The sequence below is a fragment of the Manduca sexta genome, chromosome 9 (assembly GCF_014839805.1).
Source record: "Manduca sexta isolate Smith_Timp_Sample1 chromosome 9, JHU_Msex_v1.0, whole genome shotgun sequence".
Taxonomy (NCBI): Eukaryota; Metazoa; Arthropoda; class Insecta; order Lepidoptera; family Sphingidae; genus Manduca; species Manduca sexta.
In genome coordinates, this window is record NC_051123.1 from 6,256,161 (window position 1) to 6,501,066 (window position 244,906).

At 34.6% G+C, this 244,906-nt stretch overlaps 12 protein-coding genes across 17 annotated transcripts; 6 read left to right on the plus strand and 6 right to left on the minus strand.

The window, feature by feature from the left end:
• Positions 1-1,150: 1,150 nt before the first annotated feature.
• On the minus strand, positions 1,151-17,772 carry LOC115441333 (RRP12-like protein). The gene is made up of 21 exons (XM_030166083.2): positions 17,535-17,772; positions 16,056-16,308; positions 15,838-15,964; positions 15,202-15,501; positions 14,663-14,746; positions 14,320-14,472; positions 13,586-13,821; positions 13,172-13,286; positions 12,597-12,761; positions 11,668-12,106; positions 10,099-10,310; positions 9,579-9,855; positions 8,550-8,745; positions 7,403-7,575; positions 6,980-7,191; positions 5,998-6,254; positions 5,150-5,373; positions 4,606-4,782; positions 4,129-4,291; positions 2,300-2,440; positions 1,151-1,848 (listed from the first exon to the last, which is right to left on the minus strand). The coding sequence occupies exons 1-21, from the start codon at positions 17,668-17,670 to the stop codon at positions 1,764-1,766; spliced, it is 4,125 nt and encodes a 1,374-aa protein (XP_030021943.1). The 5' UTR covers positions 17,671-17,772; the 3' UTR covers positions 1,151-1,763.
• A 458-nt stretch (positions 17,773-18,230) lies between these two features.
• Positions 18,231-31,503, plus strand: LOC115441348 (merlin). Its single transcript, XM_030166110.2, has 12 exons — positions 18,231-18,317; positions 20,515-20,644; positions 20,914-21,119; positions 21,468-21,592; positions 21,926-22,028; positions 22,180-22,386; positions 22,730-22,834; positions 23,436-23,567; positions 24,189-24,335; positions 24,572-24,760; positions 24,995-25,218; positions 25,446-31,503. Exons 1-12 carry the CDS (start codon positions 18,231-18,233, stop codon positions 25,696-25,698), a joined length of 1,908 nt encoding a protein of 635 aa, XP_030021970.1. The 3' UTR covers positions 25,699-31,503.
• A 3,424-nt stretch (positions 31,504-34,927) lies between these two features.
• LOC115441361 (neurogenic locus notch homolog protein 1) lies at positions 34,928-43,868 on the plus strand. Its single transcript, XM_030166125.2, has 11 exons — positions 34,928-35,019; positions 36,372-36,435; positions 39,197-39,409; positions 40,019-40,110; positions 40,562-40,643; positions 40,922-41,013; positions 41,239-41,403; positions 41,793-42,015; positions 42,323-42,456; positions 42,835-42,982; positions 43,321-43,868. The coding sequence occupies exons 2-11, from the start codon at positions 36,372-36,374 to the stop codon at positions 43,500-43,502; spliced, it is 1,395 nt and encodes a 464-aa protein (XP_030021985.1). The 5' UTR covers positions 34,928-35,019; the 3' UTR covers positions 43,503-43,868.
• A 1,728-nt stretch (positions 43,869-45,596) lies between these two features.
• Positions 45,597-48,013, plus strand: LOC115441374 (exocyst complex component 8). The gene has a single exon (XM_030166147.2). The coding sequence runs from the start codon at positions 45,709-45,711 to the stop codon at positions 47,758-47,760; it is 2,052 nt and encodes a 683-aa protein (XP_030022007.1). The 5' UTR covers positions 45,597-45,708; the 3' UTR covers positions 47,761-48,013.
• Positions 48,007-56,036, minus strand: LOC115441375 (vacuolar protein sorting-associated protein 33A). Its single transcript, XM_030166148.2, has 11 exons — positions 55,804-56,036; positions 55,286-55,485; positions 54,946-55,125; positions 54,706-54,826; positions 54,347-54,500; positions 53,778-53,941; positions 53,159-53,329; positions 52,641-52,766; positions 50,402-50,587; positions 50,044-50,164; positions 48,007-48,515 (listed from the first exon to the last, which is right to left on the minus strand). Exons 1-11 carry the CDS (start codon positions 55,918-55,920, stop codon positions 48,229-48,231), a joined length of 1,827 nt encoding a protein of 608 aa, XP_030022008.1. The 5' UTR covers positions 55,921-56,036; the 3' UTR covers positions 48,007-48,228.
• A 1,082-nt stretch (positions 56,037-57,118) lies between these two features.
• LOC115441376 (small G protein signaling modulator 2) lies at positions 57,119-112,814 on the plus strand. 3 transcript variants are annotated; one of them, XM_030166149.2, is made up of 23 exons: positions 57,119-57,727; positions 68,340-68,455; positions 68,678-68,830; positions 81,039-81,202; positions 88,548-88,767; positions 89,063-89,180; positions 89,535-89,641; positions 90,186-90,310; positions 93,044-93,160; positions 94,437-94,573; positions 95,092-95,189; positions 96,073-96,211; positions 96,634-96,815; positions 97,726-97,870; positions 98,613-98,772; positions 99,644-99,839; positions 99,991-100,477; positions 100,868-101,025; positions 101,756-101,880; positions 102,409-102,588; positions 102,856-102,982; positions 105,176-105,326; positions 105,780-112,814. In XM_030166149.2, the coding sequence occupies exons 1-23, from the start codon at positions 57,709-57,711 to the stop codon at positions 105,866-105,868; spliced, it is 3,513 nt and encodes a 1,170-aa protein (XP_030022009.1). In that variant the 5' UTR covers positions 57,119-57,708; the 3' UTR covers positions 105,869-112,814. The 3 variants fall into 3 exon arrangements, with proteins under 3 accessions (XP_030022009.1, XP_037292562.1, XP_037292563.1); XM_037436665.1 differs by having other exon boundaries at positions 93,104-93,160; XM_037436666.1 differs by lacking the exon at positions 93,044-93,160 and having other exon boundaries at positions 57,120-57,727.
• A 4,638-nt stretch (positions 112,815-117,452) lies between these two features.
• Positions 117,453-127,373, minus strand: LOC115441347 (peptidoglycan-recognition protein LB). Of its 2 annotated transcripts, XM_030166109.2 has the most exons (5): positions 127,212-127,373; positions 125,084-125,185; positions 121,980-122,214; positions 120,555-120,673; positions 117,453-120,249 (listed from the first exon to the last, which is right to left on the minus strand). In XM_030166109.2, exons 2-5 carry the CDS (start codon positions 125,151-125,153, stop codon positions 119,978-119,980), a joined length of 696 nt encoding a protein of 231 aa, XP_030021969.1. In that variant the 5' UTR covers positions 125,154-125,185; positions 127,212-127,373; the 3' UTR covers positions 117,453-119,977. The 2 variants fall into 2 exon arrangements, with proteins under 2 accessions (XP_030021969.1, XP_037292723.1); XM_037436826.1 differs by lacking the exon at positions 127,212-127,373 and having other exon boundaries at positions 125,084-125,278.
• Positions 127,374-136,837: 9,464 nt separating this feature from the next.
• Positions 136,838-155,127, minus strand: LOC115441359 (peptidoglycan recognition protein 3). The gene is made up of 8 exons (XM_030166123.2): positions 154,974-155,127; positions 152,892-152,977; positions 152,368-152,575; positions 151,328-151,446; positions 150,845-151,021; positions 143,945-144,152; positions 140,253-140,371; positions 136,838-137,069 (listed from the first exon to the last, which is right to left on the minus strand). Exons 2-8 carry the CDS (start codon positions 152,971-152,973, stop codon positions 136,846-136,848), a joined length of 1,137 nt encoding a protein of 378 aa, XP_030021983.2. The 5' UTR covers positions 152,974-152,977; positions 154,974-155,127; the 3' UTR covers positions 136,838-136,845.
• Positions 155,128-168,244: 13,117 nt separating this feature from the next.
• Positions 168,245-185,153, plus strand: LOC115441322 (glutamic acid-rich protein). 2 transcript variants are annotated; one of them, XM_030166067.2, is made up of 12 exons: positions 168,245-168,349; positions 171,257-171,446; positions 175,560-176,440; positions 176,738-176,900; positions 179,089-179,299; positions 180,138-180,405; positions 180,674-180,783; positions 181,935-182,247; positions 183,066-183,176; positions 183,337-183,488; positions 183,664-183,874; positions 184,096-185,153. In XM_030166067.2, the coding sequence occupies exons 2-12, from the start codon at positions 171,263-171,265 to the stop codon at positions 184,291-184,293; spliced, it is 2,802 nt and encodes a 933-aa protein (XP_030021927.1). In that variant the 5' UTR covers positions 168,245-168,349; positions 171,257-171,262; the 3' UTR covers positions 184,294-185,153. The 2 variants fall into 2 exon arrangements, with proteins under 2 accessions (XP_030021927.1, XP_030021928.1); XM_030166068.2 differs by having other exon boundaries at positions 168,258-168,388.
• Positions 185,154-186,261: 1,108 nt separating this feature from the next.
• LOC115441340 (condensin complex subunit 3) lies at positions 186,262-202,223 on the plus strand. The gene is made up of 28 exons (XM_030166097.2): positions 186,262-186,720; positions 186,978-187,148; positions 187,685-187,810; positions 188,215-188,363; positions 188,940-189,099; positions 189,677-189,858; positions 190,077-190,271; positions 190,598-190,758; positions 191,358-191,545; positions 191,802-191,900; positions 192,029-192,100; positions 192,525-192,653; positions 193,089-193,202; positions 194,359-194,545; positions 195,055-195,137; positions 195,640-195,757; positions 196,059-196,144; positions 196,529-196,648; positions 196,989-197,156; positions 197,677-197,773; positions 197,865-197,930; positions 198,223-198,330; positions 198,890-199,027; positions 199,368-199,547; positions 199,953-200,132; positions 200,598-200,734; positions 201,076-201,173; positions 202,125-202,223. The coding sequence occupies exons 1-28, from the start codon at positions 186,559-186,561 to the stop codon at positions 202,177-202,179; spliced, it is 3,729 nt and encodes a 1,242-aa protein (XP_030021957.1). The 5' UTR covers positions 186,262-186,558; the 3' UTR covers positions 202,180-202,223.
• On the minus strand, positions 202,186-221,905 carry LOC115441341 (glucose dehydrogenase [FAD, quinone]). Of its 2 annotated transcripts, none has more exons than XM_030166098.2 (14): positions 221,802-221,905; positions 217,259-217,304; positions 212,073-212,312; positions 208,158-208,329; positions 206,716-206,915; positions 206,336-206,460; positions 205,697-205,877; positions 205,076-205,336; positions 204,647-204,798; positions 204,370-204,535; positions 203,694-203,904; positions 203,067-203,111; positions 202,654-202,807; positions 202,186-202,443 (listed from the first exon to the last, which is right to left on the minus strand). In XM_030166098.2, exons 2-14 carry the CDS (start codon positions 217,274-217,276, stop codon positions 202,236-202,238), a joined length of 2,133 nt encoding a protein of 710 aa, XP_030021958.1. In that variant the 5' UTR covers positions 217,277-217,304; positions 221,802-221,905; the 3' UTR covers positions 202,186-202,235. The 2 variants fall into 2 exon arrangements, with proteins under 2 accessions (XP_030021958.1, XP_037292743.1); XM_037436846.1 differs by lacking the exon at positions 221,802-221,905 and adding an exon at positions 221,197-221,340.
• Positions 221,906-234,384: 12,479 nt separating this feature from the next.
• On the minus strand, positions 234,385-241,421 carry LOC115441357 (pupal cuticle protein). The gene is made up of 4 exons (XM_030166121.1): positions 241,282-241,421; positions 235,366-235,609; positions 234,935-235,167; positions 234,385-234,729 (listed from the first exon to the last, which is right to left on the minus strand). The coding sequence occupies exons 1-4, from the start codon at positions 241,291-241,293 to the stop codon at positions 234,565-234,567; spliced, it is 654 nt and encodes a 217-aa protein (XP_030021981.1). The 5' UTR covers positions 241,294-241,421; the 3' UTR covers positions 234,385-234,564.
• Positions 241,422-244,906: the final 3,485 nt, after the last annotated feature.

Consider the following 244,906-nt stretch of genomic DNA (forward strand, 5'->3'; position numbering starts at 1 on the left):
AGCTCCCGCTAAGCCTAATCCTCTACAGATAAAAGCGTGAGATTAATATCGAAAGGCAACACACACACACTCACTTTTATCCTCAAATGAGCTGAGGTGGTAGTGCACCTACTTTTCGCCATACGTATCGCGTCCCATGATAGGAAGCGAGTCTATCGCCACAAATGCCAGACACCGGGCTTGTATTGAGCAGAAAACCCAATATCACTTAACCCGACCCGGGGATCGAACCCGACACCTTAATACGACAGTCTAGTCGTGCCGCAATACAACTACGCCACCAAGGCAACTAAGTATGTATGTCTGGAATTTGTTCTCAGATTAAAAAAGTCATAGCACTTGTTGCTTAGCCCTTGGGGTAGAAGCAAGTACTTGTACTTATAATGAGTTAATTTTTTTAATGATCGAACGGTTATTTATTGTTTGAACATTTATATAGCTTATTGACCATCAGATAGGTACAAACCCCCCGTAATGTTCATCTTGAGATATAACTAAACCGACATAGTTCCGTTTTCACATGTTCCTAAAGGCACGCGAAACACGTATTCCACATTGGTTTGGATAGGAAGGTGTTTCCTCTTTATGTATATTACTACGTGTTGTTCGTGGTTTCGCCGGCATGATAATCTTGCTAAAAAGGTAAAAGTAGTTTATGTGTCTATACGTGTTGCAAACTTCATATAAATCCATTCAGTATTTTCTGTGTTTATAAACCAGTGTTACAGATTACTTCTTATACATCTATCTAAACTACCTCTTTATTTAGCGGTAGGCCCGCATACGACGCAGTTTCTCATGAGATGATATGTTCGGTGAAATTGCGAGATGTGTCTCTACCGAACCCTTTGAGGTAGAGCCGAGAGCTTCTGTTTTAGGTATGTGGTTTTTTATTTATTTATAGGTGCAAATGTAACTCACGTGTCAAGTAATTGTGTGAGATAATTTAGGTAAGTCACCTACTAATGCAATATAAAATAATTTCTAAATCGGACAATACCCATAAATATTTTTGAATCAAATTCACTTATTACAATTATCCTATGCAATTATCGAATTTAATAACAACACCTAGATTCTGCGACTGAAGTAATATGAGAATAAACGATGGTAAACAATGAAGGAATTATAAATAAAACAATCTATATAAATATAATTTATTTATTTCATTTCAAGAAGACAAGGCTATACATAATACCTCTATTATGTACTAAGTATAATATCTGCACAATACAACAGTTAAATTTTTTGACTTGTTTTGGATGTTATATCTTAAGGCCGAAAGTAACCGAAACGTTCAACTATACAGTTCTTAAATATAATATCTATTCGAATTTTCAACGTCGCTTGGCTTGATGTTATCAGTACAGTCCAAAAATAATGTTGACAAAGAAAAGAGGTGTATTTTAACTATGGCCAACATTATGTCAGCCTGTCTCATTGGATATACAATGGCGAAAAAAGCTACTGTGGCGGGATTGTCACCATGTGTAATTGCTGTGGCTACATAATCGGTAAATTTTCAATCAACAGATAGAACTTGTTCAAATATAATACAACACAAACAAATTAAGATTCGCAGTTTTTTGTATAATTATGGTTTTATATGTTTTACATTTGATTGTGTTAGGTTATAACTTATTTGTTTGATAACAACTGACAATTGAAAATCGCCCCTAAGCTAAATAGCTTCTTTATCACAATATAATGGATATAGATTTATTATTCAGACGTAACAAACATTTTTAGTTTTATGTTTATGTCTATTTCCGCATTCCTTTCAGTTTACCGCCTTTAGTCTTCGATTTCACAACACCCTTGAACTGTTTCGATGTGACTGCTTTTTTCCTGTAAACAATTGTATTGCGGTTAAAAATAGTTGCGCCACGAATCAATTGTGAGGTCGGGTGTGATCATCTAACATGTGTATTTATATCCACCTTAATTACAAAAGTAGCAAAAAGAACAATATTCATTTTGACCTAATTTTTTGCCTCTAGAAATCTCATTCCGATGGCGCCTTGGTATACTATAATATCTGAAAATGTAATAACTACCTAATACCATTGTTTTTTGTGTTTGGTAGTTACTAGTGCTCAGATAACAAGACGCTAAAAAGTGATAATAGCTGTTTTTGCAGATACGATAGTTGACTTATAAGCCATCAATTTATGCACGACACAATTATATAACTTTTTCACTGTCTAGGTTTTTCGTGATAGAGGTATTACCTCAAGAGTCGGTCTATTCCTGGTATAGACAAAACTGGTTATTGCCTGGCTGTTCATTATAAACTCACCTCTTATTAAGGTTTTTCCTGGACAGCGGTAGGTAAGCATAAGGGTCGTGTTTGCCCTTCTTCTTCATGTCTCCTTTCGCCTTCTTAGCCTTGTATTCTCCGCCCATAGATGACGCCACTGATGCCGCTGAACCCAATGGTCTAAAATAATTTATTACATAAGTATTAATGACATTGATCAATTAGAACTTGCGCAGAACTATACTTATGTTTAGTTATGTTGGACATGATATTTCTTGGCCATGATCTTTAATCAGTGACACAAGAATGTATGACAGAAATTTATTAAAAATGATTACTTAATGCCATAAAGATGTTTAATATTCTGGTATGATTATGAAACCTGATGGCAGATCCGACATCAGTCACTTGAGGCTGATTGTGCATACTCAAATGTTAACCTGTAATTAGCTATTACACTAATTATTATTTCTAGGTTTATTACTGTTTATAACTTTTTGTGGACTTTTTCTATAATACAGATTTACGATTAAATAGTAGTCTTTATAAATATTATCTATAACAAAATGTCATTTTTGCGACAATTGCTCAAACATCAAACCTAAGAGAAGTAGACATCACAAAGTTTTTTATAAACTTATATGTACACAAAGTAATTTAGTAACTTCAGAGCAACCATATTTGTGTAGAAATAAAAAAAATTAGAACACTACCATCCTCAAGAATCATTTCGATAAACCATAGTTAAAGGTAAAAGATTTTATTTTTTATGTAAACGAACATTTGTATTTTGGCAGGGGATTTCCCCACGCATGCATGCATGACATCCGTCTCTGGAATTTTAAACTTACAAATATAGAATGTTATTTAAAAAGTGATAAACTAAATAAAATATTGTCAAAAATAATCTGAATTTAAAAAGGATTTTATTTAAATAAATATGATGAAGTAATTTGTAAAATTAGAGATGTTTATAAATTATAATGGTGTCATAAAGTTTTCTGTTTCGTAAACTTCCGGAGACGAAGAATATTTTTACTGTTTTTACCCTTATTTTTTCTTTGTGTTTGTATTTTTTGCATAATGCATTCTGTGTTTGCTTGTAATTGGTTGTGCAACTTATTCTAAACACTGTAAGCGAACCTAAATAAATAAATAAACCACAAGTTTCGACATAAGAACGCTTCAAAACAAGATACAATAAGTAGGGACTAGTATCGTACTTCCTTTGCCTTGTGTTGGTAGATCAGTTAAAATATAATATAAGACTACGCTAAATCACCGTCAAATAATCGCTAAATCATCAATCTTCCACAGACAATAGAAACGCTTCAACAATATATGTAATGATTAGATTAACTGTTTTATTTGGCTTGTCTTGGAAGGACCACTACCATGTCGCGATATAATATAAAACAATATTGCATGCAGCTCTGCCCGCGCGAAAGTTTTTCTGGAATAAATAATTGCCCATAACACTCAGGAGTAACGTAGCTTCCTTTTAGTGAAAATAATTCGAAATCGATTTATTAGTTCTTGAGATTAGCGAGTTCAAGCAAACAAACTCTTCAACTTCATATAATACTAGCTTTTGCTCGTGGCTTCGCCCGCGTGAAGGAGTTTGTCGCGATAATTCTTGTTTCCGACTTACTTGATATGTATCGTTATATTATGACTAAATTACACAGAATCATTATAAATTGTAGCCTATGTGTTATTCTGATGTATAACCAATATTACTGTCAAGTTTCATTCAAATCCGTTCAGTAGTTTTTTCGTGAAAGAGGAACAAACATACATCCATCCTCACAAACCTTCGCATTTATAATATTAGTAGGATAGATATGAGACTAGCTTTTAATCCTGACCTGTGTATGCCCTTCCCGCCGGCCTTGTACTTGGAGCCGACGGTGACGGTGGAGGCGCGGCTGCGGCCCGACTTGCCGCTCTTGATGCTGAGTATGTCGTCGTACCGCCGCTTGGCGCCCGGCTTCAGCAGCTTGGACGGCTTACTGTCTTCCGCTTCATCATCTGTTGACAGATTCTCATGTATATTTATGTTATATTAGTTCGTAATTTTGAGACTATAGGGAACTATCTAAAATATAGATTTTTGAGAAATCTACCTTACGTCATCAAACAATGTTATAAAATACACTCAGCACCAAATGAATGTACACATTGACACAAACTTTTTATATTAATTAGTTTGTAATACATACATTTGGCCTTCATACCCACATTTATATTAATTTAAAGCTGACTGTAAATTCCTAATTAATATATTTTTTTAAATATGACGGTGAGAAAGTAACGGTTTGATATCACTCATGATTAAGACGTACCAGTATCATCAGTATCTGTATCAATGTCGCCGCTCGGCCTCGGCTCCTGTTCATCATCATCATCATCAAAGTCTTCGTCAGTGATGATGAGTCTTCCGTCGGGTGCTGTTTTGAATCCACCGTCCTTCTTCTTGGCTTTAACCTCTGTTGTCTTCTGTTTCTGTCTGGGGTCCGTTGCTGTTGGGATAAAATATTCTTATTAGTAATTATGAACTCTCAATTAATATTTTTGTATTATGCATTATATTTTCGACTTTTGGGTAAAATAACAGTAAAATTATAAAAGGAATGCTAACATTTATATGGTAGTGAATTTATTTATTGCATGTCTTTACAACTAGGCAAACATATGCAGAATATATTATGAGACATCCTGTTGGCTCAATAAGTACCAATGACACAAATATAGGTTTTCTTATTGCTTTGATTGTCTTCGTATGTGAAATCTAAATAACGAAAATATATATCTATTTAACATGTGCAGGTTTAAGGTCTTTGGAATAGTTCACTTATTATTGTAGATGACTGTACAAAAAACAATCACCAGTAATTTTCCTTGCAGCCGATACATCAGCCAAGTCGACAATGTTATCCGGATCATCCTGAATCCAGGCTTGTGTGCGCGCCTTCTTCGCCTTGGGTTTAGACCTGGGTTCCTCCTCATCCATGAACTCCATCTCAGAGTCAGAGTCAGCCAGAATCTCTTCTAAGGTCTTGGAAGTACCTCTGATCGGCATGTCAAGCTCTGATTCGTTTTCGGGTTGGTCTCTGTAAAAATATTTTTTTACATAAAACTCACTAGAGATTACTGAATTTTAAGTTTCGGGTAGGTCTCTGCGAAGAAGTACTTTGTACATTCGCTTTTTTCGATCTCAAATATTGACCAATCAGAACAAAGTATTTTTGAAATTTTCAGTAATGACTTATTTGATCGGTTCAATCTCGGAATCGGATCGAAGATTGAGTTTCAGATCCTTAAATCAAAATATATGAGACTTTAACCTGATGGCACCAGGGACATATTTTATTAGTAGTATAGGCAGTATATTTATAAACACGGTGCACAGTACAGATTTCAGTATAATAAATGAGGGTGTAACGCTTTTTGTGCTCATTAAAAAAAAACACCTTCCTAAATAGGCGCTATTTTTCTCTTAATGTCTTAAGGCCACAACTACTACACGAAGAGAATTTGTCAGAGCGGCAATATTATATTTTCAGTATGAAATATACTTACACACAGCATATTTATATTTAACTACAAAATGAACAAAATCCAAGTCGAAACTCCATTTCGTCCCTATTCCACATTAGGCATAGTGCGATCATTTGTGACTAAAATAATAAATATTTCAATCTTCTAGATGAATTTTATACAAACTACTAACTTACCTTTGGTTCTCTTTCATTCTCTTTTTCCTATTATCAATCTTCCTCAAATTCCTGAGCCTCCGTAACATAACTTCATCAGATCCAGGTATGAGTTTCTCTATCGTGTCAGCACCATATTTCCTTAACATTCGCGTGAGGAAATACCCTATTTCAAGTCGAGAATGTCTCTTACAGTCTTCTGACATGGAAGATAGAGTCTTGAATATGAGTGGGAGACTTCCTGCTAGTACTTCTGTCGGTATTACCTTTGTATACACCTGTGGGACAAATCAAAATATACATACATAGTTACATATTGACGGTCCCCAAGAACAAAATTTCATTGAGAAAATGCTTGTTATCAAAAATGTATTTAATTTCTATTTTGAGGTCAGTAATTGATATTTATATTATTACTGAACTTAAACCTTCATACTGCAACTAGAGCATTTTGCAGATGAGATTTTCTTCTTGGAGACAGTCGATATAATCCACGCGCGAGCTCCAAGGAATCTTAAGAAATGTTGAAGTAGCGTATCAATGCAGTGATTATTAATATTACGCTATCGATGTAGGGTAGAGATAGGGCACCGAAAGCGCGAAATATATCGATCATATCGATAAAGTAATATCGACAAAATCACTGCATAACTCATTACGTCAACTTTACATAACATTCCTCTGAGCTCGTGAGTAGACTGTACATACATGCACATAAACCCGAAGTTAAACGGCCTGGCGTCGAGAGTTGATTATCCGTCGCCGATCTACACAATCATGCCGGCCTGTTCGATATTGGATATAAATAGATTGATCCCGGAAAGATACACTTGTTGTGTATGCTAATCATACGCTGTAAATCCAACGGCTTCTTAATTATGTTCATTGTCTGTTATCAATAATTATTTCAGAATAAAATTAAGATATTTCTTTGTATTACATTTTTCCTTCCATAAAATTTAAGTATAAATTGTCAGTGAAAAATACACCAACAAAATGCTACCTTAAGAACGCTCATCGCTGCCGCGACAATCTCCCGGTTGTTGGTTAGCATTTGTTGCGCGACCTTCTCCAGCAGTCCCTGAACTGTCTCCAGCCCCATGTCTTCTGAGAAGTTGTACAGCGCGGAAGCTACTGCGCGAAGCGTCGCGCTCACTATTCGAGGCAAATCCGCTGACAAACCTGACAGTATCATGTCTAGGTAGGCTTGCATACCTGTGGTAATATCGATATCGATATTTTGAGACAGCACAAATATAAACAACGAAAATCAATTTATACCCTTTACGGTTAAAAGAGGATCGTTGGTCGGTTTTGATACTTCCTATTATTTTAGTATCGCAAAGAATTGCCAAGAAAGAGCAAAGTGTTTTGCTTAAATAATATTTATGAAAATGACCAGTGTTGCCATTGACAATGCAACTACCTCCGTCCTGGTTTTTGAGCACGTTCCCGACACTCGCGATGAGAGTGAACGCGCACTGGCGACACTTGGAGTTGATGTCGCGAGTGCATATCACGGACTCGGCCACCGCGCTCTTCAGCAGCTTGCTTTGTGCTGTTAGCTGAGGCGATTCGTTTATAAGGTGCTCTATGCATCTGTGGACGAAACATTAATATTGTACCTTATCTAATTTAGATATATTGAGGTTGTTAAATACCACGGTAAAATAGTTTGATTATAGTATATTATTATCATTATTTATAGTATATTTTATCACAAAAAATGCGCAGTGGTATTTTAATTCCTAAAAAAACAACTATCCTCAACTGGTTGCCGCTGAGCTGTTGCAAGTGGCCCACCTGACTAGAAATCTAACTAATATAAAAAAAAAAGATTTTCCAAGATCGCATGAGCTGTATGCCAAACTTATAAAAGTAAAATAATTCAGTTCATTGAGAATACTCTTAATTACAATTAATAAAATATATTTTTTTGTTTCAATGAATTATGTTGGACCATATCATATCTACCTTAGACGTGTTTGTGAGCCTACATAACATAAAAAGTAGAGTAGGCCTACTATAGAGCATTCGTGTTGACTAATTTGCAAGCAAAAGTAATGCAGAATAAACGCTCAAACTCAAACTCAATACTAAATCTCCTAGGACAGAGTCAAGACCAATCCCAACACGGTCTTGGTGGGAAAACATCTGGTAAATCTTACATTTGTCATTTTACACCATGGTTACCTAATCTAGATAATTTATTAAACACAATAAAACTCGACAGCGACGACAGCCTAGTTGGGTGTGGAACGGACTGCCGAGACGAATGTCCGCAGGTTCAAATACCAAGGGCACACACCGCTGACTTTTCTAAAAAATCATGTGTGTATTCTTTGTGAATTTATCGTTCGCTTTAACGGTGAAGGAAAACATCGTGAGGAAACCTGCTCATCTGAGAAGTTCTCTATAGGAATTTCGAAGGTGTGTGAAGTCTACCAATCCGCACTAGGCCAGCGTGGTGGACTAAGGCCTAATCCCTCTCAGTAGTAGAGGAGGCCTGTGCTCAGCAGTGGGCAAGTATATAATACAGGGCTGATATTATTTTTTATTATAATAAAACTCACCTCAACCTCGCAGCCTTACTGCTATCAGCGACTTTATTGAGTGAGGTCATGAGTAGCTTCTTTATCTTCTTATAGTTCGCCTTTAAGAACTGCTTGCAGTTGTCGTTTGTGCTCTTAAATATCTCCTCTAGTATCCTGTATGCTTTTTTGTGTTCCATCTCTATCAGGCGAGCCTTGTCCTTATATCTTAGTTCCGCTGGAAGTTAATATTAATTAATGATGGACGTAAGTTAGTTGTACAATAAAGTTCTTTTATAAATATAAGGCAGATGGTTAAATACGTCACTTAATATTAACTAATGGCGTTTGACAATAAACCTTTAAAACTCTGGTGGAATTATTTATACGGGTATCACTAACGGCCTAAAAGTACATAACATCACGCATTTTATCCCCGAAGGGGTATGCAGAGGCGCAACTAGGGCACCCACTTTTCGCCAAGTATGTTCCGTCCCATGATGTGATAGGGGGCGAGCCTAACGCCATATCGGGCACAAATTCCAGACTCCGGGCTGATACTGAGCAGAAAAACCCAAATATCACTTTGCCCGACCCGGGATTCGAACCCAGGACCTCAGAGTAAACGTATGGGAATTTAAAAAAGTCTTTGGGTTTTCTGAAATTGAGTTTATCAAATAAATGCTACAATAAATTTTCATTTCACATTTTTTTTTGAGACAGGGCGGGATAGTTTTATCGACTCATCATCATCATCTCAGCCACAGGAAGTCCACTGCAGAACATAGGCCTCCCCCAAGGATCTCCACGTCGACCTGTTGGAAGCGGCCTGCATCCAGCGATTGATGATTTATCGACTGGTAAGAGATAATCATCCTTCGCCAATCGATGCTATATCTGATCGATCGAATCGATACTGGGCGTCACTCCACGTATTAGTATGTCCAGTTGAGTGATTTTGCTGTACCTCTATCTATCTATCTCTATCAGGATTCATATATTCAGCCAAAAGTTTTGATATGTATGAATTTATCGTGGTGTCTGCTAGCAATAAATCTTCTCTAGTCTCACCTGGTTTGCTCTCACCACCCTCTTCCATAGCTTCCGCTTTTTCTTTCTTAGCTCGCTTGAACTTCTTAGGGTCTTCTAGAACAGTCTCGCACAGCGGGTACACCCAGCTCTCGAATAATTTCTCAATTTGTTCGCTACTCTGGTACAACACTAGTAATCGAATGATGTCCAATATCGATTCCCTTTGGAAATGCTTGTCTTTCGACGCGTCTAATTGTTGCAGTGCGTTGTTGAATAGCTCTTCTCTTAATGTTTGATCGCTTATTGTTAAGTACACCTGTATCAGATAGTTATTTATTGCATTACACTTTTGCATAAAAATTGATACTTATGATTCGATAGTATTGATATATTTATAATTTATTTTCGAAAATTTCCTCGTAAATATCTGATAACATTATTGCAAATTTTCAGACAAAAATTTTAATAAGAATATTTACTACCCACCATTGTGGGGATCGTTTCGTCATATCAAAAATATATATATATATCATACTAAGCTAAAAATGAACAATCCTACCTGAATAGTCTCCAAAGCTGCCAGTCGCTGTCCCTCCGCGCTGCTGCCCTTCGCAGGAGACATGTAAATATTCAACAAGATTGGCAGGTAATTCTTGGCAAATTTACCCAACTCTGTCGAAGCCTCATCATCATTTTGGGAACATGTAATCAATTTTCTAAGAGCTTGCATCACTGACAGGCGGAATTCTGGATTGTCCTTTAGTACGTTACCTATAAGATAGTTAAGACATAAATTAATAGTACCGCCATAGTGGCCCACCAAAGTGTGTCCTATTCTGGCATCAGCCTGTGTATATCCAGTTCCTAAAAGCCGGCATAATTGAGTCCACTGTAGAGGGCTTACAATCAGGTGCAGTCGGTTCACAATGCCGTGAAACTTTAAAAAAATTACACTTGCCCCTGATCAGGTTAAGATTCCTGAGGTTATTTCGGGGAGTATGAATTTGACAAAACTAAGTTTATGGTATACCTAGATGAAATGTGGTGCATCTAAAAATTATTTTGGTAAATAATCATATTTGAGATAATGTTTATAAGTGGGCTATATTTTTCACTTATTTACTTTCATTTCGAAAGTAGTTTCGCAGGTGGGGTTGTAATACTTATTACTAATGAAACAAGGTACTTTAAGTCAAGTTCAAGGTCAACAAAGACAACTCATAGAACAACGAAATACAAGCTAAAATAACACATTTGTTGATAAACATTTTTAGTCATCGGTTCATATCGAGGTCACGGTGACGGGCGATACTATCAAAACAATTTCTTTAACCGTACTTATATGTTTTGATTTTATTATTTACAGATAATGGATATATTTATATAGCTTTTGCACGCGGCTCCGCTTGTGGGAATGTCATTCTGGGATAAAAGTCCCGCTTTATATTTTCTCGGGATAAACATTAGCCTATAGTCAACAAGAGTCATTTTATTAATGAAGAAAAGTTTATAATTGTTTTTTTTTTCAAAATCGTTTCAGAAGTTCCTGAGATAAGCGCGTTCAAACAAACGAACAAACTCTTCAGCTTTATATATTAGTATACATTTATTAACAATCTGACATTGTAATACGTCATAGTATATTATACAAGATTCTATTGCGACCACCACACATACTGTATATATCTTTTTCGTGGGGTATATACTATATGTATGTAGACAACCACAAAAATAGAAACAATTCAAGACTTCATAATAAGTTAGCTTCTACATAAGTTCAAAGGAGATCTTCCTTTTTTTAACTAAAAATAAAATAAGCCCTATGAAGTTTATTTTAATAATGAAAAATGGTGGAACGGTACACAAAAGTTGATAGGCGATTTGTTTTTTTTTTTCAAATACTTTTGTAGCTGACTGTACACTCGTAGTTTAAGGAACGACTGAGCACTTGTGTGACGCTCACCGTCAGGCGTAGACTTGTATATAGACGTAGCCCAGGGGAAGGCGGAGCTACTTTGTACAGCTCCAAGTTCCGTGGTCCCAAGCCGAGGTCAGAGGAAACAATTTTTGTAAATACATTTTTTTTAAATTACTACCAACCTGAATGCATTTGTATAAAAAAACTTACCCAAAACTCTAGCGACGAACTTAAAACTCTCTTTAATATCCTTAGGGTTGTTACAAAAACTTGGCAACAGCGCCCAGAATTGGTTACAAAGCAGCTCGTAAGTATGCGATCCTGGTACATCCTGCGCTTGAGTTAATTCCCGAGCTTTCTTCCTGCAAAACGTGGCCATCTCCAGAATCTCAGTGGCGAAGAATTTAAGGTTGGAATTCGTTATCTTCTCTTTCAAGACCGGCAGAAGCCAACTACGGTCCAAATTAATCGTCTCTGGTCCTTCTCGTAATGGTATTGTTTTGAGTACAAACTCTGGCCCTAGAGATTTTACAGCGCAACCAGTGGCATATTCCACTTCTTTATGGTTGTGGAAGTTGTGGCTCTCCCGACGGTCGTTTAGTTTCCTTAGTAGTGGCGTTAGAGCGTACGCTATTCTTTCGTTGGCGATCTGTTGGAAAAAAATCACATTTTGTTTGAAATATGAATGTATTGGTATTTTATGGTGGATGATTAAATTGACGTTTACTATATTTGCAATATATTACTGCCACTCTGAAGTTATCTACAAATGGCAACGAAGTTATTGTGTTCAGAGACTAAAAGGCGACAATATCCGTAGAGGGCAGCTTAGTGGGCGATATCAATAAATGATCCAAATCTTAATCTTCGATCCTATCCAGAGAATAAACCTATCAAAATAAGTCATGGCATTGTAGATAATGTAACTACTAGACATAATAAAACTTAACATCTCATGTCTCAGGATGGCGAGCGCAGTGGAATACTAAACAATACTTTGTAATTCAAGGTGTTGGATGGTGAGTGATGATTGGAGAAAACGATGGATATAGTTTAATTATAAAGTGCCATCTATAGATGTCAAATGTTGACACCTATAAATGACATATGGCAAAAATACGCACCAAAATATGACTTACCTCAAAACAAACCGCGATGGTCATGATGACGTGCCGTATGGCCTGATTGAAAGGATTGTCGAGGCCGGTGCCAATGGTCTTGAACAAGCTATCAATGTGCGACTTATGCTTCAAGAATATTTCCTCGCTCTCCGCAGCCGGTTTCACGCAATCAATAAGAACAGCCTGTGTGGATAAAAAAATGTAAAATTTTAAAAATTTATTGGTTTTGGTAAAATTTTGTTTATATTTAAAGAGTTATTCGTCAGCTATGTATATAATGATTTGTTTTTTAATAAAACTAGACCTTTATTTAAGAGGGGTGCACGTGCACCCCCCTGCCCAGAAATAAATCACAAAAAATATGTCACTGAATAAATCTGCAAGAACGACAACTATCGACCACTGAGGATTTTTTATGATAAAGACTTTTCAAAAACCCGTCGCAATTTACACATCTGCATCTACGCACTATACTACATTTTTTTTTTTCAAGTTTAAATTGTGCATCTGCACCTCCGTAAAACTAATCTTGACGGCGCCCACAAAATAATACAAAATGATATTTAATAATTTCAATGAATTCACATTCTTACCTTTAAAGCATTGGTGGAGGCGGAGTTAATGTCAGCAACATCAGATAACCACAGCTCTGTGACGCAAATGGTGACAAACGGTGGCAGATTCGGGATGCAGAGATTCAAATCTAGCCTATAAAACATTAGAATATAGCGTAATTTATAAAATTTCATTGTATTTAATACAATTTTATTAATAAATTGTGAATCCGATTAATATTATAAATGGGAAACTATGTGAAGGTTTAAGTTTGTTAGAAATAAACGCAGATACCGCTGAACGGATTTGGATAAAGTTTGGTAACTAGATAGATTATGTCCTGCGTTAATATCATATAGACTAGTTTTTATTCTAGAAAATTGCGGAGTCGCGAGCAACATCCGTTTAGTTTTATTTTTATAATAATAATAACAAAGAATTGGTCTACTTACCCAGCAAGACAGCAATAAGCCTGTTGCAGGACAGCGGCCCAGGCGAGCACTTGCCCGGCATCATTTGACGGCGGGCGAGCGGCGAGCAGCGCGCGGGTCAGTTGTACGGCCAGTGCGCTTGGCAAGTTACTGCCCCCGCTCGGCGCGGACAATAGCGCGTGCAGTGTGTGCAGGCAACATGTCTTTATGTAGACATTGTTGTGCGTCATCAGGGACAGGATAGCTTCACATGTCGTCTGGGAGTAACAATAATGAAATATTTATACGTACATTTATTAACCAAATTCGAAGTATGTGTAATATATTTATACATCGTATAAAATATATAGTTTATAAAACAAAGTCTCCTTTTCTATCTGTTTGTATGTTATCGTCAAAATTTACTGAACGGATTTTTATGACCTTTGGTATAGAAATAGTTTAAGACTATGAGAAAGTTAACGGCCACTATCCCAGGAAAATATATAGCGGAAATTTTATCGCCGAAAACTCCTTCACGCAGGCGAAGCCGCGAGCATAAGCTAGATGTTTATAAGGGTTATATCTAAGCAGTCTTGTTCGAGTATCTATAGCTCTCGTTAAAGATTTTTTGTAGGCTAATTCGTCTATGAATAGTAAAGAAATTAATAGTGAAACAGAATCGATGTACAATTTAATTACTTTTTTCAATAAAAAAATAATTTCTCCCTATTACATTATATTGCCTAAAATATAATAGCCTACCTTGACCTTACCTTAATATATTCTTTACTGAACACAGGCAGCACATCTCTGAGCATGGTGAGTGTGTGCAGCACGGTGCGGTGGCCAGACAGTAACGCCTCCGCTTTGATCTGAGACAAGCAGTACTCCGCCACGCGATTCGCAGCCGGATGCAGTTTGGGCACCTGAAATATTTTTAACTTATTGAAACCTAAAAGATGGACTAGAGCTATAAGATTTAATCTGATTAAAAATTAGTTCTAAGTTTTTTTTTAAACTGAATAACTTAAAATAGATAATATTTTGTTTCTAATGAAAATGTATTTTCTAGTTCATAAATGCAAATTTTAATAGTAATTAAATAAAAATACCAACCTTAGTCTTTTGTTCGTCCAATGGTATCATAAAGCAGCTGCCCCTAAGAATTGAGGTGACGGCATGCTGGGCAGCTTTCCTTACCTGATATCAGTTATAGAATGAAAATGCATTCCTAAAGGTTTTAAACCACATTTCTATAGTAAATGATGTATCTGAGATTGCAGAAATTTTTCTAAATGAAATAAGATTTAACAAATTTCATAATACTGCCATGCTAAGCTCAAAAGCAGTATCTCAAAAAAAAAACAAAATATTGATTTTATGTCATCAGATAGCCTAGAAAAATACCCATCCCATGAACTCACCTAAATAATGTATCTTGTTTAGAACTTGTTTAAAAAAAACCTTAAAAGAGTTTCTTTATCTCAGTTTTACTTACAAAATTATAAAACTATACAAAACTTTGATTATCTCAAAATAAGGTTTCCCTGACATACTGCTTCTGTACTTAGCATGGCAGAATAGACAGTAAATTATTTTGTTTTTTGTACTGAATTTGATACTTCCTCATCAATTAGCCAATCAAAAGAATATACCTTAGGTTTTGAGTGCAAAGTAAATGCCAGCAAAAATTCAAACACACGCATTGTAGACGAATCACCCCAAAGTGCGTATTCCTGAGCCCTCAGTAATACTGACAAACAGCCAATCACACTGCGCAGTAACGCGCCATTTTCCGACTGCGCATTCTTCTCCAGTATATCAGTGAATATAGTTGCCGCGTCGGAGAACTGTTTTCTCAGTACCCCTTGAGGTACTGACTTTACACCCATTGACAGTAAAGTCAGTGTAGCTACTAAACTCTCCTCGATTTCTGATGCTTTGAGAGTTTCCATCTGAAAATTGAGATAAATTTATAATTGTTGAAGCATGTACATTTCTCTTTGTAAGCTCCTTACATTTAGTAATTGACTGGCAGACCACAGTAAGAATTTCAAAACCAAAGCTTTTGTTACATATATCAAACAAGTATTGTAAATAAAAAATTCTAAAAAAATTGATGTATATTCTACCATATCTCTATTTGATATAATAATCAATGGCTAAAAATAGTTTCTGTTAACTGTGCACTGTAGGTCCATGCGTAGCAGTGTGATTAGTTGCATATAGAGAAAATAGAGCTTATAGTTTTTAATTGAGTTAATATAGTGTTTATGTTTCAATAATCTTACCAGTGCTGCAAAATATTCAGTGCTGGTTTGTTTTCCACCCTGTTCTTTAATCACCTCTGTGACAGCAGCTAATACTGCCAACATTTCCTTATGTAGTGCATTGTTTGAGTCAAATCTATTTAGCAATCTAAAAAATAATTAAAAATCTTTATGTGAATCTTATCCATAAGTGTATTTTAATAAAAGATATTAATTGTTTTTTTTTTAACTATACATACTTGCTAAAGCTAACATTGGAGCACTGACTCCAGTCTGATGCAAATGTCTGAAATGTTTTGTATGTTCCAGATCTCATAGTTCCAGAGTATTCAGATTCTGAGCCATCTTCCCCGGACTTCATAGACATATTCTCCAACTCTTTAGCTATAATCAATTCATTTTCCTTCTCTGATTGAGGTTTGCCTGTGCTGTGTCCGTATGTCATCATGGCGTCATGTTTGAGGACAGCTTGTTGTGTTAACCCTGTACTACCTGCAGACATAAAACAATTGTATAAACCTGGCTTGGCAAAATTATAATACCGTACCTATTATCATGTATAGAGGGAATGAGGAATTGATATTAACTTAAGATTTTCTATGGGTATTAAGTGACCCATTAGTCATTCCCAGATTATACCAACTTGAAGAGGGGTTTGTGGGTATTTCTCAAAAGCAATTGATGCTTGAAAGGCAATCATTTCTAAGCTACAACATAATTGCATTTGTCAAAACTTTATTGTGTTGTTTGTTCTAGGTTTTTATCTATTGGACAATATTATATAGTTAGACTTAATTTTGATAGTGTGAACAGTAGAATTTTATGAATTTTCTTAATTAAATCAAAGTTTTAAATCGCTTTATTTAAAAGTTTCAAGCATCAAAATGTAGGTAATAAAGTAGTTTTTAAGAAATGTTATTTCAATTTCTTCTGTCTCATCTATTTTTTTTGTTTGTCTTCATACATTCATTCCATATATTCTTTAATAGAGCAAATGAATTGAGACTAACAAAAATAAATGAGAGATAACAAAGAAAAATTCATGACAATATTTTGTGAAAGTTATTTCCTGACATACATTTAATTTGAGAAATACTTTACTGTTAAGATAAATCAAGAAAACTACATGCATATTTAGGCACACATAAACATCAAAGGTTATTTATTATAAGGTTATTTACGTTATAAGTATTTTTTCCACAATGTCTATGTACAAAGGTATGTAAGGTTGTACATAAATTTATTTTAAATAAATATTTATTCTGATGTGGGTAGACTATTGCCATAGCTCTAACTGCCTACTTGTCTAGCGTATCATACCTGAGTTAAAATAATGTACTAGTAGTTTAGATCATAATTATTTACTTCACTTATAAATATTATATATGTAATAGAAATGTGGGACTCTAAGTCGTATATGAAGAGTGGTTGTTAGATTGTCAAATGCAATGGTAAGGCGACTTCTACTGAAAAAAGATACATTAGTTGCAATGTTCATGATCGGCGTTTTTTATTCAATTGTTCATAAATACAAATTGGATCTTATTTTTTCTTAAAATAAGTCATAATTGTTTTTATTGTCTAGGTTATGGCCGTGTTATGATTTGTTTTCATTGAGTTTTAGTGAGTCCTAAATGTATTATATAAACAAGTATACTCTGAATTAAAACTTTACCTAGTTATATACGAATTATTAGTCCAATATAAATCAAACATACCCAAATTCTCTTGAAAAAACCGGGATTTTGCCATTTGTCGGTACTTTTGAGTTTTCGGATTGGAATTCGATGACTGTCCTTTCTGCCATCTTTTCCCCTTCGTCGTTCCCTTTATTTTAGATCGGAATTTTCCCATTTCTTTTATATCATAGCCTGAATTCCAACAAAAATACACACACGTGGTGATGTTTTGATGTAAATGAAGTCAGCTACATTTAGTTGTCAACTATGACAAGTTGACAATTCCACCAACCTAAAGTAGTACAATGTCAAAAATTTCATAATTACTCTGGTAACATTAGTAAAAATTGGAATTCATTCACTCCTTTTTATCATAGACAAATAGTGTTTGACAGTAAATTGACGGTATCAAATTGCGTTTCGTTTTACGCATTCTTTTCCTTGATTATAATTTGTATTTATTGATACGCATTATTAAGCGTAAAGAAACGTAGTATTTCCAATAAATTTTTCTTCATTCACCTTTATATCGCTTGTTTCATTGACGTTTTTCTTGTTTGTAAATAATAACCGCTGGAAATAGTACGCAATGTGAAATTACACGCATTCCTCTATCGAGTGCCCATTACGTAAACACAAGACGTTGCTGTGTTATTAATTAAATAGCATTGGATAAATCATAACCTATCGTTTTGTGTTAATGCGATCCTTGTAATCGAGCTATGAAATAGAATAATGCCACCTTTCAGAAGGAAAAAGGCTGCCAAATCCTTCCCGGTTAAAGTGTGCACATTAGATGCGGAGTTGGAGTTCAACCTTGAGGTAAAAAATCGTATTTTTTCGAGTATATAAGTACATATTGTTTTGTTTACGGTGCGCGGTATTCGATGTAACAACGGGCCCATTGTGAGTCATGAACCCTGTGGAACAACTTAACGCTCCTAATTTGATGTTCATAATGTAATAGTACTCATTTAGCGAGTGTATTATTTATATGGACCGTGAATCAAGTAAACATAGAGGCAAATCTGTCATGTTTTATTAGAGTACTTGTTTGTTTTAGCGTAAAACATTGTGTTGTATATACATTAGCTATATTTCTAATTATATTGTGAACTTGAAATTCTAATCGAAAATATAATTAATTAATTAATAAATAATACAATGAATAAGGATACAATGCATATTTTCTTTTCATTAATTTTAGCACTCATAATATAAGTAGGTAGAACACTGCAGTAATGTCCACAAAATATGTATGTATGCCAATGATGTGTAATTGAATTACAATTCATTTAAAATTTGCATAGATTGCATTCTGCATGTTATTAGTTCATTTATTTTGTTTTTTTTTTTTTATTAAATGTATATAGTTTAATTTATATTATAGTATTATAGATATATGATATTGATCACAGGAACATGCAGATCATTTTGACAGGTCCCCTTGGAAATCTTTAGGAGAGGCTTATGCTCAGCAGTGGACCTCATTCAACTGATATTGATAATGATTATGGAACTACATGATTTATTATTTAAGCTCAGCTATTAGAAGTAAGTTACATAAGATAAAGATGAATCATAACAACAATTCTAATGCCAAGTTAAGATAGGCAAGTTCTTACAGCTATATATTGTGAAAAAACTTCCCACTGTATTCACACTAATGGTAATATTTCAATAATTCTATATGCAAACTTGCCATATTTGGTAGCATGTCTGTATATAAAGCATCAGCATAAAAATGCATATTTCCCAAAGTTGTCATTAATATAATTGTTAGGAAAACAAACCTGACATTAAAATTATATATACTTGTTAATAAATATAATTTATATAAACTAATATAAAACAAGTACCAACCCCATGATAACACAGGCAGTCATCCAGAAACAATATTGTGACTCGATATGATAAGTATGCAAATATATCCAATTATAAGTTTGTTGATATCAGTGTCCGTTTGTGGCTCTATCTCAGTGCTGCAACTGCAATTGGTATCTATTTGTATTTACAATGTATGAATGTAACCATGTATTTTGATTGTTATACATTTTGTATAAATCATGTTGCACAATAAAATTTCTTACTATAGGTGCTGCGTCTTTTTCATAATGTTATTATAGTATGTAATATTGATTACTTTAACTAATAAGTAGCTATATACATAGATCTCATTCTAATATTATACTAGGTGAGGCCACATAGTTGCGCTGCCAACTGTAACAAAATTTGGAAACTGTGTTTATAATGTCTAGTTGTCAAATGAAGAGTGTGATCGCCCTAGGATCTTTTAACCTTAGTGATCAAATGACAGTTGCTTGTTTCCATACTTGCACTCTAGAGCACACATTCTCTACCTGTATCATATGGGCTTGAAAGAAGACTTGATTATCGTGGTTTGTGGCAGAACATAAATTCATTGATCTTCAAAGAGTTGTAAAGCATAATTAAATTTTTTAGTTTTAATTATGTTAATAAGAAGTAATGATAATTAACTGAATGATTTTATATTATTAGGATTAGCATTTAGCTGAAGTGCTGTTAGTAAAAGTTTGTTTAGTTTTAATGAAATTCAGCAGGGCTCTGTATAACTTCTCTAGAGCTATAAAAAGTAACACAACTCTAAGTAAATTTTTTATAGCAGAAAAGGAAAATCATTTTTTATGAATGCAGCTTAAACTACATCAAAAGTCGTTTCCCAGTTTAAAATTAGAATACTTATTACCATGGACACTTTGCCAGAGTAAAAAACAGCTTATGTTTATCTTTTACCTTCTGATTTTCTAGATATCAAATTTAATATCTACTATTTCTGCATTTACTTCTGACAAACATTCAAACTGAAATGTACATAACACTCATTCAGAGTATAGTAGAAGGATTTAATTAATTTGTACACTCAAAAGTTTATCAGACATACCAAACATTTTTAAGTTGAATTAACACATGACGTGAAATTAGTATATACATGAATATTTTAAGTAAATTGGTATTAAATTATACATATTGTCCACAGTGGCGAGCTACTGGCCGCGACCTATTCGACCTTGTATGCAGAACTATTGGTTTGCGGGAAACATGGTTCTTTGGTTTGCAATTCGAAGACACAAAACATTTTATAAGTTGGCTGAAGTTGGATAAGAGAGGTCATTAAATGTATTGTAATGTATTTATAATTCATTTTCATACTTTTTAAGAATCAACATGCTCTCAAATTTGAATCCCTGTGTGTATATTTAATATAGCTGGTGATCAACTATTATGTCTCTACTAAATTAAATCAATTTTAAATATCCAAATTTGTACAAATATATTTTTTCTTACTACTAACCCGAAATACTGTTAAAACAAAAGCAACATACCACCATAATTATTCAATAACGTTAAACTTAATGTTATTCAATGTAAATTTCAGTACAAGACCAATGTGTATCTCAAATGCCCGGTACACCCTTCATGTTGCTATGCAAGCTGTATCCAGAGGATGTGGCAGAGGAGCTGATCCAGGAGGTGACGCAGCACCTGCTGTTTCTGCAAGTGAAGCAGGCAATCCTCAGCATGGACATCTACTGCCCACCTGAAGCATCAGTGCTCTTAGCAAGTTATGCGGTGCAGGCTAAGGTAGCTATATATTAATTACTATTTATTATGTACTTCAAGCTATTAGTAAAAAAAATCATAATCGCTTTTGTAGTTCCTAAGATTAGCGCATTCGAACAAACTCTTTAGCTTTATGTATGAGTATACATTAGTTTACGTGCTTCCACCATATATCTCTAACTTGGCTGACATGTAAAATCCATCCCTCTGCAGCCCATAATAATAATTACGACGGCGGGATATTGTCGTTTTTGTATTATGTTTAAATCGCCCTCCTGTAAACTTATGTTTTTGCACTTGTTGTATGCGTAGGACTCGCCGATGATATTGAATTTTGTCTACAAGTTAAATTTTTTAACACGCCTACAGTACGGCGACTACGACGAGAGCGCGTACAAGCCGGGAATGCTGGCCAGCGAGGACCTGCTCCCGCAACGTGTCATCGATCAGTACCAGATGACGCCTGAGATGTGGGAGGACCGCATTAAGATTTGGTATGGTATACCTACAATATAAGTTCATATGGGTTGTTTGTTAGGTTATATCGGATCGAACATAATAAAAAAAAAAACAATGTATATAACGAGCGTGATGTGTAATTTCAGCAGCGTTTTCCAATTACAAGTTCTAGGGTTGTGGTGGTTTATAGTCAGTGAGGATTAGCTTTTTCTGTTGAATTGTGTAAAAAGTGTTTTGTTATCTTATATCTGTATATGAGATTAGCATGTCTAAACAAACGAAACAACTTTTCAGCTTTATGTAATAGTATAGATTACAATATTCCTTAAGTTAAAATGGAGTACAATGGATTTTATTATGTTTTACAGGTACGCCGACCACAAAGGCATGTCACGGGACGAAGCCGAGATGGAATACCTGAAGATCGCACAGGATTTGGACATGTACGGAGTCAACTACTTTGCCATTAAAGTATGAAGCAAAAGTGAATTTATTTACCAACTCATATTGCCAAGTTACCCTCATCGGTAGCTGGAAGCGTTTTATTATAGCGCCATCTAGCGGAGCATTTTTAAACTACTTATACCGACATGTTAATTATTTTTTATATATTTTTTTCTAGAACAAAAAAGATACCGAATTATACCTCGGAGTGACGGCTCTCGGATTAAATATATACGAGAAAGACAACAAACTGACGCCGAAGACGACGTTTCCGTGGTCAGAGATCAAGCACATATCGTTCGACGACAAGAAGTTCGTGATCAAGTTTGTGGACAAGTCCGTTAATAACTTCATATTCTTCTCGCCTAAGGGTATGAACAAATTGGTAAGCGAATTCAGTTGAAACAAAGTGCATGGTTGTTAAATGTGCACTATAAACATAGTGACATCACGCTATTTCTATTTTATTGTATTTAGATAAGGATAGGAGATGTTTAATCTATGATTTACTTAATAAGTGTTTTGTCATTGGTTCACAATTGGTTATAATCTTAAATTATTATTATTATTTAAATCGTAACTTTGCCAAACCATTTTGGTAATAAAAAAAATTATATCCATATTATTGTTGGTCACAAACTAATAGACTGCCGAGTCTTTTTTTAGTTTGGTTGGTATATAATCTCAAGCTCATTTAATATATCTTTCTTTCGCGGTGTAATTTTCAGATACTCGACCTGTGTATAGGAAACCATGATTTATACATGAGGAGACGGAAACCAGACACAATGGAAGTGCAGCAAATGAAGGCACAAGCCAAAGAAGAGAAACAGGTTAGAAACCACTTTCCTAGGGTTTTGAATTAGAATTTTAAACAATTTAACAGTTTTGCTGTTGCTCTTCACATAGTTAACTAGAATGACGGGTTGGAAAATTATTGGGATTTTCAAATATCTCGTTTACCATACGAACAATAAAATCAAACAAACACATCACGCATTTATCCTCGAAGAGGTATGCAGTGGCGCCACCAGGGCACCAATTTTTCGCCAAGTGTGTTTCGTAATCCTTCCATCCATAATGTTATGGAAGGCGAGCCTATCGCGATATTGCGCACACAGTGGTAATTAATAAACCGTTTGATACTATAATTTTAAACAGTAGAAATATCATACACTACCTTGAATTACAAAGTATTGTTTGGTATTCCACTGCGCTCGTCATCCTGACATCTTTAAGATGTTAAGTCTTATTATGTCCCGTAGTTACACTGGCTACAATGTCCTTCAAACCGGAACACAACAGTAACTACTCATTGGTGTTTGGCGGCAGAAATAGACATTACAGTGGTGCCTACCCAGGCGGACTCTCACAAATGAGAGACCTACCACCAGTATATATAGCATAAATAAATACCTGACAATCTGCCCCCAGCGTCGTCAGATCGAGCGCAACAAGTTGTCCCGCGAGAAGCAGCTGCGCGAGGCGGCCGAGCGCGAGCGCGCCGCCATGGAGCAGCGCCTGCTGCAGTACCAGGAGGAGATCCGCCTCGCCAACGACGCGCTCGTGAGCACTTACACTACCGCTCGTCACCACGTCGCGCGTACCCACTGACACACAATTCATCACTACTACAGTCCCTCACTACCCCATTTCATCACTACCAAAATTCATCACTACCACAATTCATCACTACCACAATTCCTCACTACCCCATTTCATCACTACCAAAATTCATCACTACCACAATTTATCACTACCACAATTCCTCACTACCCCATTTCATCGCTACCAAAATTCATCACTACCACAATTTATCACTACCACAATTCCTCACTACCCCATTTCATCACTACTATTCATCACTACCACAATTTATCACTACCACAATTCCTCACTACCCCATTTCATCGCTACCAAAATTCATCACTACCACAATTCATCACTACCACAATTCCTCACTACCCCATTTCATCGCTACCAAAATTCATCACTACCACAATTTATCACTACCACAATTCCTCACTACCCCATTTCATCACTACTATTCATCACTACCACAATTCATTAGAAGTTTCTGCGTTTGCTTCTAAAAAATATCCGAACTTTTACACAAACATTTGCATGATATTTTTTAGATACAATGTATAAAACCGTGCTTATAAATTTTTCTTTGTCCGTTTGCAGCGTCGTTCAGAAGAGACGGCGGAACTCCTCGCGGAGAAAGGTCGTGTGGCGGAGGAGGAGGCTTCCCTACTCGCACAGAAGGCGGCTGATGCGGAGAGAGAGAACGCACGGCTGAGGCTATCCGCTATCAAGACTGAGGAGGAGAAGGTATGTTTGTTTATAGATTGTTCCAATTATTTCGTTCTGACATTGTTCCATCAAGCTATATATAAAACTGTGTGTAGCGCTTGTATATCAAAGCCCGCATATATGTTTGTGCAAGGCAATACACATTATTTTCATTGAAAAGAATTCGAATTTTGTAGTCGTTTTCCAAATCTCAACCATGCACTTCTATTATTCCTATACGGCAAAGAAAATCTACACAATTTTCATTTTTCCAGGTGCACTTAGAGCGTAAGACTCGTGAAGCCGAGTACCTCACGGCGCGGTTGGTGGAGGAATCCGAGAAGCGAGCAGCCGAGGCAGAGCGGCTGAAGGCGGAGCTCGTCGCCGCCAAGGTCGCAGAGAAACAGGCCAAGGAGAAACTACTCAACTTCCTCAGCAGGACATCAACTGGGTCACTGCCTCCTGTGAGTATCACAAATAGATGTGTTTCTATGTAGCATTTTTATTGGTAATAAAAAAGGTAGTACATAAAATATACAGTTATCGAGGTACGACTCGATAGTCGTATGTATCGATAGTATTGGGACACTTGAAATCGAATTGCTTTCAAATAATTAATTTTATAAACGTGTTATATTATGTAGTTTGAATCAACAAGGCAGTCAAGAAACTATAATATAATAATGATTCTTGTCTAGTCGTCGGCGGTGTCGTCGAGTCCGTTCCCGTCGACGTGCTCGCTGCCGGCGGAGCTGGGCGTGGAGGGCGCGGAAGGCGAGCTGCGCCACGACCTGCGCCACGAGCTGCGACACGAACCGCTCAACGGCACCGCGCCCGAGCCCGAGCTCAACTCCTACCAGCTCGTGCCCGACGATTCCGACCCGCACATACACAGGCTCTCTCTGGAGATCGAGAAGGAGAGGTCAGTTGGAACTCTTAAACTAACCTTTTTGTTTTGTATTTAGCAGATAATTTAACAGGGTTCGGACAATTGAAAAAAGATATATCAGTTACAAAAACAATTAGTAAATATATTATTAGGTAATTTTTGTATGTCCGAATCTTGGTTACATCATCATGAGTCATTCAACAACAAAAAGTTGAAAGGTTTAATCTCAGGCCCCAGTGGTATAATATTTCTTTGTTTAGGGTGGAGTACCTGGCCAAGTCGAAGCACCTGCAGCAACAGCTGGACGAGTTGAGGTGCGAGTTCACGTCGCTGCGCGTGGACGCGGGCGCGGGCGCGGGCGCGGCGGCCGGCGTGGGCAGCGGCGCCACGCTGCAGCGCCTCGAGCGCCTGCACCGCGCGCAGCACTCCGCCGGCGACAACAAGTACTCCACGCTGCGGAGACTCAAGCAGGGCTCTACGCACACTCGCGTCGCCTTCTACGAGGAACTCTGACCGCACACACACATGCGCTGTTGCCTTGTGCAGATCAGCTGAATGGTCGATATCGATAACTCACACAAAAATGTGCGCTCGCTACTGCGTCGTGCCGATATCGATACTTATGCGCATGCGCTGCTATCACGTGTCAATCAACGAGTCGGATCTGTTTAATGAACTAATCCGATAAGTGTCGTCTCTTGTCGATCTAAATATAGCCATGACAATGTAAGGACACTACAGCTATCCCCATCACCAGTTATCATGTCGTTAATAGCGATGTATGGAAAAATTATTCAGAACAAATTACCTAGTTTATGACAAGTAATATGTTCTTGAATTTGACAAAGTTACAGATAAATATCAAAATAAAAACTTGTCTGGCCTTACAAGGTCGATTACTTCGCGGCTCTTTAATTTTCAATAGAGAAGACAACTTATGAAAATATTTTGTTTGCAATAAATTATATCAATTTTTTGTATTTTTAAAAAGGCATGCTATATCTTTGGGTTAGCTCATTAAAAACAACCGCACTGAGGCCTCGGTAAGTTTTGAATTCTATCTAAAACATTTTAGGTTTTTTAATCACACCATTGTGTTCTTTTTGAAAATTTTAAAAACACGTACTAGGATGTAAGTGAAAATTTGTTCAAGCGATCTGAGGGACAAACACAGAATGCGCACATGTTACTGAAATTTCTATATCTGAGATGTTCTGCCGAATAATTTAAAACAATCGTGATCAGTACTTTTTAAAGATACTGCGGAACGTAAAGTAGGTAAATACTGACATTATTTTCACCGTTTAATAATCGATCTCTTCTTTTTTACCTTGGTATGGCCAACTGTTTAAACTAGAACAGACTAATACAAGTAATGGCGACAATCGAGATTCGTTCTTTGTCTCAACTGATTTTGAAAACTAACTCATTGAAACGATATTATGATGGATTCTCACCTTATATCATGTATGGTGATTGCCAGCCTGTCGCTCGGTATATTATATATGTTTTGACTCTAAGACTTTTCACATCTTTCCACACAACTGTTAAGATCTACACTATCTAAGTTATACCTACCTGATTTATAAATGACTGCAATTTTCCAAATTGTGTGAAAACAAAAGATAAAACAGAATTTTAGACTATACAAAGTTAAAGGCTGTTGGAATTGTAAGGCCTCCACCAAAGTCAACACGCGGTGGCTAGTGCAAGTGCAGGCGCCGTGGAAGGTGCGTCTATATCATTGATTCTCAAAGTAGTCCAGGTGGACACTCAGGAGTCCACGGGAGACTTGAAGGGTGTCTACGTTCGTGTGGCCGAAAAATGGGGGTACACAAGTTGTAACTAGTTGTAATTTACCTGGTTTGATATTAAAGTACTAAAATGTTAGTTCGATTTCATCTATCAATGTAGGCTGATAATATTGATACGGGTCGTAAGAGCCACGGTGACCCCAACATAATCCTCCGCGATGGCTGGGCGGTAGCAGTAATGCATTTTCTCTGCGAAACTTAAAAGAAGGTCCACCGGAGCCAGAAAAATTTTGAAAGGGGTTTATGAGTAAAAAATGTTTGGGAATCTTTGGTCTATATGGTCATAGTGAGACGTATGCTGTAGCGACTAGGCGACCATTGGTCGCGTTCGCTAATTGGGCCTGTAAGAGTGACTGCATCATCGTTTAAAAATGATGCACGCATCTCTCTTCTTGCCGACGCGCTAAGCCGAACCTCAAAGTTGTCGTTCTGAGCATTAGAGCTCTCGCTTTTCCATGACAGCCAAATTCTGAAATCACAATCGTATGAACCGAAATGTTGGTTTCATAAGTTTCAGATGTCTCGCCTGTGGGTGCCGCCGCACTAGCAGTTTGATGGCAGTCTTATTATTCAACTTCTTTTCCTATTCATGAGATGTTTTTAAAATGTTCCTAGTGTAAAGCATCGTGCCTTATATTAATTAGTTATCCAAAATATAAGTTAAACGATCCATAGAAAATCAGGTCAATTTGTAATATCGAAAACATAAAGTATTCGTTACTAAAAATTATTAAATATATCACATTAATCATAATTTTATTAACTACACATTTATTTATGCAAATTGCGTAGATTTACGCCCGTATTCATAAACGTTATTTATCTAATGACAGAGCATTGCTGTGATAACAAATCTCAGTGTTGACGGCATATCAGCCTTCGCAATGCGTAGACATAGGGCCGTTGTGATTGGCTAATATTGAGATACAACTTTAATCTAGTTAGCTGTCAGATAAACAAAGCTGAACTATAATGATTTCTTATGTTTACGCGAATGTTAGACATTGAAATAAAACTAAAAACTGAACTAACAGCAAGCTGTCAGATAAACAAAGCTGAACTAACAGCAAGCATTCAGATAAACAAAGCTGAACTAACAGCAAGCTGTCAGATAGACAAAGCTGAACAAACAGCAAGCTGTCAGATAGACAAAGCTGAACAAATAGCAAGCTGTCAGATAGACAAAGCTGAGAAACAGATTTGTTATCATGTTATCTTAGATAAATAACGTTTATAAATACGGGCGTTATATTTTATAATAATATTTATGTGGATATGAAAACATAACACGAAAACTTAAAAAGATATATTGGTTATTTTATATTTTATACAGAAGTCTGTAATGAAGAGGTCTTTAAAGTTATGTCTAGGTAAACATAACTTTAAAATGTCTTAACTATGAGAATATGTGGGTCAAATGCTTTCAAGATTTTATTTTTGTAATCGTTACAACGAAGGTCGTTTTCAATAAAGTATCTCAATTTTATTCATCGATCCGATAAACAAATTAATATAAGTCAATTGTAAGCATGTCAAAAAATACTTTATTCTGATTGGTCAATTCTCGCAATGGATCGAAAATGATTGGGATGGATGATTAAAAGCGGCGGTAGCCAACATTATTGTTGATCTCTTGAAACATTGGATCATAATATAATTTAAGTGTGAAATTCCGTCTGTGTTCTTTTGTCTTGACAAATACATCTAAAATTAAACGTCAACTAATTAGGTAGACTAATTTTAAACTTGATTGGCGCTGGAGTGAAGAGAGACACCGAGTAAAGAGGGACATCCTTTTTTGAGGGCTTAGGCATAAAGTTGTTATCCAAAATGAAAATTATATTTTTATAATTTACTTTTTTATAAATCTTATTGAATTATTTTTAAGTAAATAATTAAATTGGTTCCGATGGATGCTTTTATAACAGCAGCATTAGCTAATTTAATAGTAGAACCAGAAAAGTCTGCACAAATCGATGGCTCCTAAGTAAAGTATCGTATCTGGAAAAATTGCGAGATTCACATTTTAGCGTTTCGTTACCTAGGTACTGTTTACTACCAAACCTAATTAAATCAAAAGTTAATAAACGAAAAAACACTTCATTAACAATCATTTACTAACTTTTTTTAATGTGTTTCGGCAGTAAATTTTATCTACATAACGAAACGTTAAAAAAGTAAATATCGCTATTTTTGCAGCTACGTCAGTTTACTTAGGAGCCATCGAAATATAAAGAACTACGTTATTTGTGCTTTTTGCCATTGTCGACATAATTGAAACCATTTGCATTGTGACAAATATAGCGTGCCATTATCTTGTGAAAAAATATAAAACGACGCTATTACCAATTTTAAGGTTATATATTACACAGACGTTAGATTTGTGAACATATCATGGGACGGGCTCTCAATACGTAATTGCGTGTCTATTAAGCGATTTTTTGTGTTCAAACTGAAGGTGATTTATTTTCTTACGTTGTTCCCTTAGGCTACTTTAATATTATCAACAGTACATGTCCCTCGACTAAGAAGCACTTATGTAACATAATGTTATATATTTAAGTATTTTTTGTAGGTAGTATCTTCTAATTACCTACACAGGCGTCTGTAAACCCACTCAGATCGCATATTTAATCACCATTGATGATATTAATTACCACTGATATTCTTATGCGAATATACTAAAAAAATCAAGTAAATATATTCCACTTGTACCCTACAATAAGGGTTCGATACGAACCGAGCTAGTCGAGGTCCCGAAGAGCTATAATTCAAAACCTTAGCAAATCGATTCTTTCATATATTCTAGCTCAATGCTACATATAAAACACTATTGCGTTAAACAATACAAGATCTGCGTAGGTGAATTTTTCTATTTGTACGCATAGTTAACTATTTTTTTCTTGTTGTTTTTTGTATGGACTGAGGTACTGACACCACACATATAGGCCACTTTTACATTAGCGCAACCGGAGCGTGTTTCAAGTTATATTCGACACGAATGTACGAACGATTAAGATTTATGTGGCGGCTGCAGAGTTCATTTTGGTTCCTATATTTTAATATTTTGTTTATAGTGTCGAGCGCATATTGCATATAATGTATATGTTTTTGTAAGAAAATTAGCAAAATGTTGTATATTATAATGAAATTCGATTAAAATTTGCTGTTAATGAATAGTTTATACAGAACATTATTATGGAAAAGCGGCGTTTAGAAGAACAATAAATACGATTGTATACGTCAACATCGTAACTTGAGCATAATTTGTTAAATTCGGTGTCGTTGGTATGTACCTCGATGTTCCAGTAACTACCCGACCATTCTGTAACGTACCTTTATTTTATTAGTTTTACGCATATTTATGTCAGCTTTTAGATAGTCTTAATTAATATTCTCCGATTATGCGAATTGGATCGTATTTTACCCCCATGAGTCCAGATTCTGCATTAATAGAGAAAGAAGTCGCAAAATATTTTTATTACAATTATGGAGTAATAATACAGACATGGATTTTAAACTGGTATTTTTATATAAATAATTCCGATCCGTTTTAATCCGACATGAGCCATATCTCCCGTGACACTAGTCTAAATCCGTGTCTGACTTTTTCAGCTTTAAGACTTGTGCACTATTAGAATCTTGGCTAAGGTAAAATAATGGTGCTTAGTGTTATATGTACGGCTATAGCCAAATAATTCTGATATAGCAATAAAGTTGAATATCACATAATATCGTGAAGTGTACAATGTCTTTAAAACGTAGGTAAAAAAAGGTAAATAGTTGATGCTATAAGCAGGGAAAGTGTTATTATTTGGAATAATGTAAAAATGTTGTAGTTCCAAAAATATTAAAACTCTTTTAACATACTTTTTATATAGTTGTATGTAGTTATCGGTTTTATTATAACTTGCTTAATAGGGGTCAAGACCCCCACAATTCTCAAAAACACATTAGTACGTTTTTATTGCCAATATTTTGAAATTGGTAGTAATATTTTGCTTGCTTTTAGCATTCAACCTTAGATATAGTGGACAATAATTATTCACTGGTTAACAATCATATTTTTCTCTAAAATTTTATAATTAGGTGCACCAGCCGTAAAAACTAATTCTAAGTAAATGCTACATTTTTCAAGTAGCTGTTTTTGCAGACGTACCCTCGCTGACCACAAAAATTAAGTCAACTAAGTATGTATCTAAAATCTAGATTATGTAGGTACTCATCGAGTCGTAACTTAACAAAAGTTAATGCAATGTTTCAAGTTTTAAAACGTTCAAACATAGTAGTTGTTATTGAATAAATGTTGCTACTTTCGAATGCAGCGTATTCGAAATTTGAATAAATACAAAAGAGGAAATATTTTGTTGACCAGTGAAAATAAGTACAGAGCGTGACGCTCAACACTATGTGATAAGTACGAACACGTGTACCGTATGTATGTGCCTTGTAACTTTTATATAAGACGATATATTTTGTAAATATATTCAATATTTATATGAAATTTGTTTTTTTAAGTAATCCTGTCATTGATCTTTTTTAAAGCGAAAAACGGCAAACGTCTCTTGGCATATGAAGGCGCTGTGTGCTTTAGTTACCATTCATACCGAAACGGCAAAGTCACACCACTACACCTGATAGTAAGTGGAGTGGGGTCCAACAGAATGTCGACTGACGAGGGATATCTCCTCGGCAGTCGACACAACTATACCGGCCTGTTGGAACCGGATATACGCGGGCTGATCCCGAAACGCGACACACTTACGGGGGCGACAATGGCGGATAAACTAACTTTACTTTTAATTTTTTTTTATTAACTGTATAGTTCTCGTAAGGATTATGATATCGAAAAAAATACACGTCGAATTCAAAACCTCCTTTTTTGAGCTCGGTTAAAATTGTGTCGACATTTAGCATTTACCCGTCTTAGTTAATGGATTCAAAATTCAAACAAAAAATATATGTTGCTGTCACAATTTTTGGTTATAATTACTAGTATAACTCTGTGACTCTTCTTTTTTATTCGCACAAATAAAAATGTAGTGCTCATATTATGGACAAATAAAATGACACCTGCTTCTGTCTAAATTCAAATCAAGGACTCGACTTGCGTTTTAAAAACAAAAGCATAAGCAATAAAGTCCAAAATCGTGCATATTAATGTATTCAAAGCCTAAAGCTGTTCAAGATGATCCTGTACACCTTAGCGACAGCAGATAGGTCATTAGTATGGTAATATTTAAGTAGGAGGCATCCAAAACAGCCTGATAGATGGCTCTTTTACATGGAAATTTGGAACAATTTATAATTTTGATTATTATAATTTATGATTGCCAGGCAAACGAATCGTCTGTTATTAATAGTCTTATAAGTTATGGGGTTCACTTATATGGTGCTTTGTTTGTTAAAGTACCTATGCAAATTATATTATTATATACCTACTAGTTAACCCGACAGACGTTGTCCCGTTTTAACTATGCAAATTTGCGGCGCGCTTTCTGTCAATCGCTGACAGTTATTTCAAACAATTGACAGTTATAAAAAAAAATATTTTCGTTGAGTTTTCTTAAATTTTCTTTTTTTCCGTGTAATTTTTTGAGTTTTTTCTTTTATAAGAACTTCCTCCTGACAATAACAAACACAACCCAAAAAAAAAAAAAATGAAATCGGTCCAGCCGTTCACGCGTGATGGCGCCACCAAGGGAAATAGGGATTCATTTTTATATATATAGATTTAGTACCTGCTGTGGCTCGTAGTTGGCTTATCTATTGAGTTCATTTCGTCCTATATTTGTTGCTTATTTGTAGCTGTGTAAAATAAAATAAAATCTCAGATAATGGTAGAGCCTTGCTGTGGTCAGATTTTTATGTAGAAAAATCCACCCAATTCGGAGCAGAGGCACAAGGCTTTCCTGTTAAAAAAAACACCATTGAAAAGATTTCCTTTTTTTGTTCCAGAAATCTAATATATTACTTTAGGTCACGGCATACGCACACAGTCAATTCATGAGATCAATGGAGATATTACTCCAAAGTGCGAAGTGATCACTGTCAACATCAAATAGCTGACTTCACCGAACAAGTTCGATTTTCAAAACACCATAAAGTCTGACCAGTAAAGCACCATAAACAATATCTTACGTAATCATATGTGGGTCGAATGAATCACTCTTAAAAAAATACATTAATTCTTCAGAGTTCAGTACATGCCCATAACCACATGTAAAATTTGGTATTTAAAACATATATATTTTCCAATGATGTTCAGGATGTAGGAATAATTAAGAGGCTGTTGTCGGGAGCCATTTTTGGTGCGTTTTATTGTCGTAGATTGTGTTACATTTACACGATTGTAAATCAGACCTTCGTTTCTTAGCTCTTTTATTGGCCCATTATATCGTTTTCATAAATGGTTGGGTAGTAAGATGTAGTGATGTCTTTTTGTTATTAGTTTTCCTTTTGTTAAGTCTATATTCGTCCGTTCATGACGGAATGTCCTACTTGAAGATTTTTACAGATCGCTGTCCGGTTATGTCCTTGTCTATTCATGCAGTATGAAGCTCAAAACTGATGAGAAAATTTATGGATGTTTATCTATAATGTAAAGTGTGTACCAAAAAGTCACCTGCTGCTAAATAATTGCAACTGCCTATCAACATAATGCCAGTAGAGTCGTGGGTGAGTTGCGGAAGGAATGGCGATTTAATGTACTTCCGGCATTTTCACCGACACTTTATGATGGTTTTGTGTGACCCGTGTGGTACCGAGAAGTAAGATGTACTGCCTTGATAGAGCTGATTCATTCGTGCTGTAGACAAAGTGTCTAGGACGTGATTCTATCTTATTATCTAGGTGGCTTCTTAAAATCTCCCTTCTATAAGGATAACGCGTAACATACAAAAAATAACAGGGCTTTTCCTAGTGGTTAGCGTCATCTCTGCACCTTGTCCATAAATAGTCACAACACTCAGAATTTAAAATATAAATCAAGTACTTCTTAGTACCAAACATGACGTAGATGTATGTACAGTCTCATTTTGTAAATACACTGCCTTCATTGTCCTTCAACCTTTGGGCACTGGCTCTAAGCGGCTGAAGTAAATAGTATTTTTTTTTATTTCCCTCTCACCGTGCTGTTTCCTATAACGTCCAAGTACTTCTATTAGAAATATATATTTACATACATACATACATAACAGAAATATATATTTATAATATATTATTCCCACCCCATGAATCCATATATTTTATTATTGAAATATTGTAGTCTAATATGCAATATATTATTTATAGTAGAGGACGTACGTACCTACATAGGATTTCAGTTGCGTATATTATAAGTTGTTAACTGAATGACCCTGAGTGCGATAACCTTTTCGGAAATGGGTACTGCACATGCGTTTTTCTAAATACATTTTTCAAGAACTGCTTTCTCCTTGGTGTTGGAGTCAAGCAAAGGCGTCAAGCCCAATATTGCTGTGAAATAAGAAACATGATCGAAGCACGTAGATACATAAAATCTATACATACTATTTACTCTACTTTACTATTTACTCCTTGCATTCAGTTTGTTATCTTATCTTTAAATCAGAATCATATTTGTCTAGTTTATATTGTTACAGAATACAAATTTACTTAACTATTTCGCATGTTATTGCAATATGCATATCTTAATTTAAACTATGACTAATATTATCAAATCTCGGGCACACACAAATGAATTATGATGTCATTATTCTGTTATCATGTACCTTAACTTCGAATTCCTAATAAGGCGTGAAAGCAAATGTACAAAACTATCTCATGATCCGATGAAGGATAAACTTCCATGAATTAATATGATCAATATTGACGAATATGGGGATAAATATCTTATTTGTATTAATTAAAAGACGACAATGCGAACATAAAAGTCTTGCGATTTTATAGGCTCGAAGCGTAGGCGCCTTAAGAGGTATAAGGACGCAGCCTGGAGCCCGGTGAGTTGTTTCCTCATCGCGACACAGACAGCCGAACAAACGTAAGTGTTGTGCTGTGGAATTTATTTAAAAAATATATTTAAAATTTCGTGTTTGTGTCTTTTGAAGGGAGGTTTATTTGCATTGTGCGGTAACAAATATTTATTTATTTATGATAGTATAACTTAAATTTAATAGAAAACTCTATTACTAACATTATTACTACACTTTATACTATTTTAACGCTATTTTATTCATTTAACTTAAAAAAAGGTGTGGTCAATTTTTATATACACTCATGCATCAGCAAATGTCGAATAATTCAATTGGATTAATAAAAATCTTAATTTTATAATAAGATTGTACAATGAATTAATTATGTAGTACCGCTTATACAAATGTCTCTCCATTGATTCATCGTGGTCGCTACTTAAGTTTACTCAAGGTTCCTATTGTCCACTTAATCTATGACGACTTTACGTGTGTTGCGACTTGCTTTGTATTTATTTTTATTCTTCTTTGCGTAGATTAAATCAAAGGAAAATCCTATATAGAGTCACTATAAAAATGATACATCTTTTTTATGTCATTTATTTTGGAACAAATTATTTTTTCGTATGAGTTAAAATTTTAAAACTATTGATTATAAAGTTAGGAACATAGTAGATTCAAATCTCTAGTGTCATTAAATCCGTTCTTGTAAGTTGTAATGTATTTACCTAACGCTATCATTGCCCTCATAGCCCTCTTCGCATATTTCATTTTAAAGCAGAATTCAAGTCACATAAAATGTCGCAAAAATACGTTGACTTCCTTTACCTAGAAAAAATCGTTCTAGCTCGAAATTGTTACGAATTTGGATTTCCCGGCGTTCTAGATATTCAATACAGGAAAACTCATACGAAATACTTTTTGGTAGAGTTTTACAGAATTTAATTATTCAAAAGGCCATTCATAGAATGTTAGCTTTCTGCACAATACAATAATTATTATTATGTTGTTACTAGACAAAAAAATGATTAAATGTGATTAATTTTAATTTATAACGCTCATTTGATGTTTGTATGCCCTATTTACCTGAGGATAAAGATACAATATGATCTTGCACTCTACAAGTGCAACATATCTACTTATTATTGAAATCTTGACCTAATTAAATTGCATTTATGTAGTTTTGGATCAATAACTGAATATAGATAGGGTCGAGGTTTTCAATCAACTGTAAAGGAAATATGATAGATATGTATACTTAAGTTAATATACTTATTCTATTCGAGTATGTATTCATTCCGAACCAAACTATTCTGCATGTTGTGACTTTACAATACAGTTGTACAAACCGCTCTATTGTTGTATTTTTACAATGTGAATTTACCTATATGTGGTTTGTTATTTAGAACTCATGTGTTTATAGATGGCCGAAAAGCTATTGCTTTTGGCGCCGGTGGTGCTCCTGGCGCTGCTAGTAGGCGTTGATGGTATGTATTCTTCAATCATTTACTTGCGTACTACTCACAACAAAATTTTAATTATTTAGAAACGTAAATTTTTACTTTATATCTACATTACCAATTGGTACTATCTTTTGCTCGCCATATCAGATTTGTTAACCCGTTTCTTGCACTAAAAGTAGCCTATAACCGTATGGAATGGTGCAGTAAAATAATATTATTTCAGAGATTGTCTACTACTTCAGTTACAAACACCTATTTAAAATTTTAGAATAAGCAGATGCTGCTAATTTATTGTTTTGAATTGTTTGTTTCCTATTTATACAATCTACATTATAATAATGTCTAGTCTCGGTACTCTAGACGCTGTATAGGTAAACATTACGCCATGAATACAGTCGCTAGAAGTATATTCTCTCGTAATCCGGGTCGGCGGATAATACAAACTGTTAACCTTTCGGTGTCATCACTGAGCCTCGTGGATTTTTGAAGTATAAAGTGGATAACACGATTTGTGAATTGCTTTAATGATATTTTTTTTACTTTTCGTATACTTACTTTTTGTATTTGTATAATCACTAATTAGATGTAATTTTTTTCATATTATCATTAGGGATGCCTAATGATAATATGAAAAAAATGTCTAAGGGGAGCTCCTAAGAAAATTTGTCTCGAAATTTAGGGGATACAAATAGTAGCATTTTTACATAAACTTACTTATAAGTAGGTACAGATATTAGTGTTTGTAAAGGTATATCTACTTATCTATATTTTACTTTATTTTGATAATATTTGGGGCGTTTACGGCTAATATTACAAATAAGCTTAGATATATTTTAAGTAACTGTGTGCCGATTACTACTTACCACATACATAAAGAAATGATTCGAATACATTATTAAACTTAAATTAATTATGTTAAACAATTATAAACAGTTAAAGGGTTTTAACAGTGATAGCTCAGTATATAAAGATTATTATTTTGCGCTTACTAATACTAAATAAATCAAAGTGATTATTGTTGTTAAATCCCTTAAATAAACGTAGAAGACTTGGTAATTAGCCATTAGGTCGATAAAAATTAAGGCTGACAGGAGCGTAGAGTAAGCGACTGTTCCAACCTGCACCAGCACCCCCGCGGATGAAAAGTTTAATATTGCTAAGGAGATTTAGACAATCTAATTTATTCTGTGCAACGTTCATAAATGTGGTGGACTAAGGTCTAATCCCTCTCAGTAGTAGAGACGGCTTGTGCCCAGCAGTGGGACAGTATATAATACACGATTGATATTATTATAATGTTCATAAAGAAATTTTATTTTTATTTATTTATTTACCACACACAACTATTTTACAGGTAATACTCAATAAATAAACGTCAGGGAATTATTTAAAGTGATGAACGTCACCTATGTTATTAGAGACGGCCTGGCGCCCTTTTATGGCCAACGTAGTGTAGGTGGGAAGGATCAAATACTACATCAGCCGCACTATAAGTGTAGGAAGGACTGTTGCAGCTGTTTATTTTTTTAGTAGAGTACCTGATTTACGTTTAAACGTTGCCCTAAATTTTTATATCTAACGTTAATATCTTAATCTATTTCTGCTTTAGTGTAAGTAGTGAGCTACAGAAACCAAAGTTGTCTTGACACCCCGCGACGAGTGATCAGTCGGGTATGACTTCTTAAGGATCTTCTTCTATTTATAATAGGAATAAATTAGAATATCTATGATGGTAAATGAACAAATTCAGCAGAATGACTCCAAAAGTAATCTATTTCTGAACTTTACCAAATAAATTAAGGAATTTATCACTTTCCATTATTATCTAAACGATTCATTTCTAAGTATACGAATATTATGGACCACAGATAAATGACTAGTTTCCAATGCCGCCATCATTAATATATACATATTTTTTATCAAACTTTTTACTTTTTATTTTTCTTAGCATCCCGGAGGCCGTATATGGATGCAGTGCAAATTAATTGACCACGCGGAATCATCCCACGTTAACGTTATGAATTTATAATTTTTGGATTTAATTAATACAACAAAACTAAGTTCTGTCCATTTGTTAACGACTGACTCTAAGGTCCTAGGTGGGCGCTGTCTTGTTTATGTTCTCAGTTGTCAAGGTCTAGGTTATAGTTTTTTGTATCGACGTTTTTGTTTGAAGATCATCATTATGTATTTAGATTATGTTGATTTCGACATGGCGTGGGTGTGTGAAGAGCTTTTGAGATTATTCAATTCAATATTAGAAGTATATACAACAGCGCAGTAAAGCAATCAATTTAATATCACCAGGTCGATTTCAGTAGGCAGCTTAAGTATTTATTTAAGCATGCTACATTCAAGCAATAATTGTTTTTAAATACAATTCCAGCATATTATTATTATTTTTTTCTCTTTATTAATTTAGGGACATTTACGCGTAGCGTATGTCAGTCCCATCGTATCCTAATACATAGTACAAACAAATAAGTTTAAAGTTCAGACATGGCTTCAAACAGAATTCGAGCTTGAATGCCGTTTGGCTGACATAATATTTCATGATAGATACCTACATTAGTTTTGCTACAATTTAAAAAGGTTGCTACATTATGTCTCATAGACTCAGTTCGAACACATTCCATTAGTAAATGGTGTAGATCTTCTATGACTCCATATTATTATTTAGGGCCAGAAAATAAATTATGAATACTTTTCATAGTTCGTACTTTAGTGTCATTCTGAACTTACTAAAGATGCGTGTAGTAATTTTATTTATATTTTTTTTATACAGCCCAACGATACTCTAATTATTACGCCCGAAACTACCTTGGTCGCGATCTGTACGAGCATGGTCGCTCGATATCCGATAACTTGGTAACCTGTGGCCCCCACACTTGCGGAGTCGGTGCTCATTGCATCCATGGTAGCGTTCGCCCTGTCTGCGCCTGTCTGCCGAGCTACTCCGGAGATCCTTTGTCCCAGTGCATCAAGATTGAATGCGTCGGTAAGTATTGGAATTAGAGAACTACCTGATGATAGATTGAATAATGAAAATTATGTAAATTTTCTATGCTCTCCTTATTAATGATTTTATAAATATTATCTTTTTTAGATACATAGAAGTTTTTTCTATTCAATGTTCACAGAATATTTATTATGTTTTTTGAAGAAATCAGTTTAGTTTAAGTGTTCTTGAACTATAAAGTCCATAAGAACGGTACGTATTGATTTAAAAATGTAGAGTTGCGAGTTTTCGCACAGCTGTTTACCGATAAATATTTATACTGCATTGCAGATTACTTTTCTTTGACTGACTGTACCTACATAATTTATTTTCCCTTTGTTTAGCGAAAACCTATCATTAAATTTGAGCTTCAGCTTGACTCCAGAGCCATCTAATTTTATCGATTTTTTATGTTTACCAGTAAATATTACTTATATTGAAATTGAAATACGTCTATTGCAACAATGTTAATAAACTGTGATATATTTATACTTCATCATCATCAGCCGCAGTATTTCCACTGTTGAACAAGGGCCTCCCTCAAAGATTTCCAGATCGCCCTATTGGAAGCGCCTTTATTTATACTTACGTATGTTGTAATTGTTATAGACAACAGCGAGTGCCGCAGCCACCAGACCTGCGTGAACCAGCACTGCGTCAACCCTTGTGAAGGCACCTGTGGTGTCAACGCTAATTGCGACGTTAGTTTTACGTTGATTTTTTCAAATCAGATCACCGTATTCTACTCTACATAGAGTTCTTTGTTTATCACTCTATTGTGTTATTACAAAGAAATTGTTAGTAACGCTGCTGTTAATTTAGTTGGAGCGGACAACGGTGTATTATCACATGTTATTTTCGTTTCTTTTGTATTGATTTTGCGCACTTTACTTCTTGATAATGTGAGAACAACACATAAGTAGATTAAATTCAACGTTAAAGTTATTGTGGTAATCTACGTGTTACACACAAAGAATGGATTTTAAATATTTTAGTGGGCATAATATTGTAGTACATAATGTTATAAGTAAATGATTTATCCGGCTCGAAGGACCACACACATTGAGTGTTACATACTTATTTTACTATGTATTCGGGTTGTTTACTAGTGGTCTAGTCTACTAGTAGTAACATGACATTTTTCTCTTGCAGGTCCGCAACCACGTTCCTGTGTGCACCTGCCCCGCGGGCTACACCGGCAACCCATTCTCCTCTTGCAGAATTGCTGACCCAGGTAACGCATACTCTACTATATCCTGGGCCAGCATGGTGTTATGTCTGTACTTAGTATAGTGTAACCCAAAATATAAGATCTACCAATTATAAGTATACGTTAGGTCTTGCGACAGTTCCCATAGCTATTTTGTTCCAAAATTCTTTTACTTGCGTATAGACTGTAATTGCAGTCAGAGTACACTTTATCAAGCATGTTGTTAGTAACTGGGGTAAATTTTTACGATCAAAATAATAGAATTTGATTTTACGATAGTGTTATATTGTTTTTGTTTTCAGAGGAAGCTTGCCACCCATCCCCTTGTGGACCCAACACTAAATGCCACGTTGCAAACAACCAGGCCATCTGCACTTGTCTACCTGGATACAGGGTATGTTTGGATTTTGTTTTATTTATTAGCGATTGATATTAAATAATTATATCGGTGTAGTATTACGAAAGTATTTGATGATGGGGTAAGATGATAATTGACGTACTTAAACTCTTCATTTTCAACTTTTAATCATTCTTCAAACTACATTTAACATTGAATTTAATGATTTAACCAAATGACTCTACCAGATTATAGTATCTTAGAATAATATTACATCCACAGGGCAGTCCTCTAACGGGATGCCGTCACGAGTGCGAGTCGGACGGCGAGTGCGGCGCCCAGCAGTCGTGCCGCGACTTCAAGTGCATCAGCCCGTGCGGCGACTGCGGCGTCAATGCTGACTGCGAGACTGTTGCCGCCCACCGCGCTATCTGCAAGTGCCCAAGGGTGAGTGTAGGCTGCAGTCATCTAGAACCTGAATCCTGTCTCACCCAACCAAGGTTTTCTATGCAAATAATGAAAAATAAATAGGTATACGTAATTGAACATTCTAGAATTACAACTCATTGTAGTTTCATAAAGTTACTAGATGTTGCTCGCAGCTTTGTCAGAAAGATACCTTTCCGGGAATATCTTACTTTTTGGGTTTAAAATTAGTCTATATAAATCTAGGACGTTGTCCATCTGTGTTGCAAATTTTATGTAAGTCCTTGCAACGGTTTATGCGTTATTTCGATATATCTAAGCATCTTTACAAACACCCATATTTGTAATATTCGTTATTTTTTAAAGAAACATTAAAGACGGATAAGTCATTCAAATGCATTTCCCAACAGGGCTACCACGGCGATCCTTACAAAATCTGCAGCGCCGAGTGCGAGTCGGACAGCGAGTGTCCGAGCTACAAGCCCGCGTGTGTGTACAACGCGTGCGTGGATCCGTGCGTCGGCGCGTGCGGTGTCAATGCCGAGTGCCACCTCCGCGGCCTGACCCCAGTCTGCTCCTGCCCCAGGAACATGACCGGTGATCCCTTCTCCTTCTGCAGGCCTTTTGAAGCCCGTGAGTTACCTATATAATAACTGGATTAAAAACATTGGTTGACCATAGAGAATCTGGAATTACTGCGTTAAAAGCTACATCACTTTCAAATTCTAGTCGTACAACGCGATTAGAAAATACTTTCACAGATATATCATATGCTACCCAGTATAATCCATTATTAAGTAGACCGAAGATGTAGGTACTAAGAATATTTTAAAATAATGTCTCAGAAAAAAAAACACTTTTTGCTGCTCTTCTGTTTTTCGGCTTTGGCTCTCAGCTTACAATAAAGTCGAGTTTACACAGCACTATATTTTGTTTCAAGGTGACCTGTGCGAACCTAACCCTTGCGGCGCGAACGCCAAGTGCACGCCCGGACACGACCGCACCGGCGCCGAGCGCCCCGTCTGCACCTGCCCAACTGGATACATCGGCAACGCGCTCGTCTCTTGTGAACGCGTGAGTACTAAAAACTGTACTCAAATTAGTGTATGGTTGTTGGCGATTAAATTAGGAAATTGAAGGTAAATTTATCGAATAAGGAGGTATCTAAACATTTTTTTTTCTATGTAAGTACTTTATGTGATTTTCCGTATACAAATTGGATTTTATTATTTTATTTGTAGATATTTTTTTCTTTTAAAAAATATTTATAAATAATTTACCTTTTCCAACCACAGGTGAGTAGGACTTGGTGCACCAGATTTCAATACTTGGTCGCTTAAATTTTTCCATTTGTTGTCCTGAGACATTAAAGATTGTCACTGACTGCAATGTCCCTCCAAGTGGAACCACTCACCAACAGTTAGCAATTGGTTCCAATATTATTTGTTTCAGGGTGAATGTGAGTTGGACTCCCAGTGCCCCGACCATCTTGCGTGTGTCGGCTACCGGTGCGTCGACCCGTGCCTCGGCAACACTCAGTGCGGCTCCGGCGCCGTGTGTATGGCCAGGCGGCACTTAGCTGTCTGCACTTGCCCTTCAGGTTTATTCATATTTATCTTTTCTATATGTAATATGTATTCATAGTATGCTAATCTGTTCAATGATCGTAAAAACAGTCGGATTCTCGTCAGGTTATTAAATACTAACTTATTAATTTTAGTACCTACTACTGGCTAGCACTAATGATAGTAAAATAAAAAACGTACTTCCAGTACAAGTTCGTGACACCTATGTGTAAGCGTAAAATGTTATTGCTATGTATATATGAATAAGCTAGTCAACGATTGGGACGTGTAGTCTTCTTTCTTCATGTTAATGTTTATGAACGGAGATTTTAAGGAAATAAAGAATTTTTCGTAATAAAATGTTATTTTCTAGGACGCAATGGCGACGCGCTGGTTAACTGCTACGAATCTCAATCGGTAGTCGCCTCAGCACGTTACTACAGATTCAAGAGAAACGGCAACTTCACCGAGCCTGAACCAGAGGTCGTTGTACCCGCTGAGCAACCGTCCACTGTCCTTCCTCCGGCAAAAGCAGCCGCAGACAAAAAGGAATAAATCGATACTAAACGATTAACGATTCTTGATTGTTGATTATCGATTACTGAAAACTTCAGTGTTATTTTTTATTTTATGACTAGATCTATCACTTATATATAAAATAATAGATATCCCTTTATTTTAAAATATGTGGATACTATTCAAATTTGTTTTCTGCTGGTTAGATATAAGAGTTAAAAATTATTAACCACAGAAGACGCTTATGTGTTCTCTCTATTTTATGAGCGCTTAGAGAAAGAGATGAAGCAAAATATGTTATAGTCATAGTCATTAAAAAGAAAATATACACAAAAAATACGGATTGATTACTTTGATATACTTTCGATTAATGTTGATACGAATTAATAAAATATTTTGAATTGATTTTATGCTGTTTTATTTTACTTCACTAAAATTTCATTCTGTCGTCTAAAATTATTTAATATTCGATAATCGAATATCGACCACCAGTTGTGAATAAATAAATGTTTGTACATACCTAGGGGATATGGGATCACATTATACATGGGCCAATAGAAACAAGTTCAATACTTACCTAAATATATGACAAACGGTTATTGATAGTGGAAGAGTTATAAGAGAATACATTCTGAGTATTTACGTCTTACATTTTTATGAGGGTTTATTGTTTTTTTTTTTTACGCAAAGTATATCTTACGAATATTATAAATGCAAAAGATTTTGAAAAGGTTTGCATGTAAGAAGTAAACGCAGAAACAGCTAAACGGATTTGGATGAATAATAATGAGGATAGCCTAAACGAGGCGGTTGAAACGCGTGTTATTTGCACCCAAACTGTACCTCATACTGAAACAAGTTATCTAAAACTTATTTTAGATATCAGGAAATAGTTATAAAACTAGAAAATCTGTATAATTGAAACTAATCAGGATGAAAATTTCATTAAAATGCCATTCCTTCTTAGGTAACATATTTATTCACTATGTAATAAAACTCATCAATCAATACTTACGACCTGAAGAAGATTATTTTTCAGCTAGCCCTACATACCGTTTAGGTTGACCCTAACATTGTTTGAATTGCTTATACCAAAGTTATTTGCACTGAATAATCCAAATGAGCGCTGTCATTTAATTGTAAGATAATATTTTATCTTTAGTTTGAGGCCATTACTGGTTAGGTTCGATGTATTATTGACATTACATATATTGAAGTCACACTAGAGGTTTTCCAAAAACGTTCTAATTGACCCCAGTCTCCTGTACATGTTATTATTATTGAACAAATGAATTCCCCGAGTTACAATCAATCGCGTTTATTTAGGTTTAGTCGTATATGAAAGTACTTCCGAATAAAATGTACATCTACTTGATATTATCAGTTTAGGTATGAAAAGAATATTAAATACTGAAACACCTACCATCATTAAAATTACAGTTACGTATAACAACTTGGAAGTATACAATCATGACATAGCTACTGTCTTGTAGCCCCATGTGGAATTATTGTATTATATTGTTTTCGATTTTCTTTACATAGACCCTTAAAGGCTTTTAACGCGACTTTTTTGTGCTTTCGATAATCGTATGGGCATCGAAGCTCTCCTCATCTAAATGGTTCTATAAATTATAGATAGTAAGATATAACTATACTGTAAACTAAGAAAGTATATTTCATTAAAACAAGCAGGAAAATCGATAGAGATAAATCGACTGGCCTTTATCTGTCTTAAATCTAGCTATTATAAAATAGGTCGTTTGGATGCTTTTTTGCGCTGGTCCGTCTTGATTCATGTTTAATGTTCATTTTTATAGATTGTTCAAGTTTATAGTCGAAGTTTAAGAAAAACTAGGTTTTCAATTGGCATAGAACGAGCTTCGTGAAAAAATGCCTACATAAGAAAATATTATACAATACCTACCTATAGTATAGTTGTTTATGAATTTATTTGCATTGCTTCGGCATATGTCAAAATTTATGATAATAAACATTTAAGTCTGGAATAAGTTGATACGATATATTTAATGTTTGTATAAAAACATGAATTAGAAAAAAAATGAAACATCTTATACAAAGAATAAAACGAATTAACTTTAACGTCTACATGAGGCACGTCATAGGAAAAACTAAACGCAATTTTGACATTTTAATTTGATAGAATATGTCCTGTCGTTCGATTTATCGAATGATGAGTGAGCCCAATAATATTACGGGTTAAAATTTATATTTTTTATGTGTAACGATGTCGGAGGTTAATATGGAGAAGTTCGCCGTGCCAGATTTTGTTCCCGAGCGTTACGTAAAGGAGCTCGCCAAGTCCTGCGTCGGAGGGGAGGAGCTCCAACAGCAGAAGGAGAAGATCCAAAGTCTGGCTGACGAGACCGCAAGTGCCCTCAAAAAAAATGTTTACGAGAACTACATGCAGTTCATCGAGACGGCGACGGAGATATCCCACCTAGAAGCCGAAATGTACAAGCTGTCTCATTTACTCAGCGAGCAGCGCTCCGTACTCACTACCTTGTCCCACGCGTCAATTCTAGGTAACGAAAATGCTTTATCTCGCGAATCGCTCGAAAACCACGACATGGAAGCGGAGAGAGTCGAGGAACAACGAAAAAACAAACTCAACATAATCATGGAAAAAGTTGACTCCTGTATAAATTTGTTAGACGTCCCAGATAGAAATCTACTTCACGAAGGAGACTTATTAGAAATAGATGCGGAAGAGAACACTGCCTTGCAGAGGATGCATGTTTATTTATTTAATGACAGTGTCATGTTAACCTCATGGATATCGAACCGACGAGGTCCAATGAGATATAAGTTTCAGGCCAGTTATCCAATAAGTACTCTTGCTGTTGTTAATGTGAGAGATTTGGGCACTGTAAAGCAGGCCTTCAAAGTTTTAGCATTCCCTGATACCAGAGTGTTCCAATGTAACAGCTTTGCTATAAAAAAAGACTGGCTTGATAAGTTTGAAGTAGCAAAAAAAATGTATATTGAGAAGGAAAATTCGAAACAGAAAAAAAAGGAAAGTCAAGAGAAGCCTAAGCCTGAAATGTTAGAATCGCCTAGTTTATCTGTTGAAGAGATGCCTTCCCCACAAGTCCCTCCACTGCCGGAGTGGTTGGCTGATGTCACTGAAGAGCTGGATGTACTCATTGTTGAGAGACATTTTCAGAAAACATATGAACTCATGGTGACTGCACAGAAAACATTTAATACGGACGAATATAAAACACACCCACAGAAACCAGATATTTTAAAGAAAATTGAACAAAAACAGAAAGTGTTGATGGAAATATTGTTAAAGGAATTAGATGTAACACATAATTGGAGTCCTAGAGGTGGGTTGCAGTCAACTCGACAACCCATCCTTATACTTAATAAGTTCAACATGACGAGTCAAGCATGTGAACTGTTCTTAGCTATATGTAGTCATACTGTTAAAGTACATGTAAAAGGGGTCCAATTAGAGGGCTCCATCAATACTTACGTTAAGCAAGTGGGAGAAGTGTTCTTTTGTTCACTGAGTGATGCCTTAACAGAGTTCATTGCACTGTTTCCTAAGAATAAAATAAGCGCTTTTGTAGTTTGGGCTAGCATGCAACTTAGAATGTTAATGAGTCAAATTATTAAACAAGTGTTCACACCACAATGTGCATTAGACTCTGTGTTAGACTGTGTACAAAGTTTAAGAGATCAGTGCACACTGTTCTGTGAATTTGGATTAGATTTGAGATTTCAATTAAATAGCTGTTTGAGAACACCAATAATAAAAGCGTTAAGAGAGTATAAAGAAAAAATTGTTGATTCAATGAAAACTAAAGTGTCAGAAGATAAATGGACTCCTGTGAATATGCATACTAAAGCTGGAGTGAATAAATTTTTAACACAAATGGAATCCTTGGGCCTTATATTAGCTAAGTACATAATAAATGAAACATGGGTGGACTTGTCCAGTAGTACAATATGGTTTGCACAGTCGGTGATAACCATACAAAAAGTAGGTCTCGACCTTGTCACTAAAGACATGATGGACGTATTGGATGAGTGCATTCATGCTATATTTAACTCACGTCTGATGCTCTCTTTGGGTAATGACTCCAGTTATGCTCAGAAAAATTTTAAATTTATTTTAGATACAGTGATGCCTCTGATGCTCAGATGTTACAAGGAAAGCGTTGGTTATGATAACGAAAAACTGGTGGCTCTGGCCAAGAAGTTTGGCGTTAGTGTTGCACCACCAAAGAAGTCCAACATCACAAAGTATACAAGTAACGAATACTTATGAGAATAGTCATTACATTACAGGCAGTGTTACTGCATGAAATTATTTTTATTATGCTGAAGCTTTAAACTTGTATTATATAGGTAGTAAGCATGCAGGATTTTTGTAAGTTTATTTAAAAAACTGATCAAATTGGAGTTTATATTATATGCAAGTTATGAATATGAAATTTTAATAAACCAAATTTATGGTTCACGGTTTAATTTCATTCAGTATCTTGGAAGATGTGGACACAGAATAAAAAATATATTTGAAATAAAATTATCTTTTATTAAAATACTAGATTATCACATCTAAATAAATTTTACTTGAACAGTATAGATCATTTATACAAGAACAACTATTTTTGGGTTACATTTTTGATTCTATATATAAATTTTTAAAGCATTGATATTTGTATGTACCAAGCCTTACAAATAGCACACACTAATGTGCAAGATTATTCATAAATGAATTCCAAATTTTACATGCCTATTGTTCCGGCTCCATTAATGATTCAATGAACGTAGTACCATTGATCATTTTTGTGGTTAATATAACAAATTCTACATTAGAGTCCTCCTGTTGGCTGATGGTCCTCAGTGCAGAGATTTCTTGGTAAGTACACCCCCCTATAAAGAACACTAGGATTACGCGCGGGTTCTCTATCGAGGAGGAATTTTCGCTGGACGCTGAATTACGACGATTCATGCGAGCTTGGGATGTTTGCAGCTCATCGATTGTGGGGCCTGGTAGAAGGCCGAGCATGTCTTGAATACCTAGAATAAAATTATCTTTTGAATCTTTAGCTCAGTATTTTTTTTAATTGTAATACCTAATAATTTAATAATTACTTGTAATAATTTTTGATTCACGCTTGATTTGTTTCATTATAATTAAGCCTTTGTAACAGTTTAATAGTCAACATTCATGTATTTCGTATAGTACCTTGCGATTGCATTTTGCGGTTCTAAGCAGAGTACTGTATAGTGCCCTAAGCCTATCGACGCTTTTGTAATATTTCGTTGTAAATATATTATTTTCAATGTTAGTGGATGACGTAATATAATTAGGCAGACTTATCGCCCGGGTGGTGTATTGTTGTTCTTAATAGAGAAGTATTTTTAATGGTCATTGTTTCACCATCATATGTAATTTCCATCAGCGGCAACGACATAGAATCATCTTTCGACCCATATAAAGAAAACCTGTAGATCGGCAAATCCGTAACTCAAAATAGAATATTGAAAATCGGAAAAATGCCTTTAAAAATTAGTTCAAAACGTATTCTATAGTACTAATTAATATGTGTCAGGAAAGGACTCAAAAACTAACTAAAAACCGTAAAAATACGTCTGTATATTTAAATACAGGTGCAGAACCTTGCACATCAAGCACATTTTAAATGTTATTTGGGGCGTTAAGTGTGCGTCACCCTTTATACGAGTACTTTAATTAGCTTCACTCTGAGTTAAATTGGAACAAGCAGGTCACGTTTAGAATTGAATAGAGCTTATCATTGCTATATATAATATGTTCAGTGTGTTACTATCGCCACATTCATTAAGAGATAATATCGTAAATCCGTTTTTGAGGTATGTCGATGGCTGTTTAATCATATTCGCGTTTACGTATTTGGACGGACGAGTAGTTCTAATATTCTGAAATCTGACAATTAAAATTGGTGTAATTTTTCCACTTGGAAACAACACGCGCGTTGGTTCGGGATTGAAAATTGGGCCTGCATACAGCCCATTATCATGTCAAGGGGCGGAAATAAGCCCGGAAAACCGTGGGTGCAGTAATTGCTCTACATATAGACAGCGGAATTTATTTGCATTATACGTATTTGTGTACAAAAATGGTTATATATTTAATTTTAGGCATTAATGTAAAAGTAGCCTTCCCCTCAAATGGTCCTTCGAACCTAGGTGACGATGAACGTCTAACTTTAGTTTCAAATTTAGTTTTCAATCGATTTTATATTTCATGATAATGTTTGAGATATTCTCTCTTATCTAATTTTTTTTTCATTAGTATTTTGTCTTTATTATGTCTTTTAAAACAAGTAAATAAGAGAAAATGGCGTAATATTAACTGAAATGACAAAAATAATAAAAATACTGCATTGGATGTAAGAATCTAGTATCTAAATGGATACACCTTGTTCCCTGAACGCAACAACGCCCTTATAAAACTTTAAATGAATGTGTTATCTTTATTTTAACAAAACATATGAGCGCTTGTCACATTTGCGTATGAATTAACAATACGTTATCATTATAGTTATTAATGCAGATGACTCACCGCTCCAACCCTTGTTTTTAGCAATATGTTCGCTAAGTCGTACGGTTAAAGGTGTATATTTGTTCACCAAATAACTGTCGTTTGTGTTTTTCTCCGAATCGTCCATAGTCAGATGTAGAGCCTGCAATTGTTTACTCATTTTAATATTTCACATCCATTTAATGCAAAGAATTTCTATTTATGAATACAATAAAAAGTGCCATGACAAGTTCCACTGATCCCAATAAGTACAATAGAGTTCCAATATAATGTCGACGTATGAATGTCCTTAAGTTAGAGATATTGCTCATTCAATAGTTTTTACCCAACTACCGTGAAGCAAGGAAGGGTAATGATTAGATTTCAGTTTTGTCATTACCTTCCTCAGTACAGCGTATTGGCGCGACCCCTGCTGCGGCTTTAGCAACTCGCATTTCTCCAGATTACATATCGTGAGCCAAGTTTTCAGACCGTATACTTGTACCAATTCTCGTTTGTAGTATTCCAGAACTTTGGGCTTGAGACCGGACCCCGTTGAACATTGAAGGCAGATCAGTCGAAGGACCTATTGACAAAGATAATTTGTTAGTAGGTATGTATTTTTAGTCAACCCCTCGGAGCTCCTACGTAAATTTCTTAACATAAGTTAGAAACTCGAAGTATTTTTTTTTGAAAGTTTATGTCTACTTGGCTGTATTGACTACAGCATAACACGAAATCTAATATTAATATGATATAAACTAAAATAATATTATATATTATATTATACTAGCTTCCGCTCGCAGCTTCGCCCGCGTGGATTTCGGACTTCAAAAATGGAGCCGAGAATGTTCGTTTTACGAAGCTACTCGCTAGGTGATTCGCTAGCCTCTAGGTACCAAGCAAGCCGCCTGCCTGTGCGTTCGCGACCTTATATATTATATACAAAAGTAATCCTTATAGCATGATTCAGTATTCACGCATGATGGCTTATTATTAGCGTATTTCATGTATAACTTTGGCGTTTCTATACCGATTTCTATGATTCCTTTTTATGGAATATTTAATAATGTTAACTTTTTTAATTAGGGATGACTGAGAGTGTTATAAACGTAAGAGTAGACAAATATAATGAGAAAGCTTCGAACTGCTAAGCTATCGGGAGTTACACGTGTTATTGTGAGTCAACCATAAAAGATAGACATATGCTGTCGTGGGATATTTTTTACATAATTTTAAGGAGAACATTTCCGTCATACATGATTTCTGTGTAGCTTTAACCATTAAGGATGCACACGCGACGGAAGCTTAAAAAATGCAGTAACTTCTTCCGTTTTCCCAACATTTCCCTTCACTGCTCTGCTCCTATTAATTGTAGCGTGATGAAAAGTATACTATAACCAGCACAGGAGTATGACAAATAATTGTACCAAGTTTCGTTAAAATCCGTCGAGTAGTTTTTGTTTCTATAACGGTTATACAGACAGACAGACAGACAGACAAAAAATTTACTTATTGCATTTTTGGCATCAGTATCGATCCCTAATCACCCCCTGATAGTTATTTTGGAAATATATTTCATGTACAGAATTGACCTCTCTACAGATTTATTATAAGTATAGATTATAGTGTAGTAGTAATAGGTGTAGGACATTTTAGTGATAACTGTCTTCTGTTTTTTTTATAGGGGCACGACTAAATAGCACCACTGCATCTGATGACAAGTGTAGTGACTAGTGGGGCCTAGTGTCAACTGACGAGGGATGATTTTACCATTCGTCAGTCGACAAAATTCTGTCGGCTTTTTGAAACCGGATACACAGGCTAAATATGTGTACAGTGGTCGCTATCTGACCCGATACAAATATCCTACTACTAAAATTCTTGTAGCCTACAAAGGTAGAAGATAGTTTGCTGAACACCTTATAAGATAGACATACTTAGATCACAGTAAATAATTAGCTTACATAAATAAATTGTCTTTGTTTATGTAAGCTAATTTAATTAAGTAATAATTAAATATTCTCATGTACCTTGACTTATCATAAGTGCAACTATGTTCGCCTACGTGATGAATAAAGCATTTTATTTTATTTTATTATTTAACAGTGGCGAAGGGTCCATATAACTCAGATTCCTGCCGTCATCCCTTTTCTATTTTTTTGTAAAATCCATTGACGCATATATATTCTATGGACACGAACGTCCATACAAACTATTTGTTCAAAATCTGAACTAAAATGGCAACCAAAGCGTTACTGTTATAACTCATTTATTAACTTGTACAACAAATAATCTTAGTCGTTTGACTAAGATTTTTGATTCACATGTAGGTTTGCACTTAGACTCGCGTTTTTATATTATGAGTGCCACTCCGTACACAAACAAAAGCATTGATATTGACACCATGCTAAAATCAGTTTGAATGGATTACAGTTCAATTCAGTTGAACACAATGAATGTTCGGAACGCCAAATCTAGTACGTAGTACATATATATCGATGGTAAAATCTATTTATCATTAGAAAGATTCGCACACCATATTCATACATATTGGTTTCTTTTTCGGAAATCGTCAACGTTCGCCACTGACGGAACAGTCAGATCATTTTCGAAGTCTCATAAGAACAATAACGTACCTTCGTCAGAGGCGCTTTTTGTGCAATAAGGTCTTCGATGTACGGACACACTTTCTCGTTGTCCACACAATTGAGGAAGTCTTCCTCGCATTGCATAGTGTCGTGAAAGTCGAAGCTGTCTGTTGTCTGTAACAAAATAAAAAACAGTTTTAGTGATGACTATATAGAGTTGCAGTAACGACTTACTACACCACATGGATCTACTGACTATTAATATTATGATATATGTCTGTACTAACTAATATAAAGTAGGTGCTTGTTTATTTGGTCCTCTTATCCGTAGACTATATTTTATTTCAGGAACGAACTTTAGCGGTTGAAAATATGGTCAGAAGCTAGACTGTGATTAAGTTAATAAAATCTGTACTAAGTAATATTATACAGTATGTGCTTGTTGTTTTGTTCCCATTATCCACATAATATTTTGATTTCGGAACCGGACTTTCTCTGGCGAGGACGTGGCCAGAAGCAAGACTGATGAAGTCAATAAAATCTTAATTTTAAAATATAAAATATACCTCTTTAATATATTCCGCGATGGCAGTGTGTGTGACGAGGGACTGTTTGTTGGCCAGCAACTGCGGCAGACGATCCACAAAATGCCTTATTTCTTGGACCGATTTGTTTTTGTGCCGCTCATCTAGTTGTGTTTTAATCACATGGGTTTTCTTCGACAATGTTGGTCCAACCTAATGGAAAAAGAAATGCATACGTTAGGTACCTTAGACGCCCACAGTCATTAGAAAATAAAATTGATATACATTGTTCGTTTTAGATTAAGATTAACAGAATTCATCCAGGGATCGATTCCCACAAGGCGTCAGACATGCGGGAGGCAATCAGTTGTTAAAACTAAAACATTTCAACATTGTCAAATCATTTAACATCAACCAACATTCCAGCAAAAATATGCTGAATGGTGTGGCGACGATCCACGTATCACCTTCTGAAATTCGCCTGTGTATATTTTATTTTGAACTCACTAGCAAATTGTGTTAACTGGAGGGACTTATTCACATTAGTCAATAATCTTCTTAGAAGTCCTCTAACTTATCATCAGATAAAATGGACACTGCCATGCTTACACAGTAAAAAATGGGGGGCAGATAAGAAGCTGAAGAAAAATAAATGACAGACCGCGGTGAAGCTACAGTCTCGCAGCTCCGTGAACAGCTCCTCGCTGGAATTGAGTATGACGCGTTTCTTCTCGCGCGCCGTCACTTCGGGGTTGGGATCGTCCGCGCTGACAAACTTCTCTCCCGGGAAGGTCGCCGTGCTGCTTTTTATGCCGTAGATCTCGTCTGCGCGGTGATTTTAGTGTTGATTATTTTTCAAGATTTTATACAAGATTGGAAATATTTTTTTATCAGCTTATTATTTCATTGATATATCTCGATGTAAACACACTAATTGATAAATGGATATGGATGATATTTGGGACACAGATAGACCATGCTCAGCAATTATAGCCTTCTATTGATTCTGAATAAGTATTATGTGGAACTTTTATTCGGAAGATCTTACATCCAGGCAAAGCTGTAAGCAGCACCTAGTAATTAATAGTTCTGCAGTAGAATCAAATATAATTTTGTGTAGCAATATATCCACAAATGTTTTGGCAGTTATACGAAAAAATTGTTATACGAAAACAAACTTTACGAAATCAAGATAATTAGAAGTCATTAATATCCAACAGCAGAGCTCACCTATAAGCCCTTCGTATGTGAGTTGGGTGGCCATCACACTGGTGAAGTCTATAGCTCTGTCTAGAAGCAGGAGTTGGTCTATACACAATGATGGAGAAACCTTGGTTGGTGAGGCTTGTTCCTCTTTGTTCAACCGACACATAAGGTCCCACACCTGCAAGTGTGTATTGATTTAGGACTTGTAAATGGTTAATATTAATTAATTTGTTTGATAAAATAAATATACTTTCTATAAAACAATTGGTAGCCATTGAATTATACAAACAGTTAAGAGTAAAGCTTTATTTCAAAAGAGGATAATATTATTCATAAAAATTTTTCTTTGCCATCAAGAATGTGAATAATATTTGCAGTAGTACCTGTTTCGCTGCTTCCCCTTTACCAAGCACACGAGGAATGGTTCCGTACAACTGTTGTATGGTACGTAACGCTTGGGCTGAATTATATATACATGTTTTGTCACCTTCTAAGTAATTTTCTCTGTACATATAAAAACATAAATATAAAAATGCAGCATTATATTACACTGCTATAGCTAAATGTAATAATTCACATCTGATAACTAGGTATGCATGTCAACTAAATATATTATGAATTACCTGAAGTCATTTTGCAGTTCCAGCGACATGAAATCATTATCAAATGGTATTATATCACATTTGAACTCCTCTATTGTAAGGTTTCCTGCGACACCTCTGTTTTTTAGCTGTATCTTACACAACTCACTCTTTCTCGGCACCAAGAACAAGTGGAATTCAATAGGTGTTGTTTGCTTTGATCTGCAAAAAAATGTGATCAAATTTTATTGTGACAAGAAGATCCTAAAGGTTATTATTTATTTATTTTATTGCTATGAATGACTAGACAAGCTTACTGTTGAGACATGCGGTGTTAAATTTACTAAAAGTTATCTCATTATAAAAGGATGTATTATATTACCTTATGGATATAATGTAGTCAGCAACTAAATCCATCAAAGCCAGTTTAGGTCTGGCAATGAAGATAATGTGCCTGACTGATATACTAGGCAGGTTTCCAGGCCTCAGTGGAAACATGTTCTTCACATCATGGTCTTGCAAAAAGGAGTACTGAGCCACGAGACCCACGGGTCCCGACAGCCAGTCGTCCCAGATAGCTACCTAAAATGTTGAAATAAAAAAAAAAAATACCCCAATTGTGTTTTTTTATTTATTAAAGTTACAATTTGGATTTATGGACACTTAACATTTTATGGACCTTAAAATGTATCAGATGAGTCAGACATAGTAATTGCTGAATATAATTAATAAATATAAAATGTAAATAGTTTTGATCTAAGTATAATTTGTTGCGAAAACGAGTATATCTCACTAGGTAGGCTATATTAATGATTATAGACAAGCCAATTAACCACAGCACAAAGCATGGTGGACTTCCAGGGTAAAGAAAAATTACAAAAAGCGATTCCCTTAACTTACTTTAGGACCTTTGTATTGTTGAAGTAGGTTCAGTAGCTCACTTCTAGTAGTTTCTTGTACTAAGGCAACATTTAATCTACCTCCTGAGAGGTGACTACTCATTTTAGCTTCTCTCATGATAAATTTTTGTCGTTATTTTGTTTGTTTTCCTTTATAAATTATACCTGGATCGCTATCAAAATAACACAAATCACAATCAATCAATATGTCAAGTTTATGTCCAATCAAATGTCAAGTTGCCATTGACATTGACAATTTAGAGATGATGCGTTTATTATGACTATCGATTCTACAACCAACTAATAATTCGATTTTTAAATTACTTGATCACAATTATCAGATGGTTGTTATAAAATTAACAGCAAATTATAATTATAGAACTGTTGTTTGGTTGTTTGAAAGCATTTATTCATTTTCGTCACCCGATGACCCAGTTATGTTATTAAATATATTCTTTTAAAAAATATGTAGCTTAACCTATATAGTTAAAAAAATATAAAATTAACTTGAAATATTTAGGTTATGGTAAAGTTAATAATTATTGTATATTTTCCATGTAATCGTATACTTTTTGTTTGTTTAAAATGCATCTAATAGGCAAACCATTTCTTATACTACATTTACCTGAAATTTGTCATATAGGCTTTATTCTAGATTTAGAGATTAACATAATAATGTAGGCTACTTTTTATTCTATAAAAATACACAAGTAGTGGAAATATTGTCAAAAATTAAAAGCATTTTGAGACGCGAATAACACTAATTAATATTTAATTGGAATATGAACAAAAATAATATAATAATTACAAAAAGATTTCTAAACAATTATATTATTATATTCGAATGCCATTCAATTTCAATCAACAATGTCTCATCTCCAATGTTATTTTTTTTTCAACTGTTTAGTCAATGTTATTGAATCGTAGAGCCTAATAGTCCTAAATATTAATATAAATCGGTATTTTCATGTACACATGTTTATCGTTTTATCATAATAAATAAATAAATATTAACATTTGAATAGAAAACTTGTTAATATATTGTTACGATAATGAAAGCTAATAATTAAACTAGATTGTACGATTTAAGATTTCTTCTGCTATTCATTTCCACCCACTAAAATAAAGTGAAAATTGCCGCCATATTTGAAATAACAAAAGTCGCCGAGTCGGAAAATTATTTAAACTACGGGCATTGGCTGTGTATATAATTTAGAAATAGCAACGATAATTCAAATATGATTGTACTTTTTTGCCTGCCTAAATGTTGATTACTTATTGTAAGTATAATAGGTAAGATTATAAAAAATGTAAGTATTTGCTTTTACAAAAAAATAGTAAGTACTTAAGTTAATTCGGTACAAAATATTCGTATCTTGGCAGAACATATGATAGTTTTCAAGTGTAGGTAGCTATAGGTACCATACTCTTATATATTTCTTAGTACCTAACTACAGCCTCTGTTGAATGTCTTAAGTTCTCTGCATTTCTTAGTAATCCACCCGAAAAGTCAGTAACTTGATTTCAAATTGTAAGTTGTATGAAAATTATCGTTACTACGTTGTCCCTCGGAAGAATACCGCGCGAAAAACGTGGCAGACTACAAATCAATCGTATGTACCCATCAGCTGGCTAGTAATGGAGGTTGGTACGTATACGTACGCAGGATAGGTACGGCACTCAGGCTGGCGGCGGCACAGGCTTATCACTCGCCCGTAGCGGTCCACTGCGCGCGGCGCCACATCGATTTTTTCACAAAACAATCCATTTGGAACCCTCGGTTTGCACCATAAACACGTTTTGAACGACAAAATAAGTGTCCAACGCGCTCACAGCGGTACCGTGGTGAAATGTGAAATATTTCCCGGGTAAATTATGCGCCACTCCCCGCCTACACAAGAGGATAATGGCCGCCCAAAATAAAGGTACGTACAATTTGGCATGTTTATTTGCAAATTATGTTTTTCTTTTTTAATATATTTTTTTTTGCGTAAAAATTGGTGTTAAGCTTTTCTGGGGCACTGTAAATATATTCACGTTGTATTATCGTTTTGACGTTACGATAACAAGCAGCGTGGGCGAGGATCAGCCATGTGAATGATGTTTGCAACCTTGTTTTTATAACATTGCATGATAAGGGTGATTTTTTGGTTTAATTGCGAACAATAAACTGCAGTAATGTACTATTAAGTTTGGTGAGTGTTATGTTATTTTGCCTGATTTATTTGGTGATAAATTTTATGAAACAATTTTCCATTATATGTATGTTTTTTGTTTTTAAATATGTTACGTTATTAGACAAGTATTTATATTGAAATAAAACAATCATATTTTTTTTACATCGTCCATATGTACCATAATATTTTATGTTGGGCATTCAGCCGCAAAAAGCCGGCTGCGATGCTTATGCAAAGAATATAATATTTGTAGCATTAAGATATAGATGCAGTCTAGACTAGACTTAATAAAGCTCTACGATATTAATAAAACCAATACTCACCCAGGATAAAGTTTAAATGTGTAATAACGTAAAAAGGCAGTTGAAGTAAACACATTATTATTTAACTACGGTGATTCCGATGGCCTTAATATATCCGCACAGGCAAGTAGTCTTGAGATTATTCATCCTGTTTTAATATAATTAGATTTTGGAATGAAGTATTTTTGGATTAACCTAGTAATAAAACCAAGCAAATATTAATTTATAAGGCTAAATATTAATTCTTGATATTACATAGATTGCTTAATAACAGATTATTTATAATAATATAAAAGATTTTTTATTAAAAAGTAAATATTATTGGTAATAACATACGAAAGCCCTCAAACACAGGCAATACGACCAAATTCTTCGAATCAATGCATCAAAGCATTGCACTACGTTTAGTCATACACATATCATTCCAATTGAAACTCAGTCGTTAACGGATTATTTATTAAAAAGTAAATATTATTAGTAATAACATACGAAAGCCCACCAACAGAAGCAATATGACCAAATTCTAGGAATCTATGCATCAACGCATTGCAGTACGTTTAGTCATACACATATCATTCCAATAGAAACTCAGTCGTAGAAGCAAACAAAGCGATATGGTCTCTTCATCTCGATTTTGTTAGAATATTCTCGTGGAACAAATTACAATTTTCTATCGAGACCTTGACCGCACGATGTCGGTATCGACATCACGGTTTACTTAGTACGATATGAGATTCGAGAATAAAGCGACTTTCCTACGAGGGTTGTGTATTTTGCTTCAGGATTTACACACCCTTTTCTTATTGAAACAGGGCTTTATGCGTATTTTAGATCTTACCCGACCTCATTTACCATGTATTATTCCCTTGTCCAAAACTTAAATATTTCGCAGAAGTCTCCTGATACTATAATTATATTTGTTTTTCGCATGAAGGCTAAAAAGGTCGTCTGAATTTTGCGCGGCATAAAAAAATAACATGCGTTACAAAGATCTCTATGTTACTGATAGAAAAGAGTTTGATTTTAGACATCCACATTGGTGTCCACATGATTTGCAAAGGCTTTCATTTCCGTAGAATCCGTAGAATCTCTTAAGAAGGGGCGTTATAGACGAAGAATGGGTTTGCTTACAAACGGCTTTGAGGAATTGGTTCTATAGTAGGCGCCTGCCAGTTACGGGTTCCTAACTGCATAATAAATCTTTGCATACATCAATATGCAAAGATTTATGAATAATTTATTTAAGAAAATAAATTTTAGTTCTTTTGACGATTGTTAACTACCAAAATTTTCCTTATTGTCTTGTAACGGAGTTGGTTGCAAATTAAAATGATATGTATTTTAGGAGATGCTCGGAACCAACTCTGAATCTAAATAGTATATAAAATTTTACGGATTCAAATAAATCATTTCATTTCAACAGTTTTAGTGGTATTTTTATATAAAATTAACGAAAAAAAAAACACAATTTAAAAAATAAACTAAGAAAATGTGACGTTTATTTACTTTTTATGAAAAAGCCTTAAAACGCAAAGCTTTCATGCTTTCGCTTCTAGCCCTGTGTGTGTTGAAGGGCGATGATGATTACCATTAAATTACTCTCTTATTGGTTTGGTTACCTTCTTCTAATGACATTGCATATCATAATAGGCAAAGCACACTCGACGCGAGTCAGTTTTTACAAATTTCTCCATCTACATCTAACATTCTCATGCATACACACCGGATAGATACTATTTCTGATAAATATCAAATATTATTGGCTCTTTTGATCTCATTTTTGAGTATCAAAGAACTTTACTGTTTCATGTAGAGTGTTTTATTGTAATGGCACCCTTGAAATTATACGTAGCTGAAGCTGACTTTAGACAGAGATTCGCTCGAATCAACAGGTCGTCCGAACATGTTTTGTAAGATGTCATTTTATTTAAGCTACTCAAACAACAATGGTAATAATTAAATGTTAAATTTGCATTATGTTATGGGAAGCGTATCAATTGATCATAAATAGGTAATGGCCTAGAACGTTGATTGACAAAATAGTTATTTAACTACACTCAACATTCCAAGACATATATTAATTTTCCTAATTTAATATGCCTAATAACAGACTAAATCACTACAATATATAATGAAAGGAGCGATAACTTTAGTGAGTTGCTGAAAAAGTGTTGATATTTTATGAAAGTACTTTGCATACAAAACATATAAACTTTTCTTAGATTAATACTTGTCCAACTTTTATTATGACGTTCAGCCTCAGCAAAAAACCTATCCTAATCTATCAGTTCTATATACAGTTTTATGCTGTTGTCAGGTTATTGATTCTTGGGTTTAGTATGGCACATATCGTAAGTAGTACAAAACCTCTTCGCACTCGAAAATATACACTAAATATTACTTTCTACCAACCTAAATGAACAGTCAAAGCAATCAACTGAACCATTATGGAAAATACCTATAGCTTTTATAATCTGATGCTTATCTTATCACTAATCATTAGATACTAATACACTTTAACGGTCATAAAGCACACGATTTACACACTTCACACGTTGAATTATAAAGTTGGTCTGTGAAACGCATCTGTATAATGGAAGTTTCATTGTTGCATGCATGAACAGTTACAAACTTGTATACGTGTCATATTACCTCAGTTCTAATGGATTTTAATGGCAGCTTCTGTGCGCGCACAATGCACGTCTGTCATTAGTAAAGATGGAATAATCGCCGCGAGAGACTATTGTTTATTCATTTATTGAATGTGAACGCATGAGGATTGTCTAATGATTTGAATCTATTCATCTAACAGCATTTTAGGGAAGGAAACGATTTCCCCAGTTTAGCATTTCTAATTATGGGATTTATAAAATAACATTAACAAACTATAATACCTTAATACCTATTGCATTCGATTTTAAAGTGTGTAGGGTTACTAGTTTTGAGATCAATATTTTATTTAACGCCACCATTGCTTAGCATCTACGTCACTATTCTTTGAGACAAGCAATCGACAAGTAAATCCTTTGTAGATTGCAGCAAATTGCATGCAGTTCAGTTTACACTATACAGAGAGATCAAGGCGTAGTTTCCCATAGATTGGTTTAGATATATGTACATAAAGCATTACTGATTGTATCGGATGCGGCTGTCAACACCGGGTGACACCAGCGAACGGGATACTGGAATTCGCCGGCTTAGAGACTGCAGGGGCCTGGAGGAAAGTTGGGAGAGGATATGGGGAAGAGAAATGTGGGGGTAGGAAAAGGAACTTTCTTAGGATGGGCGGGGGGGATAATGCCAGGAAATGTTCGCGGGCCCTCATAGGTCTCAATGTGTGTTGACAACCAAGAGGTAGTATATTATATGCACACCGAACTGTGTGCTTAGGGCCGCGGCAAATGTCCCCCGTGTAAATAAATATAAGTAAATAAATATCTGAAGATTTATCATATGAGCTATTCTTAATCAGTGTTTAGGTAATTTTGAGTTTCATATTTAAAATATTCAAGAAATTTATATGTAATATTTATGAAAGTGCTCAGCTACTATGTAATTTAGCGTATAAAGTGAATTTTTAGTACTTCATTAGAAGCTACTCAGTAAAATAATCAGTTTTTGCGTGTTCTACTTTTTAGGATTTTTTGTGCGAAGATTTCTTGCGTTTCTAGGTAGGTAACTAGAGAGTTAATATAGAATTTAGATGCCATGGTTTTCTTTTTTATAAGTTTATTAAAAAGTAGACGTTACTTTAAGCTCCGCCCGCGTGAAAAATATTTCTCGGTATAAACGTTCTACTGAGTATTTTTTCGGGATGAAAACAGTATCCTATAATTATGTTAATTCAAGAATTTATTTATTTATTTATTTATTTAGGACAGCCAGTAGTTATTACAATGTTGCTTACACTAAATAAAAGAAAAACAATATTATAAAATATAAGTGTAACACCTTCTTAAGGCAGTCACAACATGCACTATTTGTGATAAAAAAAAAGATAATTTGCAAAATGATACACATACACTCTAATGGCAATTAAAACAAAAGACACATACAAGGACTACTAAGTATTTAAAGAGTTGAGATTCAAAACAAATGTATAAATTCTAAATCTAAAACTAAAAGTAAATATTTTCACAAACTTAACTTGGAATGAACTGTGTAAAAAAAAAAAGGAAAGGAACAGAATTTTTAAAAAAATATAAAATAAAACAAAATCAAAAATGGTTAATCTGGATCATTAGTAAGACTGGTTCCGTAACAGCCGTACAACCTCTCTTTTGAACTTATATCGAGAGTCTTAATAATCTATGTGTCAAATTTCCCATAAATCCGTCTTGCGTTTCCATAATATTTCGCCTTTATAATATAATTAGTTTCAAGTCTTTGCTCTTGGCTTCGCCTGCGTGAATATTTTTCCGAGATAATAGTCGCATTTTATATTTTCGCGGGATAAAAAGTAATCTATGTCCTTCCCAGAGTCTTAAGCTATCTTCATACCAAATTTCATAGAAATTCGTTCGGTAGTTTTGAGTTTATTGCGGCCAAACAGACAAATAGATGCGGCGGGCGATTTTGCTTTATAATATGTAAGGATGAGTTAAAAATTAAAACGTATCTAAAGTTATTTTGCTCAGGTTTAGGACACGCTCCAAAAGTAACTTCGTGAATAGTAGAGCTTTAAGCTGTTGAGCGAGTTCTTTGTTTTTGTGTTAAAAGCTTTTGCTTGTTCCTGTCTCCGTATGAAGAAATTGACAATTCCGTAGTTGCTAAAATGTGCCGGTTTGGGCTCTGTCACAAAATTTTATAATAGGCCTTCCTGCACATTATACAGCTTATTTTTATGTTTCATTTTTCATTATAGTTAGCGGTTTTTCAACATTTGCAGCAATATCTTTTTATATGTAACTTCATTTAAACATATTTAATTCAATTAAATAAATACTAAGTTATAATCCGTAACTACACCGTTTAAATTATTATTTATTTATTTATACACTTTATATACAAAGAAGTATATAGACGAATGTAATTCCAAAGGCATTTTCCACCAGTCGACTTAGGTGGTGCAGGGATAAATTACCGGTGCGCTGTAACGATGTGTCCAAACATAGAGCGGCAAGTGCGCGAAGAGTTTTCAGAACACAATTCTGCCGCATTTTATTCAAGATTATACTGAGAAATGTTTCTAAATTCTTTTATAATTTATATATTGTACCAATATATAAATTTGCATGCTGTGGTCTCCTATATTTGAAGAGGCACGTCACATTGGTAAATGTAAAAATGCTACGACATTGTTTTTATTATATGCCGTGTATCCTTCGTTGGAGGTCCTTAAATAAATAAATAAGTAGGTGTATGTATATAAGCACTCGAATTCCAGGTAAATAGAGTAAACATAATCATGTTGGCAATTTCCACTCCTTTTTTAAAAGTGTTTACAGCTTGTTTAAGTGCTATCGTAGTACTGGACTTCACCCTTGAGATTGCATTTCTAAGCATTTGTCTTGTTTTCATATTTTACGCTGCACTGTCATGTCGTCGGATAACAAGCTTAACTACATTGTCCCGGCTTTGTTGTATATTTAAGTTTATTTTATACAGGGTGCGCTGTTTGCTATTAATTTGCGTGGGTTTTTAACCCCCAAGGGAAAAGAGGGGTGGTAATAATTTTGGAATGGACCGATTTTAAAGCAGATTTATTTGTTTAAAAGCTGATATATAATTGTAAAATATAGGTAGATATTGTAACTGACTTTTTGGACGACTATTACCTCAGCGTTCCTCCCTGGCCATAAAGATATGCAGTCTTCGAAACGTCGGGAGAAAATTATAATATAAAAACCCACGATAAAATTCGAAATATCGTGTTGTTTTAATGTCGAAACGTTCATGTAAACATAAAAAAATCATTATTGAAAGCGAATGTTTACCTTCTACAAGAAAATTAATTGTGTGAATATGCTACATTGATTTTAAACACGATAATAAAACTGGGAAACCTTTTTTATATCTATCAATATCATTGAATATTTCTGCGGTGTCTTACGACGAAGTTACAATCCCCAAATTTGTAAATTCACTATCTTATTGTTATTGCTTTATTCTATGTCTTTTCCAGGGTTTCAAACTATTTCCGTGTCGAATTCCATAAAAATCGGTCCAGTGGTTCAGTCGTGAAAGCGTAACAAACAAAGAGACAGAATTATTTTCGCATTACGAATATAAGTATGGATGGTTTTAAGCAATGAATATGGCGATATTATTATAATTTCTACATGAAGGTTGAGATGGGGAACTAGAAATGTCTAGCAATTTATATACTGTAATAGTTCCTACGTAGTTATAGGCATCACGTGGATACCTAATGCGATTCGTGTATTATAACAACCCAAACACAGCCAACCTTGTAGCTTTCCGCTAATAGGGTTTCGTGTTGACGTCGTTAATCGTAAAAACATAGATATGACATGATTGATAGTTCAGGACATATTTAACGACATTTGGAGCACTCTCGGCGAATTTTGCGCAAAAAATGAGCAGTCGTCAAGATATTGGACAAAAGTGATTAATCATGATTTTTTACAGTCGAGTTGCGTAAATAAGCTTTAAGATTTTTCGGTACTTACGTACTTGTTTTGCTGTTGTAACGTATTTTTAGCATGGAGTTTACAACAAGAAATAGGGCTAAACGTGTTATTATAGATAACGACTCCACCACAATATCTATTTCCAATAGCAAAAATATATTTGAGACGATTTGGACAATTGCCAATATACATGATTGAAATTGCAGTGCCTTGGAAAGTAATATTCTGATTTTTGCAGAGTCTTACTAATCATTTTTTTAAATATTTATCGTCACTGAACCATGTTTTCATTTGCTTCGTCTAACGTTCAACCATTTAACGTCACTTAACATAGCGTGACCAAAAGGATAATATTTATTTTTATTTTATTTATTTTAACTTTTTTTGCACACAAGTAAAACAATGAAAAAACTATAAGTATAAATAGCGGTCATATCGCTATAGGCAATATCTTTCAGGCAACCATGAGATGGATATAAGAAAAGGAGTAAGAGAGAGCAGTCTACTAAATGGCGTAATAATTTCAGATTATTAAAAAAAATCGTGATTTCATCATACATACCGAAGTGTCCCAAACACTTTGAGACAAAAACCATAAATTCATAATAATAATAATCATCATAATTATTACACAATACAGGCATAAAAACGTCATTTAGTAAATCAGTTAAAGTTTTACTTTTTATAATGAGATGTTGTTTCAACTCTTTGAAGAGACATAAACCGCATTTGTATTGTAATGAAGTTAAGGAAAAAGAAAACAATAATTAAGTTCTATACAAAGAATAAAGTTGAGGTTCTATTTCAATTGATTAAAAAAGTGAAAAGTAAGAACAAGTCATTCGTCAGAATTTTAAGTTCCAAGTAATGGTTCATAGTAATATTAATTAGATTAGTAAGTAAGTTGTTATCCGAATATTTGCATGTTAATCTTTTATACTATAATAATCTATATTCATATCTACATAATATGATGAAAAGTGTAGGATCAGAACAATTAGACGGTATTGTTCCTCTTAAAAAGTTCTAAAAAATATATTTTTAACGAAATCCCCCGCCTCATCTGTCTGCCTGTCTGAACGCGATAAACTCAAAAACTACCCAACGCATTTCTATGAAATTTGGTATGGAGATAATTTGAGACCCTGGGGAGGACATTGGGAACTGTCTATCGCGGGAAAATCATTCACGCGGGCGCACCCGCGAACATAAGCTAGTATTAGAATTCTTTCAGTGCAGTTTGTATATATTTTTATAAGTCGCCAAAGTATCAAAAAATCCTGACACAAATAAAATTTTCTGTTCTCGATTAGCATGAAACTAAGTTAGCTCGATAATTTACGGCATTATTCAATGTCAAACAGTGGCAAAAGAACAGCAGTAATGAAAGCCCGCCCCACAGGGTATCGTTCAGAAATGACAGTATTTCAGCGTTTATTTTTACAAATGTTATTTTCCGTAGGAACCTAAATTAAATTTCTGTCATACATTATTCATGAGAAATTGTATTGTAACGAACTGATTACCAGCAGAGACTTAGTGGAACAGAGACACTTGTTTTTAAGAAGAAGATTTTGATTGATAAATTTAATATTTTAAAATGCACTTAGTTTATCGGCGTGGACTTGTTTCATTTTCTTTTACATGCGGGCACGTGTGTACGGTCTATATCTATATCTATACTATTATATAAAGCTAAAGAGTTTGTTTGTTTGTTTGAACGCGCTAATCTCAGGAACTACCGGTCCAAACTGAAAAATTCTTTTTGCGTTGGATAGCCCTTTGTTCGTGGAGTGCTATAGGCTATATATCATCACGCTATACCGAATAGGAGCGGAGCAGTAATGGCTAATCTCAGGAATTACCGGTCCAAACTGAAAAATTCTTTTTGCGTTGGATAGCCCTTTGTTCGTGGAGTACTATAGGCTATATATCATCACGCTATGGCCAATAGGAGCGGAGCAGTAATGGCTAATTTCAGGAACTACCGGTTTGAACTGAAAAAATATTTTTGTGTTGGATAGCCCTTTGATCCCGGAGTGCTATAGGCTATATATCATCACGCTATAACCAATAGGAGCGGAGCAGTAATAAAACATGTTGCAAAAACGGGGAAAAATTATTAGTTTTGAGAGCTTCCGTTGCGTGCGCTGCGTAAACGGTTAAAGTTATGCAACAATGATGTATGACGGGATTGTTCCTCTTAAAAAGTTCTAAAAAATGTATTATAAAACAAAGTCCCCCGCTGCATCTGTCTGCCTGAACGTGTTAAACTCAAAAACTACCCAACGTATTAAGATGAAATTTGGTATGGAGACAGTTTGAGACCCTGGGAAGAACATAGGCTCCCGGGAAACTACTACTTCTATAACGGAAAACTTTAGCCTGAAAAACTTTATAACGCGGGCGGAGCCGCGGGCAAAAGCTAGTATATATATATATGTAGAGTAAAATCATCGCACCACTTGAGAATGTTATTGAGGTATAAACCTTGGTAAAATATTGTGCCCCGTCCGTTATGGTAGCGGTTTGATTGAACTGTTCCCTTATATAAACCACGTTCATTATTTACCCGACTCTGTATAAGACAAAGGATTTTTGTAATTTCGAAAGAGGTGATACTAAGATATTACAATTTTAAATGCTTATTCTCGCGAAATGGATCAGATACTTATTGTCATTGTATCTGCTATTGAGAGAATTGTATTGCTATATGCTATTAACAAAATAGAAGTATTTGTAACGTTCTTAACGTTACAAATACTTCTATTTTTTTTGCAAAATAAAAGGTCGACTGTGCAATTTCCGGGAAAGAAAAGTAGTCTTATTTAAGCGGTTGAATATCTAAATCTATTACTAAAATATAAACCTGAAGAATTTTGTTTTTTGAACGCGCTAATAAAACACTCTTAAACCGATATCAATTTATTTTTCATTAATATGAAGCATTACTCTTGAGTACTATAGGCTACTGTTTGTCCCGTGTAAATATAAAGCAGGACTTTTATCCCGGAAAATCTTTTTCACGGGCGTAGCCGCGAGCAATTACTTATAAAATTCTTTTTTGAAAGTAATTATGATAATTTAATGATGATACTGAATTTCAATATTATTAACTCTGTTATTTAACTCACACAGAACGAATCTTGTAGTAGCGATCAATCTGATTAGATCTCTGGTTCAATTTATTAATACCCTTTACCTTCAATTTGTTTGAAAGATAGACGGTCTCTGCTCGCTTTTGGTTCAGACGTCCGGCCATCGTTCCTTTGGGATTGCGGTGCTCCGTAATTTTCTTTTCTCGTATATCGAAATTAAATATCGATTACCTATATCAAGGAATGGTACACAGCCATATATTTGGTAATAATTTGTTTATTTGTCAAAATAATGAATGCTGCAAACATTTTCTTTGAATTTATATTATCTTTTACATATACTGTAGAATCATTTGTTTTGTCGCAGTCGATAACGAGTCATCAGAGGAGATGCCGGCGGACACGGCGAATGATCCGAGCGCCGAACAAAAGGAGCGGCTTATTGCCGCTGTGAAAAAAGAAGTCAAGCAGTTAATGGAAGAGGTAAATATTATATTTTTATAATATCGTTCTGATTACTATCATGTAATTTCAGAGGCTACTGCGGATATACTTCAATTGTTACTATCACCATAATGACCTAGTCCAAATTCAAAATATTTCATCACAGTAGCAGCATGACCCGCGTGTTTTAAGCTTTGTTACAAATATATCAGTTTACATTCTCATACCATAGAAATACTCTTCGTAATATTTTTTGTCTAGGCGGTTACTAGAAAGTTCGTTCACGAAGAAAGCGGTGGTGTGACTGCCTTGTGCGGCGCTGTTGAAGCATGCCTCGGGCAAGGGCTGCGACGGCGCGCGCTTGGATTGTTTAAAACTAGCTCCACGACTGCGTTGTTGCACAAGATTGCGAAGGTAAGTGCTTAAGTGCGGTATTGTGTCTGGATTGTTTTGCCTGTCAGTGGTATGATAGGAACCACTAGATACCAATGTACTTTGCGGCATTGTTGCACAAGATTTCTAAAGTAAATGTTTAAGTGCGGTACTGTAATAGATTGTTTGTATATTGAGGAGGGACGGTTGAAACCAATATACTGGTTGTTTTCTTTCCATACATATAACTTTCTGGCATAACAGTCCACACTTAGATAATGTTTTGTGTCTTTGGTGTCAGAAATTATAAAAAAATTTAAGCCACATTAGAGTCTAAATAAGTGTATATTATTATTTAGATCACATGAAATTGTGCTTGGACGGGATTCGTAAGTACTTGTAGTTAGATATAATTACCGGGTCTAATTGTGAATCTAAACCATTCAGGGACCTACTCGAAAAAACATAAAAATTTTCATTAAAATCAGTTCAACGGTTTAGGAGGAGTATAGTTATATACACGCGTACAGAAGAATTATATAATACTAGCTTTTGCCCGCGGCTCCGCCCGCATTATAAAGTTTTTCAGGCTAAAGTTTTCCGTTATAAAAGTAGTAGTTTCCCGGGAGCCTATGTTCTTCCCAGGGTCTCAAACTGTCTCCATACCAAATTTCATCTTAATACGTTGGGTAGTTTTTGTGTTTAACACGTTCAGACAGACAGATGCATCGGGGGACTTTGTATTATAATATATTTTTTAGAACTTTTAAGAGGAACAATCCCGTCATATATCATTGTTGCATTACTTTAACCGTTTACGCAGCGCAGGCAACGGAAGCTCACAAAACTTATAATTTTCCCCGTTTTTGCAACATGTTTCATTACTGCTCCGCTCCTATTAGTCATAGCGTGATGATATATAGCCTATAGCACTCCACGAACATAGGGCTATCCAACGCAAAAAGATTTTTTCACTTTGGACCAGTAGTTCCTGAGATTAGCCATTACTGCTCCGCTCCTATTGGGTATAGCGTGATGGTATATAGCCTATAGCACTCCACGAACAAAGGGCTATCCAACGCAAAAATATTTTTTCGGTTTGGACCGGTAGTTCCTGAGATTAGCGCGTTCAAACAAACAAACAAACAAACAAACAAACTCTTCAGCTTTATATAATAGTACAGATAAGTAATCTTTTTTATTTATAAAAAAAAAACAAACAGCTGTCTTCTAAATTCACATTCATCAAACGCACGAACTGTGAAAGCCCGAAGTTTAAACAGTTGTTAAGATTTCAGAAATTTTCCACTTTTCTTAACTTTTCTTTCCGTAAAAAACTTCTATAAAGTAAGTAATGAAAAAGATGAATGAAATCGTTTTCGTTTCTCAGGTTATGGCGTAATCAAGGGAAATATTTATATTTGTATATAATATATACATTGGGCAATAAGTTATACTTATTTTATTGCACTAGTATCAATGATATTATGTTTTCAAATAAAGCATCGTCTAAATAAATATTAAAATTAGAATCCAGAACATTATCCTATCTCCTAGGAAAAGTGTTCTATTTGTGACCATTTTCGTTGCTAGTTTATACATACCGAGATACCGTTGTACCGTTGCACCGCAGCATAATATTGTATTGTCCTTCAGGGAGAAAACTAGATGCAGATTAAATTAAGAATTCCATTGTTTCCTCTGGATATAGCTCGAACAAGCATATTGTTATTTGATTCTAGTATACGACATGTTCTATAACTTTAGGTCATCTGTACCTACATATGGCCTCATGGTTTCTAGTTCACCCCATTATTATTTGGTATAAGTAGTTAAAAAATGTCGTAATTTTTTTATGAAAAAAATAAAAATATAACTATAGATATATATTGAAATAAAAACTAAAAACTATTTAAATGGATTTTATCGCGGTTTTTTATATTATTATTTTCTCCCGACGTTTCGAAGACTTTGCAGCCTTCATGGTCACGGGGGGGACTCCACACCATGAAGGCTGCAAAGTCTTCGAAACGTCGGGAGAAAATAATAATATAAAAAACCGCGATAAAATCCGTTTAAATAGTTTTTAGTTTTTATTTCAATGTCTAACATTCGCGTAAACATAAGAAATCATTATATAGATATATATATATACGGAATCAATGTTTAAAATTGTAATAGTCAATAATTCAAATTTAAGCGATTTAGCTTTGTATTATTCTCACCTTTACTATTTGATTGAAGTTTCTACTCATTTCCAATACTTGATTGAAAATACGACAGTTATGGTTTACACATGATTCGAGTTATTTAGTGTATCGCCATTAATACACGCTAGTACATACAACGTAAACAATCATGTTTTTCCGTACATTGGTTGGAGGTTATAGTTTAAATGATTGGGCGTTTACGTGGTTGGTATAGCTAATAAAAGCAGACGTGTATTATAGTTATTTTAATTTATAACTAGTCGTTTCTATAATAACTTCAATTAAATTGAATAAATATTTTAACACTTACATTGTTTTTTTTTGTTTGGCTGGATATTCGAGGCGGAGTCAATAGTCATCCTAATTTCGGGGTCCCTTACCGGAAAATTGATTTTGTTGCCGCTGTGTATTTTATTTAACTAATACCCTCGGGGCTCGTGGTACGATAAATTAATATTATTTTAGTGTAAATTGCCATTTGCTACATTGTATGTTCAAATGAATTGAAAAACGTTACACAATCGTAACGTGATTCTTATAAAAATTATGTGACCTGTACAGATGTTCGGTGGAAGTAATTATAGCTTTCTTATTATTATTTTTGGTTAAAATACTGGCTGCTACGTCAGAATTTACTTGCCGTATATGTATTTCAAGTATCAATAAGAAATAATTAGGTACGCGTAACTCGTTATGTTATTTCTTCGTGAATTCTCCTATGTTATCAAAAGCGTTGCGACGCAACATACCTACAGTCAAAAGGCGGTCGCGGTAGTAAAATGGTTTAATGGTGTTTCCAAGGTGTATGTACTTACGGCGAAACCCTATAATAACAACAAGCTTTTATCTCCTCTTGTCTAGATTGAGTTTTATACAACACTTAAATCTTTGTGTGCCCGCCTTTTTTTATGGTTGATGAAGACCGACGGTTTTCAAATACCGTTACATTATTATTATTTATTATTTTCCCTGATATTATTTTCCTTACTTTATATTCATTAAATTCTTTAATACATTATGCTTTCTATTTCTCGAAAAAATATCAACACATTTTATTAGATAAAATACGTAATGATATTTTTTTCCTGTCATACGAAATAAATGTTCAAACAGTTATAACATGGAACTTGTTGCTTGGTGTTGGTTTTTCAAGGTATAATCCAAGCCAATCTGTCCCATTTGTGCTCTAAACAGAATTAGTTTCATCTGGCTTTTCCACATAAATATACATGATTCTAGTTTGTTAGTTTAGAGTCAGCACTCTCGGGCTGTTAATAGAGTTCCTAACCCCTCTTACTGTCTGCTGGCATTTGATAATAGCTGAGAACCGGATCAAGTACGAGCTTTTGGAAACGCCACGCGTCCGTTATATTGCATACTCAGCTGTTGCTTGCAAGTTAAAGTTTACCTGTATATTTTGTTCTGGCATGTGATGTATATTATTCGTCTAGTTAACTTTTGCTATATTTGAAATAATAGTACGAATTAAACATGAAAAAATTTTCTTCCTATGGTGACATAAATGACTTGCATCTTTCGCATTAACCTACCGCCATAACAGTTTCCAAACAGAGTCTACTCACAATATGTCTTTTTAATTCAAAGTCACAAAATAAATGACTGAATTCTGAAGTAACAGAGATAAAAAATACACATCGAATTGAGAACTTTGCTTTTTGAACTCGGTTAAAAATATTGTTGGACATAATAAGTGAGCCAAAAACCAGCAATTATTAACTCAAGTGCTCTGTCACTAGACAAATGATGCGAAGTAAATGATGAACATTAAAACATTGTAACAAACCGTAACGAGGGTTAAACAGCTAAGTGTCTGTATCTGGGCGCTGAATATTCAACGCACACATAGTGCGGTGTACACCACTCGTGGTTATCGATTTGGTGTAAAAACTAGCGCGTGTGTGATCGTACGTTGTGTGTAGTATCGTGTATCGTGTTGCCAGATGTCACTGTATTATTAAGCGTTTGCAATGAGATATATTTTTATGAATAAGTAATAGGAACACTGGTTCATTAACGACTATATTGTGTAAGTGTATTTCATATGGCTTAGAATGTTTAAACAGGATAAAACAGCCAAGAGCATATAATATTATGAGTCCTAACTTTCTATTTGATTTTGATTCTTAATTTGATTGGATTTACAAATAATATCATGTCGCTTTCGTACTTTTGTGAAACTTGAAGACGAAGGAATTGATAAAAGTAAAGGCGAAGTATATAAGTTTTATTCGGAGATAATTGTTTCATAGTCCACTTATCCGAACAGAACACATGTGTGACTTAATATATTTATGGGTCTAAGTATATGACATGACGCGGCTATATACTAAGTAATTCATAATAGATTGACATATTTACCGTTCCAAACTTCTCACAAGCATGTGCCGATGACGAGGAAACACCGGCGCAAAATTAAATTGTCTCGCGTAAATCGCTATACCTGGCAACACCGTAGGTATAAATTGAAACAATTTTCTCGTTAAACGCTTTGTAACAAGTAACACCGTACGTAATTACTTATTCATGTAACGTTAACTTCGGAGTCGAGACGGTCTTGTTCATAATACATTTTGCGTATGTCTTATCTGAAATATTTACTTTAGTTGTGTAACTTATATGTATAAGTTCTTGAATTTTGTATTAATACTCATAATACGGCTATTCATGAATTTTGTTTACGTTACACCCTTAATCAGAAAGCGTCTTGATGCGAAACTTTGGTAATAAATAAGTTTTTAGTGCCCATATTACTGTGGATACACTATATAAATACATAACGATAATATCATTGCTCAGTCAATAAGCGACCACTGAACTAGTTGAGTTCATGTTTAGAGCGCCAACGTCAATTGTTTTAGGCGTTCATTTGTTGTGGATTGTGGAGGCGCACTTTGACCAATTTTGTCTGCAGCATGAATGGGCTGAGTCGAGCGATGTAGCACCATTGTTTCGAAAACCGACGCAAAGTGACAGATTTGCCGTTGTATTTCACGGTCTGTGTTATTGCTCGTATAACAATTTTCCGCCACAAAAACATATATTACTAATTCACACCGTCGTTATTCCTAAAAATTTGGTTTCGATACGCTAGTTCTCTATTTGTTTTCAGGTAATCATACAAATAATCAACCTACAAATAAATTAATTTGATGGAATATTCTCGAGGAGTTCAATGAAGTGATCGTGCCTTAATTATAATTTTAAATTTGATTCTACGGCAATTGACCCATTACACACTTGACTTTACATCGTAACAACTTCTAATATAATCTAAGGTTTCATTAAAACGAAAAATGTAACAGAGGAATCATCCACAAATCTTGATATTAATACATTCTGTTACCAAGGATTAAAAAATTAAATCATTTAAATAATTGAGTAATATGTAATAAAAAATAATAATACCGTATTAGTGGTTTTAAGTTTATCAGGTATATCTTGGGTGTTTAATGTTCATCATACTTGTTCTAATAAGTACTATTGTTGGAGATTGTAACCTTCGTCGTGACTTATTATTTTTTATATGTTCTATTTTTAGAACTAATTGTATTTTGTTTGCCATAGTTACTTCTCTTTAGTCCGAAATAAACACTCGTGTCAATAACATCTTTTACTAACTTTATTTAATTACTAAGAACATATACCATATTTACAACACGTTATCAGCACGAACGCTTAGTTCTTAGTTTTTCACGTTATTTAGTAAAATAAAGTTGTATATATTTTTTGTGTGACTAGGAAATAGTAATAGTCTGAAAATGTCACATAAGTCTGGAGATGTTTCGAGTATGAAAAATTCCCCTGCGTCGATCACATCTTTTCCATTTCCTTGTTTGAGGATAAAAGATGGATATCCGACTTGGAAGTTCAAGATGCGAAATTACCTTATCCATGAGGATTTATGGGAAACAATTAGTGGATACCGAGATGGAGACACAACCCCTGCCTCTACAAAGGTACGCAAAGACGCAAAGGCATTAGCAAAGATATGCTTATCAGTAGAAGGTGCAGCGATAACCCATATAAGATGTGCGAAAACTGCATCTGAGGCATGGACTTGTTTGCAAAAAGCCTTTGAAGATAAGGGAATAGGACGAAGATTATTTTTGGAGCGTAGACTGTACAGGTTGAGTCTATCAGAGTTCAAAAATATTGAACTATATATTAACGCAGTTATGTCAACCGCACAGGATCTTGCGGATATTGATGTAGTCATAGAGGACAAGTCTATTGCTGCAATACTTTTGGGAGGTCTAACTCCAAGGTATGAACCTCTCATTATGGCTTTAGAAAATTGCAATGTAGACGTGACTACAGAGTTGGTGAAAACAAAACTGCTTAATGAAATGTCCAAAGATGTGGTTACATCATTAGACTCTGTCTTTCATGCGAAGAAGAAGCCTAAGTCAATGAAGAAGAATATAGTTTGTTATGAGTGCAAGACACCTGGACATAAGAGACCAGACTGTCCACAGAGAAACAAGAAGGAGAAAAGGCAATGCGGTAAATACCAATGATACGATATTTACAAGTCTTAATACTTCTGGAAACCCAAGAAAGGACATAATTTATGTAGATTCAGGTTGTACTAGACACATGACTTCTAGACGGGACTGGTTTCAGAATATCTCGATACAGAATCAAGGTACTGTTACTGTCGCAAATGGAGAACAGATTAAGTGCTGCGGAATTGGAAATATTACCGTATCTAATAATATTGTTAAGTTAGAATATATAAAAAGTAACGATATGCCTGCTGATGTACTAACGAAGGCCCTCGGACCTCTAGCACACAAACGATGTGTAGTTAACTTAGGTTTAGAAACTTAATTATTTTATTTGTTTTGTTTTCTGTCACAACTGCGATTAAGGGCGGCTGTTGGAGATTGTAACCTTCGTCGTGACTTATTATTTTTTATATGTTCTATTTTTAGAACTAATTGTATTTTGTTTGCCATAGTTACTTCTCTTTAGTCCGAAATAAACACTCGTGTCAATAACATCTTTTTACTAACTTTATTTAATTACTAAGAACATATACCATATTTACAACAACTATATCAAGTAATATTTTCAAACTATAGTATTACATTATAATTATCAAATACTTTTGATAAATATTAAAGTAATAAGAAGCTATGAAAGAAGTCGAAACCTTGTGATAAAAAGCTCGTTTCCTTTTAACATCTTGTAAGATGAAAAAGATGAATAGCAACATAAATTAATATTAAATATCTTCCATTTGATGTTTATGTGCCAATAAAATAATCTGAAACCAATTTAATCATGACCAAAGCTTTTAATATTTCAATTTCACTTAATGGATAGCGCATTTATTTAAGTATCTCATACGCTATTACAAAGTGCACCTATAAATTTATATGTGCAGTAAATAACTTTGTTGGCTCTGGAACTTTGTGATGGTCCGGAAACAGTACAGGAGGTTCTTAATATCCCTTTAATTTACGGTTAGTAGATGCGAGTCGTATTATGCACCCGAATTTAACGTGAGCTTGAGAACTTCACGAATTTAGTTGCGTATGTCCGGGTTTGCGATAAACCATAATATAATTATTTAAGCAAGTGAAGCAATTGTGGCGAGAAATTATTTTCGTATGATTGATATTGTATTATTGAAGTTTATTACATGCACGAGTTAACTGATGTTGCCTAACGCCTTGAAGTAATAATATACTAGCGACCCGCCCCGGCTTCGCACGGGTGCAATGCTGATTCTAAATAAACTACAGAAAAACTGTGAACGTTGTATATAAAAACATAGCGGCCCGCTCTGGCTTCGCACGGGTATAACATAACAAAATAACAGTATTTCTCCACTATTTAATGGATGTTATTATACATATAAACCTTCCTCTTGAATCACTCTATCTATTTAAAAAACCGCATCAAAATCCGTTGCGTAGTTTTAAAGATTTAAGCATACAAAGGGACATAGGGACGGAGAAAGCGACTTTGTTTTATACTATGTAGTGATGGCACATGGCAATCGTCTTTGTCTTTCAATAAAAAAAAATAATATATAATTTTCAGTCTACGTGCTTTATCATCCGCATTAACAGTGAAAATTGTATGTGATACGGTGAATAATTCATGAGATATTGCATTGGATAATGCTATACAGGCGGATGAAAGGGGTAAATTGAGTGTTTATGCTAGCTTGAGATCCACTGAAGCGCCATTAATGGAAGTATGGATTGCTGGTGTACAATGCTACGGTGCATTGGGTGGGTACTTATACAAGTGAGCAGTGTTTGGCATGAGTGGATTCGATAATAAGGAATTATCATTATGTATCTTTTAACTATCGCATTTGATTATCTACCACAAGCATTTAGTGGAAGCAATTTTCAATATTTACTACACAATTCATTAATTCTTACAGCTAATTAGTCTTAAATAAAAATAATGTTACTAAAATCATTAATATTATATTATTTTGTCTCCTAATCTTGTCTTTTTTCTCGATCCGGGGCATTTACGGATTGAGTAAATAATTATTTAGCAAAAAATCTTGTTTATTTTCCTAGAAATCTCCTATTGATTAATGTTGATATTTAGTAACGTGCTACCAAATCTCTACTATATATTAGGTGTCTGTTTTCGTTTATAAATACAAGACTGAGAACCTATATTATAAAATTTTATTTCTTTATGAATTGAACAGCGCCTTGGTGCTATCATTATTTATGGGAAAACGTGGGTTAAATTGCTTATAATTTTATTAATTTATAATTTCATTGTATTGCGCGAATAAAATTCGAGCGGTATGGTATTTATAGAAATTTCATTTTATTATAACGCAAATAAATGAAATATGTCTTGTTCAAAACCAATATTTGATTTCCATAGAAGTTATTCCCTTACGGGATTTTAAATATCTTAAAAGGTCAATGCTATAGACCTATTTCCAGCTTTAATTTATCGACTCTCTGTGAGCTTTGTCTGGTAATTAGGTCTATGTAGAAGGATTCGCTTAGAATAACGCAGATTATATTGATATAGGTCAGTAGGTAGGAATATTTTCCTCTTAGTATAATTGTATTATTGGTGAATAGAAATGCTATATAACTATTTATTTCTATGTATTTCATTTAATTTTTTATTATATCTTTTCCATTACTTCATTTTTGTAAACAGTTTCCTTTACTCGAACACCGTTACTAATAATGTTTTCGCTAAAAATTTTGTCTCCCTCCTTATATCAAATAATTTAAGAGATTCAAAGCTCAGATTAGGTCAATTACTTCTTGAAATGGTTCTCGGTAAGGCCTATTAAACGTTGTACAAATTATTTTAATTTGATTTCATATTCTTTACATCATATTACGTGTTAACATATCGCTCAAAGGTTGTTCAAAAGTTGTAAAAACTCCGACATAATGTTCCAGTATTCATGTAACACCTCCTCACGTTACACAAAGCAATTTTAAATGAAAATTCCGGCTGTAATCTCGTGTGGCAACAACCCAAGATCAACTTTGATATACAAAAAGTTTCATAACACTTTTGTTCATAGTAAGAGGATTGTTAGCATTTAATTATTTTAACTAAGACATTATTAACAGAAAATACGTTAATTTAAAACAATGATATTCATACATGTACGAGAGCGCGTATGGAAAGCTTATTAAATAGAATGATTTTACTTATGGTTCTGAACGAGCTTTTAGAACGACGAATGAGTTTATAACATATTTTACATTTACTGGCTTTACTGAATTTATATTTAATATTTATGTTATGTAGTTTTTAACGCGTTTTGGGACGGTTGACAATATTATTGAATATTATAAAGGATTCGTATATGCTACTGAAAATAAAAACAGGTATATTTTAAAATTTAAATTTTTAAAGTCCTTCTAGATATCTTTTTAAAACATAATAAAATTTGATCCATCTGTTAATCTCAACGATGCAATGTGTTGTAGACTAATGACAGTAAGAATTTTTATCATTGTGTGCCATACAATGCATAGCATAAACCGATGGCTGTAAAGTGTAGACATGGAATTTTTCCCACCAGTCCCTTACGTAAATGACCTATAAAAAATAACGGAAATTCATCATGTAAGTAAAGGTTTTAAACCCTATCGGGCACATCGCTATCTCTGTATGGCTCTATCAAAAATTTCTACTTTCGGCATAGTCACTACTAATACGTTTTTGCAGGAAAACAGAATCATACGTGATGCGAAAATAACAACAATCATACGAATATCTGGTGGAGTTAGAAGAAGCTTACTCGGAAGCATTGTATTTTTTCTCAAGTAAGAAAAGAGATTAAATTGTAACAATGTATAAAATGTAACGAGATTCTGTATCTGCGTTGTTAGACAGAAATGGCTCCTCGGAATTATATAAATTGATTAGTCTGCTTCAGTGTTAAGAGTAATAGGGACGCTCGTTGCTATAAAATTTTATTAATGAACGAACCGAGAATAAATGGTTTAATGTTAGAGCCTTTCTGGTGTATAATTTGATTAATTGTTTAATATAATGACAAATGATTTCATTAATTTAAACAGCCGGAGTATTTCTTAAACTCAAATCGGCTATTTTAAATCGATCTAAATGGAAGTTCGCTGTTCACAAGACCACTTTTTAGGTTAGTGTTTCCCGAAATAGTTTGCCTAATGGAAGTACCATTTTGTATTCTGTTGTCGTAGGCTTGCACGTTCCTTTCAGTGAGTAAATGGGTTTGCTGCGGTATATTGTGAGAATTAATCGTGGTGAATCGATGACTCTAATAGTGGCTGTTATCGATCGTGTTAAAGTTTGAGCCTATTATATATTATATACTACATTTGTTATGTATATGCTATTGCGTTTTCATTAGGCGTTATAATATATAAGCAACATAATGTTGTTATGTATATGTTAACCATTTCTAGAATATAGCTAATATTCTGGGTATGGTAAAATATTGTAGATTGATTTAATTCTGATCAGGCAAATAGTGAAAAAACTAATCCTTTACACATATTATATGGATCTTAGGTATGTTTCTTTATTTATTTGTAGAATGCAGTTAGTAATATATTACCTATATTGGATTTTTCTTAATATAACCGCTGTTGTTAAATCTTCGTTATTGGTCCTGTAAGATATATTGGCCTTAAGCTCGATTAATTCGACTCACGCAAGTACTTACTTTCCAACTAGAGAAGGTTTTTCCATTTGCTTTAACACTGTGAAATATTTACTGTTATTTCAGGCAGTATCCCCAGGCGCAATCTCGCTTTAACGTACTGAGTGCTCTGACTGTTGCCTTCGCTTTTCGTTCTGAGTAAAATACCTTAAGCGCTTTCTCTACTGGCACTTAAACTTAACAACAGCAGAGTTTAACAAATAAAGACGGCATTTGCTATATTGAAATAATTGCAAAGCAAATATTACCACCTACTTAACGGTTAACACAACAGTCAATGGCAAAAACGATTTTTATTTTGATTCTAAAAATCTTTATCTATTATTTTAAGACTTCATTGAATCAGCTTCAATATAATAAGTTACAAGTATCTTTATGTAAATAGTTTATGCGTAACCTATCTGTCGGCCTTTGAAACACTTGACACTCTTATAAACTGCCAGTCTCAAAGGAAAAGCTGCGACGCTAATCGCGGCTAATTTCAGTCGTCATTAAAAATTTTACGACTATATAAGTACTAAGTACCTATTCCTATCTAAGACCACATTCGTTACACATTTTCCGGGCATAGGTCCATATAAAGGTATAGAAAAAAAATCTTTGAGTGATGAGACGAGCATGCCTTTCGCTTGATGGTATACGACCGCTCATTAACAGTAGAAACACCATCTGACACCTTGAATTACAAAGTATTGTTTGGTATTCCGACGCGCTCACCATCTTGAGACATGAGATGTTAAGTCTTATGTCCAGTAATTACACTGGCTACAATGTCCTTCAAACCGGAACACAACAATGATTACACACTGGTGTATATTCATACACTATTTAATCTAGTTCGTATTTACAGCACTGTCCCGAAGCAGCGTTGGTATCTGCGCGGGTATTGGCAGCAGAAGGCGCACCAGCTACACGGTCAGCTTCAGGAGTAGAGAGAAGACCCTCGATGCCTCGACCGCCTCTTTGCAAGAGAGGCTCTGGGTCGTTGCTCTCGCAAGCACCTCCACAATCTAGGTGAGTTGTTTTGTATAGTGAGGTTTGGTAAACGGCGGTTTACCTAGCTATTTCGTTTACAAAATTTCTGGCACGGACCCATTAGGATGGTATAGAAGTGTGAACAAATACTGGTTAAGTAAGGAAAAGTTTTGACAATATATTGCGTACGTTCAGTTTTAAAATTCCCCTTATTCTAAATAAGATACTTCTTTATTACGTTAGCAATGTAATCAGATTTGTCTGGATTGCACAATAGTTATATTAATGTTAATAAAGATTATATTTGTGTTATTCTTTTGTTGCTGTTTTGTTTCTATTTCTATCTCCTTAGTCATTCAATTAAAAACTATCAAAAAATTAATACATTTTAATTAGAAATGGAAATTCATTTAATTTTAATAAAATTTCGTATTCAAAATTGTCTAGATATCTTCGGTCCTTTCAATATTAAAATATGATTATTTAAAGTTTGTCGCGTTCAGAGCGCAATTATTTCTCTCGGAATCTACCCTAGGAAGATTTATCACGGAAATTAAATTGTCGTGGCGCTGCGACAAACTCGAAAAATTAATTTCAACGCTATCCGTGTTGCCGCTTTTAGAATCAGATTCTTATTAAACGTGTTCATTTAGAGAAATGAACGTTATTATAAATTAAGCAGTAAATTATTATGTTTGTTATAGAAATTGAAACTAGCTTTGTGTATTTTCAAATTTGCTAATTAATTATTAACGCATAACTGTCTAAGGGCTTTTGAATTATATCGAAATGCTTAGAGAGTTAAAATATGATACCTGTCTAATTCAATGTCATTGCGTAGTAGTTTAAGTTAATTTTTTTTATCAAACTCGATCTGTATATTACCAGAGTAATATTTTCTGTAATTACTGTTAAGATTTTTAAAGAAAGATAATAAATGTCATTTTGTCTAACTACGTAATTTTATCAATGTTGTTCCATTAAAACTTACTCTCTTTTTAAGTATTGATAATATTTTGTATAAATCAATGAAAAAATAACTCTTTTCGAAAAGTTAGAGTTCAAAGTAAACTTCTTGTATGGTTAATATTATTATGATTAATTATATTTTTTCTTAGAGTATATAATTTCTTAAAAAGTACATTGGTTTGGTATTTCGTATTCTTGTATAGTTAAGTGCTGTTTTCTTCTGCTGCTTTAATATTTTTACAGAAAATTACGTAGAGGTGTGAAACGTAGCTCAAAGGCATGTTTTTCTAGATACCTAGTCAACAGTAATCCTTTTAATCGCTACAAAATATCATAGGTGTTCAAAAAGATCCTTGTCCTGCCAACCTATCTATTCCTTGTAAAGCAAAATGGGTAGAACTCTCAGTGGAGTAAAAAGAAATTGTGTAGCGAAGACAGATAGTCTACGAGTCTGCTACGGCTTACGTGACTCATCGGTATCACCGAACAGCTTATATTTTTAATCCTTTACGGTGAAAGCTTAAGTATATGTATCTTTAGTATCAATAATGTATTTGGAATGCTTATTTCCTCGAACGTTTCTTATTATATTAAACATGAACATTTAATACACACACACACACAATATCACGCATTTATCCCCGAAGGGGTATGCAGAGGCGCAACCAAGGAACCCACTTTTCGCCAAGTGTGTTCCGTCCCATGATCTGATAGGGGGCGAGCCTATCGCCATATCGGGCACAAATTGCAGACTCCGGGCTGATACTGAGCAGAAAAACCCAAGTATCAATTTGCCCGACCCGGGATTCGAACCCAGGACCTTAGAGCGACATGCCGCGCTTGCAGTATAACTACGCCACCGAGGCAGTTGAAACATTTAATATTATAAGACTAAAAGTCATACCGAAAATTAAATCGCCTCTGGTTACCCCTTCGGGAACAGAAAGGTGTGATTGTATGTGTTTTATATAATAAAATAAAACTTTAGGGTTTCCTTAGGAAAAAAATAAATAAGTATATTGTAGAATTTTTATTGAGCGCGTTTCGTTATTTCAGACATAACCCTTGTTACGTTTGCGTTTTGTTCTAGCTCTCTGCAAATATGCAATTACGTATTCCGTATATTCCGCCGAATGCCGAGTTTGTAGTTGGATGGCAGTAATATATTCTAGATTTTGTCGTGGTTATTTCGACGTTTGTTGATTACCTTTGAGAGTCCTTTCATAACTCGAATGGTGTTAATGTAGATTTATACATTTATTAATGTAATTTATACCTAATTGTGTCTAGTTATTATGTAGTGTTAGCTTGTTAAAAAATACAGTTAATACGAAAATGTTATGATACGTTTAATCTCTCTAAAAAATCTATCAAGTTGAAATCTAAGAATTGCTAGCTATTAAAAGATGGTAATCAAAATCTTTTATCGTCACTTCAGACTCGAATATAATCTCTGCGACGTTTTATCTCAACAGTTTAATTTAGTTTTCGTTTGATTATTCGATTTCGGTTTCTTTTAAATCATTCTTCGGATATCAGAATTTGTCAATATTAAACAGTATTACAACTTTATTAGAATTTAAATTAATTAGACATAGTGTTATTGTTCTCCGATAAGTGTCTATCCAAAATTTAATAATGCAAAGGGTACCGTTGGTTTAATTTCGTACAAGTGTGAAACTAATAAATGTAACGTGTGTCAACTGCGTGATGGTTAAAGTTGGCTCAATTTCGTCCAGATCTGAATAATGGTAAAACTTCAGCTGGTCTTTTACGAGTTCGACGCTCTATACTCTAACTCCGTCAATTACATTTTTATAAGTTGTTGAATTTTCTTAGTTTGGAATTGTTACGCATGCAATGCAATGCTGCAGGGTGTTAAAATTCAAACTTATTGAGTTGTAGCTATGCAGATAACGCGAGAACGCTCTGCTCTCCGCAATTTGAGGTTGTGATTAACTTAATGCGAATTATGTTTGCAAGGATGATCATTTCAAAATTTAAGTAAAAATTAAAAAAAAACTGATAACACCATAATGTTTTTTTGAAGTTTAGGATGTTCGGTGTTGAATGGATTTTGTTTGATTTTTCGCCTTTTTTTTTTTTTGTTTTCGCTGAGAAAGTGCCTTATTACTACCGCCCAGCCTTCGTGGGGGGCGACTGAGCGGTTATGCTGGGGTAACCGTGCCTTACGGCCCGGCGTTGAGCCGCCCGGATTTGATGGTGACCTTCGGGCGACCGCCGGGCCGAGTCCCTAACCCTATATACAACTTAACCTATGCACGGCCTACCAGCTAAAACTCCGCGGTGGCCCTCTTCGGCGCATTAGGGACGGCTGCGGGCTTCCTCTGACGTTAAAGTGTCTAGTCTGCGACCGCAGCCGCCGCTGCGCGGTGCCGCCTTGCGGCCCGTCTCCTATGGAGGGGGGGGGCTCAGAAGCCCCCGCGCACCGAAGGACGCCCTCTTCGTCTACGGCAGCGTGAGGCCAACTACACACACTGCCGTCCAACCCGGGGGTTAACCGACAAATGTGCAAAGATGCACAGAAATGCACTAGGGCGGACAGCCCCCTGCTGCCCGCCGACGACCCCCTTCGTGGCCCCTATTAGTCGCCTCTTACGACAGGCAGGGGTTTACCGTGGTGGTATTCTCTAAACGCCCCCATTCCACAGGGCGGCCTGACGTTTTGAAGAGGTTGCATACCTCAAGTTACTCCGCCGTGTGACAATGAATCCGATTAGTAGTTTTAAATCTATAAAAATATTTTTTTTTTATATATCTAATCAAATGAAAAACTTAATCGCTACTTTCGAATAAATCGATGTTATTTCGTAAACTCCCTTACATAATAAAACAAGGGTTTCACATAAAATATTGTATTGATTCGGTCATGTACGCTGGAGGCTAAATTGTGAGGCGGGACCGCGCCGTCGAATCAACAAGACAAATATGATTGGGTGCCTAAATAAATCACGTCGTGAAGTTCGAACGTTGATTAGTCTCTACGTGAGCTTATGTTGTGTGTTCGCTTCGAAAGGGACTATTTTTCTCTGGCAGATATTGATCAGGAGTAGTTTGATTGGAAATATATTAATATAAACAATAAGTAAGTAAACAGTAGCATTACCATATAAAACTTAAGATTACAATTACTGCGTGTCACTCCACAGTTCTCGGCACCCTGATATATAAAGTGTTTAGTCTCATATTCTCCAGTAATTACGCTAGATAATGTCCTTGAAACTGGTGGAGTTTGGGGGTAAAAATAAACATTGTGCTGGTATCTACCCAGACGGCCCCTCGTATACAAGACCTACTAATAGTAATACAAGTAACTGAAATATATTTTTCGAAAGGTTACATAACTTTGGTTGACAAACGTTTTCATTTATAGTTGTAAGTTAACTCAATAAAATACAGAAGAGTACAAAAAATAAAGTAATAGGCATTTCAATATATTTTCGTAATACAGTATATAACTGGGGGAAGTTTTATGATTCCATTTAATTTCATTATACTATAATCTGTTATTCCAATGTTGGAGAGCTCCGTATAACTGTTTTGATATTAATTCATAGAGTTCAAGGTATATCGATTGTAGCTTGAATTATAATCGCTTTCAGCATTCCGATGTGCACACGGTTATAATGGCTGTGTGAGATTTACAGTTCTTATAATATAATTTATGAAATTTAGTAATAAGTTAGTTGAGTGGAAATAAGGGTACATTTATGTGTAAGTTCACTTAATATTTTGCATATAAAATGAAATTTAGATGCAATCCGAGCTTATTAAAATATATGGCAGTAACAGATAAGTACATTTCGGAATTAATTAGTTCGTTAGTTAACGGTCAAAATAATTACTATGTAACAACATTATATTTGATGTCCACACTTTGATTTACATCCATACTACTTCGGTATTCAGCCAATTTGTTTCGTGTCCTCCGGCGAATACTATTTTTCCTTCGCCGAGCGCCGGTGCCCATTTTCCATGCGAATCACTTTTTTACGTGCCTCGCGTACAATACGCTGTCACAAATTTAAATTGAACTCTCTCACCTTGTGGATATAAATAAAATAGGAAAATATAACGCTCGTATTGTGGTCGGGCGCATAAAAAAACAAACCTAGTATTTTCATCATAGCATTGTTTGAATGCATTCATTAGAATTATAAAAAAATATAGTGTGCTTTCATGCTACTAATTATGTTTCTGTGAATGAAAATAAGCCTAAGGAATTACGAATATAATGCGTTTCTTTTTTTTTTTTATAATCTTTTTGCGCTATTTGCAGTGGATATCGGTTGTAGTGGATTCCAGAATCCTAGGTTCGGTTTCCATATCGGAAAATTTGAGACGGTTTTTCTAACAAGATTTGTCCGGGATTGGAAGAAGATTTATCCGCCCAATAGGTTTTTGCCAGTTGGTCGATCGGTCGTATAAATAAAGCCAAATCGTTTCTACAAAATGTAAAAAAAAATATTGCGCCAATCGACGTTACAGTAGAATCACGGCAGGAGGATAAAATTATCTTTTATTTTTAATACTTGTATTATACATTATCAGCGAGATTTAGCTCAAATCTTCTATCTTATACCTCGATTATGAGGTATATTTTTATTGTTTGCACAAAAAACTTTCGGCAAAGCAAACGAAAATGACAGCTCGCGCTGCCTATAAAATGTACCTTTGTAACCATTATTTTTTACGAGTTTGTTTTTGGTTTATGACGTCACTTTATGTACTGGCGTAATAATTATTGTTCATTGACGGAATTTCGGTCTTATATCAACGCAACGAGGTAGCTTTTCGAGTACCGAAAATTTATTTTATGATAGACTGTGTACCGTGCCAGTTTATGCCCACCTTAAGTCATAACAGAATGATGAAAATTGAGAAGAGTAGTTTTTATTTATCTGAAAATAAAATGTATGTTGTGGTAATATAAATATAATTAGTTAGTTTTAATATTTTGTTGGTAAGACGATGATAACTAATATATGCGTAGTACTCGTATTGTTGGAGATCAGTTCTTGGATGAACATAGGTACTTAGTGCTAGTACTAAATGTTAAAGATGTGGATCTTTATCATTTTATTCTGGTCAATGAATTGTAGCTAGCAACTTTTAAATTCTTATCATTTAGTTATATTATGATTGCCGCGCGTTATTTTCTAGATATTACCAATTATAATAAAATAGAGTCCATTATTTTTATTTTATTTATATTATTATTATTATTTATTATTATAACGCGGCAGGAAAAGACCTACACGTGAGATTTGGGCTTTGATCTTTTGAACATCACGCTGCTCTAACACTACACTTAATAAATGGATGCCGCGTGAAAAATGTGTCAAATAAAAGCTCCCTAATACTAAAATTAAATAGTAAAAAGTTACCCCGAGGCGATTCTTTTGCGCTCCGTCTTCACACTGAATGGACGTCCATGCACGGTAGTACATTTGTCGCGGCCCTAGTCACACAGTTAAGTATATGTATATATACCTCGTAGGGAACTTCACATTGATGCCTATAATGGCCTGCGAACATTTCCCCTCCGGCTATCATAGAGGAACCCTTCCTTCCACCATTTACTTCTCCACTATCCACCAGGTAGCAGCAGTCGCTCAGGCGTGGAATTCCAGTATCTCAGGTTTCCCTCTGGTTGACTGCAGTGACATCTATAGCGAAAAAACAGTAAAAAGTGAAACCGAAACAAAATTGACTACAACATGGTTATGTCTTTTTAAGTTAAAAGATATATTCATAAAAATTCTGGATTTCCGAGTATGATAAAAAATGCCTTCACATATGCCTAGTTGTGCGGTATTCATAGCATTGGAATCAAAACTCGAGAAGTAAAAGTTTGCATCGTGTTATTATGTCTACTAAGACTTCTTTCGTTGGAAGCATATTAATTAGTTTCAAGCCATATAGTGCGCTGGGAAAAGTTTGCTTTTCCGGTTCTTTTCATATCTTTCTTTGAATAGAAGTAGATAATACTGATGTATGCAGTGCTGCCATAGCAATCATAGATTCTATGTTCAGTGGTATAGAATTCGTTTTTAAATGAAAGAATGTTTTAAGAATTTAATTTGTAATGAATATTATACAAAGGTGTTTATCTCAATTGTATTGATTTGCAATGTGTTGTTGTTAAGCTTAATTACAAAGTTCTTTGATGTATTCTTGTAATTGTCCATTATTGTACTGAAATTTAATAACTTGTAGTTTAACAAAAAAAAAAAAGTAATTTATGTGTCATGGAAATAAAATTCAAATGAATTGAAGGTATAATCAGACTACCAGAAGTCATTACTTCTGATGTATTGATTTCAGATGGAATAATATCGCTTACTGTGTAATTTATCAACGCATACAACATAAAATATAAAATTGTACACAGATACCTCTGGATTCGTATAGCATTATTCGAGCGTCAATTAGCCAAGATCATTGAGCACCTCGTGACAAACGCGACTCGGTACTACGAAAGGGATGCACTAGTCGCTGATCCCGACTACGGAAGCATTCTCAGCTCTCTGCTAGTCGGACCATGCGCTTTAGAATACTCAAAAGCGAAAGCGCCCGCTTGCTTCTGGTCTGATCCACCTGCTGACGAATTGGTGAGTACTTATGTCGTTTTACATAAAGTTTAAAGTAGTGTAGCAATGTCGTGTTTAGTTCAATTAAGTAGAACGCTGTATAACTATGTTGCGGTTTTCTTCATGGATAAATAAAATTGTCCAAAATTGTATTGACATTAATAGATATTACAGTCTAACTGGTCTATATTTTTCTTGGACGTCACCGTAATTATCTTATGCAGCGATAAGTCAATCGAGTTTTCTTATAAATATGATTTTCGTATTTCTTAAAATCTTTTCCATTAATTTCATAGTTCCTTTGACCACTTAACAGGTGCAAAGACATCGTATGTCCGCCGGAACGACCACACCACCGTCAGTTCGAAGGCCGATCCTCAATTTCAAAAGGAGTTTGAACGCATCTTCAGATGACAGCAGCTCTGCCAGTACAGGTAAAGCTTTTATAACGCGAAAGTGAAATGCAATCAAAGTAGATTTTGTTACTTTTTATCTTCTTTCTTTGTCTTTAGTTATGTAAATTTTGGTAATGTCATTGTGAATTATAAACTTCGGTAAATTTGCAAAAGTACTCCAGTGTCCAGAGTAATATAATTTCCATGCACTATCTCTATTGTTGACGATCTGGTGAGGGTCGCCGGAGTCCGATGGATGAGGGCGGCCCAGAACCAGTCCCTGTGGCGCTCAATGGTGGAGGCCTAGGTCCAGCAGTGGACGATTCCTGGCTGAAATGATGATGATGATAATGATCTCTATTGTTTGTGTGATGTGTTGATGTGTGTTAACAGTTACTGGCAAAACGGGAACTTCAAGTGCCAAAGATTACGTTGAAAGCTTGCACCAGAACTCTACCGCGACTCTACTGTACGGAAAGAATAATGTTAAAGTGCAACCGGTGAGTAAATATTATGATTGATTAAAAGTAGAAGTACCAATTAATAATAGCGACATATGGTCTTGAAATATATGCTTTTTTATAATGATTTATTGATCTTTTTTTTGGGTTTAGAAGACTTTATTTCTCATTAAGAATTACAAAATAATTCACGCGCTGAGAAATTACATTATAACACCAGTTTTGCGAGCGTTCAACAGATGATGCGTCAAAATACAAATCCAAAAGCGGGTAGACACAACTCAAATTTTTCGCAAGCACAAAAATATCGCACACCGAGAAACACGGACTACAGCGACTGGATGCAGCATTTATTGATCTTCGTACTTGAAAAAGTTAATTTTGAGAGATGTATTTAACTATCAAAATGATAGCATAAAAAACAATTATTAGAAATGTTTTGAAAGATGAATAAATATATTGTTTAAGGATAAATCAACGGTCCCGACGCAAAGTATTGAATCTGCAAAATGCAATTTTACAGATTCGATATTATACGTAGGGACTGTCGAAATATTTAAGAGTGTGTCTTATTCTTTTGTAGAAAGATGTGGAGGAACCAATGCCGGGTTACTTGAGTCTTCATCAGACAGCAGCTGGATTAGTTATAAAATGGACGCCCAATCAACTCATGAACGGGTACGCGGAGAGCGAAAGCATTGACAAAAGGTAAGATCATGATAAAATACACATTTGGTTGATGACGTAGATGTAGTGTTTAGCTTCTTGTGGATATCTTACTGGTCGGAGATATGTTCATAAAACTCGTGTCTGAAAATTATTTCAGCGCAAGATTTGTTATTCATTGATTTCTATTTTGTTTCTTAAATTTTTTTACTAGCTCGGCCCCACTGTTCCGCTCCCGTGAAAATCTTTTTCCGAGATAAAAGTCTCGCTTTAAATTTTTACGGAATAAAAAGTAGCCTTTAGCAGAAGTATGTTAAAAATGCAAAATCGGTTTAATACTTCCTGAGATTAGCGCGTTCAAACTCTTCAGCTTTATACATGCATCAACAGTGGGGTTATATTAGTTTTAAATTAATAATGCTAATTTAAATTTAAAAATATCATTATAATAGCCATGCCATATTGTTATTCTGCTTTCTAAGATGTCAACGTTCGTACCTCAGTTTAGAATTCATACATGGCTACAAGGGTCTTGATTCGCGGAACGTACAAAGTTTTTCGACGCACATTGTCTCTCGGAAGAATGCCGTAGCTTTAACCTGAAGTGACCCGAGTTTACTTTGAAATGTATAAAAAAGAAATAATACAACTGGAACAATACATTTCTCCGATTCGTAAGACTCGATGTAAAAGCGTATAATCTTTGCAATTGTTATACGATAAAAAGTTTCTCTTTTGATGTTTTTAATATGTCTGTAATACCTGCTTTATGTAAATTACTTGCCAGTTTGTTCATACTTTGTTTTATTATTAACTTACTTCTTGTTTCTTGTAAGCACCTATAATAATTGAGCATTAAGCCGATTACTCATATACGAGACGTCACACAAACCAGGGTAAATAGATTTAGAGAGATAATAGAGTCTTAACAATAGTAAATAGACCGAACCAAAAAACTACTTAAATCTAAATAAGAAGTCCTCGTAATTATTCCCCAGTGTGCTTTTCATGTTTGCGAGAGCATCGCGTGTCTTCTATTTGTTTCTTGACATCGGGGGCCGTAGTCAACATGTCTTACTGCAATTGTTACCGTTAATAGAAATCGCTGTTTATATATGGAAATGACATACTATCGATAAGTCCATCGCATCCTCATACATAACGTTAGTGTTAACGATTGTTAAAATGCAGCTTAGTTACAGCCCCTGACTCGACATAAGCCCGGAGTTAACTGTTCTATTCAAGTTGTAGTACGCTCAAACTTTGCTAGCGAACAAGGTATTCGCTACTCGCCATGATTAATAGCCAGGGTAAAAGTTACGGCTCGCTAGTGAGTTCTCGGCTCTATCCATTGAGTGTTGACCATTAATTACGTGTTGTGAACAATGGGTGTTACGCGAATTTGTTGCGTTCCATTATTACAAAGAAAGCGCTTTATTCAGCCATGTTTGCTTTTGTACGGTTTTATTTCTTTATGCGAAGGCTGGTTTTATTGGGAACGCGATTTATCTTTATAGCAATAAGAGTGATCTAAATTGAGTTGTATTATATCTAATTTATATTGGATTTATAAAAATATATTATGTATAGATAATCAATTGGATGTATACAGAACTTATTATAGAGATAATTTTGGGGTTATGATTTCTTAGTCCTCACATTTTTATTTAGGGTAACAAGATTATTTTATTTTATATATGGAAATATTTTAATATTCCGTGTATTATTTTCAATTATTATTTTAACTAGGATGAGAAAATAAATGAAATAGTTAATTAAGAAACTTCGTATATTCAATTATGCTGTTTCAATAAAAGTTGTAGGTCCTAGATCTTGTTTGTGTACTTTCTTGAGTACTTGTTAGTTATTCCCAAGGCCCGAGCCGAATAGATTTAATTTCGCCTTTAATATATTTAGGATCGTCGTATTAGAACTTCAAGTTCGTTTATACACTAAAAGGGATTATAATAAAAATAAATAGAGAATACATTTATTATTAAATAGAAGTTTATTGTGTTTATTTGTAAATAAATAATTTGATTACTTTGTGCTGTGTTAACACATGAGTGATCGCGAAGACTCTGTAATCTGTTGACTACAAAAGTTTACATACAGTGCAAATCGATCGCCCATCTTCAATCTTAAATGAATGATAGCCATTAATCAAATCAATATCAATAAGTTTGAAAAGAATGCTCACTTTTCGGCACGCAGAGACTTGGCCGAGCCCCTGGCATTGTTATAGTTCACAAGGGGCCTACGGTGATTACTATCAGGTGGAACTCTTGTCTTGCTCGTTTGCCTAAAAAATTAAAAAAAACGATGAAAAATATTTTCTTTATTAATTTATACTTATTCATCGAAATAAAACAAGTTCTTGGATTTTATGGCGGTTTTTTCTATTTATACGGATTCCGGTCCGGTACAATGAAGGGTGCAATGTTTTCGAAACGGGAGGAAATTAAAATATAAAATAACGTGCAAACTAGTTTTATTACGGAGTATAACATTCGCGTAAACATAAAAAATCATTATATTTAGTCATATATAATTACTTTATTATAACCATATTTATGCTTAAGTATGGGCCACTTCGTGCCGCCCTGCACATTCTGTGCGTGGAAGCACAATAAACAAGTCCCCTCGGCTGTGGTCTATACGGCCTATTAACAAATTCGGCACTGATTGAAACACACACGTAATTATTGGACCATTTTAATACACATTTGCTTATTACAATGTAGCGCGTAGTGTCTGTAGTGTGTATGCGTGTAGCTTGCTCCGCTGTCACCTAGTGCATGCGTCCGCGTGCCCAAACAAGTGTGTTCTGTGCAGCGTCGCCCCGTGCACTGTGTACAGGCAACGGTGCTCCGGACCCTTGTGCATCGATTGGTATGTATTGTTACTGTCTATAGATATTGTATTTGCTGTTATTTACTAGTTTATAATGTATTGTAAATATTGAAAAAATCACCAAATGATATAATCCCTACAATAGCTCAAAAAATTACGTTTTTCAATGGGCAAAAAGCAGCAAGTATAATATTCTTCTTTTACGGCCGTTTTCAATAAACGATCACAATAGCAATCTTCAATCTTATTCCGAGAGTGAATCAATCAAAATGACTCATTTGTAAGTATGTCAAAATCACTTGTTTTCATTGGTCCGGATTAAAGTAGATCGAAAAAATCGATTGGTATCGTATATTGAAAATGGTGGTAGTCAGTTAATGGAGCTCAATATTACTAAAAGTAAGTAGTAATTCTTAGATTCAGCAATCTTTTATGTATTTTATTATGTGTGTTATAATAACTATACGATCCTTATCACATAATGACAAAACAATTTCCGCAATGCAGTTGCATGATTTTTCTCTTTGGGGCCAGAAGTTTGATGTAGTTTATTGTGCTCCAATAGTTGTTTGATTACTTTGCCCGCAAATCTAGTTGTTTATGCAAAGCCGTGTTTATTAGTTTTCATGTGTTTTTTTATTGACACTTTTTCATGTTCACCGAAATACTTTAGGTACTAATGCAGTTGTTCATCTATGAAACTAGTTCCTGACATTAGCGCATTAAATAGACAGACTTCAGCTTTATATAATAACTAAAATTTGGTCACGGCTCCGCCCGCGTTAAAGAGTTTTACAGGAGCAGAGTCCCGCTTTATATTGTCCCGGGATAGAAAGTAGCCTATATCCTTCCCGGAGTTTCAAACTATCTCCATACCAAATTTCATCGAAATCCGTTGGGTAGTTTTGAGTTTATCACTTTCAGACAGGCATCCTGAGATTAGTGCGTCAAATCAATAAACAAACAAACAAACTCTTGAGCTTTTTATACTATTATATATAATAATAATATCAGCCCTGTATTATATACTTGCCCACTGTTGGGCACGGGCCTCCTCTACTACTGAGAGGGATTAGGCCTTAGTCCACCACGCTCGCCTAGTGCGGATTGGTAGACTTCACACACCTTCGAAATTCCTATCTCTAGAGAACTTCTCAGATTTTCCTTCACCGTTAAAGCGAACGATAAATTCACAAAGAACACACACATGATTTTTAGAAAAGTCAAAGGTGTGTGGCCTTGGGATTTGAACCTGCAATAGTATAGATATATATTACCCTCGGCTGAAGAATTTACGTCCAATTTATCACCGTAGTGTGTACTGGGCGATGTCGCTGCAAGTGTGCGTGTGGGAAGTGGTGTACGTGCACGTGCATCGGTCGCAGGCGAGCGACGCGCTCATACTGGTCGGCCAAGACGGCGTGCAGCGGCCGCCCATACACTTCCCTAAGGGTGAGTTATATAAGGACTGCTTTATTCAGCCTGAAAAAAGAAGAAAGAAAGAAAATATTCATTTGTAACTGGCAAAAGTATATAATAATTACAAAAAGAAATCTATTTGCTCGTCATAAAAGCGACCCCAGCTCAGCATATGCTGATTAAAAAAAAACAAGCACTGATCTTCCGCTGGGCCGTTTTGTGAATGAAGAAATATGTTTGAAGAAGTTTGTGGGTGGATCTGTCTGTAAATTAATTTCTTAGCGTTACGCTATTGCAGCTAAGAATTAATAAACCTGTCGAATCTTTGATCATATGGATAAATTTGGCAAAGCTAAGTTGATTGTAGATTCGTGCAGTTTATTTATTCGGTGTAGTATTAGGACTTAAGAAAAAGATTTCCAGACCTAAGTGTTTCTACCATCAATGATTTTTTCACCAAATTATTGTAAGCGCAAAACTTTTTATCACAGTTTTATCGGTATTAAACAATCTACTTCATCTGTCTGGATAAATTGTTGATTTGTTTGCAGGCGGTCATTTATTATCGTTTCTGAGTAATTTGGAGACGGGTCTCCTTCCGCACGGACAGCTCGACCCGCCGCTTTGGTCACAACGGGGAACTGGCAAGGTAAGGACTTAGCCGTAGATTTTAAAGTGTGTTTTACATTAGTACGTACTCATTAAATCACAAATTGCGTGGTTTGTTTAGTAGGTACTTATTGCGATGTTAAGATGTTTTGGATGTTCCCAATACAAGATAATTTTGACATTGCGTTACTAAATGAAACCAGATACTTATCCATTAGGAAATAACACTACAATAAGTAACTTGAACCGTAGATGTAAAATAAAAAAGTTTAGAACAAAACAAATAGTAATAAAAAGTTATTTTAATATTACGCGTCGTAATGCCACTACTACTACTCTAAGATACTTCGTCGCAGCAGCAACATCATACTTTCAGTCAGAAATACATTCACAACACGTCGTATTCGCATCAAACAACAAAATTATCAATAAATAGAAAACTAAAACCAGGATTTTTGGTGAAAATATTTGTTAAATATGAATGATTTTTGGCACAATGTCAGCAGAGGTGAAGACGAGCATGTGGTTCATTTAGTAACGCAATGTTAAAATGACCCTGTATATGGTTCTTGTCTTATCAACGCGCTATACGATGCTTTTATCTGGAGTCAACTAGTAAAGACCACTAGCTACAGGGGTGTTTGCCTATATCTTCTTTTATAATATACAAGGTGGCAGTGGCGTAGGATAAAATTTTCCGATAGGGAACCCAACACAACGTTCAGGTTCTAGTAATATGCATTAAAAGCGGTCTGCGGTCGTTCTAATTATAAGTAGATTTTACATAAATTAACAAAGGGAATTCGGCAGGAATCGGGTTATAATGACCCTTCGTCACTGCAAGGCGGGGTTATCTACTAACCAAAACTAGTAAGAATGCTTTCATTTAATTATAATATTTGATCGCTTTTTTATAATTCAAGGTATTCGGTCGAAGTAAAGGCAGAAGACGCCCGATGCCTAGTCTGTGCGAAACAAGTGAAACGGAGGAGGTTGAGTGGGACGAAGCGGCCGGGGACTACGTGTTCCGCATAGTCAACAACGCTATAGCAGATAGAGAAGGTATATTGAATAATATCAATGTCATAATATAAGTAATGTCAGATCCCCAGGGTGATTTCTTTGATCCTCGATGTGAAAAAAATAGTCATAAATTTTAAGATGTGCGTCTTTGCAGTCGTTATTTAAGGCAGGAAAAATTTCTAAGTAATCTTCAAAGAATTAACTTTGCAAAAATTGCATTCACATAATAAATTAGTTTATTCTAGAACCGCACGCGTCATGTAGAAAATTGATTGATTTTGATTATTTTTTCAGTTTTGTTACATTAGTAACAAAACTGAAAAATCAAGAATATTAATTCTTGATATTAATCTGGAAAATTATAAATTTCAAATTTCAAATTTAATGTCAAGTTCTTAAAGTTTAATCTGCATCGACAAAGTCATGGATAATCTAGTATCTACTCTGTCTCTCCTTTGCAGCGATGCGTCACTCACTACTGGAGCGTGCGGTACAGTCCCCCCCGCGCACCCCGCGCCGCCCGCTCGCCTCCACCTCCACCACTTCATCTGACTCCTCCACCATGTCGGTGGACTGTCCCCCGTCGGCGGGGATCAATGGGATGCCACCCCCCACGCCGGTGCAGCACCAGCCGGTCGAACAGGTACTGTACAACGGGGTGAATAGGAACTAACAGACTGAGATGAAGGTTTAGATAGGTTATATTCCGAGATAAAGCAACTTATATTATAGCATTAACTTGGTAATAATCATCATCATCAGCCGCAGGACGTCTGCTCAACATGGGTCTAACCCAAAGATTTCCAGATCGACCCATTTGAAGCGGTTCGCATCGAGCGATCTCCTGCAACTTTTATGAGGTCTTGGTAATATTTTAGCGGTAATCCAGTATAACCTTTAACATTGTTATAGTATTTATCCGCCGCTGTTAGATAACAGTATTAAATGTCAATTAGTACTTGTACATATTACGTGTCACAACACATATTACATCTTAATTAAACCGCAAGTCTATTGTGTGGTTTGTTTAGAACGCGGTTTATATTAGCTGATCTAGTGGCGCCCACCGTGTAACTAACAATAATGAAAATTACCAGGCTAAATTAATTCAATAACATCGACTTGTGTATTAACATGCTAATATATGATTTATTTTACTATTTTTTTATTGCCTCGGTGGCGTAGTTGTATAACGGTACAATTCCAGTTCTGACTTCTCGGGTTCGATCTCCGGGTCAGGCAGTGATATTGGCTTTTTTAACTCAGTATTAGGGGTCTAGAATTTGTGTCCGATATGGCGATAGGCTTGTTCTCTGTCACACATATGGGAATATTTGCTCATGGCGGAAAGTGGGTGAACTAGTTGCGCCTCTGACCACCCCTTTTAAAATAAAATAAAATGTTTTATTCATCACGTAGGCGAACATAGTTGCACTTATGATAAGTCACGGTACATGAGAATATTTAATTATTGTTTAAATAAAGTAGCTTATATAAAAGGGGATAACAGATGTGAGGGTGTGTGTGTACTATGTCAGTATGCTTTTTTCTAGTCGGCATCAATCGAGCTGGTGTGCAGCACGATGCGGCGTCAGATCATATCGCGCGCGTTCTACGGCTGGCTCGCGTACTGCCGACACCTGTCCACCGTGCGGACGCATCTCAGCGGACTCGTGCATCCCAATATCGTGTCTGGAGGTACTGTCATTTTATATCGACCAATGAATAAATGTAAATTATAATTAACTGTTATGCTATTTTGTCTGGTATAACGATGATATAATATATTTACAAATTAGTCCATTGGGTAAGCGTTGTATGTCTTGAAAGTATACAGTAGCAACACCATAATTGACTTACAAAATACCATAATGAGCAAGGTGACGTGGTCAGTCGTGCGAAAACAAATAAGAAAGAAAAAGAGCGCGAAACTGAACCGGCTGGCCAGCGGATCACTGTGTTGGCGATACATTTTTGCTTCCATCTTGCTTAGGATCGGACGGACGTTCACAATCGTTGCATTACGCTAGTTATATTTTTATGTTCTTGCTCTTTTGTTTATTTGTTAACTAATTTGTTTAAAATTTTTGTCTTTTAGTAAATATGTTAAGTTTTTGTTATAAGTACTATATACTATTTTAGTTTTAAGTTAATTGTCGAAACAATGAAAAATGTTAAAGACGCTAACCCCTTTATTCATAGCCTTTTTTTATCTAAGGACGGTGTAAAGCTGTGATTGGCTAATATTGAAATACAACAATATTAGCCATTCACAACGGCCCTATGTCTATGCACTGCGAAGGCTGCCATGCCGTCAGCACTGAGAAACAGACTTGTTATGACAGCTTTATTCCGTCCTTAGATAAAAAACGCCTATGAATAAGGGGGTAAATCCATATGATTTATCCTGTAACATTAGTCAGGGTGCTATCTCCAACAGAGGGCGCGGAGTGCGGGCTGACGGAGGCGGTGTGGCGCGCGCTGACGGACGCGCGCGGCGCCGTGGCGGACCGCGCCGAGGTGTACCGCCGCGTGTACTACGGCGGCGTGCACCACCACATCCGCCGCGAGGTGTGGCCCTACCTGCTCAACTACTACCAGTCAGTACATACTACGCACATATAATAATATCTATGTATTGTACAGGGATGATATTGTTCTGCAAGCTGGGCTAGATTGGTTGACCGTCTCCAGAGATGGGCGTTTATGGAAGGAGTAAGAGGAGGCCTTCACCCAAATGGGATCCACATCATAAGAAATTAACTAACCTAACACTAGATTAATAAATTAAAGTGACTAACACGACTATACTTGTGTCAAACCTTCGCAGCCCGCGAGACCATAAATCATCGGTACAATAGGGAAGGTACGTGCGACGCGCCACTTATCGATGAGCAAAATGACGCCGGGTGCGCGTTGGCGCACATTAAATTCAATTCTTGGTTAATGTGCATGTATAGTATAACTAGTAGATACCTACTTTTACAAGTTTATAAATCAAATTGTTAAGTTTCTATGTTTATAATTATAAAAGTGTATTTATAGCTTTCTATTACTTTGTTGCACTGAGGTTTCAGTTTTTATTGTAAATATTTTTTTATTTAGACTCGTAATTTGCCGAATAAATAAATATTATTCTTTTTATTTCGTTGTTTGTGAACGCTATCGTCCATTGTTAAAGGTAGGCTTCCCTAACTGACTGCCAATCAAACAGGTCCTGAATCATGTTTTATTAACTCTAAAAAATTTGCTATAGTTCGTCGTATTAGGAAAAACGTGTTAATCCCCTAAAATCTAGACCCTAAGAGTATATTTATCGATCTTTTTAGTCAGTAAAATGAATGTATGTAATAGGCAAGTTAAGACGTATACTGGCAATATTATTTAAAATTACTTAATTTATAATAAGCTAAGCTGAATGAACCTCATGATACACAAGTTTAAACATTGTAAAATGTTTATATCCATCAGGTTCGGTTCGACGGCAGAGGAACGCGCGGAGCAGGACGCGGCGTGCCGGCGGCAGTACGAGACGACGATGTCGGAGTGGCTGTGCGTGGAGGCCATCGTGCGCCAGCGCGACCGCGAGGCCACCGCCGCCTCCATCGCCCGGCTCACCGAGCAGGCCGGCAAGCTGCAGCCCACGGACTCCACCGATGCGGGAGAGGTCGCTACACGTGCATTATATACCATCACACTTTAAGACTTTTGTTTAGTTTTTGAAAATTAACCTTCTCCTATTTTGCTTTTTGTCTTTTATCTGTATCGTTTGTTTTAATTAAACATACTGATTAAACCAAATTTCCTTGCGTTTCTAGGTATTCGAAGACGACTGCAGCGTCATATCAGACAATCCGCCGATCGTATCGCCAGAACCGAGTGATACCGAACAAAAGAAAGTCGACACTAAACCGGTGTTGTCACGAGCGCCGAGCATAGACGAAATAGACAATATAGAGATGGATGCAGACGAGAAAGATAACATGAAAGTTAACGGAGAGACTGACAGCGGTGATACTAGAGTAGATAGCGATACTGAAGTACATATAAAGAGTATTGTAGACAACCCAGATATGAGAAGAGAGAGCATAGCTGAAATCAAGAGGCTTGCTGAAGGCATAGTTCAGAAGGGCGATGGAAGAGGATTACTATGCAGTGTTGATAGTGCGAATGTGAACCTTAATGGAAACGATGCAAGATCTTCCTTGGATGAAAGCCAACCGCAGCAACAACATACGAGTGTGATCATTACGAATCCGTCTGTGGATTTGGCAGCTGGATCACCAGCGTCTGGCGGAACTACGGGTGAGTTTTATTAAATTTATTTTATAGAGGTATTGAATCACTTCTATGGCAACATAAGTTCAGACTTATTACTAAAATTTAAATTTTTACTCAATATTCACTTAAATTGATTTTCTGATAGTTGATTTCTTTAGTTCCTTATTTATTAAACAAGGGAAATATTTTCTAGAAATTTCGTTTTATCTTTATGTGTCATTATTCACAACGGCTTGATGTTCTTCCTCATAACAGTTACAATTTAAGTTGTTAGCAAAATAATCGGCCACTCTTTAGATACTGGCAGCACCATCTAGATCATTGTAGTAAAAGTATTTTTTAGATAAAACCGTCGTTGTTAAGCTACTATTGAGTAACATCAACAACATCTATTAGCTCCACATTGTCCCTCAGCCACAGTGAGTCCCTCGCGCAGTCCGCTGGGAGTGGTTCGCGAGGAGTCGCAGTCGGCGGGCGCGTCGTTTGACACTCTGGAGCCCACCAACGACCAGAGGCCGGAGACGCGCTCTAACTGCGTCTCCCCCGCCAGTTCTAATGGGGGAGTTTATTCTGTAAGTATTGACTAATGATAATATCAGCCCTGCATTATATACTGTCCCACTGTTGGCACGGGCCTCCTCTACTACTGAGAGTTATTAGGCCAAAGTCCCACGCTGGCTTAGTGCGGATTGGTAGACTTCACGCATCCTCGAAATTCTTATAGTGAACTTCTCAGGTATACAGGTTTCCTCACGATGTTTTCCTTCACCGTTAAAGCAAGCGACAATTCACAAAGAATACACACATAATTTTTTAGAAAAGTCGGATGTGTGTGCCCTTAGGATTTGAACCTGTAGACATTCGTCTCGGCAGTCCGTTCCACAACCAACTAGGCCATCGCCGCTTAAGTATTGACTGGTCTTTAAATAATATCTAATTACATATTTATATGTATACGTCACGTGTACCGTGACAATAAATTATTCTTTCTTTCTAATTTCCGAAAAGAATTTGAAATCCAAATTACAATGATATTAATTTTACCTCTTTATAGTGTTAGCTTCTGCCTCAGAAGTTTTAAGGAAAATTTATTTGACAGTTATGATTTAAAACGGCTTATTAGATAGCATTCATTTCACCATTTATTTAGGAGTATAGGTTAGAAACTGTCTTTTATATTTGGTCGGCTTATACATTTATGTGACGAGTAGCTTTTACTTAGAAGTTGAGAAATAACCTCTTACATTTTTAATGTATTTAAATAATGTTTATAAAATAATCGATAATAAATTTTCATTGCAGAATGAATTGGTGGAGAGCTTTGCACTGAACCTACATCGAATAGAGAAAGACGTGCAGAGGTGTGATAGGAATTATCCATTCTTCACGGACGAAAATCTTGATAAATTAAGAAACATCATGTGCACGTAAGTACCATCATTTAAATCGAAGATTATCTTTCAGTTTTGTATTAACAAATGGAATATAATGTCCAATGGTTTCTGTTTATTTGTGTAATCCTTGAATGTGTTGAACCTTTACAGGTGTGGTAGGTATATCGCTTAATAATTTAACAAAAATATAACTGGCATGATGACCATGGTACTGGGAGATTTTGATTCTTGTTTTTTTTGGCATGGTACAGTGATCTCACTGTACTGGTGTTAGGTACAGCCACTACATAATATTGCAGTTCATAGGCAAACCAATAGTAGCACATATATCAGATGGTGTACCTTATTGTTTTTATAATATTGATTGATGTAATATGTAGTGCTGTTGGTGTACCTTATTACAAATAAATAAATAAACTATTAAAAATGTCGTTTTTTAAGAATTCTTTTATTCATTCTGTGTTGCTTACATTATTTTAAGAAAGAGCGCATTAAAAATAAAATAGTTGAAAAATTTGGTTCAGTAACGGTATGTTGTAACAGCGAGATACATGATTGTAGTTACGTGTGGGAGCACCTGGAGGCGGGCTACATGCAGGGCATGTGCGACCTGGCGGCGCCGCTGCTGGTGACGATGCGCGACGAGGCGGCCGCGCACGCGCTGTTCGCGCGCCTCATGCGCCGCGCCATGGACAACTTCCCCTCCGGACAGGCCATGGACGCGCACTTCGCAGACATGAGGTGCGCACACGCACACACACACATATACACACACATATGCTACACATGAGTTTGATAATAGCGGAATTTATCTATTTACTAGCAATAAGACTGCCTATTGTTACACTAGCCGTAGTTAAACGGTGTGTGTGTGTGTGTGTTTTTTTTTTAATTTTACTTATGAGGTGTTCAATGAGAAATTATCTACCTGTCCATGTAATTCTTGACTACAAATGACTAGCTTTCGATATCTATTTAAAACTATTTTAAACTTATCACAAAACCCAGATCCTTAATCCAAATCCTGGACTGCGAGCTGTACGAGTTGATGCACGCGCATGGCGACTACACGCACTTCTACTTCTGCTACCGCTGGTTCCTGCTGGACTTCAAACGGGAACTACTCTACCAGGACGTGAGTACTCTAAAAATAGGATATCATTGCTAGAGGAGTCAAACTACGGTTTTAAATTATGTTACAAGCAGCAGATTATTCGATAATCGATCTGGATCTTACCTCACTTCACATAAGGTGAAGTGAGGTCGCTTTTCCGTGCTTGAATAAAATAGTTTGAGATGGTATTATAGTGAAGAGTAATGGATTGGATTAGTAATACTGATATCGACTAGAGCAAAATTGGAACGCGTAGATTCCATCTGCGCGGTAGACGAATTTCCAATGGACGTAGTTTCGTAGTTTTAGAGCAGTATTCCATATGCGCGGTAGACGAATTTCTAATAGACATAGTTTCATAGTATATCCATACCATGCGAGTTTGGGACAAGATTCCATTCAACTTGGCGAGTATAGTCAACGCTAACCGTATCAGTAATGTGGCACAATCCTGACGATATACGAAAACCATAACCTCTATCGTTAGTTGTAGCTGAAATGCATTTTACTTACCATAAGGTGCGATCAATAATTTGGCACAATTCTGACTTTTGAGGACCATAACACCTATGGTTAGTCGAAATTTTAGTTGGATTACACTGTGCTTACCGTAAGGTGCGATTTAGTCACCTTCAGGATAACAAAACAAAAAACATGAACCAAAACACTTTTCGAAAAAGTGACTCACAGACCTGAGTCAGTATGACCCAATTGTTGGAAGTAGGTACTCCATTTCTAAGTCAGCAGGTGATCGTCTGTAAACCCCCTGCCAATTATGATAACTCGTAAATTAGGTTCGGGGAAATTATGTTTACACTGGTTTGGTATTTTAAGAAGGGAAGAAGCGAAAAAAGTTTGCCAAAATCAGACAAAGTAGTAATCAATAGTCTTTGCCTCCTCCCATGAGATAAATGCGTCATATTATGGATATATGTAAATCTTGGCCAGGAAAGCTGGATGTTTGATATCTTAGATGTAGATCATTCCAAGTTTTAAGCCAGCTCCACAAGCACGAGTATTATAAAAAAAATAGGGATATCATATCTAGCATATCAAGAAGCAAATCTGTCTCTATCACTTCATAGTATTGCTTGAACTGTATGCGTGTGGGAAACAATAACACTCGAGCGTTTACTGTTTATGCTGTTTATTCGCAAATTAACCTGAGCACTATCGTACAATTAGTGGGGCGGTAAAATATGAATCTACCCGCATTGTTAAAATAATAATTAAATTATCAATCTACATTACAGTCTAAGGTTCATTTAGGTAAAAGTAGATGGAGAAAGATCTTTAACAACCCAATAATACTCTGACTAATTCTCACATGAGATAAATAAAAACAAACAAGGGGAAGAACCTACAGCAAAACAACGTATTTCTAATACACAACAACAATGATTGTTATCAAAATAGAACAGTAGAATCCCTAACATGCCTACAGCAGTTAAACGCCCTTTGCATGAGACGGTTCACGTAACCGTTGCGTTATTAAACCGGGGGTGTACCTCCGTGATTCGCCTTGATCTCTGCATTCGTAGGTTGTTTGTGAACACAACCTACCGTGAAATCACGGTCAAATTCCACGATACTACCGTGAAAATTGGTGTCAATGTGAATTGTCAGCTGACTGATTTCCACATAGGCATTGGTAGATATTCAGAAAGTCTAATATAGATGAAGCCTAGTTTAGGCTTTGCTTTAGAAAATCTTCCATAAGAGAAGAGAGTAGGTTATTCTTTTTTGTTCTGCCAGGGCAAATTGATTGCGTCGATCCTGATGTTCATTTCAACATGATGCCCGTAAAATTTCGATCAATAAAATATATTTTTGCATTTATTGAACGGATTCCTTAGCCAGGATTCCTTATTACAAACGTTAACGTCAACTTATGTATAAGAATGACTTACGTCCTTCCCAGACATTTTTTTGTCAGTAACAGGCATCTCCGCTACGGCCCTTATAAGTCAATATGACAAGTTTTTCAGTGTTTGATATCCAGTCGTCTAAAAAGTTGATAAGAAAGTGCTCCTACTTAAAATTGTCATTTTCAACTAACAAAACTACAAGAATAATAGTTTTATCCAGCCTTTGGTGCTCCGTACGATTCTCAATCTATCCAGCATTTTCCCTTTCGCACACAATTCCTGTGTTACTGGAATTTAGAACTCTGTCTTCAAGCATTTATGAACAAATATGGAATGGGTGTGCCAGGTATTCGCGGCGTGGGAGTTGATCTGGGCGGCGCGGCACGTCGCCTCCGAGCATATGGTGCTGTTCATAGCCCTCGCGCTATTGGAGACGTATCGTGACGTCATATTGGCCAACACCATGGACTTCACGGACATCATCAAGTTTTTCAACGGTGAGTTTTAGATTTAGAAGAATGCGGAAATTTTGTAGCGATTGCAAGTAGTCTAACGATGGTCTTTTCTTAAAGATTCGTGCTTGTTGTTTGTTTGATGGTTGGAATTAACTGATAAAGAAAACTGAATTAACTGCGTAGAAACATTTTAGATCATTTCGGATAAAAACTGTGTGTACACGTATAACATTAAACATAGCTAATTCAATAAATATTATAGCTCTTCTACATTTGCTTTACAACACAAATCCTGTTTATTTTTCCTTTCCCTAATCAAAAACACACTTTCTATGCCAGTAACATCCTAAAATCGTCCTTAAATAGATTCTCATAGATTCCAATCTCGTAGCACATTAGGAACCAACCAGACCAAAACGTATTCCAACCATATCGTTACATCACAGTATTGTGCAAGTTTTAATTGCTACTAAAATAGCCGATGTTTTTCCGCAGAGATGGCTGAACGTCACGACGCTTCCGCCGTTCTATCTCTTGCAAGAGATCTTGTTTTACAAGTTCAGACCTTGATCGAAAACAAATAGAGTTTAAAAATTATCGATTCTACGCGAATCATTGATGTATTAGATGATGAAATGTTTATTAATGAAGATTTGCAAAAGTGAAGTTAGTGTTATGGTGTTACGTACTAATATTGTTCGTCTGACAAACTTTTGCTAGATAATAATTCTTTCATATGCCATATTTGTAAGGAAAATTTATAATTAATATGGAAAAACATATATATTTAAATCTACCTATTTAGTGAAAAATAAAAAAAAACGTCATAACATTTAACTTCACTACTGTATATCTAGAAGATTTCTATAAAGTAAATAAATAATATTATGTAGATGAACTGAAAATTTATAATTGAAATGATTTTAATAATATCTTGTAAAGAAATTACTTATTACATTTCGCTTTCATGTTAGTATACTAGACGGAAGGCGGGGCATATTAGTGACATTCTGTCCGCCACCAATTAAACATGCGTTGAGTCAATAGAACTTGGCCCTTATTCTATATGATAGTGCAAACGCGTAACGCGGCCGTTATCTTTGAGAAATGTGCGTGGAATGGTATACTGTAAGCCAAATTTCTATAGTCCTAAACATGATGTGTTGTGTTACGTGTTTGTTACGCACTGTTAAAATAACGTGCGGGATACAGAATAAGGCCCCTTATTTATCTCTTATGACTTACGTATTGCGCAGAAATTGTTATTTTACATAATATAACATACTGCTGTCATACGAGAAATAGACACTTCTACATAATATTCTGTATGAAGACAAAAATGTTTTTACATAAGGTCATGGAGTCCTATTCCGTCTACGGAGGTCATTTGTTCTTGATAAAATACTGAATTATCGTATAAAATATGAGTTGGTTTTTAGTTAGGAATGTAATGTCAGGATATTACGTGGCGAGTAAAACAACTGAATACTAAATGAACACTAATATATTTAAAGAATACATGTCATTTTATAGGTCGTTTACATAAGGTATAATATAATATAATAATATGTGCCCACTACAGGACTTCCACAAGTTGAATCATGAAAGACAATGCGAACAGTTTTTTTAAGAAGCCAAATTATGCAGTAACAGTAATTTACATTAGAATGAAGGTTGCGTACATATTTCTTGAGGTCTTTTTACAATTACGGGCCTTATTTAAGGACAGCTTTGATAGTCGTATAAGTTTCAAGTCTTACCGATGTGGCCATGTTGACTTATGTTTAGAATGTCCATAATTGCGAAAGGACGGATAGGCCTTAATAGACGGAATAAAGCCCCGCGACCTAACGTCATTTGTAACAGACGAATATGCATTTAACTCAATAAAAAAATCTATTTTCATTATGACGGCAGCATATTTTACGTTTACTAGATACTTTTATATGTTTGGTTTATTTTTGTGAATTACTGGTATTTATTACGCTAATTATCGCCAATGTGCCGCCAGCTGATACCAAATCTTACCTCGTTTTATTAAGATTGTTTATAAATTTCCAATGAGATTTATAAGTTATCTGATGTTCCGCGAATTGGTTAAGTATAATATCGAAGTTGAAAAGTCCCATTATAACGAGTTCCATGAAGCGATATTCTTTCTTGGAAGTCTTTATAGCGGGACCGATGACACTTACATCATGATGATGTAAGTACATGCCTAATATGAGATATATCTTACATATTGCGTATTTTTTTTATGAATTAAATGGTACATTGTCGGATCTAAAATATAAAAATTATTTATAATTGTTGTGGCGTATTTGCATTGTGTGCGCGGTATTTCGCTCCGAGGTTCCGGTTTTAAATCCCAGGTAAGGCAATGTAATATTGGGTTTTTCTGCTCACTATCAACCCGGAGTCTGGAATTTGTGGCGACAGGCTCGCCTCCAATCACATCGTGGGACGGAACACAATTGGCGAAAGTGAGTAAGTACTAAGTACCCTGGCTGCACCTCTGCCTACCCCATCGAGGTTAAAACGGTGATGTATATTTCGTTGTTTTGTTTATTTATACCTAATAAACGATAATATTCTGCTACTCTTAATAAGTTTCAGTGTAAGTAAAAAGCTATGCTTGTAATATGTGGTGTTAGTTGTAATGTTTTAAAAATATATTCGTTTTTCGTATTCAGCGTAAAAATTAGTAGTAAAATAAAAATTAATGTAATGTATATAATAAAGATATTATACGATTAAATATATATTTCATATTTATAGTTATCATCATGACAATTTATTTATGTATTTTTCTGCAATTATTTACATTATTGAATACAACACAATTAATATACATTTTAATACAGTTTTATATATTATATACATACATATAAAAGCAGGTGTCGTAATCGGAAGTCAAACTAATATGCTGTGATCAAGATTTATATATTTATTTATCCTATCGTAATATTTATATTTGATATAGTCATTGTAAAATATTATTAATACGTTACCTGTCAAACTGTTGATAATAATCAAACGCTGGTATGTTCAATAAACACAATATCATGAAACATTAGGTGCAGTGAAGTCATTACTGTGCTACATTAATTAAAAAAAAATTATGTATTTTGAACTGAGTCCTAACATTTTGTTTATTTCTGCCGTCAAGCAGCAGTGTGTAGTCACTGTTGTGTTTCGGTTTGAAGGATATTGTATCCAGTGTTATTACTAGACATAATAAGACTTAACATCTCATGTCTCATGATGGCAAGCGCAGTGGAATACCAATCAATACTTTGTAATTCAAAGTGTTGGATGGGATTTCTACTGTTTATGGGCGGTCGTATCGCTTACCATCAGGCGAAAGGCAAACTCGTCTCGTCGTTCAAAGATATAAAAAAATTAAAAAAAGACGAACCCTTGACCGATTACCGAAACATCTTAATTTCCAAGGTAACTAGATAACTTTCTTAGTCATATATAGTACCTAAGTTAGTTTGGTCATATAAACAGGACTCGGGGCTTTGATTTTCACATGGTTCGTTCACACCTAAAAGCGCATTAAGAGTGCGTTCACATTACAGCTGTGGATTGATGTTTGGCAAGGTTGAATTCTTTTTCATCATTTTGAGCTGTGGTAAGAGAGGATGGGAATATGATAAAAGACGATTGGTCGATCTTTTAGTATACCGCTTAGCTCCCTTTACATCTCCGGTGGTACCACAAAGGTGTGTTAAAAATGCAGTGAAAATTTGAGGCTAAATTAACGCCGCAATCAATTTGTGATAGAAGACGAGTATTATAATCGTAACTTTGTTTTCAGCATACCGCGTATTCTTTCCTCTTTGAATTGAGATTAAAGAAATTTAATTGAATTTCTCTCGCTTTCGAATTTAGCTACGAATATGCACCGTAATGAAATGTAGGAAATATTTATTTTATTTTTATTTATTTATACATATATTATAACACTATAACAGTTGAAACTAATGCGATGTTATACAGATTTAATTTTAACAATTTATTTCAATAAATTTATGAGCCATTTCAGTGAATTCTGACAGGTTACATATAAATATATCCAAGTTCTGAGATATAGTGTTAAGCAATCGTATGGCCCATGAGAAGAGCGTAAACCTTAGAATATTTGTTCTTGGTGTTTGAAGGCGGAACAGTGGTAGGTGGCGCCGAGTGCTGACGCGGCCGCTCGGCACGCCTGTAGTGTATAGTAGTGTTATATAATAAATATCAGATAAAACGATAATTACTGAGGCCGGATTGTTTAATCCGTGGTTAGGTAAAGTTAAATTTTTTATAACACTAACGAGTTGCAAGCGAATTAAAAGCCAAGCGCCCTGGAACAGTGTAAAAACACTGTTAACTTTGCTTAACCACGGATAAAACACGGGCTAAGTAATTAAAACTTACCTACGTAAATCTTTGTGTATGTTAGTGAAGCTGATTGTAGTTGGTAATACTAGGTTTTGATTGTTATCAACACACCATTTTTGTACCTGCTTATACGTATCATCGTGTGTCCGTCTTGTCGGTGCATTTATCTGAATATTATCAATCATTATCGTTTCCCACAACTCATATCGACATGGAAACATTCTTCCCCCTGTGCCTTGTTCATTATCTCATGAAAATATCAACAATTAATGTTAATTTATTTTCCTGAGTCTTTATCGAATGCGTTACTTTTTAATGCAATTTTCTACATTTAAGATCTAATAAGTACTAAAGTAACAATAATAGTTGAATTCTTTATCCGAACAAAATCTGATTAGAAAAAATCTCCAGAAAAACACTCTTTAATTATTTTATAATGTCTAGCTTTGCATTTAATACACTACTTCTTACTTTAATAATAATTGAAAATTAATTCGATGCAGTAAATATCCTCAAATTAAACTTTATAGCTCGGCTTTTGGCTCATAATCGTTACATTTGTTCATTATCATGCTTCGTTTGTATTTTTGGTATTATTATTAGAATATGATTATGTATGTATCTTCACGTATATTGTAATAATTATATAAAGCCATTTATATTATATTTTATAATGTTATTCTAATTTGTCTTCGCCATATATATTTTTCAGGCAATTGTGTGGTAAAAACAGAATTTATTGTATATTTTTCGTACCTCTATATATGTTTATGTGTATTAATCTCATTAATACGAGGTGAATTTATTTTCTGTTTATTTGTAACATTTTATTAAACTAGAAGTAATTTTTGTTATAATACTTTTTGATTAGTATAAATATCTTAGTTGTAGTGGTATAGATACTTAAATAATTGTTTTATTATTGTGTAATATCCGTTTCTATACCCTATAGTAATATTCTTATCAACCGTGTTTTATATTATTACGTATTATTTAAACATTATTGCTAAAATGTCTAATTTGAATCGAATGCGCGTAGTACGAACCGTTGTGAACAGATCTTACTGTGGCCAAAGAGTAATAAGACTATAAAGAGCGGACAATGGAATGATTGCCTTACAAAAATCTTGCGCTCATGCGATGGTTTCTCAATCAACCGTGAAATAGTAAAATACAATATAAAACACTTAATATTTTTTTCACATCAAAATTTGCTCATTCTTAATGCACATGTTTAGTTAATTTTATAATAATATCTAAGGACGCTGTGATATCTTGTCACACGGACATTTCAAACAGCAAAAATTTAGCCCTGATGTCCAGTCTATAATATATATATAGACTTTGACTGTGGCAGTAAATAATTTGAACCATTGGTACAAAATATATTCATAATTCATTTGCACTAATTTTAAAATATGAAGTCATGTATTACAAATAAAGTTGCGTACTTAATAATTATTATGTATAAAATTATTGTGTACTGTGTATTATTTTTGGAATCTATCATGTTATAACGAGGTTACTTCGTAGCAAAATATCATTTTTTCTGTATTTTGAATAGATTGAATAAAAATATATTTATTAAATTAAAATTGAATAACACGATTATATGAAGTTCATTTTTGAGGTGTTATTAAAATATTTTTATTTATTTTTCTATTGGTATTAATAGAGATAATTTGTGTCATGAAATTTTAATTATTAAAATCTATTATAAAGTATTTATTTATTAACAGCAGATTACTTGTTGTTCTAATATATGTGTTTAGAAAGAGAACCATCGTGGGATTTGAGGTCGCTGCTGTGCTTTATTACCTCTTTTGTGTAATTATAGTATGTTACTAAACAAAAATCCATAAAAACAACACGCAAGATCATTTATAACAAAGCAATACGACATGATAAATAAATTTAAAATTTACCAAATGGCGGGGAAGGGTTGCCATTGAAAAAATCCAAAGTTAGGTCACTTTTCGGCCACGACGCGACGGTTCTCTTTCTGAACAGACTATACCAAGTTATATGTAGGTATATTGTGTAATGTGTTAAGGCTTTATGTTACTATTGATGTTTGAATACATATTATTATGAATAATTGTGATTATTATACGCTTAATGTATTTTTAAACAGTGGCGGGCCTAAGTGGGAATTTAGCCAAGCTTTATTTAATCAATGAATAAAAATGGTATATTTTGTTTTTGTAAATAAATGTTGATGTATTTTGCTATCCTTAATTGATCAATAGCTGCGTAATATTTGAACAGTAAATTCATTTTTTCTAATTGATAAATAACGAAAGAATTTTGTATGGATTGTATTAGCTCGTCTATAGGCTACGTTTGGTTTCTTCGAGAGTTATATTTACAAAGAATAAGGATGCAATTACATACAAAATATGAAAAACCTTTACGAAAATTCCTATCGCTTTAAGCCTTAGCGCGCACGTGCGTTACAATGTTCCGCGCGGGTAATATGACGTTGATGACGACAACGACGTATGTGAATGCCTCACGGATTTTCGCGTGCACTTTTGCGGGTGGATCCAGCGGCTAATTTGTCGCAAGTGCGCGCTTTGTCTTTGTTAAATATCAATACAATACTATGTATTTATAAAAAGTCATTTGTCCATATCTTTACCTACTAATAATGTATTTATTACAAAACTAAATTAATGATTATATAATTTTACGTAGGTAACAGATTTATTTACAAATATTTAGTTTCCATTCTGATAAAATTAAAATATCAAAGGGGATAATTGTATAGTCTCGTGGAAAAATATTTATTATCATCTTCCAGACTAACGTTAAATGTACCTAATTATAATCATATATCTCATGTTCACACGTCTCTGATAGTTACTGGTAAAGTACTAAAGATTTTGTAACTAGAAGCTCAATTTTATAAAGTTTTATCTGTCTATTATTATTTTTTTGTCAAATCATGGATATTGTCGTCATCGGTAAGACACTCTGGTCTATAACCAAATATTCTAAAACCATAAATATATATTGAAGACCGTAATGTGGATGGAATAGAATGTATTTACTATACAAAATTAGATAAGTACTATTATTATAGTGAACAATTATTTTTGTGAAAATCATCTTGTCATTAAAATATGTTTCCATTGAGCCGTTGTTTTTCTTGGTATCGTGACATTCGGTAAAGTCCCTTGTGATTCATTGTTTACAGATTATAGTGATCTGCATACTACGAGGATTGACAAAAGGTAAGGGTTCAAAAGATAACGAATTTAGATCGTATATTGATGATAATTTTGTTGACATTAAGGCGGCACAGTGCTCCCAGTGAAACTACGTCCGTATTTTAGAAGCTACTTATTCAAAATTTATGATTAGTATAAAAAAATAAATTAAACATCACATTCCTACAATATGTTTGTTTACATTGTATGTTTAACATTTTTGTAATATAGACATTGAAAAATGTCATTAATGTTGTAGATTCAGGGAATCTTCTCTTAAAGCGCACGCCATTTTAATTCGCAAAGAACATTATTCGACAATTTAATAAAAAAAATATTTAAGTATTTAAACATTTTCTAAAATACCTACGTAAAATGATTTTTTTAAATAAATTATTCGTAATGCTGCATACTCCTCTCCCTAACTCGCGCGCCGACAAGTATGGAACAAATTGCTTAAGCCCATTTGCTCGGCGACAAGCTTTAACCACGCCTGTGTGGTACCCGGGCACAAGGCTTTAGGAACGCAAGCTCACCGCTCACCAAAAAAAAAATCGCCGAAAAAGCGGCCAAAATTGTCTAGCCCGTTCTTTGTAAAAAAAAAGATTTTTCGGCTGGCAGTGGTGATGCCGGCTGATGTTCGTGCTCCGGTACCTAATTTGTTAAAACGGATCTAGATGATCTAAACTGGTGGTGATGGAAAACTCGTTGCCTCACGTTAAAGTATGTAAGCGGTTTGTGTAAACTGTAGTGTTTAGTGGCTGATAGAAGACTTGTTATTAAGGTCATGTAAGGACTTAACATCTCATGTCTCAGGATGGCGAGCGCAGTGGTATACCAAACAATACTTCGTAATTTAAGTTGTTGGATGGTGTTTCTGCTGTTTATGGGTGGTCATATCGCTTATCATCAGGCGGACGTCGAGTTATCCTCGTCATTCAAAGCAATAAAAAAAGGTTGATTTAATTTCTACATACAGGAAAGGCTTTTTTAGCAAATAATTGAAAAAATAATACATAGAAAGATAAGCTAAATTAGATTAATAACATTTTTAAAAATAACCGATCTTACATGTTTTCCTTTACTTAACTCTTTACTTTGCTATGCAAAGTGTATTTAATTCATATTTTCAGAACATAACAATTCTTTATATAAAAACACGTAATTTTAAAATCGACCAATCGTTTTCGAATATCCATGTTTGTAGTTCGAAAGTCTGGGATGGTCAGGGATGCACCTATCTAGTGGTCATGGCCCGCCCTAGAATAGATGCTACGAGTACGCGACCTCGGCCCCCGAGCTACTGCAGTCACTACCAACTTTCCCTTCCATGAGTGCAGTATTCACTCCTACAGGCCATACTCTCCTTTCCCATAACATCCTCTACCCACAAACCCTATTTCCTCTCCCCGGCTGATGATGGGCAGCAGCGTCATCAGCGTGAGTCCCCTCCTGCGCTCGCCAACCCGCCTGCCAAGCGTGGCGAGTATTGGCAAATACCCCCTAAAGATGGCGACACACAAAATGACCAGGCCCGCAGTCCCCGGCAGCCCTGCTATTCCTGGCTCCGGTAGCGGCCACGGTAATGGCGGGGCAGGGGGTGCGAAGAATCCCCGGGTTGGACCCCGCTACCACCCTCGACGACGACTGGCCCTGGTAACACACAACATTCGCACTTTGATGACAGACGAGAAGATTGTCGAACTGGAAGAAGAATTGAGTGGGTTTCACTGGGACATTATGGGGTTATCGGAAGTCCGAAGAATCGGGGAGGATACGATAACCCTGAAGTCCGGAAATCTGCTCTTCTACCGGGGGGACGACCAACAGTCCCGAGGAGGTGTCGGATTTCTCGTCCACAGGTCTCTCATCAACAACATCGTATCCATCGAAAGTGTGTCGAGCAGAGTAGTGTACCTTACACTCAGAATATCAAAACGATATTCGTTGAAGGTCATACAGGTATACGCGCCGACCTCGACACACCCAGATGAAGAAGTAGAGGAGATGTATGAGGACATAAGTCGGGCCATACATACTTCCAAAACCTACTTCAATGTTGTTATGGGGGACTTCAACGCAAAGTTAGGCATGAGAAGCGATGCAGAGTTGAAAGTGGGGAAATTTGGACATGGGCAACGGAACCTCAGGGGTCAGAGGCTGGCCGTCTTTCTGGAAAAAGAGGGATTATTTGCGATGAACTCTTTTTTCCAGAAGCCGCCGCACAGGAAATGGACCTGGCTGAGTCCTGACGGTTCTACGAGAAACGAGATAGATTTCATCTTGTCGACGAATAGACGGATGTTCAGTGATGTCTCTGTGATCAACAGGGTGAAAACCGGCAGTGATCACCGAATGGTTAGAGGCTCATTGAATATCAACGTCCAATTAGAAAGGGGTCGCTTGATAAAGTCTACGCTCCGACCTACTCGCGTCCATGTCCAAAACCCCGAAAGCTTTCAACTTGAGCTGGCAAATCGCTTTGATTGCTTAAAAGAAAAACCTTGCAGTGGACGAGCTAAACAGCGGTTTGGTAGAAGCTGTCCATACGGTGGGATCTAAGTATTTTAGACCTCGCCGTAGAGATAGACCACAAAAACTCTCGATCCACACTCTTGACCTCATGGCCGAACGTCGATCAATGGCGCTGCAGTCTTCCGATGACGCCGAAGCATATCGGCGGCTCAATAGACGGATCTGGAAGTCCTTGCGACACGATGTCCGTGCTCACAATACTGTGAGCATTAAAGAGACAATTGAGCGGAAGGGAGGCTCCAAAGTGTTTGCAAGAGACTTGTCTATTGGGCAAAGCCAGTTGTCTAGGCTGAAGACGGACGGCGGCCGCATGGTATCGACGAGGGCAGAGGTATTAAGGGAGATCGAGAGGTTCTACGGACAGCTTTACACCTCGGTTGCCAAACCGACTGCTAGCTCGGCTGAAGACCCGAGAGCCGAGTTGATCCGACACTTTAGCGATGATATCCCGGACATCAGCCTGTGTGAGATTGAGATGGCCCTGAAGCAACTTAAGAACAACAAGGCGCCGGGTGAGGACGGAATCACTTCAGAGCTTCTGAAAGCGGGCGGAACCCCAATACTGAAAGTCCTTCAGACGCTCTTCAATTCCGTTCTCCTCGAGGGTTCAACACCAGAGGCATGGAGCAGGAGCGTGGTGGTACTGTTCTTCAAAAAAGGTGATAACACTTTGCTGAAGAATTACAGGCCCATCTCGCTCCTGAGCCATATCTATAAGTTGTTTTCGAGGGTCATCACAAATCGTCTCGAACACAGGTTTGATGACTTCCAGCCACCCGAAAAAGCCGGTTTCCGAAAAGGCTTTAGTACTATAGACCACATTCATACGCTTCGGCAAGTCATACAAAAAACCGAGGAGTACAACTTGCCGCTTTGCTTAGCGTTTGTGGACTATGAGAAAGCCTTTGATTCGATCGAGACCTGGGCTGTGCTACAGTCTCTCCAGCGGTGCCACATTGACTATCGGTACATCGAAGTGTTGAGATGTATATACAATAACGCCACCATGTCGGTCCGAGTACAAGATCAGAGCACGAAGGCTATTCCACTACAGAGAGGCGTGAGACAGGGAGATGTTATATCTCCGAAACTGTTCACTGCCGCGCTGGAAAACGCCTTCAAACTCTTTCAGTGGAAAGGATTCGGCATCAACATCAACGGCGAGTATATCACTCACCTTCGATTTGCCGACGATATTGTAGTCTTGGCAGAATCGCTGGAAGACCTTAGCACTATGCTCGAAGACCTTAATCGAGTCTCCCAACAGGTGGGTCTTAAAATGAACATGGACAAAACGAAGATCATGTCGAATGTCCATGTTGTGCCCACCCCCATCGAAGTTGGGGGCTCGACTCTCGAAGTTGTAGACGAATATGTCTATTTAGGACAAGTGGTCCGGCTAGACAGGTCCAACTTCGAGAGAGAGGTCAATCGTCGAATCCAACTCGGTTGGGCAGCGTTCGGGAAACTTCGCAACGTCTTCTCGTCCAAAATACCTCAGTGCCATAAATCGAAAGTCTTCGATAGTTGTGTGTTACCAGTGATAACATACGGCACCGAGACGTGGCCTCTCACTGTGGGCCTCATTAGGAGGCTCAAGGTCACTCAACGAGCTATGGAGAGGGCTATGCTCGGTATTTCCCTACGAGATCGAATCAGAAATGAGGAGATCCGTAGGAGAACAAAGGTTACCGACATAGCCCATAGGATTAGCAAGTTGAAGTGGCAGTGGGCCGGACACATAGCTCGAAGAACCGATGACCGTTGGGGTCGAAAGGTTCTAGAGTGGAGGCCACGTACAGGCAAACGAAAGGTCGGACGCCCGCCTACAAGGTGGACGCACGACCTGGCTAGGGTCGCAGGAAGTCGCTGGATGCAGGCCGCTTCCAACAGGTCGACGTGGAGATCCTTGGGGGAGGCCTATGTTCAGCAGTGGACTTCTTGTGGCTGATATGATGATGATGATGATGTAGTTCGAAAGTATAATAAGGAGGTAATTAGTGTTTGATTGCAATAAAATTGAAAGACGGTTTTGTTGACAAAATATAAGTATTTATTTAAATGTAGATAATATGATACAATGTCTTTATAAAGCTATAAAGTCTACTTCACTACCAGTACAAGTAACATAAGCACATAAAATATAACTTATTACATATGATTGAATTTGGAAAGCAAACCCAGTCACAGTATTTCCTTCAATACAAAGAATAGAAGTAACAGATTGTATAAAAATAGGAACCCTTACATACTATTAAGCCTCGTTGATTCGCAATAAATATTAGATACTTAACTAGTTTTTTTTTTTATTTCTAGGTGGATAAATGGTATATTCCTTGTTTATTTATTCCACTTCCATAATTTTCTTTCCCTCACCCCGAATACTGTTCCTTAACGTTTGATATTACGCCTACTATACTTCTGGAATTTTAGGTATTTGATTACTTAGTGCCAGATGTTAATGTCTGTATACCAACCTTGTTAAACAATACACATGCCTAATATATTTGTATTATATTTATACACTTGATCCAGTATAATTAAAAAAAAATAACTTTGTATTTGGGACAGTTAATCCCTTTTCGAGATATGCGTATTTGTGATTACGAAGTACGTTATCAAATTACTCTAGTACCAAGTTCCTTAATGGATCTATTGTCAAAAAAAATTCACAGCAGTGCTTCAAAAAGACCACTCATAAATATATTAATAAGGGTTATGTTTTATTGGAAGATATCATAAATACATGGGTAACGCCAGCACAAGCAATGCTATCAATTACTAATGATATACATTATAAAAATCACAGCCCTATTTGAAAGCATTGTAGTAAAGTTACATAAAATACAACTACCACTAATCTTGGAAGAGCCCAACATTCATAAGGGCCTTGATAGCTATATTTTTTTTATGAACAATCATATAACATCGTAAGTTTAATTATTCCGTAGAAGGAGACGGTTATTATCTGTCTCTTTTCTATTATGTTTATAAAGTATGTTTCATATGGCGCGGCAGCTTAATTTTTGCTCACATTTTTCTGTCTGTATAAACTTATTTGGATGGGTACACTTATTTCGAACTCGAATTACGATGGTCTATTCTCTACTTGTATACATTGGCGCAGCTACGGCCTTTCTCTAAGAAAGGCAGTTAGAACGAGCAAAAACTTCGCCGAGTCAACGAAAAGCCTGCAACTAGCAAGGCCTCTGTAAGCGCAAGGGTGTGCAAAAACATACCTAGGGTCGGTGCCGCCCAGCCTGGCCCACATAACTACGCCTGTTCTTGTATAAGGAGGAGCTTACATAAAGGGGACAGGAAATTGTTGAGGTAGTTTAACCTCAAGTCAACCAGAAGACTGAGATAGTTATTTTGCTATTATTTAATAAATATAACTTTACTATAATTATTTTATGATTACAAACATTGTCATAGTATATTATTATGTGATAAGTTAATTTATCGACGTTGTAAGTATATCGAGATTATTTTAAAACACGTTTAAAATAACTGTGTAAGAATAAGAAATTATAAATAAGTATTTATTATTTAGACTTTATGTCCGTTACTAATAAACGTTCTATGACGTCTTTTTTAGTTATACAGCGTTTTATCCATTGCTTTATCTTGTTATGTCGAGTGACATATCCAATACTAGAGGAAGCGAGACAAAACATTGTACAAGTGACAATATAACTTTAATTATACAATAAGGTCCTAGCAATAGCGCGGTAGATGCCAAGGGGGCAATGTTTAGACCTTGACTATTAGGACAGAGAGCTACCAATGTATTCTACATTGTCCTACATACTAATAAGTATAATTTTTTCTACTTCTGCGTCGTATTTTAGGTAAATATCAGTGGCGAAGTGTCCATACAACCCAATTCCTACCGGCTTCCCTTTTATTTACCTTTGTCTTAGTCTATGTTTTCTGCTACATTGGTCGCAATATGTTAACTAAGGCAAACTTTTTTGCTCGGGTTACCTTTTGTAAAATTTCGCACTTCGCTACTGGTAAATATACAGTGAAATATAGAATTTTTGCCGCTTAATACAACTAAGAGTTTAAGAAATTTAACGTAGAGCTCTTAGGATAGAGGATTATTTATAATCAATCAAAATAATTTAACGATTGTTGAAGAGTTAGATATAATTATATAGGAAGACTTGCTGCAATGCAAGCCTCAATAATGCTGTCAGTAAAGTGTAATGTCATTAAATATCCCAGTCGAGACGTAGCGTAGGTATAGCTAGGGTATATTTTACAAGGGCATAAAGCATTTGATATTTAAAGCTTTATTTTAATGGAAAGATGTATTTTACGTCTTAGAGCCTGTTTCACAACTTATGAGTAAATTCTACCCGTCAATGTATAAGCCGACCAAATACAAAGGTCACAATCTAATCTATGCTTCTCAATAAATGGTTATATAATGAGAACTATCTAGATTAGTCATTTGATACGATAACTGATAAATAAAACTTATTTGAAACTTGAAGCATGTCCTCATACTTGGACCAGACCAAATTGATATTTTTTTTATAGGTACAATTAAACAGTGGTATTATTTCTGCGGTTCAAGAGCATAGTCTTAGTGCTTTCTGGCAATTCATTAACATATATCAACTCGTCTACCGAAGAAGGGTGTTCGGAGAAGTGATCCCACGTCTTAATAGTGTCGAATAATCCTTTGCCTGGACACTCGGTGTTCCTTACTTGCTTATGTCCGACTAATTTATAGTCAGGTTTAATGTATCCCAGCTCTATACCAGCGGTGATCAATGCTTTCGCAGTTTTCAGTTGATTTCCAGGCGGGGCTGAGTCTGATGACAAAAATAAACACCTATAATAATGTTATACATACCTACGTATACGGAGTTATCAGATATGTAGATTGTAAATATACAGATAGTTTTATTAACCTCCAAAAATGAAAATTAGTAAATATGCTCTTGGCTATAAATAATATTAAAGAATGACAGGCGCTTTATTGCTAAGATATTCTATATAATATGTGCTCTATACTCCCTTAGAAATTATACATTACAGTTATATTCAATAAATATTTTTTTATATAGGTTTATAATTTGTCATAATTTTGAGCTACAAAAGAGGTAAAAGTAATTACATCTCCAGTCTCCGATCAAACAGATACCGATGCTGACGGTGTTGAAATGCAGAGCGTGCGCCCCGAGCGTGTCCCACCCACGGCCTTCATACGCCACGCCGTCGCTGCCTACCGCAAAACTGCATAAGATAAAACAAAGGTTTAAATATGTGTATACAAACATTGGCGGAAGACTCATTTAGATTATAATAATTTTTTTTCCGTATAGAATACTTTGAAACGAACACATACATAAATATATGTAATAGACAGATAGTACTGGCCAGTAACCCCGAAGTAAGAAGCAAGCTTTATGTCTTTATATGGAATGATATGGAACTTGCGTGTACTTACGAAGGTCTTTGAATAACTACTACAATAACCAGAGCTAAAATAATTAATTATTGGATCACATACTCTTGTATCAAAACCGAGATAGAATCAGCGGCGCCAGCGAGATAGATATTCGATTTCAAGACTAGAATTGCTTGCTTTGCTATAAAGTCTAAATGAATCGTACATGTGCCTACTTATATGCAAATTATTTACGTATCAAATTGCCGGAAGCCGGAAGGACACAACTCGTACCAGGAAATTGGCCATTATTACTGGACAAAACGTATTAATTTCGCGGGGACTTTTAGTTTTATTTATAAATTTACCTGGATCATCGCGTAGAGTCAATTTGCCTACGTGTTTACGACTGTGATTTACATTTGAATTTGTAAATAAATGTATTCTTGTGACAATTTTGCTAGTGGTTTATTCACCGCGTCGAGTGCGTGACAAGTCTTTCTATAGTTATTGCTGTACCTACTTGCTTGCTCATACATATACTTAGCAGATGAGATTTTCAAAATATAAAATCAGAAAACTTACTTTATTTATACGAGCCGAAACAATTGTTGCTATACGATATTGTTTAAACTTAGTTTCTATCAATCCTACTAATAACGTAAAAATGTAAAAAATATATAGATATTTGCATATATGTTAAATGACAATAGCACATGTTATCTTTATGTTAGGTATTAAAGTGGATTTGCATAAAATAATTACCACCACACAAGTTACGACTTATCTGGGAACGAGCGGAGTTGCCATAATTTGCCAACTTCTCTGCATTTTGTGTACAATTTTCGCTTCAGAAAAACTGCGTTAAGGTTTCAATTTAACAGTTCAGATATCCAAGATTTGAAGGACATTATAGCCAGTGTAACTACTGGATATAATAAGACTTAACATCCCATGTCAGGATGGCGAGCGCAGTGGAATACCCAACAATACTTTGTAATTCATGGTGTTGGATGGTATTTCTACTGTTTATGGGCGCTGGTATCGCTTATCATCAGGCGAACGGGAAGTTCGTCTCGTCATACAAAGAAATGAAAAAAAAGATCGAAATTCACTCAAGCAGTAAGTATCATATAATGAATTGGTACTCACTGGTATCCTATATCCCACCATCCATGGTCGTCCATGTGGAAGTTCTGCATGCCTCTCATAGCCGTGCAGCACGCTTCGCGGTTGTAACACGCTGGCGGCATGTAGGAGTGGTGTATCACAACGTATGGCACGGGAAAGTTCAGGGGCGTCTTTTCTTTAGGAGTCCTTGCATTCCACCCAGAACGGGTCACGAAGGGAAAATTGTAAGATACAACTTCATTGTCTTCTGATTCGCCTGAATAAAAACATCTGATTAAGAAACCAATCGACGGAAAATGCTTGTATTTTGTGCCGATTTCAATAAACGATCACAATCTCTTTTTTAATCCATCGCGAAATTGGACCTATCAGAACAGTTTTTTTTATATGCTTTTAAATGACTTATTTTGATTGGATTATTTTCGGATCGAAGATTAAGATTGGGATCACTTATTGAAAGCGGTCGTTAGACAGGACTTAGAAAGCGTGTGAATAGAAAGAAGGTAAGAGTATCAAATAGACGTAATTATTGTGGTCAGGTGTTATATATTATTTAACCTTTTTGAACACATGTGACGCAAGAATTGTATTAGAGAAAAAATATTTATGTATATCTATACCTATACTCTATAATCTAAGGTTTATTTTTTGTTTTGGCAACCATTTTCTCTGAATTAAGGAGTATTAATCAAGTAATCTAAAGATTAATATTAGCGTTCTTCAAATACTGATTAACTAAATTATTATCAACCACATTCCATAAAAGGTGGCAGGTGAAGTCCATCGAATTAGTTTCACAGATTAAACTATAAAATATTGTGATTATGTGTGTAAGGTCACCAAATACCTATTAAAGTTAAGACCTCTCATTTATTAATAATTAGATTCCAATTAAAATGAATTTAGAATGCGCCTCTTTCTAAGTTCAATAAGAGCAACGTTGTGCTGTAAGTACATATACCATAAAATTTCGCCTTATATCGGCAAAAAGTCTTCAAAGCATAAATAGTCAAATGACTGATTAACTTAAATATATTAAAAGGGTATAATGGGTTTGGTATCTGCTATCTATATATTACGAATGATATCAAAAAATGTGTGTAGGCGTACCGATACGAGACAGTCTTTTGTAACCATTAGTTTGTTCATAGTATTTATTATTTTAGTGTTATAATATCTGGTGATTATTACTTCGATAGCTATTATTGTGAAGAGAGATAATTACAAAACATTTTGATAAAAAATCTAATCGATTTGAAATACAATTCATGTAATATAATATTATCTGCATTGTAAATCCTTCTATTATTATGCGAAAGTTTGTGAGGAAGGTAGATGGATGTTTGTTTGTTCCCCTTTTACGAAAAAACTACTAAACGGATTTGGATGAAACTTTACAGTATTATTGGTTAAACATCAGAATAACATATAGGCTACAATTTATAATGAGTTTGTGTAATTTGGTCATAATATGACGATCCATAACTAGAACAAAAAAATGTATCCCGGAAAACTCCTTCACGCGGGCAAAGCCGCGAGAAAAGCTAGTTATATTTTATTTTTATGTTCTCCTATTTGATATTTAAGAATGAGTCCTAAGGCGTACAAAATGTTGCTATTAGCTTTAGGCCATTCATAACTATAGTTTTCTTTTAATCTGATAGTGCCATACTATTTTGTGATTATTATAACAATTAAAGTAGTAAGAAAATATATTTGTTATATAATTACACGTTTCAACGATAAAGTGTTCTGTCGATAAATTGAATAATGGAGAAAAAATAATTACAGACTAAAGGTTATCTTTAAGTAACCGATCTTGTAAGTCAGTAAACACAAAAAATACCTATATGAGGTATCTCAAAAACACTTCGATGGAAAATTTTGTGTAGATAAATGCTTACAATACAACAACACGATTTTTTATATTTATATAATTTTACAATGAAGGTGCTTAGTTCTTGGAACATTATTTTTTCACTAGTTATACAACTGTGTTCGCCCTTGACCATAAAAGCTGTGGAGCCATTAAATGGTCTGGTTTAAAAATAAATCAAAATATCGCGATAAAAAAAAAGTGTGTGTCATTCGTGTAAACTTAAGAAACAATACAGCTTCTACAATAGTCACCAAAATGTATGTCGTATCTAATTCTGTAAATATTTCAATTTGTAATCATTTGTAGCCGTAAGTATGAATCAAAATTAATGATTTATTACCCATTAGTGATTCAGTGACCGTAACGCTATCGTTATGTATGAGAATGCCATATCTTAGCGATAGATTTATCGATATCATATGTAATTTCCATACACTTTTCCGGTTTCTATTAGCGTCAACGATTGTAATAAGGTATCTTGGCTACCCCTTCTTATATTACATTAATAATAATAATAAAGCTTTTTATTTCCGACAAACTGAACAGCAAAATAATATTCATCAGTAATTATTAGTTTGAAGTAATTCTAAAGTATGTCTCAAATTTCGGTGTGCCTTATGGCAAATGACTCCCCCAACTGTTTCCATTGTCATCGATCGCGGGCTTATTACATTAACACTAGTTAAATAATTATTAACCTTGTGTAATGATAAAGGACAAAAGCGCAATATTCTGTTTGTTTATAAACATCAAAATAGGATTATTATTTGGCTCTTAGTCAATATTTTAGTTTGTCGAATCGGTCATCATTTACGCTATTAAAAACCGTAATAATTGAAACTAGGTGAAAGACCATGAAATAATTCTTAGAGATTTTTAGAACTATATAGTCATACAGTTTATGTACTAATCTAGTAGGCAATTAATTCGCGATTCTTGTATTTGGGGGAACATCATCCTCCTTCCTTCCTTGAATCTTAACATTGATGTATTATTTTATATCACCGTAAATAAGACTACTTAAATCAATCCGGGCTTAAAACTTTCCTGCTTAGTGTTCACTAAAATCCATTTGAACTCTTTGTAACCGTATTTGTAAATACTTAATTAATACAAGGTGGAGGCTTGTAACTAGCAAATTAAGTTATTATGTAAATATGTATATAAAAATAATTATATAACTAATTTGCCAATTATTACAACAAATAAAACATAATCTTAATCTAGCAATAATATATATTTTTACCTGCAAATAATGATGGAAATCCTTGAACAACTGCTATTGCACTAGCACACATAATTAAGGCATATATCATAGCGGTAACAATAGTTTGAAACCCACTTATATCTGGAACAATAAACAAAATACTATTTATTATATTATAGCGTATAGAGTCTGTATCACACTGACGTATACGATGCGTGCGTATTGAAACGTGATGTTAACTATATTCGGATTCAATAGATAACGTCATATTTCTACTCACACGATATCATTCGTATCAATCGACTAAACATATATGTACTTATATCAAATGCGAAAGTTTGTTCAGACGTTGAAATGTTTGTTAGAAGTAGATGCAGAACTGTTGAACGGATTAGTATGAAATTTGGCACACATATATACCATTTTCTGAATTATCATATGGGATATTTTCATGCCGAAAAGGTAAATTATTATTTTTTTACTTTGAATGACGATACGAGCTTGCCGTATGCCTTGCCGTATGGTGGTAAGACGACCGCCCATAAACATTAAAAACACCATCCAACACCTTGAATTACAAAGTATTGTTTGGTATTCCACTGCGCTCGCCATCCTGAGACATGAGGTGTTAAGTTTTATTATGTCCAGTAGTTACACTGGCAACAATGTCCTTCAAACCGGAACACAACAGTGACTACACACTGTCCCTTATGCGGCAGAAATAAACATTGCGGTGGTGCCTACCCAGGCGGACTCTCACATATGAGAGACCTACCACCAGTTCATACAAAATGTAAAAATTCCGAGTAATGTATTTTACGCTCGCGGAGTCGTAACATCTAGTTAATATGTAATTTGTTTTGCTTTACTTCAGTCATACTGTGATTTGTAAACAAAACTAAACTCTAAAAATTTGTATAACCAGGTTCTTATTAAGTATTTGAATGTTTTTATGTTTTTTCCCAATCCGTTAAGATTTGTAAGTAGTACTTGGCTTACGTGTGTCTAGTCAATGACCTCTATTAACAACTAAGGAAAAACAGTAAACAGTTTTTTTTTTATGGTGAATTAAAAAGTCAATGCCTTCTGAACTCTCTATCCATTTTATAAAAAAATATTATTTGAACGCAGTAATTCAGGAAAAGTCAATTTTCCGGTTCAAGTCTTATTCTAAAATATGATATCACGTGAAATCTATTTTTGTTATAAACCTAACCCATTGTCATCCACTAACGAAATTAATTTCGAGTAATGAAACACATTACAATCCAAATGTAGTATTTAAATTATTAAAAATGGATTTTTTATTTATGTAAGCAATGAAAACCTTTAGGATCCAGTTTCGGATATCCATATGCTTGCAAAATAAAAATATGATAAGTATAGGGGTTAAATTATAGAAGGTTATATTTCGCTTCTAAAGGACATCATCGTTATGGCTTAAAATAAAAGCAAAACTTAGAATTACAGAAGTGTAATTACTTACTTCCTTAGTCAATTATAACTTTGAGACGTCATTGATTCGGTATCAATTTAAAAAAATAACTTATAATTATCTTGTATTTGTTGTATGACTCAATACTTATAGATCTAATATTGTAATAAATCATGTAACTATGGGTGATAATTAGTCTAAAATTATAAAGTTTTTTATATACATCTAAACTATTGCAATTATGGACACTAAGTATTATAATGGTTGTTATTCAGATTAATTTCTAGTTGAGACAATGATAATGATAATTTACTTGATGCCGGATCAAAAATATAGCACGACAATAAAGGAATCTGAGTGAAACTATTTTGGTTTAACACTACGAAAATAACTGTGTATGCCAATTGGCTAATTTTATATTCATACAATTTAAATGTTGGAGAATCGCTGCCGGTTATTATAATATAATTAATGTCCATTATATTTTAGGCACAAATTAATTGTTCAAAATTATGGTAGCACGGACACGTCAAAATAATTACACCGCTAGCAAAAAATATGGAAAAATATCTAATATAAAATTATAATTAATCTAGCATAAAGTATTTTCTATATTTGAATTGATTTTTAAAACTATTTACTTCAAGAAAGATAATTTTTCTATGTATCAATCTAATTGTGTGTCGTAATATAGGCAATGATGTAATCATTGATGAAAGATAGTATACTCACTTTGATCACTCAATCACACTAAACCACTTATTTCACTACGATACTCATTTATATACCAAGTCCACTTTCTTATCAGTTTTTAAAGTTCTGTCTCTGTTTTAGGGAGTTGACCCGCAAGCATTCAGATGCTGCGTTAGCTGCCGCACTATATGGACTTAGTATAATGTATACACATGTTTTTATAGTAATTTACTCGCTGAGGTGATTCCCCAGCAGAGTACGTCAAGTTCGTAAAGGCGAAAAGCCGTAACATACACATTCGGTTAGCAAGAATATAAGACTTTCTGAACTGGTTTCAAATGGCCGAAATGTCGACATTTGACTTGATTGTGTTCTTTTTGTGGCGTTTTGGTTTTGGCTGTGTTTTGTTTGTGTTACAAAGATGAATCGCTCCGAAGTTTATAGACCCTTGGTACCTAAATGTCTAGAGGTACACGTTATCGTTTCTGTTATGTAATAGAGCAGTTAGTGTCATTGTGTACTTTCTAATTGTATAAATTAGTTTTGTGTGATTTAAGGTCACATTATACCTATACATAGTATGTTTTGAATATCATCATTATCTCATATATATCAAAATTGTTATATTTGTTATATTGTAACAGGATCATGTCGGCCATATTGATGTTATGTTAGAACTATTTAATATACAGTAACATTTTGTTATTGAAATATATAATAACAGTTTTGGTGATTCATTTTTTTAGTAAAATGAACTGATTCTATTCTAAAATACAGTTTCAACCCTCCTTATTAAGCAATTATTTTCATTAAGTCAATTTTAATTATTCTAAGAGGCTGTGAAATAATATGCTTGCGTATGTCATTCGATCCAAACTGTCACCTAAGCGCTATTAGAACAATCGATATACACATATAGTAAAGAAAAATAGGACAAGCAGCTAGATAAATATAGAATAAACAGTTTTAAGCCATTAACAAGTTGATTAGTACCTACATGCGACAGTACGTTCACTGTGACAAGGATGTAGTGAAATAATAGCTCCTTTCGGTTCGAAGGTCGACACTGAATATCAGTACTTGATAATTATAAAACTGTTCAACTAAAACTTTTTGAAAAATGGTACCTAAGATTAAGAAGTAAGAGTTTTTGCCTAAGAGTTTTACATAATATTCATTTTTTCTGTTCCACATGATTTATAGGCTCATATATTTCAAATATTCCGCATCATAAGTTTAATTTTGAAATTAGTTCCATCAATAATGTCTTTCGCAGTCTTTTGTATTTATCAACTAGTCTTTGCTCGCGACTCCATCTACACGAACGTGTTTTTACGGGATAAAAGTCCGGCTTTATATTTTGTCAGGATAAAATGGCGCCTATATTTTAAAACGGTGAAAACTGCATTCAATTATATGCCGTGAATTTCGTATTGTGCGTGTACAAACATACATATAGAGAGGCAAAAATTCTAAATACCTGTTTTGGCTTCGGTTGCTAATAAAGTAGTACCCCCATATTAGTTTTGTTCAACATTTATAATGTGCAGACATGGGCCTGTTACAATTTAATTATATGTATAAATTATCATTTATAATAATAGAAGGAATAATCATTTCTAAACATCATATGGAACTTGTTACCTATATGGGTGAATCGGTGACTAGGCGAGAGTATCATTAATTTGTTTCCAGTGATTGATTATTACTATCATGACTGTTAGTCACGACGATATTCACAACGCATTTTACTATCCGTTAAAATACGTTCTTCTGTTTCAAAGTTCAACCGATTTTAACAAAAGTTATGATAGGTATCGTGCGAATAATTACATTCGATAAAGCGTCTATTCCCAATGTAGCCCACATTTTTTCTGCCACTGGTAGGCAATGGAGGTCTAATTAGGGTTGCAGCCCAAAATGTCATTTTCTCCGCCACTGGTGGGAAAGGGAAAGTCTAATTATAGTTTATTATCACACATCATGCAAGGGATCCGTTGTGTGTCTGGTATTGTTAACTGTATGTTTGATTTTTTTTCTTTTATACTTTTTTTTTTAAATAGAGAAATAAATGGTTTATAAATGGTTATAATTACGGTTGCAGAAATGTCAATAAATATCTGAGCTATGCGAGTTATGCTAAACTAACTAAATGTAGTTTTCGGTCTGCAATCTGAATTATGGCTGTGGTTTATATAAATGACATAATCTTATTTATAATATTAATTCTACGTATAAAAATACTGCATTAGTGGCGTAGTCGTATTGCGTGATGAACACCGATTTGAGGTCCTGCGTACAAATCCCAGGTCTAGGCAAAGTGATATTGAGTTTTTCTTCTGAATATTAATCTGGAGTCAGAAATTTGTGCCCGATAACGCGAAAGGGGTGATGTGTGTGTGTGTGTGTGTGTGTGTGTGTGTGTGTGTGTGTAAACGTGTCTCCCTATGTGTGTCAAATAGTATGAAAATGATTAATTATTTCACATAGGTACAAACAATATTTAGTAATGTGGGGAGAGGGACTATCGTAAGCATTTCATAATATAAAACTGTCAACACAAACCGTTTACACTCTACACCACGACTCATCTCTAGGTACGTATATCACATACCTACTTGGCACTATAATTATATGAGTTTCAATGTGAAGTTCGCACGTAATTGTTCACAAAGGTATTGAAAAGTTATATAGACATGTCAGTTATCCTGCATTTTTATTAAACACTAGCTTCCGCCCGCAGCTTCGCCCGCGTGGATTTAGGACTTCAAAAATGGAGAAGGTGCTCAATTTGTCGGGATGTTTTTTTAATGTATGGTGGTATGCAGATGGTCCGATTGTCCGGTCAGGGTCTGATGATGGGATCCTTGTGAAATCGAAGGAAGCATATAGCATGATTCAGTATTCACGCGTGATGGCTTATTATTAGCGTATTTCATGTATAACTTTGGTGTTTCTATACCGATTTCTATGATTCTTTTTTATGGAATATTTAATAATGTTAACTTTTTTAATTAGGGATGACTGAGAGCAGCCCCGGATCTTGAATTTTTTAACACAAGTGACTTGACTTATTCTACGACGGTCAACTAAAGGCGGGCCTTCTCCATTCAATTCGACGAAGTAAGAATTTATCAATCAGACACAAAATAACGTAGTATAGCAGTAGTAATAGCAGTAGTATAGTAGTATTATAACGTATATATAGTATTATATAGTTGAATTATGTACTAACATAATAAGAGTATAACAGGGATTTTAGGTGTTGTCGTCCGAATAATATATACATACTAGCTTTTGCCCGCGGCTCCGCCAGCGTTTTTTAGGCTAAAGTTTTCCGTTATAAAAGTAGTAGTTTCCCGGGAGCCTATGTTCTTCCCAGGGTCTCAAACTGTCTCCATACCAAATTTCATCTTAATGCGTTGGGTAGTTTTTGAGTATAACACGTTCAGGCAGACAGATGCAGCGGGGGACTTTGTTTTATACTATATTTTTTAGAACTTTTTAAGAGGAACAATCCCGTCATACATAATTGTTGCATAACTTTAACCGTTTACGTAGCGCACGCAACGGAAGCTCTCAAAAGTAATAAATTGTCCCCGTTTTTGCAACATGTTTCATTACTGCTCCGCTCCTATTGATCATAGCGTGATGATATATAGCCTATAGCACTCCACGAACAAAGGGCTATCCAGCGCAAAAAGATTTTTTCAGTTTGGACCGGTAGTTCCTGAGATTAGCCATTACTGCTCCGCTCCTATTGGGTATAGCGTGATGATATATAGCCTATAGCACTCCACGAACAAAGGGCTATCTAACGCAAAAAGATTTTTTCAGTTTGGACCGGTAGTTCCTGAGATTAGCGCGTTCAAACAAACAATCATACAAACAAACTCTTCAGCTTTATATAATAGTATAGATAATAAAATTGGACGAGTAACTGGATAATATCTGTACTTTATAGATATTCAATAAAAACTAATATGGGGTGTTTTTAGTTAAGCAAAAGAAGTAAAAAAACAGTTTTTAGAGTTTTTGTCTATTTGCATGTTTATACAGAATTGAATATAGTTTCCACCGATTTATTGCTTGAGTTCTAATTTAAAATATCGGCTCCATTTTATTCCGGGAAAGTATAAAGCGGGACTTTTATCCCGGAAAAACTTTTACAAGCTCGCAGAGTCGCGAATAGCCAATGACAAAATAAAATTACTTACTTCAACACGTTTCTTTCGAAGAGTCTGGAATCATGTTTATTTTTGTGTTGCTACATCAAACTTACCGTATAACTGTGTGGTCATTTTAAGTACTATGTAATTGTTTTTGCAGCAAAGAAAATATTCAAAGTCAGGTGGCTGCAGCTTGCATTTTGATCGAAATAATATTTTTTTACGAGCACTAAATTTACAAGACAATGCTACAAGCACGTTTTATGTTAATCTTAAATTGTATCTAATCCCAATAAGTACTTTTAACTTCATAACAATTATCTAAAGAAACAACACATTGTCCTCTCGTTGCTCGTGACTGCTGACCGTGACTACTCTATTCAGAGATGTGGCGGACTTCCGCAATCTAGCGTGATAAGCGTCAACCCAAGATGTACTGGTTTAATGCGCTGACTTCCTTTACACCACGAACTGAGGATGTATTGTGCAGTACGGTGATTTTTAGTTCAAATGACTCATTTTTAATAGATAGCAAAAATATTAATTAGCGACCTAATCACGACATTCCTTTTACTGCTAGATTAAGGACCTGCTTCCAAAGTATCAAGTAAAATATATTTGACAGCTATCGTATTAAACAAGTAATGATAATGTAGATAGTACTCATTTGATTATTATTTATTTGGATGGATAGATTAGAGTCTGACTTTGTTAATTGGTCGGTTTATAAATTTATGTAGCGAACATTACTCAGTAGTGAAACAGGGTCTTAATGTTAAGGTTACTACTATACATGTAACTCGTTTTATTACTATTTATTTGGGAACATAGATTAATCTAACCTTTGTATTTGGTCGGCTTATACATTTATGTAACAACTATTACTCAGGTGTGAAATTATAGGCCTCTAATGTTTAAGTTACTTACTTTTTTATTAACAGCATTTGGGTACCAGAGGCACTGATATGCTATTGTTTCAGAACGTATTATCGACGCTACTGACTATCCATCACATGAACTGCTATTGTCTTTATGACATGAACATAGCACATTATGAATGGTACTACTATATTGTTATTCATTCAAGCATTTATCATTCTTAAACGGCTGAGTATTTAGTACGGAAGTATCGCAAGGTTATTTTGTATTCAGGCTTAGTTAATGCGGGGAATCATTACTAGCTCTATGTATTATTTGACCAATGGTCCATATTTTGTCAACGTAAAACAAGGGAATGGTTATATAAGTATCTTTTATTGTTTTTTTAAATCAATCATCAAAACAATGCTCTATTGTACTATTACAGGTAGCGGTGCGACGCTGCTGAAAAAAAAATCTTAAAGAAAACGAAATATGTGCATAAAATCTTACCATTTCCACCAAGAAGATGTATTGTTGAACTGATGTGTTTTAATTTTGTTCACTAATTAGATAATATTTTATTATTTTGCCTGCCTGATGCTGTTCCCAGTATTTTAACTTTCTTTGTGTCATAAAATTTCCTTTGTATTCCAAAACTGTATCTTTCTTATATCATTGAATATACCCACATGAAGGACTGCAGGGGAAAATATTATGTTGATAAACGGTCCCAGAAATGAGCAAATGTTTAGAAGCTACCACGACATAATAAGTGCACATATACATTCATGCTTTTTATCCTCTAAGGTGTCGGCAGAGGCGCAACAAATGCACAAACTTTCCACTATGTGTTCCGTTCCATGATGTGATAGGAGGCGAAACATTAGGCATATCGGGCACAAATTCTACGCCCCGGACTGATACTGAGTAGAAAAACCCAATATAACTTTCCCCGATCCGGGAATCGAACCTGAGACCTCAGCATTGCTGTCATACCGTAGTACAACTACGCCTCCGAGGCATAATAAATAGTTAATATTATAATATCTTCCATTTCACTTTTAGTAATGGAATATCGAGGACAGATTTAAGTAAACATCATGTAAAAGAGTTTATTCCCCACCGATATCTACATTTTTGTTATATTACTTTATGGTTATTTTTATCTCGACACAAATGGATGCCGCGAATTGTTTTGCATCCATGAATTAAACTCTATAGTTTACGACATGTACATCATTTATCCATATTCATGACAAACTATGATTTATTTAAAAGACCGCTTGAAATTAACTTTATAATAGACCATAGAATTATAAACTGTGGATAATGTAGTTAGTTGTACAATTATCTCCGATATATATGTAGTTTCACTTTTATATCATTTATTGAATTGTTTTTTATCCCAAATAAATAAAAAATAGAAGCATTTTATTGTTGTTGGATTACAAAATATGTAAAAGGTGAGGGAAAAAGGCATTATAAATTTGACATCCGATTAAACTCCACCAATGGACTCTAAGTAAGCTGTCCAGTTGGGTGGCAAAACATTTTCACGCTAATGTTTGTGACTGAATAAAACAATGTTTTTTGTGCCGGTTTTTTAACTACCTCCTTATATCCCTATTTCGTGTTCCTTTGAATTAATCGATGATAGATATTTATAAAATAAGATCTGAATTTTTATTTGCTATTAGCTGTTTCTCGAAACTTCGTCTGCGTGAAAACGTTTTTCCCGCAAAAAAACCCTAAATCATTGTAGCGCTACATAGTGGCATATGAGTCTAGCTAATTTAATTATTATAACAGGTTTATAAAGAATATCCTATTCTAGTTCTAAACTTAGCGCACTTCCTATCTATCTCATTTGTATTAACCGATATTATGTAAGTGCTATGAGTTCTATATTTTTAATATTATTAAGAATGAGATACCTAAGAACTAACCAATAACGGCTACAGAGATAGAGAGTTTAAAAATACTATACTTAAATGTGCTCATGACTGATATAAAAAGGGTATCCACGTTTCTACAAAAGTGTACTGACCTCTACAACGTAAAACGTTTTACAACAAGTTTACATAACGTCTACGCGCCAGAGAAGGGACATAAACAGAACGCGTCATCACAACGTTTACAAATTCAATTTAAATAAAATATACTAGATAAATATCAGAAAATACACACAAACCTGTTAGTTGGTTTGCATACATAATATGGAGTATTATCGCCTCTATACGCAGTGGTTACTTATTAAATAACTTTCTTTTCTTGTTTTACTTATTTCTTATTAATATTGTAAATGCGAAAGTTTGTGACAATCTTTAGATGTTTGAATGTTTGTTACAAGTAAACTTTTTGGATAACATTTTGCTCGCATATAGACGATTTTCTGAATTAACGAATAGCCTTTTATCTTGGTAATTTTTATCAATGTGTATTAATTCGATTTTCAAATATGTTATTTTTTTTACATAGATGGCACTAGCGTCCTACTATATCACTTTGGACCGGTATGGTGATTTATGGATGTATGTCGCGGGAAAGGCTTTTCACGCGGAATACCGACCTATTGCTCGCGGCGTAACCCGCGTGTTTATTCAAACCATGGGTCGTCGGGACTGTTCAAAATTGCTTAACAAAAATATACTTTATTTCATGTTCATTAAAATCGATCTCAAATGGCTGCCGGCAGCCGCTATGAGTTAACACTCAAGTAAGTGCCTTTTGCCCACGGCTTCAACTGCAATAATACCCGTTCTTGTTATAAAAATTACTTTATTCGTTTCGTATTATTTTTAATGGGTTTTGAAATTGAATGAAATCATAATTATTCACTAAATTTTTCTACCTATAATGTTATATAAAATTGAAAAGCTTGAGTCTTTGAACGCGCTCAGGAACTATTGTTAAAGTTTTTCAATACTGTTCGAAATAAGAAATTCTTTACTGTTGGATAACTAATTTATCGAGGAAGGCTATAAGGCTATATAACATCACCCTATGACCAATAGAAACGGAGCATTAATGAAAAATGTTGCAAATCTGAGAAAATTTATTAATTTTGAAAGTTTCCGTTGCGTGCTCTGCGTAAAGAATTAAAGTTATGCGACAGTCAAGCATCACGAAATTGTTCCTCTTCAAAAGTTCAAAAAAAATATATAATAAAACAAAGTCCTCCGTCACACTTGTTTGCCTGTCCGAACAGGATAAATTCAAAGAGTACCCAACGGACTCCAATGAAATTTGGTATAGACTTAGTTTGAGGCCCTGAGAAGGATATAGCCATAGATATATATCTCGGAAAATTACTTCATGCGGGCGAAGCCGCGAGCAAACGCTAGTAATATAATTAATGCGAAAGTAATTCTATTAACCTTTCACGGTATAGAACTGAACTGTTTTAATGCAGAATAAAGGCTACATTTATCATTGGAACCTAGTATACGGATTTTTCTTTTGGAAAAACTAATCACGCGGGTGGAGACGCGAGCATCACATAGTGTAGGTACAATATATCCGTGCAATATTTTTTTGTACGCACTAGGAATTACTAAATATAAAAAAAGATTATAGAAGATGAAGGCGGGTCTACACGAAAAAAAATAAATGTTGCTCCAATTTATTTTGAAAGTTGATCCATAAGACAGGGAATGTCCCACAAACGGTCAGTTGAATCGCAAACTCCATTTTATAAATCATTTACACCTACGTTTTTTACACTACATTACTTCTCGCCAATTGTAGGCATACTGATTCGATGAGCAAGTTAAAAAAAACATTTATTCATAATATCAAATTAAAGTAGCATCATTCCAAAACTTATGTTGAGAAACGGATGAATGTGTCTGATGCAGCGGGTTGGATTTTCCCTGGTGGAATTAAATCAAAAAGAAAATATGCGTTTCAAGTCTAGATTATGTGGAACCGAAGAATACTTCTATTTTTTGTTTTAAAGAAGCGTAGTGCTGTGCCGTATTAGAACTATGACTAAGAGTAGCTTTTGCTCGTGATTTCTGGTGCTACAATGTTTGTGTCCCGGATAAAAAGAAGCCTAAAATAGTTTGACAAAAATAATGTATGTTGTGGCTTTCTATTGGTGACAAAAAATTCACCGTTAAGGTTATAGCTTAAGGTCCATTTTTCATACATTTTGTTTCACTTTTAATCTGGGTAACTAAACAAGTATTGACAAGTAAAGAATTTAAATTTACGTCTAGTTAGTTATTAAAATTTAATACGACGAAATTTTAAAGGCCGAAATATCCATGCATATTAATTATTTTTACGTTTTTCTTTCAACTGCGAGAACTAATCACTAACTAGACGTGAATTTAAATTCTTTACTTGTCAATACTTGTTTAGTTACCCAGATTAAAGGTGAAACAAAATGTATGAAAAATGGACCTTAAGCTATAACCTTAAGCACTAATTTTAGAGGTAAGCGAGTTCAAACAAAAATTTGAGAGTTTTTAATTATTGTTTTAAATATAATACTATAGATTTTTAGAGTAACGCAACTATTTATTTAGATGTGATGGTCATTTTGCCCTTATTGAATATTAAAGAAAGATGAAATAAACTAAACATAATTAATGACTAGCAAGGATGCATACTTTAAATGATTCAAAACAATTTCAGGTTTATGTCTTTTTAATTTTGTCGAAATATTTTGTAAAATCCACTGTTCCTGGTTGGAAGTTGTCCCAAGTGGAGATGTGTTGGTAGAGGGCTGTGCCGGGGCACTCAGTAGCCATTACTTGGTTATGGCCAATAACTTTATACGTTGGACTGAGGACACCCTGTCTTACTCCTTCCTTTATGAGCGCTTTTGTTGTTGCCAACTGGACGGCCGGTGGGGCTTCATCTGAAATAAAAAAAATATTGAGTTGAATAAAAATGTAGGGACGCTATTCAAATATATTATCATATATTGCACATTCTGCACTAAACATATTATTTAATTGGTTTAAGTTTTGTTACGTCTCCGCATGCGTAAAGGTCTATTTAGAAATGTAATCAAATGAAAATACAGTTTAGTTTTTCTTCAGGGGTAGTATATCGTATTTATATTAGTTTAGGAATAGATTATATAGAGGTTTTCTTAAAAGGATATATTTTTTTTACATAAAGACTTATGTCAGCAATAGTGATGTTTTAATATTTCGTTACTATCCGTGTTTCTTAAAGTATCCATAGATTATACCATTTATGTAAAAGACGACATTTATTTATCAATTAACATATGCATAAAAGTTGAAGCCACTGAGTTCCTTCTAATATTTTTTTCCATACAACCGATTTATTACGTAATACGACTTATGTAAAAATAATTGATATGACGCGTGTCAAATCCAAGGCCTTGGAGACAGGACCGGAATTACTCACCATTTGGGATGACAAGCTTCCATAATTATGCTAGTAGACGTGAAAAATGAAGGCATATTCGTTTGATGACAATTGTGTCAACAAAAGAAAATAATTATTGATTTTTTGGTCATGGATATATTTCAAAGTTTCATTTCTAAATTTCGTGTCGATTCTTCTATGGAATATATGTATATACGTGAGTATGGTATAGTTTATGTGAATAAAATTCTAAATACAGCTCTGTTATGATGTCTGGTAATTAGGAGATAATAGCTATGGCACGTGTACTGTCAGGAAACGCTCGCTTTTGTAAGAAGCCGGTAACAAAAAGTAGATATATCAAGAACGAAGTAGTACGACTAATAGTATTCAATACTAAGTTTTATTTTGCACGAAAATTGAATTCTAAAGATTTTTATCGACTAGAAAAATTGACAAAGTAAAAAAAGGTCAAGATCTTTATTAAAACATCGAAATTATAGGAAACTTTATGAAATGGATGGATAGAACATAATGTCCCTTCTTTGTGATCAATCTGTTATAAAAATACCTGACAGAAGTTCGTTCAAAAACACACTACCATCAATTTCGTTTTTACACAAAATATTATAGTTCTCTTATTAAAAATCCAGAATACGAATATTTGTAACATTAAGTTACTATAAAAACAAGCAAATAAGATATTTAGAAATGTAAAAACAATTACTAACCACAATACAATACAAATGCGCGTGTTTTGCTCCTTGAAAATGGTAGTAAATACATCAGTAGAATTTGGCATTACGATGCGCAGAACGAGCCAAAAATTAAGACTGAATCAAGAGTTTGTTATGTATCCTATTATTATCACAATACGTTTAAATTTAAATAGACATAGCCTGATACGTATGTAAATATGAAATGCGTAATAATTTAATACCTAAATGAAGCAGAATACTTTGATTATTGGATTACGTTATAGGAACCAAAGTTAGTTATCACAAAACCATTATTTCGTCTAGTGAGCCAGTCGATGTTTAATTACATTTGTAAAAAAGTACCGTTTTTATTCGTTTTATTCAAGCGAATATTAAATTTTATATTAATTTAAATCTTCTTTGCATATATTAATACTTAATAACTCGACTAGTAGGTATTTGCAGTAGATTAATATTCACAGTATGTTTTTTTAAAGTTATGATTTTCGGTTGACTGCCTCGGTGGCGTAGTTGTACTGCATGCGCGGTACGGCAGCGCTCTGAGGTCCTGGGTTCGAATCCCGGGTCGGGCAAAGTGATATTTGGGTTTTTCTGCTCAGTATCAGCCCGGAGTCTGGAATTTGTGCCCGATATGGCGATAGGATCGCCCCCTATCACATCATGGGACGGAACACATTTGGCGAAAAGTGGGTGCCATGGTTGCGCCTCTGCATACCCCTTCGGGGATAAAATGCGTGATGTTGTGTGTGTGTATGATTTTCGGTTGCGGATATGAGAACCTAGATTTCATAGTGACCCCACTGCACCTAGAGGTAAGTGGAAAATGGTCCAATAGAATGTTGACCGACGAGATATGATTACCCCTCGGTAGTCGACATAATAATGCCGGCCTGTTGGAACCAGGTATACACAGGCTGATGCTGGAACGCGACACACTTCTTGGGTCATTATGGCGTGTTTCAACACCTCGTGTACGGTGGTCGCTATCCGAGCTGATAATAAATTTATATTCCACCATAAGCAAATATCATTGTTAGGTACCATGCTGACATTAGAACATTTTTTAAGCATTATTGTTTTTCGGTTTGAATGAGTAGTATGAAGGACTTGCGATGTTGAGCGATGTTCAATATAGAACTTTGTGATTTTAAATTCTGGGCGGCATGGCTAGTAGTTGTGGTGCATATTAACACGCGAAAGAGTTTTTTGCTTTCACATTCTGTTGCATAAAATATGGGACTTACTCATTAGTAAGTAACATTTTACTTGTTACTATTTTACTAAAATAAATGCGAAGGTTTGCGATAACTTTTAAATGTATGTTTGTTAGAACTAAACGCAGAAGCAACTTAATGGATTTGGATGAAATTTGCCTATCGGGTAGACAATATCCTGTGTAACATAGGTAATTTTTTATCCCGTTAATTTGCTCCCATGGAAAATATTTTTTATCGTTTCTTTTTAAATAAATAGCGTCGGCGTCGTGCAGTGTTTTAGGGGCTTTAGTAGGAGAAAGGTTTTTCACGCTTACGAAGCCGCGAGCAGCACATAATAAAGTTATATAAATAAAAATCTATTGCCGCACGTGGGTATGTAAGAGCATCACTAGACAACTTGATTTGTCTGATTTTATTCTCGTTATGATCTGAATTCAGGACAAGGTGTGCATGAAAGAAAACATTGGAAAATCAACGGAAAAAGATAGGACAAGTTAGAATTTAGATGGTATTTTTGTAAGCATATTTTTTCGTACACGCTAATCTCGGAAACCATCTAAATAATTATCATGAATTGGTGAGTATTTCTTTAATTTCAACTTGAAATTGTGGATAATTTTAGACGCGGTAGGTGGCGTTGGTGTCAATATCTAGAAATATGAAAAGCAGTTTACATAAAATGCAGGCTATGGAAAAGACGGTCTATGACAGGACATAATATACCGGACCCGTCTAGTAATTTAATATTAGCAAATAAATTCTTACATCTCCAATCCCCGATCAAGCAGATACCAATGCTGTAGTTGTTTGCCTGTATGGCATGGATTCCGATGACATTCCATCCGCGACCCTGGTACGCCACGCCTTCGCTGCCCACGCAGAAACTGTAAAAAACATTGGAATAATAACTTAAAATCATTTTACCTGCATTAAGATACAAAAAATATTAATTATATATTGTTTATAGTTGAAGGTCACTTTATGGTCAGTGATCATTGATCATTGATCATTGATAGCACGAAATGTTTACTGCTAGAGTAGACAGTTGGAATTAAACACCCAAGGTGTGTTTATTGGTCCGATAATTTCACTTGGCATACGAAAGGCTGTATGAAAGGTTAAGTTATCGCTGGGTTTTATCTAGGTCGGTAATGCAATGTGAATCGAAAAAGTATAATAAAGGAAGTTAATGAAATTCTCCAAAAGCTCGTTATAATTTTATTAGAGACACTGTCTAAAAAAGTAAAATATTCAAACTTACTCAATGAACCGAAAAATTCCGAGATTGGTTAACAAAAATTTTACTTTATGAACAATAAAATATTACGAAACGTTTCCTGTCTCATCTTGTCCGGATCTTAAAAAAAAACTTAAAAACTGTGCAGTGAATTTGGGTCGCTGGTTATTCCCCGGCTGACCGTTGTTACTTTTTTGCACGAATTTCGGCGAGTGTTATTTACATTATGTCATGGTCTGAGGAATAACTTAGCGAGTCGCAAACGTTAAATTGTTGTCCAGGAACACTAAAATATTCTACTACTATGAAACACATCCTTCTGCAACTTCAGTAGGTGTCAGTTTATAATTATTTAGTGTTTCTCAGCGACAAGTTACCTGTGTCCGCGTGACTCCTTGTGTAATTGAGAAGTGAAATTGATTAATGATTACGAACTACCCTCAGGGTGATGATACGAATTCCATGAATACAGTGTTTGATTTAATCAAATTGGGTAACTAAATCTATGATGAAGAATATTAACGCGAAAAAATACGTTAGGTAAAACCACAATAATTTAAATTTGCTTATTTGATCTCGTTATTGATTTGTTTTTTATTTTCGCGTGTATGTAATAGGAAATCATTAGTAATTTATTTTAACTCTAATTTAAGCAATCAAATTCATAAGCAAAAAAACAAAAGCTTGTACCTAATGTTTTTATTAATTTTGATTCCTACATCACTTATTTATCAAATGATATAAGACCTTTATAGACGTTAAGTAACATTCATTCGCCTTTAAATAAAGGGGAATTTCCTCCTTTTTTGATTAAAATATGTCGTAAAAATCATTTGACAATGCGCATATGATTATTACAAGTTGTTTTGATAGATTATCATTGTTTACGCTACATTGAGTCATTCGCTGGTCATTCAGAAGTGGTCGAACTGTTTACTACGCGATAGCGACACTACGCATGTAAATTATAGGCAGAGATTATGCACGATGTATATTATTGTATTATATGATTTTATTGCGGTTTGATTTGAGTTCAGTTTGTATAAAATGACTCAAGTTCAGCTTTATATTATACTTTTAAAAGATTTTAGACTAGTGGTAGTGTATACGAGCTGTGGATCGGGAGATGTTGGGTTTAAATCGCAAATTGTTTTTGTAAAAGGTTTTTTTCGGAGCTGATTTCCAAAGTCCGTGGACATTAGCCAGACGGCCGAAAAAAATAAGCGAAATCCTTTCGGCTTTCGGCCGAAAAAAAATAAGGGATCTTATGCTGACCGAATTCTCGAGTAGAATAATGAGTGGTAAAAGAACAAGACACTATATCTTTGTGATTTGAAATAATAATAGATACAATCAATAATTATTTTTTATAACGTTAAACAATTATCAATCACTAATTTATCTCTTTCTTTATGTCAAACAATAATTTTCAAAAAGATAAAGTAATAACCATAATAGGGTATGGTCGGAGTATTTAGGAATCTTCAATACTATATTTGATCAAATAAAATACATAAAAGTAAACCACAAACAATGTAATAATGCCGTATTAAAACCGCAACAGAAAATTTTATTAAAATGAATTATTAACAACTTACTTACTAGCAAGCTATACGCCCTTTAATTGATCTGTTTTCAATGCAAAGAGGTCAGAAAAGTTATATTTGCATTAGATTATAATTAATTAATGAAATATGGATCGAATTGACACAAATGTCACAACTTTATTATCTATTGATTTAATACCAGTCATATAATGTATCAATAAATCATAAATCTTTTAGGGAAACACCGCGTGTGTCCTTTAAAGTTCCTCTGACTCGACAAAATGGGTAAGTGTAAACTTAAAAGGACAGTTTGAAAAACGGTGACAAAATAATTACTCTACTATCCGAAATTCTTTCCAATTTGAGTATGGATAATACGAATAACTTTATTGTGGTTATTTCGATTGCCAAACTGCTCAGAACGAGTAAGCTTCATATTTTAACGTATTTCTGGTATATGATTTCTATGTTTTTTTATTGAAAGGAGATAATTTATTAAAGTTACCCTGCGCAATAGTTTAATTAAGTACCTACTTTCTTTCTATTGAGTTCTCGGACATGTTTTGACTGTTTTTATTATTAAGTTACTATCTACTACTGTATACCGATTTGATGTCGGTACGTCACATGGGCAACTCATTGAAAACCAGCGCTGCAGTATTACAAAGGTGGTATTGCAGTTGTTGGAGCAATAATTGTTTATGTTATGTAAGATTTCTTGGCTTTATTTTTTTTTATTTTGTTAAAAAAAAAGTTTTTTCTTTCTTTCTTTTGATAGAAATGATTTGACTGATAATTGACTGACACATACACACAGATCTTTTTTTCCCAAAAGAGTAGGCAGAAGTGCAGCCGGCGCACCTACTTTCCGCCGTGTGCACTCCGTCCCATAACGTAAAAGGGGACGAGCTTATGTAGGGTTTAATAGATTTGTCTTCATGTAACGCATGTGTGTCACATGTTATGTTATACAACCTGTTAACGACTGACAGTCTTGAATACCGACATAATAGTATATAGCTATACTACCTCGTAAAACTCTCAGACTAACTGTCTATAATAATTTTCCCTTACACGTGTTTTAAATTTCCTCATCAATAGATCTAATGCTACTGAGGTAAACCAGCTCGGATGAATGAAGATCTTTTTTTAAACAAATGGTCGATTTTATAAATACGTACTAGTGCATTTCATACAAGCTTTGAACCACTACTTATTTAGAGGTTGAATTTCTAAATTTGTATTATATCGATGAAGTGAGTACTGACTGTTGGTAGCGTAGTTGTATTCCAGTACGACTGCCGTGCCTAAGTCTCAGGTTCGTACCCGTGTCGGTTAAAGTTATATTGGATTTTTCTGCCTAATACCAATCCGGACACTGTAATTTGTGCCCGATATGGCTGTAGACTTGCTCCTATCAATGTAATAATTACTTGATATCATAATAAAAGAATAGAAAAATACCAATGGTGAAAAGTGGATGCATTTTTTGAACCTGTTAGGAGTTAAAAGGTGTGTGAGTATGTAAATATACTTATTGGTATCCTATGTCACCCCAACCCATGCTGTTATGATAATTCTGCATGCACCGCATATCCAGAAGTGGATGCATTTTTTCAACCCCGCCTACCTTTTAGGGGATAAAAGGTGTATGAGTGTGAAAATATACTTACTGGTATCCTATATCACCCCATCCCATGCTGTTGTGATAGTTCTGCATGCTCCGCATATCCTGCATGCATTGTGAGGAGGTGTTGCACGCGCCAGGGATGGCTGTGTGGTGTATAACCACGTACGGCACTGGCTTGGTAATCGGTCTAGTGTCGGTAGGCGGAGAGCCTTTCCAACATTCCCTTGAGCAGAACGGGAATGGATGTTCGCCTGAATATATAAAAATGCATTAGTTTACAACTTTCAGATATTCTTTTGTTTAAGTAAGTCGGGGGATAATGTATGGTTAAAGATATAAAATATTTAATAACTTACTGTGGTGTTTTTTTTTATAATTATAAGTATCACGCTGGTAGTTGTCAAATAAATAGTTGTTTTGCCATTGTCGTTTCATTGCACAAAAATGGCATATTGTACTACATACCCTATTGTAACAATTACAGATCGAGAAACCGGAAAATGTTCGGAAATTATTATGATTTTCATATTGTCTACAGACTAATTGCAGCATGGCGTCATAATTTGCTGCAGAAGTCAGTTGTTAAAGATGTAGGTATATCTTGAGTACTTGATAAGAACTTAAACTTATTTGTCTTTATTGCGTATAAAAAACAAATGCATTTTAACCCCTGCGAGCTGGATTCTATATATAATTTACTAAAAGTTAATTTATTTTACTAGTATATGTGGCAATTTTTTTTTGTATAAAATCCGTTGGGTTGTTAATTTATAATGTAAATAAATATAAAATTTTATTCTACTCACCACTGTGAAAGTTAGGTCGCCCTAACACAGGAGCACAGACAATAAACAAACTAAAATAAATTATAATACTTCCAATCATCTTAACTATATACGAGGAAATGTTAGCTTAACCCTTGTATGTTAGGCGCCGCACAAACACTGTAGAAAATTGTGCAACGACTTAATTTATAAGAAGCATTTCGTTTACGGTACTTTCCCGGTTGATAACGCTCTCATCGGCTACGGATAGAACCGATGGCTTTTTCTGAGGCGAAATTCCGGGAATACGGTTCTGTATACGTGTAGTTTCTTGGAATTAAACACTTGACTATTGTATAGTGTAGGGACTTTTAGCGGGTAATAAGCTTTAATACGTAAGTGATGAAGATGGCGTGTTACTTTTGTTGAAACAACATCGTTATGACGAAGTCAATAAGGCATAGGGTGATTGAAAAGCAGCGGGTACTTGTTTCGAGAACTTATAGTGGCCAGTGATTTTTAACTGTCCTTGAGTTAGGGCACAAGTGTTTGGGTCAATGTTTTTATTCTAACATAGATTATTCCATGTTTTTTATTTATCAACTGTATTTTGATGGCAATTTAATTGATATATTTATCAGACTATGATTGGAACTGCTGTGTCTTTTGAGGTACCGGGTTGGGCGAGTGATATTGGGCTTTTTCTGCTCAGTATCAGCCCGCATTCTGGAATTTGAGCCCGATATGGCGATTGTATCGTATCCTATCACATTATGGGATGAAACAAACTGGCGGAAAGTTAATGCCCTAGAAGCACTTCTGCCTAACCCTCTCGATGATAAAGCAATGATGTGTGTGTGAGTTCAATAAGCGATCGGAATCGCTTTTTTCGTTCGATCGCAAAATTAGACCATGGATATTTCTGCCTTTAAAATTTCGTCATATTAAATTTTAAAGGCCGAAATATCCATGATTATTAATTATTTTTACGTTTTTCTTTCAACTGCGAGAACTAATCAATAACTAGACGTGAATTTAAATTCTTTACTTGTCAATACTTGTTTAGTTACCCAGATTAAAGGTGAAACAAAATGTATGAAAAATGGACCTTAAGCTATAACCTTAATGTAAATTACCTTTATGTTGTCGGAATTAAGCTTGGTCAGTAGGTATATATAGTATATATCCAAATGTACATCGTGACTAACGAGGCAATACTATTTTATTTCTTGTCATCGTTATAGTGTTCTGAATGTATCACAAATAGGTACCTTATTATTGTTAGAACAAAATGAAACCGTATGCAATCTCTGAAAATGATAAGTATTTAAATGTAAATACTATTTACACATTTTTTGCAGTTATTATAATAACCCTGGTTGTGTAAACGATTTGCATCTTGTCAGAAATCTGTAACATATTTTACAAAATAGATATACGTAGTATATTATTGCTATTGTTACATGCATATTGTGATTATTTTATTAATTTTTATTACTCGGACATTAGGATGCATTTATTTTTATTACGCTCTGTATAGAATAATTTGAGACGAAATTAAATTTTGGATTTTGATCGGTTCAAATTTTATAAAAATGTTATCCACAATAGATACATAATATATTTATAGATAATTCAGTTTTTAAAAAATGCCAACATTATTGAAGTACAGATAGAAAAACCGTACCCAATTCAATAACACGGAATTCCAAAAAAGATCAATTTTTATATACTTACTTAATTTTATCTTTAAGTGGATATTTAGATAACTTAAATTATTAATTGCAGAATAACCTGCATTTGTCATTATAACTGAATGTCATTCATCATCGACGTTGTAAAACAATTAAAATTAAATTTATTACACCTACAAAACGAATCAATAAAATTTATTTATGTCAATGAAGTACGCTAATCAGATAATATGCAAAAGTATTAATGAATATACTAAAGGTAAATTAATGACAAAGATAAAAAATAAAAAGTACCCCTTAATCCATTTCCTTGGCAGTGGGGTCTCACATAATTTAATTCAAGAAAGTTTTGAAAAAACATTTATATTAAAGTAGGTCGTGATAATTATCGTCAGCGAGAGGATTTTAGCTGGAGAACGCAAGCCTTCCCAGAATACCCTTTTGTACCCTACTCCACTTACTTCCAGGTGCAGTTGGGTTACTTGGCCACGCCCGTATAAGAAAAAATACATACTGTCTTAAGTCGTTAGTAATATTTTTGGTACATCTTATTGGTAATAAATAATTGTACAAAACATCCTAGTTATAGCAGAGTGTACGCAAGTCATTGGTAGTTCATAATCCTTTGTTTATCTATACTTCAACAGGTAGGTAAAACAAATTATCTTCCGAGACTAATCGGCTCTTGATAGAAAACAAACAACTTTGGGGAAGAACCAATGTCCGGTGATGTGGAAACCATATTGGCAGCTTTTTTATCCCTTGTACAGATGTGCGTGAGTAATTTGCGTTGATTGTAAACATTTTGACATGATTTATGATGATATGTATGAGTCATGCGATATTATGTTAATATTGTTGACCTCTGCACATCTCAAAATGGACTCCAAAGTTCCCCTTAATTTAGGGATTTTTTTAATGTTTATTATAAGTAGATACTTAGTGACAAACCTACCATCGCGCCTTTTTCCTTTCTCTGGGGCAGGTAAAGATGTTACTTATGGGTATATTTATAAAAATAATTATCATTGTATGTGATTCACAAGTTAATTTTATCTTGCGAATTAATTTATATTGTATGTTGACTTTTTGTTTTATATCCGCTATTATCATTACTCGACACTGGCGGAATCACCGATAGATCACACATATTTTGAATTTCGACGGCGACAATAACTCCAGTTTTAGGTTAAATATAATAAATTAATACTTTAAATAAGGCAGTCATTGTTTTAGCTGTGTGTTGTGTTCGAGTAGCTCGCACGGGTTTGTAACCTTTTCTTTCGACATCAACGCCATCTAGTTTAAATCGGAGAGGATATAATGAAAACAGACGACGATAATAAGTTTATTCTTTATTCCTTAAGAGCTTATTACTCAGATTAACGGTAACACATAACGGTAATAATTAATTTGTGCTAAATGTTACCAGAATCCGTACAACGGTTTATGAATACCTAATTGACAAATAGGCACTCAAATATGTTAATAAACTGGGATTCATACTTCTGTCCAAATCGCGACAGGCTCGTTCCTAATCTCATGTAAGCTTGGTATTCGTGGAAGTGAGGGCTTTGTCTAGGCCATCGAACATCAAGAGGTGAAATAACGTGTGTAAAATCGAATCAAATGTATGTAATATTTTACTAGTGGTAGGTCTCATTTGTGAGAGTCCGCTTGGGTAGGTACCGCTGCAATGTCTATTTCTGCCGCAAAGCAGCAGCATGTAGTCACTGTTGTGTTCCGGTTTAAAGGACATTGCAGGCAGTGTAACTACTGGGCTTAATAAGACTTAACATCTCGTGTCGAACTTTGGCGAGCGCATTGGAATACCAAACAATACTTTGTGATTCATGGCGGTGGATGGAGTTTCTATTGTTTATGGGCGGTAGTATCGCTTACTATCAGGTGAACGGCAAGCTCATCTCGTCATTCAAATCAATATATATATAATCAATTAATAGATTGTTGTTAGTGTCGTCGTATGTTATCGCGCAAAGTTTTCCGCTAGCTCTTATCGAGTGTCAAGCGAACGCACGTAATACAGTGATGTATTAGAACTGATATTGAGTATTAATATCTTATAGAATTTGAAATTAGAAGGGGTGCTAATATTCGTCCTGTCTTTCGGTAGAATAAAAACATAGAATTTACACGACATCGGTAATCTTTACGGAATACTTAACATTGGGTATATGTTGAAGAATGTAAAGTATTTAACAATTCATTTTATTATTATATAATACTTTTACTATAAATAATAATAATGCCACAATATTAGTTATTTCCCATAATGATTTGTTATGTTTACGGGAAAGTTATACATCACAATATTTTTTTTTAATTTTCTTTATAATTATAAAATGTAAGTCAACGGACGCGAGATGACTATCCCTAGGTTTCCACAATTATGCCGGCGTGTTTGAAATAGGATTTTTTTTTATTTTATTAAAATTAAGACGCAAAACAGATTACAATTAATATTAAAACTAATTATAAAACTAACAAGCATAAAAACTAGATGGTATTCCTAAACATTGCGCCCTTATACTAGTTAATTACTTACTAGATTTATTATTATAAGTAAGTAAATATACACGCAGGCTGATCCCGGAACGCGACACACTTACGTAGTGTGTGTGACATTATGGCGTGTTTTACATATTATTTTCGATGGTTGTTATCCGGTGCATATAAATATCCTACCAACAGCACCTATAGACATCGGTGAAATTGACAACATATATCTTACATTAATTATCATCATAAACACTATTACAGTGCTAAAAATTTGTTAATTTATTTTATTTTATTTATTACATTTTATATTCAAAGACTATAAAGGGGGACTTAATCCCGAAGGCATTCTCTACCAGACAACCTTTAGGTGGTGCAGAGACTAAAGAGGTAGGTGTGCACAACGAGAGAAGGTCGTGGAGAGAACATTAACAAACCAGACTGAAATCAATTAAAAATATAAAAGGTACGTCATATAAATATGCCCACATACATAAATACGTACATACATACATACAAACGAAGAAACATACATAAATAATATTATATATATCTACATATATATCATATTGTCATAACTGAAACTAATGACGAGATTCTGCCAACCCATCCAAGAATAGTTTCCGAGCTCTCGTTTTAAAACCAAGCCGTGTAGTGGAGGATCTTACTTCGAAAGGGAGCGCGTTCCACAGAAGAATAGACTGAACATAGAAAGAAGAGTGGATAAAGTCAGATGTATGTGAAGGACATTTAAGTAGGAGATTATTAGAAGAACGAAGATTCCTGTTGTGGTTACCACCCAGGTACTAGAAGTGGGGGGATAGATAGGAAGGTGAAGAAGGAGACTTGAGAAGCGAAAATAGTGTAGACAGTGCACGCCATTTACGCCGCTCTCGGATTGGTAACCACTTTAGTTGAGAGCGATAGGTAGAAACGTGATCGTATTTGCGAAGGTTGAAAATGAATCGAATGCAGTTATTGAGAAGACGGTCAAATTTATTAAGTTGATCTGCATTCAGGTCCAAAAAGCACACATCACCATAGTCGAAGAGCGGTAGGATTAAGGCTTACACTAGCATTTTTTAGTCTTTGTGGGAAGAAAATTTTTAAAGCGGTAGAGAGCACGAAGAGCACCGGTGACTTTCCGACTAACAGAAGTTACCTGAGTCTGCCAGCCCAGGTTGGAGTCAATGTGAATGCCAAGGTTCTTAACAGAGGTGCACCAAGGAATGACGATTCCGTTATAAATGACTGCTGGAATAGTCATGAATCATAAGGTAAAGGCAAAAATTTCGTCTACGCCGTAATAACTTGTGGCGGTATTACACTAATTGTACCGCCACAAACTACTTTTTATTTTAAGACACATTGATATTTGCATGAGGCTTTAAATTTCCAATTATTTGGCTTCCAAACCTTAGTAAAAAAAAATACGTTTATGAAAATTGCTAAGTAAATATCATAAGGAGTGGATACTTGGAAGCAAGTTTAAAAATTTGCAAGACGTCTGTTTTAAAAAAAGATATATCTATAATAATTTTCAGTATTAGTTAAAATATGACATATTAGGGTATCGATTAGGTTAATTACTGCTTAAAATATATTTTGATAAGATACAAATTTCAATATCTATTGCTCCACTCGATATTAAATTCATACTTGTAACATTTTTACAATCAGGGGCCTTATTCTCTATCCTGCACGTTATTTTGACAGTGCGTAACAAGCACTTAACACAACGCATCATGTTTAGGACTATAGAAATTTGGCTTACAGAATACCATTCCACGCACATTTCTCGAAGATAACATGACACGGCCGCGTTACGCGTTTACACTATCATACAGAATAAGGGCCCTGTAGCTAAAACATCTCCACATTTGGTCCATTCAAAACAATTTCACATAATGCAACAACATTTATTAACAAAAATTATAAAACAGTCGTATTATCTTTGGTCATTTCATATCCTCACGAAGTTGTTCCAGTTGGTGATTTCGTTGAAGAGTCTGGTTCCTGGGCACTCAGTGGCGGAGACCTGACGATGCCCGATGAGCATGTAGTTGGGCCTGATGTAACCGAGTCGCACGCCCGCTGCGATCAATTCTTGTGTGGTTTGCATTTGCACCGCCGGCGGGAGGTTTGCTGAAATAGATTAATATATAATTTATAAAAATATGTAGGTTTATAAATAAATGAAATAGCTGGTTTATAAAAAAATGAAATAGTTGGTTTATAAAAAAAATAAAAGCCGCGAGTAAAACCGTATATATTTATAATTTAATAAAAATATTTTTTTGATTTTTTAGACGTATTAATCCGAGACATGAACTATTTGTTCCAAATTTCTTTCAAATACGTTAACGGTTACTGCGTTAACTCCTTACGAAAATACAAAGATCTGAATGTTATCATTAACTTTCGCATTTAAGAGTAAGATTAGACACTCACAAACAAAATCGCCGATGAGCACGATGCCGATACTGTTACTGTTATAGCCAGCTGCGTGTGCGCCGACCGCGTCCCAGCCGCGGCCCTCGTACACCGACCCTTCACCGCCGACAGCGAAGCTGAAAATATTCAAATTTATTCGTCAAAATACGTTCAGTATAACAAAAGTGATGTCTTACAAAATTCTGTTTATTAAATAAAAAAATGTCTATTTAATGTTCTATTTATAAAAAAAAATAAAAAAAAATCGTCGTGCTTTATGTATGAAATGATATTTTATATACGCGTTTTTCTATGAATATGTCAACCAATCCCTGTTTTTACTTGTTTTATTTACGTCAAATACAAGAGATAAGACAAATAAATCGTTAAAATCTTCATGGATTTTTTATTCGGGAAGATACAATTTCCTGTACCGTCCATTTATCTCTAATGGGTAAGTGTATCGGGTTGAAAAATATCTGAGTGTCCTGAGATCGGAATTTGTACTAATATGGCAAAACTAGGCTCGTCCCGTCTCCCATCATGGACAAATGTAGGTGCACTAGTTGCGCCTCTGTCTCACCTTTCGGGAATCAAAGCATGAGTTTATGTATGTAAACGGGTGACACAAATCACGTAGCGCCGACCCACATAATACGTAGTACATTACAGTGATAATATTACTATCGGAAGGTAATCAATGTTTAAAATGCGTGACGCTACTTCTTATCTTACACACAATAATATAAACAAAGGAAGATAGTCATTTGGAATTTTGATTTATTTGCGTATATACTGAGACTATTGGCCCTAATGAGCTTCTTAGCGAAATACGAATGTTAATCCCAACAAATCTTATGCGAACCTGAACAATAAGAAAAAATGTTACCATGCATGCGCGCGCGCGCACACACACACACTCAAAAAAAAAGGGAGAGGAACGCAGCCCCAACCAGTGCACCAAATTTTCGCCAAGTGCATTCCGTCCCGTGTTAGGACCGAGCTCCGCCATATCGGGCACAAATTCCGGGCTGATACTGTGCAAATAGTACACTCACTTGTATCCAATATCACTCCACCCGTTACTGTTCATGTGGAAGTTCTGCATGGAGCGCATGCTGCGCGCGCACTCGTCCCGGCTGAGGCACACGCCGGGAATGTAACTGTGGTGGATCACCACGAACTGCACTGGGTGGTTGAGTGGCGTCGACGTGCGTGCCTCCCTGCCGCCCCACTGCTCCTTGGTTACGAATGGAAAGTTGAAGGCTGGAAAAAACATTAAGTTTTGAGTATTGACGCCCAAAACCTGGTGGCGATTTGAATTTGGTTTGCGGTATACCCAAAATGTATGCTTTTTATAAAAAGCATGCTCTTTGCGTCCTTAAATTTAGCTCGAATATTGAAATGTGTTCATCAGGGGACTTTATGTGGATGATGTTGATGATTGAAATAGAAATAACTATGGATATTATTAAGTACTTTATTATCATTCAGGAATATATGCGACATATGTCGTACATTATTTGACCAAGTTCGATTTACTGATTGGTGATAAAATGGTGAACTTATGGCTCATACTCACCAGAACTGTAACCTTCAGGACTAGGATAGGCCGATATAAAGCCAATTACGCTAAGGATAACTATTAAAGCGAAGCTCGCCATTTTTCTGAAACGAAAGAAAATTCAGGCTATGTATTTATTATTTACAACTATTTATTATTCTTATTTTATTTTTGTTTTTTTACGGTGTCATTATGTAGGATCATTTTGATATTGTGTTGCGCTGGCCTTGAGGTGAGTAGACTGAAATTATTTTCTAAGATTGTGGTAGACGCTTTTACACCAAATAAATAGTATTTTAGTTATTAAAAAAAATATTTTTTAAATTTGGAATTTCGCGCTCCTTGCCAGTGTCACCTAGTAGCACTTCTTTCACCGTACCCTAAAGCAAGCTTTGACATCTACAGAACACATTACATATATATGTGTGCATACGTAGTTATAGCTTTCTGTGTTGATAATGGCGGTTGCGGTAAATTACGTTCACTGGTGAGTAGTAGTGGCGAAAACGTGTAGGTGCACTAAACTGCTTCAAGGATACGATAGCGTGATTGTCAAAGTCAAGAACCTATCTTAGATTATAATTAAAATTATCTAATCAACAAATCGGCGCATGTCAGATGCGCACGGATAGCGGTTAAATCGACGAAAACGATTACAATTGAATCACGCCATTTGTTATTTCAAAATGCTAGTTATTGATGCTAATGGTATTTTTTATTATACAATTCAGTTAGTAATGCATTATAAAATAAAACAAGTTGAACTAATAAAATTTGGATTTAGACGACTTTGGATAGAAAATGTAAAACTACATTCAATTTACAGTACAATCTAATTTTATAAGAAAATAAATTTAATTATCTTCAAAGTGCCAGGCTACCCTCAAAGTTATGATTATGTATCGGTTTACCCGGCAAAAAAGATGAAGATTAGTGCATCGCCAAAACCAATGTTTATGTTGCCCGAGGTTGTTAATACTCTATGAATAAAAAATATGTAAAAAGCTTAGCAAATTAACTTCTAATATTATCAATAAACTGGAATATAGACTTCGGATTTTACCTCGATTCTAAAACGTATAGGCGCTTACTACTCATTTTATAGTTTGTAAATAATATTTAAGAATTTTTTAGAGATCTAAAAAGTATCATTTTTACTTTAAAGTTCAAATGCCCAAACCAGAGGGCAGTGCTAACCGTTTATCTATTTTATTGTATGCCATAAAGATGATTGACGGTCCACGATTATTGACTGTAAAATGAAGGAAAATTCGTTCTGCGACGGTTCTACTGCGCACATCAAAATTCCACTGACCCTATGATAACAACAAAATATTATGAAACAGAATAGCAGATGATGATAGAACAAAAAACATATTTTTGAATATTCTAGATACATCGAACCACAAGAATTGTTTATGTGTTTTTTTAACTGTATTTTTCCACAGCAATAAATCTTTAAAAATGTTTGAGTCGTAGTAATACCTTATTTAAATTTAAGTATTCCAATAGATTATATCATTAATTAAATACCATCTATGTCGATAAACCGGTATAAGAATAGCAAACAAGACACACCTGTCGTTTTATAACTTTATGTATATGTTTAGCAAAATGAGTTTATATTAGAAATATTTCTCTAACCTGCTAGTATGAAACGAAACATTATTGACCTAAATAAGCTATTATGGCAATAATATATCACGTTCTTGAAATAAATATTTTCTAATGACACTGAAAATTGCATATAATATTATGTAACTTAAACTAAAATATGTTTTGCTGACTCTATTAAAGCTTAATAAAATATATAAGTACTAATATTTGACCATGTATTGTTAAGGGATCTAATAATACTTTAATAAGCAACAATACATGGTCGATTATAAGCATTTTATAATTGACCATGTATTGTTAAGGTATCTAATAATACTTACTTAAAATATGATTTTCTGTACTTATGCTCATAAAATTAAGTCTCTTTTTATTTTTATTATTTTAAGAATAATTAAATAAATACTAGTATTAATAATACTGTTTTTACGAAATAAGCTGATATTGTTAGTAATTGTTAATATATTTATTTTAATAAAAACTTACCTAATGATTATTGCGAACTTCGCAGCCTCTTTGGCAATTAAAAATACAACACTCGCCTCTCAGACGACCTAACAATTTATGCGTCGGATTCACTTACAAGGGGTTTTATATAAAACGGTAGTTGAGGCGCGACATACGTTATAGATTATTCGGCCAATTATAGGTATATATGAATAATTTGTCGCCAATGATAAATAGTATGTATGTGACGCAACAATTGGCTAGGGTAATAACATTTTCCTTGATACTGATCATCATTGATACGTATCGCAAACTTTCGTATACATAATAAACTTTTACTGAAACTCAAATTTGATTGATTGCATAATATTTTATCGTTCAAATATAATTGTGAATCAATACAAATTCAAAATTGGACTTGTATTACACGAGAGGTGCCTCGTGGCGTGGTTATTAATAGCGTAGAGATTTGTAAATTTTGAGCCGCAATCTTTCGGCGTAGCGTGCTTTTTCTTGTTTATGGTTGATTTTAAGGTACGAATTTACAATTTTTGTAGGATTTTTAATAATTTTTCATGTTTGTGCGAATGTTAGACATTGTAATTAAATTGTTGGATTTTATCGCGTTTTTTATATTATTATTTTGTCCCAACGTTCGACGAGGAAAACTTTGCAGTCTCCATGGTCATGTGGTCCTCCTGGAAAATAATTTTATTTCAATACCATATTTAAAGCCAAATGCTTGCAATGCACAAATTGTTATGTACGATATTAGATTAGTTGCTCAAACGTTTTTGTAAAGACTGTCGATTTCTGTGATCGGTATGAAGCAATAAGTCACAGTAATACGATACTAATACCACATCGGGCACAAATCCAATCCCAAATTACGTCTGTAATAATCAATATTACGGCTAACTGCAATTGCAATGTAATTAAAACTGACGTCACAAGGATCTATTGAATTTTGACCTTCGCGTACAATGTCCATTGCCAGACTGACGGTGAGCTCTGGCATGCATTTTTTCTCAAGGTATTGATCGTGGTTATCGTGCCGTTAATTGGTCAAACGGTATTCAGTTTATAGTAGTTTAGACTAATACTATATATTTACACATTACAAGGAATTTGATTTAATCACACTAAGATTATGGATTAAATTGATGCTAGATTGAACGGGCAATGGTTGCTTAATTATTTAAATGTTGCTTTTGTATGCGATTCTGTGTTTTTTTAATTGTGAATTATGAGTAAGAAATAACCTCCTCCTAGCCGAATTTCGAATACAGCGGCCAATCTCAACGGTGATCAGCCAGGTACGCAGGATATATTATAGTGCACAAGTGTGTGCGCAATACACAGGTGCACTCTCTGTTCCTCCACTCTCATAGTTCGGTGAGACACCCGCATAAGCTGCTTACATACTTGTATTCCTGACTATTAGCCTATTCTGACTACTCGGCCATTATCTAAGTCAGAGGTAATAGTTTGTTGCCGTATAGTTATTACAATCGGTATATTAATTAATGGATCATTTTTCTACATTTACCTACGATAACGATTTCATTAGTTATCACTTTTCAAGTATCCGATTCAAACAATGAGTAGGCACACGTTACGTGGAAATGTGTTTGAAGGACTATGGGGTTACCCAGTATCTAACGACTGTTAAACTGCGGTCAGCTTTCGTCAATGTTAACTTGCATTATCTCAACTCTTTGATGGATTATGCTGGCAAGGGGATGGTAGTCGGTGCTGACAGATATGTTGTCCATATGTTGTCCTATTTAGAAAAGATGAGTACCAGCCGACTAAGAGGTACTATTGCATAATTCAATTATACAGGGTTAATTTCACATCGGTTAATAAACGAAACCACATACCTACTCGTCTTTATCACTGCTTACATTGTAGCAAAAATCATCCATGCATGACCAAAATCCCAGTTTTACTTCTCTAATTGTTTTACCATTTTGTAATTTAGTGCGAATATGGTATGTATATGAATGTTTTTCTGATAGAAAATGTGATTTTGCCGATGCGACGAATTCTCTTATCGTAGTGGCAATAGGGCGCGGAAAATTAAAATTATTTTTATTGATTTTGTTTAAAACTTGCATTTCTTTTTATCTACGGTTCGAGTAAGTTATTGTGTTATTTTCAAGAAAATAAGTGTGTGGTTTTATTTAGTAACGCAATATCAAGATGAGCCTATTGGAGCAAGTAGCAATGCTGCAGTCAATAGACAACTCAAAACCTAGCGTGTACTTTACAAACAAACCTTTCGCGCCCTTAGAACTAAGATGATCAAACTGAAAAAAGACGATTTGTCAGAAACGAATAAAAAGACATTTGAAAACAATACAGACGGCAGTGAATTGGGCGGTCGTCGCAAGTGAGATTCTATGATTTTGTCTTTTTTTCGTCATAGGGTTATAGACCATGATTTGGAGGGGCGTTTTTTAACAAAATCAGAAAACACATATATAAATTTTGAGTCAGGTCACTTAGTACTAAGCGTGCGCTTTATTCATTAACAACAACGTAAAATCGAAGCAGTTGTTTAGACATAATCTTTATGCATTGTTTTAAAGGCGAATAGCCTATCGGTAGATAAGTCCTATTATGGATAGCCTATCGTTCATCAAATGTCTGGAATTAGGAAAGTAACAAATAACAAAATATTTGAATGAAAATAGTTGAAGATATGAAATGAATCATATTTAACATGAATATAGGCTTTACGAATCCACTATCCAATACGTCTTTTGTAAAATAAAAATCTAAATAGGTCATGAAAACAGACTAGTAAGGTTCTAAAATCAGGGCTAGATTGGGAACGTAACCGGGGTATTTGTATTTTTTTGTTTTTTATCTCGAGCTGTACACTGTTTTTTTAAATAAATTATTAGAAATTCACAAATAATATTTTTTTAAATAGAATGTGTTTCACCACATTACTATATAAGCTAGGTAAATAAAAACTTTACAGTACTAAATTATAAATGGAATACTAGATTATAGTTCTAAGTATAGCCCGAACAGGAAAACAAAAACCTCATCACGCTGCAGTGAATTATGGAACTAATTTTATAGTACTGACAATTTTAATTTTAAAACAAAAATGCAGATGTGGCGCCCCCTAACAGTTATTTTTGCTTTCCTAATTCTATAATATGAAATATTTTATAAAAAAAAACTGTAATTTAAAATAGAATAACGTAACTTTTTAAAAGGACTAAGAACATCCATATTTATAAAAATTCAAAGAAACCGTGACATATTGTAGAGGAAGGAAACGTCACGGCTGTCGGCTATTTCGGGTTTAGGGAATTACTGAAGATGTTATTAATGTTTGTTAGTATCATTCACGTGTAACATATCGAACGTTCACAGAAATTCAATCATTTACATGGCAGGGGAGTTACACTTGGCCCTAATTACAATTTGTTATATACCTACAAATAACAGTTCTGTTGTTCAAATAACATATTAATTAATGTAGATATTGTCTTAGATTATTATTAATAAAATATATTTGTCTAATTGGTGTTTTGTTAGAATAACAATGTGATGCAATATTAGAACCTTATCCCTGTTTATCCCCGATGAAGTACTTACTAAGAAAAGGCAATTTGTTACAGTTCTTCATAACCTACCTACCTATCGTAACCTACTTACTATGGATATGTTCCGAAGCAATTCTTATGCGCTCGGTCTTCATACCGAATGCACGCCCATTCACGGGGGTCATTTGTCGCGGCCCTAGGAACACAGTTAAGTGCAATGACATGTAATAAAAACATCTTAGGTTAAGTGTGTATACCTCATGGTTGCCAATTCACATTGAGGCTTATAACGGCTCGCGAACATTTCCTGGCCTTCTCCCCTCTTCCTATCCTAAGATAGTTCTTTACCCTTCCCAACTATCCCCTCCTCACTTTTTATTTATTTATTTATTTATTATAAGTTCTCCAAAAAAGATAACACATAAATCAATTACCGCTTAACATAAAAATAAAATATGGTATAAGACAATGTGCATCTTACATCTAAGGAGACACAGCATGCATTAAGTATTTAAGAAAATAAAAAGAAAGAAAGACATAAACGTATCGAACAATAAAAAAAAATTTTAAAAATAAGCAGTTTAAACATGACATATTTTGGAATTAAGTAAGAACTATAAAAAACATATAAAATTATAAAATCTCTAAAATTATTAAAATCAAAAACAAAAATTAACATTATTATCAAAAACAAAAATTAACATTATTAAAATCAAAAACAAAAATTAACAACAATAATTAACAACAATTATTGTTGTTAAGCTGCAGGGCTTAGCCACTGGACTCCAATAAACCGTTCGTAGGTTTCCGTCGGTGTCAACTGCGGGGTGCGACACTCAAAAAAAAACCTACAAGATATGTGATAGAGATCAAAACATAATTTCAAAATAAGTTCCTCCCACATAACCTACAGGGTATTTTTTTATTTCCTTAAATATGTTATTTACCAAAGAAAACTTCTTATAAATTCATAGGAATGATAACAGGGTTTTTTTATTACCGATCTTATTCAATAATAAGGAGACACGATAATATGTAATTTTTAAGGAAAGGTGAGAGGTTAAACGATTGTAAGTACAAATTTGTTAGAAAAATAATATTGAGTTCATTTAAGGGATTTTACCTACGACATCACAACAGACGTTTTAAGACATTTAGTTCAGTGTTTTTACCTTATAATGATTTCTTATGTTTACGCGAATGTTAGACATCGAAATAAAATATTTTTTCTCTAACCATAAAGTTCCCCTCGTGATCATGAAGGCTGCAGTCTTCGAAACGGAGGGAGAAAATCATAAGAAACAAATGCACGATACAAGTCGAAAAATAAGTATTTTTCGATGTTTTTACCTTAGTTCCTTCTAATCATTGTTGTTACATTATTGGTTACGTCACTTTGTGAAATCAAAGATACGAAACATTGATATTTGTTTTGTCTCGGTCGTTGAAAGAATATTGTTATTTTAGGGCCTATGGAAACAGGAAAGTAGTTACTGTACGGCAGCTAGTGAAGTGCACGGGGCCCTTAAGACTGGAGACTATTACACCCTGACAAGTGGTTTTCTTTAGGTCAACACCTTGTAAAATTGGTGGAGGTATAGTGAAGACCTTTTATCATATACACCTGGTTCTTTTGTTATCCAGTTGCGCCACTGGATGCAGACCACGTTTTACGCGCATTTTCGATACGCACACCCTCTTCATGCTTTCAGCTTATATTATTTTGTATATACGTGAAAGTACAATTTAACTATGTCTTATTAACCGTGCAATTTCATTGCGTTCCAAACGCTAAATGTTAGGTAAAAGGCTTATCACAAACGACTTCATAATACTTGTACTATGATTGTTGTTAACAATACATGATTTTAAAGTAACACCATTGCTCATTGGTATAATTTAATGATCGAGAGACGCTTTCTATCTCCTTTGGTAAAATAGATAATTCAAATCAGCTGAAGGAAACAAATAATACTCTTTTCCCCTTGTGTCGTTTTAAATTTCGAACAAAGTTTAAACTATTAAGAAGGTATTGTTCAATGAATTTTTCCTTTTATATCGTTTTAAGTTTCGAACAAAGTTTAAATTATGAAAAAGGTATTGTTCAAAAAACTTTCAAGCAGTGTTAATATTTTTTATAATGTAACATTGAACTAAGTATACAATGTTATACAGCAAACAATGATATATTATAGGATAAAAGTTAGATGTAAAAGTTTTTAACAGAATTAACGACTTACGCTTTTAATAAACAACTTTATGAAATGAGTACGATTGACACAAAATCTATAATATTATAGAAAGCTGAATAGTGTGTTTGTTTGTTTGCTTGAACTAGCTAATCGGAACTACTAAACATTATTTTATTGTTTAATAGCCCATTAATCAAGAAACTTAAGACCTAGGAAAGACGTAGGCTATTTTCTATCCCGAGAAATATAGCAGGATTTTGATCCCGAAAAACTTTCATACGGGCGAAGCAGCGAGCAAAAGCTAGTGATATGAGAACTCATATTTATCATTCACTTGTAATATAAATTACTTGAATTAAGTTTTATGTCAATCAATCAATCAGCCTGCCGCCGTCCACTGCTGAAATTAGGCCTCCTCAATTGAGCGCCAACCATCGCGGTCCTGAGCAGCCCGCATCCATCCACTACCGCCGCCTTTTTCAAGTCGTCGGTCCGTTGAGCAGTAGGGCGAAGCAAGTTTTATGTATCATATAGAAATAATGTATTATTTAACAAAAAAAAAGGCAATTAAACACTTTGCCTTGGTGGCGTTGTTGCGTGCGCGGGACGACGTAGTGCGGTCTCGAGTTTGAAACCCAGGTCGGGCAAAATAATAATAGGTTTTTCTGTTGAGTATTTTACCGGGTTCCGGAATTTGTACCCGGTAAGACAATAGGATCAATTTCTACCGCGTCAGGAGACAGAATAAACATAGCGAAAAGTGGGTAGGTAGGTACTAGTTTCCGAAATAAAAGGCGTGATTGTGTGTGTGTGTGTGTGTGTGTGTATAATATGTTAGTAATACTTGTTTTAAATTTAGAATATTATAATTATCCATTATCAATACGTTTAAATCAATGTAAAGGCATCGCTACACTCGCTATATTTAATGTGGCGTTGATGATTTTTAATCGTTTGACAATGTAATCACATAATTTCATGCAAAAACGCATATTAGTTACTTTTATAGAATATTGAAGATAATTAACAGTTAGACGATGTGCGGTGCTTCGGCCCTTTACATTGCTCTTATAATATGCTTGTACACTACACGTTTTATATCAATGGTATGTATTTTTTTGCATTAAAGTATAAAATAGTAAATAACGGATGCCATAAACACACAGTAATTGAAAAAAAAATGTTTTTTTGCCCAAATAATACAATATTCGAATTACAAACTCCTATACACGAAGTTGCAACAGTCGTAGAAGTCACCACTCTGAAGTCTCCGTATCCTCATTCTGCAACCTTCAATCCTTCAATTTAACAGCTGAGTGGCCGCGAGCTGTTAGGAGTGGCGTGGAGTCATGCACGACGCTTGCGTAATGCGGGCGCGCCGGCGGAAGTGTGGCGCCGACGCCGCTGCGAAGAAATCTTCTCCGTATTTATACTCGATTTTGTCTGCTGAAAAATACATTATATTATAGCATTCATATGTAAGGAGAAATACTACTGTAGCCGATTTTGTACGTACCTATCAATCATTCCTTTGCCTATACATATTTATCGCCAATGTTTCGATATAGATACATAGAAGTGTTATAGCCATTATGAAATTAACAGCGTGTCTCAAAATGACTAGTGCAGTATCGTAATATGCTCGTGTCCTGTAGTGCATAAGCAGATGCTTATCTGATGATAAGCTCAATTGAGTATGCCTACTGACCTACTCAATTAGTTATTAAAAAAAAATATATTTAACATTTTAATAAAGAAATCTCTCTTTTGAAAGCTTGTATTAAATGTGATATCATTTCGTGAAAATCAATGAAAAGTCTAAATCTATTTAGCTTACACCAAACATTATTACGATTATGGCGTGAGGGTCGAAACGAAAAAATAATATAAAACAAGGGCAAAAAACCAGAGGCTGATATTTCCCTAAGTAAATAAAGGAGATCTTGATTAAGCTGGAATATTATTATTAACATTCGCATGACGAAACCATAAACGTTAGCTGAATGGTAAGCGCTCACTGCCCATAGATATCAACACCATCTAGAACTTAGAATTAAAAAGAATTGAACGGATCTATGCTGATCATTTTGATACTTTAAATACACATACAAATTGTTTGTACATTAGTCTGTTAATTTAAAAAAAAAACAGGCCACTCTGGTTCACATATTCGTACACTATTCCTTTGCTAAAGAATTTAGTGACACCCACATGCAGTCGTTACATGAATTGATAGTTTACAATTTTAGGTCCTGTTGGGAGATATTACCTAAACTATTTTTATGTTTCTTAAGGTAACGTATCAAACCTCTCTTCATACCACGTCCTAACAATATAACTCTATGTACATAGCAAGAAAACTTAATTTGAAATATACTTATAAACACTTAAATTTTATTGTTCGATGTTTAGGCTGATGATGGCTCTGGCAGAAGGGAGGTAGTAAAGCCTAAAACAATATTAAAATATTTTCTGTAACTGCTACAATCCAACAAACTATAGTAAATATGATTATTTATAATGTTTTATTATTACATAATATTTAACAAGTTATGCTTTGTCATTTGGAGATCAGCGTATAATTTTCATCATAGGCATACTGGTCCGGTCATTATTAATCAAACTGCTACTATAAAAGAAATTTAAACCTACACTTATAATAAAAAATATTTTATAATGAAATGCTACGATATTACGTTTCAAATAAGTTTATTTTTAATTTTTTTCATCGGTTTTTTCCTAATAATTATTATTATCAATAAAGTACCCATTCTCAATAAGATTTATAGTACACATAAATATAAATTAATTATAACTATTGAACTGTAATTAGTATGAAATAGGTGCTTGTATTATTGTGAAACAAAGATCACAAAAGTCCCCTATAAAATTCCCCTGAATGGTCAGTTCCGCTTTATAATTAGGTAAAAAAAAACTTAAGGAAATCCACGACTTTGAAATAAATTAAGTCATCATAAATAATTAATTATCATAAAGATTTTTCCAAACCCCATATAACGACGTCACAGTATATCATAATTATCACATACTTGATTTTTGTGACGTAGAGAGATTCTGTAGATTTGGTAATAATATATATGGTCAAGCCTGAAGTGCAGTTGTACAATAGTAATTGCGGGAATTTAGATAAGTGGCCCCCAGGTTTATAGAAAACAATTGTTAAAATTAATACTTACTTTGTCTATATACCATCGCTTAGTACTGCAACTGTTATGATGTTATATATGTCTAAGTAATAAATAAATTTTACAATTCAAAAGGAATATAATTGTGTCGTAGCGTTTCATGTGGTGATATTACTGTTAAACTAAATCGGCACCATTTTTACATGTTAACGACGATAAATCTTCTAGCATAAGACTAGTTTTTTATGTAATTTTAGCTTCTGCCCGCGGCTTTGTCTGTGTGAAATAGTTGTTCCGTAAGAAAAATTTACACTGGATAAAAACTAACCTGGGAGTACTCTCGTTTCGGAGGCCAAGACTCAATTCGGGTCGCTGAGCCAACTGAATAAGTAAAAACTAACCTATATTCAGGAATATTGTAGCTTCCTATTACTAAAGGAATTTTCAAAATCGGTTCAGTAGTTCCAGAGATTAGCCCCCACAAATCTACAAACTTTTCCTCTTTACATACATACATACCTCTAAGTATAAATTTATCACAATTTTTGTAAAATCAGTTTACTAACCCGTTTGTTTTTCCTTTCAGCTATTATTATGTCTGTATTTTCCTACTTATTATTAATTTTTTTTATTTATTTCTCAATAAATTGATGAAACAAAGATCCACGGCGAGTTTCTGGACTCTTTTTAACATATTATAATCATAGAAATAAAAAAAAATTGCGCTTCTTTCGAGTTTTTTATATAAACATAATAAATCATTAATATAATCAGCTAACTTCTTGATGTATAATTTTAACAAATGTTTTACTTACAACTCCTTTGCATGAGTTTTTTCACAGCTTTCAAAAGTAATTGCTATATTTAACTTGCTGTCGGTATCTATTTATGGTCAACAGTTTTGATTGATTGCGGTAAAGGAGAGGAAGTGGAAAAAAGAAAAGAAAAAACAAAGACATTAAACGGTATAGTTAAAAAAAAAACAAAGAAAAGTGTTAACGAGCCCTTTATTGCTTTCTTTCTCTCACACCATCCGAATCTTATTTTACTAAAAATTCTATTGTGTTCCATGACTTAACTAATGAGGCAATATCTTGTAACAGTTATCATATTAATTGAAACAAAAACACAAAGTAGATAATAGGGAAAAACATAAGAAACGTCAGCTATCGGTATCACTATTTACTATCGATCAGCGGCGTATTATGTGAACGACAATTGAAGATGTATCTAGGAGCGTGAGAAGCGATAACTAATTGATACACTAATTGATAAAAGGCAGATAAGATATTGCCTGAGGGTTGTTACGAAAGAAAACAATCAAAATAAAACACGGTGGTGAAAATTACCAAATAAATAAGGGATGACTTGATTATGCCGGAGTTTTATTTTTACATTAGCGTGATGAGACGAAAAATGCTCACTTACACGCCTTCACTGTCCATTAATATCAGCACTATCTAAAATTTTGAATTAATATGTCCTGCAAAGCTTTATGCTGACTATCCTGATAAAAAAAAATTATTAGTAGTAATCTCTAGTTATTAACACTGGCTCTACAATCCACTTCAAACAGAACCACATAACAGTGCTTGTTTTAGTGGCGCCAGTAATAAGACCTATCCAGAACCTCTAACATACGAAAGACTCCTTATTGTGACTTAATTACAGCGAATTTTTTTTGCTTTAAATGACAAGACGATCTTGTCGTTTGCCTAATGGTAAGCGATACGACCACCCATAAACAGTAGAAACACCATCCAACACCTTGAATTACAAAGTATTGTTTGGTATTCCATTGCGCTCGCCAACCTGCGACATGAGATGTTAAATCTTATTATATCCAGTAGTTACACTGGCTATAATGTTCTTTAAACCGGTACACAAAAGTGACTAGACACTGCTGCTTGGCGGCAGAAATAGACATTGTGGTAGTACCTCCCCAGACGGACTGACATATGAGAGACCTACCACCAGTGTTTCAACACTATGTACAAAACCCTTAAAATTTAATTATCAAAGCGATATTCATTGTTCTGCGATTTCTATCCATGATTCCGTATCATTTTATGCACCGTAAATTAAGATTGGAAGTTTATAAACAGATTATTTGATTCAGTTGATAGATACAATGCACTTGATTTGTTTTCTAGATTATACGATGGCCATGCAATAGGGATCGACTGAAAGCTTCGATGGCGCAGATGACTATTAAACTTTATTGACGTAGAATTTATAATCGGTTAATTCTCACATTTTTGAATTCATCTTACATTTAATTTATAATTAATTGTAGAGATTTCTTAAGTATGTTTATAATAGTTTCATTTTTTGCCTTTTTACATAATCTATCTATATCTATTCTATACTTATAATAAATCTGTAGAGAGGTCAATTCTGTACATGAAATATATTTCCAATATAACTATCAGGGGGTGATTAGGAATCGATACTGATGCCAAAAATGCAATTAGTAAAATTTTTGTCTGTCTGTCTGTCTGTCTTTCTGTCTGTCTGTCTGTCTGTATAACCGTTATAGAAACAAAAACTACTCGACGGATTTTAACGAAACTTGGTACAATTATTTGTCATACTCCTGTGCTGGTTATAGTATACTTTTCATCACGCTATAATTAATAGGAGCAGAGCAGTGAAGGGAAATGTTGGGAAAACGGGAGAAGTTATTCCATTTTTTAAGCTTCCGTCGCGTGTGCAACCTTAATGGTTAAAGCTACGCAGAAATCATGTATGACGGAAATGTTCTCCTTAAAATTATGTAAAAATATCCCACGACAGCATATGTCTATCTTTTATGGTTGACTCACAATAACACGTGTAACTCCCGATAGCTTAGCAGTTCGAAGCTTTCTCATTATATTTGACTACTCTTACGTTTATAACACTCTCAGTCATCCCTAATTAAAAAAGTTAACATTATTAAATATTCCTTAAAAAAGATTCATAGAAATCGGTATAGAAACACCAAAGTTATACATGAAATACGCTAATAATAAGCCATCACGCGTGAATACTGAATCATGCTATAAGCTTCCTTCGATTTCACCAGGATCCCATCATCAGACCCTGACAGGACAATCGGACCACCTGCATACCACCATAGTTAAAAAAACATCCCGACACATTGAGCACCTCCTCCATTTTTGAAGTCCGAAATCCACGCGGGCGAAGCTGCGAGCGGAAGCTAGTAATGGAATAAACGGCAACAATAAGTTAAACATATATACCTACCAGATTTTGCTTGCGGTTTTGGCCGTGTGAAAGAGTTTTTCCATGGTCTCAAACTATGTCCGCACAAGATTTCTTCGAAATCCATTTAATACTTTTTGAGTTTCTTGCTTTCAGGCAGACAGACGTGACCGGAGACTATGTGGTATAAGCAGTATAACAGATGGGATCGTTTATTTCTAAAACTTATCCGAGGTAATTTTAACACATTGGTTTATCACTCGCTCTAGTACATGGTTTCTTCTATTGTACATTTCATGTTATAATAGGATATATCATACCATCTCAGTTTTAATTATTGATAGTTTTTCGCTTGCTTCATATGAACTTGTCCTTGGGCTCGTTCATTATATTTATCAAAAACTCTATAATCTCGATAAAAAAAAAATTTATCGTCGTCTGTCTTAAAATAGAATTTATAAAATATTACGTTAACCACAAATAATGTTCACGTTTCGTCTTTTTTATTTTTAATGCGGTAGAAATTATTTAAAAAAGAAGGCGACTCGACATCCTTTGTCTTCGTGTTTTATGCAGTGGTCACATTAGTTACATAAAATTACATAACTTTTAAAACGGCTCTTAATTTTCATCTTCTTCTTCATATAATAAATACATTTTTATTTTTATATTTTATTCACTAGTCACATAAAATTACATATTTTTTTTATAATTTTTTTATATCTACTTACATAAAATTACATATTTCTCCGTCAAAATGATATTTACATTTTTTTAAAACGGCTCTTTATTTGTTATACAGTTTACAGGCTTTTTCCTGAACTGGTCTTCCTGGTCCTGAACTAATAAAGAAAATTTCATGTAGCGACATCTCACTGCTAAGCTGTAGATTAGACACAAATATTCATAAAACCTTCAAGATGATAAAGTTACACTTACACTTTCATAGTTGTCATGTATAAACAGATATATCTTGATATAAAAAAATCTTTAGCCACATTGCACTAAACTCAATTAGGTTATAAAATTTTACCTTGCATGTCCTTTACAATAAAATTATATATAAAACATTAAATTATTAAGCATATTATAAGACATTTAATGCGCTAATTGGCTAGATAACGGTAGACATCGCTGTATCTGAGATTTTCGCGGCACGTTTCGACGCACCTATTTATAAGTTCCAGAGGATTGTTCGAACGAAATTCCTGCGCTAGTCGTAGTCTAAGCGCGGTCCACGCCCCGCGTCCCGACGTCCTGAGCCCAGTTATGGACAGTTGATCCGTGTTACCGTGTACCAAGTGCGTAAAGTGATAAAAGAATAACACACACAGCCACACGTAAGACAATGTCCAATGTCCAGCGAAATGGTTCTATATGGAGAACAGAAATAGATTCGAAATGACTAAATGTGTAAATTGTAATTTAACTGGCGATGTTAAAGTTATTTTTTGTCATCTTTTTTATAGTCTATTCTATTCTAGAAAGGATAATTTAGATTCATTTAGAACGTGAATAAAACAAATGTTAGTTCCTTGTAATTTTCATCTCCACTTACAGTTTCTTTATGATACTATACCACTTGATTAGCCTTTATATATATGAATAAATATCTGTAAGTCTTAAAGCATTAAATATATATTACAGCTAATATACTATGACAGCTAATAATAAACATGCTTCAATAAGAGGCAATGGTGTAACAGTTTTTAATATTTATTTACGATGCAAATTGTTGCCGGATGTGACGTTAGCTCGGATATGAAGTCGTGCTAATACATTACTTTCCTATATGAAGTAGTATATATTACTTACATATATAGGAAACTAAGTATCGTCATATTTTAACATAAGCATGAGTGAAATTTTGGCACATTGATAATTTAATAACGGTTTAAGTCACGTAATATTATATTTATATATCTTACGATATTCATATCTGATTATTTAACTGTGTATCTTGATTGCAGATAACTTTTTAATTATTTAAATCAAAGATATTGGAATTGACTTCCTACTCTCTTAGGAATTGTCATTTATTAACCTGAATATATTTTTTCCCTCAATACATAGTCTTAGATGACTGTTTAAATCTTCTTACATTTTGGTTTATATATTTTTATTTACACACAATGATATATTAGCATACATTTTTTTATCAATAAAGCCAATTCAATTCCACTTTCACTGGTTTATAGAACAATATAAATAAGTTGATAGCACTGTAAGAATTCGCGCCAATTTTTTCTTGGCTCAATAAAATAAATTACCAAATGGTACGTTTAGTGCAGTCGAGATGCGACTACGAACAACTAAAACGTTTCTCCTGAGTTCTAATTATTATGCTAATCTAATGTACTTTATGTACGCAGTTTATTCACCCTCAATTTTGTCATTTGAATTTGTTGAAAGTGGGGTTTGAGAAAACAACATGATTATGCAATTTTTTATCTTATTTACATACGTGTTTCTTGATTATTTTATAGTATGATATAAATTGAGTGCAAGTGGTGAAATAATTTATATATTTATCAAATTAAACTTTACATATTAATTATTCAATTTTGAAACTTAGAAATATTGTTAATTTTTTCTAATAGTTGATTTGATTTGCAGAGAGTTTAACATTTGTTCAAATTTAAACGCATGCGTTGCGCTGCAGAATTATTTTTAATTTGAAATACCAAAACTTAAATAACAATGTATTATGATTTATTATGTTTATGCGAATGTTAGACATTGAAATAAAACTATTTTTCGGGTTTTATCGCGGTTTTTATACTAAAGGTTTCTCCCGACGATTTGCAGCCTTCATAGTCACAGGGAGGCCTCACTAATATATTATTACAAATCGTTGATTTTTTATTATAATAGAACTATTTACGCAGTGAGAATTCAATGAATTCTGTCGATGGCTGGCATACATTTTGTGATAATTCCATAAACGTGAATGACTTCATTATAGAAAATATTGAAGATATTAACATCGAACAAAAATTTTAGAAATATAAAAGTTGGATTTAAATGTTAACGTAAACAAATAACATTTCGTTCGACAGTTTTATGACTACTTTATAATATATTTTACGGGAGAAGTAAAAAACAAAATCAAACTTTGGAATGAACTTGTTACATCAGTGTTTCCCGATCCCTATGACTTCTTCCTTAAACGAGGTTTAAAAAGAATGCCCACCTCCCGGTAGGCAACGGCTGGGCTGTTCCTTTGGCATTGCAGAGTCCATGGGCGACAGTTGCTGCTTCCCATCAGGCGGAGCGCTTGCTCGTTTACCTACTAAGGCAATAAAAAACAACAACACAATTATAACCGTGGGGGTCATCGTAATTTGAATGTGAATGTGACATTATAAGGTGAACATTTCTGTCTAATGATTTAAGCGCTGACAAAGATTTAAAGGATTTCAAGACAAATATTTATTACACTAAGAGTTGCTCGCGGCTTCGCGTGTTTGTACGAAATTTTCCAACATAAAGGTTCAGTGGTATGTACAAAATCATAGGTAGCTTTGCTTATCCCCAACTTTTCTAAGTGGTATACGATCGTATGTTATAGGAATCCCCAAATATATCTCGTAGCAATACATATCACAATATTATGTGTCTGAACGTTTTCATTTATTAATTACATTTTCACCTAAGTCTATTCTAATTTAAACAGAGTTTTAAAATCCCAATAAAAATATCTATAAATACAATGTTAAAAAACATAAAAACCATAATAGCTAATGAGTCAACAACTATGGAATCCCTACCACGTGACATAAAATAAAGAAATCTTGATTATTGTATATTATTGAAGGCACGTATTCTTAAGTCTAGCGGAGTGCGGCTACGTTAAAAATATCTAATTTGTTTGAATGAATGAACGATGCCAACTCGATCCAGCGGAACCGAACATAATCTCGTAAATCATATTCGTGATTAGAATAACACTAGACATGCATTAAATATTATATTAGTGGTTTATTAAACCCTAAATCAAGATTTATAATACTGTCTGTGACAGAAAGAAATGTTTTCACTTATTCATTTGTACTTATAAATATCTACTAAGTTATTAAAATACTTTTTATATATTTCTCCATTTAATTACACTTTACGAACACAACTATCATAAAATCCATTGATACCATACATTATACAAAGATACACCCCACACATACACATTATGACAATCCTTTCGATCACAGAACACGATGCCAATCGGCAACTTGAACAACATCGCTCCACCGCGGCGGGAGAGCTTCAGGCCGCCGTGGGTGAAGGAGAAAGACACGGAGGCGCCCCCTGCCTGGACCCAGAAGAAACTAAAGCCAGTGGAGAGTCTCTCCAGGACTGGGAGTATTGATGACGCCTCGCCTGTTGTTAAGCCTCTGAAACGTGAGTATTCTCAATGTAAAACTATTCGTTATAATTTAAAAATAAATATTGTATTCTGTTATACTTTATTCACCATTCATATTAAAAATCTTATCTTGAAACGCTTTTGTTGTCTTCCTAAAAAGGTATATATAAAGATGTTGGTGCGTAGAGTCTATTTTGTTAGCCAATAAATTATCACGTTAGTTTAGTTCAGTAGTAGTCGAGTAGAATAACTATGCTCAGTAAAAGTACAAATATACAAGGTTGTTTATTATAGAATTAAACAGTTTTTATTTTATTATTATAGCTAAAAATAAAATCCTGTTTATAACTTCAAAATACTTTATCATAATAAATAAGTGAACAAAATACACAGAGCTTCTTTAACCCCAAAGGGGAAAAGAAGGCACAGGGACTGGGGGGTAATCGCCTTATACGGTACAACCACTGGGTTGTACCACAGTACCACTGCCCGATCTCGGATTCGAACCTAAGAACTTAGAGCGGCAGTCATACTACGCACGCATCCAATTTTATTATAATAACATACAGTCGAGCCCTACCATCTCAGATTATTTCCAGACACGATAATCGTACCCAGGATCTCACCGGTCACAGTTTTCCAGGCTTCAAATAAACTAACGCTGAAATTAAAAACTTAAAGGATCACTTCCCAGAGCCGTAAAAGTAAAAAATAGTGATATCTATTAAAGATATATGCGATGATGAAAACTGTTGTAGAACGCAATGACGTAGGAATAAAAAAGTCGGGTAAACACGAAACTAATTTTGCAGACGAAATAATGTTACTGTGTCGTAAATGTTGAATACACACATTTTCACGAAAACTGGCGCTTTCAGCGTGTCGCATCCGTCATGTGGGCGCTGTAGAGATAGCAAAATAGATGCTTCCGAGCAAAATATTGTCATACATGGCATACATGTTGCATTATTACCTTATCAATGAAGTGTCTCAACGGAAATGTATTTAATAGAGTCCATTGTTAATTTGTATCCTACCCAATACTGTAACCCAATTTTTAGTTAATTGGCTTGGTCTTCACAAAATATATTTTATTATGGCGGATATTTTAAAAATTATAGATAAAAGTTTTAATGTATCGATGCTACACTGTAAGAACATACGTTTAGTCTTGCTTTTTAGGTAGAGCATCGATTATCCCCCATTATCGCATCAAGGATGGCTCCTTGATGCGATAATGGGGCCACCCAGTGACGTTTCTGACATAGCACTTCCCGTTAAAATCACGTAATATATGTTGTAAATTTATGGAAGTCTATGAGATGCTGACGTCCATAATACTTCTCGACAATACCTCTTTTTAATATAAATCTATGATACGAGTATTGAACGTGTATACATATTGACGCGAAGATTAAAAGTGTCGGGTTTGGAATTGTAATGAGAAAGTATAGACTATTCAGTAGAGGCAATAAGAATGGTTTTGCTTTATACGCAAATTCGCCTCTATGAAAGTTTTGTCCAGGAATAAAAGCTCAATAGAGTAGGTTTCCCACATGAAAATTAGCGATTAAGCGCTTTTTGCGTGTTGCGCTTACAAACATAGATGCCTAAACAAAATTTTGTAATAACAATAAGTAGGATACCGCCGTACCGTAATGATTGATGGAACTCATCTCCTTTGTTACTTTATATTTTCTTTATTATCATAGTTTTCCCTTAATGTGACTTAACATTGTATATTCACAGGCTAATAATAGCCTGTGAATATACAATAAAATCAATATACTCCACATATTGCTCCATCACATAACTTTTGGGTTTGGCTTTAATCCGACTTTGGTGAAGCAAGGAAGGATAATGATTTTAACACCTCATGCATGTATGTATGTATGAAGCCATTTTATGTTTTATTTCAATAATACTCCTCATAGGTCGACTTTCGACAAATGAGATGTCGATCGATTCGACTTTATGGCTGATTATGGGCAATGTAAACAAATACGCTTCTTGATAAACGATGGAACTGTGAAAACGTATAACAATTCAATCACAAACTATTTTTAGATAAAAGTAGGAGAAAGGACAATCAAAGACATATAAATATGGTTGAATCATTACCGAAGTAAAAGACGATAGGACGCCTAGAGCGTCGACCGCGTTTTCCCCGACCCTACACTGAAAGAAGGCAATATTTCACTGTGCATATTATTTATTTTGTGACTGTATATTTGTGGATGTTGAAATATGTATACATATATGATGACGTCAACCACCTGCCACAAAGTTTGGCAGGGGACACGGGCTCTGAATAATTGACTCTCTGAAACCGTTCAGAAGTTTGTTAGTCTGGAGTTTGGAGCGTAACGTCAGTGTGCCCACTTACGGGAACAGTTGTAAACGTTTCGGCCGACTGTTGCTGCCGAAATTCACGTGCTGTGCTTCAGTGCAAGGGACTAAGGACTCAAAATAGTGTTTCCATATTTATGTGTACGCAAAACGATGTAAGTTTTTGGCAAATTTCAAACGTCTATTTGTGTTTCCGACCACGTGACGCGATTAGTGCGGATAATAAAAATAGGTGAAAGTAGTTAAAGTTTAAATAATTTAGAGAACAGCGGTGCCAAGTTTATATCCTGCGTGAATTACGAATACCGTAGATCCAACGTGTCGCGGCGATAAAATTTTATAATAAACGTAGGTAGTCTATTTTATTTAACAAAATTATTATGTATACGTAACAAAGTAATTATTTTCGTTGGTACAATCACAAAAGCGAAATGAGCTTGTAGTTTTAACGTTTGCTATATCCCGTGACGTGGTCGAACGTCGGAGTTGTTACGAAGATATTTTTGTCCCGACGCCGACCGCGATATTTATAGAGAGGACAGACTTTTTACAAAATAAACGAAGATGTTGGGGTTAGTGGCTGACTTATTTATAAGAATTAGTATGATATATCATGAAAATTAATACTAATCTTAGGGACTATGAATGTGATTAAATAATGGGTACTTGGCAGCGAGATAACGGGGGCGCGCTCTGAGAATTATCGTTATTAAAGCTCTATTGAGGTTAGGCGTAAATAATGCCGATTCATTAAACTCTGAGTGTGTCAGTCAGGGATTTTATATTTTAATTCCATAATAATAAATATCTCAATACTTTAATAAAGTGAACAACGTGTCCATCAATAACTTATAGATCCCTTTGTTAAACGGTTGTTACATTTTACCTAAATAACTAATATTAATATTCTGAACAACATGAATTTTAAAAAATCTATATTGTATCCAAATTTAAAAAGATTTAGGGACATTTCTTCAAATTCATGAATTTAATAAATGCTCAACAATGTTCTTGAAAAGTTCCTGAAAACAACAAACTTTCCGTATTTGCTTGGCCGGATAATAGGGAGTTTGACATGTAATCGCGCTAAAATAGCGAAGGTCGGCCATTTTGGCAGCCGCCATGTTTATTTACGTACGTGAATGCCATCAAACTGCACAGCGTCGGGGCCGAAACACGTGCTTCCATCAATTCCAGTGTTCTTAGTAACATTAAACTAATTTGCATCGAATAGAATATTGAAAGGAACATACTAAGACCGCGCCATAAAACTTTTTGCAGCATAGATACCTAAGTTGTGGAAGAAATAAGGTCCTGGGTTCGATTTCTGCGTTAGATAGTTAAAAAATAAATGTTTTTCGAATTGAAAAGGACTCGTAAGATGTCTCTGTTTGAATTTGTGGTTAATATAGCAAGTTCGATAAACCGTAGGTCCATTAGTTAAATTTGTGCATAGTGCATAAATCACATACTCTTTGAGGATGCAGGCATGAGCTATTTTATGTTCGTAAAATGGGTTGTAAATCCAATTCTATACTAAGAAATTTTATTTATAGAGTATGTCGTAGGCAGTTATTTTAGAATAGCTCTTAAAATCTAAATTCGATTTAGAGACTAATCTAGAATCTTTCTATGACTCTTATGATGAATAAGCAGCTTGAGCTAAAAAGCGAAATAATTTTCAGTTTCATACAACATTATGTAGCGTTCGGTAGTGTCTTGACTCTTTTTATAATACCAACTGGGTAATAGTATCTCAATGAACATATAAAATAGTATAGAAATTTCCTTTGTTTTAGCCGTATTAAAAAAACAATCTACCATAAGAGACAAATCAGAAAATGGTGTATCGGAAACTGTAGAAGAGAAACTAATAAAACCATCTGCGGCGAAACTCGCGGATAAGAGTTCCAAAGCTGCAGATGAAAAATCTAAATTTACAAAAACTGCCCTAAAAACCCTGGAAAAGGTACCAAAATTAGAAGATAAATATTCCAATGACAAAGTGTCTGAAAGACCAGCATTGAGAAGTGTGAGGACAATCGACGATAAAGCCAAAGAAAAATCTGTCACTATTGTCGACAGGAAAGATAAAAATGGGACTGAAAAAGCAAATATCCCGGTAAATGACAAAAGTTCCGTTGTCGTTAAAGATACGAAACCGTCAGTAAAAGTTAATGTACCCGAAAAAGCGGTTACTAAAGTAGTAACACCGGAGAAAGTAGAATTAAAACCGGCGATCAAAACAATCCCAGTTGATAAACCGGCAACTAAAACGATTTCAGTTGATAAACCGTCGACTAAAACGATTCCAACTGAAAAGCCAGCTCCAAAGATATTAGAAGTAAAAAAGCCAGTGGCAAAGGTTGAAGAGCCTCCGATGAAAATTGAAAAGCCCGTAACAAAGATTGAAAAACCCGCAACAAAGATTGAAAAACCAGTAACAAATAAAGTGCCTTCCAAAACTGCCTCGATAGAGAAAACAACAAACAGACTGACTAAAACAGCGGAAGTCGACAAGCCTGCGCCAAAAGTTACCACCATTGATAAACCCACCAATAAAGTGGTGGAAAAACCAGTGACAAAAGCTGCTTCAAAAGAAGAAGTTAACAAATCTGCAGATAAGGAATCAAAAATGGCTACCAAGCCACCTACACCCATGGAGAAAACGCCTTCAAAGGTAAACAAACACTATTAATTTATATGTATATTTTTGATGGCGATAATAAAGCGACATTTTGTTGTTGTTATGTTTAGTTTTATCAAATATGTACTTCGTATCGATATTTCTAAAAAGAAAAATTTTATTTTAAATTCTTATAAATTGCGATTTGTCGATATATGTAGATACTAATCAAATGTACTATTATTTATAATTATAATACACATTTCAAAGAACTTCCACTAATTAAAGTTTTACAGAAACCGTGGAGGTACTACATCCGTCGATTAATATTATGTAATTGACTTATTTCAGGTTTTAAGAAAGCCACCACTACAGAAACAGCCTTCCAAAGACGAGGTGTCGATAAAAAAATGGAGAGATCCACTCCTCGAGCGCGTTAAAGAGAACATCGACAAGACTCTAGCAAATGACATTCCTAAAGGACACACGTTGACCAAGAACGAAAGTTTGAGAAGTAAGTACCTACATCTATACTATTTTTATAACTCATATCATTGGCTAAAAATATGAAAAGCATTTCCAGCTGTAGATAAGCACAGAAAAGAATTCATTATTCGTTTTACTTGGGCTAATATGATTATTACGAGCCAACGAGGGACATGATTAATAATGATATGTAAAGGATTGCTTTAGTATTACATAGTAAGGCAATTCACTAAAAACAATTTCAATGAAGCCTTTCTTAAAAGCACTGTTGCCAATATTTTCTACGTTTAAAACCAAGAGAAGCGCTCTTTTGGGACGTTTAACTGAACTCGTACGTATTATTTCAGTCAGATTATTTATATTAAATCAAAAGATGTTTTTATAAGAATTCTGATCGTGTAGCGATTTTTTATTTAACATTAAATCATCAAAACATTCACAGCTGACGTGAAACTGAGATTACATAAAACGAAACAGATGGCCTTGCATCGACGTTGCATTCTTTGTTTAGACTATAAACCGATACAATGAATCAAGTGGTAATTAAAGATTCGGCAGTACCTACTTTTAATCATTACTGACATCAACATTGACATAGTGGCACTTTCGCCCTAGAATATAATTAGATTGCGTTGTACTGCGCATCCAATCACCTATCAACACGAATGAGTGCGGATATCGATCCAAATCAATTTTGGCACTCGTCTATGTCAGGTCGTAATGAGATTAATTATCTTCACGATTAACTATGGCTTAAGATTAAACTTTTATTTTGAAATTATGAATGACCGCTATGAGAGCGAAAATATAAAATGATATCAAGTTCCTTACTAGTGCACGCAGTTGACATCTGAAAGATATGTGCATGTTCACAGTTAATTATCGCATATTCCGCGGTAGAAGCTAACAAAATATAAAGATACATATATCTCAGAGTTCTTTATTAGAATTTTCAAGATATGTAATGTCCAAAATGTATTTAAAGATGCTACTTGCTCAAGAGTTGCAAGGTACACGGGGCTGTTAATATTTTATTTAAAATGACATTTCTGAATTAATAGTGTATCCAAAAATACCATGATACAGTTTTAATGCGCGACGTAATATTATAGAAAAAAAGAATAGATCAATTTTTACATAGCATTTTCATTTTCTATTTTATATCTGTATTAAAATGGTTTAAAAATAATAAGCAAGGCAACGTCTTAAAATTCTTAAAGCTAGCATAAATAAACACTGACTGCTATAATAGCATTATCAAAACACGCAAACTTTTCCATTGTATTTTCGTATAGTCCCATTTAGATACGCTGGTACGCTATCAGAGTATTGATTATCTTCGTGCACTGCTTTAAAAATAATATATCTAGCTTTTAAATTGCTGAAGACAAATTATGTTTCCGTTTCAATCAATATGAAAAAAACTACCATCAATTTCTTCCAATGCTTTCATTTAAAATATATACTTAAGTGCTTTCATTTAAAATTTATCAAATGATAAAATAAAATTATTTATAGACGTATTTAAATTTAAATATCTGTAATATTTGATATTACGATAATATATATTTACCTCAATAATTTCTATATCCGCGTTGACTTGCATACTAAGTTTAAAATAACTAGACACAGAATATTTACTGCAATAGGAAGCAACATGTCCCTCTCAAGTGGCTCGTCTAATGATCTTTACCTTTTGATCTCCTGTGCACTAGTCTGGTTTGTGGTCTAAATGCGATCCAAAATAGTACCAGACTGTTCCGCGTGCATTGCGCGCGCGCATCAGGTGCAAACGCAATGCTTCAGTTAACATGCAAACTTGGTGCTATCGAATTCTGTGCGGAAACTTAGAAATCTACTTAATCCGTGTTCAGTGAATTGTGTTGAATTGTGTATTTGCGTGCTAACAATGGCTGAAACAGACGATACGGATGTGCACGGGCCGCATTTTAAAGGTTCGTTTTAGGATCTAGCGTGTCCATTGTTTGATTATCTGGAAGATGCCATAAATGTGAATAATTTTGTTGATTTTAAAAGTAAATAATCCTTACTAGATTATTTCTTTTGATACAATAATAATCTTTATTTATAAAATTTTATCAGAAATACAACACGTTTCGAGATTACATTCTTAATGTTATAGTTTTTATTCCCAACTCTTTGAGAAAATGTTATTTTAAGTTTGGTAAATTACCAATTATTAACTTCTAAACCAGGCTTACTGAAGCCAACGCCACCACCAATGCCGCCTCCCATGCCACCGAAGTTACCACCGCCGCCTGAATTCAAAAAGGCGCCCATAGACCCTGAGAAGTTAAAAAGAATAGAGCAGCTTCGCAGCAGACCAAGGAAACGGCCGGATTGGAGCGACATGATGAAGGAGGTCGAACAGGGTAAAAAGTTGAGACACGTTGAATGTAACGACAGGTTAGTTATGTTTCTTCGAATTTTGTAATGAATAATACAATTTTATAGACTCTAAAAATACTGCAAAATAAATCTCTTTGTAAACATCTAATTAATTAATAATAATATATATTAGAGACATGGTAGAGTTGTCCTTTTAGGATTCTACATGTAAATTGCAATTATGTAAGACTACCACGACTAAAATATAATAAAAACTATATTTTTGAATTTATTATAATTCGGTTTAACTTTGCGTAAATTCAAATTGTTGGCAAATGCGTCCTGTCCTAGTCTCTAGCAGTTTCGGTAATATTTGCGGGGTGCAAAGTTTAGGTCAACGAAAGTTGAAATTAAAACAATAAATAACGGGAATAATTAACGTGAATGATAAAAATAAAAATGTGCTCTGTTGTTTGAAAGTTTGAAACAATCTGACATGTCGCGACTACGTTATATTAATAATAATAATATCAGCCCTGTATTATATACTTGCCCACTGCTGAGCTCGGGCCTCCTCTACTTCTGAAAGGGATTAGGCCTTAGTCCACCACGCTGGCCTAGTGCGGGTTGGTAGACTTCACACACCTTCGAAATTCTTATAGAGAACTTCTCAGATGTGCAGGTTTCCTCACTATGTTTTCCTTCACCGTTAAAGCGAACGATAAATTCACAAAGAATACACACATGTTTTTTTTTTTTAGAAAAGTCAGAGGTGTGTGCCCTTGGGATTTGACCCTGCGGACATTCGTCTCGACAGTCCGTTCCACACCCAACTAGGCTATAGCCGCCGTCATATTAATTCACATTAACAAATTTTGTAAGTGGTATCTACAATAATCATCGTTATATTTTACAGATCAAGCCCCATCATCACCAGAGCAGCAGTTGTCAAAAATAAGGACCAATTTATATTCGAGTCGGAAAAACCGAACTCTCATAACGAGCTACTCAGAGAGATTACTAAAGGTGTGAAATTGAAGAAAACAAAGACAAATGATAGAAGTAAGCCGAATCTCGAGGGCTTAAGGAAGTTTAGGAGGCAGATGACAATAGAGGAACAAGTACAGAAGTCGATGTCTCAAGCTAACTTAGTAGCGTCGCCGTCGGGTGCTAATGTTGCGGAGGTAATTGTCTATTCTATAAACATTATTATATAATGTTTAATGTAAAAAAATATTCCTAGCGCCGGCATTAACTAGACTAAAGCTAAACTAGAGAATTGTATCAATATGTAATCTAACATTGAAATACAAGGGCATTTGAAACTGTAAAGGTAGAATGTTCATTTTGGCAAAAAGGGAAATTTATATTATAACAATTAGTAAATAAATATTTAGTGTAACTCTAGTGACAAATTTACTAATTGGAATTATTTTTAAATTATTTTTGCAGGGAGTACCCGCACCAGTTCCAGATGAAGAAGAAATCGATGAGATGGACGATATTGATAAGGTCAGAGATGATCTGCAGTCTACAAAACAGCTATTGGCAATGGAATTAAGGTAAGAAAATTAACGCTATCTTAAAATATGTAGCTATATCTGATGACTTTACTATGTATAAGTAGTTGAAATAAAAACTAAAAACTATTTAAACGGATTTTATCGCGGTTTTTTTTTATATTATTATTTTCTCCCGACGTTTCGAAGACTTTGCAGCCTTCATGGTCACGGGGGGGACTGAGGTGTTGTTCATCCGTAAAGTCAAAGTTACACTATCTACCTACATTTTTAAATATACAACTTTTTAAAATTTTATCTGTTGACGGTCCGATCTACGCAGAATGAGCTCACAGTGTCTTGAGGTCTGGCAGCCGGTCTTTTGGGATCCGATTTAATTAAATGTAGAACAGGATCCCAGGCTTGTGCAAGCTTCCAACCATCTTCCCTATTGAAATTTGGGTGTTTTTTAATTTCAATAGCCTCGCGAATCATCCTAGGCAGGAATCGGTGTTCTTTGGCAAGGATTTGTGGCTTGTCTAATCGCAAATAATGATTGGAGCCTCCTTCAGAATGTTCAGCGACTGCAGACTTCGTAGAGCGTCGGTGTTTCACGTCAGCTATATGTTCTTTTACGCGGGTCCCTATATTTCTTTTTGTTTGTCCTTGCCAAAGAACACCGATTCCTGCCTAGGATGATTCGCGAGGCTATTGAAATTAAAAAACACCCAAATTTCAATAGGGAAGATGGTTGGAAGCTTGCACAAGCCTGGGATCCTGTTCTACATTTAATTAAATCGGATCCCAAAAGACCGGCTGCCAGACCTCAAGACACTGTGAGCTCATTCTGCGTAGATCGGACCGTCAACAGATAAAATTTTAAAAGTTGTATATTTAAAAATGTAGGTAGATATTGTAACTTTGACTTTACGGATGAACAACACCTCAGTCCCCCCCGTGACCATGAAGGCTGCAAAGTCTTCGAAACGTCGGGAGAAAATAATAATATAAAAAAAAAACGCGATAAAATCCGTTTAAATAGTTTTTAGTTTTTATTTCAATGTCTAACATTCGCGTAAACATAAGAAATCATTATGTATAAGTAGGTTAGAAATTTACAAGCTAACTTTAAGCTTTTTGATAAAACGTTTTGTTCTTTGTAACACAATATTGCTTCGGAAGCGTCTTAATAAATATAAAAAAAAATATTCTAGAACTAAAGAAGCACAAGAGCGTGAAATCAAACGACTCCTCACAAGGATACAAAATTTAGAAGCAGAAGTGGCGCGAGAAAGAGCTATCATCAAACAAGAACAACACAAAACAGTTATATCAGTTACAGACGCATACGACGAGAGGTTGGTAACTAATTTGAAAATGGAAGTTGAAAAAGCAAAGGAAACTGCTGATAACCTTGAGAAGCAATATTTACAAGCTGCTGAAGAAAGGGATACAGCATTAACGGAGTTAGAAGAAGTTAAGCGAAAAAATAGCGAGTTGGAAAAGAAACTAGAACAGGCTATGTCGGTAAGAGAAATTAAAAATTCATAATAATACTATTTTTTAATGCATATAAGTTTTATGCAGAAATACAAATAGTTCAACCTTATAAAATAAAGTGCCCCTTATTTAATATATAATGAGTACGCAATGACTGTTTTGATTAATAATAGTTTTATAACTTCGGCCATAGTTATAAATATCAAGAAAATATTTCAAAAATCTACTACTTATTTTGTTTTCTCGATTGAATTAACGAAAAACATAACAAGCTTCGCTTATTAATAAACTTTTTATTTTGCACATTCAAAGGATAATGCTAAAGCGTTACTAACAATTTCAGAACAAGCTAGAAGAATTGTCACTGACAGAGGAACCATTATCATATTATCAAAAAAGGCAGCTCGATTTCGAGAAGCAATGTAGGTTGTTAAACATTGACACTAACTCTTCAGAGGCAATGGAGCTCAAGAAAAAAGCTACAGACACTAATAATAATAATACTAACGCCGCTTTTACTAACACAGAGGACGGTGAGGTATGTTTTGAAACTAAGAATAGATATACTAATATTGTAAAAAGTTTCTTGAGATTTGAAGCAAAGCAGAAATATGAAAACTCTACCGCGTCTTCGGTTTAATTAACTCCATCCCGTATCAAAAAATAGCAATAATCAATATCGATGGAAGATATGTAAATCGTTTTATATACAGGACAACCTCACGCCCTCAAAACGAAAATAGTTAAAAAAACAGATTACGGTAAAAACGATTTAAATTACGAATAGCATACGTATAATTTAGGATGCAATCATTTTTAATAAACTTATTAAATATTTTTTACAGGGTATCATGCCAACAGCCGTAGGCTCGAGACGCGCAAGTCACGCTATCAAACAGCTTTCCGTCACCAAGGATGACAGTTTTGAAGAAGAACCTGAATCCGAGGAAGAAGAGGTAAATGGTACCAATTTTTGGTTTCTGGTATAAATTTGGATATTTAATTTTACGATGTATTACCTAGTAAGAAATTCGCCACTTATATTTTCCGTTCAAAAATATTTTTTTTTGTCCTTCTTAAAATTCTAAACAATAGAATTTAAACACAATATTACAGGAGGAAAGTGAAGAGAAGAAACAGAAGCGAATGGAGAAGGAGGTACGCAACATGAGGAATAAGATCCGACATCTGAAAGAGAAACAGGATCACATGAAGAAAGAAAGAATGGGCTTCAAGATGGCGCTTAAAAATCAACAGGCGGCGCTCAAGTTAGTATTATGAATTGGTTTATGTTGTGGAAAAACTCCATACAATATTCCAAATTTAATTTTTTTATTACCTACATCATCTCTAATATATGGTAGCTTAGTCTCTCTGTATCATCATAACTTTAAAATTATCTATTTGTTTAGTACAATAATAAATCATTACAATTAATTTCAGGGAAGAGAAGCGAAAATACAAAGAATTGAAACGCGAAGTAGACAAAATGGCGGCTATGATGAAAGAAGTCGGATCTGAGGATGATGAGGATGAGGAAGAAGAGGAGGAAGAATCTGAAGAGGAGAAGAAGTCGGAGTCGGAAGAAGAAGAATCTGAAACGGAAACAGAACAGGACACTGAAAGCGAAACAGAAAGCGAAAGTGAACCAGAGGTACGTACTATAAAATTTATATTTATATTAAATAATTTCAGGCGGTTTTGATTTTTGATAAATTAAATTTATGGTGGTAGATAGTAAATTTTGTTGTTTGGTTATACCTACCTAGCTTATTATTTAAAATTTTAAGAACTTAAATCGGTTCAAAATATTTGCAATAACAAGACGAAATGAAAACTTATCTACACAAAAATAAAAAAAAATATGTCTTACAGGACGCTCCACTGCCAAACAAGAAAGAAAACCTCACAAAACGAGTCAAGAGGCACGAAACAAGAGTGCACGCACTCAAGAAGGGCAACGCGCTTCTTATGGCCAATGTAGATAGGTTGAAAGACGACGTACTCAAGCAGAGAGAAGAATCTATGACATTACAGAAGGAACTAGATTCGCTCATCGACGACCTCGAATGATAAACTAAGGCGTGCTATAACATTCAGCTTTATTAAATCCTTTTTTCGATAGCTTTTTCTACTTTAGAATAATGACGCCATGACATTACGCGTAATAAGTTATTTAATATTTAACATGGAATATAAATTAATTGTGTCGTTCAATACTTAAAATAATGGTGATTTATTGAACTCGAGCGAAAAATATAGTTAGCAAAACTAATTAGGATAACGCTATGTTATAACTCGGGCCCGAATTTTCCCACTACCCTATTGCAAGGGCATCTGATAAATACCTAGTCTTTATTTTTTTCATGAAAACATGTTTATTTCAAACAAACAAAATTCTTTATGCGATGACTCGGGAGTCAATTCTACTTTTTTTTATTTACATAACTGCTAATTTTATTGACAATACTTGTAGTTGCATACCTATTTAATCTTATTTAATGCCGCAATAATAAAAATCGACTAAAATACATAGATGCACAAATTATGCAAAGTAGAAATAAATCCAAGATAATATATGATAATTTAATACATAGTAATTATAGATTCAAATTCAGATAGTTGTTTATGTTACTCATATAGTTCGTCGCATTATTTATAACCTGAAAAATGATTTCTTTGATGCATTTTCCAGTTTTACATCTTAAAACTGAATGTTTCTTTGTGTAAACTTGATATCATAAAACTAGGTACAAAAATAATGACCCTAAACTTAAATAAATTAATTCACAATCGCTTATCTGTCGAAAAGATAATATCGTAGCTATCTACTAATTTTATTATATATTATGTGATTTGTAAATAATAAGTAAGTCGAATAATTAATTTAAATTGTATTACCAAAACAGCACAATAAACTTTTACACAAACTTTTTCTTTCTTCCTTTCGTTAATTTCCTATATAATAAACATTTAGAGCTAAAGGTTTTATGTAAATAGAATTTATAATAAATCGTAATTAGTGTTCGTTCTCTACCTTTAATTATTATTAATAAATTTTAGAATTCTGTACCTCAAAAGGAATCCTTTAAGATCACTTTGCTGTCCGTCTGTCTCTCAAGACACTTTTCCTAGAGTTATGAAGTTGAAATTTATATCAAATATTCTGGTCTACAGTCTCTTTCAGCTGTGCAAAAATCGAACTCGTAAATTAACACGATCAAGAGATATATTTTTTATGTCACATATTTTACGAGTTGTCAAGAGAATCAAATTCTATAGTTGCTTGGAAGCCCCCGCGAAACCGAAAGACGCTCTCAACGTCAATGGCAGCATGAGGCCTACCTTCCACGCTGCCGTTCATCCCTGGGGTCATCACATCACGAAAAATCTACCTTTAGACGTTCGTTAGATGTAAAAACAGAAACAACTGGTGATTGGATTTGGATGAAATTTGGCACACAGCTACTCTATAAAAACATAGGGTACCTTTTATCACGGTAATTTGCGTCCACGGGAAACAATGGAATTTAATAATCTGATTTCTTAAATAGATGGCGCTGAAATCGTACAGGTAACGCTATGAATTGCTAGTGATTTATATTGAGACAGGAAAGACTTTTCACGCGGGCTCGAGTAATACTGAGTTTTCTTATAATTCTTTACAAATTCAAATTAGATCTTTGTTGTATTCAAATAAGTTATAAATAGAAAAATTTAGAACATAGCTTATTTAATAATCATAGTCTGATATTTTATCTAAGCCTCTAGGTAATGATGAAAAATAAAAAAATAAGAAATGAAACTTAGTAGAAAGCAATATTTGATTTAGTTTTAAGAATTTATTTTAATACAATGCCATTTCTAGAATTCATAAAACACTTTATTAATAAAAAAATGCATACCTATGACAATTTAACTATAACATTTTACCTCAACATTTTATTTTCAAATAGCGCCATCTGTTAGAACTTTCTGTTGCCTTTTAATTTTTACTAATAAGGTCATTATCAAATTTGTATTCGTTAGCGAATCACATATTCTGCTAATGAATATTCCAGTACATTATTTAGGCGTAATCACATATTTTTAAGAGGAAACTGAATTTTGCACTTATCAAGTTTTTGCAACCATAAAGTAGCTAGAATATTTACAACTTTTCACACTGTGACGTGACGAGTAACAACAAATGAAAAATGTCAAATTCAAATTACAAATAAGTTCAAACGGTTGCATTACTTATAAAATTTTGTTGTGATTTACAATTTTGGAGTCAGTGTACATATAGTGGAATGTTAATTTGTTTGATTTAATTAAAGTATTGACGTACAGTTACAAATGAAAATGCCACCAACGGACGCCGATGTGCCGCAACCAGTAGCGGCGACGAGACCGAACCCGCGAAACAATCCTGTAATGTTCAAAATATTCCAAAATGTACAATACAATGTTGTTCAACACAAAAAATATGTGAAGGAAATGACCAAATTATACAAAAAGGTAAATATTGTCTTTTGAGACTAAACTTTTATCACTCGTTCAGCAAGTCCATTCAGGGTTGATCAGGATCATAGAATTTTGTTTACCTAAATTATGCCTCGATTTGTACGTTTTATTGTTGTTTTACCGTTCATAAGAATATACCCGTAGCTACATAGTTGCATTGACTAGTGAGTACTTACTCAGTCAATGATGAGTGAATAATTACTTAATTATTCCATAATTCGAAAACAAATCCAAATAATTTGCAATTCTAGTTGGATGAAGACACATTCAGAGAGAGTTTTAAGAATGCATTAATGTATTTGTTCACCTTTGGTGACACAAGTGCCAATGTTGACCGAGTGGTGCAGTTTGTTGCCACATTCTGCACGTCGCTGGATGATGAGGAAGAATTCTTGCTGTTCATATTTGATATTATATTTGATGTAAGTATGCATTGATTTTTGTTACATTTATTCTGTCTCACATTATTTATATTGAATATATTTATTAGATTACATACATTCCTTAAACAATATAATATATAATAATATCAGCCCTGTATTATATACTGTCCCACTGCTGGGCACGAGCCACCTCTACTACTGAGAGGGATTAGGCCTTAGTCCACAATGCTGGCCTAGTGCGGATTGGTAGACTTCACACACCTTCGAAATTCCTATAGAGAACTTCTCAGAGGTGCAGGTTTCCTCACAATGTTTTCGTTCACCGTTAAAGCGAACAATAATTCACAAGAATACACATGATTTTAGAGAAATCAGAGGTGTGTGCCCTTGGGTTTTGAACCTATGGATATTCATTTTTGCTGTCCGTTCCACACCCAACTAGGCTATAGCCACTTTTTAAACAATAGTTAACTGTAATTTTTATGCCATTATATAAAGTTCTTTACATGTTAGTCATATTGTATTATAATATTATCTCTATATTTCCTATAGACAATATATTTTTCTTTTTTCAGTGTCAATGTGTATCTGGCCAGTCCATACGCTACAGAGCGAGTCAACTGCTTGCAGCAGTGCTGTCAGCGTTAGGTGAAGATGCATCACTTGATGATGATCTCTGTGATAAACTGCTTACATCACAGGTTTGTTTTTGTACAAGCTAAAATGCACTCAGCTGAAGCTCAACATTGTATTTTACAAATTATCTCTCACTTAGTGGCATGACTTTATTGCAGAACCCTGTGGCAAATCAATAGATAGATGGGCCCCTTTTTACATGATAAATTGGTAACCATATAGTACACACTATTTCCATCAACATTTTTTTATAGGGTCCAATATACAATATTACTTAGTAAAATTTAAAAACATTTTGGGACTCTTGAAGCCAGAACTCCAGGGCATTTTGCCAATCATGTTGAACTATTGTTATGATACTACTTTAAATTTAAATGTAAAGCAATAAGAACTCTGCTGCAACTAGTTCTTTTATTTTAACTTTTTTATATATATCCGTGGAAGTAGATGACATACATTATATTTTCAGATGCAAAGACTTCAAGACACTCGCGGCGCCGTTCGTTGTCGAGCAGCGTTGGCGTTAGAACGACTACAAAATCCAATGGAACCTGATGATGAAGTGACGCGCGCCTACCGCTTCCATATGAGCTGCGACCCAAGCTCTTCTGTCAGAAGGTTGATTATTTTTTAAGCGATGGGTGTAATAAATTTTAAATTGATTAAATTCAATGGGTATTATACAGACACTAATAATCTAATAATTTCTCATGGGCTGAAATTACCAATATAGTTAGTATATAATGAGTCTATATTCAAGATGAAGTAAGCATACATAATTATTTATCTAACTCTATCTAACTACTTTGACTTTTACAACTGCAGAAATAAGTTTTTTCTTTTAATGAGAACTTTATGTGAAATCTACTAAATATAAACTAATGATGACTTTAATTTTGTTAACATCAAATTATAACTATTTTGTCAACTAGAAATGTTCCATCTTAAAATAAAACTGTTGAACAGAACTGTTTATGTATTGTCACAAGTAAATATTGAAAAATTGATTTTATAGTGGTTATATTAATTTATAAATACAGCAATTTAGTTATTACATCAGCTCACAGTGGTCACTGCAATAGCTCCAGGCTCATATTGTAATAGATCAATTAGCAATTGACGATACATACATTAATTAGGCGACTAATATATTGTGTTGTTTCATTGCTTCATAATTTTACTTATCTTTTACAGAGCTGTAGTTATGTCGATAGCTAAATGCACGCGTAACGTGCAGTTCGTACTCGAACGCTTGTGCGATGTGGACGAGGCAGTGAGGCGCGCCGCGTTTCTCTACATAGCCGCTATCAATGTCACCCAACTGCGTGTCCGACAACGTGTGTTAACGCTTAAGGTAATTTGTTTTTATATTGGCATGACAAAGTGAGCCCACTGTAAATGGAGTAGGGTTCAGATTTACTATCTCCTTCCAATAGAGAGTAGATTGATGAGGGATGAATGACTATTTTACATCTTGTGTAGGATGGTCCCGAAACGGTTGGACACGAATATTCTACATCATGATTTTTTAAATGTATATTACTATAATTCTAGTTCCATGTTTTATAACTTCCGTGTTATTCTTATTCCAAAATTCAAGAAATTACTTCGTTTTTGCGACTCTTAAGGCATGCTTCAATTGTTCTTCGCAAATGTATTTACTGTTCTGTTCTTGCTATCAGTACAATTTTGGTGACCATTGAGCTATGCAAAGTCAATAATATTTCTAATACAGATAATCTGTAGTGCATATAAAAAAACAGTTTATAATAAAGGCTTATTTGAATCTCATTTCTTAAGCTAAGTTTAGACTAGCAAGTTCTCACAGCAACAATTCGCGTGAAACTTTCCTCAAGTGCCGGAAGCTTTAAAAATTTTCAGAAGATAACTTTCTACCTAATCTATACCCTGATTTATAATTTTGTCTTTAGGTAGGGCTTACAGAAAGAGCGCCACGTGTACGGCGTGTGGTGGAAGAAATCCTTATACCTGGTTGGCTAAGTTCGTTTCAAGGGAATATTATACATCTACTAAAAGCTATACGCCTCGACAATGCTCATGACGCTAAAGATTCCCAATACGTTGCTGGGAAGCTATTGGAGTCATTATTTAAGTAAGTTATTCATTATTATAATTTTTTAGTCATAATTTGTATAGTCAATGTTTTTTTCTCCACAAAAGTTTAATCTCGTGACTAGCTATGGATCAGAATAAATGGCCTTATTTTATTATTCAATAGCTGTTTGGACTAAATAACACAATAATAACACATGTATATTGTGAAAATGTTATATTCCACACTCATATATTACAAAAAAACATTGTTTTTAGACGCCTCCCCATATCGGAGCTGCTGGAATGGCTTCCAACAGACAAGTCGTTACGTCTGATACCTGCTGAGAAGTTGAATAAAGAGACGGCGTGGTACTGGCGATATTTGTCTGAACATCTGCAGAAAATCGACGACGATGAGACACTTGAGACTATATTGCCGGATCTAGTTGTACTCACTGGATACATAAGAGCGTAAGTGAAATTATAAGGAACGTGTTTAGAAAAGTGTACCAATAATTGTGTAGAATCATTGGGTAGGTTAGTTAGAATTCTGCATAAGAATTTAAGCCACTACTGGGAGAATTTGAGACACTAGGCCAGCATGGTAGGGCTAAGGCTTAAATCCTCTTAATATGAGATTATCCAGACATACAAGACAGTATATAATACAAAGCTGGTATTAATATTACTAGTTGTGCGTTAAGCTGGCTTATTCTGTAACTTTAGTTTTCCAAAATTTGTTTTGTATTTTTTAAATTATTCACTTTTTAGAAGTAAAATAATACTTCCATCTGCAGTATAGTAGAATCTCCGTGTCCGTCGGAGAGCGAGGATCCCGTCGGGTTCAGCACGCGACAGTACGTGCTGCACGAGCTGGGCAGCATGTTGCGCGTGTACGACGCGTCCGACCCTGCAGGCAGGACGGCCTTGCAGTCACTCATCACTGACGTATTGACTGGTAAGGGTTATCTATGCTATTATATAAAGCTAAAGAGATTGATTGAACACGCTAATCGCAGGAGCTACTAGATCGATTTTTTTTTTTCACTAACACGAAGCTACATTACTCCTGAGTGTTACGTGTTACTTTATCCTGGGAAAATATTTATCCCGGAAAAACTTTTTAACGCGGACGGAATCGCAGTCAAAAGCTTCTTTTATTATAAAGGAATGGGAAAATGAGTCCAGTGCACCAGTTTTATTTTTTGTAATAGTAGACTTTTAGCAATACCAGAGGCATGGCCAAGCCACTGCCTACCAAGGTTAGTGGAGTTGCGTCCAGATAGCGTATCGATTGGCAAGAGATAGAGCATCGACTCACCAGTCCACACAATTTTGTCGGCATTTTCGAAATCGTATATATACAGGCTAACGTCGAAACGACAGACATATACTATGGTGGGTATTATGTTTTTAATGAGCGTGCTATGGCATCATGAAAACATCGCACAGGCGAGTTGTTCATTGCAATGTCTGTATGTTTGGCTCACTAAAGATATTCTCCCATAAAAACGTATATTTTTGAACTGCAATAGTTTAAAGATTTTTGTATTCCAGGCGACTACGGGCCGTTGAGCAGCGACGTGATCCGCGCGTTCGTGTCGGCGCTGGAGCTGGTGGTGGGCGAGATCTCTCCGCGCATGGAGGTGATCGGCGGCGTGATCTCCGCGCTCCGCGACCCGCCCGACGCGGACGTGCCCGACACCCCGCCGCCGCCCGTCGACAGCACTGAACTCAAGATGCAGGTACACTACTCACTCTACACTGTGATTTATTATTACCTTTTTCACATTTTTTTTTCATAACTAGCCAAACACTAATCTCAGATATCTTTAGAAATAATATAAAAACATGCCGGAACACGTTTTAAAGTACCTCTAGTAGTATTTAATTAATTTGCAGCGACCTCCGGCTACCACGGTAATAATAATTGTAGTTGCTGTAATAATAAATAAATAATATATATTTGTGTATATGTATATATAAAATTGTATTGCTTAGAGAGCGCGACTTCGCGTTTCGTTGAACGTGGCCATAGAAGCACAAGAGGAGGCCGTGAGGGACCAAAACTACGCTCTGGCGGCGGAGTGTAAAGCAAAAGTGAGTTATTATTCAGTAAATAAAATTAATATTGAATTCTTATTTTTTTTATTTTTATGAATGTTAAAATTAAATTTAGTACATGGTAATTTCAACAAGCTCTGTGTGAATACATATTTGGGTTTCAGGTGGAGGATATACAAAAAAAACTGGAAGATTTGAGCGTGCCGGCCGCTCCGCCACCATTACCCACCATCACTGTAAGTTTAATAACCTATTAAATTCAGCGTGTTTATTCTTAATAATGTAACTAAAATACAAACTTTTATCTTCGGCTCCGCCCGCGTGAAAGATTTTCGAGGATAAATATTTTCACAGGATAAAAATACCTCATAGCATTGAGGAGTAACGTAGCTTCGTATAAGTAAAAAAAAATCAAAATCGGTTTAGTTATTCTGAGATTAGCATGCTCAAACAAACAAACTCTTCAGCTTCATATATTCGCATAGGTTGTAAGAGTCAAAATCGGAAACTTATTAAATGACTTATAAGATTTAGGATCAAAATAGTGACCATTTCTTAGGTATATACGAGAGTTTTTGGTCTAGTCTTTAGCACAATTTCCAGGATCCAAGCTATTCCTAAGCCATTATACATGTTCGAATTCCATTAATTCCATTTCAGACGATAAAAGAGAAGTTAACGGACGTGCCGACTCTAAGGAAGTGTTTGACGATACTCAACTGCGCTCTCGACACTCCACAACTGAAGACTGTTACGCCCATGATGCGCATGATTTTCACTGAATTAGAGGTACATATGTTTTTGTATATGTACAGAGTTTATTTGAGATGGGGCGGCAAGGGCAGCTTATCCACTGTAGCTACAAGAAAACTTTAATAGGAGATTGTCGATAATTTTTGACGATTTAAAATCTGCATTCATAAGTTTATAAAAATACAGTGAGCAAGAAAATGGGCAATTTATGCAAAAGCTTTTTTTATGTCAATCGATCTTACTGCCTATTTGTGAAAAAAAGACTAGAGTTATGAGGTATCAATCAGAATTATATTGGAGGTTTGAGTACTTTTAAGGTCAGAATATACAAAAAGCTTTCTTATTTACAATGTGTAGGAATTATGCGACTGACTCCAAATGTTAATGCTATTCATTATAAATTTGATGATTCTCTTCAAGTCTATTAAATATAAAATATGTTAAAATTATCGATATTATTTTGTTTTGTAGGTGGAAATTTTCCAAAACCCTGAGATACTGGAGACTGCGTTAGAAACTGTGGCTCTGTATGGAATGCTCGACAAAGACTTTGCCAAAGAAAATAAAGCTTTCTTCTTTGCTAATGTAAGTAATATATTGCGGTGATATTTAGCTAAAATAGTAGTTTGCTGACCATTATTAGAAAAGTCAAAACTTACTTTAAAATATTGCAGTAAATTATTTAACTAACAATAGTAATAACTTAAATCGAGACTAAACGAATACTAACTCATTATACATAATTGTAGTCTGACCAGAAAAATAAAATATCTCATCAATTTGTGGTAAAATATGGACTCAATTTCTTAAAACTGATAATGTTAACTTAAAAAAAAGTAAAAGTGGCGCCTTCAAACTGTACTTCAAAATAAGAATTCAAGTATGTAATTGATTTGTCTTTATCCGACATAAAAAGTAAATGATAATATCAACAAACACATTTATATATAAACTAGCTTTTGCTCGCGGCTTCGCCCGCGTGAAGGTGTTTTCCAGGATAAAATTCCACTGTTTGATAAAAGTCTTGCTACATATTTTCCCGGTACTTATAGGTTCAAACTAATTTTATCCCCAATCTATAATTTCAGTTCAATCAGTCGAAAATCTAAGAACATTTATACAAACTTTCATCCCCTATTTTATCCCCTTAAGGGTAGAATTTATCAAAATCCTTTCTTAGGGGATGCCTACGTCATAGTAGCTTTATGCATGTAAAGTCTTAGCCCGATCCGTCCAATGGTTTGGGCTGTTCCTTGATATATCACTGTCAGTCACCTTTGAGTTATATATTATATTAACAACTGAAGTTAGCTAAAATTGAGTTTCTCGAAGCCGACCACTATTTATGTACTATGTATTTTGAGACTATGCAATTTTGTCGCGTTCGCGATTCACTTTCACTTTTGTTGAGTTTCAGAACGCGATATTAGATCCTCCAACGCGCACGCGAATTTGAACTTTATGCAGCGGTAATAAATTACAAATTGACTCTCCATTTTATTTAGAAAACGTTTGTATGGGAAATAGAAAAATGCTGTTTTGAGGATTTTCCCGGCAATTATTCGAATTTTTCTCAACTTTTAAATCTTCCCTAGACCTCCACGAATAATTCAAGACCAAGATAAGATAAATCCGTTCAGCCGTTCTCGAGTTTTAGCGAGACTAACGAACAGCAATTCATTTTTATATATATAGATAAAATCGATACAAGAACCCAAATATGTTATTTTGTATATGGTAGTTGATCGACACGTCGAACGAGAGCGTGGTGACGACAGTGCTGAAGTGCGTCGCGGACCTGCTGTGCGTGCACGGCGCCGGCGTGTTCGAGGACGACGCGCGCGACGTGTCCGCCGCCACCGTCGCCTCCGCCGCCTCCGCCGCCGCCGCCAAGCGACGCACATACATCGACGCTACGGACGAAGAGGGTAAATTAAATTGCAATACTATTTATTTTTTTTAACCTGACTGCAATACTATTTTTTTTTTTTTTTTGGTTGCCTGACAAAGGCTTATTCAAACATACTGGGCTTTTAGGTGAGCTTTAGACACTCGCAACCCTTGAGATGACAAATGGTGTGTTTAGTTTGGTTATATTTCGGAAACGAATCGAAGATTAAGATCAAGATCATTTATTTAAAATAGCCATAAATGGTTATGGTTATATTATCTTAGCTATAAATGTTAGAGATCTTAATTACATCTTTTTGTTTATTTAATTTTATAATTTCATAAAAACGGTGGTTTATCGTTAGTTCATTACAAGAACTTATTACTGAAAAGGGAAAATCATTAAGAAATTTTACAATAGATAAGCTTGCTCACTCGCAAATTTCTGCCCTTTTTGTAATTAATAAGTTTTTGTAATAAACCGACAAGATTACAATGATGTATACCATCGATTATAATAAGTTAAGAACAAGTTTGTATGTACCAGGTAATCTCTCGGAATCCGCCATATCACTATCTCCCAGCCACAGCACAGTTATTGAACTATTATTGAAAATCATGGATGGCACAGTAAGTACTTATTTTAATCAATCACAAATAAAGTGAGGCCACCTACGTTTTCCTTTGGCAAATCATCGTCATCATCAGCCACATAAAGTCCATTGGTGAATATAGGCCTCCTCTAAACATTACCAGATGAGCTCGTCAAAAACGGCTTTCATCCAGCGTGTATTAGGGGCCGTTCAAGTATTACGTAACTCAATTTGGGGAGGAGGGGGATCTTGTAAAATGTTACGATGCGTTACAGGGGAGGAAGAGGAGTTTCGTTACGTCACATTGCTTTTTCTATTTTAAAACAATAACAAAGATATTTTAGCGACATTCTGGTACTTTGCGTAACATAATTGTGAATATTAAATAAAAATTTACACTTTAGTGTTACGTAACTCTTAGGGAGGGGGTAAAGAAAAATGTTACGGCGCGATACAAGGGGGGCCGGGGGCTTAAAAACCTTCAAAAATGGCGTTACGTAATACTTGAACTGCCCCTTAACGGTATGGTTTTGTTCTAGTGTGCTGCGTACAGATTGATTATAGTGGAAGGACTGTGTCGACTGTTACATTTGGGCCATCTGGAATCTCCGTCCATACTCAGCAGGTTGCTGTTGCTCTGGTTCAATCCTGCCACAGGTATGATATAACTATTCGTTGTCATTACTAAATAATACGAGTATCAACTTTATTTTCTTTTATTTATGTTTCCGCCGTTTTTAATAAACGATCTCGATCTTTCGTTAAAATAGACCAATAACAACATTTTTTTTTACTTGCTTTAAAAAATTACTTATTTTGATTGTTTTATTATCAGGATTGAATCGAAGATTAAAATTGGGATCGCTTATTTGTAACGGCCGTTAAACACTTATACAGCATTTCTGAGTAAGGTGTTAAATGCATATTTGTGTGAGCTTCATAACATTTTGTGTTGCAGTCGACGAGGATATGCTACGTCAGACGATTGGAGTGTTCTTCCAAACATTCCCAGCGACTGTGGACGGCGCACAAGACCAAATACAGGTTAGAAATAATTATTAAAATGCGCTCAATGATAACAAAGTTACAGGCCTTGCAATCAGTTAGAAATGGTAATTTTTAAAAAACAAAAGAAATGCGCATTCACAGGCGTGATGTTATTTGTCGTTAATAGTCGTGACGATACGGGCATAAAAAAGAGTATAATTTCAATCTTTTTTTAAATGATTTTCTACCTAATTTTATACCAATTTTGATGCTATTTTCACAAAATATTTTCTTTTTGGTGTTATTAACTCGTTTTTATCCAAGCTACCCGGTAGCCCTTTAGGAGCGATCTAAATACGTATGTAAAATTATGTTCAAAATCAAACTCAGTCACCTTCCTATTTTATGCAATGTTTATTAATATAATTATTGTATTTCCAGAAAGCAACTCTGCCTACTCTTCGAGCTTTAGCTAATGCCCCGTCTAGTTCTCCGCTATCTGAAATCGACCAGGAAGCTGTTGTTAGGTTCATTGTGTCGTTAACAAGGATTAACCATGAGGTATTTAAGTTATTTTTTTCAATATTGATTTACAAAGACAGTAATTAATGTGTTGACGAATTCTAGAGTATTGTATTGAAAATTTGATCCATTGCTTCTGTTATCTGCTGTTTTCGAATTTGACCTTAGGGGTCGAGTTACTGGATATCTATTCTTTTATAAAGTACAAAATCTTCATTATTAGGAATTTATAATATATTCATATACCAGGAAAATAAAAAACCCCATCATGTTCTAATAACTTTTTCTGGCGACGTTAAACGTAAAAGCAAAAGTGGCAACCCCGAGGCCGGTTTTTTATTTTCCTGACTGGGCTATAACATAATAAACCTGTGTGCAGCTGACAGACAGCCAAGGCGGCATGGCGACGGTGCTGTGCCAGTACGTGTGGCGGCGCGCGGCGGCGCCGGAGTGCGCGCTGGCGTGCCGCGCGCTGGCGCTGCTGGCGCCGCCGCGGGACGCGCTGCTCGCCGCCGAGCTCGCGCACATGCTGCGCGACTTGTGCCAGGTCACTACAACGACGATTGTTTTTTTTTTTCATTATTTTACACCCGAACGACTAATGTACTCCACTACCTCTGATAATAAGGAGAGTGAGCTGCCTTAGTAGGGTAGATGTAATTGTACACGGACGAGTACAGCTACCTCGCTGATGTCCTGGGTTCAAATCCCGGGTCGGGCCAAAGCAAGTGTGAGAAGATTAAAAATAACTTAGTCGCAGTTTGGAATTGGGAAGTTGGCGGTGTGATACTCGTTGGTTCTGTGCCTGAATCCTCTCCAATCATGTCAGATTGCCGACTCACTGGTCTATGACAGTGTAGGAATAGATAGTGCACCTGTGTATTGTGCACTATAATATCTGCGTACTTGGCTTGTCCCCGTTGAAATTGGCTGCCGTGGCCGAAATTCAAAGAAAGGATCAAATAGAGTGGGACTCAGATAGAATGTAGTTTGAGGAAAAATGATTACCCCTAACCAGTCCATTATGGTCGATTATGTTGCAATAATAAACTTTATTACGTTTATAGAAATTACCAGACAAACAATCGTGTCGTAATCTGACGCGGTACTTGGGCGCGTTGGAGGCGACGGAACGGGCTAGCCTCAACAAAATGTCTAATACAGGTACGCTATTAAATATTTATTTAATAGCGGGGTTTAAAAGTCGTGCGTGTGTGTATAATAAAGTTTAATAATGCTTGTAAATATTTTTTAGGAATCGCAGAAGGCACTATGCAAGAAGATACAATTGGGACGATTGGAAGAGCAACTACTTCTTTACGTAAGTAATATATTATGTTTTTACTTTTAAAAAATCTTGATGATAATCATAATTGTCATCATAATAAAATTACCACTCGACAATTACAATCATACACTCGTGTCGCGTTCCATGATCAACCTATATATATACCTAACCTAGTATATTTGGTCCAACAGACCGGCATAATTGTATCTACTGGCGAGAGTTGACGTCTCTCGTCCATTGCCACTATTTGAAACCAATGCCAATTATCATCGAATGTGTCACTTTGCTGTGATTGTAAAAAAGAAGCATACTTTTTTAATTACAGCCCAGCCGATAGCACGCAGTACACACGTCGTCATAAACGAAACTATTGAAGAGCGAGTGGAAATAGACGAGTCGACGCCACCTGAGGGGATCTCTAGAATATCCGAAGGTAATTAGTTTTTTTTTTTAGTAAGTTTCCCTGTCTACATGGGGAAAAACTGCGAAAGCCGTACTGGAATCCCCCGGCTTAGAGACTGTAGGAGCCCGGAGGAGAGTGTACAGGGAATTGGGGGAAATATGGGAACCTCTTTAGGATGGGCAAAGGGAATAAGAGGGGAAATATTCGCGACCCCTCATAGATCTCAAAGTCAATTTATAACCATAAGGTATTGGTGGTACCGTGTCAAAGGTCCCCCCGTGCATGGGCGTGCATTCGGTGCGAAGACCGAGCGCACAAGAATTGCCTCGCGGGGAAAATAATTACTTGCATTACTATATTGCTACTCCATTTATTCTTTATTTACAGTAAAGTTTTTAACAGGTAATTTATAAGTAATTAAATTACATACAAGAGAAATGAACGTTTTCGACACGCAAAACTGTTAATAGATTTTTAGGCTAACATGAGGGATAAGTATATTATATCATAAATATATCCTTTAAATACTTATTTACGCTATGCTCACAAAAAATAACAATTATAAAAATTTAATTACCATTGTTTACAGATCATAGACCAATGGACACCAGTCCTAAATCTAGACGTCGTTCTTCGGGCACGGAGACGCGTCCGGCTCGAAGTACCGAAGTGCACTCCGACTCCAGCTGCGACGTCTCACCGGTCAAGAAAGCCAAGGTTACGAAGGGTTAGTGCTCAATTCTCATTTAGATATAATAAAATGATTATTTCGTTATACCAAAGTAAGATCTCAAATGCGAAAGTGGTTTTGTATTGAAGCTTTAAAGTAGTCTTTAGCAGAAAGGTAGACTATAACTCAGACTAAAAGTGACCATAACTTGCTAGCTTAATTTTTTATTAGAATAAAAGAAATCAAAATATATTACGGCTTGAGTTACTGGAAGATAATACTATTAGTACTGGAAGATGGTTTAAGCTTAGTCCAGTACTTGCAAAGATATATATTAATAAATCTTCAGATGAATTTAAAAATATCAATAGTAAAACGCGATGTTTTAATATTTTAGGGAGAAGGAAAAAGCTGTCAATGTCTAAGAAATCCACCGAATCTGATACTACCAAACCTAATAAAAAGGAGAAAGCCAAAGAAGACACGGAGAAAACAAAAGGAAAGAAGAGCGCTGAAGAGACTGACAAAGGCGTTAAGAGATCTAGATCACAACGCTCCTTGGAAGATGTTGATAGAGGTATTTAGACAAGTCATATATTTTTGTTGGAGATATGTGATAAGTTAACTCCATTATCTTCCAAAAGTTTAGGTAGACTGTAACGCAACTTCTTCGCTTCCGTAAACGCCTCCGTAATTCGCTTAAGTAATCTCTGTCCACGTTGAGATCGGGGTCGCGGAGAATTTAATTGGGCATTTTTATTTCTTAGTAGAAGCAAAAGCGAACGTATAAACGCCCCTAATCAATTTAATGTAAGATACATATTATTTTAAACTTTTCTTATTTTTATACAACGCTACTTCCTCTTTAGAAGTTAGAACTTGTTGTATCTTAATGGTAGATTGTACTTTGAGCAGTGTATTTAAACTATAACCAAATATTATTTTTAGTTTGAGTCTACGATACATTTTTTTATATTTTTAGTACAAAAAAACAAGACTGAAGCCAAAGGAAAAAAGCCGGCCGCGAAACAAACTCCTTCGCCTCCACAAGATTTCGACACGTCCAATGTGACGATACGCAAGTCCATGAGAAGCATGCAGTCCGGGTCCAGCACCGAGTCTAATAGTTCCGACAGTAGGAAAGGAAAGGGGAAGGAGAAAGGTTTGTTACATGTTCAGTTATTTTGGCATACCATCTCCAAACCTTAACTCGGAATATGCACGAATTATGGGTAATTTTAATGATAACATTCGTTTCTGTTAAGGCGTAGATGATTTTAAATTGAAGGATTTTAAAACGCTTTAATTAACTAACAGCCGTTTTCAATAAATTATCCCAAACTCAATCTTCAGTCCGCGTCAGAGAATCAACCAATCAAAATGACACATACGTGTCAAAAAATCTTTGTTCTGATTGGTCTATTTTTGAAATTGATCAAAAAAGCTATTGGTATCATGTATTAAAAATTGCGGTTAGACGTATGAGATTGAAAAAGAACCATAATATTACTTTAAAAAAATATTTTCGTGAAATATTTTCAGTTTTAAAAAGTATGTTTTTTTCAACTATCCTCACTCAAGATACATATATATTATGTTTATAGTGTGTATGTATGTATGAACACAGTGACGGTTCCGAGATCTCGTCCGACGACTCGCAGCTCCGTGGGGTCGGACCGCAGCAGCGCCGGCTCGCGCTCCTCCGTGCTGAACAACTCCAACGACGATACCACCCTACATACTATAGTCTATGAGAAGGAGTTTGTAAGTACCTATATTAATTCTAATACACGAATTCAAGATTAACCCTGGTAAATAAGTTAAAGAAATATGTTTTGTTTAGGTTATGGTATTTGCAAAACATTTTTTTCTGATTTTCCGAATAATACAGTACTGAGTTAGAAGTCTGTTGGCTAGATAATTTTACCAAAATCATCCCCAGGGCTCCTTTCAGAATTTTTCGCTATTCCTCATAGCTTAGGATATCTATACCCACATGAAAAATTCATCTGTATAGTGTATTTTATTATCTTTGTAATATATAAGGAGTGGAATATCGTTATATATCACAGAAATTAACCTATGTTAACACTACTTTATTTCAGGAACAAGAACTATTAAACGACTCCAGTGAACTACAAGAAACAAGACGCAGCTCGCGAGGGAACATCACTATACCAGAGACACCAGACGGCAGTGATGAGTGAGTACTATACAAATTTCAAATCCTATATTTCTCTATTATTCCATATTTTCTATCGCTGTCTATTCAATTTAGTTGCAATTGCTTTGTTCATTATGTGTACGCAGCTCATGTACAGCTGTCCAATGAATAAATACGCTGATGAAGACCGAATGTATAAATTAGAAATTGTTAATATGAAGTGTCTTCCTGTAAACGTTATACAAATATATGTAAGAATTCTAGTGGGGTCGGCAGACGTCCCACAGACCGCATTTTATGTGGACTTCCTTACCATCTTTTAGAATTGAATAGCGCCACTTATCGAGCCAAAATTATCATATGATTCAAGGTGGAACTAACTAAAATGTCACGATTTCTTATTTAAATCTGTTAGGTGATTTCGGAGATTAGGATGTTTACAAAAATCAAACAAAAATATCACCCAAATTGACAACTTTGTCTATAGATTTTTCAAAATTATGCTTTGGTATAAACCATGTCCTGATTTTCGAAATAATCAACAATCTATTTTTGTCAAGCCGGTTGCGCTCTCATGTGATGCCCTTACATACATGTGGCAACTGATTTTCATTTATATAGATTACAGATGACATGAATAATAATGAATATTAAGGACTGTCCTTGCGTAAGTCTATTCGTCTTATGTGTGAGTGGGGAACGTAGTGAAACAGTGAATATTTGGTTGTGTCCTACGTATCCCGCGACGTATTGTTATGTGCTGTTGTGTTTGTCGCTCACACTCCGTAAAATCGTCTGACACACAGTCGGCCTCAAGACTTTTTGTTGGAATAAAGATACAAATACAAAAAATATTACAACGTTGATAGACTTTATCCATTGAATACATTGGTAATTAACAGTTTGATCGCTGTTAGCTGTTAGCGTTACAGCTAAATAGGCATTATCGGATGACGAATTCATTCAACTATCAAAAATCTTCATTCCCAGGTCTGAACCAGAACCAGAACCGGCGCCAAAAGGAAAACGGAAGGGGAAGAAATAAACAATATTTAGTTGATTAATATTTAATAAAACTACTTAATAGCATACATGTTTTATTCATCTAGAATAATACCTCTGGTTTCCCACTGGCACGTCGTTCTTCTGCCAGCTTTGAGTGTATGTGTATGGCTTACTGCTGCTTTGGTCCCAGTTGTGCCAGTTTTTGTCCCACGGCTTCCATCTTTGGTCCCAGCGCTGGTTTTTCGTCTGGTTTTCTGGAGATTTATCTTCTTTGCGAGGTTGATAGCTGCCGTGATTATGCCACCTGAAAAGATTTTCACTTCAATTTTGTGGCACCATGGTTTTAAACCAGTAAGTTATGTGTTTAATTTCCATTGTTTAGCACGATTTGAAGGACCTCGTTTCGCCAGGGAGGTTGAAGTTAGGCTGCTAGAAAGAATTGTGACGATCTTTAACTTTACGATTAAAACCTGACTTCAATACGGGTTTAAATTTTGCCGTATAACGGACTTACCTGTTAGCATCATTGCCAGCGTAACTCGAGCTGGTCGAGCCTGTACCGAATCGATTCCCAAGAGTGGTCGGCCTGTTCTTGGCTGTTTGGTACCGTATCATGGCGAATTCCGCACCTCGTTCTGCCACCATTATAACTGGCGCCATTGTATTGCCTGTAAATTATATCGATATTGATAACCCTTCATTATAGTCAATAAAAACTAAAATCGATAAACGAGCTTAATCGATAACTTCGCATCGATTGTGCGAATAACCTAATGTGAAATCATCTGTGTGTGTTAAACTTTATGCTGATTGGTCTAAATATCGATACGAAGCCAACGATTGGAATCCGTTTAGTAATCTTAGCCGACAACTTTGAACAAAATGAGTTTATGGTCTATTAGATGAGTTAATTATAATGAAACTTACCCGATGGGACGGTTGGTATAACGGACGCATCAGCCACGCGTAGGCCTTAAACAAGAAATTGTAATACTGAGATTATTTATTGAAACGAATACAGGTAGAAATAAAACTGATTGAGTTGAGTTTAGGTCTCAACTTCTATAATGATGCGCTTTTCACCCATTCTATGTAGAAATAGTTAAACATAATTAATAAAAAAATCTGTATGTCATAATAATTGACGAAATCTAGGGCAGAATTTTTAATAATGTGCCCTTGACACCGGGTATTTTAATTTACTATCAATTATGTTAGACGGCCAAATTGTCACCCAAAAACATAATATAACCGCTATAAAAAGACTTTAATCGCCTTTTAATTTGTGTTAATGATTTAATACATTCCAATTGTAATATGAATGATATATTTGGTTTTATATCCTACTGGCATAGATTTTTAACATACTGGCTCAGACATACTGGCCTTAAAATTCTTTGCTTCAAAAAATACATTGATAACCTCCTTTTTGTAAACCCTCCTAATAGATGTCTCTACTGTACTAAGAATGTTTTATACAGTTCTATATAATTCAAAAGAAATTGCAAAAGATTCTACTGTACACAAGTTCTAACTGATTATCAAAAATCGTACCTTCAATGCCATGAACTCGTAGTTGCATATCCACAACAGCCATGGGATCACTGTCGGGTCCCATCTTGCACGTGCCGACCTGATGGTTCTCCGGAGCGGTGTGATACTTTGCCAGGCATTTGAAGTACTCGTCTGTCGGATTCGGACCTCCTCCGGGACAATCTTTGCCGTATCCTTCAGTTGGTACCATGCCGTATTTTTCTCGAAGTATCTGCAAATTAAATTGTTTTTAATTCTATTAAAGTATTCACTTGTCGCACCCGGATTATAAGTATGGAAATGAATCAAACACAAACGTCATAGTGACGTGTGCGGAGCCTAGGCGGTTGAGAGTGGATAGTGCGTATAATCATTCCCAAAATGTCGAGATTCAGTCTACTTTCACTATTTGATTATTCTGATAAGCCCAGGAACTGTGCTGTTTGCCTGTGAAGTAAATAATTACCTAATCATCATAAGTGCTATTTCGCGCCAGTTACTTGCTGTTGTCCACAATGAGTGATCAAGAATATAGCGATCATCAGACATACTTATATTCTGATTGAAAATTCAGCCCTACAAGCACGTCCTAAAAATCTTGGCGTAGAATCGAAATGTAATAAGAACTTGTTGACAGTTGGCGCTCATCTAATCAAGCAGTTTGCTGATTTCCTGGTTCAGTTTTAAAATAACTTACCGTGGTGTTAGAAAGCCTGTACGCAATCCGAGCGGCGTCGACGAGCACGTTTAGTTCGTGTTCGTCTAAGAAGTAGTTGGGCTGCATGAGGGGCGGCGCCGTCGGATCCACTGACTGCAAAGTCAGATAACCTCTACTGCGCGGCTGCAGGGCCACCGCGGATATACTGAAGAAAAAATTTGTTCTTTCAATTTCCCATTATCAAGTAGTTGGCAACATTTACGATATTATTTAATTATAATATGGTATGCATAATGTATAGGATAAACATATTTACGTGATGTGTCGCCGTTCCGTGATCTTTTCGATATCAATTTCTTCGGGAACGGTGGCGTCTCCACACGAAGCGTAGTAACCACCGAAGAAGAACTGAATGTCTGGATGGCGACCTCCTGCCGCTGCCAGGCGGGAGTTTACTATACCCGTTAACTGTAATTATAAAGAGAGATCGGATATATTTATTAATATTAATGAAATATGGTTAACCCTTAAGATAAAAGTATGAGATTAGAAAGTGGCTATTAATCGTCGATGAAACGACGCGCTAGCTTGCTCGCGGCTTAGTCTGCGTGAAACGGATGTTTTTAAAAAAAAATGCTTGCGGTCTACTCCGCCATATACAATATGTACCAATTGTCGACGTTTGCACAAATTAAAATACACTCTTATTTACAGGTACATAGGGTTTGAAAGACGATAAACTCACTTGAGACATCCCCGTAGAAGACAAAGGCCCTTCCCGATTAAGCACGTATTGCGTAGCAGTCTCCCAGTTCAGCTGCGGCACATCAGGCTCCTTCATCAACGTAAAGTCCAGTTGCACTCCCACGTGATTATGTAGGTTCTGTCCTACCCCGGGCAAATCCTTGATTGTAGGGATGTTGAACTTATCCAGGGTTTCTTTTGGTCCAACACCGGATAGCAGAAGGATCTGTGGTGAGTTCAATGCTCCTCCTGCTAAGATGACCTGGAAATAAATTTCTAAATGAGTATGGTGATATGATAAGGCTTTTTTTAGGAAGGGTGGCTATAAGTTTGTAAGTGGGATAACCCTTAAATCAAATTTTCTATCTCTTCGTTATTTTAATAAATTGAGTTGAATGTTGGAACACTAACCTAACTATAAAATATCCGCTCGATAATGCATATATCATTCATAATTTCATACATCTACGTAAAATTTTATTCATTGAATAAATCCTCAACTTTTCCTACCCGTCGTTTGATTACTTTTGAGGGAGAATGGGAGGAATATTTTTAATTCTAAGGGCTGCTTAGGTATAGGTAACTGCATGAATAACTTCCTAATATTTTAGTGACTAGGTACCTCTTTGTTGACACCAACTGTCCTCACTTCCCCGTCCTTAATATATTCCATGGCCTTCACTTTCTTGGTAGTTGGATCAATGATGACCCTCGAACCGAGAGCATTGAAGAGAATATGTAAATTCTCCCGATGTGACGCCGGCCTTAAGTACGCACGTGATGTACTGAATCGAGTGCCTCCACTGAAAAACAAAAATAAATCGGTGAAAACTTGAGTAGATCTACTATTAATGCTCACAGCTTTATTAATGTGTGGGCGGCGGTCAGAAAGTTATTGAAAACTATGTATCAATCAAAGCATGTTTGTGGATAAGTGAAATTAATTTAGGATGTAGAGGCTAATTACAAGCATCAATTTTGATAATGTTTCTGATATTACTGCAAAATTCATGGTATAAAATGTCATCATTAACCAAACAGTCTTTACATTAACGACATTAAAATAACTTCTACGAAACAAGAATCTATATCAATTCTGAATTCGGAGAGTCGTGACGTGCGAAGTCATAGCGTGCTAACAAACGATATTGTTTCTCGCAAAAACAATAGAACATTTGAAATAAAATTGACAAGACAATGAATCTGGAACAATAAATTTTCATGTTTAATCATAAGGGCGATATAATTAAGATAATCTTACTCATTTAACGCCTGCGCTAATGTAAATCCCGTGTTGGTCTCTCCGTTGAGATCGCTGGTCGGTGGGTAGCCCAGTTCGATGGCAGCAGAGACCACGTCGTGAGCGAACTGTGGCGCGTAGCGGAACTGCAAATGAAACAAGGAGATCAATTGAAACTTATCCAAAATGATGAGGAGTAATTGCTTGCTGCTGTTTATTATTTATTTATTTGACACATCTACGACCTTAGTATAACAAGTGAAATATTAAAGTTAGAGTACCTAGTGAAAATTAGTGGTTATAGACAAACATGGTAGCTACCAGCAGGCAAGTGATTATTCGTCAATCCAGCTCTAATATTTTAAGAAAAAGAAATATTAAGTACTTTATATAAAACATACCTTTTGAACCGGCAGCGGCCCGCCTGTATTATGGTACTGTCCAGAAACACCGTTGCCGATCTCCTTATTATCTTCACTCTTTAGGAAGTACGGCAGCACATCGAACCAGGACCAGCCCGCGGCTCCGTTCACCGCCCATCCGTCGTAGTCAGCCGGGGAACCTCGCATGTACATCATGCCGTTGATGACCGAGCAACCACCTTTAAATGATAGAACGGTATAACTAGATATACAGTTTTCCTGAGATCCATAATAGAAGTTATGTGTTTACTGGTGGTAGGTCACTCATATGTAAGAGACCGTAGGGTAGGTACAACCGCAATATCTATTTCTGTTGCCAAGCAGCAGTGTGTAGTCACTGTTGTGTTCCGATTTGAAGGACATTGTAGCCAGTGTAACTACTGGACATAATGAGACTTAACTCATGTCTCAAAATGGCGAGCGCACTGTACCAAACAATACTATGTCATTCAAGGTGTTGGATTGTGTTTCTACTGTTTATGGGCGGTCGTATCGCTTACCATCAGCCGAATGGCAAGCTCGTTTCGTCATTCAAACAGCAATAAAAATAAAGAGTTTCAGATCTATGTGTAGATTATTGGGTTTATTTTAAATTTACCTGAAAATAAAGGCGTAAATGCTTCCTTTAGGTTTTAAATTCTGTAATACCTCTAATGGATTCAACTAATTTACCCTATTTTGATAACGTAAGTACGTATAGTAAATGTTACCGACATAAAATTATCAGTCTTAGAAAATTCTCACGCAAATAATATAGCAAGCTAACAACATAAGTTTACCCAAATTATAACTTAACGGTCCAAATCTAATTTCCCACGAAATATATCATTATCTTGATTCTCTATTATTAAACAAGTACGATTGACGTCATATTGCCTCTGTATCGGCGGATGAGCAATGGGTAATTTCATAATCATACTCATTTTCTCCAGTGGAATGGGTACCTCCGTGAATCTTTACATAATGTAATGATCTGCTTCAGTAGGCTTTCCAATAAAGCGCTCTTATAAATCTGTTATTCATTTGCAGAAATGCCTATGAGCTAATTGATATAATATATTCTAGGGTTGATACTTTTTAAATCGACAAAAGCTGAAGTCTGATTCTCTCAAGAATAATCAAGACGCAACTGTCCTAAGGTTAAATGTGATTATGTCTCATTGTCCTAAGTATTATATATCAAAGCACGTTTAGCCGTTGGTCCTGCGCCTTATCTCTCTCCGATCATGTCTGTTTGCTGTCTCACCGAAGAGAGAAGGAATAGATAATACACCTGTGTATTGCGCTCACACTCGTGGACTATAAGATCTGAGATTGGCCGCCGCGCCGTGGTCTTAATTCGGCTAGGAGGGATTTATTAATTTATGCATGTTATTTCAAATTATATAAATATTACATTCTTATTTTTCATATTATCTTACCCAACATTTTCCCTCTCGGCCAAGAACACACTCCTCCATTTGCTAAGCAAGCCTTCTCTTGCGGCACCGTTTTGTAATTCCAGTCAGTTTCGTTACGGCCCCAGTAAGCTGTCACCCACGCTGGGACTGACGACTGCGTGGGTTCGTCGCCTCCCGCTTCCAGTAACAGAACCTGGAAGATATTTTATTGTCGACTATCATCACATTGACAAATATTTGTTTAGGTCAGCATAGGTAAGAAAAATTGGCGCCACGCGCCATTTTTTTTAGAAAATATTATATTTGTGAGGAACGGGTTAAAAATAAAGAAGGTATATCATAATATGGTACAAAACAAAACAAAAAAGTTATTTACATATGCACATTACATATTGGAAGTTATTGAATCTTCGCTTCATAATGAAAATTCTGCACAATGCAAATGCAAAAACATTAATAATTTATGTTCTTATAATTTTGTTTTAATTTGTGTAAGTTAAGAGCATACTACATATTTCAATTCAAATATTCTTTTAAGGAAATTTACCTTAAAATTAATTGAAATTATAGCGTAAATACAAAAAGCTAAAAAATAAAATTTATAAATTACTAAAATATGTATACGAAAAAGGTATACTTAACAAAATTATATTTTTTATTACCCAGCAACATATAAAATTTTGTTACTTATGAAATAGTAAGTAAGTGAAGTTCTTAAAAAAATCTTTTGTACTCTATAATTTATTCAAAGGCATCGCCCGTTTTTGCAGTTATAACAAACCAGTTTCGAGGAAACCACAAAACGATGACGAGCCCAGTTTTATATATTTGTCCGTTAACGCTATGACCAAATAATATTTCCCATTTTTTTTCTACGAAGCATTTGTAATGGATATCTGCAGAAACAGATTAATAAAACATAATCGTGTAAATACACGGAAATACCACCTTTGAGTAAACGTTACTTTGTCAGGTTGATATTACATTGACGAATTTTTTGACTTGAAAATAAAATGTACACTTCATAAGCACTGTGTTAAAGACCCTGCGTTCTCTATACAAATAAATTCAAATATACTTTAAAAAAATAGTAGAAAAAAATAGAGAGTGGTATAAGGTTTGGCAGTAATCACTTACACCTTGGATACTTGTACTAACTCTCTTAACGTCAAAAAATAAAAGAAACCATTTCACAGTAACTTTTCCTAATAATCCACCTATAACATAGCCAAAATTATGAATTTTATCAATTAATAATACCTAGTTAATATTCTATGTACTGCATATAACAGATTACGAAATCTTTATTTCATTCGAAACTATCGGACAAAGTTGGTCTAGAGATATTTTCCTGTGCAGCGTTAGGTCACTCATGACAATATGAGTAAGACGAGTCGAAGCAAATGAATTATACGTAGGTGCTAGGTCCACATAGTACCTAACTACCAGTAGGTAGTCTTTAGATTGAACATTGACGTAGTTGGAGGCGGCAAGCGTGGTCAGCATCCACCCTCGAAACGACTTTGCACACCGCAGAAAAAACCTTGTGTTTATAGACCTCGCGTGGTACAGGCCTTGTGTAGAATTCTGCGTGTTTCTTTTTTTGCTACTACTAGCAACTCCCTCCCTCTCCCCCTACAGAAAATCAGAAGTTACGCTAACGGCCCTCCACATATAAATCGTCTTGGTTAAACCATAACCATATTATAGATTTCTTAATATGTCAATTTAGCAAATGGAGTTATAATGTGTACGAATATATTATTAAGATAACTAAATGCTGACCGACATTAAGTCATTATTCATTCATGACATTATTTTATTAAGTAAAGATGAAGTCGTCAAGGGAACGTTCACTATCTGGAAATAAATTAATAATCTTTAAACGTATATTTATTAAGAATTCATGTAGCGGAGTTTGCATGTTAATCTAAAAAACAGAGCTATAATGTTATGTATACAAAACAACCAGGAGATGATGAGTGCCTGTCGGTAGCAAAGCTATATCCGGAACGTTTTTTTTTTTGTTTCAGCCAATTTGATAATAGGTTCGTGTCTTAAGTATTTTTGATTACCAAATAAAAAAAAATGTGCAAGATATAGTGCAATACCGATAAAACACTATGATTTTTTTTTTATATATTGTAAATAATTGTTTTAATTATATAGTCCTATAATGTTTTGTGATAACATTTTATGGTATTTTATTTATGACATGTGATTTACGATATGATGATGTTACTTCTTAATGTATTTTTTTTATGATTATTTAGCGGTCGATTTTTATTTTTAATTAAATATAAAAAATATGTTTATTTGTGATTTACTATTTCATTATTCTTTGTAGGGCAATTTTAAATTAGACTAATGCATGCTGTATCTCCTTAGAATTAAAGATACACAAGGTTTGTATATTTATGTTACTTGTACCCAATGAACCATTTATATATTATGTATAATCTTTTTTGGAGATCTTGAATAAATAAATAAATAAAACACTAAATGGAAGCAAAGGTCTATCTATTAAACATTCAATATATACCTATGCATATTTATCCTACAAAATAATATATTTTTATAATATTACACAGATCAAAAATTTCCTTTAAAACTGGCAAAAAATGATCATCCATTCAGAAGACCGCTCGAAAATGGACCCAAGACCTTGTTATCACAATATAAGGAATCACGGATCAAACTGATGCGCATGAGTGGCCGAAAATAATGGGACGCCTTAAACACCGTGTTATCCATGGTTTGGCAAATACGAGCAGACTAACTTATTTGTACAGTTCCAGGATAGATTTCCCTAATATACAATTTGTTACAAAACTTATTTCGTGAGAAAACCAATGATTTGGATTATCAAATAAGTGTAAAGATATTATTTTTAAAGCCAATAGTCTTTTTCATGGTATAAGAGCAATCTTAACATTCAGTAAGAAATTAAGATTGATTTTAGTTAATACACCTAAGTAACAATAAATCTAATTATATTATTATAATAATTCTTGAAATATATTTTATTGTTATTGTATCGTAGGACAAACTATGAATCTTTAAATACTTAGTACTTACCTACCTATCACTGAGATTAATCAAAAATAATCTCACGATGTGACCAACTTAATATCTTCATTGTGCAACAATGCAGTTTGAAAATTTATTATCAAAAGTCAGGGTGAACTTCCACGTGATATTGTCACAGGTCATCACATGGCATGAATTAAAAATCGAATAATAAAATATCCAGTCAGTGGGGCAGTAACGGTATATTATGCGAGGATTGCGGTTAATGCGATATTATACGAAATGTTTACTTCAAGGACATACACAAACGTATTGACATATTGAAATAAAAACCGAATTATACATATTTGGGACGTACAAAAAATATTCTTTTTCTCTTTTTCCTTAAATATAAAGTGCACTGTACAATACTTGTGCCCAATATTTTTATGTTCGTATGAATTAAAAGGTCAATAAACTGGTAAACCGGAATATATGTAAACTATAGCTAGACCAAATAATAAAAGAAACTATTTACGTCTCGATGCAAATAGATTTTAAAAAAATACTTATATCAATCTCACGTGACGAGATGTGGTCAAAAGCATGTAAACATTGTATTATTTTATTAACTCTTTTTATTTTATTAAAATTTTAGTAAGGTTTTGGTCACTGCTGTAATAATTATAATTACGGAATAATTTATAGTGCCTTTGTATATTGTCAAAGCTGTATACCTGTGACTGTCTTGCATTTTTGTATCATTGTATTATTCTCCTATTTTCATGTACGTATGTTGATTGTTGATAGACCATAAAAAAGGAAACCGAATTGGTGTCCATGAATTGTGATAGTCTATCACCTTCTGTGTCACGCATGGTATGATATCCTATCTAGTTACCTTGTAATGTATGGTATCACACTTACCTTCCATTGTGGATTCTCGGAAAGTCTCCCCGCTACCACGGCACCAGCTGTACCACCACCCACTACCACGAAGTCGTAACTCTCGTCCAACACGTCTCTGCTCTCGAATCTATTGCAAGGATCAGCTAAGTCGCATCTGCCGTTGATGAAAGACTCCAGTATGCTCATAAATAGCAAGAACTGGCCACCGCAGGTCCCCGCCATGGACGGCCCTACTTCCTTGATCGGACATGGGCATGCCTGGAAGTAAAATAGTATTAATTATAAATTTTATATGATATATGTATGTACCTATATAAATAAAAGTATTTATATTGATTGAGATGAGAGAAATTGTTTAATTTTTTAACTTGTAAAACTATAATAAAGACATAGGGCAAGTAGAGAGAAGACGTTGTGATTTCATTATGAATTAATATTTTATTGTAGGTATCTGATCTTTAAAATACCGTCAAGTTTAGAGTAGATGCTTAAATTGTATCTAGTATGTATAAAAAGTAGTAAAATTACTTTACTAAACATGATACGCTTCAAGTATCAAAGTAATCGTTAAAGATTTATATTTCATACAAAAAATATTTTTATACCATCATGATCATTGTTTCAGTGATTCCACGTACAGAATCAGAAAAATGCGTGACATAAAAAATTTATATCCTCAGCCTGGTTTGCCGATTCATAACGGTAAAAGGTATATAATCTGGACCTTTGCATATTTTAAGGCCATTAAGCACGAAGTTAATCTCATTCACCAACGTATTTAAAGGAGAAAGTCACCATAAAGTTAATAAGTTAACCGTATACTTATAGGTATATAGATATTTCGATGGATTATACGAAGTCTTGTACCATAAACTTTTTTAATATGAATATTGATTAAACAGTATTTTCAAACGTAAGTATTACTCGAGAAATTTGGCAATTTTATAATTTGCTTTTGTTATTCTGTTTCTTATATGTTCTTAATTATGAGTATTTGTGACTATGACTATTGTTATCGAGAAATCAAGATAAATCGTAGTTCTTGACCTACCCCGCTAAATTTGCCCGTATCCTCGATGCGAATTTTAGAATGCAACTTAGTATCCTGCTCAATCAGCATAACGACATATTTTTGCGATCTATCACTTCCTCATAGGTTGGAGTCTATATTTTAAAATAATTTAACCTTAAGTCTAGGTAATTTTAATCTCTAGTAGTCTATTGAACTAAAGACTGTCTCGTTAATAATCTCGCCTCGCTAGGACTTATGAGTATCGCTTAAATGAATAATGAATGAAAACCTATATGTAGTAAGTAGCTGGCCAGTGCGTGGTACTGCTCTTTCTAAGAGCTTACCCACTAAAATGGACTAAGCGACGAGCGGCACGCCAACATTATCATCACTGCTCTGTGACGGTCGTTCTTCCTATCCTCCCGAATATCTGTCTCGCTCACCCGTCACTGCTGACAGAAAACCGCTCACAGTGTCGCTCGCTGGCTTGGCCTTAAAGAAATTCCTCATCTAACTGCCAATTTCTTACTTTAACAGCAAAGTAGCTTTTCTCATTTCGAACTAGATTTCAAAAGACACGAGTTCTGTCGTAGTAACAATAGATTTTGCTAGTTTTGTACGTTTAGTTAGCAAAAATCGTCGACGAATTAGCGAGGCGAATTTCATACAATAGTATACCACAAAAAGTAGTAATTTTATTCTTTATTTTTTCAAGTGCATCTCATGACCTTGAGTTATGTACAATAACAAAAATATTAATATGTCCGACAAAAACGGTCCATTTGTTTTCTGTATACTTATTTTTTTCTATCTAAGAAGATTAATATTTATCAAATTATCTTTGCTATTGTAAGAAATTAATTTATGTACAGTGTTTGTGATCTTATAAATTACAGGAAATGCAGAGTACCAACAAATTGAACACTTCATAGTTATAGAATCACAATAAACTAAGAATATTTGATACCGATTTTTAAAATAGGAATCAATTCATTCCTCTAAACTAACATGCGATTTTCAAGTTCAGAATAACCTAAAGCTAAGTTAAGACTAGCAAGTTCTTGCAGCAATGTTGACCCTGACAGAAATATTGCAATAAATCTATAAACATCCAACACGCTCTAAGTCCTCACGCACAACGGTCCGACCTACAACAGGTTAAGTGCGCAAAAAGGAGCCCCTCATCATAGAACATGCTCTAAAAGTTGTGAGCAGTTTCAACAAAGAGTTCTATGATTATATAAAGCGGACATCGGGAAGATTGTCACACAAAAATGTTGCGCTCATGCGATGGTTGCTTTATCTACCGTGAAATAGCAAAACACCAATGTAAAATACTTCATACTTTTTCCACAGCGTTATTTACACGTTTTTAATACGCATATTAACATATTTTCTGTGAATATCTTATTTTTGTAAATATCTACAGACGCTGTGACACTATTGTGTCACGCTGTGTTTCTATTGTGACACGGATGTTTCAAATAAGACAACGATTTATTACCAGTTTTATTCTCATGATACTCATGTTCGGTCTATAACTAACTATAAGTTTTATGTATTTGGTTTACAAGGTAAAAATTGCTTGCGGAAGACTACTACTGCAAATTGTCTGTTTATCTCCTGCTTATGATAAGAAAACTCCTTGCAAACAGGAAATTCAATCACAATATTTTCACGCAATTCTAATTGTCAACCAATTTAATCGAGACATAATAATGATATCATGACTGCGTTTACCGTAAACGTAGTTTTTATCGGATTGCTCCAAGAACTTTTTATTGTCAGTAATTATGGTGTGATCAATGAAATCGCGGTCGTGAGCAAACATAAAACTTGATGTTTCCGCGTAAGGCGTGTTCTTCACACTAAATCATGTTATTGCTCTGAAATGTTACTATTGACATTGATATTTGGAAAAGGACGTTGCCAAATGCCAGACTTTTATAAGGAATTTGGTATTGTGGTTTGTAAACGTCTTAAACCCACTTTGGGAGCATAATATATAATCATAATAACTGGTTTCGGTTCTAAAGATTAAGTTTTAATTAAATTATAATCTATTAATTACAATTATTAAACTATTCCGACTGTAGCATTAGAGAAGACGTACAACATATTTTTTCGACGTGGGTGTGGAGCGGATCTCATATTTTATCTGTCAATGTACGCAATCGTCAGAAGGAGCTATAAAGTTAAAAGTTTAAGAAGTGAGTATGACATGTTGTGATTGACAAATTCCTTAGGTAAATATAGAAAAAAAAACAGACTAACAGACAGCATCTAGTATGACGTAGGTAAGCAGTGAAAATGGATTTTTGTATTTTTTGTTTTAGGGACTATAATGATATCAAACGTAGTGTTGGTAATATACATATAAAATATTAATACACAATAATACGTTTTACTATATTTTAAGAAAAGAAAAATACAACTATTTATTATGATGATACCGCACTATCTGTTATGTAATAAATTATAATTGTAATATATATTTTTCTTAATATATGCACAATTTTACGCCTTATATATATAAAGATACATTTACCAATTAGTAAAGGCCATCTTAAGGAAGGAAAGTTGTGCTATTGCGAAAAGCTATCTGTTTTCCTCGTAACATTTAAAAATATATTTGTTATTGACAGGTTCAATAAAACCGTGTGACAGCAATAATTTAAAATATCTAGGACAATACTAATAAATATTTTTTATACAATCAGTAATTAATGGAATTAGTATTTACAACTCCTTTCTATTTTGTCTCCGACTTTCAAATTATTTAACGTGTGTAAAAACGAATCAAATAGAATTAAGTATCAACATTGGTTTAAATGTATTATTATTCTTTTCATTTGAATATCAGTGCATACCTATAAGCACAAAATCACGCGTACCTTCAATGTATCAGGTAGGTATTGTTATCGTGACCATCTTCAATCCCGCATGATAACCTACCTATATAGGTACCTATATTGGTGAAGAGAAAAAATTGTACCACTTAAAAGCACATTGTGCGCAAGGAGTGAGTGAGTGTGAGTTTTGGCATAATTAAAGTTCATATAGATAATAATAATAAAATTTATTTATCAATTACAGGCTGCCTCGGTGGCGTAGTTGTATTACAGTACGACTTTAGTGCTGAGATTTCGGGTTCGATCCCCGGGTCGGGCAAAGTGATATTGAGTATTCAGTGTCAACGTGGCAGTGGCGAAGCGTCCATGCAACCCGATTCCTACCGGCTTCCTTTTTAGATTTATTTTAGTTTGTCTTTTCTGTAAAATTAACAATTTTTTGTTAATTTTGTTTAACTAAGGCAATTTTTTTTTCGTCACGGGTTACCTTTTGAAGAATTTCACCCTTCGCCACTACAACCTGGAGTCTGATATTGTGCTCGATATGGCGATTGGCTCGCCCCCTATAACATTATGGGACGGAATACACACAGCGGAAAATGAGTGCACCATTTGCGCCTCAGCTCACCCCTTCGGGGATAAAAGGTATGAGTGTGTGGTTACTATTTAAAAATACATTAAATTCCGACCCCTGGACGATCAGTAGTTATTAAATATTATGGTGATACTCAGAAGGTAATGCTTGTCAAACAAACTCTAGGTACAAATTAATGCATTAATATATACTTAAACAAAGTTACAGTTTGCCTACAGATACAAGTAAATACAATCCATGATATTGAATACCTATGTACTTAAACAAAATTAAAACTTCAGCTCGAATAGATCGAAGTGTACTTAATATTATAAATATCTATTATTGTTCAATGATAGGTGCAGTGTAGTGTAATGGAGTACGAGTGATAGTGATAGAGATTGTGGGGTCACAGCGAAGACGTCTTCCTACAATCGTTACCGCTAATAGAAAAGCAAAAAAAAACATTCTGATACATAACGTTAGCGTTTACGATTGTAGAAATGCATCTTGGATACGGCCTCTGTACTATATTGTAATTTATACTGTACTTTTTGTAACTGTAAAATGCCTTACCGCTTAATTTCCAGTTATAATTGTATAAGAATAAATTATTTTATTAGTATTATTGGTATATTTTTTAGAAATTCGATCGCACAACATCTAATCGGATATATGGTGTGTACTTAACCGGATGTTTTTTTTAAGTTATCATGAATTTATTACCTATGTGGGAGTATCGAAAAATATATTTTGTGCAACATACCTCCGCTGCCCTTATCATGTTTCAAACGGTCGTATTTTCTCGGACCCTGAAACAAAGTTATTTATTACGGTATCGCATTTTCTTATTTATTTTTTGTTTTGATATTTATTTCCAGATAATAAAAGGTTATAAAATGTCTACACTGAGCATGATCGTTCAGTATGACACACGCACATAAAATCACGCATTATCCCCGAAAGGGTATGCAGAGACGCAACCAGGGCACCCATTTATCGCCAAGTGTGTTTCGACCCATGATGTGATAGGAGGCGAGTCTATCCGTATCGGGCACAAATTCCAGACTCCGGGCTGATACTGAACAGAAAAACCCAAATATCACTTTGCCCGACACGGGATTCGAATCCAGGACCTCAGAACGCTTCAGAGGCAGTCAGTTGTTGCACAATCTAAATAATATGAAGTCGTACCATCGTCCTCTTGGCTTTGAACACTAATTCAAATGCAATTGATAAGAACATCGATTTGTGATTGCCACTGCTTTACATTTACCATGAACATTGTATAAAAATATAATGTAACGGAATTGGTCTCACATATTATTATTCTATTCTCAGCACGTTCACAAACAGTTACTGCTCCACTGTTTTTAGTTTTGGTGCTCCAATACAATCATACGAAACAATATAAAAGATTTTTATTTGTTTTATAATTAAGATTTATTAGTTTTGAATAAAGAATTAAATCAACAGTTATCTTTTATGACTGTTCCTTAATAAATAAATAAAACAATTATCTATTGTTTTCGTAAACGGAAAATATAAACATTTATCATAAATTGGCATTTAGACAAACATAAAATTTTATTCATATGTCAATAAAAAAAAGTAAAAAATAAACATAACTTAATTATTTCGGTAGCTCCTTGAATAAAGATCGTAGTGATCTTTACTATTCCTATAACTTGGAAGTTATGTACTTTACAATTACTATGACCTTAATAACATCGTTTAACGATCAACTACGACCTCATATCTACCACACTATAAACAATAAAATAAAATACCATGACAGCCTCGATGGCATGCGCTGTACCACCAACTCTGAGGTTCTGGATTCTATCTCCTGGGTTCAAATCTCAGTTCGGGCAAGATGATATTGGGTTTTTCTCCTTAGTATTGCTTGCCTCATATTACATCATGAGACGAAATACAAGGCGAAAAGTGGGTGCCCTAGTTATACTTCTGTCGAACCATTCGGGGATGAAGGCGATAAAACATTATCATTATAAAGTGCTTCCAGACAAGTGTATAAACCCCTGAAAAGTTATTATCTGATTTGCGAAAGTATGTCCATGCATAATACAAGTGAGAACATCAGTACACCAATTTAAAAAATAATTGCTTATGCCTTCTTTTTGAATATGTAACGGGGAATAAGTCGACTATGTCAGAACAGGACAGGTTCAACCAAGAAACATAATAATTGTTATATAATATATTTTCAAGACTTAGGTACGGGTTTGTCATTATTTCTATAACTTACAAGCTAAAACTCGTATACATGTTCCTTTGAAAAGATATTAAAATTTTGACTATTTATTTATTTGCGTAGATTATTCAGGAATTTGAAATATATTCTTAATTTGAACATGATTATTTTCAATCGTAGTTTTAAAAACGCAATCAGTAAAATTAACATAAAGAGATTATCCCAAATTTATTATAATAATGCCTTACATTTTGAGTCTTGTTAGTTTTTGTATTAAAATCATTTCGCAGGTACACATAGCGATTACAGAATGGCTACTTATGATTTTATAATTGCACCCGCATCATTATGGTTAACTTTACTACATAGGAATATGTTACTGTTAGATTGCTTTGGTAAAACTCCGTTAGTAATATTGCCGTGCCTATCTGTTTGGTTCGATTCTCGAGTAGGATTCTATGATACTTAGTTTTTCTGCTCAGTATAAAGCCAGGGTCTTAAATTGTGCTCAGTAAATGGTAACAGACTCGCCTTACATAAGACCTCCCATAGCTGGCAAAATGTCGGGTTTAGCAGTCATTTAGAATCTACGGTCTTCGGCCTGATTCAACTTCTCAACAAAATCAAACCATTGAATTATATGGCACTAGATTTTAAGAACATTTTGATTTATCACTTTTTTTTAATGACACAGAAGCCGATGTCCTGTCAATAGATAAACAAAACCAGGTCTTAGAATTCGGACTGAGCTTGTTGAGAGGAACCGGTCGGTATTTCCATGTCAAGAGAAACCAAATACCTAAACACACTAGACTTTTAAAATTAAATCCCAAAATATACAATAAAGAATTATTGGTTTTATCATAGATCGTAAATTAATGTTTTCTGATATAGAATGTTTCTAAAAGCTTTCAATATAAAAATTTACGACTTGAATACAAATCAAGTTAAATATCAGATTAAAACAAAAGAATGTACATTCACGTTACTGGAATTTAATGTTTGTTAATGTAATAATAAACCCTATTTATGTTACAATTCTATTTATTATACTTTATCTCAATTATTTTTTGTCGAATTAAACGTGAGGTGTAAAATTAATTAAATCCTTGATTAAATGCATTAATGCATTGCAAAGTTCCGTTAATCTAGCGCCCCTTAATTGTCTATATTATCAATCATAGTCATTTTAACAAAACATAAAATAGGAAATCATCAAACTACATTAATAAATTGGTGAGCAGAGCTCGTGCTATCAAATAATATATAAAATTAACAAAAATAACAAATGAGACAGAAAAAATCGTAATAACATTTTAAGAAACTATTTCGTAACGTATATTTATTTTGTGCAGTACTCAGTAAACAGTTATTCTTAATAAGTATAAACCATGCTAATCTTACTGAGTAGGTATTTGTGGCACAACGTGATTTTGATGAGTAAACGCAACCTTTAACCTGTCAATATAATGTTAATGAGTAACTTTTTCCTGCGGCTCCGCGCGAGAGAAAGGTTTTCCAACATAAATATTTTCCCGCAATAAAAAGTAGCGTATAGCACTCAGGAGTAATGTAGGTTCCTATTGGAGAAAAAAATACAATAGAAGTTCTGAGTTTCGCGCGTCCAAAAAAACACATGAACTCTTTAGCTTTATATAATAGTATAGATGTAGGTATAATCGACCTACCATGTGAATTGTAATAAAAAAAATATTTCAACAAGTTTATTTTTAATAATTTCTATAATAACACATTTAATTGATATGTGAAGAATATCTAATATTTAGATATTTTTGAACAACTTTATTGACTTTACGGTTTACCTCAACATAACCTCTTTTAAGAATTCTTATAATTAAAATTTATTTATGACTAGGTATAAACTTTAGCATCTATACATATAGTAAAATTGTAAAAGGCGGATGTACGTACATCACCTATAGATAATAAAAAACTCATATGGCAGTCTTCATTTCAGCGAAAGATTTTTGTGTTGTCTGCCCACATGTTTGTACACGTATCACGCAAAAACTAATACATGGAATTGAATGCAGTTTTCACCTATGTATTCGTAGAAGTCTAACTAAAAACATAAGCTCCATTTTAACTCGAAAAAATATAAAGCGGAAATTTATCTCGGAAAAACTTTTTCACGCGGGCGATGCCGCGAGCAAAAGCTAGTAACAATAAATAAATAATATTCCATAGAGCAACCAAACCTGTCTAACATAATCGAATTAAATGTGTTAATTATTTATAAGGTATTTTATGAACTTGTTATAAATAGATAATAAAATATTTTTACTGCAAAATAGGTTAGATAAACAATATAGGTTGATTATATAAAAGTAGTTTTCATATAGCGGAGAGGAGGCACTATTGGACATTCTTTACAAAAATGCATTTATTTTTCCTTCTTAAATATGTGTTATATGTATATAGATTAGAGTACATTATTTAAGAAAAAACTATAAAATGAATATACTTACAGAACAGTTTATTTAAGGCTTTTAAAATTTTATCACTTTTGTCGTGATCTGTCTGTTATATTGTGTCTGTTATCCCCTGTCCTGCCTTACTATGTATTTCTAAACTAAACTACCGTTCTAACGAAAACGTGGTTACGAACTTCGAAACATGTCTTTTGACATATTTATTACTATGTAATTTGTAAGCAAGAAAAAGGTATTCGGAGGTTCCTACAAATGCTATTAAGTACTGTGAGCAAACGGCCATCAACTTGACACTAACTGCAGTTTCTATATAGATATACAATATGGCTCATAGCCACTTATTTCGCGAATAAAATAATTCATATGACATATTTATAAAATATTGTATTAATAATATTGATTAAATTTAGACACAATTAGTATCTTCAAAGCGTAATTTATAAATGATTTTTATATTTATCCTTTTAGTTAAGTCTCTTATACCCTTATATGCATCTGGTAGAACGGTAATTATATTAAAGAACCACTATGTATTTAAAATAAAATTTAAATTACCTTTTTTTTTTAAAAAAAAACTGATTTTTGAAATAATACAAATTCAATCACTATTCCAAATTTAAAAATAAAATTTATAAACAAACCTAAATTTCGTATCACTGTCACAGATAAACACAACACAACCGTAAGTCAATGAGGATGAGTCGCGCACGTGAGAAGACGAGCAAGTGACTACGAGCGCTGCGCCCGCGCAGGTTTTGTATGATGAGCTGAGACGGCTTCGCGACACACATTCTTGAATTCTTCTGAATGATAAAGCAGAAAAACCTCATGGTATGCTGTGATCTAATTTATGCATGTGTGTGTACCTGCATCATATAATATTTTACTGTGTCTAATTTTTAGACTATGAATGGTTTTCTGTTTATCGAAGGTTTTATCACACATGTAAGTAGTTAAAAAATATATATTATTATAGATAAAAAAATCACTAGTAATGAAATAAACATAGTAAACTTTAGAAGCGTCTTAAAATAAATATTTTTACTTTAGTGCAATGATCTATCAAGATCAATAGTACAACTGTGTTTTTACTGTCAATGGCCTGTCTTTCGCGGAGCTAAACCAATTTCTTTAGCGCTCGATTTTTTTCCAATTTGTTTTGCTTTCTGCGCTGGAAATGCACACTTATATTTTATTGATAGTCAATTTTGTTACCAAAGCTTCAATTAAACGTAGCAAATTTCTTGAGGCGAGTCTCGCCTGTCAACGCGGGCAAGAATTGCTTCGCCATTGTAATAGACGGATTATTATTTGGAAAGCGCATTTTTTTTGTATTTATAAGAATCGCACGTGCAAGGCAAAAAAATTGCTCAGGGTAATTGAGGCTTAAATTTTGCTCGTGATACAATTTTTATGTTTCTCTTATATAGAAATCCTAGAAATCCAAAAATATTTCCAATTAAAACGACAATAATTTTATTTAAGTTTCCATTTCTAAAGAATAAAATTCTTTTTTAAATTACTTTTTGGTAATCGATATTCTAAAGTTTGATTTCAAATACAAATTTAGATATTCAAATCATATTCCAAAAATCGTATTCGTCTTACGACATGACATTTACATAAAATACTAACTTTTGCTCGTGGCTTCGGTCGCGTGAAAGAGTTTTCCGGGATAAACGTCCACTATATAATTTCCCGGTATAAAAAGTAACCTATATCATTTCCATAGTCTCAAACTGTCTCCATACTAAATTTGATCGATATCCGTTTGGTAGTTGTTTAGTTTCAGACAGAAACGGCGAGGAACTTTATTTTATATTATGTACTTACATCAATTCTCAAACGAAACTCATTGCCAACTTTTTGTTCGTGCGTGAGTCGTTTTGGGGGATTCTTATAATTTTCAATTTTTTACAATTACCGGTTTTTAACGTTAACAATGATGTCACTGCGTGGTTTGTAATAGAATCTACTCGTTTGAATTACATCAATATGCCTAGTAATAGTCAGATCGCTTCTCTTTCATTTATAGCTACAACCTCGAAAAAAGTTGACTATAATGGTATTTTACATTTTTAATGCATATTCACTAAACATATTCTTATGTGCATATTTTGCATAAGTATATTTGCAGTTTGCACAACTATAAATCCAGTTATTCACTGGATGATTATATAAACAGAGTTATAAGACCTTATATTGTCTTGAGTTATAAAACCCAGGTAACGTATACAATACAGAAATATTATGATTAATTGAGGATGTATAGTCAATCTAAATTAAGTATTTGAATCTGTAAACCTCGCACATGTAGTATGCCTTCTATATTTCATTATTTCTGTCTCTATGCATATTACTGTTTTTATAAATGAAGCCTGGATTCCACAAGTTATGCATGCACAAATAAATATATTGAAGATAATGAAGATTGTTTCCAGATAGTACTTTTATCGAGTTTTAAGTATACAGAAACATTTTTCAATATAAACATTAGATGTACTACATCAATAATTGCTTTATGAATCTCTCCTAGCTGAATTTCGGCCACGGTTGCTAATCTCAACAGAGATCACCCAGGTGTACAGGAAATACACGATAGTGCATAAGTGTGTGCCCAAAACAAGTGCGAACTCTGCTCCTTCACTTCGATACTTCGGTGAGACGGCAATCAGACACGACCAGAGAGACGTCAGGCGCAGAACCGACGGCTTTACGTGCTTTCCAAGGTTCGGGGTTATCACACCGCCTACTTTCTGACTCTGAGCTGTGACAGTAATTTTGAGATAGAAATCCAATCACAATAATTTTGGCACGACCCGGAATTCGAACCCAGGACCTCAACGTGATCGTAGTACTCGTACCGCGTATAAACAAAACACAAAATTACCATATACTATTAAAGTCGCTCAAAAAAACTAAGGTTATACTTGAGCGACTGTAGCCACGAAGTATATTGGTAACCCGTTGTTAGTTGTTGAAAATCCCCTCGTATTTTATTTACGTAACGAAGATCCGAATCGAGCTCACGGCATAGGAGCTTTGCCCGGCCTTGAACTAAACCTTGATATTCTAATTATTATCCGGCCAAAAAAGATATTCAAATTTGCATAGACCTGAAAATAGGTGTGAATGTTGATAGCGCAATTATTAACAAATTGTGAAAAATCCTACGTGTGAAAACAAGTTCGTAAATATGTGTTTTGCATTTTCAGTTAAAAAAGGTAGTTTTATCTCATGCACGATATTTAAGATCATGGAATTATGTATAAAAAATATTGTAACACTTTTTCCCCAAGAATCAGTATTTCTGAGATAACATAGCGATTCTGAAAATGTACGAAGTTATTTTTTCATAATATGACGGTGAATCAATAAGTTCTTGGGATTTATAGAAATATGGGAATATTCTGACTGAAATATTTTATTTATCTGCATTATTTCCTTCCAACAACGCATGTAGAATGCCACTACTATAAGCTTACTTTTTCATTTGTTTGCAAATAATTTATCGCGCCCTCAAAAGATCCATTACAATTATCGTAACTCGGATTTAATTAAAAAAATATGACTGATCAGGGACTTGGAAGGTTGCACCTAATATTATGTAGAACACAACGTTTTTAACATTTAGAATAGCTATTTGTCAGAAATTGTGATTCCTAGGAAAAAAAACGTGTATTTTTTATAGATAATTACATAATCTACAATTTTATCTGACCTATTTATATATTAAACTAACCGATGCAAAAACTAATACTTATGAAATTTGATTTTTAATTATTTTTTGCACACATACGATCGATGATGACTTTTATTGGTTTATAATAATTGTGTTCCCAACATTCGTAGCAAGTTCAGTTATATATGTTTTTTTTAAGCTTACTACTTTATATTGTTTGTTTGATTTTATAATATTATATTATAAACATATAATATTATAAAATATATATAACAAACAACATTTCCAACTGTATTAGTAAGTACTATAGATTAGGAACAGTTTTCCCCAAAATGTCGCAATTGCAACTAGTTTTACCTCTAAAAATTAATCTGACTTGCTATAAAAATTATGTAAAACCCACATATTGTTACATTGTACGTGTACATTAGAACAAATTTAAATGTCTGTGCAATTTTAGATATATAACCGCAATTTGGGTGAGTTTATGCAATACCCACATGTTAGTTTAGCGCTGACAAAAATATAAGGAAAACAACTCAAATGACATTGTTGCACGGGCGTTTCTGGGATGTAGTCATTATTGCTTGGTTTGTAAAGTCAGGTATCCTAGGTTTGATTTCTAAGGTCTACGATATTACGTACTTATGTTTTATATTAATAAAGTACAAAAAAATTGCAACCAAACTCAAAGACTTAATTTATCACCTAATCAAAAATGTCTGTCTGCAATGCGACAAATATACAGGCGTGTGAAATTAATTATTTGCAATTGAAGGGAAGGATTTTTTTTTCTAATTTATTTTGGTACACTAACAGCATAACATGATTGATAGATATATTATGTATAATAAAATAGATATGTTGCTAACCGAAAACTGGAGTCAAGGCATAACACTAAAAAAACTTAAGCGCGGATGAACTATTACTTATTCCTAAGGACATCATACCATCTTGCTAGTCTGCCCCGATGACCAGGCGACATTTATCTTAATTTTATATAGGTAAGTACTATTTTCCTTAGAGCGGCCATTTAAAACAGTTTTTTATAAACCGCTGTCCCTTGAAAACTACTGTTTTTGAACATCGTTTGAAGAAGGACGAGTAGCGCTAAAGAAACACCATTGGAGAAAGTTCATTCCATAGTAAACATAATGCAGGCAAAAGGCGTTTCTAAGAAAAATGTATGAACTTAACTTATTTGACAAATGCTACATGTGATACTTAAAGCACCGTTTTGATAAAATCTACAATATCTACAAAATAAATCATCAAAATAAAACATGTGCCACCATTCATGAAAAACTGACTGAATCACAATACATATCCATTACTAATGCTATTTTTTCGCTCTACAAAAAACAGTTTTATTTCGAATTGTAATAATGACATAGCAAGATAATCGATCAACACTATAAAGGCCATAAATGGCCAATGACCAACGAATGAATCGACCTATAGCACTCAAGGTTTAAGCACGGCTTAGCTCGTTCAATTAAAAAAGTAAGTAAGTAAGTTCTGTTTCAGACCTATGGAATTTACATATACTTAGTATTTTAAATTATATCATGGACCTTACACCTAACTGCACAGACGCAATTATCTATAAATTCGATTAAAATCAAAAGCCTAGTTAAGAGATGCCGTCTCTAGACGTCGGTTTACTAGAAATGTGTATACACCTATCAAATTATATTACGTCATTCGTTAATCTTCCTATTCTACTTATTGTAAGACAACCGGAGTATCGCCTGGCAACCCAGACCTCTTCGGAGATATGTACCCGATATTTCAACTTTCAAAGGTTTACGCAGTACTTAATACCTTTTGCCCTCTTCGCTTGAGAGGACATGATAGGTGGTGCCTCGGCTTTGCTGTTTCTTAGCATCTCTCCCTTTGCCATTGGGCTATTTATACGCCCAACCGACACAGATAAAATTAACACAGGTATTCTGAAACTGAGAACTATACTGCGTAGCTTATGTTTAGAAGAACTTTACCCGCTGTTTTTTAAATTAAATAGTCTAGCATGGTTATGAATATTTTACTATTGTTAAGTTCCATTGAGTGATGAGTCATGGGGCTATAGTGTTTGAAGGTTAGTGAGTAAAGTCGGGATTACCAAAGCGTGACCTGACAAACGGCAATACGGTAAATCACGACAGGGAAAACGGGAATGATAAATAAATTATTTTTAGAGATCCTTAAAAATAAACCGAGGTGTAAGTATTGGTAAAGTTGTATTTACCTTTACTGCTTTGAATGACGAGACGAGCCTGCCGTTCGCCTGATGGTAAACGTTACTATCGCCCAGAAACAGCAGAAACGCCATCCAACACCTTGAATTACAAAATATTGTTTGGTATTCTACTGAGCTCGCCATCTTGAGACATGAGATTTTAAGTCTTATTATGTCCTCTAGTTACATTGGCTACAATGTCCTTCAATCTGGAACACAACAGTGACTACACACTACTGCTTGGCGGCAGAAATAAACATTGCGGTGGTACCTACCCAGACAGTCTCTCACATATTAAAGACTTACACCAGTAGAATTTAATGTACTTTTATCCGACTCTAATGTGAATTCAACGCTTACTATCATGCTGTTAGTAATTTGACTTAGGTTCAAAACGTATAACGTCTGCTACGGAATCCAGTACCAGACAGAACTTTTCAAAAATATACAAGTATTGCACAACCTGGGAGTCCAAGTTGACGTTGTGTTTGTTGCCTTACAACAAACACAACGTCCACTGCCACTGGCACAATATAAAAATTTAAAAAGTGTTAAAATAATTAACTGTTTATTGTTATAAAATTTTATTTGAGCTAAGTAACATTGAATAAGAAGCGGCGATATCCTAGTTGGTTGTGGAAGGACTGCCAAGACGAATGTCCGCAGGTTCAAATCACAAGGGTACACACCTTTGACTTTTCTAAAGATTTGTGGGTATTCTTTGTAGATTATCGCTTGCTTTAACGCTAAACGAAGACATTGTGAGGAAACCTGCATTCCTGACACATTCTCTATACGAATTTTCAGGGTGTATGAAGTCTACCAATCCGCACTAGGCCAGCGTGGTGGACTAAGGCCTAATCCCTCTGAGTAGTAGAGGAGGCCTGTGCCCAGCAGTAGGACAGTATATAATACAGGGCTTATATTGACATACGGCTGCGGTTGAAGTTCCAAATTAGTCATTTGATACAGACATAAAATAGGTACACATATATGAGTCGTACGAAATTGGAATTTACGGCCGATATGACTGCCTCGGTGGCGCAGTTGTACTTATTGCGTTCGAGGTACACCACCCTTCTTAGGGTCCGGGTTGTAATCCCGGGTCAGGCAAAGTGATATCATACTCAGTATCAGCCTGAAGTCTGCAATTCGTGTTCGATATGGCGACAGGCTCTATTACATCATGGGACGGATCAAATTCGGCGAAATTCTACTCCTTCGGGGATAAAGGCGTGAACTGTATATATTGCGATAAGTTAGCTATTTCAACGGAATCTAGAACTCGAGAAATGAACTATAAACCGCTCAATTCACAATTCAAGTAAAAGAAGGGAATATTGTCTTACAAGTTATCTTTTATAAAGAACCCTCATCACTAATATTGAGGACATGAAATTTGGTGATATTATCCTAAATCTTCAAAATAAAAGATTATAGCACTTAAAATCGTTGCCCAAATCTAAAGTGCATTGATAACATCGATTTATTGCAAAACATCACCTTATGTTTATGACTAATGAAAACTTATATTAAGTTTTTGTTCTTTTAAAATATGCAATCCTCGAAATTGCTAGGAAATCTAAAATATAAGAAATTCTAGGGTTTGCCAAAGACCTTAGGACTAAGTCAGCGTAGTCGATTAAGAACTGAACCCCCCAGAAGCAGAGAAGGCCCGTGGTCAGTCGTAATTAAAACAAATGTAATCTACTAACCTAGACATCATCAGCGCGGTGGATTAAGATCTATACCACCAGGAACAGAGGAGGCCCGTGTTCGTCGTAGTTAAGCACTTATGTAAGGTGGCTTATTTATTTCAGTTATTACTCGCGGCTTCACCTATGTGAGAAGCCTTTCCATAACACTATAGCGATCCAGAGCGCCAGTAGTACGACACCAACGCCATCTTTTAAAAAAAATGATTAAATATAATATTATTTCCTATGGGAGCAAATTATCGGGATAAAAAGTAGCCTATGTATTAATCCAGGGCATGGTCTAGCGTGTGCCGTCAGCTGTTTCTGAGTTTACTTCTAACAAACACCAAAATATTTTCACGTACGGCAACATTTATAATATTAGTAAGAAGTAAAAAAGTAATAGTACTAAGTAAAATACATTATTTTCAAAATTTCTCAGTCGATAAATACGTAATGGACGATTATATTACTTAAATATTTTTTTTAAAATACTATTAGAAATGTTAATTTTCAAACATACAATGAAATAAATGCCCATATTATATTATCCATTTTAAATACTAGCCATGGCTTTAGTGTTTGTTCTGTAAGCATCATATTTACATTTGCAACAAATGAAAAAAAGACCTCGCATTCAATCACCCACAAAGTAGATGAACAAATTAAAAACTCATCTACACATTACCTTTAATCCCAATATTCATTTTTTTAATCTAAAAACCCTTCCAGTTTTGTTATTGAAGAAAAATCGATAGACAATAATGAGACAAAAGTTTAAAGATGATTTCGGAATTAAGTTCAGCTACTTTTGCTAATGATTACATACTTAGATCATATCTAGTACGTTATGCCGCAAATATCACACATATTACATGTATGTCGTGCACATGCCCTAGTTATCATTATACGGGTAACCTAGCTTAACATCAATGTAACCTAACATTCGAAACGCTCTACATCATCAGAAAATTGATAGGCTGCAAAACCTACGTATATAGTTACATACGGCAAATAATTATGTAACTCTCATGTTACCTTGTTTAGAATTAGGACGTGTAAGTAAACCAACATGCTAACGATATTTAAAGCTATCAAGTCCTGAGTACTTATTTAACACTTATGATACTATAGCTTGGTTTCTAAGCCGTAAGAGTTGAATAAACCAATAAAAATTATATCTAATAATGTGTACTTGTGAGTGCTATAGGCCACTTTTTATGTAGAGAAAATGTAATACGCAATTTTACTTCGGAAAAACTTTTACGCGGGCGGAGCTGCAAGCAAAAGTTAGTCATATTATAATTAGGTAATAAGAATAGGATATTTGCCACTAAGAATTCCACATATCGGAAGTCTCGTTTCTGCAAGTCATTACAATACTCCATGTGATGCTATTAATCAGTGATATCATTCCGTAAATATATGACATCATTTGTAATATCACAGAAACTATTTCCACTGTTCGGGAAAATCTACATATGGCTTAACGGAGGAAACTAAAGATTGTCATAAAAGTGACGCAATTTAGTACTATAGAATTGTCTATTAATTTGTACGTGAATCAAGTAACTGCAGCTGAACGTATTTCGATGCATATTTCCCTATCATGATTTAACATCCCAGTAAACAGTGTAGAATCGTTTATGTATAAGTATTTGTAAAGATTAAATATTGTTTGGTTGCTTTATTGTATCAAATAATTTTAGTGTCAAATATGAAACTGAATAGAATTACCACTGACATTTAAATTATTAAAAAATACATAAATATAATAAAAGGGATTTAAATAAATAATAATATTGATTTGATTTATAAATAAATCATAATAATCAAATATTGCCAATTTAAGTTTATACGTAATAATTACCAAATTTCCAAAATTAGTTTAGTTGTTTCTGAGATTAACGCTTTCAAACAAACAAACAAATTCTTTAGCTTTACATATTAATAAAGATATTACCAACCCTGTATTTTATACTGTCCCACTGCTGTGCACGGGCTTCTTCTATTACTGAGAGGGTTTAAGCCTTAGTCCACCACGCTGGGCTAGTGCAGATTGGCAGTATACATCAAAAAATTCTACAGACAACTCAGGTATGCAGGTCTCCTCACGCTCTTTCCCTTTACGGTTAAAGCAAGCTATAATTCACAAAGAATACACACATATTTTTAGAAAAGTCGGAGATACGTGCTCTTGTGTTTGAACTTGCGGACATTCGTCTCCGCAGTCGGTTCCACTATCTACTAGGCTATCGCCATTCAAATCATTTTGTATAACTTTAAATTACATTTATTTATAAGTTAATATTATGAATGGCAAAACTCAAAGCCACAACATGGCTATCTTTTATCTTACAGGCGTCTCTGTATATTGCATATAGGTGCTGGGATTGATGGTGTCCTGCATATGCGTCAAGTCTAGTTGTATATAATAATATCGACCGTATATTACATACTGTCCCACAGCTGGACACAGGCCTCCTCTACTACTGAGACGGATTAGGCCTTAGTCCATCTGGCTGGCTTAGTTCGAATTGATTGACTTCACATAGCCTTAAAATTCCGATTGAGAATTTCTTACGTATGCAGGTTTGCTCACGATGTTTTCCTTCACCATTAAAGCAAGCGATGCAATTACTATATGGGCATGACTTGCATGTGCATACAAAAAATCTAATTTTGGCAACTCCTCGTTGTTTTGCAAAGACATTAAACAGTATTTTTAATCTTACAATGCTTTATTGTTTTGGAACAATAAAAACAGAAGCAATTCATAAACGCGACATCTTCAATAAGTATTTCACCGATTATGACGGTTTATAAATAACAATCAAATTTCATTTTGTAAAATAATTCTTGTGAATGTTTTAAAATAATATTTGGATAAAATCATATTATCCTGGATATTTACTTACCAAAAAAATATATTTTTCTTGTTTATATCATAAACGTGACAGACGTCCAAGTAATTTGTTGACAAAACTACAGAGACCCTTGAATAAGTAAACCGATAAGAAAAGGAATCGGGATTGCAAGAGGCATAAACTTATTACATTATTTTATGTTTTTGTACTAAATAGCTCCTATACAAATAATAACATTTATCTGCCTTCACTTTCACTAAGTGAAGAAGGAGAGTAAAGTAAATTACATTATTTTTTTCTAAAGAGCTCCTATACATTTACTAGTATTTGCTTTCACTTTAACTAACTTATGTATTTTTAACAGGCGCCTACAACAAATGTTATGTTGAAGTATAAAATGTGTATTGCTATGTAGATTGCTATTGGATGGAGAGTTACTCCATATCCAGAATCATTATTAACTTATGTCAATCCAATGCTGCATGCGACTGTCGCAAATTGTTACACTCACTTTGCTGTTACTAAGGGAATCCGAGCTCTAATTTAAGGATTCTCGATTTCAATCAAGCTTCAAATAGGACTTAATACGAAGCTTCATGAGTACGTAATAGAAAACATAACTACAGTTAGCAAGAAAATGGGCAATTTAATCAAAAACTTTTTTATGCCAATCGATCATGTAGCTTGTAAGGGTCAAAAGGTTCTATGGGAATATAAGAGGTTTGAACACTCTTGAAGTCAGAAATTGCTAAAATAACTTTCTCCGTACATTTTGTAGGAAATGCGACTGCAATTCGCCTTTAAACTTAACAAAACCTTGTGTTTACGGTCTACAAATAATAAAAATGTATAAATAAGCATTTCAATTTTATTTTATTGCACTCCACAATTGTATAAATATCGGTTTTACAAATTAAGGAAAGTACATAATCGAGTACCCTGCTACGCACGGCAACATAAAAGAGAGGCAGAAATTTTCCGTTAAATAAAAAAAAAATGTTTAAAGAACTAATTAATTTAAGAAACAATCAATACATAATATATATACATCATGTTAGCGACATATCATATTTTATTAAAAGACACGACGGGGTGCTTAACGGAAATTACCTCACTACGCAGGAGATAGTGTGATAGGCGCAAGTGTGTGAGCAATACATAGGTGTACTCTATTCCATCTACGGTTTACTTTACTCTCAAAGTCCGATGAAACGGAAATCCGACTTGACCGGAGTGAGACTAGGCGCAGCACCATCAACTTCACGTTTTTTGGAGGTACGGGGTTATCACACTTGCAATTTCCTAACTCCAACCGACTCTAGAGTAATATTCATGACTGAAAAACCCCCGTCACAATGCTTTGGCCTGACTCAGGATCCAAATCTGGGACTTGGTTTGAGGTTAGCTTTAGTGACGACTAGACCATCAAGGCAGTCAGATAAAGTCCTATCTTATATTTCTTTCATTTACAATTTATGTACCTACTTATAGTATAAACGTGAATGTTATGAAAATATTATAGGTATGTTTGTAAAAATTAAACCCAGAAACTGCTAAATGGATTTGGATAAAATCGGACATACAGATAGACAGCATATATGTACAATGTCCTATAGTAACATATAAGCTACTTTGTATCCCTGTTACTTGCTCCCAAAGGAAATATTTAAATATTAAATCTGATTTTGTGCAAATGCAATGAATGGCTACAGTAAGTCAGGGATCTTTGTAGGGGGCAAGGCTTTTTACGTGGGCGAAGCTGCGGCCAACACCTAGTTATATAATAATAATGTTTATTGAATTTCCGGTTGGTCTAGATTCATGAGTAAACTGTCCTTGGTACTTACTAGATTTCACATTTAAAATGACTGGATTGATGTAGTTTGTTTCATTGTTTGTAAGCACATTGCCCAAAAGCTACCCGTTGGATAAAAATTCTAATTACTGAAAAATATGAAGCTTTATTCTGGTCAATATTTAGTTAATGTGTAGTCACAGAATTAAAATATATTAATTTCATAGCATCACTACACCGCGCCGGGTTGATTTGGAACTGGTCAAATTTTAATTACAAAATCAATAGAGAAGAAGATATCAATAAAAAGGAATGTGATTTTTTTTGCTAGATGTCATACATAAATTGCTTTCTATAAAGGCAAGTTTAAATATTTTTGGTAAATTAATATTTCTTGGTAAAGGATAGATCAAAAATTACTTTCAACTGACGGACTTTATGGAATATAATACCAATGGAAGAAACAAGAGAAGTATGGAATCGGTCAAAGTGATTATCTACAGTATCTGGCTATCCCTATGGCGTAAGGCATGATACTATATACCTATGTATATTTTCTGTCATTGTACGTAAAATGATGTAAAAGTTATATAGGTAGATAGCTAAGTATTGGTATGTTCCACTTTTGAGGCAGTATATTATTATAGAATCAAAATCATTTAACCGTTCCCAACTTCACCGAAGTCATGGATGTATTTTGTTTTTGGAACCAAAGAATAGTTATGTTATTTGAATAAGCTTTACATTTAAGTAGAGTGTAATTTTACAAAAATGTTATATATATTTTACCTTAATTAAAAATTAACTTATATCACTTTGAGTTTATTATCAGATCTTTGCGGCATCCACGTACTGAATAATACATTTTTTTTATTAATTATTACAATGTTTCATCAATAGTTTCGGTATTTAGGTAATAAGAAATTGAAAATGAAACGAATGGATAAAATATTATTAGATTTTTATTATACATTTTAAGTTCGCTCTACAAGTTTGCAGTACACAGTTCACATTCAACTTTATACAGCTTAAAGTAATCTTTTTTTTGGTTTTTTCTCATCGTCGTTTTGTATAAAAAGTATAAATCAGGCAGTGACGGAAGCAGGGGTCCGAGGTAGGGGGGTTCAGTGCCAGCCGTGGCCGTGTCCGTGGGCGGCCCAGGGTTCTTCGGGCGCGGCGGCGGCGGCGTGCGCGGCGGCGGCGTACTGGGCGAGGTGGGAAGCCCTGGCGTGTTGAACCTCAGGGGTGTCGATCACGTATTGGCCGTCGTGGCTCAGCTGGATGTTGGCCTGCAAGATGATATTGTTAGAAATCTTTGTCACTTTCTCATATAGTTCAAAATATATAGGTATATATTTAGATGGTAAATTTAAAGTAATTCTTTGAAAATATTATAGAAATAGAAGTAAAATACTTTGTTAAGACATAATACCCGTAATTATATAACTTTACAATTCCATTGAATCTTATTATAATACTGGAATATAAACATACCTGGGGACCGGTCCATTTGCCGTATCCGGCGGCGTAGCCAGCGCCGTGGGCGAGGGGTGCGGCGGCGTAAGCAAGGGGGGCGTAGGCCCCAGCGTGGGCGAGCGCTCCGTGCGCGGCTCCGGCGTGCGCGGCGGCGTGCGCGGCAATGTGCGCGGCTTTAAGGTGGGCAACCTCGGGGGTGTCGACCACACGGCCGTCATGGGCTAAGGGAGCGGGGCCGTACTTAAGGAGACCTGGTGAACAATAAAGGTTGATAAGAAATAGAACGCTAAAAAATAATCTAATACGAATGTTGGCAGTAAGATGAGCCATCACGTCGTTATCCTTATCAAATTTATAAGAATATCCTTTTAAGTAACTGAATTGCAGCTAAAGACATCAATATCTATACTGTTCCCTGCGTACATAATCTAAAGATAATCAAGGCATACCAGCAGCAGGAGCGCCGTAATGAGCTCCAGCGGCGTAACCACCGCCGAGGTAACCGGCGGCGGGCGCCCAAGCGCCGTGTGCGCTGGTAGCCGCCTGCGCGTGCGCAGCGTAGTGAGCGGCCTTCGCGTGCGCCACCTCGGGCGTGTCCAGCACGTACTTGCCGTCCGGGCTCAGCTGGATGTGCGCTGGGGTACCGGCGTAGAAGGAGGCCTGCGCAAGGCAGAGGGTGGCTGCGAGGATAATCTGTGGACAATTTAAATTAGCATTAGGATAAGGAATGTGAACAATTTTTTAGTATCTAAAGAGAAATGATAGCTGCTCAGCTGGTTAGTCTTCTCTATTACCGACTGCAATTTTGTGGTATATTAATTTTCAATGTTATTCATATGATAACTTGCCTCGTAATAGAAGAAGTTCTTAAAGTAAGACTAAAATCTAGGAATTTATTAATATAACACAGACCGCGGTGATACTACATCAAGAAGGGTAATAATGCCTTGTATCCAATACATATTAGACGGTAACTTGTCACCGACGCCCTTCATGGGTACTTACAAAATACGTAAAATGTATTGACATTGGCCGCGAACTTAACGGAGCGAGACTCGATTTCACGCGATCTATGAAAACATTACCAACTATTTCACTTACGCACTGAATCACTGGGACGTGGATAATTGGTCACTTTCGACAACTATTTGAATAAGTTAATTATTTAATTACAGTTTTACGTTATCGCGGGTTATGTAGCGATTTAAATATAAAATACTGGACTTGTTTAGCCAAGTATTTATGAAAATGCTTTCTAATAGTATGACTTTTCTTTCTGGTATAAAATCACTTTTATTCATGGCAATTTGAGTATCAGTAAAAATCGCTGCTAAAACTGACTGGTTATTTAAACTGTATTCTTTGTATGTGTCAATATATTAATTGGAATTTCCACTCACTTTAACTCTTTTTAATCACGATAGTTATTTAACGGAAAACTGATTTGATCTATTTAAAACCAAAACCTATTCCAGATAAACAATTACTCAACACTATTGCAAAAATACGTGCCAATTAATAAAAATGTTCACAAAAGAAAATGTTTTCATATAACTTATAACGGCTATTACACGCATCGCTGAGCAAGTAACATGAATAATATTTCTTCACGAAATAACCAGTAAATAAAAATAGAATTATCGAGTAAATTTTTTCGGAACCGATTTTATTAACACCTCATTAGGTTCACGTTAATTTATCACTAATAGAAGACAGTCTTTGTCCTTCGAATGAAACATAATTACGTTAAAGTTAATTACATTACATTTCATAAGAAAATTACGATGAAAATGAAACAGGTTTGAAGATTAATCTATTATCACGAGAAACAATTTTGGATATCAATCTAAATTAACCTACAGGTAAAAAGCAAATTAGAAACGCCCACACGTTGACAAATGACAGCAAGACTTGGCTTAATAATGTCTAGATACTGTCCAGGATAAAGATGACAGTGATTGGTTGCCTGAACAAACGGCTTCACAAACTAAGTACAATATTTATACTAATAAATTTGAAAGTAGGTTGCCTGTTATCGTAGAAATCCACAACCGAACTAATGGTTGATACCAAAGGCTTTCGTAAAAGTACTTTATGTAACTTGATATTGGATGTTAGGACTTAACAATAAGAACCAGTAATTTTATTGAATTCGATGTTATTCTACGTCATTTACGTATCCAGAAAAGAAATAAATATTAACTAGGGCACGTAGTATTTAATACATTTGCATGTTGTCAAACAGATACGATCTTCTGCAATAAATCCACAAAGAACAAAATGCCTTGCGATAACACATGTCATCTCATTATTACAAGTGATGAGACTCTAATCTTCGTCTCGAACATAATTTCGTAAGATAATCACAAATGCACACTTTGTGTCGTTAATCTGATTTCGCACGGCCTTTTACTATTATAAATACTAAATATAGTACATAACAATTAACCTTATTTCATCACGCTTGTGCTACGTGTGAATGGGGGGTTTTAGAAAACGAAAATTTACGAAACAGGTGACTCTGACTAAGTTATAAAACTAAATGTGAAGCGCGCACGCAAAAAAAGAAATCTTTACTGTCCGTGGACTTTTCGATGAGGTACAATAAGAAAAAATAAATTGAAAGTAAAGCTAGCTAATATAGGTCGAAGATCTATACGAAAAATAATAACATTTTTGGATATTTCCTGCATTATCTCATCCAAATACAAAAAATAGTTTCAATTGATTTATTACAAAATTTCATACAATTGAAACACCAGAATAAATTGATTTTAGAACTATAAATTTTTTCATAAGTTATATAAGTCAATAACTAGAGCTTCAAAATGACGCAAGCGCAGATTTATTGTAAAGTGGGATGATTTTGCAACGCGTTGGTCTGATAAAGTGCTTGTGTTGCGTTCCCGGGCGTGGCATACTTGCACGCAGTCCGTTAGTAAGTGTGCTAAATTGTTAGTAATACTGTAATTTAGGAATCCTAGCTACATACAAATAGAAATACAAAGTAGAATCTACCGAGACTATAAAAAAAATCAAAGAATCATTGCAGAAATTTAATACAATAAGAATTTTATTAAAGTATTCATACGATTATTGGTTCATTATCTGCATGCTAAGCACCTTTACTAATTTCTTCAATTGTTAAACAGGTAACATTACAGTATTGTTCGATAGATAAAAGAACAAACATCCATTGTTCTATACAGGAGTAACAAATCACATTCTTACCAATGTTACTCGTTTATTCAGCGAAGTTTTTACTGATAATGCCCGAACAAAACAAATTGATATCGATGTAACATAAAAAAGTCAGAGAACCGCAACTAGATGGCAAAATAAACAACACCTAAAATCTAATAGAACAAGATTTAAATTGATAAATAATGAGATACAGTGAAACCATGTATGAAATAGATTTGAGGATACCTATATAAGTCTCTTTAACGAACATAGTACTAAAAGTGAATTAACAAAACCCAACAATTGACTTTATCACGTTACAAAATATAAATTCAGCACGCACCAGCAATACTAACAAATTATTGGTACCTGATGTGAAACCGCATAGTTCTGATTTACTACGGTCGGGTAATAGAAAGTTTCGTATTCTAGTAATTGCTAATTAAAATTGCGATTTAAGAATATTGTTACTAAGACATGTGTGGTTAAATATGCGTGATCTTATTAAATATTTCAATAGAAGGTTTTGATATATCTAAAAAGCCTCTGTGGAGTTTTATCTAGAGCGTTATAGGATAATCGTTTTTACAAATATGTATGTTTATACGTTGAAATTATTCTTATTCATGTCTGATTAGTAAGTACATTTAAACTATAAAATGTATAATTAAATGCTAAGTGATCTACAAAACTCATAATTTCAATGTCTTTTAATTATAAATTTAAGGCTGAAATGGCCACAATTTAACATTTAAATTACGTCGCATAAGTATGTTGTTGGTAATAAATTTACGTCTAGGAGTTTTATTCTCTTGCCTCAAGCTCTCAATCTCGTTCAATAACTATAAACATAATTATTCATGTACTATTAATATGCTCCTTAACAATAGAATTCAAACTTAGAGCAGTCTAAAAAATACAATAATCAAAATTGTTTAACTCAAATACATTTCATGAATAATCGAGCAAATAATACGTTATCAAAACATCATCTCGCATTAAATAACAATTTATTCTATCTACATCTTTTACAATGAACTTATAATACAGAAACAAGCTGGTCACTTAATTTAGCTCATAATTCAACACTTGTGCACATAAACGCAACCTAATTTCTTAGCAGGTTCTTGGTTTGATCGGTCGTGCAAACGAATGGGGCCATTTCATACAATTGAACGTATAATGGACACAGCCCTGCGGAAAGACCTGCCCTGTATTGCAAAGTTCTGTTGATTTATCATTTATCTCTCTTAGCAAATCAAAAACTTTCATTGACGTTAGTATTATGTAAATTTTATGATAATAATTTTTTAATTAATCAAAATATATGCGAAGAATTATTAGAAGAAACTAAGAAGTATATTTTATCCGTTATAGACAACGGGCGGTGATTGATGAGCACAGAGCATAAAAACATAAGTATCTGCACTTTATGTTCGATGTAGAGATACCACGAAATGATTTGTCCTTTACGTCCGGAATACGTCTACAATTCAAGCAAAATTCATTGCAAACCATTAAAGAAAACCAAAGGACATCAAACAAAGCGAACTGTAATTTGTGGGCGTCGGCCTCATATCGACTCGCCTTTGCATTCTGTTGCAAAATGTTTTGCAATAGATCGGAATTATCATTCGACGAACTGGTGCACAACCGTGTAATGCAACGCTCTTGCTTAAGAGGAAGGGGGCGAGGAAGTGCCAGGGAAGGTCATTGCTGGCCATGGAAATTATAATTTCACTCAAAGGCACGTATTGCTTTCATATGCGAAAAGTAGACAGAAGTTCGAACACAATTACCCTTCGTTTAGGAATCAACTGAATTCAATACTAGTTTCAAATTTAATTGGGTCGTTTATTATATAACTTGCACACATACAAAAACCATTTGATCGTTTAAAATACATTTCAAATTCAATATTAAAGGAAACAGCATCTAATTTCCATACTAAGACGCCCGCGTCGAATGTAAATACAAATCTGATAAATAATGCATTAAATGAATCATCTGTTGTTAGCATCGGACGAATCATGAAACACTGCCGCCCACCGGGCGCGGAATGTCAAGATGCGCGCCCGCCCTACCGTTGCTACGCAACTAAATTAGCATGTTAATTTGTGAATGAAAGTGATAATTATGGAACTTGATGTTGCGATAGAGTTGTAATTTCATTTATCTCTAATCGTATGGGGTTAAAAAAATATTGAAAGTTATAATTAGATGAAGCTATGTTTACATAAAAATGCGTTTTTCTTTAGTCACGCTACTTTGTATTAAAATGAGATTTACTGATAATAAATGTTTTGGATTGAATGAATATTAATTACCAATTTTATCAATATGAATCATATATTTGCTGTAGAGAATAATATATTTTATGCAGTCCTGATTTTACTCTCTATTATGATATTAGATAACTTAAGAGATGTATTTTAAGGGTTAATATCTTAAACATGTAACTTATGTTTTAGTTAATTGAAGTTAGTAGTCGACATCTCATTCCGGATGTTATTCATCAATTGTTCATTAAGACCTTGACATAATGTAATGATTTTATGATTCAAAAGATTTATATGGTAAGTACAAATTGTGGGTTGGGCCGAACGCCTTGTTACCGACTTCTGAATTAATTACTTGTTTGTATTCCGAATTGTAAATCGAATTTGGAATCTTATTTTAACGGATTTATTTATGGATCGATTTTTGAAAATGTATCGGTTATTCTGGGTACTGTATGCATAGTACTAACAATATTTGGAATTCGTATAGCATATGAAATTCTCCATTATCCAATGATATAGAAAATGCTATGAAAATCAAGTTTCCGCCACTTTTGATATGAGCAAGTTACGGATGAAATAATAGACATAGATCGAGAAATTGATCTTCGCGGAAAAGTAATACGATGATGGACTTTTACTTTTTAAATTTTATGGAGTTCCATAACATCTTTGCTTTTAAATTATGTTTTCACTCACTTAGTTCTTGTTTTGCACAATTCACATTGTTCTTTTTTTACTTTTTAGACACTTATTATTTTCACTTTTGCGCAAATTTAAAAATAAATGATGGTGAAGAAAAACTATTTTAAAAGACAGTGCAAGACAATTTGAGGTTTACATTAAATTATATATAAATAAATATTATAGGAAATATATAAAAAATACGATAAAATTACTCACCATAGACTGCATGATTAGTGTTTTTATTTCTAAGTGTAGAGATCTCAAACGAACTAACTTAGGCGCTGCTGGAGCCAGTACTCGCCTAGAAATTTTCGCCTAAGCGATGTGTGAATGCAACCACCTTCCGAGTCGGAATGTCGATTGGCCACAGTGCGCCCCCTTATATATGAAACACCCCGCTTGGCCGTTCGTAATTGGAAACAATTAGTTGGCCGACAAGTGCAATGCTGTAATTTTTAATTTGCGAGATGTACCAGGTTCCGCCGGAACGCGAGCTATGGGGATGATTTGATATTGTAATTAAAAATATGTATGTAAAACAAACATGACTTAAATGTTCTAGATCATTCTTCCTTTGTGTACTTGGCTATAAGCTTGGCATATAACTTTTTCTTTATTTGAATTATTATTGCACTGGATTTTTTTGCGCTCATTGTAAAAATAACTCTTTAGGGTATTCTTGCATGGTCACATACTGTACAAGTTTTTTTAGTACGTATTGACGTTGAATTATTATTGAATAATTCAAGTTTTGATGACATGATTTTAAATATCGAAGTGTTTTTATTTGTGTACTTGTATCAGCCGACATCTTGTGTTCTTTTTATTATTTTTTTATAGCGTTGGTTTTCGATTGGAAATCTAGAGTGATATTTAAATGCCAATATCTCACAATGTCTTTAAAATGCAATAGTTTACGTACTTAGATATCCTTATATTTTTGTTTATTAGACATGTTAAATTTGATACATCATAATTTTCAATTAATACATACAAACCTTCATTTGATACAAATATAACTGAACTTATGACCTTCACGACTTTTCTCGATCAACTGCGCCATAGTGTCTCATAGTAAAAATATAGAGTTGACATACTTATTCATATGATAAATGGCCATTGTCAACATATTAGAGACACCTACCTGACGGAAGTATCCGAATCCTAATTGTAGTATCAAGATCAGCTTCTTTGCGTGAAGTTGATTTTATATAATATGTACTGTGATTAGTGCATGATATGGTGATAAATCTGTTATCTCATGATGTCGGTAGTTAGTCATATGAGTGGGACTTTAACTAATCAACTTGCGTAAATAAAAGATATAATGTCTAAATAAATAAATTCACCAAAAAATCGAAATATATATTTTCTCTTGTGAATTGAATTGTGTCCTTGATCATTAGGCATATTTTTAGTGGTCCTATAAAACCAAGCCTCGGTACAAATGTTCGTGAATCGTAAAATGGCTCGTGGCAGGCGTCGCATGCAGGAGTATCTGGGATTACAGCTGCTGCACCATGATATTGAATTTTTCTTACCTTGATATTCGCTATATTCTATAAATAATATCTCTAAATCTCTTGCTTCCATACTCAATTTCATATTATATTCTGCTCCTAGTTGTATTTTCGCAACTTTCGTATGAATAAACTACTATGTAACTGATATGTAATGGAAAGGTCTCAACAGGCGGAAGTCGGGAGCTTGATTCAACAATCCATAGACCTATGTAGTTTTATGAAGCTGTATGTATTCATTATTATTATGACGTGAAGATTAATACATTCTTTTACAACTTTCCATAAAAACTTAAAATACGTGAATAAGTAGGTGTTGAGCAGGTCAGCAGTAACACAGTTTGCAATTTAAGGTATTCGCAATGCGATTGGAAAAAAATAAAGCAAAATTTTTAAGATAGTTTTTACTTACAAAATGTCGATAGCAGATTTCCTATATTGTAATCCATCATAATTCTGTCAAGTGTTCATTGCCTAATAGTGAAGGAAATTTGGCTTCGGTTCAAAACTCTACCCCGGATAGATCGATATGCTTAGAATACATACTAAGACAATGCTCTATAAGGGTCAATCTGTGCATAGTTTAAATTATATGTATTTATATCGTTATTGCTACTATTAAAAGTCATTTCTGAATTCGATTTTCAAGTTGAACAACTAATTTTCATGTGAGTTTATTGGTTCGATATCTAGAACTCGTAATCGTGTTCGATATCTAGAAATAATCGAATAGACCATGTGCAAGATTAACACATACGCAATTTTTTATCCTGGAAATTTGCTGCCGTGGACAATAATTGACCTTTCAATCTAGTTTTTGAAACAGATGGCGTTGACGTAGTACGGATTGCGCAATGGATCGCTATAATGATGTAAGGCCTTTTGTAGTAGGAAAGGCTCTTCACGCGAGAGAAGCTGCGGGGAAACCTAGTATTTTTATAAATTCTACAATCCGTTCATTGTTATGGACACTACAGCCGAAGTTTAATATTGAAGCTTACACTTTAGGGGCCATAGACAAAATGATATTATACATTGTTAACGCTAATAGAAACAAAAAAATGACATAATGACATATCATAATGATAGAATATCTTTTGTTTAAGATTCCAGCTTTGTTTTCACAAAGCCAGTCTAATAACCAGTTGCAATATAAGCTGACATAGTGCCCGCTGGACTGATGACCTAAAGGATATAGCGGGAAGCGACTGAATGAGCGGCTTACCGTCAAAGGCGGCGTAATATTGAATGATTTGTTTCATTCTATACTATGATGGATGGTGACGGTAATTGACTTGTCCTGTATTACAAATAGGTTGGAATATATATTAGAATAACGCGTAACTATATCAAAAAACGATAAAATATGTCACAAAAAGTTTTGTGACAAATCGATCTCATTCAGTCATGTCTAATATCGATATAGGCTTGAACATAAAAAATCAATTCTAAATTTGAAATTCGAACACGTCATTCGAGACACTCAACCATCGTCTTACAAAAAGGTTAAAGGCGACAAAAAGTGTCAACATTTTCTAAACAATTTTCATCCAGTGTCCTAAAATATCGTAAGAAGCTCGGCAATCTGTCAATATTTTGTTTAATGGAGACGAAAGACGCGTTGAGTAAGATAATGTGTCCCTCCTATTATATTGCCATTTGTTACCCGTGTTTATATTGATCGTTGCTACATCGCACACAACGAGATTCGTCGTGAAGTATTAGGAAAATGCGTTGATGACTACTGCGATCCTAACAGGCCGGTTAATAGAGTTATGTTAAACGAATTTGTATTATAAGATTTATATGGTAGAGCCGATTTTGTTGGTTCACTCCAGGCATTTTTAAAGGCATAGGTTACTTGATATTATACCAACCGCTCATATAATTTATGATGAGCAAGAACTTAGTCTACGCGCCACGACGGTCAAAGATACGCATCGTAAAAAATTTGCTCGTAATATATATTTTACCACAAACGAAGTCAGGGTAACAGCTTGTCTAAGCTAATCAGAAAGGTTTAGTTACCCTTTAACATAGTAATCGCTGATTTCTCACGTGTACGCGAATATGTGACAAGAAATTAAATTTTCTAGATGCATCGTATATAAAGTAATTATTTGATGTATGACTGAAGATGATGAATAAGTGCCAATTACTTTGATGTTGGTTGACTTAATTAGGATTTTGTAACTAGACTTTGGGTGTCATTAAAGAAAGAGCTCATTCCTTGATTACTCATTTGTCATCACAATGGTTTAGTAGGAGCGTGCCTAAGATGTAAAAATAACGGAGTGGGTTTGATTCTCAAGACAAGCCAT

What these genes read in the sequence shown, in the direction of transcription:
- LOC115441333 (XM_030166083.2), bottom strand. Translation starts at nt 17,670, where the DNA reads ATGGGAAAATTCCGATCTAAAATAAAGGGAACGACGAAGGGGAAAAGA. An exon ending in GCTTATTGCTGTCTTGCTGG is followed by an intron (nt 13,287 to 13,585) that starts GTAAGTAGACCA and finishes AATGTTTTATAG; the next exon opens with GCTAGATTTGAATCTCTGCA. An exon ending in AGAATGAAAGAGAACCAAAG is followed by an intron (nt 5,374 to 5,997) that starts GTAAGTTAGTAG and finishes ATATTTTTACAG; the next exon opens with AGACCAACCCGAAAACGAAT.
- LOC115441348 (XM_030166110.2), top strand. Translation starts at nt 18,231, where the DNA reads ATGCCACCTTTCAGAAGGAAAAAGGCTGCCAAATCCTTCCCGGTTAAA. An exon ending in GTTATGCGGTGCAGGCTAAG is followed by an intron (nt 21,120 to 21,467) that starts GTAGCTATATAT and finishes ACACGCCTACAG; the next exon opens with TACGGCGACTACGACGAGAG. An exon ending in GAGGACCGCATTAAGATTTG is followed by an intron (nt 21,593 to 21,925) that starts GTATGGTATACC and finishes TATGTTTTACAG; the next exon opens with GTACGCCGACCACAAAGGCA.
- LOC115441361 (XM_030166125.2), top strand. Translation starts at nt 36,372, where the DNA reads ATGGCCGAAAAGCTATTGCTTTTGGCGCCGGTGGTGCTCCTGGCGCTG. An exon ending in CATCAAGATTGAATGCGTCG is followed by an intron (nt 39,410 to 40,018) that starts GTAAGTATTGGA and finishes TAATTGTTATAG; the next exon opens with ACAACAGCGAGTGCCGCAGC. An exon ending in GTGTCAACGCTAATTGCGAC is followed by an intron (nt 40,111 to 40,561) that starts GTTAGTTTTACG and finishes TTTCTCTTGCAG; the next exon opens with GTCCGCAACCACGTTCCTGT.
- LOC115441374 (XM_030166147.2), top strand. Translation starts at nt 45,709, where the DNA reads ATGTCGGAGGTTAATATGGAGAAGTTCGCCGTGCCAGATTTTGTTCCC.
- LOC115441375 (XM_030166148.2), bottom strand. Translation starts at nt 55,920, where the DNA reads ATGAGAGAAGCTAAAATGAGTAGTCACCTCTCAGGAGGTAGATTAAAT. An exon ending in AACAATACAAAGGTCCTAAA is followed by an intron (nt 55,486 to 55,803) that starts GTAAGTTAAGGG and finishes TCAACATTTTAG; the next exon opens with GTAGCTATCTGGGACGACTG. An exon ending in AAAAAGCGCCTCTGACGAAG is followed by an intron (nt 50,588 to 52,640) that starts GTACGTTATTGT and finishes CTTTGTCAATAG; the next exon opens with GTCCTTCGACTGATCTGCCT.
- LOC115441376 (XM_030166149.2), top strand. An exon ending in ACTCCACCGATGCGGGAGAG is followed by an intron (nt 99,840 to 99,990) that starts GTCGCTACACGT and finishes TTGCGTTTCTAG; the next exon opens with GTATTCGAAGACGACTGCAG. An exon ending in TTAAGAAACATCATGTGCAC is followed by an intron (nt 101,881 to 102,408) that starts GTAAGTACCATC and finishes ACATGATTGTAG; the next exon opens with TTACGTGTGGGAGCACCTGG.
- LOC115441347 (XM_030166109.2), bottom strand. Translation starts at nt 125,153, where the DNA reads ATGATATATGCCTTAATTATGTGTGCTAGTGCAATAGCAGTTGTTCAA. An exon ending in TGGTGGGATATAGGATACCA is followed by an intron (nt 120,674 to 121,979) that starts GTGAGTACCAAT and finishes TATCTTATGCAG; the next exon opens with TTTTGCGGTAGGCAGCGACG. An exon ending in TTTGATCGGAGACTGGAGAT is followed by an intron (nt 120,250 to 120,554) that starts GTAATTACTTTT and finishes TTTTGTCATCAG; the next exon opens with ACTCAGCCCCGCCTGGAAAT.
- LOC115441359 (XM_030166123.2), bottom strand. Translation starts at nt 152,973, where the DNA reads ATGGCGAGCTTCGCTTTAATAGTTATCCTTAGCGTAATTGGCTTTATA. An exon ending in TCCTGAAGGTTACAGTTCTG is followed by an intron (nt 152,576 to 152,891) that starts GTGAGTATGAGC and finishes TGTTTTTTCCAG; the next exon opens with CCTTCAACTTTCCATTCGTA. An exon ending in GCTCATCGGCGATTTTGTTT is followed by an intron (nt 151,022 to 151,327) that starts GTGAGTGTCTAA and finishes AATCTATTTCAG; the next exon opens with CAAACCTCCCGCCGGCGGTG.
- LOC115441322 (XM_030166067.2), top strand. Translation starts at nt 171,263, where the DNA reads ATGCCAATCGGCAACTTGAACAACATCGCTCCACCGCGGCGGGAGAGC. An exon ending in CGGGTGCTAATGTTGCGGAG is followed by an intron (nt 180,406 to 180,673) that starts GTAATTGTCTAT and finishes TTATTTTTGCAG; the next exon opens with GGAGTACCCGCACCAGTTCC. An exon ending in CTATTGGCAATGGAATTAAG is followed by an intron (nt 180,784 to 181,934) that starts GTAAGAAAATTA and finishes AAAATATTCTAG; the next exon opens with AACTAAAGAAGCACAAGAGC.
- LOC115441340 (XM_030166097.2), top strand. Translation starts at nt 186,559, where the DNA reads ATGAAAATGCCACCAACGGACGCCGATGTGCCGCAACCAGTAGCGGCG. An exon ending in CTCACTGGATACATAAGAGC is followed by an intron (nt 190,272 to 190,597) that starts GTAAGTGAAATT and finishes TTCCATCTGCAG; the next exon opens with TATAGTAGAATCTCCGTGTC. An exon ending in TAGTCTATGAGAAGGAGTTT is followed by an intron (nt 200,735 to 201,075) that starts GTAAGTACCTAT and finishes ACTTTATTTCAG; the next exon opens with GAACAAGAACTATTAAACGA.
- LOC115441341 (XM_030166098.2), bottom strand. An exon ending in TTAGCGCAGGCGTTAAATGA is followed by an intron (nt 205,878 to 206,335) that starts GTAAGATTATCT and finishes TTTGTTTTTCAG; the next exon opens with TGGAGGCACTCGATTCAGTA. An exon ending in TATACCAACCGTCCCATCGG is followed by an intron (nt 202,808 to 203,066) that starts GTAAGTTTCATT and finishes TATAATTTACAG; the next exon opens with GCAATACAATGGCGCCAGTT.
- LOC115441357 (XM_030166121.1), bottom strand. An exon ending in TTACGGCGCTCCTGCTGCTG is followed by an intron (nt 235,168 to 235,365) that starts GTATGCCTTGAT and finishes ATTGTTCACCAG; the next exon opens with GTCTCCTTAAGTACGGCCCC. An exon ending in GCAAATGGACCGGTCCCCAG is followed by an intron (nt 234,730 to 234,934) that starts GTATGTTTATAT and finishes ATCATCTTGCAG; the next exon opens with GCCAACATCCAGCTGAGCCA.